Source organism: Ixodes scapularis, unplaced genomic scaffold (genome assembly GCF_016920785.2).
Source record: "Ixodes scapularis isolate PalLabHiFi unplaced genomic scaffold, ASM1692078v2 PGA_scaffold8__174_contigs__length_109621045, whole genome shotgun sequence".
Classification (NCBI taxonomy): Eukaryota; Metazoa; Arthropoda; class Arachnida; order Ixodida; family Ixodidae; genus Ixodes; species Ixodes scapularis.
Genome location: NW_024609883.1, coordinates 72,425,292 through 72,713,649, shown reverse-complemented (window position 1 = coordinate 72,713,649; position 288,358 = coordinate 72,425,292). Strand labels below are relative to the sequence as shown.

General features: G+C 45.6%; 7 protein-coding genes and 1 long non-coding RNA gene across 9 annotated transcripts; 3 read left to right on the top strand and 5 right to left on the bottom strand.

The window, feature by feature from the left end:
- Positions 1–22,915: 22,915 nt before the first annotated feature.
- Positions 22,916–24,001, top strand: LOC8030359 (heparan sulfate glucosamine 3-O-sulfotransferase 5). Its single transcript, XM_042287029.1, has one exon. The coding sequence runs from the start codon at positions 22,916–22,918 to the stop codon at positions 23,999–24,001; it is 1,086 nt and encodes a 361-aa protein (XP_042142963.1).
- A 13,437-nt stretch (positions 24,002–37,438) lies between these two features.
- On the bottom strand, positions 37,439–69,471 carry LOC115323862. Its single transcript, XM_029984373.2, has 9 exons — positions 69,284–69,471; positions 43,004–43,145; positions 42,344–42,429; positions 42,157–42,255; positions 40,587–40,604; positions 40,427–40,471; positions 40,258–40,323; positions 38,483–38,626; positions 37,439–37,682 (listed from the first exon to the last, which is right to left on the bottom strand). The coding sequence occupies exons 1-9, from the start codon at positions 69,335–69,337 to the stop codon at positions 37,608–37,610; spliced, it is 729 nt and encodes a 242-aa protein (XP_029840233.2). The 5' UTR covers positions 69,338–69,471; the 3' UTR covers positions 37,439–37,607.
- On the top strand, positions 45,605–53,038 carry LOC115311241. The gene is made up of 4 exons (XM_042286600.1): positions 45,605–45,958; positions 46,021–46,236; positions 51,117–51,326; positions 52,720–53,038. Exons 1-3 carry the CDS (start codon positions 45,735–45,737, stop codon positions 51,130–51,132), a joined length of 456 nt encoding a protein of 151 aa, XP_042142534.1. The 5' UTR covers positions 45,605–45,734; the 3' UTR covers positions 51,133–51,326; positions 52,720–53,038.
- LOC120840691 lies at positions 54,514–56,134 on the bottom strand. The gene is made up of 3 exons (XR_005715618.2): positions 55,844–56,134; positions 55,685–55,776; positions 54,514–55,605 (listed from the first exon to the last, which is right to left on the bottom strand). It is a non-coding gene; the product is annotated as an uncharacterized LOC120840691 (long non-coding RNA).
- LOC115318467 lies at positions 57,806–63,392 on the bottom strand. Of its 2 annotated transcripts, none has more exons than XM_042286599.1 (11): positions 62,894–63,392; positions 61,139–61,395; positions 60,702–61,077; positions 59,964–60,137; positions 59,763–59,838; positions 59,540–59,650; positions 59,205–59,453; positions 58,976–59,147; positions 58,642–58,790; positions 58,340–58,574; positions 57,806–57,897 (listed from the first exon to the last, which is right to left on the bottom strand). In XM_042286599.1, the coding sequence occupies exons 1-11, from the start codon at positions 63,200–63,202 to the stop codon at positions 57,822–57,824; spliced, it is 2,184 nt and encodes a 727-aa protein (XP_042142533.1). In that variant the 5' UTR covers positions 63,203–63,392; the 3' UTR covers positions 57,806–57,821. The 2 variants fall into 2 exon arrangements, with proteins under 2 accessions (XP_042142533.1, XP_040076554.2); XM_040220620.3 differs by having other exon boundaries at positions 57,837–57,897; positions 58,340–58,561.
- A 43,493-nt stretch (positions 69,472–112,964) lies between the features above and the next one.
- Positions 112,965–227,312, top strand: LOC8042754 (sodium-dependent proline transporter). Its single transcript, XM_040220619.3, has 15 exons — positions 112,965–113,827; positions 171,618–171,767; positions 174,343–174,474; positions 176,083–176,258; positions 177,280–177,488; positions 181,092–181,224; positions 183,632–183,766; positions 184,708–184,811; positions 185,343–185,467; positions 186,567–186,679; positions 187,610–187,738; positions 214,022–214,121; positions 220,170–220,270; positions 221,902–222,060; positions 227,153–227,312. Exons 1-15 carry the CDS (start codon positions 113,794–113,796, stop codon positions 227,300–227,302), a joined length of 1,950 nt encoding a protein of 649 aa, XP_040076553.1. The 5' UTR covers positions 112,965–113,793; the 3' UTR covers positions 227,303–227,312.
- A 5,207-nt stretch (positions 227,313–232,519) lies between these two features.
- LOC8042757 lies at positions 232,520–244,620 on the bottom strand. Its single transcript, XM_040220608.2, has 6 exons — positions 244,505–244,620; positions 243,585–243,657; positions 239,031–239,128; positions 237,479–237,521; positions 236,667–236,696; positions 232,520–234,072 (listed from the first exon to the last, which is right to left on the bottom strand). The coding sequence occupies exons 1-6, from the start codon at positions 244,541–244,543 to the stop codon at positions 233,942–233,944; spliced, it is 414 nt and encodes a 137-aa protein (XP_040076542.1). The 5' UTR covers positions 244,544–244,620; the 3' UTR covers positions 232,520–233,941.
- Positions 244,621–246,167: 1,547 nt separating this feature from the next.
- Positions 246,168–274,154, bottom strand: LOC115310742. The gene is made up of 12 exons (XM_040220610.2): positions 273,926–274,154; positions 267,272–267,481; positions 266,775–266,917; positions 266,096–266,201; positions 264,874–265,028; positions 262,130–262,249; positions 259,070–259,166; positions 258,733–258,869; positions 257,516–257,614; positions 249,438–249,500; positions 247,024–247,150; positions 246,168–246,208 (listed from the first exon to the last, which is right to left on the bottom strand). The coding sequence occupies exons 1-12, from the start codon at positions 273,975–273,977 to the stop codon at positions 246,168–246,170; spliced, it is 1,350 nt and encodes a 449-aa protein (XP_040076544.1). The 5' UTR covers positions 273,978–274,154.
- Between the last annotated feature and the right edge of the window lie 14,204 nt (positions 274,155–288,358).

The following is a 288,358-nucleotide window of genomic DNA, read 5'->3' as shown; positions in this document are numbered from 1 at the left end:
CATAATGGAAGCTACGATTTGGTTGTTTCAAAGAACATCATGTTCATTTTAAATACGTCATTTGGGAAAACTTATTTCTGTTTATCTTTATACACATCTTATATCAGTTTGATAAAATCATGAAATTATTTTCTTGTACACAGACACTGATTAAAAATATGAGTCTCCCAGCTACCAAACTTCAAAATGTACGACGATCAAACAAAAAAAAAAAAAACAAAAAAAAAAAAGAAAAGAAGGAAAATCAGAAATTTTGGTTACGTCTGATATATGCGAGAATAACACGGCGTCATGTTAAGCGACATCTTTATAAACTATCAAAGAAACGCTGCTGAAAGTTTGGATCAAATTGACCCTAGAAACCAAATCTCGAATCAGGACCTTTAAAAGCTTACATGACTTTTATATACTGGATAAAAATGATAACTTTTATATATTTTACACATAATCTTTGTAACTTTATGAGTACATGTTTTGTAAAATATAAGTAATTTACGTATTTCAATTTAAATTCTATAGAATTTGCACGTAATTTTTTTTTTTATCAAACTCTATCAACAGTGACCTATTCCACGTCTGATCATCATGAATAACCCACACACACGCAAAAAAGTATGTTTGTGGACAATCGGTACTGCCTAAGATTTCTCGCTCGGAAATCCAAACGCCTGTTCTTGACACGTCGGTTTGCTCTAATGCGAAGAAAAACTACGAACATTAAAACACGAAACAAAAGATAATACGTTCGGACAACTTCAAGATAATGTCGGCATCGTCCACTTCCGGTTTCGAACTTGTCCGCATTTTTTTTTCTTCTTCTATTTTTGTTAGACTCTTTTTTTCTTGCGTTTACCCGCCGTTTTTCTAAAATTTTCTTTCTTAATTTTCTTTCTTAATTGTATTTTTGTTGTTGCTTCCCATCCTCTCTATCGCTGCCTCGGCAAATAAAAAAAGGGTCTCCGATTGACGGGTTCCGAATCTAAAACAGAGGCGTCTGCAATTGAAGGGAGAAGCCGCTTGCGGTGAAGGCGTCTGCACCGTAAAGGCGGGCTCCGTTTAATATATATATATATATATATATAACGTCGCGTAATAGGAACGTAAGCAACTGCCCCTGTGTGATACGGGCCTTCGCACTGGCGCGTTTAAGTGGACTCTCGGCCCGCCGAGCTTAGCCGTCATGTCATGTCATGGCGCGACGTCATGTCATGGCGTTACGTAACGCCATGACATGACGTGAAACTGACGTCACGTGACGGCATGAAATCACGTAACACTGTGACGTCAAGTGAACTAAATTTCCACCGACGGACGAAACATTTCCCGAAAAATTGAGCGGGGAGGTTTTCCAGCTTGATACAGCGGGAAATAGAGACGTTGCGTGACATGACGTCGCGCGACACCTTAAATCTCCGCTAAATGTAGCGGAAACATATGACGTCGTGTGAAATGACGTCACGTCCCGTGAAACGTCGTCGCAATGTCACGAGACTGCAATTCCCCGCCAAATCTAGCGGATAAAAGTTTCCCGCTACGTTTAGAGAACCACAAGGTACGTAAACACAGCGGGTCTGTTGCGAAGCCTCGCCAATAACAGCTGTGGCCCTAAAAACGCCCAGCTGCGGTCTAAATTAATCTCCCGTTCCACCGCTGGCGCCTGCCGGACGTCCATCTCTGCTTTGGCAGGCAACCCCCTCAAAGTCAAAGTTTCACGTGCTCGCTCTCCATTTTTTCTTTATCTTTCTTACTTAGCCTTGCCTTTTGTATCTTCCATTTTTCTCTCGTTTCAACATCTGCGCCTCGTGTAGCTCCTAAACAGCTCCGGGCCTGCGGTTCTTCGCACCGAGACAGAACGCCAGCCCTCTCCGATCCAACCCGCCAGCTGCGTCTTCGATCGCGGAGTCGGCGAAATTTGCATGGTTTCTCCTGGTCGTTCCTCCGTAAGAGGAGGAGAGGGAAAGCAATAGACGGGAGGAGCGAACGCTGTCGCTTGCGTTCCTCCGTGCGTGGTGTTCATACGGCGCCATCTCTGGGTGTGACGTGCAAGCAAACACATATAGCTGGCGTCGTGAGAGACGGAATCTGCGAAATTGTCTTCGCTGAGCACGAACACAAAATTTACCGGCGCGGCACTACTGCTAGCCCCGAGGCCGTTAACGCGCGTCACGCAGTGTAGTGATAGACGACAGTGCGCCGGTACGAGGTTCGTCCAGATCGAAACGGGCAGGAGTCGGGGATTGAACCGCGCATCGCAGGAGATTGAATCGAGGAGAGATCTTCGTGGGAAGGATGTATAGGCCCAGTCTGGCGCACAGAGGACGCCACGGTGGGCTGCCAGTCAGCGCGCCTGGTGGCTAAAAGGAGCATTACTGGATCGTTCCAGCTAACGAAAATGTTGAACGCGAGCGCTGCGTTACGGCTCGACAGGGCACTAATGCTGTACGTAGTGCCGGTGACAGCTAGCTGGGGATTGACTAGAAGCACGACCTCCAGCACGCGCTGGTTAGTTTCAAATCAATGGGTACCTCTCCCCCATTATTATTTGATCAGTTGCCCGTCTTAAATTTAATTTGTTTTTTTGTACCTAGCGTTTTGACTAGTCTCATTCGTATGCCATCTGGACTTGTCGCCGTTCCAGCAGGTGCTTTACTTTCTGTCCTGTCCCATTCCCCCGTGGTCGTCTCAGTTGTCTCGTTAGCGTTCTCGTCATGTGCCGTGTTGCTGTTTGTTTTTGGTTCAACCTCATTCGGTTCAATTTCTGCAAATGTTGCCTTGATTGTTCGTCTTAGAAATTAGTTTGCATCCTAGCCCTTTAAAATTATACCCTCTTGTGTGGTGAATGAACAATAGAACCCTTCTTTTTTTATTCTCTATGCGTTAATGTGCTCCCAGAACCTTTTTGCTGCATTCCTATAATTTGATTTAGCTCCATCATCCGCTGCACTCCAGCTCTACCAAAAGCAAATTAACTTTAAGAGAGGCAACTTGCATTTAATTGCATTATAATAATAGCCTATCGTTTTATTTCCTGAAATATATTCCATATCTATGTTACCTCAGCAAGTGCGCCCCCCCCCCCCCCCTCCCTTTTTCTTCGCCCATCTGTGTTTCCTTGAAGCCTCTTGTCGTCCTGCTATGGCCACCTGAACTTCACTGTCCCACCAGTTTTTGGTGTGTGTGTGTGTGTGTGTGTGTGTGTGTGCGTCTGCGTGTGCGTGTGCTTGCGTGTGTGCGTGTGTGTGTGTACGTCTGTGTGTGTGTGTGTCCTCCTTCTTCCTCTTTGTTTGATTTTGAAGTTCTCCAACTTTCTTTTAAAAGTGTTTACTAAATCGTCATATGTCCATTCTTTCTACAGTTGTCTGGATACTATAGTCTCAATTCGTTCTGCTACTTCTCGTAGTTAGGCGTCGTTTAAGGTTGATATATTTTCTTGTTCAACAATTTGTTTCTCTGGTTCTGCTGTACCAAAGTTTATGTTAGGTCGCTTATAATTATTTCCTACGCTTCTCGTTACTTTCTCACCTATTTCCATGTGTCCTAACCTGTTATACAGTTTCCTAGGGGTTAGACAGTAATCAATTGTTGAGTGCGAATTGTTTCTCTCTCTTCTTAATTTCCCGTCTCATTTTACTTGGGCGTTAACAAGCGCTAGATCAAGAGCATCGCAGAATTTTTGTAGCACCTCCTCCCCCCCCCCCCCCCCTCTTGTAGAATTTGTATATACGTCGAAGTCTTTTAAGTGTCCATTCATGTCACCTAAAATAATGATTTCCTGATTATTTACAATTTCTCCAAAACCTTTGGAAATACACCTCAAGTGCTGCGAATTTTCTTCTCTTGAATAAGTTCCGGTTTTCAGATATCCAAATCCTATGAGCGTGTCTAAACCTCTGACATTACCATCTAACCAGATGTTTTCTCTGCAGCTTTCCCTCACCCTTTCCCAGTCCTGTCCTTTTAATAGCGGTTCCAATCCACCTCCTTTCCGTACACCTTTCACATCAATTGCATCCCTCCCAGAAATAACCTGCCAAGCAGGGTTGTTCCTCCACATCTCTAAGGTGCGTCTCTGCCAATCCAAACACTACAAAATCCTCATAATTTAATTGTTCCGCAATCTCTTCCCACTTCATTGTATTTGTGCCCCCTGCATGTTTATAGATCCTATATTGAGGCGCTTCTTTTTCCTTCTGCGATGACTCCTCTCAACCTTCGTATTTGGCTCTGCGGGCTCCTAAAAGAGAGTTTGCTATACCGCCCATGCTTCGCGCCACCCGCATCTCCGTCATTTCCCCATAGTGGATGCCGTCTCGGCTGAACGGGGGGATCGGAGTCTCCTGGTTCCCTGTTCACATTTATGACCTCATATCCGTTCTTAGAGCTCAGTCTCTTGATGGTCCTGTTAGCCTTCTGGTCTGACCTCTCTGTACCTACTCCTCGGCCCCTGACCTCCGGGACGGTGCAGATTACAATGTGCACCATCCTATGCTCGGGTATCAAACTATATAATGCAATTAGATGCAGTGAACAGGTGTTGGTGCTAGAAACGTGTGCAGCTTTTGATCAATTGTGAATGTGCCGTTGTTGGATATCTGGGACTACGTTAAACCGTGTATGATAAAAAGGCTGTCTAGCATTCCAATAAAAAAAATTTGCAAAAAAAGAAAGGTTTTTATGAACGTGTAACCGGTATTTTTATATTTGTCATATAAAATGCGACAATCCATATAAGGGATTCGGTTTTTTCAATAAATGTTAGTTACGAGTGCGCCAGTGTTTACGTCTCTACTTGTCCTTGTTTTTTCGGCGCCTACCTTCGATCATGAACCAACTGGCCCAAATTGCCATCCTAATACAGTGTAACCGGTAACCGAAACAGAAGAAATTAAAACCGTAAAAATTGAAACGAAACCGATATCAACAGGAAACAGTAACCGTTACGGTTACTGTTTCCTGTGTAACCGAAACGTCATATTTTTGCGGTTTGAGTCCCTAACCAAAACCGTAAAAATTAAGACCGTACAAAGCCGAAACAGTAACCGTAACCGAAACATTGTATTTTTCAATGTGAGTCCCTGATTTGCGGAGAATGTTTGTTTTAAATAGGCATATCACAATTGGTGTAATTTAAATCACGATTAAATTTTTTTACTTTTATTTGTTTGCCTTTTTACTGCACTGTGGTAGTAGCTATGCTGAATTTGACAGCGTAGCACAAGAGAGCTCACGCCAAGTAGCATTGCAGGTGAATGGCAGCCATAAGTTCGTCCTCGCTTCGATTATTCGAGTCGAAATTTGCGCTCGGAAAGAGGATAATCAGACTTACAATGGGTGCGTGGAATGGATGGCATTCGTGTGCTTTGGGGACGGCATGATAATATATTTCCTGGGGAGGTCGTGTAAAGCGAGACTTAAAGCAAACGGTAAGCAAGGCTCACGTCTGTCGAGTGGAATCAGCTGGAACGCCAAGTACCCTCCCTCCCCCCCCCCCCCCTCCCCCCATAGGGAACCGGCCAGACCTCAAAACTCTCCTACCGGCCGGGAGGAATAGACGCATCACAAGCAAACCTCCCAAGATGCATATTTGGACTGAACTTAACATCCCGCAGTCTAAACGTACGCAACGCAATAGACCCCTTTCAATAGTAAGCGCCATCTAGTAACCGCTGCACCAATCATCTGAGTCCGTTATTCTTTGAGCACGTACTCTGAGCATTTAATGGTCACAAGAGTTGCGTCCGCGCTCGGCGGGAAGTCGGATCCGATCAAACGCTTCGTACGCAGGAAATGGCGACCGCCAGTGTTTTTTGACGGAACTTTTGAGAAGGGTCTATTCATTATACAAACACCCCACACTTTTTGAAGAGTTCCAAACATCTGTAGACAGTTTTCCTTTGTTATTTCTTTTTCTTCGTTATTACGACACCATCACCTCAGACTCGACGAGTGTTGTCGATGAGCGCCATCTCCCGGGTGGTCGTTCCTGCGAAAACCCGGTTGGCAGTCACGCGCGTCCACTCCGAGCGAAAGTCTCGAGAGCACATTGTTAGGCGTTCATCTTGTGTCTCAACTCGGCTACCCTGCCCCGCGGCACCTTTGTTAGCGGAGATCGCAAAAAAAAAAAGAATAAAAAGAAAAAAAGAAACGCTCAGAAGGATACATTTGAGAGCCACTCATTTGAGGAAGGAACGAGTTTGCCTTGCACAACTTGGAACGGGAGTTTTTTTTTTTTTCTTTTTGACTTTGCTTCTTGTACCCTTCTTTATTCGATGGGCTTGGTTCCCAATCCTTGTCGAGTACCCCTTGCTTCATTTTACTTACTTAGACATAGAGAATTTTGATTATCGTCGCAACACTTGTTCCGTAATAAGCGGGATGTGACTATATCCCGAAATATCTTTTTTTTTACGGCAGTATATCTTAGGTTCACAACCGAGAACGTATTATAAGTGAATATAACCCCTCTGTGCCGGTTATTATGTACGTCATTTGTTTCCGTTCTCTGACATCCGGGCATTCTTTGTAAGTAAGAAATATATGGTGGCGATTGAACAATGAGTTTGGCTGGCGTGCTCAAAACTAGGGCCGAGATTTCGCAAAATATTCTTTGGGCGTTGTTCGCCTCCTCCAACCTTCTTTGCTTTATGTTTGCGTTTTCATTATTCAATTGGTTGGGGTTGTGGCGAGGGTCATGAACCTCCACTCCCAAAGAAAAAGATATCGATATTTTTTTTTACATGCAGAATAAGATTTACAGTTGTGATTTTTATATCTGAAACTCTGTTCGTAAAGGTGCTTCACACGAAACGCCAAAAACTGTTATCGAAACCATTTTAGAAAGAAACGAACTCTGGTTAACAATCTTTTTCTAATGATGAAGTTACTTTCATGATGTTTTAGGTGGCATTCAAAAGTGTTCGACGAGTGCAGTGGAAACGAAGGCAACATTTGTGTGCACTGCACTCGTCGAACGCAATAGAACGCGGAACACCGGTGTTTGGCTCTGGCAGGCGAACGCGCTCGGCGAGTGCAGTTGGAGCAAAGGCGGCTAGCCTTAGGTCTACCTAGAGTGCCTCCATGCCCTTCTGTTCCAGCCTTTGTAGCAACGTTACTGGAGCAAGCTCAGTTTGTCAGCTCCCTATTCTCGCATGCAGAGGCGAGTGGCCCAAGTGGCGGTCACGAGAACTAGCGGCGCTGCAGTCGGATTTCGCTTCCCTGTCTCGCGCGTCGTCTACTACCACCGCGTTAAGAGCTTCCTTTTTTTTTATTTTTTTACTTCCATGTGTATAATAGCAAAAAAAGATGAAGATTAAGTGTAATGCACCACACGTAGAGATCAGTCAGCGCATTGTGAGGGTTCTTTTGTTTGAAATTTATTTTTGTGTGCGTCTGTTCCCTTGCGCTGTGAAGTGTTAGTATGAATTGCCAACTCGCCCAAGCTCAAGTATTGCTATTGAAGCTTCGCGGGCTAGACAGTCCGGAAGTAAGCATCGACTGCAGTGCTGCTAGTTCTCGTGACCGCCACCGAGCCCACGTCGCAGGCGGAGCTGTGAAACTGAGCTTGCTCCAGTAACATTGCTTTGTAGTACCCGACGCCGACAGCGAGCGCCCCTAGAGAAAACATAAAAAATCGCCGAAAACAAAAATGCCACATAAGCACAGTCAACGCCAAAAGAGCGTGCCGGGAGACGCTCTTTCACGTGCTCCAGCACACACAAAAAAAGCGTTAGAAACAAAATGACTAGACGTCATCACCCTAAACAAAACGCGCATAAAGGCACCCTATCGGTCTATACCCAACAACCTAGCCTCCTATAAACTGACAAAGCCTGGCAGATCGCCACAAGAAGCGGCCGCCGATATATGTAGAAGCATGCCTTTTGCTCTGATGCGGAACGCGCCATCACGAAGAAAATACAAAGACACGACAAAAAAATTGCGGTGGCTCAGCTCGGCTATGCCAGGATAAGGATATACGTAGCGTGAGCTTATGCGCACAAAATGAGAGGTGCTATCAAGCGGCTCCGGTGCAGCGTCAGACTTGGCTACTGCGCAACGGAGGCGCACAGCTGGGCACGCGGCGGCGCCAGTGCGTCTGCCGCGGCTATGACGTCACTCCTCTGGAATGCGCAGACCGGCGAGGCGGGCGCGGCGGCGGCTCCGGCGCGCCAGCTGTGCGCCGTGTGACGCCACAGCTCCTCGCGCAAGCGCAGCACGGAGCACGGCTCATTATGCGAGCCACGCGAAACTGCTCAACCTCGGCCAGTGGAGCTCACGCTACAAATTTCGAACGCGCCGTCGAAGCACAGGTCATAGCTGAGACGCTAAACGCTCATCCACATTGGACGCAGATCCGCGTCCGCAAAGCGGTTGCGAACGCGGTTGTATAAAGATCCAGCACAATTGCACGTGCACTTGTCATCGAGTGCACGTGCAATTGTACTGGATCTTTATACAACCGCGTTCGCAACCGCATTGCGAACGCGGATCCGTTTTCAGTGTGAATGAGCGGTGAGAGCGTAAGCCAGGAGACGCCATTCCACGCGCTCCAAAAAAGGAAGGAAAATAAAATTAAAAAATAAAAGAAGAAGAAAAAAGCGTAGGTACATAGGTAGATGTTCTGATGTCACCACCCAGACGTAAGAGTCGCGTGCTAGTGGTGTTGGCATGGATCTGGCCCTTTCGGTTGTCTTGTGGCGTGGAATCTGGTCGATTTCGGACGTCGAAAGGTATTTTTCTTTCGTTCTTGAGCACACACACACACGCGAAAAGAAAAGCTCAGTGAAGGTGCTATAGTATAGTGCGAGGCCCAATCAGGTGTTCCAAAATTTACTCGATCTTACTCCAGGGTAAGGGTTTTGTACCTTGGCGTTTTAAAACCTACCCGCGTCCAGCACTTTTCAATCTGTGCTGTCACGTGAAACGACCCGCCGGAGTAGGTCGGGTCCGTTTGGGTGAGATTTGGTACACAGCCAAGATGAGCTTGTATCACCCAAAATGAGGGCGCCACAGTTTGCTCAAACCTTTAGCGCAGGAGGCCCATATGGGGACATATAAGATATGCATTCTAGACTAGAAATATGTTAGCTTATCAATACGTATACACGTTTCGAACTCTAGAAGCATCGCTTCTTCCTTCGACAACCACATCTTGTACGAGCCACTTGGCGTGGCGTATGAACACTGCGCACAACCTTTTCTTTTTTCTTTTCTTAAGGTGAAAACAAGTATGGTAGCATTGGCTACAGGCCGGGCATCTGAAGGAGACGCCCGGGCTGTGTTCCAAATCTTACCCAAATGGATCTGAGTTACTCCGGTGGATCGTGTCACGTGACAGCACAGATTGAAAAACACTGGACGCGGGTAGGTTTTAGAACGCCAAGGGTGCAAAACCCTTACCCTGGAGTAAGATTGAGTAAATTTTGGAACACGGCCCCGGTCGTTCTCATCATGCCAGTGACGATAGTAAAGCGGAAAAGTGGCGGTAGTAAAGCAGACAAATCAGATTTCATTTTTTTTCCTGTGGTCGGAAAGGTATGGCCGACGCGACGTAGGGGACGCTGGTCGCACCCTATCATTTTACATATCACTTCGTTCGGCCCTTTCGTCGAATTTTTTTTTTAATTATTATTATTTTTGAGCGGGTCGGTTCTTACCGAACCCTGTACTAAATTCGATACGTACGAAGCAAATAAAAAATAAAAAGGGAGGAAAAAAAATACACGACCGCGTAAATGTTAGAAAAAAGGAAGGGCAGCTTGCGGGCTTCCCACGGTGTCAGGACTAGAGGGTTGGTCGATCGCCCACGGCGAGCTGTCAGTTGCCGTCGCACCGGCGCGAAGCGGTGGTTAAGGGCCTGTCATTGCGTACGTTCGGCCCGGAAGAAAAGAAGTAATCTACTACCCTCCCATTTGCTTCCTTTCTCACTTACTCTCATCACCTCTCCGACACCGATACTCGTGCACGCAAGAAGAAAACATAATACATATACCTTTTGAAAAAAAGAAATCCCAAAACACCGTGCGAGGTCCTGTATATGTTCCTACTTGCCCCTGCAGCATTTACCGCGTGAAGCTAAAGAAAGTGAGAGAGAGAGAGGGTAGTGCAGTTGCTCTCGTGTGCTCGCCCGCGTTTCCTCCGTCGCCTCTGTCGTCTGCTACAACCGTTTCTGTACATAGAGTTCCCAGCATTCCTCTCGGCGTACCGAACGACGCTGCAGGCTTTTCAAGAAGTCTACTCTCGAGCTAAGCAGCACTACTGCTAAAAAGTTCCTAACATCCCGACCGTTCCTACCTCCTCTCCCTCAGCTGCTTTTGGTATAACCTCCGAGATTTCTCATGTGTTCGCGCGCGTGCCTTCCACAATGGAAGACTCCGCCTTCCAGTATAGCCAGTCTGTAGAAGAGTGCAGTGAGTTGTTACTCTTTCGCAACACAAAGCCGTGTAACGAAGGCTTTCTTTCTTTCGCATAACGCCGTCCCCTTTCAACACCCTCTTCAAACTTCCAGGTAGGGTTGGGTTGACGTGAGACGAGAACCAACGCAAACATTCCCGCCTAAAGAAACTTGCGTAAGTGAACGAGGAAGGCTCTCAAAGAAAGTGTGGAAAGGAATGAGCTGACTGAACTGGGGCCGAGGAAAGACGTTCGGGCATTGTTCCGCCAGAAGAACCGTGGGCGCGTTTATTAAATTTACCAGAAAGCAAGCGTGCGTTAAGAACGTTGGGGTGCTAACTCGGAGACAGGCGTCATTTGACTGAAGCTATGGAACAGATAGGAGAGACATGTATCTTTAGGAATCGATTGATTGACGAAAGATATATTAGATAAATACACAGATTGGATCAACTGATAAAAATAGATGAGATTAATGCACTAGAAATAAAATATATCAATATCTATAGATACACTTGATTGACAAATAAAATTAATCATTGATAGATATATGTAGAGAGATCAAATAAACACAATAGAAAGACAAATAAAATAGGTCAACTGACAGATAGCAATACTGATTAGATAGATGCACATATTGGATCGAGTGATAACAAGATTTATACAATAGATAGATAAATTAGATATATTGATAGCTACACCAGGCAAATAAAGTAGATAAATTGATGGATAAGTAAATAGAATAGATGTACATATATACTAGATAAATAAATTGATTAGATCGACCTATCGAAATATATAGATTAGATAGACACACTAGATTAACAAATATATTCGATCGATAAATATTTTTTTAAATTAACATTACCAACACAGCAGGTTTTTATTTATTTAATAAATAGATAGACTACATCTATAGACTAGATAAATAGATTAAATTGACGGATAGACGAAGAAGTAGATTAGGTAGACTAGATATAATAGATAAATTAATAAAAATTACGAATTGCTAGATGAACAGAGGAACTAGACAGACACTCTAGGTAGGTAATTAAGATAGATCGATTGATATATTTTGTTAGAAACACTATGTGGTGTAGATAGGTAGATAAATCAGATAGACTGTTCTGAATGAGGGATGTACAGATTTGAAACAATAGACAGTGTAGACACACATGTATATATATATATATATATATATATATATATATATATATATATATATATATATATATACAAATAATATATATTACATTTTGTGATTGATATATAAATTAAATCAAATATAGTTTGTAGATAGGTCAGGAAGTTTATATATATATATATATATATATATATACACAGTGTTTTTTTTTATTCTTACACATTTGTTTAAAAAATATCGTGAAAGCTACACTTATGCGGTTTGTGCAGGTGGGTTATACGGCCAGGCGGACATTATGTGGGTGGCTAATCTTTGCGATACGTCGGCTAATTAATTAAAATTCGTTAATTAACTTTTTAATTAGTGGAAATAGACATATGGTTTCAATTAGAAACTTGTAGAGCATCATCGAAAACCACTAAATCAACCACATTTGGAAGGATATAACGCCGGGGAAGGATTTTACGGTGTTCTGTAAAAGTGTTTCATTTGGAGGCGTTTTTAGGTTTCGGTTTCTTATCGTAGCGCATCACCGCGCCCGCGGTCCTGCTCCCCAGTGGCTGAGACGCGCAACACACGTGCGCCCTACTTCCCTCCATTCTACGAGGGAGGCGAGGAGGTGGCTTCGCGCCGCGACCACCGGAGAGCAGCAATGCGGGCGCAAAGATGCGCTCCGATAAGAAACCGAAATCTAGAAACGCGTCCAAATGGAGCGTTTTTACAGAATGCCGTAAAATCCTTCCGGCGTTATATCCTGCTAAAAATAGTTGATTTAGGGGTTTTCAATGATGCTCAGCAAGTTTCTAATTGAAACCATATGTCCATTTTCACTAATTAAAAAGTTAATTAACGAGTTTTAATTAATTAGCCCACTTATCGCGAAGATTAGACACTCACATAATGTCCGCCTGGCCGTATAACCCACCTGCACAAACCGCATTAGTGTAGCTTTCACGTTTTTTTTTAAACAAATGTGTAAGAAAAAAAAAAAACACCCTGTATATATATATATATATATATATATATATATATATATATATATATATATATATATATATATATATATATATATATATATATATATATATATATATATATATATATATATATATATACAGGGATGGGCAGTATTTTAAATACAAGTATTTGAAATACGTATTTCAAATACTTTGTGTATTTTGTATTTGTATTTAATTACAAATTGGGTGATGTATTTGACGTGTGTATTTAAATACTAAAACGTGGGTATTTCAAATACAATTGTAATTAGATACAATTTTGTGGGCGAAAATACATCCCTCAAATTTATTGTTACTGTCCAGAGCAGGAAGAAAGCTACGTCCTGCACCGAATGCAGTGTCTCTCAGTCAAGCACAAGCGTTTATAGTGACTCTGATTACGGTGCTATAGTCGGTTACAAGTCAAGAAGGTAGGAGAAGCTCCTCCCACAAGTGTGATGCGCCCGTTTCAAATCTCTCCGCAGTCGAAAGAAGAGTTCACTTGAAACGCTCCTTGTTCCGCTTCAATGGATTCCCACTTGTCTCCGATCCCACTTTTTAAGAAAGCGACCTTTGTATTCATCGGAGAGGGAACCGAGCCCCTGAAAGCAGCCTTTGTATCCCTCGGGGGGGAAGCTAATCCCCGAAAGTCGTATTTGTTTCCGTCGGTGGGGGAGAACTCTAATCTCTCTCTCGTGGCTTCCACAATGCTAAGTCAAAGTCGAAAGATAAAGCAAATATGTACAGAAAGGCAAGACCCCCCTCGCGCGTTGTCCGCGACGTCACGGAAACGGTGGGACGCTATTGGATGCAAAGGTGGCGGAGGGATATCTGATTCCCTTTGAGGGGCATTTGCCGCTACCTTCTTAACCTGTAACTTACTATAGTCAAGGTGAAGAATTGTGACGAAATTGACGTTCACAGGCAGACTGGCTAAATAAGTGCCTGTGACAACTTGTGATGCTTTCCAGCCTGATTTCCATCCATATTTCTGCCTGGAACATTCTATATGCGCGGGTCGTACAGATTTTCATACCTGGTGCGAGTTGCAACAATAAAAAATTCTCTAGCTAGTGCTGCGCGTCTTGGTCGTCTCGGTTTCTTGTTGGTCTATACCAAAATGTAATCGACCAAAAAAAAACACTTTTTGAATCTCTGTACTTCTTTAACCTATTACGTCCAAGCTGATTACATTGTTTTGTGATTAAATTTCTATTACGTTACTAAAGCCTCGCATACTAACTCCTGAGTGTGCGATGCGAAATTAAAATGAGATACCCAGAAACCCGTTGCAGGTGCCCTGAAGTCGCTGACGCAAATTTTAAGGAATGTATTTGGAAAAGTATTTGGAGGAGATCAAATATATTTGGTTGTATTTGTATCTTGTAATTAAATGCTTTTTTGGAGATGTAATTAGATTTGTAATTAAATATATTTTTGACGAAGTATTTTGTATTTGTATTTCGATACATATTTGCATGTATTTTGCCCATCCCTGTATATATATATATATATATATATATATATATATATATATATATATATATCGAAAGGTAGATAGAAAAAGAAACAAAAGGAGAAACAAAAAAAGCTAGAGAATGCGAATATTGCAGGAAAAGAAAGAGCGGGATAGAATGGTAAAAGATAGAGATGACGCGTTTTTGTGGTGTAAAATAGAAACATAATCGGAGGGTAGAAATATAGACATTTAGAGAGAGATGAGGCGAAAGTGGAAGACAGAGATAGCATGCAAGTTGGATCGAGACAATCGGTGGATACATAATCGTGGCAATACAAAAGGCTAGAGATTTAATGTGAGGGCACAATAAAAGGGATGGGCATATATCTTGTACATATACCGAGTGTCTCAAGTAGGGGGCAGGCTCTTTAAATCGACCGCAAAATTCGCTTTCTCAGCCTATCGTGCTACGATTTTGTGCAGCGTTGCCCCAAGGTGGTGCATTTTTTTCTATAAAATTTGCAAAGAGCGAATTCACCCGAGGAAAACGTAGAAAAATAAAAAGGCTTAACTCCTATGGGAACTGAGCGAAACCACCGGTCTTCAATCAATAGGGTGCCCTATTGTTAGAAACCGGTGGCTTCGCTGCTTTTCCATATGAATTAAGCCTTTTTCTTTCTTTTTTTTACTTTTAACTCAAGTGAGTTCGCTTTTTGCAAATTTTACAGAAAAAATGCACCACCTGTGGGCAACGTTTCACGAAATCGTAGTGTGATAGGTTAAAAAACCGAATTTCGCGGCCGATTTAAAGATCGTGCCCCCTACTTGAGATACCCGATAGATAGCGATAGAGCGACAGAGAAAGAACAGGGAAGAAATAAAAGCCAACAAAAGGAATCTGATATATCTATCGATCTTGTGGAGACACAGAGGCTAAAAGAAAGATAAGGATAGCTGGACACCCAATGCTAGATACATGATGAGAGAGAAAAGCAGAAATGGTAGACGGCTAGACAAATACCGGGGAGATGCAGGGTCAGAACAAGAGACAAAAAATGTGAATTGGAGGTAGACGTGATACCCAAAGAGGGAAACAATAAAAAAAAAAATATGAGAGCATTGTGGAAATGAAGGAAGTATAATGAAAATGAAGGCAGTTATTAGAAGTTGTAGGGGAAAAGAAAAAAAGTGCAATATATAAAACGCGTCCAAGGAAACGCTCACATCTTTTAGAACCGGCGTCTTTGAGACCTCATCTGCAACGAAGACGCAAAACAAAGTAAAAAGAAAACGCAAAAAAAGAAGAAAACTCAAGTCTGAGTACACTGAGAGGAACATGCGCACACTTGTGTTTGCTCCTCTCGTATTTTTTCTCCGCGTATCATCGTCGTACCATATCGCGCCTGTCCTTTCCCTTTGCTTGCGAACATGCACTCGGGAGCTGGATCCTGGGGTCTTTCTTACCTGTCGCAACAGCCGCGATTTCTTTGATGTGCGCCAAGGGCTTTTGCGCACGACCCTGTCTACGTTGCATCTCTGGTTTTCTTTCTAGTTGCGTGGAATCTACTACGAGGCACCCTAGATCCGCGTCTATGGTACACAGACGCGCGCGGACGGTCATTCCTTCGTGCGCAAGCGGCATTAGTCGTATCAGGGTCGTTAGAGAAGAAGAGGGAGCGATTTCAACGAGGTTTCTAACTTCCGATCGAAGTTTTCATTTCGTTCTAATACTTCGTTTTTTTTTTTTTTGTTTTCTTTTCATTTCGAGATTGCGAAAAGCATTTCACAAGCGAGCTGCACTCACTCGACCTTCCTCTTTCCCGCCCACATCCTAACATTGCAACATCGGTGTCATTTGCAGAGTGGGCAAGGCGGGGCTTGGGGTACTTGGCAAACTCTCTCTCTCTCTCTCATACACGCAAACACACACACACAGGCATTCGAAACATAAAAAAAAGGTTGTTAGGGCGAGCAAAGTTTGATCTTTGGACGTTAAAGGCCCCCGGGACACGACCGACCGTTGTAAAGTGGGTATAATACATTGGCTTCGAACATCGCGTATCAGATCCCGGGTTCGAAAGAGCGGTTGTAATGGGGAATTTGGTCTACAGCGCGGATATCCGCGCATTTGCCCTGATGGTCGTTTTGTCAGGGTCGATTTAGGATGCTGTGCCGATGGATAAAAGGAACTACTACTATGTTTTGTATGTTTCTCCTCGTGCAGCTTAGACATCGAGAGTTCCACTTAGCAGCGTTACATCATAACGCAACCGCGTTTTTTTTTTAAGCGTAGTGTGGTACGCTTTATGTGAGGACAAGTCAGACGCCAGGCATATATTGATCGTGGTATTCACTCGTTTATTACTCCAATTAAAAATGCCATCATCGAAACTGAGTGGTCTTAGTTTCGAACGGTTGGCAACAAAGAGGTCAAGTCACGAAAAAAAAAAAAAATGCACACACAAGCAATAAAAGCTGGTCTTATTGGGAGGGTCGTGTGCTTTCGCTTCTGGTTATCGGGCGAAGATTGCATCCGCTTTGCTTCTCCTACGGGCGAGGAAATCGAAATATATAAGGGGGGGGGGGGGGGGGGCGCTTTGCCCAGCTTGTCTTTCCCAAATCTCGGTATTTATACCCAACACAAGGTGTTTACCCAACACAACGAACTCTCCCGTTTCTTCTTATAGTCAAGGGCGAGAACGGCAGGAAGGCCTGTCAGTTGTCCCACCCCTAGCCAACACCACCTTGACAGAAGGCCTCCGCATGGGTCTCCTCTCCCTCTATGAAACGTCATCAGAGTCGTCGGATCGCGCTAACTCGGCTCTTGGGCCCGAGCCCAACCTTCGACGCGCTGATTGCACACGAGCCCCAGCCGAACACTGACGCAGCACTCGCGCCCAATCTCACGCCTCGATTGATCTGACTGTGATAACGCGTGCGGAGGCCTTCTGTGTTGCCTCAGCGCGAGTTCCTTTGACAAGGCATTGGCGTCTCGCGAGCTTCGAGCGTACGCGGACTGCCAAAGCACGGCAGAAGGCAGTGAGCGCACGCTGAAAGGTGGACATTCGAAGAAGGCGCTTGGTCGTTTTCATCCAGTCAGCGGCGAGGGGAGACCGAATTGTAGGGTGCGCTTTTTCCAGCTCGTTTTTCCCAGAGCTCGGTGATAATTACCAGCCTCGTACACGTGTCGTTTGAAAAAAAAAGTAACTAATTACAGTTACTGTTGCTTAAAAATATTAAATTAGGTTACTCGATTATTTAGATGAAGACGTAATTTACAGTTGCTAAAAAGATAAGAAAAAAATCAGCCCTTCTCAGATTATTTCAGATTTTCAATACGACAGTTTTCTGCCGGTTTGAAAACCTGTCTTTTCGTACTGTCCATTACTGGATTATATTGGCCGAATTATGAACTACTTATCTTCTTCATCCAAAAAATCTGCTATCAGAGATTTGGTCTGAGGATTCCTTGGTAGTAAACTTGTACGAACAAAGCACACCATTATAGAAACGGGGGAAAGAAAAAGTAGCAGTTACAAGTAATTTTAGTACATTCAAAAGCAATTAAATTACTGTTACAATTACTTCTTCGAATTTCGTAATTCGGAAATTATGAAATTATACCAACAGTGACTCGAGTATAAGTAACTTGATTATTTTTGTTATCAGTACCGCACAAGTCTGGTGATTACCGGACAAAAGGCCTGTGGATTGGATTGTGATTTTCCTCGCCAAAGCGTTGGACACATGTGCGACATTATAGTGCCGCATGTGCGACATTATAGTGCCACATGCGCGACATTAGAGTGCCGCATGCGTGCCGAGCAAGCGCCGCGCCCGAAAAACACCAAGGAAATAATTCCCGTCGTCGTCCCCACGGGTTTAGTTCTCATCTTAGCCGTTAGGCGGCGCGACGGTTGAATCTATTTCCAAGCTCTGCCTCCAGCACGCACGCGTTTTATTCCGCCGGGACTTGAACTGTGCGTGAGACCGAGTACTATCAAAGAAAGCTTGCTCTGGAGGAGGAACATCTACTGCGTTCTTAACTTGTCACCAGGGATGTTCTCCCTGTTCGAGAACAGTGTTCTAACCGTTGTTTATTTCATTTATTTTCTTTACAAGAAACGCGGAGATAATAGAGAATTATAAAGGAATATGGGGTCCCGACGCCCCCAGGCAGCTTGGGAGCGTCGCACTGCGTTGTTCTAAAACTAACATGGTCGAGGCTAGGGAGCCTCGATGTGCGCTTTGCTAGGGTGATGCCACCCTTTGTAATACCACTCGCCGACAAACCAGCAGCCATTTTGTTCCTCGGGGATAATCCGTGGGGCTTATAACCCTCCCGGAAACAAGCACCTTATCTCAGAAGTTCGGAGCAGCGCTGTGGAACCCACGGAGGGAGGATTAGCATATTCCCCCTCGGACGGGATTACCGATGGACACAAAGGCCACTTTTCGGCGCACGGGGAAACAATGAGAGGAACAAAATGGCGGTGGAAGAGGGTGTGCGAAAGGGAAACAGGCAGTTGGCATCACTCTATGCGAAGCGCACATGAAGGCACTCTAGTCGAGGCTGATTCACACACTTGAGGCCGACTCCGACACCCTGAGTCTTTAAGCCTCTTACAAGTGCTTATACGACAGGCAGCGCAGTAGCAGGGACGGGGGTCGTAAGCGGCTTAAAAAGTGATTGTTTCGGTCACAACCTCAACGCACTCGAACGCGAATGTACGAAACAGCCTTTAGTTTCATTTTGCGGGCTGGTTGGGCTCAAGCAAAATAAATAATAAAACGGTTCAGCCAGTAAGACAAGAAACAAATAAATAGAGCATCGAGAGACCTGGAAGGTACACTCAACAAAGATTTAGTGTCCATTACAAATAAATTGAACCCCCCGCTGTGGTCTACGCGTCCAAAGGACAAGAGATTCATGCGGCCGCGGTGGTCGGCTGTTCCGGAACCCTAGTTTTCACAGTTAGTATTTTGGATTATGTCTTTAACGACCCTGGATACCGCCACCGGCTACTTTTTGTCTCGTTCAATATGGAAACATCGGCGAGGGAAAGTGTCAGGAAGGCACTTGGTGAAAGACCAAGGACGAAATGCCCACCACCGCACGAGAAAGAGGGTTGTTCGTGGTATACGTAGTATACGCGTTACCTGGCAAACGTGTGAAAAAAAGAAGCTAAAGAGGAAAAATGTATAAAAAAAGAAATTTATAGAAAAAAAAAAAAAAAACACGTTGCGCGACGATCACAGGATGCTATGCGTTAAGACAGGGAGAGCTGTGCTGCTTGTTCGAAGATATGACGATGACGATCGATTGGCTTCGGACCGATCGTGCGTCAAACGGTGATCTGATATTAAGGAGTGGGGGATCGGTGGCCGAGTGGTCTAGCGCACACCAGCTCGGAGCACGTGGAGCGAAAGCTCGCGCTGCAGAACCCAGGGATCCTGGGCTCAATCCCCACCCCTGCCCGTTTCGATCTGGATGAGCATCGTACGTGCGTGCGGTCGTGTATCACTACTGCGTGGTGCACGTTAAAGACCCCAGGCTAGCGGTTGTACTGCACTGGCTTAACTGCTCATCTACAGCTGGGAGACTCGTCGCCCCTGTGAGGCAGACCAAGTTCTAGGCTGCTTAAACATACACACAACACCCAATATTAAGGAGTTTTAGGGAACCGTTTTCGCGCATCCGATACGGTACGAAGGGAACTCCGGTACTCACTGCGCATGCGCTACCACAGGAGACTCCCATAGGCGCAGTTCGTACCGGAAGACTAGGGAAAATGGTTCCCTAAAACTCCCTAGTAGTGAGGTTTAATAGATCGTGTTTTCAGGCCACGCTATTTGTAGCAAGAGCTCGCGCTTCCACTTCGACACGTGTTCTGAAGCGCGCTCCCGTAGCGGCAGCGGGTCTCTGCAAACTATCGACTAAAACTCTCTATAGGAAGTATACACTGGTGGGCATAGTTGTGTGCGCGACTGCTGAGCGCGTGCTGATGGCGAGCTTCCACAGTTCTTTTGCAACGTGCATTCCACACCGTCAAAATGGCCGGTCTTAGCAGCCTATTAACCGGGGCTCGTTCTGAGCGTGCGCTCTAGAGAGCACCCACAAATATGGCGCCCAGTGAATACTCCTTATAGGGGACTTTTAGGAAACCGTTACCGCCTACCGCACTACCAGAACCTTTGACCGCGGGGCATGAGCTTTTAAGCCCACGTTCCGCGGTCATGGTATCACCCGGCGCGCTCAAAAGCATGCTTTAAAGACTTCGGTGCTGCGATACGGAGAATGCAGTAACGGTTGGCTAAAAGACCCTCTTGAAATGACGTTGCGGTGATTTAGCGTTGACAGGTCGTTAACGAATAAATTATTTTAAGGTCGTGATGTGTTTTCCCGCCAAATTTAGCGGGGAAATTGAATTATCGCGTAGGCTACGTGACGCCAACTTTTTCGCAAAATTTAGTGGGGAAACTGACGGCGTTTACGCTCACACTGTCGAAAAACCGGAAAACGCACCGCTAACAGCTATCACTGTAATATATATATATATATATATATATATATATATATATATATATATATATATTTTTTTTTTTTTTCTTCGGTGAAAAAGGAAGATCAGCGGAGCTGTACAATGGAAAGTAATGGCCGGCCGCAAGACGGCAAGCCAGAGTGGAAAAGCTGCCGCCATCTATGAACGACGGCTGCAACCAGATACGTGACTTGCCGCCGTCGCTCATAGATGGCGGTAGGTGTCCCGAGTCTGGTGTCTTCATTTCTTTGCGGGGGACACCATCCTGGAAAATCAGCCCTTAACAGCTCCGCTGTAAAAAAAAAAAAAAAAATATGCGTGCGGGATGTCGCATTGACCAAATAAATACTCGCAGCTACACAATTCCTTTCTTTTCCATTATCATTTACCCTAGAATAGACTGGAATCATTGGAATGCCAGCGATATCTCTAGGCTTTCATCAACATTTTTGGTGAAGTTGTTTTTTTTTTCGTTTTCTTTTATGCTTATGACTGTACCTACAGAATTCTGCGACAAAAAAGTAAAAAAAAAATAAAGAACTCTCCTGTCGTGGGCGATCTTCTTCGGGTATGGTGTAGTATCGCAACCGTACGACGCATAATCGTAGGGCCAATTGAGGTATGGTCACGGCTTTCCTCTGCCACACTTTATTTTCGGTCAACGATCTAATTGTTTTGAATGATAAAGTACACAATTATAGTAAAAGCGCCAAATGCTCTTGTAGTCATACCTTTTAGCGTTTACCCTGAGAATGGAGATAAGTTTAGTTAAGTTAAAGTGATAGTAGGAAGAATGATCGTGCTACCGACAGATTTCTTTCTTTTTGCTTTTCTTTCCGGGGAATAAAGTTTTGTGTTTTTTCGCGGTTTTGCGTCTAGACGTTACAAAAACTGGATGATCTTTTTTTTTTTTTTTTTGAGGCATGAAGATTAGCACGGCAAAAGACATATTGTCTCACAGTCGTTTTATATGACCGAGTTTCTTCCTTTTGCCGCATAAAAAAAAAAAAAGAAGGTGTGAGCTTTGGGACGAGTCATTTACGTAAGAAACATGCAAAAAGATAAACAAGTGTTTGTGCTCTATCAAAAGCAATAAGAAATTGCCGCTTCCTTGGCGATTTTTCGCATTGAAATGCGGTGGACAGCCGAGGCGTACTGCACGTGTGACGTCACGGGACATCATGTCACGTGACCTCACGGGACGTAAAAATTGCCTCGTCACGTGACTTGACGTCACCTGACACAATGATGTCACGCGAAGCGCTTCCCTGCTAAAGTTACTGGAGAAATATTTTGCTAAATTTAGGAAAAAGGGGGAGGGGCGGAATTGTCAGGCGATACCGTGACGTCATAAGTGATTACGTGACCATGTCATGTCACAGTGTCACGTGACAATAAGATTCCCCGCTACATGTTGTGAAGGATTACATTGCCTCGTGACATCACGTCATGAGATAGTGTGACGTCCCAGCGTGATTAGATATTCTGATTGGCCCAGTTAAATTTGGCGAGAAGTTTTTCCTGCAAAATGTAGCGGGTCACGACTCTACACCACGAAACGTGCTCCTGGATGTGCGGCGAAACCTCGGCTTGCAATAACGGCTGTCGCAGTAGAGATCGAGCAAAAAGGGAGTCTTCGAACGCAGTCAACAAGAGAGACCGCGACGCTCATCAGAACATCCTTGAAGGTTCATTCTTGCCTCTCTGCACGTGATCCGTCTTGTCGCCGCCAGAATTCATTCGCAACATCCTCCTGAGCTGCCCCAGCCTCTGTTTATCCTCGTGCGTTGCAGTCAATATTATCAAACCACACGGTGGACTCATCGTGCCAGGGGCTCAGCATTAATCGGGCGTTTCTAGTGCCCCTGTATGGGCTACACATTTGATTTATAATGTCAACTCGCGTCGTTGGTGAGTCGATCTAGCCATTTACATTAGGGGATGCGTTGAATTCAGAGTCGTTTGCATGGTGCGTCGTTGTTGGTACTTTCGATTTTTTTTCGCCTTGTTTGCTTGTACACTCCGTGAAGCAGCCTTCGCGTTCGGTTTGGCCACCATACAAATAGTTGGTAATATTTTTTTCCTACTGAAATACCAAAGGTGGTTCCTGTAGAAACCAGCTTTGGTATTTCAGCAGGGCAGCACATTTGCCGCTACTGGAATGCCAGTTTCAATAGCGGCATAAATTTGGGCGACGGCTGAGCGTTGGGCGATGCGTAGTTTATTTTAAAAACACAAAGCTTTTCCCTCGTGTATATCATATGTCATCACGAAAATGGTCTAACAGTTTGTCTACTCAACTCGCAGATGGGCTGAGCTCGTGGAGGGCGGACGCTGCGCCGTCGCGGGGCGTCGCAGCGATCGAGTCTAGAGTGCGGGCATGCACACCGACCCCTGGTCCCTGCAACCCAGCCGGTCCCGGCTACTGGCTCTCTGCCTGGCGGTCGCCTGCGCCACCTGCTACCTGGCCGCGCACCTGCTAACCCTAACCCAGCAGCAGCCGCCGTCCACGTCCATCTTCTTCATCTCGGGCGTGGCCCCTCCCCCGAGCCCGCCGGTGGGGGCCCATCAAGAACCCCACCAACCACAGCAGCGGGGGCTTCAGTCTCACCAGGAACCACGGCCACGGTCTCCTGGCTCCCCGTCGACGTCCAGAATCGTCCGCTTTCCTAAGACCCGAAGACGTCTACCGCAGTGCGTCATCATCGGCGCTCGCAAGTGCGGTACCCGGGCGCTCCTGGAGTTCCTCAACATCCATCCGGGAGTCCGGAAGGCGCCGGACGAAGTGCATTTCTTCGACGACGATTCCAAGTACGCCATGGGGATAGAATGGTACCGTCGCCGCATGCCTTACTCCTTCCCACATCAGCTGACGGTGGAAAAATCGCCTGCTTATTTCGTCACCGAAGCGGCTCCAGGACGGGTGTGGGCCATGAACGCGTCCATTCTGCTCCTTCTCATCGTCAGAGACCCCGTGGTGCGCCTGGTGTCCGACTATGCCCAGCTGGCGGCCAACCGGCAGCTGAGGGACAAGGCGAGACCTCAGCTGCCCTTCGAGCAAGTGGTCCTCTTGCCGGACGGTTCGGTGAACACCGAGTACAGACCGGTGAGGACGAGCATGTACGCCGTGTACTTCAGGCGGTGGCTGTCCCACTTCCAAAGGCAGCAGATGCACGTCATCGACGGCGATCGACTAGTCAAGGAACCTTACGAGGAGATGCGCCGCGTCGAGACCTTCCTGAGACTTCCGCACAAGATTCCCAAGTCTTCGTTTTACTTTAACAGGACGAAAGGCTTCTACTGTGTGCGGAACGACACGGTGGACAAGTGTCTCAACGACAGCAAGGGCAGGAAGCATCCTGACGTGCCCGGTTCTGTGGTCAGTCGGTTGAGACAGTTCTATGCGCCCTTCAATCGTGAGTTTTACCAGATGGTTGGGAAGGACTTTGGCTGGCCCGAGGAGTGACCCAGGTCTCTGTCTAGGTACGCGGAGAACGAATTCAAGGTTAGATAAATTAGCCGTAGTATGACAATCTGTTCCAAGTCACAATGGTCTAGTCAAGATTTTGTGATTGTGAATGAGGTTACTTTACGTCTATTTTGCTGCCAAAAACTACGATGGAAATGATACGGTTAGCCACAAAACACCCATATATGCAGATTTTTAGCGTATATAATTGACAGCAGATAACAAACCAGATTATTGTTGCTTCATAAGTTTCACAAACTAAACATGTATTTGCAGAAGTCAAATGTATTTGAAAATAGATGAAACAGACGGAGAGTCAAAAGCACGGGGCAGAAAATGACCGCACCCCAAAGTTCTCACTTTCTTGAAAACCATTGGCACCTTGTCATTAAGAAGGCCAAAAACATGCAAGTTAAGTTCAATTAGTGAATTTTTTATCATTGGGTGTTTCGAAATCTAACCTCATTTGAGGATCTCGGTGCTGTATTGGGAGATAACTAAGCAAAGCGCTTGCCTTATGAAAAAAGGTAGTCGTAGTCTCCATTGTGCTAAGCCCGTAGAACGAAAACTCAACCGAGGGCCAGCAGATCGTCCTTTCTTCCCTGTATCATAGCAGACCATGTGAACGGCATCTTTGTTGGCTCTGTGGTGGGAATTAATTTTCCAGCCATTTAAAAAGGAACTCGTTATTTGCCAGGACATATTTCGGAAGGTTTAGATAGTTTATTTATTAATTCATAATTGTGATGACGGGCAGTATCATTGTGTTCTTGAGTATGACTGCATCTAGACTGTAGTCATCCAGCAAGGAGACTAAGCAATTGAAACGGCATATACTGCCGAGTAACGTATCTAGGAGCTTAGTAAATACGTCTCGATTTTTCACTGAGCAGAATTTAGGAAAAATCTGTTTAACACATGAGACTGCGAACAATAACGTGGGTTGTCGCAAGGGATAACTACTGTTATGCAGATACAAAACCTTCCCATCTCCTTGACGCCTGTCAACCCCGCCAACAAAGACACCGGTCTAACTTCCACCCCGAATAGGACAATAAGTGACGTATACTTCCCCCTCATCACGCAGGGACGGGGAGTATACCAACGATCGCCACGAACGCCGCTGTTGACAATCATATTTACACCGACTTTACAAAAAGAGAGACATTCCTCCTGTTGTTGAGTGCTTGTTCTGAGCAACAGAATCGACACGAGAGCTCTTGTTGCTTTCACACTGTGGTAAGCGTCATGTGCAATCAATCTTTGCTCGCGTAACAGAGTGACAATCACGTAACTCTTTTTCTCTCTTCTAGATGTATATATAGAGCATATATATATACACACACAGCGTACAACTTTAATGACAATCATTGCCTATTTATATCACGTTCGTTTAGAGTGTGTCGGTCCTGTCAGACTGTTCAGTGTATATAGGATACCCCGCTCTCGAAACGCATTTACCATGTGTGTATACCCTGTTCAGTTTTGTGGTTGTTGTGCTGTCCTTGACACAGAAGTCATTGTTTACTCCTTAGCCGCGAGTCAACATTATTCAAGTGTGACAATTTTGTTTTAGTCTCATTTGTGAACATTCTCAGCGAAGTGCTCTGTCTTTTTGTTTGTACAGCTAGCTCGCACAATGACTCGGCGCCTTTTACAAGCCCTCGATGACAATCATACCATGGCGTTGAGCTTACCTTATACACTCACGCACTCGAGAGTATTACTGCATTTAGCTTGTTGAACGTAAAGACAATCTTTCGACTATCATCGTCCTTCAATACCTCATGAAAGCTTGATCACCTGCCCTGGGTGCGGCACAAGACCGCCTATCGACAATCAATAACCGATGACGTGCCCCTGTGACGCTTTTGCGACATGATTACCTTAAAGAATCCTGAATTGTGTGACTGATTAAGAGTATTCCTTTCGTAGTATCAGCATGGGACAGTAACTCACACAAACATAACATGTGTACGGAGCAAATCGTGGAGTCCTCTGAGATAGCCGCTCGCATTCCTCAAATGACGCTAATTAAAATTTTCACATAAAAACGACACCGAGCGGCGAAAGCTTGAACTGCGGTTGGTGTCAGGGGAAGGTAACGCAACTCCCTTTCCGGACGTCAACTCTAGTTCGAAGTTTCGCCGCTGCATGAGGAGGACTTGCGCATGCACATAGCTCATCTTTAGAAAGGTCGACTGATTTGGTTGCTATCAGGGCTGATCAGTTATCTCACACATTAATATGAACGGTAGAAGGCAAAGAATCGCAATTCTGCGTTTAAAGGAGTACGACGCTATAGGATTCTTTGAGGAAGATGTATAGTCATTGTCACTGCGTGCTGCATGAATCAGCAGTATCGACCTTCCTTGAGTGTGCCGGAGACGAGAATATAAGAACCGTAATGCAAAAGGCGGAGGCAAGCCAGAGAAGATTCGTATTGTACAATCTCGAGTCCAGAAAAACGCATAAGGCCTAAAACACACACCTCCAATCACTGTCTGCACCAGGCGAACGCTCACCTGTGAATTAACTGACGCGCGCGCAACGCGAGAGCTCAATACTCGAGTTCTTCAGCTGATCAGTGTGTGACGTTCATTTCTAGTATACCCTTGGCTCACTTTGTTCACCTCTTCTAGCATTCGAAATAGTTCCATTTATAAACGTTGGCCATGCGCTGACAACTTTGGAGTATGAAACACCATAGCAGAATCCTATGGAGACAGTTCGACCTTCGTGCCATCTTGCGGTGATGAGTAGGAACTAGGGAGGTTCGATACTTCATCTATCTCCAGTGACTTAAGACTCAAATAGGAGCATAGTTTGTAATCGCAGAAGGCGATGTTACCAAGAGGCAACATGTCGCCAATCTATTTCTATTTTACGCGCGCAGACAATCATATTGCCCTAGCAGACTTCAATTTTGGGAGCCTCGTGTTTTGCAAAATTAGGCGATTGCAAGTAGGTCGACAGGCCGCCGCCATGTCTCTGCTCGTGCCGACGAGTCTGCGCAAATGCAAGCTTGCAAAGCCTACGCTCGCGCGCAGACTTCCCGTGCTTGCACACATAGGACACCAGTCGCGACGCCATGCTTGCAATTGTCTATAGCCGCGAAGCTAAGCAGTCGATATACCAAAAACATCACAGACGCTTAAGCCTAGAATTAGCTTGGAGAAGGGATGACGAGATGCAAACAGACAATCAATCTTACAGATCTTGTGCCCTATAAACCAACTCACGTTTGTGACGTCACGCAGTGTCGATTCCGCGGTGGGTTGAGCGGAGCAGACGCTGGGGCTTGGCTTTTGCGCGAGGGCGGCCTCCCCAGAAAAAGTTTGGAAAAGTTTGCGTAACGTCATACCGCCCCTGGTTACAAAAATGGCCACGCTTGAAATGCGGGAGTGCCCCATTTGTTTGACTCCAAGGGGCAACTCAATTTGGTGCCGGTCCCTTCCATCCAGGTCAATGGCCTCTTACTACAATACAGGGACAATCACGATGAATGGGTCATTATTTTATTTTTTATTATTATTATGTTTTTTTTTTGTCGTTTTTTTGTACGGAGCAATGCGTGCTTCGGGGCGAGCCAGCACCGAGCCCGGCATTCCGTGACAATCAATAGGTTTACAGGGGGGTCGATAAGAATGGGATTGAAAACGCAATACGCATACAGCGAGATGAGAGAGAGAGAAAAAAATCAATATATGCACAAAACAAAACCACACAAAAGCGAATTCGACGGACCGAACTAGTATCGCAGTCCCAGCAACAGCTGGGATCTGATCGAATGATGTGTTGCCGCAACCGCACGGGGCCGCAGAATTGCGTGCACGTGCGATATTCCGTCAGTCAATGGACAGAAGGGGACGCTACGAGCCTTTCGAAGCCAGAGCCGTTTATACTGAGAGAGTTCGGCCAATGGGCGGAGCTTGTTGCCCTCCAGAACGAGCGGATTTCACGATAACACAAAATGGCGTTACTTCTTTGTCGTCTTTATTGCCGAGAAATCGCATAAAGTTTCAATGAGCCTGGGCCCCAAAATGGCGGACGGAAGCAGTCATTCCCCGGTTGTCAGACTACGCTGCTGTGGTTGCCAGGCTGTCGAAATCTCCTTAAGAAGGCCAAACTCTCTCAGTATAAACGGCTCTGTTCGAAGCTAAAGCCCCTCTACCCTGGGAAAAGTGGCGTCATTTATTGTTGGAGACATGCTCGAGGCACGTGCCGCGTGACAATTCTGGGAAATTCATGGCGTCTGAAATTTAGCTCAAGGCTGCGCTCTGCCGCCGTGATCTTCCCAAGGGCTGCACGTTGCACGCGCCTCGTGCATCGACGAACCTTGTGCTACTTTTGATCCAGAAAAGGGCTTTATTCGAAGCTAGGGTGTCTACACGTTTGACTGCCTCAGGGTGAAGAAAATCAATTGTTGCCCTGAATGTGCCAGCGCGTGACGCTCTGACTCACTCGGTGCGTGACCTCGGCGGTAAAATGGCGTCTATGCATTAGCCAAAGCACGCCCGGACTGGAAGCGCGCGCTCTCCTTGAAAGAGAGCGCGCGCTTGCAGTACGGCCGTGGCCAAAGCTACGCGCTCGAGCTGAGTGACACCAATTTGCGAGCACTTCAAAATGCATAAAAAAAAAAAAAGAATGGGCGGGAAAATGGCTGAGATGTCACCACTCAAGCAAAAGCGCGCGTGTGTATGAAGGCACTCTATTCGAAGCCAAGAGAGTTTTAGAAGAGGGGACTCTGACGCTTTGGGTACGCCAAGCAGCTCTCAGGGTACTTAAAGCGCCGCCCTGCACAGGCGCAGAGGTTCCGCGCGCAGTGCTGGCAACCTCCGAGGCCACTTTCTCCCCAAATTTTATCCAAAAATTCTCTAGATTTCTTTCGATTTTTGGAAAATGCCTTTGCACTGCGCGTTTACCGTACTCGGGGGGCCCAAAGTGTTGGGACGCCCTATCCTAAACCTCTGGCAGTGGCGTAGCCAGGCGCGCTGCGCTTGATTCGTTCCCAGCGCTGGATGGGCTGGGTGGCTCAAGGAGGCGTCCACTGCTGTCCATCGTAAGGTTAAACAGAGTATTCGCAACTTTCACGACCTATAGGGGGCGCGCTGGCGCCTATCAAAATGGCTGTCATCTGGATGACCGTCGTAGAACAGCAGTACTAGGCTGGGTCTGCGACGCGTAAGTAATTCTAGCTTTGCTTTATACGAAGAGTATTAGAGCCTGTATTTTTTCACATAAGGAAGGTGTAGGCAAGCACCTTTATTTTGCAGACTATCATCCAGGAGCTAGGGAGCGCGATTCTCACACCACGGCTGAAAGTTGCGAATAGGGAGTATTCACTGGGCGTCATATTTGTGGGTGCTGTTTAGAGCGCATACTCAGAAGGAGCTAATACCGCCAGTTTCGATGGTGTGAAATGCACGTTGCAGACGAACTGTGGAAGCTCGCCATCAACACGCGCTCAGTAGTCGCGCACACAGCTATGGCCGCCAGTGAATACTCCCTATAGAAAGCAGACGGGAACGCATGGATCGCTTTTCTCGTGTGCTCTGTTAGGTTCCATTTAGAATTTCTCAACGAGTTGAACCTCAGAAAACACGCATGATACATTTCGTTTTATTTTTTAACGAGACTACACACGTTCGCCTATATCTTCTAATCGCTCGTTAGATTTGCATTTCTGGGTAGAGACATGCATATCCTTTTTTTCGCCATTGATAGACATAACAGGCTATTTAAATCACGATTAAAGAGATTTAAGCAACACGCCTCATAGCCCCCTCCCATCTGTTTGGTTCTGCTCCATGATTTTTTGTTGGTCTCTTGTTATTTGTTTTTCTTTATGCATTTCTTTCTTGTTGCTATCCATGTGCGCTCCCTCATTATCTGCCATTCCCTTCTGTACCCCCTTTCCGCTCCCTCTAGGGCCGCTAAGCTAGGCTTAAAGGCCGACGTAGAGAATCGTCTTCTGCCGGGCAGAAAACCGGTTCCCAGTTTCCATCTCTCCTTTCCCTCTCGCACTTCTTTTTCCTCCTCTCCCCACAGGGCGGGTCTCTGAGCCACTCCCCGCAGAGAAGAGTGGGGGTCTCACTCTTTCTCAAAAGGAAAGGAGGAATTGAGGGACAGTTTCCTCCTTTCCGGCCGCTCATCGGCCTTTAAAGGTGGCACTGAGGAGATTTCTGATATCGCCTAAATATGTCGATAGCTCACTCTGCGAGCTTGTAACATCCTAGAAATTCCCGAATCACAACCATGCTCTGCACATTTCCCTATTAAAAAAGCAATCAAAGGTTGTAGCACACCGAGGTCATCTCAGGCGATGGGAAGAGCATGTTCCGGCAGCCAGGACGACATGTGACCAAGTGACCAGTGGAAACGCGACATTTTGTGAAGATAGTAAACGCTGTTATTAATGCGTTTGTAGATGATAAGAGCAAATAAGACTATGAGACAAATGTAAATTTTTTCGCGGAGAGGGAGCATACAATACTGCAATAATCGTTGCAAAAACAGCGCAATATGCTTTTTTTCCCCCCTTCTGGAGGGAGTTATGTGCCAGGCAGTCTGCTGGTCTGCTCTTGAGCCCGCGCTCGCTGGGATGAATCATCGGTCTTCCTCGCGCAGATTCCACCGGATTCTGCTGTCGGGTGCGTCTGATGCCTCGGGCGCACTGGCTCCTTCGCGGCGCGGTTGGCGCGGCCCGCTGACGTGGCCTATTTGCTGCACTCTCTGCGCTCGAATTTACGACGTCGTGCAACGATGTCGCATCATAAGAGATGGACCCTATGTCGGCTCTACGTCGAAGCATCTCTTCCTCGTGAAGCGTCAGTTTAAAGAGAGTCATGGCGCGATTGACTTTGTCTGCTACGGCATTACGACTGACTAAAAAACTTGGCGTATTCTGGGTGTCCGAGCTGTCCGGGCGACGAGCCGAGCGCATTCGAAATATCCCTCCGCGGGTTCACTGGTCAGAGACGCGAGGACCCTTCGCTTGTTATTGACTGACAGTGGTCCAGGTTTCGGAACCTCCTCCTTCCATCGCGGGAGAGGACCTCGGTATACTGCGATCTTTGATTGCTTTTTGAATAGGGACCTTCGACAGCATATCGTCTCAAGTTAGGAATTCCTAGAATACTTAGAGCCAGCAGAGTAAGTTTCGCCATATTTAGGCAATCCCAGAAGCCTCCTCAAGAGTAACCCCAAGTTGAGCCATCTTGTTGCTGAAAACGATTGTTGCCAGTAATCTGAAGCTTTATCTAAAATCGCAGACGACGTTATTCCGTCCTCCAGAATTGTTAATACTGTCGGCGACTAAAGAAATGATATCGCCTAATCTTCCTGACATGTCGTATTTAAAGCTTGTGAAGTCAACATCTTAAAATCAACTGCGCCCGCTCTGCATTAGACAACAGAATGACGTCGCCCACAAGACAGTGGAGGACAAACAGTCGTCGCTTATTCAGTGGCTTTAGCTCCCGCTGTCTTCCACTACAGTTTTGTATTTTTGCTTTCAATTTTGTTTTCCTAAATTGTTGTTTTAGTTTTTATTCCCATCTTTTTTATTCTGTCGTTTCTTCCACAAACCATACTTTTTTTTAATTTTCTTGGATGCTTCAACATTCTTCAGTGTCAGATGTGTAGATGCACTCCTGATGTGTAGACGCAGTACGTCTTTACGGGGGAGTCGCATTTCAGACGTCATCTCGGGCATTTTATTTTCACGCTCCATAGACATCCGCGAAACACGCTGGTAAACAATCATTTTGAGTCACTGCGCAGTTCCGGAATCACGGCGTTTGTGTTTTTAATTGGAGGTAATGATTACGATGTATTTTTTCAGAATAGAGCCGTCGGCGATTCGTGTTTTATTGGTATAGCGGTGCCGTTGTACGGCCTTCTCGAAAACAAAAACTTCTTTTTCTAAATCATTTTGAATACAACGTTGTCCGGGACGTTTTTGTAGGATTCTTGTAGAACTGAAACATTATAGAAACATAGATTTAGAGCAAAGCATTACGTCGACACGATCGCTGGTGAACGAACGATAAGTATGCGAATTACAGGGGGACTTTTTTTGGGGGAAGATAAAACAAGAACTTGACTGCAAAAAGAGAACGAAAAGGACGAGACGATCGCCATAATCGAAATGCTTAAACTTGACTCTGATATCCGCATCTTGCTGTTGATGACAAAACAATGCTCGTGCTGTGCGCGCTTGTGAATTGCCAAATAAACGTTAACAAAACACGGGTATTGATGTGCTTCGAAGTATAGACAATAGGTCGCCTGAACCCGAAGTGGCATGAAGTTGACAGCCTGGGTGCCAGCGTCGCCAAGTTGCACCCAGAGTTGTCACAATGTTCGCAGCCTGGTCCCAGGTCGCCGAGTTTGACCCCAAAATTCTACATCCCTGGCAACCCTGGATTCCAGGGCTCCCAAGTGGAACCCAGGGCTATCGCAATGTTTACAACTTTGTGTCCCAGGATTGTAAAGCTGAACCCAGAGTCGCCAAGATGCTTCCAACCCTGAGCCTCATGGCGGCCGAGTTCCACCCCGAGTTGTCACAAAATTGGCAACGCTGGGTCCAAGGATCGCCAATTTGAATGTACAGTTAGCACAATGTTTGCAGTCGTGTTTCCCAGGGCTACCAAGTTAGATCAAAGGGTTCAAGAAAGTTTGAAACCCTGGGTTCTAAGGTGGCCGAGCTCCAAACCTAATTTCCACATTGTAAACAGCCGTAAATCTCAGAGTTGCCTGGTTAATCCCAGAGTTGCCGCAATGTTTGAAATCCTGTGCCCCAGGTTTGCCAATTCGAACTTAGTGTTTCCAGAGTGAATGTTACTCTGGGTCCCAGGGGGGTCTAGCTCGCCCACCATTTTCCACAAAACGGCAACCCCAGTGTTGCCAAGCTGAATCCAGGGTTGCCACAAAGTTTGCAACTCTGAATCCACATTACTCAACCGGGACACGCATGGGTACCATCCACTGTGCTACTTTGAAAATAACGGCGATGGTGTGCTACAAAGTCATCGGCACGCTGAAATGTAGTTATTTATTCATGCAACCTTTCCGCGCGAAAATATCGAAACGCGTCTGCAAAAATATGCCGTTTGAATGTGAGAATCTAAATGCGGTGCTGTAAAATCCCCGGTGACGTGGCTGCGACCACTGCTGACATAAGAAGAGAGGTGCCCTTGTTTACATGTGACGTCAAAGCTGACGTATTAGGTGCCGTTAATTGTGACGTGTTTTGTTTTCTGCCAGAAGTTACAGGACTCATTAAAAGAAGAATATGATGGATGTTTTCTGAGTTGATCTGTGTCTTTTTTTGCAAGCTCGCTGTTGCTTCAAGTGTGCCATCAACCCTATTAAAAAATTCTTATTTGTATAAGAAATTTCTCGTGTCCAATAAACAGATATGATCATACAAGATCTATAAGAACATATAAGAACTATATAAGGACTATATAAGATATATAAGAACATACAAGTACCATTAAGAAACTTTTGAGAGGTTTCTTATGCGTTTCTTTTATGGTTCTAATATATCTTATGTATTTCTTATATGATTCTTATATGTTCTTATATATCTTGTATGATTCATATGTGTTTATTGGACACGAGAAATTTCTCATACAAATGACTTTTTTCACTAGGGAAGTGGTCAACATCTTTGGAAGCCACGGGATGTCAATGAACGCTTTATTGTGAAAAGTGACGTGTTGTTAAATTGTGCTCATTCGATTTACCTAGGCCAGCCTGTACCGGTGCAGAAAAGTGTAGAGCGGTGGAGAAAAGTGTAGGACAATGTACTTCCGGTTGTGTTTTGAGATATGCTGCGCTCGGAAATTAAATACGGCGGTCTTTACCGAGTTCAGCTGGTGCAGTAAGTGCAGGTAAATTGAACGCAGCGAATGCTGCATTGTAGGCAAGAAACCTGAACCACCAAGAAACCCAATGTGCGATGCCGATGAAATCTGCAGTTTGATGATGACTTCTCTTGATATAAGAAGTTTTTTTTTGTGTGTTCTGGAACAATGTGCAAATCACTGGAATTAAAAAAATAAGGTGGCGAAGTAACGTACTGTATTATACCTCAAATGATTTAGTGCATTCTTAAAAAAATTCTCAAGAATTCTTAAAAGTTCCCAAGTTATTCTTAAAAATCTCGAAAATCTATCAGTGTTAAACTAAAGTGTCACTTGAAGATCAGATTGTTACTTAACAATTTTCCAAGAAAAAATCTAATAACCCTCAAATTTGGCCCCAAAACTCTTAAACTTTCTCATTACTACTTTTAATTATATTTGCAAGACAGCGAAAAACTGATAGGCGATACACACAAACGTTAATATTGTCACGAATTAAGGCGACGAGAAGGCGAACAGTGAACTGAAAGTAAAGGTTTAATTGGCGAACTTGTGCCAAACAAAAATAAGTAACGAAAGAGCGTCGGGGCAGCAGAAAAGCGGGCGGCGATTCGGCGACACTACAGAGCGCTAGCGAGACTGGGACTGACTCGACAAGGTCGCGGGCAGCTGCTTATCTACCGTGCGTCATTATCTCGAAGGTTCGGCAAAGAAGGTTCGAGCGTCGCGCGCTCGGGGCGAGGATGAACTGGCACTTTCGAGAATAACAAAGCAGAGGGAAAGTTACGTCTGCTGCGAGAATGACCGGGAATCTTCTAGAAGACCGTGACCAAGCGTTGCCTTCTCGGCTCTGCGGGCGGCAATATGACATTGACGTAATCACGATATCAGTATTTGGCTTTTGCTTCAGCTAAACATAAAATTGAAGCAAACTGCCGCATAATCAGGTTGTCTGCCGTGTAACTGCGGCCGCTTCTATGCTCGCGAGTTTTGTGGCGTCTTCTGGTATGTACCAGGAAGAAGACTTCTCGGCTCTTCCAAAAAGATATTGAGGGGCGATGCAAAAATTTCTCTACTTCAAAAAAATACCGCTTATAAGTATTCCTTGATATTTATGATCTATGAAACACACGTTGCTTATTTTTTTATTTTTATCTAAGCAATGGCAGTCGTAGAAAGAATTAGAGAAAAATTAACTTTTCTTACCCCCTCAACTCGCAGCCAGAAAGAGCCCCGATGCCCCCCTTCCCGTAGTCTAGGCCTATGCCGTTGAGTTATTTTAAAAGCAGATTAGATGCGCCATAGTATGGCAACTAGTGCAGGTTCTAAAACATCCATCGGCCTTTGTATCGCTTTATTATCCGATTAGTTCCACAATACAATCAAGGCGTTAAAGTAAATTGCACACAACTCTACAAAATTAAAGACAAAAAAAATCTCGAACTGAACGCCAAAAAAAAAAAAAAAAAGGACAATGCAAGATATAGGCCAGACTAGGCGTGTTGTCTATATATACCTCTCTTTGTCCTTGTTGTTGTTTCTTTTCTTTTTTTTACGTTTAGTTTGAGGTGAAAACCCATCCAGCCCAATTCACCGTTTTGCCATCAAACAGTCTCATTCATTGGACACTTTTGCTGACGTACCAAATCGGTATGTTCTTGTGATCAATTTTCTTTGATGAACCATTTCCGGTCTTCAAGAAAAGGTTGGGACGAGTGTGGATATTTGTTAAAGACATACGTAAGACCAGAAATTCCAAAGAATTTATAGCTACTGTGCTCATTTTGTTTAAAGGGGCAATGCAACAACTTTGGTACTTTGCGCAAATACCGCTTAGAACTGATCCCTGACATTAATGACCTATGAAACACACGTTCTTTTTTCACCCCACGCAATAGAAGTCCCAGAAAAAAATTAAAGAGAAACGAGCAGCGTTCACCCCCTCAACTCGCAGCCAGAACAAGCGGCCACGTGATCTGGAGCCGATTATATGCCACCAATGTAGATCATAGCCACGCGCTGGGGTTGGCAAAGCACAGGGCACGCGCTGAGTTCCAGATATTGTTATGGCTCGGCTATTGTCGTCGTTGCAGCGATTGGACACGGGCCACTACCCGAATGCTTCTCGAGCTAGTAATTATCACGAGCCCAAATCGAGCGCCCACGCAATGCTCGGGTACAATCTATGAACAGCATTCAAATATCGTCATATGGGTGTACTGCGATACCCACGTTACGTCATGAAATTTCGCAAAGGAGAGATTGAATGAAAATGATCGCTTTTGTCCTTGAAATTACACCGCAACAGAGGAGTTTCTTGGCCAGCGGAGTTGCGTGCGAGTATCCTTGACTCCCACTAGTGCCAGTAAGCTTGAGTAAAGGTAAAAACATTCCAACTGAATATCGTTGCACAGCTCCTTTAAGTTTTCGAGAAAAAGTTTATAAATTATGAGGATGACCGTTAGGTAAAAACTTGATAATGAAACGTTACAGAGCTTTCCGCGCTAGACTGATTTCGCGAGGCGGTTAGCGCATGGTTGGAGCCACCGTAACTTTAGGCAACAGGAGGCGCTGCAGGCAACAGAGAAGAGCCTTTATTTAAGAGGCGGAGTCAGTCAGATCACAAACAGATTTTGAAATTTAATGGCGGGCACCCACTGCGCAGAATGATTGCCCGTGCGAAGGCATGAGTTGTGGCGTGACAAGGAAGTAACGGGAGGAGAGGCGAGAAAAGCTTGAAGACGCTTGGCAGACGCTCGACGGGTTCGCCTCCTCCTCGCAGCTTGCATTGCAAGCCCTGCCCATAAACCACGCGATCCCGATCGAAATCCTAGGCATGTCTGTAGTCCGTTTTACTTCAAGTGTGAGCGTAGCAGAAGCAACAAGAGCGAGCTCCGGGCTGCTTTTTTGCGTCCCTGCCAAGCACGCGTGCTTGTGCAGTGCAAGCACCGTTCAGGGTCCCATACTCGCGCATGTAGCATCGGCTGCGTCTGGACATAAGCTGAGTGGAGGTATAGGCACACTAGAGCACGGGCACAGGAGTTGCGAGGTTGCCTTGTTTTGCGCACTGTGCAGAAGGGCTAAAGATCTCGTGGTGCACGTCGCGGTAGTTGGCGGCGCAGCAAACCGTGGTGCATCGCAGCGAAGTCACGTGGAGGACGCCATGTTTTTTCTCATAAAGATCTGCCTAACGGTGCGCGTTTCTCCCTGCACTTGGAAAATGCTGGGTAGGGTATCAGTGAATTTTCAATCATCGCCTTGCAAGATGAGGGTAGGCTTGAAAAAAATATGTGTCTCCAAGTTCTGTCTCTGGTGAAGAGAAACTGGGTGGGATGAGACAACAATAAACTTCTAGAGTACAAGGCCTTGTGCCGTATTTTATAGGTCACCTATACTGGAGACCTAAAACGGGAGCCCTAAGTACCTGTAACTGGTGACCAACCGGTGCCCAGTGCGACGCGCCAGTTGGAAACGAGCGCTGTACGTGTCACCGTTTGGCCCAGACTTGTGTTCAATATGAGAACACCGGGCCCAGCCGAAATCTGACTGAGCACTCGAGTTCAATCTGCACACTCGCGATGACCTTCAGTAAATGATGTAGAAAGTCCAGCACTATGCCGTTGTTGTCTGGGTGGTGTAGATGAAGAGTACCGCGTGCACTCCCGAGGCAGCGCAAAAGGATTACAGTCATCACTAACACCGTGGAATGTCTGTGACTTGTCAGTCGATCAGTACCTTCCTCTCCCAGTGGAAGCTGGTATTCCACCTCTTGGATGAATCGGCTTACTATACTTGGGAGGCTCCTGCAGCGGTGGAGGTAAGGGGGAAAAAGAAACAACTTCAGTTATGCGTACACTCTACTCAGTTCATTTGCAGTAGAGAGCGTGCCTTTCGCGCCAAATCCTCCCCGAAAGATTTACCCCCCCCCCCACCCCCTTCCCCCCTCCAATCCAGGAGAATGCATTCGCATCGCGCTGGTCCACGCATTCGCGCTATTGCGCTGCGCTGAGGGCAAGTGCTGCCGCCGACGCGTGCTGCATTCGCCAAGAGAGCTGTCTCTGCTGTCTCCAGGCGTTTCTACGGCCGTTTCTACAGCGCATGCTTGCGGAAAACCGCAAGCATGCGCACGTCCAGCCGCACCATCTACGCAAAAGCTCTCGGCGCCGAGCCATTAGAATTTCGCAGAGTAAGATGTATTCCTAGAGTAAAGTATTCGGTGATACTTCGTTTAAGGGTTTAATTATACGTCGGAGGGCACACAAAATATTGGGGTTGTATTGTCGCGTGCACGTTTAAAAATTAAACTCTGTCTTCGTGGTTCTTTTTAGCTTCATGTCTCTATACTTTGTTTGACCCTACGATGGACCGCAAGGGAGGCTAAGAGACATACCAGCTAATGGAGCGCACTAAACGTATCATGCCCCCCCCCCCCCCCCCCCCCTGCATTGCTGGGCCCTCCGCTTGACACACGGTAAGGGCTTGGCTTCGTTGACTCCTAGCCTCCTCTGCGGTCCACGTAAGGTGAAACAGACCACCGACTGTTTACTCGGACGACTGTATCTTCGAGACAATAAAGTGAAGGTAAGCAGTTCTCTCTTCTCACATTTCTCCCTCGTGGCCCGGAAGAACGTTCCAGTGTAGTCAACACCTGACTGGAGGACGTGTCGTTGGAGATCTGAGTATCAACACGCTGCAGTGTAGGGGCCATCGCGTCGTAGCGGCTCAAGAGCACGTACCACTGATACACCTGCGGAACAAAATAGAAATAGTTAGGACCTGGTCTCACCAATAAACCCCGCCTTTTGTACGCTCAAAAAAAAAAAAAAAGAAACGATGACAGATTTGTTATTAACCGAGAACAATCTTCCACAGTACAAGTTGATCAAATAGTTATTCTATGTCCATGCAGCTATACTCTGTTTCATCTTACGGTGGACCGCAGCCGACGCTACGAACAATCTAAGCCAATCCAGGGCTGTGTTAGTGTGATGTGACATTCGGTAAGGGCCCATGCAGCGACGCGCGGGGAGTGTAGTCACGTGGTGCGTTCGCTGCGCTGGAATAGACCGATCTTACGCGTTCCATACATGCGGGACGCCGCCATAGTTGTAGCTCACAAGAGGCAGGCTCCAGGTTCCGAAACAGCTCGTATCGTCTCGTGCTCTGCTCGCGCGCAGATGCAGCGGGGTTGGCGCGCGCACATCCAGGGTGGTTGTCGCGCGAGCAGAAAGGGTATTCACGACTCCAAGCGAAAGCTTTTAGTCCCTCACTAAACGGCTTTTTTTTTTTCTTTTTGTTTACCACTGCGCGACTTACAATCTCGTTGCATAAAGGCCGGTTCAGACACTTGCGTTTGAGTGCGTTTGACGGCGTTGCGTCAAGAACCGAAAGCGAGTCACCGGCACAACCGTGCTTCGTGTGAAGCGTAGAATACAATTCAAGGAACCATCTTGGCACGGGATATAAGCAGCAATGACAGAACATGCTCAGAAACATGACGCCGAACGCCAGGATGATGCGCTTTCAACGCTGTATTATTGGTCCCATTAGCTCGCAGCGTCGGCTACGTCGGGACTTAAGGTGATACAAAATATAATAACCCGATCCCGTAAAAAAAGAGAGAGAAAAATAATGAGATAGAGAGAGAGAGAAGTTGCAAACAGGGTATGTTTGACGAGTCTCCGAAAAGCTGTTTGTTGTTCGTCCCGATTATGGACTTCAGATTAGAGGGCTTATATTTAAGAAATAGGGCAACTCAAGCCATGGAGATCGTTGCAATTGAATGACGGACACCTGCTGGCAACGTTACTAAATCAATCAGCTGGGAAACTCACTCTGGAATCCCGGACCGCTCGCGTCCAGCGAGACCAAACTATATACGATAACAGCGCCACCCTTTAGCTATCAGTCAAAACATGAAAGTTAATTTATATTGCTACAGCGTAATGGCGCTGCGAGATGGCGCCACCAGCCCTTGCGCGACCCGACCTGAACCAATACGGGCTGACGTGCGCAGTTCCCGGAGTGGCCGCTGCGGGACAAATGGCGGCGTTTCGGTCGCCATTAGTTCGGTTCGAGTACGGATCGAAGCCACTTTTTCAAAGCAGGTTCTATGGTAGTTTCCCAACTGAGTTGTTCCAGTAACGCTGCCTCCTAGGCAGATTGGTCGCAAGTGCGCACGTGCTGTCGTTGTCGCGCGACAATGAGAAAGGGGGGCTCCGAGGCGGCGACACTTGCAGACGATGAACGCGTTCGTCATCTACTCGCAGCTGGTATTGCAAACGCGGCCAACAAACCATGTGACAGCGATCTCGAGCAGTTCGAAACAACGTTTAATGTGGGCACGCTATAGTCCAGATTGAGGAGTAATCGGCTCACCTCGATCGGGATAACAGCGAGGATGATGAGGGGCAGGACGATCAGCAAGGCAACGAGTAGCGAGTACTGCATTGAAGCAAACATCGGACGTTTCAGGAGAAACAGAGTTCTTCAATGTTTCGACGACTCCGACGAATAAAGAGTGCATATACAGGGACGACGTACTCACCGATGCATTAGGTCCCGGATTGTTCTGCAAGACAATCATTAAGGCCTGTATTGCACATGCATCGTAAGGATTCGGTCGACCAACAAAATAGAGGGCGCATAAACCGGCCGTTCGGTTCATAACTCGGAAACTGACGACTGGTAAAAAAGTTGTTACTCACGTTGTAGTCCATCCATAACTGAAAATGGAATAAAGAAGAAATGATTGTAAGTTAGACTATTTTATGTTGCTAGGTATTAGGGGTACACTATAAAATGTAGTGTAGTAAACTATTTGGTGCCAAAAACCCCCCCCCCCCCCAAAAAAAAAAAAATAAATAAATACAGCCAAGTTTAATCACCGATTACAAGTGTAAACAAAACGTATTCATGATGAACACATCCCCAGTATTGCCGTCCAAACGCATACCATATGATTATTCGAGTTCGTTAGGTTTTACTACATGTCTTAATAAAAAACTAAAAAAGTAAAAAAAAAACAAAAAAACGAACGCTTTAAAATTGGATCTCCATTTGGTAAAGTAAAACAAAACCTGGGGGGGGGGGGGGGGGGGGGCATAAGCGATATTTTTTTCTTGTCAGTTCCCACAGTTCTGAATGGCAAGCTTATGAGAGTACGCCATTAAATTGATTTGTATGGGTTTGTTGGCTCTACATTTAAGCAAAGTCATTGATGTGCAGCAAAGTACACAAAATACTTGGGCCTTGCATGTTTTTTTTTTTTTGTTTTTTTTTTATAGAAAGAAGCTTTATAGCAAAGTTGTTAAATTAACCCATAGAACTAAGATTTAAAACGAATCTTGAAAGGGAAGGTATCAAACAAAGCGTTCGATCGGCACTTCGAAAACCTTTTTAATGCAGGTGCACACGCTCGCGTTTGACTGCGGCGAGTGTGTGTGTGCCGACCGTGTTGCGACCTTTTGTAACCGTTGGTGGTACAGTGTCGCCATCCACCGGGCAGACTCGAAAGACTTCTAGCTTGCCTATAACCACACTGGAGGTTTAGCAGTATTTGCGAGACCAGATCTAGATAAGATTAAGGACGAATACTTGCTTATAACATTGTCGAAATTCAAACCCGCGGCAAAAATCGATTGGCGCGAAAATTCTATATATATACATATATACATATATATATATATATATATATATATATATATATATTTATAAAATGTAGTCGCAGGTCAGCGTGCCAGGGGGGGGGGGGGGGGGGTGACATAGATGGAGCCAACGTGCCAGCTGTTATACAAGTGATCACAACACAAAAAAACTCGGCACAGTCAAACGTAAATGTGTGTACCATCCTTTAAATTGAAGATAAAAAAAGCAAATTTAGAAGCCATTTTTTAGCAAAGCCTTAGAGTGAAGCTTGAAGCCGCTGTCTCACTGTTAATCGATCATCTTAAAGACAGTCTGCAGAGACAACGTCTGATGTCTTTCTTGTATGTCGGTCATGTCAGATTGCTGATGTATACACTGCCTGCATACATCTTCTAAGCATACATATGTACGCGGGAAACATGTTTTAGGTCTTGCTCGCTCCTTTCTGCAGATAATCCTGCCATCGTGGCTGCGGGGTACACCGTGTCATTTGTATGAAGAACGATCATCAGGGCGACTGTGGGGCGAAGCTCCAGAACAAAGCTCTATTGAGAAGCTTTATAAAACGACGCTTTGGAAGGAGGCTTTTTAAACGACGACAACACTATTGAAAGAACGCGAAGAACCCACCACTGTAACGCTGTGAAAGACCATGCCGAGTGCGGCGAAGACGAAGCATCCGCCGGCTACCCGAGTCACCGTGCCAATCAACACCACCCTTTTGGATTCCTGGAAAGTCGACGCAGGCGTCACCCGGTGAACAAACTTTCCAAATCACTATTTCCATTGATTAGCACGATCGTGAAATGACACTTGCCCTGCGGAGTCCGTAGAGGAGCGTGAGGTGCCCGATGGCCATGAAGAGAGTTACGAAGAGAAGTTGGAAGAAGAAAGCGTACATACCTGGGAAGAAAAAAGGAACGACGGTTCAAGAGCAATCCAACTCAATGTTAAACGGAATAGCGCTCAATAATAAGATATAAGGCAACGACGGCCCTCGCACATGTTCCTTTGGGCAGGATTAAAAGGAAAGAAAGATTTGCAACGACGAAGCGTGCATTTCGTAAATTTTCTACGCAGCGGCTATTTAATTTAATAAAAAGGTATATATTGCAACTATAACGGCAAAGCCTTTTATTTTATCCCCAAGCACCCAAAAACAAACTTAGCCGTATAGGGCAAGGCTCTTCGATGTACCCATAATTCATTATTATGGACACCTCCATTCCCCCCCAGATATCCCCCGTATTATCCGATGTCCATAATAACCAAACACAAATGCATGCATTTTCCGTCTATCTCCGAAAGGGGTGTCCTTATGGCGAGGTATTCATATCAAAAAGGGTTCATGTTAACTATACTGTATCCGGCTTCAATACCTCCCACCCGTGTTGCCGAAGAGGATCCCACGGTTTTAATATGCGACCCGTAAGACACGGATATTGTGAAGGAGCAGTTGTTTTCGTCTTTGACTTACTCGAGTCCAACCGTCCAGAGTAGTGGTCCGCGGAGAGGGCAACCTGGTTGCCCGGACCATTGTCTTTCCGCCAATTGGCTGTGCGTATGCCCGTGACGATGACCAGCGCGAAGGACACAGCGAAAAAGACGAACGACGTGACCTGCAACCAATGGACGAAAAGAGCCGGTGTCAGTTTAAAACGAAGAAGAAGGACAGAACAGGAGGGCAGAGATCTTAACCTAGGTTAATGTTGTAATAATTAGGTTGTGTGTATGTTTATACAGCCTAGACCTTGGTCTGCCTCAACGGGCGACGAGTCTCCCAGCTGTAGATAAGAAATTTAGCCAGTGCAGTACAACCGCTAGCCTGGGGTGTTTAACGTGCACCACGCAAAGATTCGTGCTGTTGAAACGTTTGCAATGATAAACCCGTGTAACAGGCTTATTTCTCCCTCTTTTCACCATTGCGCGCCATCTAGTAACTGCTGCGCTGATTTTCCGAGCCTGCCATCGTTTGACCACGTACTCTGAGCATATATTGGACGCGAGGATAGCGTCATCGCTCGGCATGAACTCGGCTTAGCTCGTATCGAAAACGAGTGCTGCGTCAGCGTTCACCGAGGAGTCGGATCCAATCACACGCTTCGTGCCCCATGCATGGATGGGTGCTAACGGCTGAAACGTTATATCGGGCGGCAGCTTGCGCCACCTAGCCGCAAAAATGGCAACCGCCAATGTTGGTTGATGAACCCTTGAAAAGGGTTTATTGGCCCAGTTGGCTCCTCTTTGCAGGTGCGGAGGAATATGAATATTAAAGAAAAGGTTTAATGAGGAGAAGGAGAAGTAATTAAAAAAGAGGTGTAAACATTGCAAGTTTTGAACACACGATAAACACCACGACTGTGTAATCTTGTCAAATTCACGGGAAATATATTTCAGTTTACGAGGAAGATTACGTAAAATAGAAAACCATAGATGACCCCTCTGGAACTATACCAAGCATGCTCATGTATTCGCCTTTTTCTTTAAAAAAAACTGCAAACACTTACTCCACCCATAAGGTGGAACACAGCAGCAGTTGCGGTCTGGCGTCACAGCCGCAATAAGGTGTCATTGCGGAGAAGATGGACTGAATAAACGTTAAAGGCGCGAGCGCGCACCATAGAGTCCGCATTGGCCCCCGTTTCGTATTAAACCGAGTAACACACCGGACAAAAATTTCATGGCCTTTTGGAGCCAATTAGGGTGTATTAAGCAGAGAGCATTTCAGCTGTCTGAGTAAGAGGGGAGCGTGTTATTGTACGTCACTTTGGTACAAATAGTCGCACGTGCTAAACAAAGAGCGCGGAATAAACTGGGACAAGGGAGTAGACAAGACGAAGCCCTTACAAGAAAATTTATATCTGGCCAGATCTGAAGATTTCAGATATGGCCATATCAAAAATTGGCCACATATAACCTGATATGGTATATCTGCCAGATATAGCCTCATAATGCCATATATAGTGTGATATCCGTGGCCAGGTCTGGAAATCTCAGATGGGTCTAAGTATGAAAATTCAAGATCTGGCCAGGCATATCAAATGAACACATGCCTGAAATCAGCACTTTATATCTTTTTATTGTCTACAATTCTCCCAAGTGCCCAGGCCCGCACTCTAGGAATTATGGGAATGGTAATCCTTCAGCTCCCTAGCGATCGCTAATTTTGACCGATTCCATGGTTGCACAGTTTCGAGTGTAATTCGTAATCACCCTGAACAAGCGTCCCATAGGACTCAAGGACCTGTCATATCACTTTTAAACTTTCTCGTGAATGGCTGCGTTTCTGGTACTGTGCATGCGATCCACCTTCCAGCCTGGCTGAGCCGCAGATATCTCTTACAATATTATCATTCTCGTGATTGTTGTTTAGCAGGAATTACTTAAAAGCTGAGAAATCACAACAACCAAAACCGGGATTAAGCTCGGATTCAGCGGAGCTGTTTATAGCATTTTTTAGCGTTTCTAACTTAATATCTGTGTCTTTGAAGCTGTACGAGAATGATAATAATGTGAGAGATATGTCTGCAGCTTATCCCGGTTGAAGGTTGGACAGAATGCAGAGTACTGACATTGGCGAGAAATATTAAAAGTGATATGACAGGTACTTGGGTTCTATGTGACACTTGTTCAGGGTAACTCCGAATTACACTCAAACTGTGTAACCATAAATTGGTCGAAACTTCTGACCACTAGGCAGCTGAAAAAACACCGCCCCCATGATTTTGCGAGTACGGGCCGAGGCGCTTGGGGGATTTAGCAAATTGTCTATTCGGGCGTAATATTAACACTTCGAAATAATTAAGCTACACTGAAATCCTCGTGAAAAATAGCACAAATAATCTCAAACTTAAAGGGGCCCTCCGGAGCGTTCTGCGATGGTCTATATATGGCGGTAACTCAATCTATGGGTCCTAAGGATCCTAAAAATCGTAAAATTACAGTCATGCGCGGCGGATTTCCCTATTAAAATTGCTATCAAAGTCCCCGGCACGCCCCCCTTTCTGAGATGACCCCGGAAAACGGGAGGGGCATCTCTTTACGCATCAGCCAATGGCAATCGAAGGATTCCAGTGTCACTGCGCGTCACCGACCGCCGACCCGCGGAGGAATCTCTCCAACGCGCGGACCGTCGTCAAGGGCCCGGACCAAAGTTGCCCGGACTTTGTGCTCAGCATTCGTCGTTCGTCGCATCCCACGGTCGCGCTATGGACCTTTCGGACCTAACGTCTCTAGAGCTCGAAATCCTGGAACGGACAGCTGACATGGGTGCCATATCCTACGATTCGACCCCGATGCGCGACGTCGACGAACGCAGCGCCGCGGGCACCGACTGTGGCAACGACGAACGGCCGCGCCGCGGTGAAGCGAGTCCGCAAGAGCTGGAAGACGCACCCGACGATGGAACCGGGCGGCTTGGGAACACGGACTGGTACGTGGTGCGCTCCATTATACCCCGCTTTAATGGGTAATTGATGCGTGTTTTCTGCGAAGGTGTCTATGTGGTTCCTGCGCGCCGATGGAGACCGTCGTCGAGTGCGTCTGCTGCCGCGAATACCCGGCCGTCGCACGGAAGCAGCAGGGCCGGCAGGGCTGCGTAACGGGCCACCCGGACTTCGAGGCCCTGTGCCTCAACCCTGAGGTGTTGAGGTTGGCCTACCTCAACATGCGGCACTACGGGCAGCAAGGGATGGGCGCAAGTGCCAGCGAGTGAGTACGATGTCATGCTTTGCGCGTGAGCAAACTCACCATGTCTCGGTGAGGACCGTGCCCTCGGCAACTACGTTCACTGTCCGATTCACAGCGTACATACGTACTTGTAATAACTTGTTGTTAGGCTAGATGAACGTTTAGCACCATCCTGGGAAGCGGTCGATGAATTGTTTGTGTTGCCGATAGTGAAATTAATCATAACCCCCACTGTCCAGGCGCAATATAGCGCTCCAGGGAGGCTTTCAAGAGACTAAATGAGAAGCAGCCTGCCTAGTTACCACCCAGTCATTTGTTCAATACAGAAACACGGACACTTCCAACTGCTGTCCCACTATAAACTACACATATTCTTATATGTTCTAAACGAACTGTTCTGACGAGACCGCCCTTTTCGAGCGTTACACTTCTTTCCGTTAGGCCAGATCATGGAGAGCTATTTTTCCTTGCATTTACGGTTATCAGTTTAGATATGTCATTTTCTTGCTCTGTTTAGATGCAATGTTATGCAACAATAGCACTATGAAATATATGACAGTCACATGGCCTCGTCTCTAGTCGAGACGGCCTCGTCTCGTCGAGAGCAATAGAAGGCGACACCTTGGATGTACATATGCTTTGGCGTTGTCCCCATGCCCAATGCTCCCTTACCTCCCTCTTTTTCACCCTTCTCGACCCTCTGACTAGGCAGGCTGGCTCACCCCCCCCCCCCCCCCCAGCTTCAACTCGTTGATACACTACTGCTCCTACTGGTACAGCATGTCCATGCTGTACCGGGTGAGCACTGGTGGCCCCAATCAAGCACCGGACTATGGTGTAACTAATAAAGGTTCCCTCTCTCTCTCTTTCTCTGTCTCTCAAGAGAGCAGTGGATATCCCACACGTTTGGCTTTGGCGCAAACGACAAAGATAACGCAGTCCGTGTCAGAAACCCAAGTCTGGCTTGCAGCTTGCTCAAATGGTGTCTCTGAACAGAGCCGAATTAGCGCCTGAAGCCCCTCTACAAGCTCGCAGAGAGCAGGTGGCCGCAAAGGCTTGAAAGTCCTACTTTGTCAACGAGAGGCGAAGATTAACTCACTCCCGAGATTGTATTCGTCTCATGCAGTTTCCTTGCTTTTCTGTCTTAGCATAACTCAACAAAGGGTGAAAGCTACTGCCCTTGTGGGCCAGTCTGAGCGACGGAGCTAAGCACGTGCCAAAATTCCACAGGAGGAGTACTTGAAGACATTACGTTGTCACATGCATTGTTCTTACACGCCCCGATTGGCTTGCTGATGCCGTAGCTTTTGCATTTTCCCAAGTTCGGAAAAACGAAGAATTACTGTTTCCAGATTCTTTCCTGCTAGCTTCATGGACTGGACCAGCACTATGCTACAGAACAACACTTTTGAAGCAACAAATAAATAAGCACGAAGTTATCATATTGACGCAGTAATTCGCAACCGTGTTGGGGAAGGATGCTCCAGTCACTTTGTTTCTCAGAGCTAAGAGTTCAGAAAACTGCATACACCTACTTTATCTTGCATGCACCAATGCCTTGTTGCTATCTTAAAAATGAGCTTAGCTATGCCAGCTAAGTTGATGCTGGGCAATCTTTTTGAGAAGAAACAAACACCAACTGCTTCAAGTGCACTGTCAACGTCGACAGTACAGTTGGCACCTTCAGCTCAGACATCCTCGTTTTTTTACCTGGTCTAGTCTCTGCGTGTGACCTTCAAGCCCATCAAAACAGGGGCCGATATCAAAATGACGAAAATCAAAATGTAAAGGCCAAACATTGAAACGTCGAAAAATAAAATGCCGAACAGCAAAACGCCGAAAGGTGAGAATGCGTACATATCTGATCGCCATATTTGGTACGGTATTGGCGGATGCTAGCTGCACCAGTGTGTTGGAATCATGGAAGTGTCTTCTGCAAAATTAGGAGCATGAAAAATGTGCAAGCTGCGCTCGAAGACGATATCGAGGCAGAAATCAGATTAGAACCTCGCCATCTACCACACAAGAAGCAAAGCATGCGAGAAGAGAGCCTGACAGCCGCTTTGGGCAACTGGGACAAGCTCAACATCCTTAGCTTTCTTTGGGAAATACACACAAACTATTAGATCATATTCAACAAACAAAGAATTCCTCTGGCAGAACAAATGTTTCTTCCACTTTCTCAATCTAGAACCCTGTAGGTTCGTGTTGAACATAATATTTTGGAATTGTTTGGTCTCTGGTACCGGGTGATTCGGCTAATAGAGATTTCGGCGGTTTGTTCTTTCAGCATTTCGATAATGCATCCTTTCAATTTTTGGGTGTCCCAAGCGAGTGCAATGTTCTCTGGTCAAAACAATCAAAAACTTGAGAACGATGACATAGGCACAGATTGCTGTTGAGTCCATGGATGCCACTACGTCTTTCCTCTAGAAGGCAAGTGGAGACTTATATTCCAACCCTATCGGCAAAAGTCATATTCTTTACTCCAGTATCCAAATTGTCAGAAGGGGCTTTAGACGGTGTTTGCATGCTTTTTGGTCAAGAAACTACACAAAAAGGCAGTCATTGAAGGCTCATTGCTCTGGTTCGTGCACCGTTTACAATGCAATGGCAATGCGAACTAGAAACCTTCCATTCGCCCAGCGATGCAAAGTATCCCCCCTCCCCCCCCCCCACACACACACACCAGCAATGTAAAACACCCCCCTGAAACAAATTTCTGGCTATGCCACTGCAGGCCATGCACTCAAAAAAAAAAAAATTTCCTCCTTCCCATACTATAATTGTCAAGGCAGTGCAGCCATATGGGGGGCGTACCATACTGATTTACGATTTATTTTTCCGCAGATATTGTCCACTTAGGGGTCGGTAGGTGTGTCGACCTCCTCAACGTAGTCCCCCTGGAGACGAACGCACTGGTTCTAGTAGTGTGGCAGCCTTTCCGTTCCGAGACCACTCTTTGGGAGTGCTTCGCACCCACGCCTGGACAGCCGCTTCGAGTTCACCAGTGTCCATGAAATAGGGTCCTCATAGGTGGTTTTTTTCATGGTGCTGAATGGCTGATGGTCACTGCGGGCTAGGTTGAGGGAGTACGGTGAATGTAGGGATGGGCATTGTCATGCTGCAAGAGCGTACCTGCCGCCCCTTTCCCTGGCAGCTTCTCGTGAATCGCGCAATCACCTGAGGGTAGCCACATACGGGGCGATGTTGATGGTGGTGGCCGGTTACATGCAGTCAATGAGCATAATGCCCTCCGTATTCAGAAAGCCACGCGAGGATGTCTTTGCGGACATTGATGACTCGGAGGCATCTGTCCAGGCGTGGCTGAGACACACTTATAAACAGTGCAGGAATGTGATTGCTGCGCCAATTGCGCCAAACTGCACCAAGGGGCTAACTTTGCTACATCCTGCTACATTTCACCGAAATATGGCTAATCCGTGCCAAGCCTGCGCCAAAGAAGCAATTTTGGTCGCCTTTCATAAACGAAACGAAACTGAGAACCGTAATTGAGCATGCGTAAGCTAGGTCGCACAAGACGCCACCCGACACAAAGTACCCTGTATTAATCGTCTATTTGGTCTTGCATGATTTTTCCCCACGTCTCGCGTTTCGTGCACTCGTCGTCTCAGGAATCTCGTCTCGCGTCTTTTTTTTTTTTTAGCGGTAGACACGGGCGTGTGCGGACTCTCAGACGTTAGTGTATCGGGTGCCAAACATGCCGTCATGCTGTGAGACAAAACCACGTTTTTGCGCGGCGGGAGTTACTTTTTGAGCTGAAGCGCTCGCGCGACGTCGTGTGTTGCCGTCCCCACGTCGCTGCAGATATGGCGCTTACTAAACTGAAACGCATCGACATTCCTGCTCTTGTTTAAATCATACGCTGCTATAAAAATCCCTCTCTAACTCAATGACTGCTTGGCAAAGTTTTGATTACTTAGGTTTTTCCTGGTGGGCTTTCTTTCGAGAGGGACCCCGGTACGTGAAAAATCTGCCGCAAAAGAAAGTTGGTGAAGAGAAGTGAGCTAAAGCAAAGAAGGCAATGTCTGCACGCTGAACCCGCACAGCGTGCTTGTTTGTCTCGAGTTCAGTCGTTGCACGAAGCGCTCCAAGAACTTTTTTGACCTTGATTCGCAGTGTCTTGCATCGATACGCTCAGGTTCTTTTTTTCTGTGTGTTTAGCCTGTACCTCGCCTGCCGGCCTGGCAAGCACAAGTCGCTGGACTGTTTATTGTCGTATGCTGGACAGTTACATTTTGCATACTATTTTGGGAACCATGCAGTTGGCGACGGAGCGCGGAGTGGCATGGTTTCGGTTTCGGTCGAACAGCCGTTGTCTCCGCCCGCGCGACGAAGCACGTGTAACTGCAAGCCTGCCGAAGTTGCCCTTACGTGCATGTGAACATCATTGCAACAAAGGCACCAGCCGGGACGCTTGCAATGCGTTGTTTTACGTTTGCTTACTTTTTTTATAAAAATCTGCCACGTCAAGAATTTTGGCGGTGCCAGAAGAGTCCATGTGCGTATGGCAGCTGCCTAATTTGCTGTGCCAAGAGCTGCACAATAGTTTGTGCTCACTTGATTGTCACAAGGGGGGACGCCACAACAGCCACACTTGCATCTGCTCGTTTTCTCTGTCGTAACTTTGCCGGCATCTGACAGCATGACACTTTGGCTCCCGTAACATATTTTGTTGCCACTTTGGGACGGCTTTTGGTCCATGGGAGGTATATAGGGCAGTAAACACCCCAGTCAGAGACATGTCAAGGCGTCCTGCCCTCCAATCCTTCCTAGCTTCGATCCCTTAATCCCCTGATCTAGTTGAAAAGCCAAAATCTCAAGGTGGGGTGATAATTATTGGGTGTCTGGGTCTTGATTTACACTATTTTTGGATGCAGATACCAGACACCCTGAAGCCGGTGGATGATCATCTCGACATGTTCCTTGTGGTGCCAGCAACACTTGCACCGCTGGTGTGGCATTCTTTGCACGCTATGCTGGGATAGTTTTTTAGGAGTGCCATGTCTGGACAGCTTATTCAGAAGCAGGCTGTCGTCGTCGAGATCCATGCTTTTTTTTTAACGGATGATGTTGCAGTGCCCACATGGGTGAGTATGACAGAAAGGATTCGAGATTGGAATAGGTCACCAAACAGTATCGCATCATTTTTCGTTAAAATATTTTTCTAACAACACTATTCATTGAAATAAACACTGAAATTCAAAGTTTCTCGTGCAAGAATGGGGAGGCCTGGGGGTGCTCATATGTATCCCCACTACTCTGATGATAGTAGTGTCACCTCTAAATCAACACAGCATAATGGAAGACATATCGCAGTCTAAAACGGGAAAAAATGTTGATATATGTGTCTTGCAGATGCGTATATGACCAAATAGCAAATGATTGCGGTGCCCTGAGCCCTAAGGTATTCAGGACCAATAAACACATGGGGGTGGTAGCAGCTGTCATGGCAAATGGAAGCTGTCAGAATGACATGTTCGGATATTGACACGGATTGTGTCGGAGAGACATGAAATCACAACTGCTGGAGCCACTCCAGTATTGCATGAGCACTTCAGCTCGTATGTTTACACCAAAACTGTTCTGTGCGAGCTTCATAGAACACTCATGGCCAGGCTGCTATTCTCAAATCCCTAATCACCAGTACCAATGCCAAGCTTCGGCAGTGCCAGCAGCACTTTAGACAATGTTAAATTGGGACGTTCTCTGATGAGTTCACATTCCCTGGCACTTGTGTGCAGGAAACCTTTGCAGTAGGTGTGTGCGAATATTGGTTCAAATTGAATAGTATGTTTGCCATAACCTTTGCGCTGCAAAGGGAAGCCGATGCAACCGGCTCTTTTTGCGCTGTTGATGCTAGAAACGACAGTGCACTATTTGATTCGAACCAATATTTGCACACCACTGCTTTACAGGCTTACGAACTGCACTGTTTTGTCCCAAATTAAACAACATCATATGGGGAGCTTTCCACTGTTCTGGATGAATGGCTCCCATTCCCTCTGGCCAGTGCACATAATTTTCATGTGTCCTTCCCAAAACACAGCGATGCAATATTCGTCACCAACACCAATGACAGATATTATCTACAATTGTGAACTGGGACCCTGTGAACTTATTTTATGTATCATGACCACGCAACAGATATTCCTTCCTTGTTAATTCCGGTGTATAACTGGTTGTTGTGTCGATTGGAGTTGGAGGTGCGTTAGGAGAACCAAGGCCTATAGTTTTTTTTTTTTTTTTTTTAAACTCTGGAGCATTTAGAATGAATCTACAGCAGTTCACTTCAATTTGGCTTCCATGTCTAGCCCATCCAACATGGACTGCCAAATAGGGATTCTGCTATGTGATAGCTGGAGTGGACGTAACAGAAAAGCAGAGTATGATTACATGCCTAGAGAAATGAAAACAAGTGTAGAATTTGCCAACAGAGTGATAGGCTTTGCTTCTTACATCCAATCTCTGTCATTGTTCCAGGCACTACAGATTTGCAGCCTACAGGCAGTGTGCCCTGTGGCTGTGGAGCCGCTTGGGAAAGAAGAATAGGCGGCCCCTGCCATCCTGTGTGGTCAAGACAATTAGGGGCAGGTACCCTGCTGACGTGTATGCGGGCTACAAGGATGCAGAATAAATTGCGTTGACCTAGAGACCACGCAACCCCCTTCCCTTGTCTCTTCACCCTCCCTGCATGTGTGTGAAGTCGCTCGTAGCCATGAACGGAATCCTCTAAATCACGTGACCTATTATCTACGATATCACGTGACCATAACTATGATCACATGATCGTAGTCAAACCAAAGCCAGTGCACCTACGTCACATTCAGTCACACGACGAAGCCGCCTCGGTGGCTCCGAGGCGAGAGTGCCGGCCTACGGATCCCCATGTGGCGGGTTCGAATCCCGGCCGAGGTGCCTGCAATCTGATGGAGGTATATTGCGGAGAAGGCAGCTTGGTAATCGAGCTTTCGATTGCACGTCAAAAGATCCCCAGGTGGTCGAAATTAATCCTCGGTCCTCCGCTGGGGCGTGCCAGATGCCCGTCGTTGGTTTGGCACGTAAAACCCCCAAATTTGATTTGAGTCGCACGACCGGATTGCTTCATTTTCCTCCTAGAATCCAAAGGCTGTCATCAAAACTACTAGGGCGTGAGAAGTGCTCATTTGGAACACTAACCTAAGCAGTAAAATTTGGCACCCACTAATACCATTTTAAAGTAAAGATAGAAAAAGCACCGATGTCATGTTCGCACTAACAGTGTTGTGCAGTGTACTTCTACTTTCTTCTGGATCTGTTCTTTCAAATGGAAAAACTGCATATAACATGGAAAAATCTGACTGCATGAAGCTACAAGATGCTTCCCTACATCAGCCGTCTGAGCGTGCCGGTGCGATGAGGCGAAGAAAGGCGAATTGCGATTGCTGCAGTTTTCAGAGGGACGTGGTCGATTGTTCCGAGGGTCTGGATGACGACGTGGCTAACATGACAAACAAATGACGTTCTGCTTGGGTGACTATAGTCCACTTCAATGCAGCGAACGACGGAGAGGAGGTCGCCTCCTCTCCAGCATTCACTCTACTAAAGTGGAAAGAGGTGGGAGGAGCTTCCACTTCGTTCTTGACCTGTCACCGACTATAGGCATGCTGTAAATTGTATTACTTTTTTTATTTAGAATTCATTGCCAACCTACATTTCATTACTGTACTCTCAACATGTGCTCTAGTATAGACTTTTCCAGTCCAAGCCTTCTGCGAAATCCTTTTTTTACTTGGCTGTGGAATGCTTTTTGAGCATGCACAATAGATCCCCTGCATGGAATATTCTATGCCTCCACAGCCCAGTTACCCTGGATTTTTCCTCCCGGTGGTAAATAGGATCTGCTTATATATTTCAGTGAATACTACGATTGTTAGTTTATATTGTCGTTATAATTGGCAAGTATACCCTCACATCATGCAAATACTTTGAGGAAATGGCACAATTTCGGTCGGGTTTTTAGTTAGGCATAGTGCAGTATTCTAGTTACATCGACCCATGTATTGACCTCACAATGCAGAAATCATCCAGGGGATCACAAAATTAGTACTACCATCGGCATCACTTGTTTTCAATTATGAAATTATTTCCTTTTGGTCATGCAAATTTCTACACCTTCCAGGTTCTGGTACCGAGAAGTCAAGTTGTTGGAAAATTAATGCAGTTTATTTCAATCGTAAGGTTAGCGAATGTGCCTCACTTATTTGCAAGCAGGTCAATAATGACAGAAGACAAATGTTGCAGACGGGGGGAAAACCGTGGTGTAGACTGGAAAATGCAGCACTGTTTTTAAATTGCCATAAAAAACTTCTGTTAATATTTCCAGTGTTATATGCAACCACCCCACTTTTGTTATTGCTGCATTACCAGCCTACCTCCTGGATGAAAACCCCATTTATTGGAAACACGGGCGGGCTGCCCCGCCTCGGTGCAGTCTCCACAGCATGTCCGCTCATCAGCACATGAAAAGAAAGATGGATAAGGCATTGTGTTACAGTCTTCAGAAAAGTGTCGGTTGGGTTCCGAAAATACTTCAATTTTCTAAAACTGCTGCGATGGGCTAAGCTTGTGAACTGGGGATGGGATCTCTGGTGCAGAACTACATGCTATTCAAAATAGCACTTGATCCGCCTTCATTGTGGTGTGCCCACAATGAATATGACAATACGGTCACCGATTTCCTCGATCTTGAAAGCTTGCACAAATTATAGCTAGGATCCTGCGTTCTTGAATTTAATTTTTTTTTTAGCAAAATTAGAGGGTGTTTTTTTTTGTTTTGTTTTTTTGAACCATCAATTTGGAGCTTCCATTTATGTACGCAAAGTTCGGAGTCTTTCGGCATTTTCGATGAGGCAAATGAAAGGTAGAAAACAGCACTTTGTGAATTTAGTAAAGCAGTATTTTCATATGAGAGCGCCGTATTCATCTACTGTCGTAGAGGGCCTACCTCATTTTTATTATAAGGGGCTACATGGCAACGGAAGTTGACACTGCAATAAGAGGAGAATTGCAAAAATTGTTCGAAGATTCCGGGAAATATAAAGACTGGTGGGGGACCGAAAAATTGAGTTTTTCAAATGAATCTGAATCAGCAAAATTTTAACGGCTAGTGTTTTTTGGAGTTTATCAGGTTTATCTGAGAACGCAGAACCCTAATTACAGCTAATGGACTGGGAAGAATTATAGCACTGGCCTGTCCTCATCTCCTAATGCCTCTACTGTTGGCACTGATGTGCCAACAATAGAGGTGCACCATGCTGGGCTTGAAAAATCCGGCTTGAGAGGGCAGGTGCCAATGCTTGCATCTCTCCATTACGCTTGATCGTGGCCCTAAAATCAAGCATTATCAATAGAGGAGATCTGCATTTCTGTGAAAAATGATTGCAGACAGATCTAATGTCCTCCTTACTGTCGGTCAGGGTGTCCTAACGGAAAACAATGATCTATTTTGCAGCTCGGCTGTTTTCTCTTGGGTCTGTCTGCTTGCATTCGCCGTACGTTCTGCAAAACAAAGCGGTTATTGCCTACCATGGTAGTTTTCATTAGGACGAGGCTCCTGTGTGCTTACCACTGGCAGCATGAAAGATAGAACCAGGTCTTTGCTTCCTGCTGCTGTCCACCTCGTTGACAGACTTTCCAGCCAACAGTGAAAATTCAGACTTGCATAATTACATTCCTAGACATTCCAAGTTGGGCTAGATGGGCGTTCACACTGAAGTTAGTGTCGTCCTCACCGCAAGTTGAGCTGTAGCCTTGAGTCTCGCTGTTTGGTGACTTTTCTGTGAGTCCGACATTGCCACCGGCTAAAGTTCCTTGCCCTCTTTTGAGATAGGCATGCCATGACCAGCTTGATTAGGCCCTAAAATGGAACATTCTCATGAGGAGAGATCTGTATTTCTGTGAAAAATGATTGCAGACATATCTAATGTCCTCCTTACTGTCGGTCAGGGTGTCCTAACGGAAAACGATGATCCATTTTGCAGCTCGGCTGTTTTCTCTTGGGTCTGTCTGCTTGCATTCGCCGTACGTTCTGCAAAACAAAGCGGTTATTGCCTACCATGGTAGTTTTCATTAGGACGAGGCTCCTGTGTGCTTACCACTGGCAGCATGAAAGATCCAACCAGGTCTTTGCTCCCTGCTGCTGTCCGCCTCGTTGACAGACTTTCCAACCTACAGTGAAAATTCAGACTGTTGCATAATTACATTCCTAGACATTCCAAGTTGGGCTAGATGGGCGTTCACACTGAAGTTAGTGTCGTCCTCACCGCAAGTTGAGCTGTAGCCTTGAATCTCGCTGTTTTGTGACTTTTCTGTACTTCGACATTGCCACCGGCTAAAGTTACTTGCCCTCTTTTGAGATAGGCATGCCATGACCAGCTTGATTAGGCCCTAAAATGGAACATTCTCATGAGGAGAGATCTGTATTTCTGTGAAAAATGATTGCGGACAGATCTAATGTCCTCCTTACTGTCGGTCAGGGTGTCCTAACGGAAAACGATGATCCATTTTGCAGCTCGGCTGTTTTCTCTTGGGTCTGTCTGCTTGCATTCGCCGTACGTTCTGCAAAACAAAGCGGTTATTGCCTACCATGGTAGTTTTCATTAGGACGAGGCTCCTGTGTGCTTACCACTGGCAGCATGAAAGATCCAACCAGGTCTTTGCTCCCTGCTGCTGTCCGCCTCGTTGACAGACTTTCCAACCTACAGTGAAAATTCAGACTGTTGCATAATTACATTCCTAGACATTCCAAGTTGGGCTAGATGGGCGTTCACACTGAAGTTAGTGTCGTCCTCACCGCAAGTTGAGCTGTAGCCTTGAATCTCGCTGTTTTGTGACTTTTCTGTGACTTCGACATTGCCACCGGCTAAAGTTACTTGCCCTCTTTTGAGATAGGCATGCCATGACCAGCTTGATTAGGCCCTAAAATGGAACATTCTCATGAGGAGAGATCTGTATTTCTATGAAAAATGATTGCGGACAGATCTAATGTCCTCCTTACTGTCGGTCAGGGTGTCCTAACGGAAAACGATGATCCATTTTGCAGCTCGGCTGTTTTCTCCTGGGTCTGTCTGCTTGCATTCGCCGTATGTTCTGCAAAACAAAGCGGTTATTGCCTACCATGGTAGTTTTCATTAGGACGAGGCTCCTGTGTGCTTACCACTGGCAGCATGAAAGATCCAACCAGGTCTTTGCTGCCTGCTGCTGTCCGCCTCGTTGACAGACTTTCCAACCCACAGTGACAATTCAGACGGTTGCATAATTACATTCCTAGACATTCCAAGTTGGGCTAGATGGGCGTTCACACTGAAGTTAGTGTCGTCCTCACCGCAAGTTGAGCTGTAGCCTTGAGTCTCGCTGTTTGGTGACTTTTCTGTGACTCCGACATTGCCACCGGCTAAAGTTCCTTGCCCTGTTTCGAGATAGGCATGCCATGACCAGCTTGATTAGGCCCTAAAATGGAACATTCTCATGAGGAGAGATCTGCATTTCTGTGAAAAATGATTGCAGACAGATCTAACTTCCTCCTTACTGTCGGTCAGGGTGTCCTAATGGAAAATGGTGAACCATTTTGCAGCTCGGCTGTTTTCTCTTGGGTCTGTCTGCTTGCATTCGCCGTACGTCCTGCAAAACAAAGCGGTTGCTTACCATGCAAGGCTGTATTAGGACCAGGGTGTAAGATAGACAGGTGGGGAAACGAGAGCCAAATGAGCGACCGGATTGTGTACCCCTCGGTTTTCTTTTTTTCTGTGGCGCCATCGATGTGGAGCACCGCAAACTCTCACTCCAGGTGGGCGACTGGCTAAACTGACGGAGATGGTTTCTCGTGGATTTTCAATAAAGACTGTCGTGCTCTCTGTTTATTTTGCGCACTCTCCCATAAAGTTCCATGCAAATCCGATTCCGATTTTTTTCCTCTCGCCGCAGCGCCATCTGTTGCAAATCGGGGGTACCCGCAAGCAGACGAGTACACAATCCGGTCACGGCGCTGCGGTAGGCTTCTATGGGCCGTTTCCCCACCTGCTTATCCTGCACCCTGATTAGGACCAAGGTCCTGTGTGCTTACCTGCGGCAGCATGGAAGTCCCGACCAGGGATTTGATGCCGTTACTGGGGACTGTGGCCGAACCTGGACATTCGTGCTGCCACGAGTTCCTCTTTTGGAGGCCTTGTGTAGGCTGCAGTCATCGGTGCCGGGAAGACGACGGTGTTGGCCCTCGATGCAGCAGCCAGGGACCGCCACTGTTTGCTGCTCTCCATTGCCTCCTTGATGAGCTTTCCAACATACTCTAGAATTCAAACCTTTGCATGATAACATTCCTAGGCTCTCTGGACAAGGCATTCACACTGCAGTTAGTGTTATACTCACTGTAAGTGGGATCCGTAATCTCTGGTCGTGCTGTGTGGTGGCCCTTTCGTGCTTTTGATGTTACGACCGACCAACGTGGCTTGCCCTCTCGTGTGACGGCTTGGCAGCGGTTTGAGTTTTCGTTGAAATGGAGGATTGCAAGTCGAGTCCTGCAAGATGGTTACATTTCAGTGATGGTAAAGTGTGCCACTTACAAAGAGTGGTTATTCTGGCATCAATCCAATTCCATTATCTGATCATTAGGAAGAGACTGTCAGGTTTGTCGCATTGTAACCAATGGACTGGATGAAAGTGTCCAAACAAAGGAAATGTGATTGTAAATTGGTTGACTTACTTTGCAAGCATGCCTTCTGGGCTGAAAGCCTGGGACTTCGGGGCGAAGTCTATCAGGACGCTGTGGAACGCCTCCAAAGCATATGTCTGGCCATGTGGAGACATCTGTGCAAGGTCCTTCAGGAGCAGTTTGTTGCCAGTGATGCTCTTGAATTGGTTGTAGGCCTGCGAGTCTGAGGATGATACAAGTTTTAGAAAAACCACCTTCATTTGGAAGAACAAAAACATACTGGGATCCATCCATGGTCGTGTTGGCTCTGGCATGTCACCATGGAGGCACCTTCCATAGGTTCCTTCGTGCCCCGAGTGTTTGTTGATGACATGGTTGTGCATGCTGAGCCAGATGTCGATGAGCAGCTTCTCGTCGCCTCCTGCAGCCCTTGCTGACCAGTACATATGGTTTGTAGCTGTCTGGATCCAGATTTGCAGGTCTTGGCATCCAGCCCGTTTGCTTGCTGCTGTCAGCTTCTTTTTCACACCTAAAATTCAGAGTCGTGTCAGGGAAACCTGCAGCGTGATCGCTGGAAAATAAAGGCTACACGAATGGCCTGTTAGGATTGCTTACTTTTGGAGATGTGCCATATGTCAAAGAAGTGGTCAATCCCGGGTTCGTGCGTCTTCATGTGCTTTCGTGTGGCAGGGTGACGGTCAGTCACCAACGATCGGATCTTGATACCTGCACCATTAGGTTTCCGAAGATAGCAAAAGAATAAGTGATTATGCCAATTTGAACAGAGTGCCTGAAAGGCCGCCGAGTAGTGATATACATGAACTAAGCATGAACATACCTTTCTCCTTGAAGAATTGCAGCTGCTTGAGGAGGCCCTCCTTCTCCATGTTGACACTGGCCATGGCCTGTTCAGACTAAAAAAAGGTGTGAAATGAATATTTTACCAAAATAGTGCATAGCAGTGAAGTAACTGATGACATAACACAAGAGAAAGATTATGAGATTGTTGCAACTGGTTCACGTAAATTCGACTACTTGCCTCTTTTAGCTGGACCTGGACAGAGTGTAGAATCTTGTTGATTTGCTCGACGTGGACTGTGTACGTCAGGTACTTGGCACAGAACCCAGGGGAGTCAAATCTCCCGTCAGCAGAGATGTCCACCTCTTTGTTCTGCAACTCGTTGAGAAGTTCTTGTTGCTCTTGCAGCCAGACCTGTTCATGCAGATAAATATTGCTTTAGAAAGGCATGGAGCATACTACAATAGTCCCATCTGTTTATGTATGCATAGTGTAGTGTTGTAGAATGAATGACTGAGTGAAAGAAAAAGGAAAGCACAATGCAGCGAGTTTGAATGTGACTTAGATTGTGCTAGGTTGTGATTTGTGTTTTTATGTTTGTGTATTTCATAAAAGAGGCAGCAGGCCGCCCGTTACCTCGAAGCTGCCCTACCCTTTTCCATTCTGACAACCACCCTCTGTCTCTTGACTCTCACGGGGAACCTGACTCACTCAACCCAATGCCAGACAGGGAACTGCCCCAGGATACTACACATAGCAGAAATAAATTAAAGTATCGTGGATTTAGTAGCCCATGGCACATATGTAACATGATGTATAAAATTTTATCTCTTAGCACTATACCATTGAAGTGGCATACTACAAGAAGATATTTATTCATTTAACCGAAGTGTGACTGGGGCTCCAGTTTTGTACCTCATTGGAAAATTGGGTATATGGGAAAAAAATGCAGTTGCAGTGTCCCGGAATATTGCTCACCTTGTGGATTGCAGGTAAAGCGAAGGCCTTCCGATGCTCGTAGAAGCTCGAGTCGGAGATGACCTGCACGTTCATATGGCGTAGCATCCGCAGCGTAGGGGCAATCTTCACTCCAGAGAAGACCAGGTGGCTGGTCAGCAGTATGTTCCCTGCTGGTCTGCCGTTGACGATGGGCTGGCTTTTCCATGTGCGCACGTGCTCCACAGGGCAGATGCTGTAGACTGTGATCAGTGTGCCGGTAGTTTCGATCGTTGTTTGGCACAGTCTTGAGCACTCTTGGCACGTCTTGAAAAGCTCCCTTAGGCAGCTCTCGAACACCAGAAACTGGCGCTCTTCTTCTGGTGGTGGTGGTGGAGCTGATGCACCATGCTCGATTCTGAAATGGGATCATGTGAAGCATTCTTTACAGATTCTATGTGTTTATATGCACAACTTACCTCTCGTAATCCTCGCTGTGAGACGGAGAGTAGGTTGCGTCAGAGTCTGGCATGTTGCTGGGAACAGGAGATGTGCATTCATATGGCACCCCACTGCTACAAGTGGAGAAGGCAGACTCGGGTGGATGCGACTGTGCAGGCACGTCTGCGACAGGGACAGGTGGCACCACTGCAGGGATGTTTGTTTCAGCAGTAGAGTCCCTGAGGGTCATTTCTGCCTCGCAGGGTGCAGGCAGTCCAGTTGCCGAGGCCTGAGTCTGCAAAGGGCACTGTTTATTACACATTTCATATTTTTAAAATTAAAGGGTGCAACTCGAGCACTCCACACAATGCCGTCACCGCGGCAAACATCCTTGATGCCTAGTTTTTTAGCTGATGGCAAACATCCATGAATTGTTTTGTAGCCTTTCCATAGCTTAGAATTTCATGCACTCAACCAAAGCTCTCACTGTAATACAAATCTAAGGGATGCCTCACTCTTTATATTTGTTTTTATAACTTACATTACCATCTATATTTTCAGTCTCTAGCTCAGCAACAATAAATGTTCATGTCGCGATATGATGTCACATTACATACATACGTAAAGCTGCAGCTTGACATGTATTTACCAACCACTGAAGGAAATGCAACCAACGAGCACTTATAGCCGCAAGTGGGAAACATACAGCAACTGCCATGAGTTCTCAGTGTCCAGAAGTGCCACCAAGCAACAAAATCATGGCGTGCATTTGCTATGTGCATACAAATTTGCAAACGCGGGTTTGCACGCAATCGTGGGTGCAGGATTGTGAGAAGAAAAAAAAAAAACTGAGTTTGCTCACAAGAGTAGATATAAAAGAAAACCTGCTTGTTAGTAGTCACGGACACTTGGAACTTTGCTAAGCTGATACGAAAGGGTTCCTGTCTGTAAACAAGCTGGGAAAACATGTATTGACTTTGGGTGGGTCAATAGCAGAGGGGGGTGGTGATGGTGGTACCATTAGAGGCGATTTATGACTCTGTCCTTTTATCTTATTTGTTCGTGTTTTCTTTTTACAAATGAGTTCGATCCTGCAGATGGTGCATGCTGATAGGGTTCTTCGTTTTCGGGTAAAACCCTATAATACCTCATTTTTCTCCCCCGAATAGTTCTGATGAAAATCGGGTTAAACCCGATTTCTCCCCGAAAAGCAGTGTTGAAATCACCTGACTTGATAGAAAATATGAACCATTCTGGATCTGTTTAATTCCTTGGTCATCAGTTGATGGTTACAATTTTCTTCGATTTGCGTGACCTCCGCAAAGATTCACTTCAGCGCCGATCAGAAGGTAGAAACATATCCTATGCCTATATAATATATTTTGTTTACTTTTGTTCATGTAAATAACACATTGCACGTATTTGTAATTGATAAAGAAATCCCGAAAAAAAATCCGAATTTCGGAATGGTTTCTGGAAAAACCCGATTTCTTCCCGATTATCGCCCGGAAAAATAGCGCCCGATTTTTACCCCCCCGATTTTTGAAAAATATAAAACCCGAAAATGAAAACCCCATGCACCGCACCATTCGCGCGATAAGCTCTCGAACCGCTAGTCCGGAACATTAGGCACCACTGATCGACTTGACGAATGCCATGTGGATTCCCATGTTACACAAATGCCTCCTCAGTTCTTAGTTCAGAATATAGATACCAGAAGCAGCCGCACTGCGCAACGCAGAATGCCATGTTCGTGACACTCCAAAAAATATTTGAGCCATCGAAAAACTCACCACGACTTTTTGGCGCTTTGGGGGAGGATCGTCGGTCTCATCGGCGACGGGAAGCAGAAGCGTCGGCACAGCATCTGATCGAAGACGGGAACGACGCAGGTCGTCCTTTCGGAAAGCAGTCGGCTCGAAATGTTCGGCACAAAAACGGGGAATGAGAGGCAGGTTCTCGATGTCGTGCCCTCGCCCGGCGCAGCGTAACCACGCAGTCCTTCGTGGTTCTTTCTCCGGCAAAGAGAAGAATCGCAAGCCCTTGCGAACGTTCTTCCCAGTTTGATGGCGGCACGTCTTGACGAAACAAACGTTCGGCATTTCAGGGAAATCGCTCACTCAAAGGATAAAAGAAACTACTGCAATACGCAGTCGCATTCCACAGATGACAAGGAAAAGTTTGACTCATTCACGTGGAAGGATCGCAAAGCTGGCTTCGGAGTCGGGATCCACGGGAAGAAGGAACACGTGTGTCGCAAACGCACGCTTGCACACGCCCCGGGAAGCAGACGACCCGACGCGCCGACGCATCACCCCCTAGCAACAAGCTTGCGGGGAGAAAACATAGTTCGCTGGCTTTGGAACGATAATTGCAAACTATGTTTCCCGCACCACAATCAGTTTACGTTTTTCTCAAACTCTAATTTACAACAAGCTTAAAAAGTATTGCAATAATAACGTTCGCATTCACCGCGAGATGCAGCATTTCCATTGGTCAAGTTTTAGCGATGGCCAGGGAATGGGCGATTGTCTTTCAAGAGAAAATAGTAACGATATATTTCTACTGCCATTTACTTAATAAACGGTTTTGTACTCTAAAACTTTGTATACATATTAACTTGCACCTACTACGCAATATAACAACATAAACAGACGATCGCAGAAAGCTCCGGAGGGCACCTTTAAGCTTGTTAAAGCTGAAGTTTGGGACTATTTGTACTAATATTTAGCTTGCGAACAATGAGCCATTCACAGTTTGCTAACAAAAAACTTTTTTAACTTTTTAAAAAAAATTTGATATATTGAAAACCGGCCGCCAGATAAAGCTGTATATACGCCAGATAATGAAGTGTATACCTCACATAAGGCTGTATATATGCCAGATAAGTCGGTATATACGCCAGATTAGGCTGTAGATATTCCAGATAAGGCTTTATATTCGCCAGATAAGGGTGTATATACGCTAGAGAAGGCTGTAGATACGCCAGATAAGGCTGTATGTAGGCCGTATCTAATCGTTTGATATTGCCAGATATGCCCCAGATATAAGATTTCCATACGGAAGTGCACTTTCAAATGAACGTTTATTGAAACAAATGCACACTATTAATACTATCTTTCTGGCTATTCCTTTAGAAAATAACACTTGGTATTTGTCAGGTGCATTGACGGGGCACTAAGACACTTTCTTTTCTCTTGGTTGCTGATACAGAATACATCGTAAAATTTTATGGTAGTTTTATTCGCGCAGTTCCCGATAAATATTGTTTGTGCTAATTCTGGCTCCCATGGGCACCTATCCCAGTGCACTACCAGACTGCCCGGCGTGGACTGTTTTTGCTGACCATGCATGTTATCTTGCAAGCAGGCATGACCATGTGTGTTATATCTTTATCAGCGGCCCTTGGAATGTTTTGGCGTTTTGGCTAAAATGGCCTGCGTCGATATGGACCGCGGTCGACGGCGCCAAATCGCGAAGTGTCCCACTAACAGCTATCGCCATACAATCGTCATAAAACAGCTATTGCTGTAATAATCTACCGCTCTGAAAAGATGGGAATTCGGTGAAGTTCGGAAGATTATTGATACAAAATATATAACCCCTAACAGATTAGGTAACATAGGACGTGGCTTACCTTGATACTTCCTGCTTCGTGATTCGTTTTTCGGCGTTTTTATCAGCCAGTGTCGCCATCTCATTGGCAGCGGAGGGAAAATAAGGTGCTCGAAACCAGAGGTCGGCATTTTAGGTCGCCTTCACAGCCACACTCACCTAAGCCCCTCACAGCTACACTCACCTTCAGCCCCTCACTCATCCTCATCCTCACAGTCACTCACCTTCAGCCCTTCACTCAACCCGACTGGACCTCACGGCCCTCACATACTCATGGCCCTCACGCCCCTCAGGCACTCACCACCCTCACGGCCCTCACGCACTCATGGCCCTCACGCACCTCAACGCCCTCATGCACTCATATTCCTCACGCCCCTCACGCACTTATGGCCCTCACGCCACTCACCGGCCTCACGCCCCTCACTCACTCATGGCCCTCACGCCCCTCACGCACTCACCGCCCTCACGCCACTCACCGCCCTCACGCCCCTCACTCACTCATGGCCCTCACGCCCCTCACGCACTCACCGCCCTCACGCCACTCACCGCCCTTACGCCCCTCACTCACTCATGGCCCTCACGCCTCTCACGCACTCACCACCCTCAAGCACTCATAGCCCTCACGCACTCATACCATCACACCCCTCACGCACTCATGGCCCTCACGCCCCTCAGGACCGCTTCATATGGGGCAATTTCGCCCAGAAACTTGACGTCGCAACACCATGCAGCAACATGGGCCGCCCACGTTCACACGCAGCAACCAATTGCTGCAATTTGCCATCATCGTCATGAAATTTTATTTTTCTTGCAGCATTTATATACACAATTACGCGCTATAAACGTGTTTTTATTCATTTAAATCTCGTTGAGAATACTAATGCATCTTTCTGAAAGTTTATTTCCAAAAACAATCAATTTCAAACCCGAACCAAGATTTTTGTTGTCATCATCACCGGCACGAGGTATCGCGTGAAAATATTGCGTCCCTGATTGGATGCGGCCGCTTCAAACGTCTTCGAATTGCTCCGAGTTGCTCGCTTGTTTCGAGCCGGACCCGACCTCAGGAAATCATGTTGATCTAGGGAAAGCTAGCGAACAACCCGCCAGCAACACCAAAATTGCTGAGAAAGTTGCTCCGTCTGAAGAGGGCCTCACGCACTCACCGCCCTCACGCCCCTCAAGCACTCATAGCCCTCACACCCCTCACGCACTCATGCCACTTACACACTCACTGCCCTCACGCCCCTCACGCACTCATTTCCCTCACACCCCTCACGCACTCATGGCCCTCATGCTACTCACCGCCCTCTCTCACTCATGGCTTTTACGCCCCTCATGCACTCACCGCCCTCACGCCACTCACCGCCCTTACGCCCCACACTCACTCATGTCCCTCACGCCCCTAACGCACTCACCGCCCTCAAGCACTCATAGCCCTCACGCCCCTCACGCACTCACCACCCTCACGCACTCATACCCTCACACCCCTCACGCACACATGGCCCTCAAGCCACTCAGGCCCGCTTCGTATGGGGCAATTTCGCCCAGAATCTTGACGTCGCAACACCGTGCAGCGACACGGGCCGCCCACGTTCCCACGCAGCAACCAATTGCTGCAATTTGCCATCATCGTCATGAAATTTTATTTTTCTTGTAGTATTTATACACACAATTACGCGCTATAAACGTGTTTTTATGCATTTAAATCTCGTTGAGAATACTAATGCATCTTTCTGAAACAGTTTATTTCCAAAAACAATCAATTTCCGACCGGAACCAAGATTTTTGTTGTCATCATCACCGGCACGAGGTATCACGTGAAAATATTGCGTCCCTGATCGGATGCAACCACTTCAAGTGTCTTCGAATTGCTCCGAGTTGCTCGCTTGTTTCGAGCCGGACCCGATCTCAGAAATCGTGTTGATCTAGAAAAAGCTAGGGAGCAACCCGCCAGCAACACCAAAATTGCTGAGAAAGTTGCTCCGTCTGAAGAGGGCCTCACGCACTAACCGTCCTCACGCCCCTCACGCACTCATAGCTCTCACACCCGTCACGCACTCACCGCCCTCATGGCCCTCACACCCCTCGCGCACTCATGCCACTTACCGCCCTCACACCCCTCCCGCACTCATGGCCCTCACACCCCTCACGCACTCACCGCCCTCACGGCCCTCATACCCCTCACGCACTCATGGACCTCACACCACTCACCGCCCTCACGCCCCTCATGCACTCATGGCCCTCACTCCCCTCACGCACTCACCGCCCTCACGGCCCTCACTCACCCTCACACTCATGAATTTTCCTTGTTCAGAAACTCACTCACCCTCACCTCACCTGTGAAGATAAGGGTGAGTGAGGGTGAGTGAGGGTCCTCATAAGTGAGGTTTGCCGAGGTAGGCTCGAAACTCGTCACGAACCCCGAGTTTCTTCAGTTGTCGAAGACTCTAAGTGAAGCAGTCCGTAGGTGCGAAAAGATTGAGTTCGAAATTTATTTGTAACGGAAGTTAACGATCAATATAACGATTTGGCTAAGGGGTCATCGGCCGAGTTCACTGAACAATACTCGGCCATGTTGTATCGGGCTTTAAAACACGCTGACAACAGAGTTGTTAACCCTGGAGTGTGGTGAGAAGACGGGACAAACGCAAACAAATAGTCCCGTGTTGGTGCTTCCCATTTGAGTTTTAGTCTGTCTCCATGCACCTTTAGCCTTGCTTTCCCTCCAAAACAACGTCTCTCTCTCTCTTTCTTTGTTTCTTTCTCGCTTTCAGTAGTATAATTATGACCTGTTTTCTCCTTAAACTATAGTTATTCATGGACAACATCTCAAGGCATGTCGGTTTAGCTTTATTGCGAGGCTTTACGTGGTGTCTGAACAATGATGGTGTTACAAACCATCAATCCTATGACCATGAGACTCAAGCCTCGGTCGCCCCGATAATACCTCGTACCAAAGACGGTCTGCAGACCTTGACTGCAGACCGTCTTGTCCTTGTACAAACAGCCCCGTCACATCGGTCATTCGAAATATATTTGCAGACATTGTTCTAAGCGAGTGTATGGAGCAGACATGCTTAGCACAGATGCTTGAGCCGTGTCTGCGGATATTTCTGTCTTAATGTCTGCGGAGAAACTCCGTGAGTCTTTCGTGGGATGTACAGAGCGCGGCACTGTTAGCGCGAACAAACGATTGCCGGTTTTCCAGTTTTTCTCTTTGAAACCAAGGGATGTCACCCAAGTCATTATTGTTAGGGAAAGAGCTAATTTAGTTCTACAATGTAAGCGATAAAATTTCGTGCTCGCTAATACTATTTAGAAGTAAAATGCGAAAATGCGCCGATGTCTTGTTCGTGCTAACAGTGTCGCGATGTGTACGAGCAGTGCGGCTGCGGTTTGGTTTCTCAGTGCGTCTGCTTGAATGGGAATGGTAACTTTAAAGAGATCACAGCATTTATTCGCGTAAAAGACGCACCACTGATGAACAAGGTCCTCTCTTCTATTTTTCTGCCGAACAAACCTACAGTAAATCCTGGTGTTCCGCATTAAAAAAAGAAAATGTTCAGCGAAGGATGAGGTCCAGGAGACGATCCTCCGTAAAAATCCCATCTGCCTAGAGAGATCATTTTCGCGTGAAGACGTCATATCTGTATTCTCAATAGCTGTCATCATTCGGTCGATCGATTTGATTTTCTGTTCGCGTGCTTTCATGGAAAGCGGACCCGCAGGTTTTTGCCGTAAGCAGTGCGCCTAGTACTCAAGTACTGAAATAAATTAGGTAATGATGGGGGCAATATGAAATGTTTCCGAGGAATTAAAGAAAAGGTATTTTGTGTAAATAGGGACATCTTAGTTTCGGTATGTGCTGTGTAATGACTCATGAGTCTCCTCCTATATATAACCCTCAAGAACGTTAAGTTTTTTTGTGTGTGTGTGTGTTTTTTTTCAATATGGGGCGGGTAGGTAGGCATTCAACGTTTTTTACAAGTGGTTCATAAGACCCAATCAAAACCAGTAAATGTCGGACCTGTAAGTGAAATGTCTTGTTCCTGGCGTTTATATTTGTAGTATTTATTAGTATAAAGTTTTCTCATAAAAATCTTTCGGGAAATATTACGATTGATTTATATAGTTATCGGCAGAGACGACTTTTTTATTTTAAGTAGTTTTGCCGATCACGTTTGAGAGAGGGCTCAGGGCACGAATGTCTCAGAGTGCTGAAACTGTGCTGTCACCTCTAACATGAACCTATTCAGTAGGGTCCACAGCCGGCGGCCCCAATGAACCAAGTAACATAAAAATACAAATAAAAAAAAAATGTCCACTTTGAGTGTTGGGAGTTAAAGGTCCCACTGCTAAACCACTATGCAAAAAGCGGTCTGTAAACAGTGCCTGAGGCGTGTTCCTTCCTTATATGGCCGGTTTTGTCAAATTTGTCAGACAGTAACTCTCTTTAGACAGGTTCGAAGCACACGTATGTATGAAGCTAATAATTCCGACATCATGTCATGCGCTCCATAACGGCCGCCAAAGGTACCCCGAGTCATGGTGGATGTTTCACTTACGATTCCAAGAATGACCACACACCGCGCCTTCGACTTCAGCTTCGACACCTCCATGGGCTGTTCACGGTCCTGGTTCTGGTTTTTGTTTTTGCGTAACGACCTCACGAAGACTTGGTCCCTCAATCCGACGTTCACACACTCGCAACTTCATCGATTCGAAATGACAGAGTTGGAGACCAATTCGAGGAGCGAACTTGTAACTCAGAGAGCGACTCGCCACAACGGTCACTCCAGCTACACTTCAGATCGGCACTACGCTTATCTTATCTCGCGGGCGTTCTCGCGTCAACGGAGAGCCGAGTCGATCCATAAACAACGAGAAGAACGCGGAACGCTCGGACGAGGGCACTTGTGTACGCGGAGCTGCATGCTCGCGGTATACGCCTGTCCTGCAGCTCCGATGAATGCTTCGATGAGTCAGGTTCAAAGAGCGCAACGTGAGGCGGTTGCGCCGTTGCGCTGCATTGGGTCCCGTCGTCAGCAGAGATCTGCTGCTTCTCTCGCCGTGGAACTTCGAGACTTCGAACTTCGAACTACGGCGCTGCCGCGGCGGCGTCTACAATAGATGACGGGAACGGCGGCTGCAACACCCATTATCACCCGAAAGACGAGGCCTTTTCATGACATCATCGTTTGTGGTTCCCCGCAGATCTTGTCTCCTAGGTGGTATGGGCCGTTGCATAGAAACGCCGCGGCCAACCTCACTGAGTGACGGGGTCAAGAAAAGGCGGGATGGACAGTTTGACTGGACACTGGGTCCAGACGAGTGTAAGTGGATGTTATGTGCTGCTATAGTGACCAGGAGGACGGTTGTTTGTCTGACACTGCTTCTTTTCATGAAACTTTAGTTGCACCTTCGTTATAGAGGGTAGTTAGAAAAAGATACAAGAGAAACAAGAGTGCTTCTTTTTCTCTCTCTCAACTCAAAGCACGCCTGCTATGCCAAAAGTAAGTGTTCTTTTTTCTTGCGCAGGAGTTGCGGTGACGTCGGAACAACGTCCAGTTCTGATTGGCTTTGATTGAAAGGATAGTGGGTAGACCTCAATGCTAGATGCCTGGAAATATACCCACCATTTCTTCAATCAGCCAATAAGAGCTCGGCGCACAGGGGTATCATCGCAACCCCTGTGGCAGGAAGCAGAAGAACTGGCGCTCCACACTGCACAGCGAGCCGGACATAACAAGCTATACTTCGTCTCACTTTATAGTCTGTCCGTAGTCGACGCTACGATCTTATGAAACTATAATCGAACAGCGTCAAAAGTACATCGTCGTGGCGCCCGTCGTTGTTGTAAATTTGCCATCTTCACCGGCTAAACCGATCGAGCAAAAAAAAGAAAGGCAGGATTGAGGACGTATTTATCCTACTGATTGGTGAAAGACGCCGATAGCAAACGCACATATAAGGTGAGCTGCGTGAGGACGCACGTTTGTCGCCGCTTGATTCGCTCCCCGTAGGATCGTATACTGCTGCGGTCGGATTTAAGATGAGACAAAGTGTAAAATATTTCTGCAGAGGCGTACAGTTATGCGGTGCCCACACTGTGGTCACTAAAAACTTAAGAAACTCAGGGCGAGGTCCGTACCCGTTGTGATCGCTCACAGCCAATGGGGTTGCTCCATCGGCCGATACAGAGAACGCGCCGAAGAACGAATCACATAGGAAGGGGCGTGAACCGTAAATAGCCGCCTCCCGCCTTTCTAAAGCAGCGTAAGTCTAGCACAATATATATATATGTATATATATTGTCAGGAAGGTTAAGACGACGACGGGGCAGTGGCGCGCACGGCCATCTCGCGCCAGGCCCCACGTGCCAGCTCGGCCTCCATAAATCGTTTTTTGTCTGCTCTATCATCGTGTACTGTCCTGTCCTTTCTACTGCCGACAGCATCACCCTAACAATATATATATATATAAAGTTGAAAATCCCAAGTCAGAGAAACAAAAACACGGAAGGTTTATTCAGAAATAAACCTTCCGTGTTTTTGTTTCTCTGACTTGGGATTTTCAACTTTGTGTACTCCACGCCTTCGGTCAACCCTACGCGACCATGCCCTTCTCTATATATATATATATATATATATATATATAACTGGAGAAGAAAAAAAACATTAGTGAAAACAGCAACAGCGGACGATTTATTCATATATATATATATATATATATATATATATATATATATATATATATATATATATATATATATATATATACAGAGAGAGAGAGAGAGAGAGAGGAATAAAGAATATAGAAGTACAATAGAGGAAACCGCGACGAAAACAAGCGAACTTGGAGAAACACACGCGTCCAAGGCGTTCATCCGGGTCTTTCGCGCGTTCCTAACCACCCTGTAAAGAGGAAATCGCCGGCAGCCCTTTCCCTCTTCTTTCTTGCCCTCTTTCAGTAAATATATAGACCGTTTTACTGAAAGAGGGCAAGAAGGAAAAGGGGAAAAGGCTGCCGGCGATTTCCTCTTTACTGGGTCGTTAGGAACGCGCGAAAGACCCCGATGAGCGCCTTGGACGCCTGTATTTCGCAAGTTCGGTTGTTTTCTTCGCGGTTTCCTTCATTTTATTTTTTCTTCAAGATCTAATTAGAGCTAGCGGAATAAATCACGACAATCCCGTTGTTATTGGGACATCCTTGGTCGGTAATATTCTGCACAACGAACTACAGAAAGCGCATAATATTATCGGAGGACGTCTGTCTCCCGCCCTTGATCCGACGAGGCCACTGCGGCTGAAGTGCCTTCAAACTCCTTCGCTTTACAAATGACCAAAAACCTCCGGAGGCAGGGGGTTGCGACCGTAAACAGAAAATACGTTTCCCCGACACCATCCTCTCGAGTGTGCTCGGAACATTTCTCAACTCTAGCGCGCGTCGAACTTTCCGCCGTACGGTCGATAAACATGGGCTACGCTCGCAAGGTGGGCGCAAGCTTTCTCGTGAGAAGCGCTGTTTCAGCTTGTAACTTTACGTAACTTAATTTATATTAATGCTGATATCTTGCAGTGGTGACACTCGATTTCATCTTCAACGCTCAGTTGATGGCTCATTTCCGCCACCTGTTGTGGCTGGAAATCGTCGAGAAGTTAGTTCTATCGGTTTTTCTTAAACACTATCTCCTGCGCGATTGCAGAGAGGCGTGAACTTATGTTGACCGTCACAACGCGACGGTTCTTCTTATTTTGCAAATTAATACACGACGTAGCTAAAAGGCAAACTTCAATTTTTATTGCTGAAACATGCTCATGCATCGATTTCGAATCGTCGAATTGTTGATCGACTCGCTCCGGCTGTGTGCCCATCTCGACTTCGATGTTTTCAGTTCTAGAGCAAGGACACACTCATCGACACGGGATCCTCAATTAAAACTTTTACAAACATCTGCAAGCCGGAGAGAGTTGCCTTCGATCTTATCTCGCGCGTCCTTGGGGACGTTATATTTCATTGTTGTGGAGTACAGGAAACGCCAAACATATTATATGTGTACTGCATCTAAAACAAAAAATAAAACCTGGAAGGAAACTTATTTTGTGTTAATTGGTACATTATTTTGAGTACTCATCTTGGATTTTTATCGGTGGCACGTGTGCTGCTTTTCTCTGCATCTCCGCACAGACGGATGCCGCAATGCGGAGCAAGAAACTTTCCCAATCAGTTGAAGAACTTTATGCGCCAATGTTTCTAACCCCTCAGCATGCAACAAAATAAGCTGGTAGCCTAGTTGGCTTGACATCCTAAAAATATTAGCGCGATAGGAAAGGGACAAGGGAGGGTAGGACAGGACACGCGCTACTTTGAACTGACGTTTTAATAAAAAGATAAGAGAAGAAAATTACTAAGATAAATTTATATAAAAATATAAAAAATGGAAAAGTAAAGGATTTAGAAAAAGGACTGATATAATAAAAGACGTTAATACAAAATAAAAAAAGTAATAAAGAAGAATTATTTCAAAAATTAAAAACAAAAGGTCCAGACAAAAAAAAATACTTTAGAAATGAAGGAGGCATCGTAGTTCTTTGGGTGACAAGTTCACTGATGACGCGCTTATGCAGGATTCGCTTCTTGCTGCTAGGGCCTTGGCTTCGTAGGTTTCTCTAGTTCTTTTGTCATGGAACCGCCTCAGAACCCCTGCGCTAGCGAACAACGGGGCGCACCCACAGTCCCTCACATGTAAGGTTAGGTGACCTGATGGCGAGGATTTCAGAGAAAGTTCATGCTCCCTCAGCATGATGTTGACGTATCGTCCGGTCTAGCCATAAACGTTTCCACATGAGAACGGTATCCCATACAGAACTCTACCATGACACAGTCTATGTACGTGTGAGCATGACTCACGCTACATTTGTCCGCCTGGTCGCGCCGCGAGTTTATTTTGGGGCAGAGTCTTCTTAGCTTGTCTGCAGCAGATAGCACCCCACCCGGGCATCATACCTGCATGCTACCCTCTTGAAGCTCTGGGGGAAGCTAGTCATGTATGTGACGACCACAGGTGGGTATCGTTTCTCTTTACACGTTCATGGTCGGTTAGGTGTGGAAGCCTGAAGGTTTGAGCCGTAATGCTTGCACATCAAAGCTCTCCGCTACTGAATGAAAGCACGACTGGTAAAGCAACTGGAAGCAATTCCTCTTTTTAAAAGTTTTGCGTGAGCCGAATCGTACTGGAGAAGTCTCTTTTGTGATCCTGGCGAGTATGTCCAGCGTAGAGGGTTACTTTTGAAGGTGAGCCGAAGGCCTAAAAATCGGAAGGTGCTGTTGGTTGGGGCCTCGTGCTGACCTCCCTGGTGCTTTCTCTTTCGCGCTAATATTTTTATGACACACGGCATAACCGCGGAACCTGACACTCGCTAGACGGCGCTACAGTACTTAAAATGGCGCAACGATAAAACGGTCTATACGAGAAGCCAACTCTCTTACGTCACGCATCTGCGTTGGCGCTGCTGCGGGCAGTGCGCACGCGCAGATGCATTGCCTCACGCGCACCTGCTTTCTGTTCGGCCACACCTGCCACGGCCGGTGTGGGCGAACACGGGCTTCTTCGTAAATAGTACGCTGGTGTGTGGAAGAACTCGAACGCAAAATGGTCAACCCGGCACAGCCCTTTCATGACCCCGTGGACATTGTTAGGATGTCATGAACTTTGCGGCCACACTGATCGCACCATCACATGAAACACAGCCTGCTGACACTGCATGAAGAGTGTTATCTCTCTCGCAGTGTAGTAGGCGTTACCGAAAAAAAAAAAAAGGAACGAAATACGTCGCTCGTTACTTGCAAATAAAAGGAACGCGCGTTACCGCTACCGTTAGCGATAAAAAGTAATGGACATCGCTTTTGCGTTACTTTTTCATAAATTATGAATTAACACGGTTTACTCTGACGTACACAGACGTGCATAAACGCCATTTAAGAACAGTTAATTGAAATTAAACGTAATTAGCTCAACTTTGTTTACATTTCCTTTTAAATGTGTACGAGACAGAACGCATAGAAAAATAAATCTATATGACTTGGTGCCTGAACCTTGGCTTTGTCCCATTTGTTCAAGGCAGTGCGGCAAATGCTAGGTCTAGGACACATTGAACCGTGCGAGCCCTATTGCGCCTTGCCCAAGATCCTTGTAGAGTGTCCTAGAAAAGATCCCAGCCTTTGTGTTGACTATAGAAAGCTGAATTCGGTAACGGTCACAACGGAGGGTCCTATCAAGAATATGGAAGCTTGTATGAAGCAGGTCAGCTCGGCAAAACTACATTTTCACTCTAGACTTCGTCCATGGGTATTCGCAGGTTCAGCTAACCAATAGGGTTAGCAACGTTGCCGCGTTCGGACCCCATTCGGAGAATGCCGGCTGCGAAAAAAAAAACAAAAAAAACCGCTTCGTTTGTTTTGTCCCGTTTTATAAACAAATTGATTTCTGGTACAGAATCGTTCACGTTGCCGTGCCTTGATCATATTGCTTTGTTTTTTTTTCAACACGTGGGAAGATCATAAGTGATATTTCCGCAACGCTTTATGTCGGCTGCGAAGGGCGGAATTAACAGCAAAGGCGAGCAAGAAGTTGGAGCGTTCTGAGGTGAGATATCTAGGTCACTTGGTTGGCCAAAGGCACAGACGTCCCCAGAAGTTGCAACTGTCCAAGAATCTCCGTCGCTCAAGCTATCCAAGAATTTCCATTGCCCGAGACAAGCAAGGCCTTAGGGACCCACTACCCCCCCCCCCCCCCCTCATTTTTTAAAATGTTTTCCTAGGCCATTTTTTATGACGTCAGAAGACTACCCAATAAATATTTTGCTACAAGGTCAAGGTATGTTTTTTATTAAAAAACAAAACAAAAAACGCAACTACTTGAAATTAAACCCGAAACTGGGATGGGGAGGAAGAAGAATTGTAGAGGAGGAGAGAGTTGTAGAAGTCACGTAACTACAACGTTTTTTTTTTTTTTTTTTTTTTTTGGTCGTGCGATTTAGACGAAAAACGTGCACGCCTCAATTTGCAAAAAAAAAAAAAAAAAAAAAACGCAAAAGTCAAGCACGTCGTGGTTGACGGTTCCGCGTTTTTCAGTCTCTTACCAATTTGTGTTCGTAAAGCAAACGATGTCTTCAACCAGAAGAAGGGGCAGCGACTCGGAGACGTCTTCGTGTGTGAGCCCGGTGGTCGGGCCTGTCGCACAAAATAGATCCTAATTGTTTCGATCAATAAAAGATGTCTCTTTCGAAGCTAGACAGATTTGCCGAGTACCGGCGAATCTGTCTAGCTTCAGGTCTGAAGTCCAGTTCCCACACCCGTCGTCCGCCACCTTCGCTTAGTCCGCTTCGTTCAGCTGTCCAGCCCGCTAGTCCCACGATACGACGGATTGTTGGCAATTACACAGAGAATGCACAGAGTGCTTCCGGTTCTCTGTGCAACGCTTTCCAGTCAACGTACACTCAGGGAAATGCCTGCACGTCTAGTTATCCGCAAAACACTCAGAGCGAATCTTTGCGATCTACGAAATTAGCTCAACGAATGATTAGGCGGAACATCCGTTTATAGACCTAAAAATGAAGTCTGCGCTGTAGCATTAGGCAATGCAAAGCGTCATACTTGCAATGCGGAACGCCACAGCGCAGACTTAATTTTGAGTTCTAAACAGATGTTCTGTTTCATCATTCGCTGAGCTGATTTTGTAGGCCGCAGAGATTGGCTCTTCGAGTGTTTTGCGAGTAAGTAGACACGCAAGGCATTTCTTAGAGTGTAGTTGCAGATTGTTAAAAGCCACAAAAAATGGGTATCATACATATATATATATATTTTTTTAGCTCTAAATTTCGATAGCCCACGACTTTTATTATTATTTGGTATGTACGTCTAAACCATAGAGAACGGAACGTGACCACGAAGAAGAGAGTGAGCGCGACTCAAACCGGTCAGTTCTCGATCTGCGGTTTCCGGGCGGAAAGAAAACGAATTTTGAGCCTCAAATTTTGATATGGGTAGTTGGGCTCTCATAAGTCATCTACAAATAAAAATAAACTTGGGGAGAATAAATACCCTGCCAGTGTACCTCTAATGCATTTTATTGGGCTGGTAAATTATTAACAGCAATACGTCCCTCATTTTCTGTTCAGGTTTGTGGGTACCTCCCACAAACCTGACCAGCTCCTCAAAAAAAAAAAGGAGCTGGTCAGGTTTGTCTGGGACGAGTCACGAAGGAAAGCGTTTGAGAAATTGAAATCGGCTTAAATCAGCCCCCTTGGACTTCCCGAGGCTTTTCTTGGCACAGTGTGATGCCAGTGGAAAGAAATTGGGTGTCGTGCTGAGCCACATTGATAACAAGAAATAAGAAAACCCTATACTGTTCGCAGCCGGAAACTGACGGCACGGCAACAAACATACATCACGTTTGAAAAAGAGTGTGCATGTATGATCTGGGCAGTAGAGAAGCCTTAATGTTACCTTGACTGTGCGGAATTCGTTTTTCGCACCGATCACAAACCGCCAACTTGGCTGAATCAGATGGCTTCCAAAAAGGGTCGATTGTTACGTTGTAGCCTGACATTACAATCCTATTCCTTTGAGGTAAAGCACAAGAAGAAAAGTCTCCATTCAAACGCCGACTGTTTGAGCCAAGCAGTCTAAATACAGTTAATTTATTTTCTTCCTTTTTATATGATTGTTCCTTGATTTTAAACGTGTAAATAAAATTCACAAGGCGACTATTTATTAGAGCGGTCTGATTATAATTTTTTTTTACTTCTCTGTAAATATTTTTGTTTTTTACTTTTGTAACTATAAAACTTTTTTTTGTGCAGTTTTTAGTTGGGAAACAAGGGAAAATGTAGTATTATGGTATAATATATTTAGCGTTACTCTTACTCGGCAACTTGGAAGCAGGATTTCGGCCTCTCCTGGTGGTTGGCCGAGTTTTCTGGTTGTAGCTCGTTCGACTGTCTAGCTTTCTTGCAGTCCCCTGCATCCACAGCCGGAACGCCTTTCTGTCAACGATACAGAATTACTGTTTCTTAACCGGAAGATTTTCTTGAAGGCTGTTCTGGACCTCTGGGTCCAAATGCTGTGCTCTTCAAGGCGTCCACTGCACCTTGCGGTTCTCCCTTCCAAGTTCCCTGGAACTAAGTCCCTTGGCTTGAAGGATCCGCCGAATGCCCTGGAATAATAGGCCAAGGTCCGAAACATCGAGTGTATACTTCAAGGCGTCCAGAGCACCTACATTTGTGGTCCTTCCGTCAACCTTCCCTAAGACTGAAGTCCCTTGGGCTGGAGGCTCCACGGGAGCACTGAGCGCGCACGTCAAGGCTCGAAGAAGCGCCTATGCTCTTGGCAGCGTATGCAGCTGACGATTCGTACAACGGACAATCGTGAATTGTTCTCACCCAGGACTCTGCGGTCATTCAACAAATACGGAACTTTATTCGGTTGCCATTATTTCTGGGCCCTTGCCTCTAAGGAGGTGGACGTTGTAACGTGTTTTATCGCAGCGCGAGAAGCAGGACAGTGCGCACGCCCGATTGTATGTCACGTCTAGAAAAGCGCCGACGGACCGTCCTGAAGACTTTTTGTTGCAACATGTCACCGAAATAAAGTCGCCTGTCACGACGAGTGTTCTGCTTTCTTCGGCGAGGCCGGTGTAAACGTTAAATATATATACAACTCTCCCGATATTGCCTCGAGAAGCTTAACTTGAAGTATGTGCTTCACTACAAAACTCGACTGACTTTCTTGGAGACAGGCTTGGCCAATACCGACAGCATGAGTGTGGCCAGTACACCCTCTCGATACGGCAAGTTTGTGAGTGCGATAACAAGGCTACGCCTGTGAAATTTTCTTCCAGTACTACCAGCGGAAAATCTCATACTTCCTCAAGAGACTGTAAGACAAAAGCAGGCCGGTGATGACGCTTTTGACGTTAATGACACTGACTCTTTCAGTTTTGTCTGCAACTAATCGCTTACTTAAACAGCAACATGGTTGGTTCTGCCCCAATTTTTTCTCGTTCTTTTAAAAACAAAAGAATCGCTGAAGAACTGAGGTATTTGCACTATAGTGACACTGCACTTTCTCATCTGTTTTGGGACGAATTTTAAGAACCATGGGCGCTTTACGTGTTACATACGGCCCGTTGGGATTTGAAAACTGCGCTTATACGTACTGGAATATTCATTTGAGGTTGCGTTTTAAAAGTGAAAAGGACTCGTTAGACTTTTAGGTCCGTTTAACATCAGTCAACAAATCAATCAGGGTAGAGAGCTCTAATAAATCAATATGTTCAAAGAGTCAAGAAACCCACGGCGAGTCAAGAGGTCCAACGAGTCAAGAGATCCAGGGAACCAAGAGGTCAAAAAAAGAAAAACTGAATATTTTGACTCGTTCGTCACGTGATCCCATGTGTTCAGATAATATAACTAAAACCACAAAGGTACGTTCAATGCTTAGTAAAAGTTTTTTACGCACATTTTTCCTTACATTGTTTGGGACGCGATTGCTATGTAAAGGGAACTTTCCTTATATGTATACGCAAGCGATGCAAAGTTATTTTTTCCTTGTGGCCCTTCCTTGGCAGTTAATGCCAAAAGCAGCTACAGGCTTGCATTATTTTTCGCCCCGCACGCTCATTCTGAGGAATTGCTCGCGAAACCTCTTTCAGTGCTGCCGCAACTTGCTGCTTATACTCCTTCTGCGTCTTGTTTTCTTGGCAATGCCGCGTCTGCTATCAGCTTACCTGGCACGAACACCTTCCAAGTAAGAAAACGCTGACACTGGTTTTACTGGAAAACAGGTCCCTTGCCACATTCACTTTACCTGTGCTGCGAAAGCGTTTAGTTAATACAAAGTAAAACGTTTCTTAGGCGTCCAGAATATCGAGAAGCGTTTGATGCTTGTTGCGCCTTGCGATCTCTCTGAACGCGGCGGCGCTTGCGACCACTTCTCCACTTTCCATATCAGGTCCCTCTGCAGAAATGCCAGCATCTTCACTATTTTCTTGTATTCGATTGCTCCTAAAAGGCACACACCTTTTAGGGGCGTCTTTATTAAATTTGAGCTTGACTCACCGTTGTTTCGGTGTGCAATCTCTAACAGCAAAGTTGATTTTTGTTCCAGTCTTATTCCGGCTATACACTGCGCTGTACCCCAAGGCTTACAGAGTGGGTTAGACGTTGCTTGGAATTCGCTCATACGTAAAACCGCCAATGCATATGTTCAAATCTCACTGATCCACGGAATGGGGTCTTTAAACCCAGCCTGACACGACACCGAAATGCATTGCCTTTACCGCGTGCACACCCCAAGGGGCCGCGTTAAAGGGTAGACATGAGCAGCGCAGTCATTTCTTTCGCCACTGCCGGCCACAGCCATCACAAGACGCAAGCTCCGTTCACTCGGCTGTCTCTCTCTACCGGCACACTGTACAAGACATCGACGACGTAGGAAACATCGCCCATCACCGAGAGAAAAGAAAAAAAATCTGTAAGGTAGCTACGTCGCCTCCATTCGTAAGTGCGCCCACTTACGAAAGGAAAGTCACAAATCTAAGGACAGGTGGCCTCTTGAATTCGGATGTAAATGAGTACTAAAATGAGGATGAGAATCTTGCTCCACTGTACGCAAACCTTGATGGGCAAAAATATCTGGAGGCCGTGGCAAAAGAATAATGCGTAAAAAATGAGGAAGCATACGGAGATTTGAAATGTTCCACGGTAAGCCGATAGGCGGCGCTTGCCATATTCGCGACTCCAGCAAAACGGACGCCACCAAGCGGGAAAACCGGGAACCAGCCGGAACAGATCGCTTTGCGCCTGTCCGCGTCTCTGGCGGCTTTTGTGAACACATGTTGTCGGCGCGGGGGCGAACAATGTAATTTGACCGTAATATTTTTTTTTACGAAGGTCCGAATATTTCTTAAGTTTGCCTGAGTGTTGATTGGCGTGGTGAAGCCTCAGTAGATTGTTTCCTTCCATCACTGGTTTAAAAGCCCATTTACTCCATAACGCTCGGTCGCGTGCTTTCGATTTCTCCGATGGGGAGGAATCGCGAAAAAGCATTTTGATTTCCTGTCTGCCTTGAATCACATTCAAAGTGGCGAATACTTGGTTACTCATAAGTGGTTTCTTTATAAGGATGTAGAACAGTGGACTGAGGACAACAGACGAGGTGTTTCATAGGGGGGAACACCAATGTTGCAGTCAAGTGAATGGGAAGGTTCGATAGCTGCTTTTCTTGAGTTTTGTTGTGTTCGATTAGCTTCAAGATTGAGCCATCCTCGCCGGTCGGTGCGTTGGTTATTCATCTTGGCTGTTTTTCGCCGAAGACGCCTCTGGACCACAGCGAAGGAGTTGGGCTGATTTCGCAATTACTTGATCCCGGAAAACCTGCTCGCTGCATACAATTAATGAGGGAAATTGTCTGCTTTCAAAAGGTGGGGGACGCGTCTCGCAAAGTTAGAAGCTGTCACGATATTATGATTTATCGCGCCTCCAATGTTTATATTATACCCCCGTCGAAGCCAGCAGAAATGTACGTTTACATTGCTCAGGTTGTCCGGCCACAAAAAAATACTCGATTTCAGCTTTCAGGGTTCGAAGTTATGTTCAATGCAGAGAGGTTCTAACTCTTGCGTGAATCTCCGATAAAGACTCTCTTCAGTTTTTCCGCATTCGTCTCCGTGCTCCCGGCTAGAAGCATTTGTCTGAGTTTAAGTAGTATCTCTCTGTCTGTGAAATATACTTTTATTCAGCAGTTCGCCTAATAGCTAGTCAACTAAGCTCGTATTTCAACCCGAAGATGATACTAATATCGCTTTAGTGGGAAATAGTAGGCAATATAATACATAACCCGTATATTCGTCAAAATGACTTTTTGATTGCTACTAAACCTGAATTGAAATACGAGTATCAGATGCTTAGTGGGGCGCCAGCGGGTTAACATGTTCCTTGGCACAAGAAGCGCTTGCTTTATTTTCGTAATTTTCCTGCAGCCTGTGTTGTTGACCGAGCAGACGACTGGAGCTGTTTCTTAAGCGCGGATACGCACAAAAGCTCGATTTCGCCGACAGATAAGTCGCGTGGTCGAGGCATGCGAGTTAGCTGAAAAATCACTCTCGGTGGAACAATTCTGTAGTCATCGCCGCTTTCCTTAACTGATCAAAACTAATTAGAGTCTATTACCGTCTTTCCGAAGCCCATAGTTTCGGTTTTTAACGCAATCTCAGAAACAAAAGTTTGACATAAAAAAAAACAAAAAGCACCGGCAAAAAAAAAAAAAAAAAAAAACTATTATCTGTAAGTTTATGTGCACTGGCTACATTTAACCGTCGCAGTTCAAATACCTATAAAATGAGCTATTAAACAAAAGGAAATCTATTAAATTGAATGCGCCACCCGTTCAGGCGGCCTGGCCGAGCCGACGCGACCTGTTTCCAGTCGCCATGTTTGTTTGGTGGTGGCGCCCCCTATAGGTCGCTGGAGTCGCAAATCGGTCGCTCGTCGCAAGCAGTCGTAAGCGATTGTAACGCGGTCGGTCACGCGGAAACGCAAATGTGCGCACCAACCTTTAGTGCGCGGAAATCACGATATTTCCACGTAGCTCTACGAGAGTCCACCATCAGTAGACATTTCCGGCCAATCCCACCACGCCTCTCGTCGATACCATGGCGCTCCGCGCGACGCGGAGAATTGTGGGGCTGTTCCGATGTACGCCCGGGCCGGCTCGTACGCTTCGTACGCCCTGGAATTGACCCAGTTCCTCCTTTCTTACTACTGCTTGTGTGTGCGTGTTCAGAACACAAAAAAAACAAACAAAACAGAATGAACACATCACAAAGCCATACTGTACCCGGTTTCGTTATTGTCCAGCATTTTTTTGCGATTTGAAAGCGCACAATGCTACACGAATATGGATCTCTCCTTATATTTAGGGGTAATCCTTCACGCGCCAAACCACCGGATCGCACAGTGCGTCGAAATGACGATAAGAGACCTGTTTATTTCCGGAATAATCTATACTGTTTCCTGCTCAACCGAAATGACATCTCAATGTCACCTGGCACGCTCTCGAGTGCCAGATTATAATTTTGCATGAATATATAAAAGAAATTGAGGTTTTATCTCTTCATTTGCATCTAAAGTTATACTTGCGTCATTTTAAATATTGTTTCGTTAGGAGACGATGGTGAACGGACGGTCGACCTCCCATATTTTGGTACGTACGTGCGTGAATACACTTTGAATCGATGGACCAGGTATTGGCTTACTGCCCCTGAAATGAGGTGGTCGGTGAATTCATCGTAACTTACAGTCAATAAAGCAGTGAGATATAAATCGCACGGTCCTCTGCGCTTTCGATTATGGTAGTGCTCCCTAATACAAAACTGATAGGCAGTTACAACGCGCGGAGTTGTACCGGAACTGTATAATCGAATTGATGCATTTGAAGGAATACAGGACACTGCCAACTGGAAACACAACAAAAGTAAATGGTATAATTGTACACGCTCGCCCGACAACCCATTAATAGGGTGTCATCGTTAACTTAACCTATTAACGGATTATTTATAAGCTAATAACAAATACTTTACAAGCTATTAGAGAGATTTATGGAACCGTTTTGCATCTCCGATCGGTACGAATACGATCCATACGGCGTACAAGGTCGTCTGCTGCTTGCACACCTCGTGCGTTTGTTTACCCTCTAAACGCGTCCACGTGCTTTTGTTTACCTCCTATCTCGACCAATGACGGCGCGCGTTTGGCCCTCTCGTCATGGCGCCTTTTCTGCGGGTTGTCTATGCTGCCCTTTTATTATTCATTAAAATGGCAATAAAGGCTAGTTGGTTCATTATCACATTCAAAGCGCCGAAACTACACAAGGACACAAAAGGCTGGTTCACACTGCCCCAATTTTTTAAGTTACGTTACGAAATATTACGTTGAAATCACCGGAACCTCTGTGCTTCACATTATGCGAGGCTACTAGCTCAAGGAGAAAACATGACACGCGACATTCAAGACACGAATGTTTCGATGACTTAGACGTAACGTAACTTGTAAGAAAATGACGCACTGGGTGCACTCGTAACAAACATTTATTGAAAGCCCATCACTTATATACTCGTGGAAAAATACAAAGTCATTCCTACATCCGGTGCAGCCCCTCTCGCCGAAAAAGCGTACTCTTTCGCCGATAATGACACGTATATGTCGCTAATTAAATCTTTTTTTTTTATGTTGAAATGCCTATACATCCGATCGGGATACCTAGACAAAATTCTTGTGTCACCAAATATCGGTGTACATTGTTAACACTCTCGGCTGAAGTGGTAGCTGCCGGTTGAGTCAGCGGCCGGAAACCGTCCAATGTCGGAAGAAAGAGAGGTGTCGGTGATCATGACGGAAGACGGTTTAATTACATATTTACAGAGCAGAAGCAAGGCGACCAGCGGGCATGCCAGTCGCGAAACAAGACCGCTAAACAAATCAGAGTTCCTTCTTTTTAAGGGCAACAGAGGGCAGCATCCATGAGTAACGGCCTCGAAAGTTTCTGCTGTATCCGGGAAGTAACTCAGGCCGCCCAAGTAGAACAATGGCGTCAACTGGCTCGGTGGTCGATAAGCTGAGGTAGTGGGCGAGCTGTCGATGTATGACATCCACTGGTAGAAAGCCCGCTGAGTGCGTTGGTCAGCAAGGCGCCCCTCGCAGATCCAAAGAAAGGTGCAGGTGATGTGCAATCCCCCGAGCCGAATCCCTCCGCTCTTTCGTCGCCTGGAGGTGAAAGGAACTTGGCGAGGCAGGAACTTGGAAAACGCAACTGCTGAGCCCCGAACGATGAAGCAGAGTGCGTCATAGCTCCCGAAAGGAAGCATCCGGTCTTTCGATGCAGTTTGGCGGGACTTGGGGGATTAGGAAAGGCGCCGCTCGTAACAACATGTGCAGCGACTGCGATGTGTAGCAAGGTGTCCTGATGGGGTATGTCGTGTAGCCGCTGCTTGTTCGCGTGCGCGATCATTAAAACATCTGCCCGTCCGCTCGACGTAGGGCCTTCCGCATGACATGGACATTTCATATACCACTTCCGTGGTGCATTCTGTGAACATGTTACGGTGTTTTGTGCTACAAGGATCTGTGTCTATCCGGGGACAGAAAAGGCAACGGGTACTTCAAACCTATCAACAACCTTTTGCAGATTGTTGGTCAGCGAGTGCGCGCACGGGATGACCACCGGCCTCAATCGCCGAGTCTCCTTCACGAGATTGCCTCCGTGTGCTTTTGATTTCTTTTTTATTGGGCTGTCCGCCACCTAAGCCAGAGTGCTCTGGGGTAGCCCGCTTTTTGTAACCGCGCCACCTGTTTTGTGAAGCTCTTTTGATCACCATGTGCACAAGACTTTCGAAGTGATGCCTCAAGGCACATGGAGGCAATACCTCTTTTAACTATTTTTGAGTGGAAAGAGCTAAACGGGAGAAAGTTATATTTCAAGCGTGGTTTATATATCCAACAGATGTGGTCTCTCATAAGGTTTAGCAGGAGGTGCAGCAACCGTATATGCCCGTTTACTGACCCTTCAGGCATGAACCGCACACTTCATGCGTGCGGCGAAGGCCTGAGGTTCACGCATGAAGAGCCAGTAAACGGCCGGGCAGTCTAGCATAGCGTAACTTGAGGCTACCATGCAGTGAGGCATTGCGACCAAAAGTTCGCGCTGCACCTTTAAAGGTGTCACGAAAAGAAAATGTGTCGACCTCATCTTGATTTTCTTTTATTCCATAAATCCTAAAGATGTTGTTTCCTAAGTTTTGCGGTCAAATGTTTCGTCTGGATTTTAGAAACCGCGTTTAAAATTCCTATGTTTGGGGATTCTCAAACGACCATACGATGTGCCGTATTTCCCTATTTTTAGCGAAGTTTCCCTCACTTCGTGAAATTTCCCTCCATCGAGACGCCCGTCTCAATGGTCGCTCACGGATGCGATGATGTCCGTCTTGCTTTCTCCTTTGCATGTCGTGATGGCATCTGATACAATTCGTTATTAGATTAATTTTTTCGTTGCACGGAACGTCAGAAACCACGAAGAGCCTTCATATTCTCACTACGGATAGGCGCAAGGGTATTCAAGTTCGTTTCCACGTTCTGCATGAGGTTTGCGTGTTTGCGTGTGGTGTGTGTGTGTCTGATGTCATTTCTTCGACTGACGGAACGACGAGTTCCGACGGACGACTTTTCATCGCCCCGAGGATATGCCGCTGCTGCCTTTGGACCTCACTGCAAGATAAAGCGGTCTAGCAAAAATAGGAATCTCTTTCCTTCGGCCTCTTGTTCTGTAGCAATTTTTTTAAACCTAACAAATTTTGGTTTTGCGGTTGTTCATAATTACCCTCGCCCTGTATGTGGGACCCTAGGGTTCGTGCGAGGACGCGGTTGCTCTGACTTTTAAGCGTGAAGATTTTTTTTTTTTTTATTTTTGTTGATGTTTAATTTTTTTTGTGACAGTATAACCTGCCGGGGTAACAGCCAGGCGGCGCCAGTAGAGTGAGAACACAAGGAACCCTGCCTCGGTGTAACTTGGCAAAGGGTGAATTATAAGCCCCCCATTGCGTGCCGCCAGCTTCGATTTCCGCAACGTATACGAGCGCAACGCACACATATTGGAGCATGACGCAGCGAAAAGTCTGATACGTCTTCGCAGTAAAAGCGCACTCCGGTGATACGTAGTCACGTTCCGGTTGGCCCACCAGGCCGCAGCCTCCGCCGTACTTGCATGTTATGCGATCGCGGCTCTCTGGCCTACCCAATATTTCTTGCTTCAGACACTAGGCTATAGCGGCGCTACCAGAGTAATAGCTCGCGTTTAAACAATGCAGCTGCCACTCCCAGGAATAACAAACGTTTCTTGCTTCAGACATTAAATAGCGCTAAACCAAACAGCATTTCAGGTCGCCAATGGATGACTGTCCGAAATACTAGCTCCCAGCGGTAAAAATGTGAAATAATAATCTCAAGCGCAGGCTCTTGTGATTTAAGAAAGGGGCTGCGCATAAAACAAGGTTTTTGCTCTTTACAGCACTCTAGACATTGGTGTTGTTCTTGTAGCTTCGTGACTGCCCTTCCGACGTTCTTGCACTACGATATGTGCCAAGGTTTATATATAAAAAAAAAAACTGCGTTTTGCAAAACTTGTTTGCACGGGGATAGATGGCGTCCAAGTATGAGATTACTCCCAAACCGACCGCTCCGGTTGTTTCTCCCATCGGTGGTCCCGTATTTCCTCGCTCACCTCTTCTTGTTGTACCTCATCGCCACCACGCCGCCGCCAAGTCGTCAGAGTCCGTAAATCTGTGTTCTCTTTCTTTTTCTTCTTCTTCTTCGAGTTAAGGTTCACCTACGTGCACGATTGTGGCACTTGTGATCGACACAGCACCTAAGAAAAACACGAGGCCAGCCACTGCCCCGCACACCCCCAACAGACCACTACACCGTGAAAAAGGCGAGCACGCTACGCCGCCGACACCGTGGCCGCCGAGGAGGGACCTCATACTTCAGCACCCTCTGCGGCGGCGCGGAACAAACTACTCTTGGTTCGAGGCTGGCTCCGAACACGATCTGGTCGCTCGCTCCCCGCGGGAAGAGCAGCCAAAGTCATCATCTAAATGTGTTTCTTCCGGTTTCTTCCTCCAAGGTCTGAGCTTGAGCTCAAACGAAACTGTGATTCTCTGCAAAAACGAGGAAGAAGCGCGAGAAAATATGTAAGACAAGAATCATCTGCGTCAGGTATAGTCAGGAAAAGTCAGCGCAACTTTTCCTGAACTTCTCAACCTCGAATTTCTGGCACCTTTCAAAAAATGGCGCAAGTGCGCGTCGTCTGCTACAACCTAAGTGTTCTTTTTTATTTAGGACAATTAGTACGCTTTAAAAAATTACGATCATAGAAAGTGATTTTAATTACAACGAGAACAGCTCTAATTAAAGAATAGTTGTCTAAATAGCTGTCGTAGCTTCTCTGAAACCGGTTTCTTGCGCACAAAGTCGAGCTTAGAAGAAGTCCCATGATTTAAAACTATTTGAAGCAAACCTGAACTTAAATACAACCAATGCACCGCTACAGGGAACCAGCCTAGTTTCTTTAGCATACATTAATAAAAAAGATCAGATGCTAGAATGCTATGAGAAAACAGAGAACGCGTGAAAGGAATTCTTTTTTTAAATTTTGTCATAATCAAATGGTGTTTACGAGAAAACTGCTGGCGTTGCACCTCTAATACATATATATATTTTTTATGCCGAGTTCCTACGATTACCGGGAGCATTCCCTTAAATGTCTTGCGACGTTATGGTGGAAACTGAGTTACGACACTTCAAAATCGCATAAAAAAAATTACTTTGCGGATAAATATTAAAAAGAAACGTGAGTGTACTAATTTTGAAAGAAACGTAAATACAGTATCCCGCGAGTCCTTGAACTATTCATTAAAAAATAAGAAAGCGATTTGGATTCAATACAAGTTAAAAAGCTTGGAATACGTAGAGGCAAGTCTTTGAAACATAAAAACTTGCACTTTTTTTTTATTGTGCGTTAAGTTTTGACAAATGCATGTCGCATTCTGCACTGAGACACTAATGATGACTTGGCCATTTATTTGCAAAAAAAATAACGAAATACGTGGCACGTGCCTAGACGCGACGTTTGCACCGCAAACAGGAGTGTTTGCACAGCTGCCACCGGTATTATAGTTAGGGCCGTGGGACCGCCGATTCAAAGGGAAGCTGAAGTGGTTTTGAATTTGATTAAAAACACTTGAGTTGTTTTAGTTCGACTCCGAGCACCACGCATATCCCAAAAGTAAGCTATTTCATGGCCGCAGCACCTAGAAAGACGCCTTTGATGTTGCATTAAGACAACGTCCCCCCCCCCCCCCCCCCCCCTTTCCTTTTCCTGCGGCAGCGGGAGGGGGCCGTAAAATGAGAAGAGAAAACATAGCGTCACGAAATGTTTCTCGCGCGTGGTCCTCGACTTGCGGGTCAGCGTTGCGCATCGTCGATACTGAGCTATTCATGCTTCTGAAGGATCACAGCAGAACGTAGCTAGGAGTATACACGAAGAGAGAGAGAGAGAGAGAGAAAAGAGGACAAGCAGACTGCTGGACTAGCATCCATTTACTGAAGATACTCTTCTTCCACGCCCATTAGTTTCTTATCTCGGAACGAGTGGGTGCGGAAGAAGAGGTTCATCTTCACTAAATGGTTGCCAGTCCAACAGTTCTAAAGCGCGAAACACATGTACGACGAAACCGTCCGATCCGACGTCCGACCGCGCAATACGACGGTCGGAGGCGAGGGTTTTCAACGCTCTCCGATGCTACGAAAACCCTCGCCTCCGACCGTCGTATTGCGCGGTCGGACGTCGGATCGGACGGTTTCGTCGTACATGTGTTTCGCGCTTAAGCCTCTTTCTGCGGAAAATGCAGGCACCTCATCGAATCCGAGGAGCTTAATTTCCTACGGTTTGCGTGCCGTAGTAAATTAAAATTTGCCGATTTCGACACTAAACTTGTTGCGTATAAAAGTTTTATTAGGCCTGTGCTAGAATATGCTAGTTCAGTCTGGTGCCCTTTCACACAAAACGGTATTAATAAGCTTAAAGTATCCAGATGTTAGCTGCTCGGTTTATTTTTAATGATTATCGTAGAGTAACATCGTCCACTTAATTAGTTACTGGAGCGAAGCTTCAACCGTAGCAAATGAGAGCGAAAATTGATAGAATGAAATTCCTGTTCAATATCCTTAATGGCACTCTTCATGTTCAAAGCTCTAACTATATACAGCCATTATCGACCGGGCCCTCACGTCTAAACCAAACAAGAGCGTTAAAGCAATACAGTTTCAGAAACGACTGTTTTAGATATTCTTTTTTCCCTCGGGCAATTCAAGAATGGAACGAATTACCAAATGATGTCGTCGTCAACACAACTGTAGCTAATTTTGTATCTTCTCTTGAATTTATACTTAATTGAGTTTTCAATTATAAATCTGCATCTTGTTTACATGTTTGTACCCACTCCTACCATGGCTCCTTGAGTGGAGTCAGTAGTATTCATAAATAATAATAATAATATGCGAAGCGGAGACGAAACGAAGTAAGGAGTTCCAGTTGACAGTTGAGCGACAGATGCAATTAGAATCGTGCCTGCGCTGCATAATTGTTTTTTATTTTTTTTTATACGTTTAGTGTAGTTTTGAGAACAAAACATGGTGTTATTTATATTCTTCAAGAAAAACGACTAAAAAAATTAACTCCTTAAAAGCAAAAACGCTTTAGCTTTTCTTTTTTTTTTTTTTTTTTTTTTTTTTAAGGGTGAACCACAAGGGCGCAGCCAACTTTAGTGTCGCCACTTCTGGTATACGTGAAAACATCGTTTTGATCTCTCCACGCCGCTGGAAGGTATACGCGAAAAATGCGTGACTGTTGCACAATCTTGTTTTGCCTCACCTATATTTTTCGTATATTCCTGCTTGAATTGTTTGATTATTTTTTCTACCTGCATGCAGAACCCATGAGACTTGAAGGAAAACTGAAGCGGTTCTGTATTTGAGGGAAAACACCTAAATCGTCTTTATTTGGCCTCCAGAATCACAAATATCTAGATGATTTTTCAATTTGGTGCAAGGAGGCTGCATAAATTATTTTTTAAAGTACATCGTCACACCCCTTCCCGGACCGTTACGTCATATTAGGAGTTTTCAGAATGCCTGCTGTCGCGCATCTTCCATGCCTGTCAAGGCTATGCACGCGCACTCTTGCTATTTTCAAGAAAAAGGTCAGAAAGAGACGTCACGACTGGTGCCATTGCGGAAAAATATACCTGGCAAGCTTGCAATCACACTCGCTGTCTACACGAGCGACACGCACTTGGTGGCCCAAAAGATCCTAGTATGACCTCACGACTGGTCGAAGGTTCTCCGTGTTTTTTTTGTTTTTTTTTTCACGTTTAGTTGCATATTCGGAGAAAACGAACGTGATATTCAAATTCACAGGATAAAAATATGCCAAAATTTACCTCTAAATTTTTTTTTTCAAGAAGTGTCTCAGCTTTCCTTTAAAACGGGAGGAATCGAAAAAGTTTGGTAGAATTGCACCTAAAATATCTCTACCTGAGCTTTAGCAAGGGCACCACTATGTAAGCTGCAGGTAAACAGGGTTCGATCGAGAAAACTGAACCCGGCTTTTCCGCCTGCATGAATGAACTACGCATTGTAGGAAACTGAACATCTGTGAGAATGTGACGCTACCAGGGGGGGGGGGGGGGGGGGGGGGTGAAGTGTGAGCACGTGACATTAAGTTACAAAAGAAAAACATTATTTCTGTTTAGCTAACGCGCCATCTAGCCTAATGTTCGTCAGACCAAAATTAGAGGTTGTGAACGCCTCTTTCATTTATTAAAAAAAACTACCTTAATTTTGCAATTTTTTAACTTATATATTTAACAAGTAACTTGATTATCTTTCAATTATTCTAATGGATGCCGTCCAAACGTTTCACTCCAGTAACTGAAGCATTTTTCGAGGAATACATTATTTCCGACATGCCAGCACCATCTCAAGTGCAACTTACTGAACTTTCAAACGCGTTTATCTCAGTTTAACTTTTTGACATCAAATCTCGGTTCAGAAAAACTATCATTTGATAATAATTTCATGTGTGGAGCCAATTTTCGACAATTTTGTGCAGAAATTTTGCAAGCAATGCGGCTGTGACCTTGCGTTTTGATTTTTTATGGTCTTTTGTTATGAAAAGCTGCAGTATCTTTCACCTAATGCATACACAAAAAACAAAAGCTTTTTTTACACATTTTGAGTTTCTATTGAAAATGGTGTGATTTTTTTGTAATTTATTTCCATATCAGCTGGACAAGGGTGATATACTGTATGTTCCACCAAGAGAACTGACTATTATCATTACCTTTTTTAAAGAGTAGTTTTCCTCATGGGGTGCAGTGTTTATTTGATGTTCTTTTACATAACTCTTTGAATGATAAACTTGTAAACTAAGAACTATGCAAGTCATCCCCTTCCCAGCTATGGGTATATTCTGATATTCATAGAAATTAGACAAACGGTTAAAAAGTTTGCCTCCCTCAGTTATGGCCTCCCTTAAGGGAATAAAAAAAAACTTGTAAGAAACGGGGAGGTTGTTTTCTTTAGTCCCGACCACTTTTTAATAAAATGAATGCCACAGGGTTCCACAATATCATATTCTTATTTGATCAATATTAGGTTTAGGTAGAGGTCGGCTCATTGAGAAATTTTGCTTTCGTTTTCCACCTTTTAGTTCAGGTAACGTCATCTGGACATACGTTCGCATTTCATCCCCTCCGCTACACACACAGCGAAAAAGTACACCCCTGGACGTGTAAACCATTGTCCCAGGGCGGACTCCCCAAATGGTGTTCGTTTTACACGCGAGGCTCGGTGTATTTCGTTTGCACCCGAGGTCTCGTGTAAATTGAACATCTTTGAACGTGTACTTCGTTCTACGATCACACGTCTAGGGGTGTTTTTTTACAATGGCGGCCGTTTGACGCAAGACGGGTTCGACGAGCGAGGCCCAGCGCTTTACACGGCTTTTCGCCGCAGCGAAAGCGTAGTTTGCACGTGTTCGTTCGTAATCGTCCATACGTGCTGAACTACCGCAAGCATTCACCCCCAAGCGCCGACGCCGTATCCATTACGGCGATTACGCGACAGTGGGAGCGACCATCGACTGCATCCACCAGCGTGCTTCCCCATCGAGCAGGTCTCGTTCGCGTGGCGGTTCAGCCGATCGCCGAGGCCTCAAGCCGGTTGCATTGTCACCGAAGCCGGGTAATTTCCACAGCAGTTATCTTTTCGCGACCACAGACATGAACTTTATTGAAAAAGCCCGTTTGCCGCGAGCGACGACGAATAGCTCCGACACCGACCCCACCCGACCCTACCCGACCGGCGTTACCGACGTCCCGCTCACCTCTTTACCGCGAGCAAAGTTGTACGCGACGTTTCGACGTATCCACTCATATCTCGTGTGTACGCAAATTTTGCGGCTTTCCGGGTACGAATCGGCTACCGAAACGGCCAGCGAACGAAGACGAACTGAACGCCGGCGCCATGCGCCATTTAAACACGCGGTTACTTTTCTACTATACTGTAGCTATGTGGTGTGGTTGGTGTGGTTCCTTACACATAAATGGACTACGTACAAACAAAGCTAAAATAAAATTGGGCGGCTGCTTGCGCCACCTAGTGAGTATGCGGAAAACTACAAAAATGAAGGACATTTCAGCATTTGTGGAAGTGACACGCTCGAACACGGACGGCAGCATACCAACACACACACATCACAGCACATACCACAAACCAACATACAAGCATCTACATACACAAACAACGAACAGAGGCACTAGCAACCCGACACTCCTACTCAATTGTAATAGAAACTCGCTCGGTATATATAGCAGACTTTTTGTTTCAGACGAAGGTCCGGTGACACCCCCCGTATTTTATATGAACGTAACGATATTACACAATTATTACTTATATAGTACGGCGACATAAATATAATTTGGGAAGGTACACATTTCTCTTAGTCTAGATTATAGCTAAAAGACACCCTATATTTAAAAAAAAATGTTTCGAGCTAGCCAAAATGTAGCAAAATCTGGTTTCGTTTTCGGAAGTTCGAGGGCTCAAGGCTGGAATGCGCTAGCGAAGTGTGTGCTTGCTTCTGTCAAACTATAATCCATTGTATGACGCTCTCAAAGCTGCTGGCTGCAGCCCCCGTCTTGGTTTAGGGTTTGATTTACACGCGCTCCCGTGGAAATGAAATTATGCGCGCTCGAGTCGATATTATTGACAGCGTGAAGTATAAACCGAATGTAAACGATTTTGCGAGCGACGAGAACAGCGACGGCGACCCGCTTCGCTGACGCTCGGTCACTCGCGCGACGACGCAAGCCGCATGAAAGCGGAACGATGTTTTCTAGAAATCCAAAAACCGAGTGACGCGATGGGCGATAGTAAGAAATCTTCGTAATACGTCGCTGACTCGTCGCTGTCGCCGTCGCTCGCTAAATCGCTTTATGCAGTTCAGCCTTTATACTCACGCTAGTGCCGACCTGCATTACCCGCTGAGCCCAAGCAAGCGATAAGGATATTCAAATATGTCACAACAGTGGCGTGCATGCATTCGCTAAGAAAACATATATCTCAAATTCCTGCAGTTTGACGTCGGGATCCGTTACTTGTTCTGCTGTCACCTTGGCGAAACGGTCACTAAAGAGAAACTAGTCAGTTTGTTTTATCAGAAATTATAAAAACCTTATCTAGCCACTGTTATGCACAAAAGCACTCTGGAATTTCATATAAATAGTTTAGAATAAACCGAACACAATCGGTAACTTAATTTTCCAAGCATAATAATAAAAAAAAATCTTAGAAAACAATGTATTTTTAAGGTGTTTCAAATAAAAAAAAACTGAAAAAGGAGCCTTATTTCAGCTGCACTACCACGTAAATACTTTGGGAAAAAAATATCTATTGAGAAGTAGGTTTTGCAATCTCTAATTTGCTTCTTTCAACTTTCCAGTTACTTTATGCGTACTTGCAGATTGTATCCTGAAAAATCTAGACAAAATTGTATAAAAAGTAACAGTCTATATAAACTTTATAGCTTAATTAAATTCACATTTGTTTGATGATGTTCAATCTTAAATATGAGTTTTAAATTTCACATCTATTATTACAAATGATTGAATTACATGCTGCTTGATGCATGCTGTGCTGCCCCCCCCCCCCCCTTTTAAATATATATATCCTGTATATTTGCTGGTTAGTTGTTGTAAACCTCTTAATGTCGTGTTATTTGTTTGTTGTTGTCGGTGTGTGAATGCATATGTTGTACCCCACTCCTACTTGGGCCTTCAATGGCCAGTAGTATCATCTAAATAAAATTAAAAAAAACAAGTGAGCAGTAAAAATCTGGAAGACAAAAGTAAACACAGAGCCGTGCAAAAAGGCACTCAATATATGAAACAGATACAGATATGGGCTTCTGGTGGTCCACCGGTTCAGCCTCCACACCGCCTAAAGACGGCAGTGTTGCAATATTACGAACCAGCGCACAGGTAGACAGTTACCCAAAATCCAAACACAAAAAACTCACATCAGCGCTGTGCGAGTGTATATTTTTGTGTATTTGGATTTTGAGTAACTGGTCTACCTGTGCGCTGGTTCGTAATTATGCCGTACCAACTCGCCCAATCTGCCGTATTAACAGTGTTGCAAAATACTTAGATCAACTATAATGCTAATGACTGCAGTGTATAAAAGCAAGCTACTCGTCGGAACGAGCTTGACGGTACGAGAATAAAGAGAATGTTTTCACAGTTAAACTCAGAGTCTGTTGCACCGTCTCTTCCGTTCTCAAGATCGAAAGTGCTACAGATTGGTGACCTGGACATGATGATTGACTCCGAGCACCTGCTATCCAGGGGAATGTTCTTCGTGGCCAAGGGCACAGCAATGGCTCTGCCTTTTCGGACGAAAATGCAGTAGGCACATATTCAACTTTCTCAGCCTCCACATCTGCAGCGCCTCCGCAACCAACTCTGCTCTGTCGCATCTAGCACCGGCATCTCCCAGCAATGGGCTGCGACCACCTTGCTTGCCCCACCGGCTTGGCAAGTGAATATTCATTGACATCTTCACACTGTTCACAAGGCATGTTGCTAGCCGACCAGGGTCTCCTCATCGTTGCCATGTCAGGCATTCGCTCTCAGTTCGGTTCCTCATCTTAGGGGATGTTGCATCGGCCCCGCAGTCGACCGGCATCCCCCTTTCAATCCGAGGCTGTACACTCAAACTGATCGAGCCGGACTGAAAGCACGACAGGGTCGATTTCCCCCGTCTGCTGCCTCATTTCCTGACCTCGGCGTCAACTACCATGCACGGCTTCCAAACGCTCTCTTTCCTGCTCTCTAGTATGTCATCCTGCTTGCGGTACATGTCAACAGCAACGACACCTCTCTGGAGCCGCAATCACTTCAACAAAATCGTGCCATTCCTCACAGTGCAGAGCTGAGGGCGATAGCTCTGTGGCAGTCTATCGGTTCAGCCTTGGCATCGCCAAAGATGACAGTGCTACTCATACTCGTCACCACGAGCTCAACGACATGAGAATAAACAGAATATTTTTATTGCTCGGAGTCGGTCGCAGCATCTTTTCCGTCCACAACATCGTATACTCTATAGGTAGTAAGCAAGAGACACACTTCAGATGAAAAGAACAAATGCTCAGATCACACATGCCGCGGGTGTCCAAAATTATCCATCATGTTGAATATTGTTTTGGTTTTTTTAATTCTAACAGAAGACAAACATGATTATCGCGCAATCAAAATGAATACTTACAAAACACCAAAGTCGCAGTGTAAGTGCTCATCGCTGAGCTGCGGCTGTGGCATATATGTATTTATTTAAAAGTGCACCGATGATAAAACCTTCAGGTTTGGCAACAATACCGAGATTACAACGGTTGTTGTCCATTATAAAATACAAAAGAAATAAAAAATACGGGAAACAATGCAAGGTACAAATCTGCACAACATGCTTCCGAATTCAACTACTTCGTCGTACTGGAGTTTGTTACAGTAATAACAGCTTTGGATGGGCTGTGAGGACAGAATTCACACTGAACTGGGTGCCTTGGTGACTATCACCAGTGTTGAGGAGTTGCCACTCCAGAGTTGGAACGATTCCGCACTTCCACAACCCTGGAATCGAATGCAAATAAAATGATGGCAGCACTGGAATGGAATGGGAATGAAATTAGTAGTTACATTTTGCCCAGAATAGAGTAGGAATGGAATAGGCTTTGTTCTAATGCGAGCTGCTTAGATGCCGTCAAAGGGGCTTTCGAAACGGCATTTTTGCACTTAGGTAGCTGACGGTTTGGTTATCTGACTGCTTATGTTCCTTCGAGGATGAAAGTGGCAACCCCAGTGAAGCAACCCAAACTGTAGAGTTGTAGGCTGACAAGGGCAATTTACTCGATCTTAATCCAGGGTAAGGGTTTTGTACCTCAGCGTTCCAAAAACTACCCGTGCCCAGCACTTTTCAATCTGTGTTGTCACGTGACACGACCCACCGGAGTAACTCGGATCTATTTGGGTAAGATTTGGAACACAGCCATAGTGTCGTTCCTGGTGCTGCGAGATGCAACCATAAGGCTGTTGGGACCATGTGTGATTACAGCACCAGTTGCAGGCCACCAGGCAGGGACAATGTCACACCGCCCGCACTTCGTTAATACACGTGACTCCTCACTTATTATGTATCTCGTAAAAGTGGAGGACATCTACGGTTCTTTTGTGGAAAAGATGGGCGACTTAGTTTTCCTCTCTGTTACGAGGCTTTTACACCTGGTGGAGCGATCAATATCTGCAGTGCCCCCATACCAATTGCCACTAGTGCTATGTGCGACCAAAGCTCAACCTAGTAAAATCAATGATTGCGGGTAGGGTTTTGGATTTTGCAGTTGTCTACGCATTTCACAACGCCAGCTTTACGCCGACGTTATTTTCCGGTAACTTAGTACTAGCTGTCAAGTGCCATTTTCACAATTGGGAGGGATTGAGAGGAATGGAATGCAGCAGTTCAGCCATTCCAGGAGTGGGGATGGGCCCAGTTTTTCCTTTCCAGGAGTTCAAAGGAATGGAATTAGTATTAGAAAATTCCAATTCTCTGCAATGGAGTTGGGTGGAATGGGGAATCTTTTGTTTGTTTGCACGCCTAGAATGTTTGAGATGACTCGAGAATCTCGTTTGTTAGGGCTCGGAACCTTCTAGATACCTACGGGCTTACAAAAAGAGCTTCGCATGGCTGCTCGAGTCAGTCGTCCTTTTGTCGCTGTCAAAGTATGTGCGGTCTTTGTTACTTTATGTTTCTCGGCACAAGTTCGCTGCATTTAACATTGATCTGAAGTTTTATTAATCAAGTTTGTTTTTGTTCATGACATATTGGTGGATGTGCAGGGTAACGCAGTCTATGCCCATAAAGCGTACCATCTGTGAACACGATAACTCTGAAGACGACGATCGTGAAGGCGACGTCCTTGAAATCATCCGAGGACGACTCCAACTCTGACACCAACGACGACCTCAACTATGGCCTCGGAAGCGACCCGGACAATGAACTTGACAAAGCCCCTGGCTACCACACTTAGACGAAAACATCATGACGACTTCTACGCTGATGATGAAACGGACGACAACTCCAAAGACCAAATTCGGCTACAATGTCAACAACCAACCTGACAACGGCCTCGATGACAAACAGTCTTCAACCGTGGTGACGAGACTGATGACGTCACTGATGATGACCCAGGCGAAGACTCAAACAATTTCATAAAAGACGATCCCGACTACGGCTTTGACAGTTATCCAAGGACAATCCGGACGATGACTTTAAAGGGCAACTCCGGCCAAAACTCGAAATTAAAGAAATTACTGGTATCGCTGTAGTGACACAAAATACGACCCCAGCCAAAATATTACGTCCGTGGGATGCCGCATTCTCAACTAATGCCGATAATAAAAATGTGACCCGCCGCGAGCCGCTGCACCTTAGCGGTTGGCTAGCGGGTTGCCGATCACTAAAGCAACATTGGGCCGCGATGTCAGTATCGTTCTTTTCTTCCTCCAAGCGTTACGCGGAGTGCGCTTCTTTGAGCCGCTACCACCGCTACTTGGACTTGTGATTGTCATGTTTAGCCATTGCTTTTATCTGTAGCCCGTATAGCTTCGGTATAGCCTTTTGTTTATTTACTTGTGAGGACTCAAAGACTGGTTTTAGCGAGCAACTCGTAGCGCCCAAGACTGCCCAGCTGTTCCTCGAAGGATGCCGAGTAGAACTTGTAGTGCTGTGGGCTGCTCAAACAACCCGCTGCACAACCCGGAGGTGCTTTTTCACAAGTTTCCAACGTACCAGAAATTGAAGAAGGTGTGGGTAAACGCTGTTCGACGAGTGGACTTTGGCTTTTACGCGCCCAAGGAAAAAAGAATGGAAAAACAGACATGTACAGCCCTAACGCAGCAGCCCGTGCCGGAAAGCCTCAAAGCTTCGTGTCTGTTACTGACCCGCAGCGCAAAAGCGAGAGGGCCCCCAGTACTGTACTTCACTGGCAGCGCGTCGTAGAGCAACGCCGCTCCATCCACGGAGCCCCGATGACAATTTAGGCCTAGCGACAGAGTACGGAAGACTGCACACACGGCAACAGCCGCTGAGTATACGGTACTGAACGAGTTCACTCGTTTTCCAGTCGCTACCTTTTGGGTATACTAGCGACAAATACGGCATGGCACACGCACGGCGGCAGCGGCCGCCGAGTACGGCACTGTATGAGTTTACGGGTTTTCCAGTCACTAGCTTTTGGGTATACGCACTAACTCTTCCTACATGTGCTGGATATCTACCACATATACAGAATTAAAATAAAATCAGCTTACCTCCTACCTTTAGACGGCTAGCGCAACAGAAGTAGCTGCTGATCAACCTGCGTACTCGTTGAACGAGAACGATCCTGACGTCACGTTCACATAGCGGCTGATTTCTAGTGCTGCCAGGGCCTCGAGCGGCTAGTTTCGGTTTTGTTGGCCGTGCCCCAAACAAAACTTTGAGGCGTCCATATCTTTAAAACTACGCACAATAACGAGGAAAAAATTACACCTTGCAATTCAGGGACGCTGACTGCACTAAAAACAGCCATAATCCCAAAATTGAAAGTATGGTCCGGAGTTGCCCTTTAACGACAACCACGACTACAAACTTGACGGCGACCTTGATGATGAACCCGACGACAATACCTACGGCAAGTGTGGTATCTGTCACGAAGACGAACTGGACGACGACGCCTGGTATGTCACTCAACGAACGGAGGAAGTTTGCCAGCTTGGTCGCATTTTGATGCAAGCCACAACTTCCTGACGATGACTGCTACAATTTTTGTCACGATGCCCAGTTTCAGCCTGGCTACCCACTGTGAATCTAAACACCAATTCATCGTCGCAGCAAGGAACTGTTAAAGTGGTGCTTCGACCTCAAGGTTATTCGCTACATGAGACCTAAGTTGTAAGTCGTTGGCCAATGGCACATCAACATTGTCACGCTGCCCTCTGCGACCCGTAGGCGATTCACGTCTTCCGACTCAACTGAACTAGGTATGCTCGGTAGGACTGTGAAAATCTGCTATTTACGAGACTCTGTATTTTGACCTAGTCTTGTTTAAGCTGTTAATTTAATTTTGTGTTGCATAAAGACGACGAGTCTTTCACAAGAGGGGAGTAATGCCACGTGCAAATAGCCGAGTCAGCAGCGTGATCGACTCACATGCCGCTGACCCCGCCAGCGCATGTCCTTTCTTTTGTTTGCGTGACAGGAATGATGAGACGACTCTAAATTTTTTTTGTTCGAGCTCAGAAACTTTTAGATACCCACGCGCTTACAAAAGTACCTTCGCTTGGCTGCTTGAGGCAGTTGTCCTTTCGACACCATCAAAAGTCTTTGTTAATTTATGTTTCTCAGCACAAGTTCGGCGCATTACACACTGATTTTAAGTTTAATAAAGAAGTATGTTTTTATTCGTGACAATATTTAGATGAATTTTGATAATTCAATCTTCTGATATTTCAAACTAAAGTGTGTGGCTTCCAGCTCCCGTTTGCTCAAGAGCTAACCGCGGCTAAAGTTAACCGCAGTACCTAGGAGAGGGATTTTGAAATCACGTGACTGGCTCGGCAGGAATGCAGGGAAACATGGCGGTGCCCCGGTGAGTGAGCGCCGCTCGCTTTGAAAATAATATGTCGTTGTAGCTGCAATATTGGGCGCGTTAGTCAGCAATGAATGGTGCCAGAGGATTTCGCTTTGCCTTACCTCATTTAAATCGCAAAGCATGAGCATATGACCTCGCCGCATTTTTTAGATAGTCTTTCGATTCTTTCCAATGCACTCCACTTTCCAAAGACATGGCAATGTCTTTGGAAAGTGGATTGCCTTGACTCAATCGGCCGGGTATTAATAGCACACAAAAGCAGACAGCGTCCCAATAGACCATATTAGACCTTTCTCTAAATTTCCCAAGCACCGAGGCGCATGCTACAAGTGTAGTTACACGCGTTGCACGTGCTGGCGTCTGAAGTAGTAACTGTTCTAAAGCAAAAAGTCTAAAACAAATTTTGTCTTGCACATGCGTTGGTTAAATATTTATTATGATTATTTACTTCGAATCTTTTATAAGAGGAAGGCCAGTGCGCGCGGACTGCAGAATTATACTTCCAGCGTTCTTCTCGATGCTTGGGTAATTTAGAAAAAGGTCTATAAGGATGCTGTTTGCTTTTCTGTGCAATCAATACCCGACCGATAGAGTCAAGACAATCCGCTTTCCAAAGATGTTGCTAAGCCGACAATTACCACATTCATTTAGGCTTAGGAATGGCCAGAGTCGAAAGACTATCTAAAAAATGCGGCAAGAGCCTTGCTCATGCTTTGTGATGAAGTGAGGTAAGGCAAAGCGAAAGCCTCCTGCACCATTCGTTGCTGACTAACGCGCCCGGTGTTGCAGCTACAACGACATATTCGTTCCAAAGCGTGCGGCGCTCACTCACCGGGGCACCGCCACGCTTCCCCGCATCCCTACCGAGCCAGTCACGTGATTTGAAAATCCCTCTCCTAGGTACTGCGGCTAACTTCAGCCGCGGTTAGCGCTTCGAGCAAACGGGCCCTGGAGTTTGAAATAATGAGAGTCGACTGTAAAACACCATTTTTGCTACCCCAAGTAGCAATTTATTTTAGTGTAATTTCTGGAATCTTTTATTCAGACCGAACACTTCTTTTTCAATAAGCTTGTCGACATAAAATTTAGACTATTTTTTATAGCCTAAACGTAGCAAGCGTTCAAAATAAATACAACCTAGTGCATCAGATACACAGAAAACACAATATTAGCAAATGCTACTTTTATTGAACACATCTGGAGTTTCTGTTGGATACATACAGCGCTGTGAAGAAGTACACCATTCTTATATGAAAATAAGCTTCCCACCAGTGAAATTTCTCAAGTTGGACAGCCTTGTTGTAAGTCAGGCACGTTAAAGAGAACCCTGCCCAAGTTTTCATAGACACTCTTACAAAGTTGTTTCATCCGTACAATAGCGACTTCAAGGTATATGTGTAGAAACTTCCCAAAGTGCAAACATTATGTGAAGAAACTGCATTTCAAAGTTGACGTCCTCGCAACCCCCCTATCGGTAGCTGCTCTACCGGCAACAATGAAAAGAACTATAGAAAGACCGCTGAGGCCACATAACGTAAGACATGGTGTCCAAGATTCGCCATGGACAGCATTGTTGGTAGTTGGACTTGTTTGTGCTCACTCTTTTACCCAGTCTGTCGATTGACAGCTATTTAGAGTGCATGATAGGAACTATTTGTGCTGTAGACATAAAAACATGTACATGTTGCCCCCCCCCCCCCCCCCCCCCCCTTTGAATCTGGCAGGCGAGACCACTCGAAAATGTTTGAGAGTAGCTGTGTAGAACTGACATGTTCTAACATTCTGATGACACAATTATTCATATTAAAAGGTATGCTTAACCGAAATTCGAAGCTTGCAAAACAACACTGGGGCGGTAGGCGGGACGCTGCAAAACCCCCAAAACATCACACATAGAGCATTATTTCTAACGGAGGGCCGTATTTTTTGGAAACATGTGGGATTCAACAAGGCCGACGAGACATGTGATGTCGCGATTCTCATTCCCTCTCCTCTAGGCTTCATCCCCTTAAGCAGGTGAACCGAAGCGGGAATGAGAGAAGCGAGGCCGCTTCCCCTCATTCTAAAGTGTACCAGGAGAAGTGTGATGTCACATTTCTTGTTTGATTGTGCCCTTTCCTTTCCAAGAATACGGCCATCCGTTTGAGATATTAATGTATGAGTGATGTTTCGGAGTTTGTAGAGCTCCCATTCAAAGCTTCCGCGGCCTTATTTTATGAAATCCAAATTTTGGTCCAGCATCCTTTTAAACAAGCTTTTTCAAATATTAGCATAATGAACATACAATTGGACAACTTGCTAGCTCACAACAGCATCCTCCCGATGATGCCGTACAAAGGTTCTGTCACACGCACCAACCGAGGGGATTGCTGCAAGTCCATCCACCCTCAACTTTTAGTCACCTTTGAGACTGAAGAACTGCTGTATGAGGCCCGTCCAGCCACTGCGCACACAAAGAGAAACACGGGAAATAACACTCAGTGACGAGCAAAGTCTCTGGGCGGAAAGCCCTCCATGACAAATGAGCACTGTTGGGTTACGGCAACGGCGTAATACACAGGTTCTGCTTCTTGGATGCCTTCACCGCTGCGGTGGGTGGTCGTAGCTAGTCGTAGCAGATAGTGTCACGTTTGTTGCTCATACCAAAACACCAAAGCCGTGTAGTATTCTTGTTGCCGAAGTTCATAAACCTACGTTCCCGGTCTACACACACTACACAAAGCCAGCCACGAGCAAAGCTAGCTAACCCCGTTTCTGCTTCGGCGACAAGCCGCTAGGGCGGTGACACCGCCGCTGAAACTTCTGCCTCGGCTCTTCAAACCAGGGCCCCTCAGTGCACAAGCATGACACTTGCTAGGCTGCTCTGCCTGTACCAAGTGACACGCGCCCGCATGTTCCCCCTCATAATTCTTCTGACTGTACGTGCCCCGTATTGTACACGGCCATACTGTGCACATGGCGAAAGTTCCCTTTTGAAAGTGCTCCACGGTCGGCTTACAATGCTGCGAACACATAGCACATGACCACTATAGGTGACGACACTTGGGACACTTGCCATCCGTTGTTGTGGCGCAAAGTCGCTTTCTCAGTCGTCCTCACAAGGGGCAAGGAAAGGCAGGCACTGCATAAAAAATCAATACATATTATAACACTGGCTGTGGCAAACTAGTTTCAAAGATGATACAGTCATGTCTTCTTAATATGGACACCTCCGTACTATAAAAAGACTTTTTTTCTATAATGTAAGGTGTTTATATGAGAAAATTAAATTTAAAACAAAAATTGGATAACAAGCATAACCAAACAAACAGTTTATTCAGCTAAAAGATAATGAGATATGAGTTTGCTCTATCGCTTTAGAGCTGTTTAACATGTAGCACTACTGTCGTTTACAAGAACAGATACCCAGGCTGTAAAGTGATGATCGGCTGAATAGCAAAAGATGTTGCACTGTATGCACAAGCCGGATGTAATTGACACTTAGCTGCCGGCAGTTAGGATCCTATAATCTTATGATCGCAGACGGGAATTACATCTGGTGCCTACGGCTGGAATAATGTCTCGCTTCGTAATAGAAAAAGCACAAAAAAAAAAACACAGGATGGAGAAACCGGGTGTCACAAATTCAGGCTTCTCTTCATTTTTTTAAATACTTTTATGATCTTTTTTTTGGACCACTTTAAGTGTTGGTACGGTCAAAAAGGGGGAGTGTGGTGCCACTTTTAATCTCAGTTCGTCCCGTCGTAGTTCCTTTCTAAGTCCCCAACGAATTTGCTCGTTTGCGGAATGGGTTTTTGTTAACGGGCGACGTAGATCATCCCAGGTCACAGTTTGTGGCTTTGACCTCGCGGACGGAGGGGTGCGTATGCTGGCTCGCGTATGGTGCCGATTTGACATGCAGGGGCGCCGCCGGGATACAAAGATGTTTAGCTGGCTCGCGCGCTTTTTGAAGGCGGCGGCTTTGCTCAGTCTGCCGCCTGTCGTGTTCTATGTATCGGCGATAATTGATGTTTTTGGACTCGTAAGGGGGAATGGATGGGCACATATGTTTGGTTGTCTGAAAAATGTAATAGGTTTTGCCATTTGGGTCGTTGCTGTGTAGCTTTGTTTTTCTTGAAAGTTGACTGACCCGAAAGGCGGGGAAACGGGAGGTTGGTCGGTAGACGAGCCTTTAAAAAGGGGTTCGGGAACAAAGAAGGTAGTCCAACCCCAGAGCTGGCCGGGTCGCTACTCAACGCGGTTACTCCCTGCAGATGAGTCTTGGAACGTGTAATTTTTGGCTTCTGCCCTGCCTGTCGGACAAGTGTTTGAGTTTGTTGTGCTGAAGCGTGTGTGGCTGTGTGGTGCGCGGTGTCGACCTCATCAAGCCTCTAATTGGACCGCTGGACTTCGAGACGCCGTTCTTCGGCCGACAACTCCAGACTACGGACTGCTCTCGACTCGGCACCTACCGGAAAGCTAAGCCTGGTTTTCTAGGAATTGTCTACTGCATTCTCTGGCTCTGAAGTATGAATTGTTGAATGTTGGGAAGATTTTTACACAGTGCTACTTTCTGTCGCGACTGTTTTGGGGGATTATCCCATGTGTGTAGCGGTAACGTTCGAGCTCCATCTCGGTTTGCTCTCGTTGTTAGTGTCGGGTTTTCGTCACTGTTTTGTTGGCTTATTCCGGTTTTATGAGCGTCGAGTCTTTTTAGTATTAGTTTCTGGCTCGCAGGGCTCCATAGCTTTGAGCTGGAGTGTGGTTTGTGTTGAGTGCTCTATTGCCGTGTACAGCTTAGTTTTTCACTTTATTAAATCTAATCTTTTGTTTGCTTATCCTCCCTGTGTCATCATCTTTCTCTACTGATTCTACACCAGGCGTGGACCTAGCGCTAGTCAATGGTCGAACTTAGCTCTCTTGTTCTTTTCCCGTAATTTCTCGTTTATTCTCAGAGTGGATCATTGAATTATTTTTATTAATTTGAACCCCACTCCGTGACACCGAAACAGATGGGAAAGCACCACAACGTATTAAACTCGTCGAACATTAAATGTTCTTGAATTATACCTCACCCATGCTTGCTACGTGATGAAGCCCAAAGGTTAGTTCAATGCCAATCAATATTAAATGTCTTTAGATGGGCACCTGCTGCCCGATCATGGCCTTTATTGCAAAGCACTGTTCACACATTTGCGAGTCCTGCAGTGCCTTGTGGAATGGTGGGCGATACTTGCCGTTCCGCAAGGCACTGCAAGACAGATTAGGCTCAACTTTTGAATGTCGACGTGCTTACGGAATGCTGCAGCAAACCAATCATTCGCCGAGGGAAAAAGAAAGGAAGCTGCATGCCTCCGTGTGCTCATTGCCAGTGTTTTCTGCTCTGCTATGTACCCTGCTTGTGTGCTGTGATTTGCAAGCCAGTGCGGGATATATTTCCTTGATTTGTTTGTCTGTTCAGCTGTGCGAGGTTGTGATTGAAACAACCAAGAAGTATAGACCGCCATTCTTTTCATCAAGCTAAGGCTTCGCTCATCCGAACCGGGGACGATGACTGCTGTTGTTTACACGATTTTCGACAGCTATGTGGAGTGGCTTTGTGTTTAAAATTGCAATCCTAAGTGCAAAAAGAAGTTATTGCAGACTATACTGTTAAAGGTTGATTTCAACTGGCAGGCTCTGGCTACAACCACCTTAATATTCATTCAACATTGTTTGCATTTCTACTTACCCGTGATCGCTTCATTTGCCAAACACGTTAGTGGCCGGTCACCTTACCAATGAAACTAATGTGCTGGTGTCTCCGGCGAAGAATTCCCTCAGGGCTACATGCAATGCACAACCCAGTTTGTAGCCCGTTGTGACTGAAAGCTTTCACACTGGGGAAACGTTGTTGTCACAAACGCAGTCAAAGAATGCGATAGGATTGAGGGAACAGGGGGATTGTCCAAGTTGACTGACTGCATGAGCATATGTTTCTATCGCCACCGTGTTTCCTCCACGCAGGCGACGGAGAAAACGATATAGAGACTCCTCGCGCTTGCCAATGCCAAGTTTCTCTAAAACGTCGAAATACGAGACACCCAGCAGCGAAGTGTCGATATTGCCGGAGAGAGCGGCGGGACAACGATCAGCGCAGGATCGCGGCTTCGCCACCCCTATGCGACGGTGTCTTCGGTTTCCGCTCTCTGCAGCTTCCACCGGGACGCTAGCCGTGCCTAATTGTGCTAGCTTTGAGCACCACAGTTCATAGGGTTCACAGCGCCCGAGCGAAAGCTCGCGCAAAAGAACCGGCGAGCAGTCGAGTCGTTTCCAATCGACGGGGTGGCTAAACGCCGGTTGTGTGAATCGGGCTTAACGCCTGAGCCGGCTTGCTCAAAGCAAATCTAACGTTCTTGAATGTCATGTAATAAAAATCTGAGACGTGCTACATTCTATACAAACTAGATAAAAAAAAGTCAAACACTCACCTTCGGCTGCTACGTCCGCCGTACCGCTTCAAGGCAGAAGCAACATGGCGCTCGACGTTTTGGGGTGTTGGGCTGGGGTGTTTTCAGTGTTGCTTACACGCCTAGACGTGTAAACCGAAACCGAAACACCAATTTTTACTACCCCAAGTAATTTTTTGACGATTTATCACTAGCAGAGCGTGTAAAAATATGCTAACGAGTGAAAATGGGGTGTAAACAGGCGAAATATTACATTTTCGCTAACAGTGTAGCGTCCCATTTTTACCGAGTTTCAGCTTTTGTGTGATGTGTACTTTTACAGGTTAAGAAGGTAGCGGCAAATGCCCCTCAAAGGGAATCAGATATCCCTCCGCCACCTCCGCATCCAATAGCGTCCCACCGTTTCCGTGACGTCGCGGCCAACGCGCGAGGAGGGTCTTGCCCTTCTGTACATATTTGCTTCATCTTTCGACTTTGACTTAGCATTGTGGAAAGCACGAGAGGGAGATTAGAGTTGCCCCCCACCGACGGAAACAAACGCGACTTTCGGGGATTAGCTTCCCCCCCGATGGATACAAAGGCTGCTTTCAGGGGCTCGGTTCCCCCTTCAATGAATACAAAGGTCGCTTTCTGGAAAAGTGGGATCGGAGACAAGTTGGAATCCATTGAAGCGGAACAAGGAGCGTTTCCAGTGAACTCTTCTTTCGACTGCGGAGAGATTTGAAACGGGCGCATCACCGCGTATGGGAGGAGCTTCTCCTACCTTCTTGACCTGTAACCGACTATAAGAGCCGGACCTTACTTCTCGATCGATCAAGTTGCGTCGAAGTACGTCACTCTCTAAGAAAGTTGGAGCGTCTACTTTCCTGCAAAGCACATGGGCGAACCAATTTGTGGATATGTAGAGGTTTGCAAAGGACGTTACTAAAACTAGGTCCAGACAGAGCAAATACAGTCTGCGTTCCAGCAAAAAAAAAAAGAAAAAAAGAAGAGACTGCTTTTTTGTGCCAGTTTGTTCAACTGCACCCCTCCGCTTTTGTTACGGTGGTAAATGCAACTTAAAAGCAGCTCATTTTATGCATGTCCAATCTCGCGCTGCGGATAGCAGACATGCTTGAACGGCGTTGAGAATACTAACTCATTTTTCTGAAAATGTTTATTTCCAAAAACGATCCATTTCAAACCAGAACTAAGTCTTTAGCTGTCGTCATCACCACCACAGGGGTGTCACGTGAAAATATCGCGTCCCTGATGTCACGTAAAACGAAACTTTCCACAAAACATGTGAATTTGGTTGTTTTGAAGCTCTGAACTGTTCGTAAATGTTTCTCAAAAGATCGGAACGATGGAGGTGTATACGTTTGCAGATGCGGTAACACACGAGAAAATCAGCGGTAACAGCAGGACGAAGCAATCGTTCTGCCCAGGAGAGCAGTCTGAGCCGAAAAGAAGAGAGCTTACTTTTAAGAGCTCTTTTGTTTATCGAACAATTCTTAAACCGATTGTGGAAAGAAGTCGTAATGCAAAGTCTTTCTCACCCTGCGTCTCAAATTTAGCAATTTTTATCGGGTTGGCAACACTCGTTTATTGCTTCTTTTGCTTGTTTTCGTGGAGTTAATATAATAATCTAGAGGGAAATGTGCCACGTATTTCGGCCGCTTCGGCACGGCGGAGCAGAGACGCTCACATTAATGGTCCCGAAGGTACCATATTGCGGGAGACATACTCAAAGAATCAGAATTAAAAAAAAAATTCATGGACACCTAAGCATTTTTTATGAGTTAATGCGAAAGCATGAATGTCGTACTTCCGCCCCCTTGGTTCGTCTGCGGTGTACTGGCGTGGACGGCCACCGGCATCGCGCGCGGTAAAAACATAAATAAAGTTGACGAGCACTCCAACATCTTCCCCCTATTGCGGCAGGGCGAACACCCCTAACCTGTATCGTCGGATTTCTTGCTCCGCTCTTCGGTCGATCTCTTTCTCGCACTTTCCCTCTGGAGACCGCCGATGTCAGCTTACGATTTGGCGCTTCGCGCTCCCCGTTTGTACCGCCCTGCTTGTGTTGGCTGCGTGCCAGAAGAACGGGCGTCGAAAAGCGCTTCACTTCCGGGGCCCACGTGACTGCTTGTTTACCTGTTGAGTAAAGAGGAAAAGTCGACTGAGGTTTTTACTTCACATTTTATTTTAAATTGTACGAACCGAAACAAAAACAGATTCCTCTTCCGGGTCCCACTATATTCTTTATTTATTGCAGTCACTAGTATTTATAGTATAACGGTTGGAAAATCAGTTCGTAACCATTTTATAGCAGCTGTTGCATTGGCATGCCGATCATTCTTAGGCTAAGCGCAGTTTCCCTACAAAACCGAACGATAATGATAATGATGATGACGATGATGAGGAGCATGAAGATGCTTATATAATGTCTTGCTCAAGTTGTCGTCTGCTTCTGAACATACTATTTTCAAAACCCCATGAAGCAACATTGGCTGTCGCCATTTTTGGGGGGTACAAAGCGTGTGATTGGAGCCGAGTCATCGTCAAACGCTGACGTAACACTCTTTTCTTTTTAATTTTTAATACGAGATGAGTCGGATTCACGCAGCCCTCGTGTCTGATACATGCTCGGAATACGGGCCTGAACAACGGGGCACTCGAGTCATTATCGAAGCAGCTACCAGTCTATTTGTCCCAAGCTGCGGGAAAAATGGGTCTTGTATGACTCATACGTCGGTCTCGACTCTCAAGCCGGTACGTTGTCCAGCAGTTTGTGCTGCTTCGGGCGACGGAACCCCAGGACGAGGCCGGAGTCAGTTCATGGTTGACTGTTGTACATCTAGACGGTGGTTTAAAAAGTGCAAATGACAAAGAAGAGACGAGGGGGAGAGTACAGAGCCCTTACTTACAACTGTCGATTTAATAGAGCACGTAGAGAAAGACAAGATGGAAGTGAAAAAGGAGGAAAGCTGCCTTAGAACAAAATATTACTTATTTTGAATACAATAACACTATTACCTTCTGGTTCTGGTTTACTGATATCGAAACACCGTGGTAGTGACCATTTCTCAACTTACACCATCCTGAAGGGATTTTCATGCCGAAAAATTCGCTACGCTGTTCGTTGAGCAAACTGACAAGTCTATCAAACATCAATGAAGCCTTTCTGCCAGTATTCCACTAACCCTCAAGACTTCAGTGCGCGTGTTGCTGCTGCTACGGAAAGTGAAACCAGAAGCTACAATCTTCCTGCGACCCGGACTGCAATCGATGGGGAATATGAACATATACGTGCTAAGCGTCGTCGGTCCGAAAGAGGGTCTTGATGGACCAAAGATATAAAGGATCTACGTGACTCTCGCCGCACGCAGAAAAAGATAGGTCAATATCTGCACAAACTTGGAAGGGTCAAATATGCTCAAAATTAGGTCAAAGGAAATGTCTTACGGTAGTCTGGCGTATGGCGCGTCAGGTATACGGACACCTCGATGCGATATAAGTTCCATGCTTTATCTCTGCGCCTAAATGTGCCTGAGACGGAGGTCGCCGAAAACTTCTGTCGGCGTCTCACCCAACAGCAAGCGGGTTCTAAATTCTAATGAATCGTTTTGTCCCATCCAAGCAAGCGTACCACCGTTGTCCGACGACGAAATGAATTTGTCCTTTCGTTTTCAGTTCAGCTCTGGCTGCCTGAAGTTTATCTTCAAGCAGCCAGAGCTGCCTGAAGTATAACTTCAGGGAGCTCTGGTTACAGTGAAGCGGACTTCGACTCCAAAACGTGACGACGTTACGTATAGCGCCGTTGCTCATCTAGGCCCACGAGATCAAAATCAACCTCTTGATTCTTGCAACGATTCGTGGGAATCTTGTCAGGTACCATCAATACGGATGCACTGCAACCTTAAATTACTGGATTAATCCACACTACCACCATCCTAAGCTATACTCCCTGGATCCTCAACTTGCATTCTGCTTTCCATCTGGACTTTCAAGACAGCTGGAGGGGGTCCTGCATCGACTACGGCTTGGTGTGGTATGTACACCGCAGTTCCTTTGTTGGATTGAAAGGAGAGATTCCGCAAACAGTGCAAGCTGCAAAGTCGAAGAGACATTTGAACACCTCGTGTGTGAATGCGATGAATTAAACGAGGATCGACAATATGGCGTTGGAATCGCGGCCTTTCAGCTAATCAGAAGTACTTTGTGCCTGCGACACAGCCGGACAATTCATGAAGGCCACGAAAATCTTAGTAGTGTTCCTCACGAACACGGAGTTATCTGCCATTTAGTGGGGTGCTTAAAAATACCTATGTGAGACTTTGAACATTGACACCCTCGTGGACAACTTCACCCCGTCTCTCTTTCTCATCGTCATACCTCTTCTTCGCCTTTCGCCTTCTCCCCAGTACAGAGTAACCCACTAGAACCTGCGTTCAGGTTAACCTCTCTGTAATTCCCTAATAAACCCTTCTCTCTATCTCTCTCTTTCTTATCTATATGACATACGTTCCTTCCCGCCTTTTTTGTTTTTCATATGGCATATTAACAGTGGAAGATGTCAAAAGCACCCATTTGTTGAGGAAAATATTTGTACATAGAATAAATGAAATTATGATTTTCTGTTTGGAACCTCCTGGCCAGTGCGAAATTTTCTCTTTTTTTTCTCTCTCTCTCTTTCTTACTGAAGCCGCACACTTCCTCGGCCCAGACTTGGACCAGACTGGCACGAGCTAGAGCCAACTTGGCTCAAGACTGACCCAAGCTTGCTCCAGACTGGCCCAAGTATGAGCCGGGTAAATGTGCAGCTGGGGTAATGATTATCAATAACGGGATTTTGTTTTAGAAATTAGCACTACCTTGCATATATCCGAAAAAAGGCCTATATCTCTGCTCACTAAAAATAATAATAATAATAATTAAAGAAAACAGAATATCATTGCACTGCAAGATGGCCGAAGCTGAGAATTCCGCTAATCACATTTTTGTTTCGTCACAAATCAGATGTTACGAAGTCAGGGTTTTTAAGAGCTACGTGACGTCTTCGGTTGCCTTCCCACTCACCATGGCCGTGTTCCAAAATTTACTCGATCTTACTCTAGCGTAAGGGTTTCACACATTGGCGTTCAATAACCTACCCGCGTCCAGCACTTTACAATCTGTATTGTCACGTGACAAGACCAGCCCGAGTAACTCAGATCCATTTGGGTGAGATTTGGAACATGGCCCATGTGTCCTTTGCCCTTTTTACGTTTCCTATTTCCAAAGTTTGAACAGCGCAAAAAAGTGCGCGCGGAGACTCGTCTCGTTCACCTTCCTATTCGGGAGATGAAAGGAACCAGCTTTTAGAGGATCATCCGCCTTGCAGAAGGTTGAGTTTGTACGTTGATCTCCATGGAAATTTAAAAGAACATGAATCACGCTTCGCTGCAGTGGTTCACTAAAATAGATAGCCCACGAATGTGTGAAAGTAATTTAGCAGTTGTGCACAAGAAAGGGGTTCACCCTGCATTCCACATCTGGGGGGTTGAAATTTGTCTTGCAGAAGGGGCGGTGGGTACTATTGGCGTACTCTGCGTAGAAAAATCTGAAATGAGGTATGGGGGTCGGACTCAACCTGGGAGAGTGTAAAGCTTTTTGTTTATAGAAAAAGGGAATCTGCTCGAACGGTACTTTGCGTGTATCTTTTTGTTATTTTTTTTACATATATTCGTTAGCAAAGTAATTAGAGCAAGTTTTGTGGTATCTTGTAAGTTACATGTCAGTTTCTTCTCAGCACGTGGACAGTGCTCTCGGTGCTCTAAGCCTTCTCAAAACTGCCGCCAGTGTCTCCGCGTTGTTCGAAAACAATCACAGATGGCGCTACGACCGCACGAGCCGTTTCTGAGCCCGCGACACCGGGGTCGCTGGAGTCCGAGCTCTGGCCGGTGTCCGTTCGTCACGTGAAGGAACGACCCCCAAGTTAAGTTTCTGCTGAAGTTAGTGTCAGCTCTATTCATGGAATGTCGTCGATTTCGAGCTACAGTAATTCTAAAAGAATCACAGCGCGGCTCGTCCGCCGGCAGTTGTCACTTGTCAACGCGGCACAACAGCGGAACAGAACAAGTGCGAAAGCATCGACATCAGTGTGACGCAGAAGTCACGTGGGGCCAATTTTCGTTTCCTTCCTTTCTTTTCCCTCTCGCTCCCACGGCAACTTAGCAGCCGGTTTTGTGTTCATCCGCTACCGACCAGCCTTCCTTCCTGCCACGGCGTTCGACCGGTGGACGAGTTGGCGTCTCTCCTCTCTATAAATAAACCCCGTTCCCGCTTCAGAGAGGCATCGGACGCGAACCACAGCCACATCTCGCCGCCATCGCCTTCACATAACATCACCATATCCTTTGATAGACACAAGCGGCCGCTATACTACGTGACAAATCAACCAGCAGTGCGCAGTTTGTTCGCGACGACAACGGACGTACTACACTCGGCGGCTTCGGCATCGTCGGTTTGTGGACTCGGTGGAACAGTTGGGTGACATACGCCGGCTCGTTGTAACCGGCATCGAAGGTTGCGTCAGCTCCGAACACGTTTTTTGAAAGTCGGGATATATTTATAACGGTCTCGAGGAATGCGACTCGACTTCGGTACTGTCTACGGGAGTGTTGTTTGCGTGATTACTTTGCGTGGACATCGTCGGAGATCGAAGGATTGTTTGGTTTGAGAGCGGATTGGAGCAGACGACGAACCCAGCCATGCAGAACGGCAGCTACACCTGTTTGAATGGAGGTGAGTGGAGAAGCTGTCATTGCTTGCTCGCGTCGTAGCTACGCCGTCGTAGCGTCGCTCTACGTGTTCCCTTTCCTTGTTCGTTTCGCACTTTCGTTTACGCGGCGGGTATATCAGTACTTCTTTATCTAACTGCTTTACAGTTCGATTAGTTTGATTTACTGTGCAATTCGTTTCAGAACACTAATTGTTTATTGGAGCGAATTTATTAGCTATTATATTCACTGTGTTATTTCAACCGCCTAAAGTAAGAGATTTTTTTTTTTTTTTTAGTTTCGGCGTTTTTAGTTTTTGCGTGGAGGAGTTCAACACAAATTGACATTTCCCATTAAGCAAAAGACAAAAAGAAAGGAAAATAATGGCACTGACATTTATGAAGGAATTTATTTTGATAAACACGGAAAGCAGGTTTCAATATTTATTTGTTTACCAAAAGTGAAATAGTTTTGTGAAAAGTTGCAATAAATGTGTCAACAGAGTAAAGTAAGAAAGGCGGTATTTTTTTATTCTTGATACAAGTATTTTAACGGTGGTACTTCGGAAACATATGTCTACAACGTGTAAATATTATTTTTTTCTCTTTTAAAAAAGTAAGCCAAGGGGGTTATGAAGTTCACAAAGCACACGTCACAAAACGTTTAGTCACTTTGCCTACTTGCATGTGTTTATTTATTTTGATCATGATATATGCGAAGAGTTACCGGATAACCGAACCCTGGAAAACAAAATTTCGAAAACAAATTAACCCCAGGAAACTGAACCCCGAAAAGCCGAATACCGGAAAACCAAATCCCCGAAGAACTGAATCCCGAATAATAGAATCCCCAATGTCTATTGATTACATGAACCCAATTTCCCTGACAATTTCGTTAGGTATGTATTATTCACATATCATTTTTTAAAGAGTTATTGACGACCTACTTCGCCACTTCTTAACTGAATTTTATTGATAAAACAAATGCCCAGAGGCGTCAGAACTATTGGAGAGGAGAGGGGGGTGAGGGCGAGCGAGATTTTCCTCCCCCTCCCACATGTTTTTTCCACTTTTCTTTTTTTGACGCAACAGCAAATGATTATGCTCAGTTATCAACCGCGATGTCGCGAACAGGTCATTACCGTTCTATACGCCTTTTGTTTTCACAGCTGGAACGTTGTGTTCAAAGTAAACTGCGGTAAAATGTCCCTCTGTACAGCAGCCGTCCAGGCGGTACATTTCAATGCTGGATTCCCACTTTCATAAATAAATTACAAAAAAAAAAAAAAAAGCCGATGATTTGTTTTTTGCCTACCCGGGCCGCCCAGTGTTGAATGAACGCGTGCAGGAACAGTATCTTCGTTTTCTTAGGTGCCGAATCGACATTTCCTTTACTCGCGCATATCTATGAGACCCCTGGTAACGGAATTTAAACTTTCCAGGTTAGCTAAGCTGCGGCGTACCCAATTCGTAAGTGAACATAATCCGGTGGTGTACGAGGTCCTGCAGTAATGTCTAGTAAATACGGATACCTCCGTTTGCCAGATATATCGTCCAGAACGCGAGTCGTCCATAAAAGCGAATCAAGGTCAAGATCAAAAAAACATTCCCTCAAATGCAATAAAAATGCAACGACACGGCATGTACCATATTTTCCGGACAATATCCGCACCCGGTGTGTAGTTCGCCGGGGGCCAATTTAGGCCAAGAACGAAAAGCTATTTGACTAAAATAGTCCGCACCTGGTGCTTAGTCGACGCGAAAACCTTCTCATACACGGCACACCTTGAAAAATGTCTGCTTTTTTAGCTCACAAATGAGCCTGTATTATACGTAAATCGTAATTAATGTACTCTTCCATTCACAAAGTCCGTCACGTCTCGTCTCAATGAACGATCTTGAAAAACAAAATTCCCGTATAGTGCGCACGCGTAGATTGTCCCCGCAGCCTACAATTTCAAATTTTACGCACGTATCGTCCGGAAACCATTGCCCGGAAAATGCGCTTTTTTAATTTTAACAAGCTGCATGTTCTATAGATACTGTCTAGCGCCTAGATATCCCCCAGCAGGAATATTGCAATGTCAGCTAACGCCCCCGGTGTCAGGTCACTCTGAATCTGAAACGCTACATGATACCGAGTCACCATGATGATTCCCCCCCCCCCCTTTAATTCGTCAGGAAAATTGATGCCACGTGACACCGTCAGGTCACGTGACCACGCCGTGTGTCGTCACTTTCTCGGCTAAATTTAGGGGGAAATTTACGGCACGTAACGTCATGCGTCTCGTGACACGGCCCCTGGAAACTGTGACGTCACACGGTCGGACCAACACGAGCTAGAAAGGCCCGCGTGGGGGTTCTCGTGTAAATATCTCGTTTTAAAAGCGAAGCCACAAAAGACACTGTTTATTAAGAGAGAGAAAAAAAATAACACGATTCTGAGATTTTTTGCTTATTCGAAGTGGTAATGGGAGGGTTTTTCCTTTGCGTTTATGCGTAAGAGGGAACACTGCCGGGTAAACTAACTCTAAAAGGTACTTGAAGTAAACTACAAAATAAATGAGAGGTTATATACTTCAAGTACAATGGCAAGTACACCATGGCACAATGTATTTGAGCTAAAGTACTATAAATCCAACATGCTTTCAATTTAAAGTACAACTACTTAGCACACTCTTTTATAATGCCCTTTTTTCAATCGTGTTTTTTTTTTTTTTTTCCTTTTAACTGGCATGCATTGCTCCAGGGGTAACTGGGGGTGCATCAGTCATTTCCAAAAATGGCGACGAATATTGCATAAAGTCAAGTGGCCACAAAGCAGTTTTTACTGTCGCTGACGAACTATTTAACATAATATACTTATGAACTTCATACTTGACAAAGTATCGTTTTGTGATACAAATTTAACGAGACCAAACTTTGGGAATGTAGTCTGAAGTCGGGAGTTGTACTTTCCTTGGAAAGTAGCAAAAAAAGAAAATACTTTAAATAAAGTACAACTACATACTCCGAGATTGTAGTACCTCAAGTAGAGTACAAGTTTTCTAAACCTACTTGAAGTAGTACTGAAAGTATAATGTACTGAAGTTACTTCACTCTAAAAAAGCCCGTGAGTCTGCTTTCACGCACAACACTTCGAGAACCAATCAGCGCAACTTACGAAGGCATCTCAGCGAATGACGATGCCGAAACATCTGTTTAGACCAAAAAACGCAGACTGAGTTGTGACAGTAAGCCATGCAAGCGTGACGTTTTGCATTGCTCAATGTCACAACTCAGACTGCGTTTTTTGGTCTAAACGGATGTTTCGGCATCGTCATTGGCTGAGCTGCCTTCGTAAGTTGCGCTGATTGGCTCTCCGAGTGTTGTGCGGGAAAGCAGACTCACGGGCTTTTTTTAGAGTGTTTCCCACACTGAGAGATACACATGAGCTATGAATGGTTTCGGGTTTGTCATCCGCGGTCGTGGCGTGCATTGAGAGAGAGAAGGACGAGTGACTCGTACGGCCGGAAAGCACCGAAATATCGAACCGGCGGTCGGTCGCTTTCGTACCCTTTTCCAGGAAGGGCAACCAACGACAAGCAATAGTGAAGCCCTCGCTGCATGTATTTACGTACAATTTGACCATGCGGTTTCACCAATAAATTACTTCGTTTGTTGATCGTCTTTGAGGAAGCTTGTGTTCGTATTATTAAGACCGAAAATAAGTTTATTTATCTAGTTTATACCCAAAGTGGGTAAATACGAGTTGTCAGGGAAAATAAAATCAAAAGAATAAGATTTATTTGTTTTAAATCAGTTTAATTTAATTTAAATAACAATAATTTTATTTAAAGCATATCATTTTGGTATAAAGTATATTACTTTGATTTAAATCTGAATTATTTGATTTAAATCAGATTAATTTGATTTAGATCTGATTAATTTTATTTAATTCCAGATACTTTTATTTAAATCGAAATAATTGGATTTATATCAGATTGATTTGATCTAGATAAGATTAATTTAATTTAAATCACTGTTGCTAGAAAAAAGTGATTCTATGGATGTATTTTGAAAGGTGGCAGATTGATTGATCAACTCGTCCAATCACTGGAAACAATGCGGAAGCCAAATTTGGGGGTTTTACGTGCCAAACCTACGACGGGCATCTGGCACGCCCCAGCGGAGGACTGAGGATTAATTTGGACCACCTGGGGATCTTTTGACGTGCAACCGAAAGTTCGGTTACACGGCGCCTTCTCCGCAATAGGCCTCCTCATTTGCGGGCACCTCGGTCGGGATTCGAACCCGCCACCTGGGGATCCGTAGGCCAGCGCTCTCGCCTCGGAGCCACCGAGGCGGGCAATGCGGAAGTAGAATGTTACTGTAACCTAAAGTACAGTATAATTAGCAGCGTTTTATTGATGTAAAGACAGCCTTACTAAAACAAAAACAACTTGATTTTTGAGCTAGATAAAAAAAAAAAAAGAAGCTTAATTTGCCTTTTTTATCGCGGTGTGATTTGCTTGCCATAGGATGTTACGTAATTGACGAACGAAGCGTAAGATAGATCAGTGCTGAGATCTGCTTAGAAGTGAAAATGCTTTTCGCTCGTGTTCAACACGACAGAGCCCTACATTGTTCGATGATTCGGAGTTCAGGAATGCCTTCGCGAAAGAAACGCCCGCACCGGCTGGACTCTGGTGCATCATTGCTTTTCCGTTACGTGCCTGCTGTGCCAGCGCCATACAGTTGTGGGAGTTTCTTGTATATATTTACACACGTCACTACTGCACACTCGTGTTGCAAGGAAGCAGTACATGAGACCCGACACGTCAAAGTCAACGAACGGAAAAGGCAAAGGGGGAGAAGTGATGTCAGATTTGGCAAATAGCGTTAGAGGAAAATAACATCAGCATCAAGCCTTGTTTTCTGTTTGTTTTGTTTTCTTGAATAGAGCTGCACAAACGCCCGGCTATTTAAGAATTCAGCACGTGTCTGGAGGTAGCGGCAGTGTTCTTGTCTAGCTAGGTGGGCAGACCTCTCCTCGAGTGGCGAGTCCGCGGGGTTTCCACGAAGTTCCCTTCTGCATTCGCGAAACTTGCTGTAGTGTGCCCTGCGCATGAAGTTATTAGCCCCCTTCATCAACCGACTCGATGTCAACATTAGCGAGGTCATGGATAGTCTGCGGCACCTCACGAAGAAAAAGGACCGACGTCACTTCGTACACACATACGTTATAAGAGTGAGTAAAGAGCGTGCTTACTCCCACACTCACCGTCTGCGCCCAAGCAGACGTACGCTCGCGCGCGCGTTCGCACGCACGCATTGCTCCTTCTTTTTTTTTTAAAGTTTATTCGAGTGATGAATGAAAGTGACGACGCTTTTGAAAGGGCTCCAGTTCGCCAACTCATTCGGTTTCTTGTTGGTTCCTATTTCGTTTTCCCGCGTGCATCCGGGATTGAGTTTCCGAACCGATGACGACATACGCGGTGTCGCTCAATATAGGTTCGTCTCCCAAGAAGACGGCAAGACGGAGCCGTTAATAGACTCCGGTCCGCCATATCCGCCCGATCTTAATGGCGTTCTCGCCTTACTAAAATGTATACCGTCCTCGCGCAAACCCTAACCGAGCCTCCCTCGACGCGAAAGTGCGAGAGTTAGCAGTTACGGAAGTAATGTCTTCAAATGTTTGTGACTCGCGAACTATTCGCAACTTTCACGGCTTACAGGGAGGGGGCGCACTAGTTGCCATCCAAATGGCTGTCGCCTGGATGATCGTCGTAGAACAGCAGTGCGGGGTTGGGTCCGCGACGCGTGAGTAATTCCGATTTTGCGAAATAGGAGCGATGTAATAAAAGCCACACCTGATACTTCCACGTCAGCAAGGGGTAAGCAATAAGCACCTTCATTTCGGAAGCCGATCATCCCGGAGCTATATATACACCTTTCCAAAAAACACTCGACCCCAGGGGCAACAAACCGTTTTCGTGCCCAGTCACTGAGTTTGAGGCTAGACTCTCACCGGCGTCCCTCCTAACCCTAACCGAGGGGGACTGTGATTTCAACTGGCGCAGCCTGTGTAGGCGCAGTTTCAAACGCTGCTGGCTGCTAAATTCTCGTATTTTCCCGCTATATTTTGTGTTTCATGGTACATGTATGTTCCCGAGGACATTGAGAAAGCATTGTGCCAGATTTAAAAAAAAAAAAAAGCAAAAAAAAAAAAAAAAAAGCTGTAAACTATTTTTTTTGGGGCCGCGCGCGACAGAACGAATGCGACTGAAATGTTTAGTTCTAGTCTTTTTTTTTTTTTTTTTTTTTTTTTTTTTTAGGATACGTATTGACGGCGCCGCGGGATTCGCCGCATGTGAAACGACAAAGCGCTTTGCTGTCAAAAATAAATTGCAACAGAAGAGGGCCGAAAGGCATGCATTTTTCACGCTCACAAATACAGTGTTTACCGATGGACAGGACACGGACATACAATTGAGGAAGTGTTAACATTCGAACAATATATCGTACGTACCACACGATGCAGCGTTATCCGAAAAGAATTTATTTGAGAAAGATCTCAAATAACACAGTCACCGTCGACGACAGTCACATCTTGACGATCGGACGGAATCCGAGATGACTTCGTTTGGGGGCACGTTTTGGGGAGAGCTTCCTTTTTTCACAACCGCATCAAGGCAAAGAAACAAACGCGACTGACCCGTTTCTCACCCCAACCCGGACAACTATTTTCGGAGATGACTGAGGATTCTACGCGGATTATCTCTGGGAGGGGGGGAGAACAATGTTCGCAAAATCGCGTCGAGGGTCGTTCGACGTCCTTCACCTTCTTCGTTTCCCGTGAATGTCGAGCAGAAAAGCTTGAATGGCAGGCACTTACCAGCCTTCTTTCTCACAATGGAAGATAACACAAAAAGGGTACGCAGCACGCATAAAACAAATTAAGTGGAAACTTTCAAAAGGGGCGAGAAAACGTCGAATGCAAAACCGCAAAAGCGTAGGTAGAGAACCGCGCTGAGCAGGTCTTCACAGTCCCAGAGAGTGACAGAACATTTCTAGCTGATAGAGGGCGCCAGAGTCGCACCAGCCGCATCAGCATCAGTAACATGGCGGCGGCCTAGGAGCATTTTTCGGAAAGGTGTATAGAGAGAGCGCGATTCTCAAACCGCGGTACCACCATCGCTAAAAGCTGCGAATAGAGTGTTCATTAACAAAATTCACACGGATCGTTGTTACTTTCTTCTGCAGAATTTAGTCATTTTACTAATTAAGGCCCATATTATTTGCTATACCTTTCGTAGTTCGGGGGGGGGGGGGGGGGGGGGGGGGAGGGGGGGAGGATCGGTGGCAGTGTGTGTTAGCGTACCGCAGCTCGGACCACGTGGAGCGAAAGAACTCGACCCAGGGATCCTGGGCTCAATGAATAGACCCCTTTCGGAGTAAAGCGCCACCTGTTGCACGCAACTGCAACTAGGTCCGCCGCCATCACGCAGGGGTCCCGCCAGAACCGCCTGCATCTTATCGCCTATAACGGTGCTGCTTACACTTTGAGTCCCAGTCTGCGCGCGCCGCATCAATATGCCATCGCATTGCTGCGTACCTTTGTGTACGCAGGATGGATACGTTGACGGAGACGGAAAAAAGGTACGTGTCAGACAAGTTCTAAAGTGTTCAAAAAGAAAAACCGAGTCCTCGTGTTGTTTACAAAACTTTCGCGGGTTAGACAAGAAAACGCTCTTATCTTCCGTAAGCGGAAGCATCGCAAACGATTATATGTTGTAGTAGTGTGCCCGTGTGTCGAGCCCCGTCTTTAACTAGAGAGGTACGTCCGTGGCTCAGTGCGCGGCTCGCATGCGCGAGCGGCTCCCTCCTTCAGTGCTTCTTCACTGCAACCGAGGCCATTTTAGGTACTTGTTCGGCGTGTATATGCATGATTACTTCTTCCGCAAGTTCGTTTCCTTTACTCACGCCGGTAAAGAGTTTTCCAGAAAACAGACGTCGGGTGGAGGGGGTGTACAGACTAAATGCATTGAACACCGAATCTGAAGATCACTCGAACCCGCCTTGCGATCGTGGGAACTTTTGGAGTGGTAGCCTGAACAGAGTGCCAAGGTCGTACCGCTAGACGTATACACCAACTCAACTCTCCTACGTCACGCCGCGGTGGTGGCGCGCCGGACGCACTTCCGGTCTGGGGCGGTGGGCAGAAGTCGCCGTGCCAGACATGCATTCCTGTGTTCCTTTGGAAGAAACGAGACAAAAGACCTGCCTTCTCGTCAAAATGCTGCGATGGGGGCTTTACCAAGACAGTCTGGAAAGGTTCGAAGATCAGTTTTCATGTGTTTTTGCACCCTCCGTTCGTCCGAGAACGTGGATAGTAGCCGTGAAAAAGGCAAACCAGACGCTGTCGAACTACGATTGCGTGTGCGGGCCACAATTTGTGGTCGCCAGATGTATTCGCTTTGTTCTAACATGAACGAGAGAAAACCCCCAAGTTGTTCGACCACCCACGGGTTCAGTGCGTCTTCAAATTCACACGGCCGCCTGATCGTTCGAACTTTCGTCTGCTCTTTCAAAGTTGTCTGCTTTTTGTCGTCTGCTCGTTCAAACAAAAGCGGCCCGTAGACCAAACTTTGATCCGGTGATTGCAATAAGAAGTAATTGCAGGCCTCAAAAGGCTTAAGTAGGCTCGGTGTAAACAGTATATACAAGATGTTAATTATTGGTACCGGTGGCCATCACCTACTTGTTACGCTTGGTCTGTTCCCGCTTCCGATTTTCAGTATCGACGTCGATCATCGCCGCTACCTTTTACACTTTTGCAGCACGAGCGACGTCGCGACCGAAAATAGCTACAAGAATCTCTTCATGGTTTTGGCGTCCATTTCTACAGCGTTCATGCGAATGAATCGCCGCACGTCAAATTATCTACGGAAAGTTTAGCGGCGTAACGAGCCTTGATAATTTCGCTCAGGCGATTCAAGTGGTAAGACATTGCGATGAGGACGTAGAATCGACAACTCCAACGCCAAAAAGAGTATGCAGACTCACACAGACGCCTACAACGTGACATTCGAATGGTTTGTTGACGCGGGACGTGGTGCTTCCTGCCCGTACTCCATTGCGCGTGCGTTCGAACTGTCGTCTGCTCTTTCAAACTTGGCTGCTTTTTGTCGTCAGCTCGTTCAAACGACAGCGGCCCGTAAACCAAACGTTGACCCGGTAATTGCGATAAGAACTAAGTGCAGGCCTCAAAACACATTTGAAGGTTGGTTGGGGTAAGTCGGCTAAGTGTAAACAGATACAAGAAGTTGTTGATCATTGTTGCCAGTGGCCATTACCGACTTGTAATGCCCGATTCTACTTGCGGTTTTCAGTATCGATGTCCACCATCTCAGCTACGGTCCACGCTTTTGCAGTCCAAGCGACGTCGCGACTTAAAATAGCGAGCAGAATCTTATCGTGGGAGTCAGGCTTTAGCGCCCATTCTGCGGCGTCCACGTGAAATGAATCGCCGCACGTCACATTATTCACGCAAAGTTTTGCCTCGATAGTTTTGCTGAAGCCGCTCAAGTAGTCAGACATTCTTAGGAGGACGTAGAATCAACAATTCCGACGCGAAAAAGAGCACGGGGACTCCCACCGACGCCGACAACAACGCAATTCAATGGTTTGTCTATGGGCGGCGGCGGGCTTCTTGCCCACCATCCACCGCGCATGCGCGGCGCCGGTGGCGTCCGCTAGGGGCGCTCCGGTTTGTTTGTAAACATGAGTTGGTGTATAGGGGCGTTACGCTACTAATCAGTTTGGAAATTTGTGAGAATGCAGCCAAAGAGTTGGTGTTTAGAGCATGTTCAACAATTGTTATTCTGTTCAACGGTTTTTATTCCTGAACACATTGTATGTTGTTCTTGGGTCTTCTTGCTTCGGTAGCAGGAACCCTTGATGAAGAAACTTCCTGCACTGAATGGGATAAAAATATATATATATATACACCGGTTTGACACTCAAACAGCTCTGCATATTTTCTGTGCAAATAAAGATGAATTCCAGCACACTTTTTTTCTTTTTTTTTTGCTATGTCGCATTTCGGGTGTGTTGAAACAAACGTGGTACGTTTACAAACGCCGTGAAACAAACCCAATACATCAGTGGTTCTGGAAAGTCTACTCTGTAGCTTTGTGTGCAATGCCATAAACCGCTTAATTTCTTAGTCTTTAAAAGGTGACCGAGCAAGGAATTTAAAATGCTGCTCCACCCACCCGTACAACCTTTTCTGCTGTTCTGTACGACTTGCGATTGCGATTTCTTGAACACTCAAGGTTGTGACTCGTGAGGCACCTTTTGCAGTTACTGGTACGCGGTCGTAAGTTTATTGGAGGGGTACGAAAAACGAAACGAGCGAGTTCTCGGCTGTCCCCGAACGACAAGCTCACGACGGGTACAGCGTACCGGGTCGTTCAGAGTGGCCACGCTAAAAGCGCGATCACTATGATGAACTGTATTCAAATTATGGAATGTTACTAAAAAAAATCACTACAAAACAAAAAAGAACTTGCCTGTTCCGTGAGTAGTTAGCCCTAGTATCGATGCGGGGACCACGTATGTTTCGACGAAGAAGTTGTAGCTTCTTTCCATGCACCGGTTTGTGCCTGACCGGCTCCTGTAGAACTGCTCCACCTCTCTGTCACTTATATGTGACAGTATCGATAGATCATTAGACCAACAGGTGATCGGGAAAACATCCGCACAAGCCATAGCTCAAAACGCTACGGCGGCTGCGCTGCACGCCGACCGGTCGTACCCTGCGTAATGGCGGCGATCACCCAATGTTGCTAGATGTTTTACTATTCCGGCTAAATTTTTTTCAGTGTTGCCGAAATTCCGAAAGGGGTCTATACCACTTAGAAGAGCAGGCCTGCACGTCACCCCCCCCCCCCCCCCCCTTCCCCACATCCTCCTCTAAACGTCATTACTAATGTATCCACGTCAGCGCGCCTTGCAGCGTCTCACATTGTGTGGGACGCTATCGAACGTGGCGACGCCAAGACGCACTTGCGTCGTATACTCTTGTCAAGCTGCAACATGTTTGCCGCTTGAGATCGGGTCGGGGATCCAAAAGCGACGATGTAATGGCCAGGCCTCTCGGTCTTCTTGGGTGGGATTGACTCAGTCGCCGCCCCTGCCCGTTTCGATCTGGATGAGCGTCGTACCGGCGTGCGGTCGTGTATCACTTCCGCGTGGTGCAGGTTGCAGACCTTAGGCTATAGCAGTAATACCGCATCTGACTCAATTTCTCATCTACAACAGCGTAAACCGTCGTCGCCGTGCCTCAAAGGCAGACCAACCTTGCGCTGTCTTAACACAGACATCTAATTTATTTATTTATTTATACATCGACACTGTACAATTTACTACAAAAGTGTTCACCTCTGTTAATTAGAGTGGAAATTTTCTGAAAAAGAAAAGTGAAAATTGTTTTATATATAATTTGTCCAATCAGAACTTTAAAAAAAATATGCAATTTCAAATAATAAAATACACTGTAAAAAATGTATGTAATACAACAGAAAATATCCAGAAAGTTTCGGTAAAAATACCAAAGCGGTTCTGTTAAGCTAAACTACAGGCACACTTCTCTGTGAAAAAACAGAGATTACATTATTTATAAGAAACAGATTGATTTGGTAAAAAAATAGTCCATAGAAACTGAAATTCTCGGTAAAAAAACAAGACTTTACGTTATTCTCATAAACGTAGTTGTAGGGTAAAAAAACAGTCAGTTAAAACTTACTTTCTGTAAGAAAACAGTTTCTGTTATTCCTTGACCACATCGCTTTTTGATAGTAAATAGGAAGCAAACTACTTGCCAGTAATGAGCCAGTAATTGTTGTATTGAGTCTAATTATTTATTGAAATAAATGTAATCAGCTAACCTTTAAAATAATGATTTAAGGGTAAAGGTGTCAATTGAAAACTTGTAGAGGGCCTTAAGGTGGAGGTGTTTGCAACGTGGTGCGCTTTGTGTGCCCTTCTATCCAGCTTTCAAAAAACGGCCGCACCACCTGATTACACCCCCTCGTATATTACTCACTCGCGGAGAGCAAGGTCAATGATCAGAGGCAGGCAATTGATTGAGCACGTAGCAGGCAATTGAGCACGTAGGCAGGCAATTGAGCACGTAGCCTCCACTGCACCGTCAATTTAGAGGAGGGGGAGCGGAGGCCTTGGCCCCGACCGTGAGCAGCGCCATGAACGAATTATGTACCTCGGGTGCAACGTTGCCTGGGTGATAGCTCTGGGTGATAGTTCAGCGCGCGAATAAACCCTATTTGCATGCATTCGAAGAAAGGCAAGCAAATATGATAGGAAAGGTGGGGTTGAAACTGCAGCGCTGTTTGGCAGGCGCGCCGGTTCTGGTTCAGGTTCGCCGCGGTCCGATACAAGGAGACATCCTTTTTCAAACTGACTGCCGCCGTCGCGTGGCGGGGTAACATAAAAAAAGAGTTCCTCGTTTTCGTTTATTTATTTATTTATTGTGAATTTGGCTTTTTTTTTTTATTCATTTTTATTTGAGAATGAAATTTTCGGTTTTCATCGGCGAATATTTTTAGAGATCAAAGCTTACCACTTCTTTTTTTTTTTTTTTTTTTTTTGTGGGGGGGGGGGGTGAATGTTCCATATTTTTTAATCAGGTTTGGCCAAAATAGAGTACATTAGACGCAGATCTCAATCAATCAACCCGTGGCAGCACTTGTAAAGTTATGTTTAATCGGGACGATTTTAATCTCGAAATTTTAAAAAATTTTAAATCTCGAAATTCTCATGCATAATTTTTGGCGCGCTTTTTAGTCCGTCATATTTATGGAATTATCAAGGCTGCTTCCCTCTAATCAGAGAAATACTTGAAAGAGAGTGTTGAAACAGCTTTGGGCTTCTTTGTGGAAGCCGTGTACAGTACAAACAGGATGACTCCCCTCCCCCACAAAAGAAAACAAAAGTAAGATAAAACGGCCTGACAAACAAAATTGGAAGGCCTGTTATGTTATCCCTAAGACGACTTGAAGGCGAAAGCCCGGGTGGTGGTGCATTAAAGACAGACGCATGATTTACATTGTTTCACGTACTGTTTCTTTTTAGATTCTCTTTTTTCACGACCTCGAGGGCGATTTTAGAGGTACGGAAACAAAAATTGAAATATTCATATTTTGTTCGTAAATGAGTCAATCATGACGGATAATAACCGTAAATGATAATCGCACGTTTGTATTTTGAACGACTGGCTATATTTTTTGTTCCAAACGGTCCACTCGAGCAAGCGCTCGAAGAGAAGCGAACGGAGAGCGCGATGCGTCATGGGATATCCGGCGCAAACAAAAACAGAAAGAAAAGATTCCCCGCATACGTGACGTAGCAAGGCTGGCGTGGTTATGAGCTTTGCCCTTGGTGGCGTTGTCAGCATTGTGGTGGTGTCAATAGCGTCAGCGCGTTACAACCGAGCCGTTCGAAGTACCCGTGGGGTGACGAGCGTGCGGCTGGCCCAAGGAGCACGTAGCTCCCACAACACTGTCAGCTTAGGGCTGAACGTGGTGGACAAAGCAACTTTTTCCGAGTTTTGAGGGACGGGCTTGCACATGACGTCACTTCCGATGCCCTCCAGAGAAAAGGGGAAGAAGGAGCTCCCCTCTTATCAGGATCCTCCTTTGTGCCTCCCGGCTTTGTACAGGCGTCGTTATTCTCCCCCCAGAAGATTATAGGAGATTAATCTGTCAACCAAAATTCTTACAAAAGCAGCTTCCCTCTCCTCCTTTTACTTGGTGTTCAAAAGTATGCGATGTGACGTCAATGCAAGGAGCCTAGAGGGAGAATGGCTGTTTCCGGTTGCACGAACGAGGGTCCGAGAAAGAGGGAAGTCCTTCCTTTCCACCTTCTTGGACCATTCGGTGAAATGCGCGATTTGTGGGCTCAGGAAGAAGGCTAAGAATTGAAACGTTGAAATGTCAAAGAGTGGCGCTGCTCCGAAGGAATCTGCTACGTCTCGACTACGTAGCAGATTCCACAACGTTGCTAGACTACCTCCCAAATAGGCTCCGCATGCAGCCAACAGGTGCACACTGAAAGTCGTTTATTTAGCTTTAAAATTAGTTTTTTTTCTCCTTTTCAACGGAAGACTGGTGTTTTTGAGGTTAGGGTGCAACATGCAACACATTAAAGCTAGGAAATGAGCGCTGAAATTTCGTTTCCCTACCCCTTTAAGGACGACCTCAAGAACTACGTCGAGAATGACGTCATAGAGGTGGACGTTAAAGACTACGTCTAAAACGACTTCTAGGACGACCTCGAGGGCGACCTCAAGGACGACGTCAAAGACGACGTCTAGGACGACATCTAGAACGACCTCTAGCGCGATCTACAGGACGACCTCAAGGACGGCGTCAATGTCGACGTCCAGGACAAACTCTAGGATGACGTCAAGGTCGTCAGGTCCTTCGAAGAGGGTCCAAATGTGAAGGAGTGTTGCGGTACAAAAAAACCCTGTTTTTTTGTACCGCAAAGATAAACTAGACGTCACAGAGAGCTCGAACTCCGTCAGAACGTAGCCAAAGCCGTTTGAGCAAGATGCCAAAGTGGCAGCACCAACCATAATCTTATTCAAAAGTTACGAGTGATTTTGTGAATTTTAAAAAAGAAAATGGGGCCCATTTTCGCACGTTTTCGGTTTATTTCGCCATAAGAGCTCCATGTACTCGAAAGCTCCGCGTCGGCCGCCATTTTTCCATTGAAATTTTCAGAAAATCGCTTATAAGATTTGAATAAGATTATGAATGGTTCTAAAACTTTGGCATCTTGCTCGAACAGCTGAAGCTACGTTCTGACGGAGTTAGCGCTCTCTGCGATGTCTGGCTCATTTTTGCAGAGCGAAACAGTGGGTTCGGTTTTCTCGCGGACGCCCGCCGGTACTTGTTGGTTTATTGGACGCAGCTCTAATACTTTTTTTCACTACGACAGGTAGTGAAAATAATAAATGTTTGTGGTAAATTACTGTGACCTTCCACTAAGGTGTGTGATGGCTTACGCACCGTTGCTATTCAAGGTCGTAAATTACCGTAATCAGCAACAACATGGGATAACTTTAGCACAGAGGTACTGCATTGCTTGGTGTTTCTATGGTGAGGCGTTTGTTCTGTGAAATTATCGAAGAGAAACCTTGCCTCAATTAAAATTTGAAATAAAACTCAAAGTCTCACGGATTAGTGTTATGTCAAGTGCGAAAAAGAAACGTTTTGTGTTATTGGGACTTGGGACACTCGGGAAAACAAGATCAATGCCGTATTCAGTCTATATCTACATTTCTTTTAATGTATTCAGACAAGACTGAATTCCTTTAATATAGGAGAGTTAAGCAATACATTACGTTTTTAGGTGATATGTGTTGATAAATCACCAAAGTACCGTCCTAGACACTAAAATCAAAAATGTACAAAAATGAACGATTTTACATTTGTTGAAGTTTCGAAATATATTTCTGTTAAAAATAGGCCATGTTCCTTTCAGATACAACACTCAGCTCGTAATCAGAGGAAATAGCTAGTTACGGGCCCCTGCGAGATATCACGTTTATTCAAAATGTTAAGCGAAAGTGCTGGTGCAGTAAACAAAGCTAAATCCGAATCTTAATTTGCACAAAAAATATATCTATGTTTAAACCCCCGACGGGCAAAAAAAAAAAAAAGAGTTTCCGGCCGATAAACTTCAACAGTCGAGAGTACGAGAAGAAAAATAAAAAAAAAAAGTTCTGAATTTCCTTTTTGATCTTTCTTTTAAATATGCGTAAGGACACCGCAAAAACCCGAGCTGTATGTTTGTCCCTTTCTTATCGTCCGTTCGCCTCCGGATTAAACTAGATGAAAAACATATTGTTATTTTATTTTATTTTCGTAAAAAAAGCGCCTTAATTATATCTGATAAACTCGAAGATGGACAGAAATGTGGCAGATGAGCTGGGCACATACTGTCTGTGTGACGTCACGCGACTGTGTAGCGTCATGACGTCACGTGACACGATGAAGCCCCTACGGTCCATGGTCCGTATCGGTCCTATGTGTTAAATGTCACGCTGGAATGTAACGCGGAAACGCAGCTAGTTAAGACTCGGCTCCAAAAACCCTATTTGATTCGGATTGAAAGCACCCCTTTTGCGTATATGCTAAGTTGCGTAATGCTTGGGATGGCCGCTGAGGCGAGAGCGTTGCTCGCCGGTTGATTAAAAACGAGTGTCTGGACGGGACTTGATAATCAAAAACCGTTACTCTCAATGCACGAGCGCTGCCAAGTTCTGTTGCAATATCGCGTTGGCCTTTTGCCGGGTCACGTCGGTCCATCTATTTTATCATTACCTTTTTCGAAAAGTTGACACTATCGTTTGCCACGTCAGTCTCAAAACCTCTTAGTCAACCTATCAGTTTTAATTATTTTTTTTTCCAGCTTACACAATTTTTTCTTCTTCTGGAGTCTGGTTCATAAGCGCGAACCCTATAAGTGTTAGCTGTCAGAGCCACCCGCTTGTTTCATTTGGCGGTGTATATTTTTGTCTCGTCGTTAGGTTAACGCCAAGTCCCTGATGTACGAGACGGGGGGAAGGAACTCGTTTTTACGCGTCCGCGTAAAGTCTGCCGCCAATATTCATTTGTCTCGTCTTTGTTTTGGGCGAAAGCACGTGTCGTAGATGTGTTTTTGGGTGCGTCGCGTGTGCCTCTGGATTGCAAGCATCCGTCTTCATTTGCGTTTCAATTTCGCTCGAATTTCGCGCTTCTGCAGTCTCGGGCGCAGCAGGGGCGCATTAAATAAAATATACGCGTTCATCAACGCGCCTCGGGAACACCAATAGACGTGGAGTTCGTTTTTTGTTAAGCAACTTGGGGAAAACAATTCAATGAGAAAATATGCCGTATTTCCTGCAGCACTCGCCATTTTACTCCATGTACTCGCGGGTTCCGTTTGTCTTCATTTCCTCGCTGAAAAGTTTAGGAAATCGCTCGTAAGTTTTGATTTAGATAACGGAAAGTTCTGACACTTGACGTGCAACCGCTAGTGGTGCACGTCAAGTGCACGTCAAAAAGAAACACGGTTCTGTTTTTCCAAACAACCGGTATGTGGTTTTCATTTTGCTTCTATTTTTGTCAGCACTGTGCGAGTACTGAAAAGATAGTGCTGTTTGCAACTGCCAGATATGAAAGGGTGGCAGTCCGGACACTGCGTGATTTGGGTCGTACATAATTGAAATAGTCGCTAAACACACACGAACAAGTTTATCGACGAGACAGATAGCGGAAAACTTTACCCAAAGTCAACCTTGAATTCAACTGCTCATATCTATATAGCAAATTACCTCATTTATCTTACGAAAAGACAACGTAGTTACTTTAATTTTTCTATATTAATGCACTTCCTCTCACCATTTACCGCGGCTGCTCAATGCTCATCTTCCGCCATAAAGTTCGTAATCAACAACAACATATACGATCGACCGTGCTTTCTGGCTTGAAACTGACAAGCTGCCGAGGTGAAGTGCTATGCAGTATAGCTAAAGCTAGTCAGTCAATGAAAAGTGGGCGCCAAAAGACAGCAGGTACCACGTTTCGAAACATAGGGTGCGTACCATGCTTTGCTTCCGTGACTGGCTCTGACGAAAAGTGACGGAAACCAATACGAATGACGAAGCATAATCCACTGGAAGAAAATGGCGTCATCCAGCTCCAACTTCCACTGTGCGTAGCCCTTCGCTTCCTAAAAACTGCACCGTCACGCAGTCGGCGCTTCAAAGAATGTCGCTACCTGTAGGAAGCTCTCATCTAGGATCTTTACCTCCATGCGCTGGCGAAAACTGCCCCGCGATCATCTAAATCCCGGTGCGTGTATCTATACTCCGCAACAGCTTTTCTTGGCAATGCAGTGGAAGGTACAGGCCCGCGTCCCCTTTCCCATTTTGAGTGTACGCAGGCTCTCCTCCTCTCCCCGGAGCCTGTGTACACTCAAAATGGGAGAGGGGACGCGGGCCTGTACCTTCCACTGCATTGCCAAGAAAAGGTGTCGCGGAGTATAGATCTGACAGCCGAGCGAGGGAAGAACAACCTGATAATAATAAGAGGACCTAAAAACGCTTCTCACCGAGATTTCTAACGATTACTGGCACTTGTTAATGCCGTCTCATTGTGATAACGAAGCACATGCACGGTGTGTTGCCGTCGTTGCCGCTTACGAATCAGCTGGACACGATTGAGCCCGAGCTTCAAGCAACTCGTTAGAGTCGACTGACGTGAGAACATATACGGAGTAACGGTGGGCACGGATACGTTTTAGAGTGTTAAGGTGACAAAAACTTTGTCTCCAGAACGGCAGAGGAGCGGCGCACAGCATGTACAGTGTGTGTCCCCCCCCCCCCCCCCCTTCCCCCCCGAAAAAAAAAAAATAAATAAAAAATTACAAGTTTTCTTTTGTTTTGTTTTTTCACCGTAAAAATAAATTACGCATCGCCGAGCGTTCATTGTCCACACAAATGTAGCGCTAGAGGTTCGAACAAGATGGCACAGTTTCAGCACTAACCCTTACCTTGTTCAAACGTGGTTTTCTGAAACTTTCAACGAAACAATGGGGCGCATTTTCGCCCGTCTTTGGTAACTGGCACCACAGAGCTCCACGTATTCGAGACTCTCGGTCGGCCGCCAATCTCCCTTTGAAACTTTAAAAAAAATCACATAAATTTCGAATAAAATAACCTTCAGTGCCGAAACTTTGGCATCTGGTTCGGAACTCTAGCGCTACCTCCGGGCGGAGAATCAGCGTTCGGCAATGCATAGTTTAGTTTTGCGGTTTAAACAAACCTTGTAACTTTTTCTGTGGGAATGTATGTCGCTACGCCTCTTAGATAGCAAGGCCGTAGCACTGAAGTTTCCACGTCACTGACTGGGATTCGCGTTCCCACTGAATAAACGCGAGTGTCTGCGGAACCCCTGCGTAGCACTCGCGCTCAGTGTGTGCCCCGCGCCGGTCCCTCGTAGGTGACGTGGAAACTCGAGCGCTTTCAGCCTTGCCATCTCGGATACCCAAGGTCACACGATGGCCACAGTCTTCCTCCTCAAACGCCCGCCAGTTCGACTTCTGACAGGTTAGTTTGCCACACATTAATCTTTTTTTTGTTGTTTTTTATTGGCTTAAACAAAAACAAAAAAGACACCTAAGAAATAAGCCGTTTCAAGAGGGAGGAACACAAATTCTTCAGCAGTTTGGACCTCCGTGCTAGGGCTTCACGTGTTTCAGCGTATCTGTTACGGATGACTACGCGGGTACCTGGTGTCCGGCCTTTAATAATAAAACGATCCGGCGAAGAAAAAAAAAATTAAAACGGCGTTTATTCTGCCTATTTTCAATGTTTTTTTAGTGACTATATGACAAACTTGTAGAACCGGGAGTAGAGGAGACAGCTGTGCACAAAAGCAAACGAAAGTCACGCAGCAGGATTTTGAGAAAGGTTTATACTTTATAGACATACTCTCGGAATCGCACATTCTCTCGAAAGCTACCGTTGTCCAATCACCGGTGACGATATTGTTTTTAGAGCGCAGCTCTTAGGCGCCCGTTCCCGGCTTGAGCGGCGTCGCCGTCGCCGTCGGCGTAACCGCGAGTAACCCTCGTAACCCTCGTGAGGGTTACGAGGGTTACAAAGGTTACTCTCACGAGGGTTACCCTCGTAACCCACGTAACCCTCATGAGGGTTACGAGGGTTAGTTACCCTCAAAAGGGTTACCCTCACGAGGGTCACGAGGGTTATGAGAGTTACCCTTACGAGGTTTATGAGAGTTACCCTCACGAGGGTCACGAGAGTTACCCTCACGAGGGTCACGAGAGTTACCCTCACGAGGGTCACGAGAGTTACCCTCACGAGGGTCACGAGAGTTACCCTCGCGAGGGTTACTTGGGTTACCCTCACGAGAGTCACGATGGTTACCCAGGTCACGTGACCCCCCTCCCAAGGTCACGTGACCCCCGTTGACGTCATCGCCACTGATGACGTCATCAGTGACGCCACGGATGACGTCACTGGCATCCGCATCGTCATCATCACTGATGACGTCATTAGTGACGTCACCGGCATCCGCATCGTCACTGATGACGTCACCAGTGACGTCACTGATGACGTCATCAGCATTGTCACGTGACCCCCCAAGGTCACGTGACCCCCCGCCACCCGAGGTCACTTGACCCACCGCCCAGTAACCTTCCCTCCTCCTCCTCAAGAGCTGCGCTCTAATTCTGCGTTACAGGGAGTTGTAAACGGCTTTCATTTTTTTGTTTAAATCTGCACTGCTGACACACAAAGTAATAAAGAAAAAAAATAATATTAAACGCTAAACGGTCAATCGGAAGTTTACATTTTGTTTCCCCTACGAATTCTTGGATTAGGCAGAAACAGATTGTACCAGCTGTATCAGTTTGGTTTCTACCAATTAATGGAGAAAATATGCGCCGTAAATTTGTCGATGTTTTCTGCGAATGACGCACATGGCGACCGGAAACAACCCGTACAAACGGTTATAATAAAGTTTTAAAAAAATCCAAAAAAACGGCGTTAAAAAAAAGAGGAATAAAAGTAACAGGCTCACTTATCGAGAACGTGAACTAGGGCAGGAGACATCATAATATGAACCCAGAGACACGGATAGATAAAATATTTTTTCGCTTTCGCTTCTTGCAGTGCAGGAAGTGTGTAGCCCATGCCTGTTTTTCGACGTGCAGTTTGTACAAACGAGACAGAACGTAAGGAAGTGCCCAGGAAAGAGGGTACCTCGATTTTCGACTATCAGAAATCTTTTTTTAAAATTATTATTATTATTATTCTCTTCTAACATAACCTTTAAACGTTGCGTTTTGGATCATGCTGTAGCGTCTGGATAGTCCAGAGCCGCTAATTTCAGAGACAGAAGTTAAAAGAGAAAATTGTAGAATAAGCGTTTAGACAGCGGGTGGTTACTCTTTCACTGAAGATGCGTTCCCTGTAAATGGGTCATTGTTGCAGCGCAGTAAGATTCCTAACCCAGGGTCTTGAACGTCCATCCTGCAATAGTGATTAGATCGCCGCACGTCGGTACAATGCTAAACCATACACTGTAAGCAAAAATAACACGCCCAGACGCGTAAACCGTTGTCCCATAGCGGACACGTCGAAACGTGTTCGTTTTACACGACGCCATCTGTGTTTTTCGTCTACACATGAGTTGCTGTGTAAACTTAACACGCTCCACCGTGTCTGCCTTCCGCAAAACCGTTTCGAGCGTGTTCCTTATGAAGCATGGCGGCCAGCGGCCGAGAACAGGCGAGAGACGAGCCCAGCGAGCCGCGCGCCTTTCAGCCGAATTGAAAGCACACAGGGCGCGTTAGTTCTCGTTCGATGTCTTTTATACACAGTAAAGTCTCCAAGCGGCGGACGTAGCTACTTGCAAAGGTACGTACGTGTGTTGTCGGCAGTCGGCGGCGTCAACAGCTTCAACGAGCCGCTAGACAAAAAAAGAAAAAAACGAACGCCGAACTCACATGGATAAATAACTTGAGCAAACTATTTAGAATCGGGCGGTAACTTGCGCCACCTATCGAGATTTCTAGCAGCCTGTTTTTAAAAAAAAGACGAGTCTGTTAACACTGGGAACGACCACGGCCACACAGCAACCCTACATACAACGCAGGCAACACAGCACACAGCTACACGGCACCGACATATACACATACACAACAACCGACACAATGACCGACACTTCCTACTCGATATCTATTTCTCCCCGCGGCGCATATAAGCTTGACATGTGCGGGTGAGCTCCTTGGTCACTGACCATTACAGATTTATAGAAGAATACACAAAACACGGCGCAATGGACAGCCGTGTGTTAGAACTGTTTGCATTTAAAAAGTATGGAGGCCAAATCTATAATGCTAGTCCGTTGCAATAAATAATAATATGTTAACAATAAATCTTAAACCGGTCATGAAAAAGTTCAAATTTTTGTTATTTTCTTGCTTGACCAGTGTTATGAGCAGTCCGACTAGCATGAATCAGATACAAAAACAAATTATTGGGATTTTGTCATTACGTATACAATAATAAATGAAAATGACCCTTGCGCAAAGCATTTTTTATATATTTTTGTGAAGGACGTCCGGACATCCGCCCAACACTTCACTTCCGCTAGTTGCAGCAGTTGCAGTACGGGAGCAGACGCCTTCACTTTTGGGGCGTTTTGATGCAGTTTGTTGTCGTATGTCGTGTCGGTGTCGAGAAGAGCGGTGGGGCTTGGGAGTTTGTGACCGGTGTTATTCGTGAACACTGGTGTGGGGCGCTGATGCGTCTTTTTTTTATACTGCCACCACCCCGAACTTTGAAGATACACGGGCCCGTAGCAGTGTATTATGCTGAATCGCGAGCTCCTTCTCTGTTGACGTCGCTTTCCTGGTACCACTCGTGGATACTGCAAGCGTTTAAACAGTGTGCACCGTCTCGCCTACATCCCCGGTGACGTACTCGACCTGTTGAAACTTATTGCTTCCGTCATTTTAAAGTACGCAAGGCAGTTATCTCGTTGTTCTGGTTTCGGTTATAAAAGCAAGGCAAAACGCTCGTAGTTCCCGCCCTCAGTACACGTTGGACATCTTCCACACTTTGACACCGGATAACTGAATGAACGAGGATTTACATTCACTTCCGAGGTTACTCTCGCCCTTCCTCACTGTTGAGCAGAAGGATGAGCTGGCGACAAGCCGCGGATGAAAGGCTTGAGCATCAACAGCCCAAGCGCACTCGGTGCCGATGCGGGCGACGCGGGTTTCTGTCAACCGGGAGGCCAGCACAAACCGTGACCATTCCAGCTCTTCGTCATGACACGGTGTTGCAGAGAGCAGGGTAAAATACAGCTACACGGATCACCGAAGCAAACGACTGCTATCTTAAATCTTGGCTTGTGATTGCGCCTTTGTAGTGGATCATCTTATTCGTTTTGCTGGAGAGACGCAAACGACGGGCGTAACAAAATCGCTTGCATATTCCGCATATCTCACAAAAGCATTTACCCTGTCACCTTGCGAAAAGCGCGAAACACGGAGTCCGCACCGTCCTAAGCTTCCCGTTTTTTACCTGCTTTAGAGCAGTTTGTACCTGCTAGTAGATATGCCTACTGAAACTGAAACAGGGCAGTGCCAGAGAGAAAGAGACAAAGTTGAGAAAGCTTGCTCGCTCTCTAATTTCTCAACTCTCAAGTGATTGTACCATAATGAATGCACCAACGCGTCTTCCAAAATAAAGAAAGAGCACTACGTTCACAACATAAAAAATGGTCTCAGTACATGCATCTGTGGGCAGGTAGGAAACCTTGCCCTTATTTATTCACGCCGCATGATTGCCGCAACAAACTCGTTGCAGGACCGAATCATACTCGAGCGGTGTGCGTCGCTATGCAAACGCAGTCCAACACGAAGCATAAAAAACGGCAGATTTAAGACAACAATCCGGAGTCCATTATTCAATTAAAACAACGTAATTTTGTTGAAAACGCCCGCTGCTTCTTACTCACGGTATGTGTCGGGATACTTCCACAGTTCGAAACGGAACGAGGGAAGATTTACTTTTAAAAACGCTCGCTGCGTCCTCCCGGACCAGCTGGACCGGATCAGCTGACGACGACGGGACTGTACCCGTTGAACCTCCACCACGTAACAAACAATTTGCGCTCCGTGTTAAAAGCGTGGTTCAAACAGACCCGGAATACAAAGCACCGCACCACACACGACGAATGTTTCAGCTCTTTTTCGCATCGCCGGGTTGCACCAAACAGAACGAGATCGCCGAAGTCAACGCCGCGCTGTCGTGAACCTTGGCTTGTGGTTGCGAACTCGTGGACCCTGTGACTCCCTTCGCTTTCGAAGCACACACGACGATTACGAATGCTACTTTCCGTCTTCCAGGAACATCACAGGGGCACTTCTCCGGTCACGTCTTCACTATGTGCTCGCAAACTCCGAAGCTCTATGCGAAGCTTCTCGCGTCCCGTCAAACCAAAACAGTAGCGACGCCATGCGTACTTGCAAGATTTTCTCCGGCCAAACAAAACAACGAAAGCCAACCGGCGCTTGCTTCCAGCGTACATCGGCGCTGCGCTTGCGCCGTGGCCAGATCGCCAGATCGCTTGCAGTTGAAGGTTGAAGCAAAAACGAAACCAACTGCAATGTCACGTGTTCACATCGAGGACACGCTTTTTATATCCATTTTAACTGTTTGGAACGAATAATTAGACCCATAACCTTATTTGTGGTGTCTAAGAAACTGTTATCAGGACCCCTAAACTAAATACAAACATGGGCGACATGAAGCGAGCCGCATTGCCATCGACCAGAAGATGGCGGCGAGCCCGGTAAGTGTGGGTTTCGCCAACGTCCTGCGACATGGCGCAATTGCTTTTGGTGCATATCTGTCTCCGAGACATGTTTCTTTCCGCGGCATTTGTCTCGACGGTCCTTTCTAAGTGTGTCCCCAAGCATTCCGGTGCTTCGATAGCCGGCAATGCCGCGGTCGTCGCCGGGGGCGATGCGTGTTTTTGAGGTCGGCTAGACGGTTATGCGTGTATGACCGAACCAAAACACGTTTTTTACAACCTCGCATGATTTCTGAACGAATTATCCGTTACTCATCGTGTAAATTTATGGTAATTTGTGTAAATGGCGTGTTTTTCACCCCAAATATTCGCCAAATACACGGGACTTGCTAACAGTGTACTGACACGGGCAGGGAGGGATTTCGGTAAAGGAACACTAGTACGCACTGCTTTCACTGTTAATTGGTGAGGCACGAAACTGCCGTTGAAGTGTGTGCCCCAAGTAAGCACTTCCCACCTCAGTAGTGGCTTTAATTATGGCACTTTGATTCCAAGAGAAAAACAAAAAAACGGCGATCACTTGTTCGCGTTAACCGTGTCGCGCAGTGTGCATACATGTGTGTAAGGTGTGACGAATTGCACGAGCACCTGCCACTTCATTTCCCTACGAGACCGAGAGGCCACGCACGAGCCCATTCGAAATGCACCTCCGGTCATCATTGAAAGAATAATTCGCTTGATTTTCCTCTACTTTCTCGGTTAGGATAGTTTTTACGTACCGGTTTTACAACGAGGAATTCCTGGTACGTTTGGCCATAACCTCTTTTATTCTAGAAAGTCCGTCAACTCCACCACGGAGCCATCAAGCGCGCTGCTGCCGGAAAAAGGCGAGGAACAGCACCGATCGGTTACCCGTGGCCGTATTGAAGCGCATGGCCACTTCTGGGGGGAATTTCAGCCAGCGCCAATGATACGCGCGGTGGTCTCTCCGCGGATTAACAACAAGCCGTAACGGAGAAAAAAGAAATGAGGCTACCGGCGCGTGGAGATACGGGAGGGGGACGGAATCTAGGAGAGTCGAAGCGAAATGTTCTCTTTTCCAAAAAAAAAAAAAAAAAGGAGCGCCTTTGTGTTTTCGGAGTTTACCGCTGGGAAATTGTTTGGCGCTGCCCAAGAAAGCCCCTGTGCGCGCCCACTCCTTTCCCCTTTAGATCGGCCAAACTTTTCTTCGAAATTTGGCAGGCTTTCTGATATAAAGGAGTTTATGATTGGGCTCAATAATGGTTTTTAGATCACATATCTGAGGCGCCCGGTTCCGGACGCCGGCGTCGGCGTCGGCGTAACCGCGCGCGTTGCTTTATGGGAATAATGCAACCGGGCGTAGACGCGCTTTACATTATTGGAAACTTTCCCCGCTGAATTTAGTGGGCAAATTTTTTCTGAATTTATCGGGAAATTTAGCAAAAATTTCAAGTTAAATGGGAGCAGAGGAGGAGAGGAGGGGGAGTAGGGGCATACCCTCTCCTCGGTACCCTCCCCACCTCGTCCTCAAGAGCTACACTCTAATTTCGCATTACAGAAAAATGTAAACGTGTTTCATTATTTTTTACTGCATTTATCTTGCAGTTGTCATCATTATTTTATCTCAATCTTTTTGACTTTGCGTGAAACGACCACGACACACACTCGCTCCAACAAGACCTCGAAATACGTCAGTACGCTTCGTTCTGAACAAAGAAAACAACGAAAGCAAAAATATAGCTATAGTGTAACGCTCAACAACATTACAATAACGCACGCGCGATGCCTTCCATTGTCTCTCGCTTCGTGCCAGCTGCGACACGACAAAATAAGGGCAGCTGAAACCTCAGGTTCAGCCGTCCATTGCACGTCACGTAATGAGCCTGGATTTGAGAGTGTGTCCAACTGCCCCATCAGGGTCAGGTGGTTTACAGCTAGCGTTTGCCATATGCAAGCCGCGAGGAGGAGGCGAGAGTGTCGATCGATCGTCTGTAAGTGTCTCGCTTATCACACCCTCTCCTCCCGCCATTTATCCTCGCCACCAGACGTCACACGCATACGCACGAGCAACCAATCTGGACAGGAGGTGTCCACCATTACATTGCCACCTCTCTCTGTGGTTTCGGTTGCTCCCTCTCTTACATCTGGGCTTTCTCCAGTGACTCCTTTCCACGTTGCAGCAAGGGTACGAAGGCCGTCAGAAAGCTGCGTCGGCGCTCGAGCCCTGACCACTTGGGTTCCGCCGGATGGTCGTAGTGATACATTCCGGGCTATTTTGCAGTTGAGTTGGACTCGTATAATCGGATTGTCACTATTTCCGAGAACAAGGGATGGCACACCGCACCATCTGGCATCTGGCGCGTCGAAAGAAAGAAACAGAGAGAGAGAGAGAGAGAGAGAAAAAGGGAGAGAGCGAGCAAGATTGTCGCGATAAGTCGAATAATTAACTAAACTTTGTCAATTAACTTTTTATTTACTGAAAATAAACATCGCGTTCCGTTCAGAAACGTGCAGAGCGTCATCGAAAACCACCGACTCGTTAATTACTGGGAAAAAGAAAAAAAATATTTTTGAACACGTGGGGAGCACGGGTCATGTGCTGAAGTTATCACTCGAGTAACACGCGAAAGGTTCGGGCTGAGAAAACGCGCAAGAAAAAATACGAAACGTCTTCTTGGGTACGCAGCGCCTTGCATGCTTTCGCATTCACAACTCATAAAAAATGCTTAGGTGTACCTCGATCTTTTTGTTTTTGAGTCACCTTCGCCACACTTCAAATTTTCACTTTCTCACGCTGGCCTAAAATTTATCGCAATATTTTTTTCGACCTTGTTAGTGGTACTACACTTGCTTATCCTAGCGGAAGATGCGTCAATAAAAAGAGTGAGGGAATATTAATCGTGACACCTTCGAGAGGTCCTTCGCGAGAGGTGCGAATAAATGTCAAGGTGAATAGATAATCGACAAGATAAGTACTCAGTCCCGTGTTTGCTCTACGCAGCAGCGAGCGAGAAGAGCAACGCATTTCTTTTCAGACTCAATATCGAGGAACGTACTACTGTCTCAAGGAGCCTGCAGCACTAAGTTTCAACTAGAGTGCCTAAAGTAAATGGAGAAGCCAGAGAATACCTTAAGAGTGTCACCTTCCTCCTTCTGTCACCGCCAACTCCTCATTGGTAGAGAAGGAGCCACATGCGCCGAATTCGACTACAACGCTTGCGTAAAAGCGGCATTGCTGGGCGCCGGGTTGGTGGGTGCGTGTTGAGGGGGGGGGGGGGGGGAGGGGGATTTTAGTTGTGCATTTGCGCAATGTACATAAGTTACACTACTAGGACGAGCAGGAATTAAGCTTCTTGAACTTTCAGACATTGCCTGTGCCTCTTATATATGTGTGATTCCGTTTTATTTTTGTTGTTTTTTCATAACCCGACTGCAGTTTTAAGGCGGCTGCAGGTATGAGCGAACGACACGACGACCAAGCACGCGCGCGCACGAGTTTCCGAGGGATTGGGGATACGCACGGCGTCGCGTCCACGATCAGCCACGGCCTCGTGTTGTCGAGCCCGTCGTGTCTCCTGCAAGAACGACGGTCGCTTCTCCCGCAATACTTAGAGTAAAAAATTCGAGACCATGACGTTACCCTTCTCTGCCACCAGACCACCTGTGTGTACAATTCATCTACTTTCAAGGTACAAGCTGCACCATGTTGCGGCCATTTCGAAACCGCCCCAGTAATGCAAGCAAACCTCGAGAGATGGCCTTCTCATCATGCGAACGTCGACGTGGCGTGATGCACTGCCCCAAAGGCGCTCAAGCGTGGCGGGAAACGGTGCTGACGGGTGAAGAGTGGCGACAGCGCCAATCGCTGAACACCCTTCAACTTTAACCGGCGCAAATGCGAAGCCAAATTATCTTTGTTCTGTCCTTGTCCTTCGCGCTTTTATAATTAAGATGCTAATCCAAGTCTTTGTTTTTGTGCGGTATTCTCAAGATCCAGCTAGGACGTCGCCGCCCTGGCGGTCAATCTTAGAAACGAAATGAGGGGGATTGTTTTTGCGGCCTCAAAACGTAGGTGACGGAGGCTCACAAATACCGCGAGAACTAATATTACGCGGCGATATGATACACTGGCAACGTGATGTGCTACTAAGCCCCACGTGGGCAACAAGACGTCGAAGTAAGCGCGGCCGGCGTCCGCTCGTTACCGGGGGTCTGCCGCTCGACGGTGGTCGTTCGGCCCATGTTCGGCCCACGTTCGGCCCACGTTCGGCCGGCCTAGTGGCGTGTATGGGTTACCCCCTCAAAGAACCTTCGCTGCTTCGCTCCTACTTGACACTGAGAACGTTGTCTTCACGGTCTGTGTGTTCGGCGGTTTCATGACTCTCGAGTCTCATCGAGCTGTCTTCGGTCGTGCACAGTGGCCGTAAAAGCGTAAAAATAGACACGATCATCGCCGGTGCTTCCCGCTTGTCGCGACTCCACCGAAGTATAAGGGGTGCGCTGGTCAGGCAACATGGCGGACGAAAGCAGGTCGTTTTCGTCGTTCAGCACGTGGACCACCATAAATGTCTTGCACTGCAGCGTAAAATTGGTGTTACATATGAAAGCAAAGCGATTTTTCGACGGTAGAAACCTTCTTCTAGTCAGTGCGTAGAAAGGATACGGCGCAAGCATAAAAATAATTACTGGAAACGATGTTTGTTTCTATGCTGCCCACGACAACCAAGCAGCGATAGCAGAGTCGAAACGACCTCCTCTCTTGAGCTTCTCGGCCTTGCCGCTGCGCGGCGTTGATTTCGCTGGAGTCGCCAATATCTGTAGCCCTTATGACGTTGAACACGGTTAAAAATCGCGCACAAAGAAACAAAAACAAACGAGGACGGAACACAGAACACGGTCGACGGATCGTCAAAGAGTGCTCCCGAGTAGAATTTGAAGATTTATTTTGTAAACAAATGGGAATTAAACGTTGCTTTATTTTGGATATGACAAATGTAAGTACACTACGTGCGTTAGAGAGACTTCATCGGGGTGTTAGGGCGTGCACGTTAAGACTCTGGCAAATTCTATCGCTTTTCTCCGAAAGCTTTTTGCACGGTTACCTTTGCAGCTGACTTGTTCCTTCGAATGCGATTCCCGATCGAAGGCGCTCTTTTATTAGGGTTTGTCCATTGTGTATTAGGGGTGTAGAAACGTATTGGTCGAAGTGCTATCGCTTCTGCGTCTTGAATCCGCCCGATTCCGAGCATAGCATAAATAACCCCCTAGATACTCGAAACTATGCTGTTTGACGTTAAATGAAGTTTTATGATTTCAGGAACTTATTCCTCGTTATTTGTGGACCAGTGTAAAGAGATTGCATACGAGTGCGGTGTTTGACCGTGCCTAATGCACTTTGTGTTCGTGGTACCGAGAAAAACCTACACCGAATGATTCGGAGCTTCCGTATAGCTACTCGTTTTTGCGAAGTGGCAATGTAGCGACCCAATTTCGGTCCATATATTAGACACACAATGAATATTTTAATAATGTTCACGAAACTGAAATGATCTTAGCCCGCTTGTGTGGTTCGTTGTTTCCGAACGTTTTCCGCGCTTACCCAAGGAGGGCATTGATCAAGGTTCGTTTGCTCGTCTCGCAAGATGTCTCCGACCGCTTGTCGTCCTCTGTACTGTACTGCTCGTTGGCGATGAATGGTTACCGTATAAAACAAAGCGCGACATAACGTAAATCACGTTTAACAAAGTGGCGCCTCGTTTAGTATATACATGAGACGTACTGGTTGAATAGCGGCGTGGCAAAGTGGTCGCGGTGCTCGTTTTTCCATGCTTACGTGGCGCGATCAGTCAGCGGTGGGTGTCCTCAAATGTTCTTCTGGCTGCCCGTGCGTCATACAACAAAAATCGACTGCCCATCGCATCACACCTTCTGTCGGAAGACTGGCCTTGCTGAAACGCAGTGCCCACGCCGAAACGATCCCCCTTTCGACCGTGACGGTGCCGAATATGTTCACCCTTCCGCTGCATCACCTGCAGCTCCAAGGTGTTTTCATGTGTCTGATTAGCTTCACGTGCATCCTAAACAAAACAAAAAAAAACTTTTAGCCTTTCTGCTCTCATGAAAGAGGAAGACCAGCGGAGACTCGATACACTGTGTGCTTCTTCTTCTTCGTCGTCGTCTGTTTTTTTTGCGCTGTTTCCTACGATGAATCCCCACCAACGCGCCCAACTAACCATTCTTCTATTATAGCTGGAAAGGTTGCCGCCATCTACGAGTGACGGCAGAAACCAGACTGGCTGTGTGCTTGCCGTCGTCGCTTACAGATGGCGGTAGCTGTCCAGGTAGCTTTGTACACGGACACGATCCTGGGGAACCTAGCCCTTAACAGCTCCGCTGTAAAAACTGACAAATGAAATACTGAAGTTAATTACACAGTATTCTATGTCGCAGAACACGTTGATTTCAATTAATTGTGATGCCCACGGCGAGAATTGATCCCCCTCTTGACCGCCATCTTTGATTTCAGCAGCGCTCCCTGTATTCGCTGGAACTTGCGAATCCTACCATGTGCTCCTGCGTAGCTTTCGCCGATGTCGATTTATTGGTATTTCTCGTGCCCCATTATAGATCTGTCATAAAAAGAGCCTGTGGCCTGTGCCATCTTGAGTGTTTGTGCGTATGGCGCGTGCTTTCCTCGCTTTCCGAAGCGACTAACACGCGCGTGCTGGGCTCTGACGATCGCACGCTGGACTGTGATGTAGAATAATTTATGTGAGAACAATCTATGGTCCCTAAGCATCATCCCAGAAAACAGGAAAATACAAACATGCGTGACGCTTTTCTTCATTAAAAGCACTGTTAAACATCCCGACACGCCACTTTTCTAAGATAGATCGCAGAAAAGAAGCATTCCGCGATGTTTGGTTATGCTTTTAATGAAGAAAAATGTCACGCATTTTGGGTCTTTTCTGGGACCCTTAGGGAACATAGATTGAGTTTATGTCATAAAAATCACAATAAAAATCCTCTCTAATTTCTCTTTCAGCGAAGCGTAAAAAGGCGAATTTGAATCCGGAAAAGGAACACTAAAGCATGTTAGCAACAGTGTCATGTTTATGAAACCCGACGGAACAGCATGTATACGCATAGACATTTCCAATGTTTACAAACTCACAGTCCAGCGTGAGATCTACAGCGTTTTTTATAGGGAAAAAGTTCACACATATCTGCAGTTTTTAGTCTTTCAAGACGTTTAGGGCACACAGATTGAGCTCGGATCACAAAAAAAAAATCAGGATTTAAAATTAGTGACTTTTTAAGGTTGATTGCGTCTCTACTTTTTTACTAGTTTTATCTTAGCACTTGGGAATAATAACAGCAAAGAAACTACAACCTTGACTAACGTGCGCGTGTAAACATCTGTCTCGTGTCCAGGGTTCGATAAAGAAAAATAAAAAGGGATGTGGGTGGGTCGGAAAGTTGCTTTAGAAAGCGCGAAGCCGCTGTCAGAGCTTCCGTCTAGCTGACGTGTAATTACGCCCGCGTTGACGACTCTTGGTGACCTTCAATGGGGCGTGGGGTACGTGTTTGTTTGCGACGCGGACCCCCAATGCCATTTCCGGCAAAGCGGTTAGGTGCAACCTTCATTTGTTAGGTGTACCTTCACAATCAAACAAGTTTAAGAGTGTAACATTCAGAGTTTTTTTCACCATCGACACAGTTGCCCGTTGGAACCCTATGATCAGGTAAATAACTCTTTTGAAATAAACATTTTATATCTCTTTGTCGGATCCTTTTGCGTGCACTTCAAGGGATGTTGAACCAAACATTTCAGTGTCCACAATGAGGGGCGCACTATCTTTTTCACGAGCCAACAGCCGCCGATGTGCGCAAGCACACGCAACGAAATTGACGTCATGATCCTCCATTCACTATGAAGATGGCAGTGAAATGTGTGGGCTACGGGGAAAAGGGGACAAAAGAAAGACTTTTCATCTCCGCAGTGGGGTCTGGTGCAAAACGTGGGCGACAAATTTGTCTAACAATCACGTAGATTTCACTTGTGGAGAGGAAAATCCTATCTTTATCTTCCTTTTGCCCGGAGCCCATATATTTCACTGTCATCTTAAATGGACACTAAAGATGATTCCGCGATCGTCTGTCCTTATTTATAACGAATTTTACGGGCACTAAGCATCCTAAAAATGCAAAAATTAGAATCACGCGACGCCGATTTCCTTATTAAAAAATGAAAGACGTTTACAATCCCCTGTAACGCCGAATTAGAACGCAGCTCTTGAGGAGGAGGGGGGGGGGAAGGAACAGAGAGGAGGGTACGCCCCTCCTCCTCATCCGTACCCTCCTCTCCTGATCCTCTCCCATTTAGCGGGAATTTGTAACTAAATTTCCCGCTAAATTTAGCGGGGAAATTTTTCCGCTAAGTTTAGCGGGAATTTTTTTCCCTCTACATTTATCAGGGAAACGGTTCCGCTAATATTAGCGAAGAAATTTTTCCACTAAATTTAGCGGGGAATTTTTCCGCTAAACTTCTCGGGAAATGTTTTCGCTACATTTAGCGGGGAATTTGTTTCGCTAAATTTTGCGGGGAAATTTACCCATAATGCAACGTGTGGTGACGTCACGAGTGACCCTCGTGACGTCATTGTGAGAAACGTCCCATAATGCAACGCGTAGCTACGCCGACGCCGACGCCGACGCCGCTCAAGCTGGAAACGGGCGCCTAAAAGCTGCGCTGTAAAACGTGGTGAGAGATCGGGACACACCCATTTCGGCGCGGACTTTTTCGCTCAGGAAAGGCGGGGCATACCCCCGTAGCAGCAGCAGATGATGGCTTGCGATTGTCTGACGAGCGCCCATCGGCACCGCCCTGACACTGCCGCTGCAGGGTGTGCCCCGCCTTTCCTAAGCGGGAAAATTCATTCAGAAAGTGGTGTGTCCCGACATTTCATCTCGTTTTTACTAAGGGAATCGGTGTCGCGTGATTGTAATTTTTGGAGTTTTACGATGCTTAGAGCCCGTAGAATCATTTATGGCCAAAAACAGATGATCGCAGAATGCCCTTTAATGCCCCTTTAAACAAAATAGCGTTGCCTTTCAAAGCGTGAATGGAGGATCATGACGCCCATTTCGTTGCGTCTCCTCGCGCACACCGGCGACTGCTGGCTCTTGAAAAGATGGCGCGCCACTGGTTATGGACAATAAAATGTTTGGTTCAGTATCCCTTTAATGGCGCAGCACTAAAGTTGCGAAGAACATTTAGTTACTCTTTGTTTTTGTCGCGTATAGATAAAGCTTGTCCAAAGGCATTGGCTCCTCGTCGAGTGCTGCCATCTTTCGTGATAGTGAAATTTCAAGTATACAAAGTGAATAATAAATACAAACGTTCAGGCAACCGGAAAGAACTCGAACACCTAAATATAGATGAATACATCCTCAATGAAAATAAAGTATAAATATTAATTTTATAAATGCCGAAGACACCTTTTGAATTTCGAGAAGTCGGGGCTTAGGATGCCCATGGTAAATTATTTCGCACGATCGAAATACTTAGTTTAAAATAGTCACGTCACCTGTGGACGACATCAAGCGTAGGATTCCCATCAAATTTGCAAGGGCGACCGACATTTGAAACGCTCTTCGAGAAAGCAAAAGTACGACCTTGGCGCGTAATAACATATGGCCGACCTAGATACCTAACGTCGGTAATCAAGATGGCCGCCACTCACTCGGTTGTGCTTTGTAATTTGGCTCTTCTTTCGATAACCCGTGCTACCGAACAAATATGAGTCTTGGCAATAAAAACGATAACGCTGCGGTGCCGCGGTTTGCATATTGGGCTATTGCATTTATGGCTCGGTCACACTAAAGTCGCTGTATCCTGGGAAAGTAGCGTTAAGCTCCCCGTATGGTCGCCATTTTGGTTCATGAATTGAGCAATTTCTCCTTGACCCCTCCGCTCTTGGTGAGCCGATCTAAATTCGCTGGTGACGGGTAGCTTTATGGAGACGTCTCCTGTATAGGGATCGTTCACTGGCGGCCATATCCGTGTGCGCTGCTGCTGAGCGCGTGCTGACGGCGAGCTTCCGCAGTCCTTTTGGAGCGTGCATTTAGCACCATCAAGGTTGCCAGTCTTAGCAGGCTATTATTGTGAGTTCGTTCTGAGCATGCGCTCTAAACATCGCCCTCAAATATGGCGTCCAGTGAATACCTCCTATAGCTAGATTTTGCTATCCACACACCGGCGAAACAAGCATACATCTTGGTACCACCACCACATGCTCTGTCGGTGCTCATAGGCACTAAAAATAATTTTCCGGTTTTGAAATACTCGAGAATAACAATATTATTGTAAGAAATCCGTGGAAGTGGGTATGACTGATAAGCTGATTGCATACACAGTGCTAAGGACGCTGCTATTGGCGAGGAACGCTTCCGGTACGATGATGCTCCAAGGTGATCTCGGCGCAACTGGTTTAGAACGACCCTATGGCAGCTTCGAAGACTCGAATGGACCGAGATGGCGATTGCCATGGCAACGGAGACAGATTAGCCAATCGCCCTGTGTTGTTTTGGTCGTATTTATATTAGTATCTGTTTGTGTGTCCGGCTAGCAGGCAGGGAATTCAGCAATGGCGGTATTTTCCGAGTATTCAGTGACTTTAGCCATAGGTTCCTCTATACCCACAAAGCCTGACCGTTGGACGACGGAGCCATAGTGTCCGGTCGCAGATTTGGAGCGCGAGGATCTGGTAGCACAGAGCATCAAGGAGCCATTTCTCGGGGAACCTGGACGTCAGCGCATAACATTTGCAGGTGCGAGGACCCGAAACACAATTGTTCGCTCGGGAAAAGTGTGTTTTGGCGTTTCGCCGCAGCGGGGCGCCAGTCACGTGGCTCTCCTCTCATCCGTTGTCTGCAGCTCCACTTTTTTTCCATTTCGGCGGCCGCTTCTCGCAACGATCTACCAGGCTTTGTCAGTATACCGGGTGATTTTTTTTTTTAATTCGAACAGATTTATCACAAAAAAAATCTGTAAAATAAGCACTTATGTGGTTTGTGCAGGTGAGTAAACGCCTGTTCACACATGAAGCGGAGCGCTACAAGCAGAGCGCTGACCTCGCGCTAAGCGCGTGCTGACGGGAGCGTTCACCAGACGATATAACTAGCTGACGCTCGTGGCAGACGATAAGTAGCTGACGACACGTGAGCAGCGCTACATCAGCGCTTCGCTGCATGTGAGAACCGGCCTTTACACTGCCAGCGGGGACATATGTGGGTGGCTAATCTTTGCGATAAGTCGGCTAATTAATATAAAGTTCGTTAATTATCTTTTAAATAATGAAAATAAACATAGGGTTCAAATTAGAAACTAGAGATTAGAGAGCGTAATCGACAACCACCAAATCAGCTCATTTTAGAACGACTTGAAGCTCGTGGTGATCTCGGGGGCGCGCCAAAGTTACCACTCGTGAAGCAGGCGCAAAGCCAGCAGTGGCGGAACGCGGATGCTTAGATGATTATCGCTTTCCGCAACTGTTAGCTTTGCGCCTGCTTCACGAGTGGTAACTTTTCTTGGACACAGGAAGCGTGTAACTGGATCCGAGTACTCGCCAAACGGTGACGCGGCGCTCGTTTTCAGCACGAGCTGAACCAAAATCACGCCGACCGATGACGCAGTTCTCGTGTCAGTGTACATGATCATGCAAAGGCGGACAAGCGATGGCGCGGACTTTTGAAAAGGGTCTGTTGTACGCCAAGTTTTATAGATCCTTAACTCTTCCGCAACATCAAGGACATATGCTAAAAAAAAGAAAATACTATTTTTTCTTTTATAGGAGACCGCGGGTAATAGGAACTTTTAGCAGACCGTTACCGTGTTCCGCGTACCGCATGACCGGAACCTTTGAAGCATGCTTTTAAGCGCGTCGCTCGTGTGATACCGTAACCGCGGTGGCCGCGCTTAAAAGCGTATATGCTCCAAAGGCTCCCGTACGGGCAGTATACGCGAAACACGATAACGGTTTGCTAAAAGTCTCCATCGTTAACGACCTTTAAAATAGCATTACGGTCTTTTTTTGGGTTAGTTGGTGTATCAAATGATTGGTTAAATAAACTACCAACGTGGCTAGTGACAAACCTGATAGAATTGAATATTTCTAAAACTAAATGTATTTTTTTTCAGAACAAAAGACAAGGCACTTAATTATGACATCTATATAAAATTTAATTCAGACAAATTAGAGAAGGTTGAATCCATGAAGTTCCTGGGGGTATGGTTTCACGAGAATTTGCACTGGACAATTCACGTATCTAAACTATCTTTGACTCTCTCACCCTCAATCGGCATATTACATAAACAAGGACTTTTACTACCAACATGGTTTAAGCGCCAACTATACTGTGGACTTGTGCACGCTCACCTACATTGGTGTTCATTGGTTTGGGGAACGACATCAAAAAGCAACCTTAAAAAACTTTTAGTACTCAAAAAAAAAAAAAAGCAATTCGGTCCATTGCATGCATGTGCTATTAGCCCCGAGAGCGAACACAAGCGTCGCTGCGGTCGCCGCGCCCTGATTGGGCGAGGTGTACCGTGACGTCAAGGGGAGGACTCCGCTCCGCGATCTCGCATCGGCTCGCTTCCCAGCACCGGTTTCCTGGTTTGGCGTTGTGTGCCGCAAGCTCTTCGAGGAGCTGGACTTCGTTTACCCGGTGTACATGGCGTTTAGTTAGGCCGGTATTGACGTGCCTCCGTACATGTTATAAGCCTGCTTGACCCCTTTACCTTTAAAATTGGATTACAAATCCAGAAAGCTATCGTCGGAGGCAATTCCACCGATGAACCTCCCCGTCCGTCCACGCGACACAAGGCAATCTTGCGGGGGGTCGTAGAAGCGGTGGCGCAAGTGTTTCAGACGCTGGATTTCTGTTCCTTGCATGTTAATGATTTAGGATGATATTACATCCCGCTTTCAAGACATTTGAAATGGCATTTATATCATGGGCCTTTGGGGGTGTCAGCTAATTAGCTCGCGACCCCGACTCTGCGCTGCCACTCTGCGTGCGCTGGTTCGCAGATGTTTTAAAGGCCCTGCGTCTGATGATCTTTGAAGTGCTCGTAGAACAGGGTTGTTTTACATAAATGTAGCTTCTTTCTGAATTAATTATATAGTTTATACACGTATGCAGGCATATTTCTTAGAAGATGCGCAATTACTGGAAATTAGTTTGCAAGGTAGCAGCAAAAACGGCCGAATTGCACCCAGTTGCCCGTGTGATATATATTGAACTGCCCAAAATATGCACAGCAATAGTGTCGTAATTTGGAATGTTTATACTTTTTTCCTGATATTCTTTATTCCAGCCTTGGGTATTCGGAAAATACACCGTTTAGTCTGAATTGTCATTTCCAATTAAAAGAGACACTGCTGCAGGTCCCCAAAAGCTTCCTCGGCCTCCAAACTCCCTACAGCTGGACTCCCTGACAACAGAGGAAAACAGGAGTAAAAGCAAACATTCGAACGTCTGTCCAGTGGCACATGCAGCACCAGTAGCAGAAAATGTAGAACCTGTGAAAGGCGACAGTCTGCGTGAGAAAAGCTTCTGGTATTTTAGCTTCAGGACATTTCAATTTTAGGGCTTAAGGGACTAATAACGAGCTAGACACCTTCGCTTACATCTGTTGTACATTACTTGAGGGATGATATAAACAAGAGTACAGATCCAACCAGTGGAGCGGCTGGAGCCCATTGAAATACTATCCGAATCCATCGAAGGTGAAATGCGAGCAATGTATATAATAAATGTTGCTTGTTTTTTTTACTTTGCGCCTGCAGTTGGGCTGTCTTACTTGTGATTCTCTACCCATGGCCCAGACTGTATTTAGCATGTTGCTTGAGCAGCATGCAGCTTTTCTGCTTCAGCGATCTTGTTTAGAAACAGAGGTACAAAAAAAGAGTATACATAACCTGCCAATTCATTCAGACCATCAGCAGCATTTATTGTGCGAGATGTAAATCTATAGTGATGCTCCGGCAATTGTGGCCATATTTTTTTATTTTCATATACCAGCTGTGATTCATGCGTTGCCTGCCCTGTCAACCATGCTTAAAATGTTGGTTGAAGTTTCGCCTGTAGCTACAGGCCATACCTCAATAAAGACATTTATAATAATTTACACTTCCTAAGAAAAACACGCCAAAAAAATTAAATCGAAACTAGCGCGCCGACAGCTAGCGTCGTCACAGTCTTCTTCACAAGGCGAGCGGGAGGCGAGTTGGGGAAAAATTCTCTCCTCGCCGTGACGTCACTCCGGTTCACCGTAAGGGGGCGCCACGCGAACTTCTCGGGGCTAATAATGATCACATATACATTTATTTTAACAAGTATAATTTATTCACTATTCAACAGTTAATATTTTCCAACTTTGCGAAAATAATTCTCTTAAAAACAATACGCAGTACTTTGTTACCCAATGTTCCTTGAGAGACACGTACCCAAAACATCTTGAGACGTGTGGAATATGATAAAGGCCTAATACGTACTAATTATGGAGAACAAACATCACAACTTTTAAATATTCATCTAGACATTCTCGATATAGCAACTAAATCAAGATCTGCAAATACATTTAAAAAAAGAATAAGGGATTATATTTTCGAGCATGTATAAAGTATTGCGTAGAAATGCTGGCAGACATTTCATTGCGTTAGAAATGAACATAGTTCTCGTTATTTTTGTTATGTTCTTGTGTTTCATTTGTATATATACTGTGTGTTCCTCGTAAGAGCTGCGCCGCTCTGAAACCTGAATGGGGTACGGGACCTGGGTCAGGTGTTTTGACACACCTTTCGTCCCGGCCACCCCAAAATAAAAAGGCAAATAAATACAAAATTCGTGAATGTAAACAACCAAATCGTTTCAACACAAAAAGAAAAAAAAAAGGATAATAACGGTGTGACAAGTTTAGTCCTTTTGATTAAAAAAAATTGCAGCTGTCCGCAATCACATTAGGATAGCGCACGTCAAAGCTTTGCGTACGCAATAAGAAAACGTCGTTACCACGCTCCAATTCAAAACTCGGGCTTGGGCTCGGCGCGGTGGCGACGACGCTCTTTCTTCGCCTTACGCCATTCTAAAAACTCTCTACTATCCTACTTCACGCAAAACATTACATGGGAGGCGACTCCTCGAGGGTCCTTTTCCTCATCGTCATCCATTGAGCGCGCCCCCCGAGATAAGCTGTCTGCCGACGAGAGACGGAAGACCGCCCTGAGTAAAAAGAAAAAAGGGGGTGCTTCGTCGGCTTTGTCTGCTGCCCTGGGAACCGGATTCAACTGGATCCAGCCGGCTCGCCGCTCTACTATTTCCCACCATGTGTGCGGCAGGCGGCAGGAGTCTGCGTCGCTCGTTTCTGCTCGCTAACCTTGACTCCTCCGCGATACGTCCGGTTCGTTGTTACATAAAAGTCTCCTCTATCTGTATTCGGGTAGACGCGCACCCAGGTTGTACGCTGCACGGTACGGCACGGAGTACAGGGAGTGAAATATCGGCTCTCAAGATCAGCTCTGCCCATTGGCAAAATTGTGGTACATTCCGTTTTCTTCTTTGTATTTTTTTCTGGTGAATAAAACGAGTTTATGGAAACAGAACTTTTGCTTAAGTGCGTACTATGAGACCGAGGCTATTTAAATCCACGATGAATATTACGGTTCTTTATTATGGTGTACAGAAATTCGAGGCCGATCGCAAAACTTGTCCACAGGGCCCTATGCAGAGACATATCGGGCATGGGAATAATAAGAAGAGCCATAGGTTCCTGGGGTTCTGCTTAATATTAATTAATATCGTATGATTTCCGTATATAAATCTTTCACTGTATATACAGTAACCGATAACAAGTCATTTAATAACACTACTTCTAAAAGGTGCCCGCCTAACTAGGGAAAATTTATTTGGGCACTTTAATGGGACAGTGTCATAACCCCCCACACGGAGAAAGTCTAATCCAGTTTTGTGGTACAAAAATATGGAACTCCTTGGGGGCTAATGACCTTCAAGTTCACATAATTTTAGCCAAGCCCCGAAACACCCCCTGCCCTTTTTGCTTTCTTAAAGGGGCTCTGCAACGACTTCTTTGCTGTTTTTTTTTTTTTTTAAATTTGCACCGAACTTGAGCGCACTGAGCGTAGTAGCTTAGTGAACTCTTTTCTTTTCTCGAAATTCGCTTTATTTTAAAAGTTATAGGCATATTAAAATTACAAAAACAAGCAAAATATAATCCCTTTGTGACGTCCTTGGTCGTCTGTCCCCCGTTTTCCTGCGCCGGAGGATTCCCCTTGCTGCGGTGGATCAGGAATGTGGGGAGGGAAGGGAAGACGGGGAAAGGAGGTGAGGCCGAGGAGAGACAGCTACGCGGCGGGGCAGCTCACTCTCCTCGACTGACCAGGACCAAAAACGTCACGATTTCGTCACATGCCGCGCGCGGATGGATGGATGGATGAATACGGCTGAGCCCTTTGGATCGGGCGGTAGCTTACGCCACCTAGCCATTTTGTTTTACCATTTAAGCTTAGAATATTTAAATGTGAAATCTATATTCACTCCGCAGTGCAAAGAAAGTGAGGCTATGAAACCCCCTTGCCATCAGTGGATAAGAAAATACCTAGTTTTCTCTCGATTTCTGCCACCATTCACTTAATCTTTGCTTGGTAATCTCTACAGTCTTGAAATCCACTCTCCCTTCGCTGTCTCTAAAACCCAATGACTTTATTAAATCTATGTTGTCTTCGGTAGGCATAGGGTGAAGCCCTTTACAGTAGAGTATCAAGTGCTCAGCCGTCTCGTCCTCCTCTCCACAAGCAGTGCACACTGTATCAATTTCCTGGTACTTCACTCTGTATGTTCTGGTTCGCAGAACACCCGTTCTTGCCTCAAACAGCAATGAGCTTCCCCTAGAATTGTCATAAATGCTTTCTTTGGCAATAACTCTTTTGTTTAATCTATAGCTTTCCAGAGCCGTCTTTGTCTGCATTCCCTCTAGCCACCAATCTCTTTCTGTGGCCTTAACTTTCTTCTTAACTGAGACTTGCTCTTCCGTATCTTCGCTATAGCCCAAAAACTTTCCTCTTAATTTCCTAGTGCGCTGTCTCCACTTTGTGTCTACACTCCTCATGTATAAATAGCTGAAAACCTTTCGTGCCCATTGCTCCCCGTCCATTTGCCTCAACCTATCCTCAAATTCTACCTTGCTCGCCGCTTCCCTGCTCTCAAATGATGCCCATCCCATGTCTCCTTGTACTCCCTGGTTTGGCGTTTTGCAATGTGCCCCCAAAGCCAGTCTACCTACTCCGCGCTGTTTTATTTCTAGTCTCGCATGCACTTCGGATTTCATGCATAGCACTGCGTTTCCAAAAGTCAAGCCAGGCACCATGACCCCTTTCCAAATCTCTCTCACCACCTCATACCTGTTGTAATTCCAAAGTGCTCTATTTTTCATTACAGCTGCATTTCTGTTGCCCTTACCTATTATATACTTTTCATGGTCTCTGAGATATTCTGCACCATCACATATCCATACTCCTAGGTACTTGTATTTACTAGCTCTCTCAACTGTAATATTCTGTATCTTCAGCCTCTCAACTTCATCCTCGTTAAAAATCATGACTGCCGATTTTTCGCTACTGAATTCTAAACCTAATTCCTCTAATTCCCTACCACAGATGCTCATTAATTCCTGCAACTCTGTCCTGTTGTTAGCCATTAGTACAATATCATCCGCATACATCAATCCCGGTAAGGATTGCTGAATTTTTTGGCCTAGCTTACTGTAAGAAAGGTTGAACCCAAGCCCACTCTTCTCTAGTCTATCCTCCAATCCTCTCAGATACAACATAAACAGCAAAGGCGATAACGGGCACCCCTGCCTAAGGCCTCGTCTTATCTCTATTTTCCCTGTCGCCTTTCCTTCCCATGTTATAATCACCTTGTTATCTTTGTAAATGTTCCTTAATAGTGCTGTTAGTCCTTCATCTAGGTTTAAGTTCTCCATTATGTCCCACAGGTTTCTTTGGTTCACATTGTCATAGGCACCCTTGATATCCAGAAATGCCAGCCAGAGCTGTCTGTTTTCTTTTTGCGCTATTTCTATACACTGTGTTAGAGAAAATAAATTGTCCTCCAACCTTCTTTGTTTCCGAAACCCGTTCTGTAATTCGCCCAGTATGCCCTCGCAATCTACCCATTCCTCCAGTCTGTTCTTTATAATCTGCATTACCAACCTGTAAATAACCGGTGTCACGGTTATAGGACGATAATTCCTAATATCAGACTTATCTCCCTTTCCCTTATATATCATACTCATCCTGCTAAGCCTCCATTCATCTGGAATATTTCCTTTTGTTATCATGGTACTCACTACCTCCCTTAGTGTTGCCTTAGATTTAGGACCCAAATTCTTCACCAGCTTGATAGGGATACCATCTGTGCCTGTCGATGTGCCACTAGGGACTCTTCGTTCCGCCTTTTCCCATTCTCTTTGTCCAAAATCCGCGATGTCACAAACTGGACTGCTACTTCCTTCGGTTCTCCTATCTTCCACATGTAACCGTTCCCGAAATTTCTCCTCCATCACTGCTCCTATATATTGTATCGCATCATCTCCCTCTAATTGATCTCCCTGATGCGAGAGTATGAACCTCTGTCTAGCTTGCGTTGTTTCACCGAGTGAGTTCAAGTGCTCCCAAAACTTCTTGGCAGCGTTTCTATCTTTCTTACTTACATTACTCATCCATTCCTCACCCTTTCTCTGAATTTTCGCATTGATCAAACTGGATGCCTCTCGGCGACATGTTATAAAATTGTCCCATTTTCTTTTTACTTCCGTTTCGGACTCCCCACTACGCTTGGAATACCTGTGTTCTCTAGAGGCTTCCTGACGTTTTTGTATCGCTTGCTTCACTTCTTTGTCCCACCAGCTTTTTGGTCTATGTCCTTGCTTCCCCTTTCGTTTACTCTTAACTTTGTCTAGTTCTAGAGCAAAAAGCCTAGTTAGGCTCTCATAGGTCCAATCTGTATGCCGTTGCCCTGAAACTGCTGCCTCTATTCTTTCAACAACTATTTCCAACTCTTTGTCGCTGCAGAAAGTTTGCTTTGAATTATGTTGTCTAGTTTCAGCATTTACTTCTCTGGCAAAATTTAGCTTAATACGTTTGTGATCACTACCAAGACTTTTGGAACCTTCTTCATCTATTTTCATTACTTGTAACTTACCATATATTTTGTGTGACATGAGTACGTAATCTATAGTTGAATGCAGATTGCCAGTTTCCCAAGTTATGTGCCCGTCACACTTCTGACTGGTATTACATAAAACTAAGTCATGTTTTTCCACCAGTTCTAGTAATATGCTTCCAGTTGAGTCCGTATACCCATCCAGACCCTCAATATGGGCATTCATGTCTCCCATAATAATTATTTCGGAGCCTTCCCCTAGTTCACTAATGTCTCTTGATATGCAATCAATCATTTTTCTGTTTTCCTCTTTAGCACCTGTCCCTGTCCATAAGTAAACCACTCCAATGACTGTTGATTCCCCAGCGACTTTTCCTTTCAGCCACAAATGTTCGGCGCACTCCTTTCTGATCCTTTGAAAGTTCATATTCTTCTTAATAAATGCTCCAATTCCACCTCCCTTCCTCGTTCCCTCCATTCTGTTGCATTCTTCCCACACATAGTCAGGGTTGCAAGGTGGCTGCTCCATGTCTCTGAGATGTGTTTCCACAAACCCATACACCATTAAATCCTCCTTTCTTAGTTGCTCCTCTACCTCTGCCCATTTTAACCTATTTCTACCACCCTGCATGTTAATATATCCAATGTCTGATTGTGCTGTTTTTTATACCTGTTCTTACGTTTTCTCCTCTTTTTAACCCTGGGTGCCTCTCCTGACTTCGTTGGGTTTTCAATTACTTCAGTGCCCCCAGGGCCCTCGGTCCCCCCAAAAAAGCAGTCACCGTGCGGCCCATCCTATCCCCCACCCTGTAACCCGTGGCCTCACTGTAGTGAATGCCATCTGCAAAAGGGCGGGAGCCAGCCTCGTACACCTCTCTGTTTACTTCCATTACGTCGTACCGAAGCTGTCGACTCATACCCTTAATTACTCCGTTGGCTTCGACAACCCTCCTCTCCGTTAACCCGGACTGCCCCCGAACTTCTGGAATGGTGCACACAACCACATGCACATTCTCAGACACGTCCCTCAGCTTACGTATTCCCACGTTTAGCTGCTTTCCGAGGTTCTGGCTCCTACCCTTCAGCACATCATTAAGCCCCGCATGAACTATTACTAGGTTCCTTCCCCCCCGGTTATCCCACACCCCCTCACGTGCTGCGGTCATAGCATCCACCATACACTTCCCTGGCTGGACCTCTACGGTTACCCTCTGGTCTCCCTTCACCCTGTTATGTACACCCCTCCTAACCCGTGCTACGTTAGAGCTCCCCACTACCAGTACCCTAGATCCCCCTGGTGCCTGCGCGCCTTTGTCCTGCGACTTATCTCCTGTCACCTGACTGCCCGACGCCTGCTGCTCGAAGGCGCCATTGAGCTGAGGTTCAATCAGCTCTCCAGCGTCGTCGAGCCCGCCTGCCAACAGGCCGGACTCCCGACCACCAGGGACCCCAGCCTGCAGGCTGGTGGTTCGTCCCGCTAGAACTGACACTTCCTCCTTTCTTCCCTCGCTACTCTCACTCGCTCGAATTACCCCTTCCAGGCGCTCTACCCTACTGTCACACTCCCTCTTACGCTCCTCTAAACCCGCCTTCCATACTTCCCCCAGCTCTTCCGCCTGCTTCTCGAGGCCGACCCGCTGCTCCCTCTCATGATTAAGCTGCCTAGTCAGCTCCTCTACCTGAACCTCGAGACCCACCCGCTTCTCTCCTTCTGCTTTAAGCTGGGCCTCAATCTCCCGAACTCTACCCTCCCATTCCCCAGTTACCTGCTGAAGCTTCACACAAAGCCGACACTCGAAACTCACCTCCGCCGCCACCTCCAGGCTCCCGAAACCCGTCTCCTCCAGGTAACACCACCTCCCACACCCCTCGCACTGCACCAACTCGTCCCCACCCTTGTCATGCCGACCCAAATCTAGACCCATGTCTAGACCGGGAACAAACCGGCCCTTCCCGCCAAAAATTCAAACAGAGCCTACTTTGCGAAACTAACGTTAACTGCTGCTGTTCAAACCTAATACTGCTACCGCATAGTCACTTCCAATCAACTCTCAAAAAAAGAGAGAGAAAAGAAGAAAAACTGGCACTTAGCTTCGGATGCTCGAGGAGAACCAGGAAACACGTCCGCTCACCGCAACTCAGTCAACAAACTCGCGTTCGAGATCACGGGGCGCCCCCTAGGAGGAAAAGTTTCTGCGTCGTCCGGTTAAAATATGACGCAGTGATATTTAGTTAGGTACTCTCACTGTGCCCGCTGAGTGGCCCGAACCACCACAAACGTAAAAACCGCAAAAAAAAAAAAAAGGTAAACGGTCAAATAAGATCGCAGGGCCCCTTTAAGCCACCTTCGCCCTCGTAATCATCCTCTTGATTTAGCTAAATGAATATGGCTCCTGTGATTATGTGTCTTGCTGTATTCTTTGTTTTCGGTTTGTGGTATTTCGGTTTAGTTTCTTTATAAACGGTGTTGCTCACTCCACGTCTAAGATGATTTTAATTTTCTCAAACAAGCCAAATCTATGGCGTCATTTGTGTTTTTTTTTTCAGTGGCGTGTATGTGCCTCACTGATAACAAAAACGAATCGAACTGAATAGAATAACACATTCTGCAGTTCTTCGGCTGAAACAAAATCTTCGAATGTTCCGCTGAGAGCTTTGGTTGCCAGAAGTTTTGGGAATGTAATGTAATTTTTCCGTTCCTTTTTTTTTTTTTTTTCTTCCTTTCTCTCGAGCGAACTCCCAACTAATGAAGCTTTATTCTGAGCTCAAAAATCTGTTTGGTAATCTGACACACCCCGAGTTTGAGGATGTCGAAAAGTTGTGTCGTAGACCTACATTCCACGCAGTTCGGTCGTACAAAAAAAAAAATAAACGAACGACGAACAATTTAACCAATGCACGGAGAGTTTTTTCGGTGGTGCATTTGTTATAGCGAAGTTTCGTAAGTGTAGGTTTCTGGACAGCATGCAAGAAAAGAAAATCGTGTTATTCCTATGCAAGAAATAAACACGAAAGAGAAAAAAAAAGCGTCTAGTTGTAGCCGTTTTTTACACATGGCACTACACGAAATAAAACTCGAAAGCCCTTTGAAGATGAACACCCGAAAGCTGATCCATGAGTAGAATACGTTTAAGGGAAAAATATTAAGAGAGCTTGACTAAGGGTCATATTATGTAAAAGCTGATCCAGCGGATCCGAACATGGGCGGTACAATCTGTGTGTGCCAGCGTCGACCACACATTTTCTTTTCGTTTTTTTCTTCCTGTGCGTATCAATAATGCCTGTTCGTAATCTCGCGTGTCTTTTTTTTTTTTTTTTCTTTTCAGGCTTACATTTATTCAGTTTGTGTATAAATGCCCGTTCACACTCTTGCGACCGAGTACGACCGAGAGAGACAAGACCTGTTGGAACCTCGTAAAAGTTCTTAGGACGAGAGAGCACACTGGCATGCTGGCGCCATCTGCGCGGTGACCCTGGAACTGCATTTCACAAGAGCGAAGGCTTTGCTGGATTTCCGAGGTCAAATGTGCGTAATACCTACAAGAAAGGCTCGTTTATAACATTGACAAACGTTTTTCGAGCCAAGAAAGAAAGGATAATGCGCGAGACAAATAGAAAATATGCTGGACCCCTAAGTTTACACTCAGGGATGAGCAAAATACATGCAAATATGTATCGAAATACAAATACAAAATACTTCGTCAAACAGTATTTAATTATAAATCTAATTACATTTCCAAAAAAGCATTAAAGTACAAGATACAAATACAACCAAATGTATTTGGTCTCCTCCAAATACTTTTCCAAATAGATTCCTCAAAATTTGCGTCAGCGACTTCAGGGCACCTGCAACGGGTTTCTGGGTATCTCATTTTAAATTTCGCATCGCACAATCGGGAGTTAGTGTGCGAGGCTCTAGTAACTTAATAGAAATATAATCACAAAAAAATGTAATCAGCTTGGACGTAATAGGTGAAAAATGTACAGAGCTTCAAGCAGCTTTTTTTGTCGATTACATTTTGGTATACTATAGACAAACAAAGAACGAAGACGACCAAGACGCGCAGCACTAGCTAGAGAATTTTTTATTGTTGCAACTCGCACCAGTTACGAAAATCTCGACGACCGGCGCATTTAGAATGTTCCAGGCAAAAATATGGATGGAAATCAGGCTGGAAAGCATTAGAAGTTGTCACAGGCACTTATTTAGCCAGTCTGCCTGTGAACGTCGATTTCGTCACTATTCTTGCCCTGGACTAGCACCGTAATCCCAAAGTCACTAAACGCTTGTGCTTGATTGAGAGACACTGCATTCGGTGCAGAACGTAGTTTTCTTCCTGCTCTGGACAGTCACAATAAATTTGAGGGATGCATTTTCGCCCACAAAATTGTATTTAATTACAATGTATTCGAAATACCCACGTTTTAGTTTTTAAATACACACGTAAAATGCATTACCCAATTTGTAATTAAATACAAACGCAAAACGCACAAAGTATTTGAAATACGTATTTCAAAAACTTGCATTTGAAATACTGCCCATCCCTGTTTGTTTACACTGCTACCCAATAGACGGCGCCAGTGTGTCCCCTCGTCGTTTCAAGGCTCCAAGGCTCGAAGGCATTCAGTTCTAAGAGGTCGCAAGTGTGTGAACGGGGTTTAATAAACGTGCATAAAATAAGTTGCACTTTTTTCTTTTGGCTAATGTATACGGCAGTTTTACGACTGATTGCCGCCCAAGAACACGTTATATTACGTTCGCCAACCGAGATATTAGTGAGTTTTAGAGAGTTTTAGAATAGCCTACGCAAAGGGTTTGCGTACGCAAGGAATATAGCGTTGTCGCCACTGCGCAGACGCCAGACGCTAACTGACGGTGTGACGCTTTGCGTGCGCTGCTTTAACGCACGCACGCATACTTTTTTTTTTTTTTTGTAATTGCACGCGTACGCAAAAAGTCTTCGTGCTCCTTCGAAGAGAGCGACGTCAGCGGCATCCTCGCGACTGCGATTTTCAAGGCATGCAGGACGACATTGCACTCCTACCCGCTCATTCACACTGGAAGCGGATCCGCGTTCGCAAAGCGGTTGCGAACGCGGTTGTATAAAGATCCAGTGCAATTGCACGCGCACTCGATGACATCAAGTGCGCGTGCAATCGTACTGGATCTTACACAATGTGAATGAGCGATACGGGAGGTGCACCTCAGAAGCGTTTTGGAAGACCCAGCAAGATGGCCAACGATTGCTGGCGGCTTGCTGCTTGCGACGCGTGAACGTTTCTCGGCGAAGGTATACGGTGTGCGAAGGACAGGACACACGAGACCTCTCTTGCCGCGGTGACGCAAGTGGACACGACCGGTCGACCGCTCCCCGTCGCATTCTCATATTCAAACAAATCTGAAATGTTACTCTTTTATACTGAAGTCACAGCGTTTCGTGCGTGAAATCAAAATTGCTACTGAATCTCGTTGGCGTTACACGCGCGAGATTGCGTCGCGGCGGAGAAACTCTTTTCTAAAGCACTCTTGCGTAGCGTGCGCTAACGCAAGCGCTAAATGGGGCGCTAGCGGGCACTAAAAATCTCGCACTTTATTCTAAAACTCCCTATTGTCACAATAGAGGGTTTCAGAATAGTGCACACAAAATCTTTGCGTACGAAAAAGGAATGACGGCGTCGCCATGCCCCAATTCAAGACGCGGTTAGTGCTCGGCACGGGAACGGTACAGCGCGCCGACGCCATTTCTTTGCGTAGGCAATGATTGTGCGCACACTATTCTGAAACTCGCCAATGATTGACAGCACGAGGGTTGCTGCCAGAAATTAACATTGTAGAATTATGATATAGAAGCAAGACCGATTTTCGCGACTTTTCTCCCACCAACGTCCTGGCTATACATCACCGTAGTTTACATTCCAATTTGTTGAAAAGCTGTACCCTACAAGGTTGATACGAATCATTGACGAACTTTGTCGCGATTCTCTCTCTATACAGACTAACCGCATAAAATTTCTTTGATCTTTGCAACCTTGTACACGTTACTCGAAAACAAAAGTATGCGATTACAATCACAATCACTCTTGCTTAAAAAGTATTCAATTAGTAGTTTGTTTTCAATTGCATCTTATATTAGGTTGGAAAACATGTACACATGTTTAGAATAGTGCTTCTCCGCGCCAAAACATACCTTTCTTTTGCAAAGTACTTTCTTGATTTCATGAAAAAAAGACGTTTACAAACTCCTTGTATTGGCGAATTAGAGCGCAACTTTTAAGGAGGAGAAGGGGAGGGTACGGAGAGGAGGGTGTGCCTCTCCTACTCCTCCGTATTCTTTCTTCCTCTCCTCCTCCTCTCCTTCCGTAACTTCACGTGAAGGTCAGGACCTTCACGAGTGAAGGTCACTTCTCAAAAGAAAGGAGGGCGCATAAAAAAAATAGTTTGGGGAATCGAAAGGAACCTTGGTGAGCAACAATGCCCCAGTATCACCTTGACCCTGGTGCCCTCAGAAGTAAAAACAAAAATGCGCTCGGACTTTTTTTTTTTTTTTTCTTTTGGTGGAAGGGGGGGCGGGGGGTATTTCTTAGGAAATTAACGTAACACATTTCATCCTGATCGTATCGCGCTACAAGGAAACATTCCAAATGTATTTCGATACAGGAATACAGATTCTGGTGAAAAAAAAAATGTATCGCGGTACAGAAATACAGATACCAAATGTATTTCTGAAATACTATCGCGATACATTTGTATCACGATATGCCCAACCCTGGTATTTTCTAACGACAAGGTCTTGTCCGTTATATGGACTCATTTTTGCTACCTCGTATGAACTTTTAATTGAACGCAAAAAGAAACATATATGCCACCCCTATGACTGTCCTTATCTGAACACACCTTCCTCATTCGCCGTCCAGGTGGGGGGTAGAGCCACTAAATCGAGGTAAACAAGACTTCAGACATCATGGTGCTTAAATTGATTGTTGCCAGTTGTCTGAAGCTTTTATCTGAAATCGCAGAAAAAAAGTTTTCCGTCCTCCAAAAAAAAAAGATTAAAACAGTTCGCGACAGAGCGAAACAATATATCATCGGAGCTTCCTGGTGGCATCGTATCAAAAGCATATAAATTAAGTAAACTTTTTTTATTTTTAACGTAACAATGGCAACAGTGCTCAACTGCACCTGGTTTGCTCTGAGCACCAAAATGGGGGCGTGTACAAGAAACTACGCGAATGCCGATACTTTAAGTGTGCCGGTATTTTAAAGCGTTCTTAAAGGGGCCCTCCGGAGCTTTCTGAGATCGTCTGTTTATGTTGTTATATTGCGTAGTAGTTGCAAGTTAATATGTATACAAAGTTTTAGATTATAAAACCATTTATTAAGCAGACGGCAGTAGAAATATATCGGGACTATTTTCTCTTGGAAGACAATCCCCCATTCCCTGCCCATCGCTAAAACTTGACCAATGAAAATGCTGCATCTCGTGGTGAAGGCGAACGTTATTATCGCAACACTTTTTAAGCTTGTTGTAAATTAGAGTTTGAGAAAAACGTAAACTGATTGTGGTGCGAGAAACATAGTTCGCAATTATCGTTCCGAAACCAGCGAACTATGTTTTCTCCCCGCAAGCGTGTTGCTAGGGTGTGATGCGTCGGCGCGTCGGGTCGTCTGCTTCCCGGGGCGTGTGCAGGCGTGCGTAGGCGGGAAACGTGTTCCTTATTCCCGTGAATCCCAACTCCGAAGCCAGCTTGGCGATCTTTCTACGTCAACGAGTCAAAACTTTTCCCTGTCACCTGTGGAATGCGACTGCGTATCGCAGTAGTAGCGCGACGGTGCGGTGCCGTGAACGACGACTGCCGAGCAAGAAGTCCGGGCTCTTTGACGACGGCCTGCGCTTGTTCGAGATTGCTCCGCGCGTCGGCGGTCGGCCGCGTTGGTGACGCACAGTGAAGCCGGAATGGTTCGCCTGCTATTGGCTGACGCGTAAAGAGATGCCCCTCCCATTTTCCGGGGTCATCTCAGAAAGGGAAGTGTGCCGGGGACTTTGATAGCAATTTTAATAGGGAAATTGGCCGCGCATGACCGTAATTTTATGAATTTTAGGATCCTTAGGGCCCGTAGATTGAGTTACCGTCATAAATAGACCATCGCAGAACGCTCCGGAGGGTCCCTTTAATTCAGTGGCTCCAGTCGAGAGGCTAAATGTGATTACACGAACATCGCATAAGCCCCGAGACTACGGGTAAAGAACGACACATACGCTGAAAGGTACCAAACACAGCTTGAATTTTTATTTTCCCAAAAAGTGTTTATATTAGGCACCGCGTGAGAGAAATTTCATGTTCAATGTACGGCAGTTCGTTTGCACTTACATTCAGGTCATATTCTACCTTCTCCCCTTTCCCGTGAGCAGTCTTTCCCTACGCGTCGCCTTGGGGTTTTCTCTTTTCTCAGCGGAGAAACTGGGGACATCTATAGACTTTTTCTGTGTACTCTCGTCTCCAGCCACCTAATAGGCGTATCCGGTATGGGCGACGAAAAAATAATCCAACGTTTCAACCTGCAAATAGTAAAAAAATAAAGGGGAGGCAAAACGAGAAAGTGTGACGTTTACGATTATATCCTAAATGCCTTCTATTGGCGTGGCAAAGGCAAAACAATGTTTTCGCCCATACTGGAAGTGACGTCAATTCAAGATGGCGGCGCACTTGCAGAAAAGGTCTATACCTCCCACTGGATGGCCGCTGGCCCGGCTCCATTCGCTTTGCGGTTGACGTGCGAGTCGTTTTATCGCGGCAATCCAAGGAGTTCTGTGCATTAGCAGAAAGAGCTTCGGTAGATGCTTTTTTTGTGTGTGTGTTTCGATAACGATACCCGATAACGATACGATGCACGCCCGAAGGTGAAGGCTGTGTTATTGCGTACTTTGTTATCGGAATCCAAGAAACGATATGCTAAGTCTTTGTATAGTGTTTACTTTCTCTTCGTTGCTTGGCCGCGCCTTTGTTGGAACCTCTGCCTCAAATAAACACTGTTGCATCCGCTTTTCTTTTTCCCTTCATGATGTGAACTTTTGTGTGTTTACGCGTGCTTGCGCGCACCAAAGGAGAGGGAAAACGAGCGAACTATCTACGGCAAGACTGATTTCCGCGGCGTTGAAGGGCTTCTGTCGATCGATAACCGGGTATATATATATACGACGCGCAAGTTCGCCCGCTCCTTGCGCACCCCGCGTGCATTTGTTTAGCCTCCAAATGCACCCACGTGCTTTCTGTATCCCCCTGACCTCAACCGATGTCTCGTTATCGCCCCTTTCCGTGGGCGGCGCGTTGTCCATGTTGCCCTTTGCCCGTCGTGCCCTTCCTTGCGTTCTGACGCGCCAAAGGCGCGTTTTTTGGCGCACTTGCTCGCAGTACACACACCATTAACGATGAGGCGTGACAAACGCACATATTTACGCGTCGTCGCCGTTTTTCGCGGGTGTCTTTCAACCACTCTGTCAACAGATAGCGAGTTCGTCTTAAAAGGTCCTCTTTGAGCGCACACTTCCTTGTTGTTGGTCGCCAGATAAACTCGACGCTTCATGAGCGTATTTGCACTTCGTAGAGGCTTCCTTCCGGGGGTACCAACCTGGCAGGTTGGTTTCCCGTAAGCAGATACAGACAAAATACTCCTTTGGGTCGCTCACTGTTTATTGGGAAAGTGTGCAGCCCGTTTTGGGATATTTTTGACAAAAATTGTTGTACATATAGAATATCTACGTGGCGTTCTGGAGATTCTACGTGCGATCAAGAATATCCTCGAAATTTAGCAAACGGTGCCAAACAGCGGGCAAAATAATAATTAAAAAAAAGCTTAAAGGCCGACGACGAGACTCGAGATTCTGCAAGGCAGAAGATCCTCCTCGCCATGGGGGAGGAGGAAACGCAACGGTGGACGGGGTAGAAGGGAGAGAGGAGGAAGCGGGAGAAAAGTGGAAAGCACGAACTGGTCGTCGGTCTTCAACTTGGCTCGAGTTTGGCAGTCCTAGGGATGTGACTGGGGCCTATTACTCTGCGGCGTTACTTGGGGCCAAAGTACTTGGTTCGGGCCGTAACTAGCCACAGAAATGCCAGTCTAGCTTTCCTCTTGTTCACCACATAATTGTCGAAGTGCCACACATGAGCCAAAGATGCCAAGTGACAATGAAACAACCAGTAGTGAAGCCTAATTTTGGCATTTGCTCAGGCATTATGCCCAACGTTGCCAAACGTTGCCATGTGATAACCGGGCAAAAAAACATAACTCAGACACTTTTTTTTTCCTGCGAGTTAGGAATAAAGATTTCAGGGAAGAAGCAGACAAGTGAATAGTGAAGCCTAACTCCGGCGATCTTTGGCGATTTCAGACCAAGATACCCAAACTCTGGTCAAAGAATATCAAGCCTGGTTATGCGACCTTGTCCTCTTCGGCTTTTCAGGACCCACAATTACCAGTCAACAGTTTGGTTCAAAATCCTTCGCTACTGGGATGGTCATCCTCGAAATTGTAGCCGTCTGCCTCTATCGAGTTTGCTGCGCACATAAAAAAAACAAAGCAAAAACATGTTCCCTTAAAAACGCTTCTTATGAGTCAATTCCTTTTTCCCGATTTTTTGTTAGATTAAAAAAAAAAGCATCTATAAACCCTAGACTGAGGAGAAGGAAAAGGTTTAGATTGGATTATGCTGTGTGCAGGCACGTAGCCAGGGGGAGGGGGGGGGGGCATGAGGCTTGCCCCCCCCCCCCCCCCCCCCCCCCCGCCCCCCGAAACAAAATCCTGACTGCGTGCCTGGCTGTGTGTATCTTTCCTTCGCATCTGGAGACATTCTATTCTTTGAACTTGTCGCTGCGGAACGAACCATCAATACCTCACGTTTACGAAGAAAAATCAAAAAGAAAAAGAGTTTCGTCGTGTTTATCAGAAAGTAGAACCAGACGCAACGCGGATTCAACCCTTGCCTAACAACAGCGTATTATAACCAGGCCGCGGGATAGGACGGGTACGGACGGACGAACTGTTCTCCGCGCTTTCCCGACATCGTGCATCTTGATTATTATTAATAGTGAGTTTCAGTATCGCGTACACGAGCGAACGCAAGCACGGTGCGTTTCTGTTAACGTTGCGCGTTCCACACTGGGCGTGCGCGAAGCCCAAACCGCGGTCTTGGATTGGCGCACGACTACGACACGCACGCGCAACATGGAGCACGCAACGCTAACGCGAACACACAGCGCTTGCGTTTACTTTTATACGGAATACTAATACTTGTTTCTTTTTTTTCTTTTTTTTTTTTCTTTTAGCCTCGCGCGAAGGACATACTACAGAGTTTTAGGGAACCGTATTGGCACATCCGATACGGCACATGGACCCTCCGGTACGAACTGCGCATGCGCTAGAGCAGAATACTGGCACATGCGCAGTTCGAACCGGAGAACCCACCGTACCGTATACCGTATGTGCAAAAGAGGTTCCCTCAAACTCTCTAATGTGTAGACTGTGGGCATTCGTAATGTATAGGGCATGGTGAGTTCCGAGCATATCATTATCACTCTGCAGCCAATCAGAGTGCGGCATTGGCCGATAGGACCGCCCAAGAACCAATCGGGAAGGGTGAACATGAGAGTCCCCGCCTCTCGTTTCTTGAGCCGTCTGGGACTGTGAAGTGCGAGATTCTCGGAAGCGCCGTGCCTGGATTGTGGAAGATGTCGGTGAAACCTGGCTTCTCCCCTGGCATGTTGCGGCGGACCTAAGCGGAACTTGAGCACAGACAAGAAACCTTACAACAACAAACATCACTATACACTTCTACGTAAGCTTCTCGCGTAGAAGTGTATTGCTATGTTTAGTGCGATCAGTATTCATCAAAATATAAAGTTTTGAGTCCTCTTCGAGTATAAGGGGAGGCTTTCCCGTGAACGTGACAATATTTTCCTCTTTCGCACAGCTATATGTGGCTTGCACACGTGTGACTTCGTCGCACCATGTTGGCGGTCATTCAAATACTTGTTTCTGGTCGGAACAACAAATTTGGTACTACGAGATGTACGCTGCCAAAGGTACGCGCTCAGCAGCATGGTCACCACAATGGCGTCTGATGGGACGTCAGTGCAAGCCATATGTATAGTCACCGACTAATGTTCTTAACACAAAACGAACGGAAGAAGCGGTCGATCTTATTTGAGCAGCATTATCTGTTCGTTTGGACGTTTGGCGTCGCGTCTCGCTGTTTCTCAGTATAGCGAAGCTGCAGACGACTTTCGGGGTGTTTGCTCTCCGGAGCCGTCTTTCTTCACACGTCGGCTTATCGGCGATTTCGCGCCGTTTGCTCGCCGAGACGCGACGCGCGAAGATGAAAGCGACTGTTAGCGCACGCAAGACCCTTCTCGCGCGTTCTCTTATCAAACATCAGAGGCAGTGCTCCCAAAAAAGAGCCCCCCCCCGCAGCACACTTGGGGGACCCCGCTGTGTTCCTTCCACTGCCGAAAAAGAGACAAGTTCAAGACGTATTAAATACTGGCTCACACACACGCGGTTGATTGTGATTGAGTGCGTTGTGCTGCTAGCCTGGTGCTCGCTTATGAAAAGAGAAGATGCTGGCGCTATCAGTCGAGTAGCCCTAATACACTTTTATTTTATCATATTTTATATCTTTTTGGCGTACCGTTCTTTCATCCAGAACTTGCAAAACTTTTCGCCATGTTATATAAACGACCATTTCTTATAAAGAGAACATACCCCCGCGAATAATTAATAACAAAAACACCCAATCCGACTTTTTTTTTTTGCATCTTTTTGCGAACCTTGCACTTAATTTCTACTTGAGAACACAGCCCTCTGAAGAACCGGCAGACACGAAACGTGAAGGACTCTTTCAGCTCGTATTGTTCGCGATAATACATTTGATGTCCCAAATTACTGCCAAACTGTCACTCTGGCTAAATGCAGTTCTGCAAATGCAGGTGGCGCGAGCGTGCCAGTGTGTTCTCTTGTCACGAGAGATCACTAGAACTCGGTCGTACGCAAACGCAAATGTGCGAACAAGCCTTTACTTGGCCGCACACGAAGCAAGAACTCGCTCACGCCGAGAAGCAAATTAAAAGTAGTTCACTTATTCTGCAATTAGTTTATATTTTAGTAGCTATTTCCTAAGAGGAAATGGCCGTGCAATACCTGTAACTCTTACATTCTTTAAAAAAATATCAAAAATCTTGAACGACTTTGCGTTGTTTTTTTTTTTTTTTGTTTTTTTCAGTATAGCATCGCTTGGAACTAATCCTTGACGTCTATGGCCTACGAAACTTACATTAGGTTTTCTCTCCTCGCAGTGGCAGTCACGGTAAAAGATATATAGAAACACGAGCACTGTTCACGCTCTTTAACTCGCAGCCGAGAGCTAGTGGCCTTGTAATGTGGTTTCCATCAAATGCCGCCAAGATTCGTCATATAGCCACGAACTGGGCTCGGAAAAGCCAAAGCACAGGCCGGGTGCAGAGCCTCGGACGTAGAGTTGGGTTTTTCCCGTCATTGCGGTGCTTCTAGAGTAGCCGCTGCCGCTCTGAAGGATTCCAAGCTCTCCACATCATTGATTTCTTGTAGAATACGTTTTGTTTTTTTTGTTTTTTTTTTGTTTAACGCAGAATTTGTTTTGTCACCCGATTTTCGGGAGAAAACCGTCACGAAGAACCGTCACGAGGGACCATCATGAAGGACCGTCACGTCAGTTTTGGCGTGCGACAATGGTCCCACCAAAATATCTCCTGACTCCACCCTAAAATACACAAAACAACAATTTTTGCGAGATCGAAAATGCGTGCTTCTATGAGAAATGATCATCCATAGCATTGTCAAAAAGTTTTTTCGAGCCAATGGTAAAAGAATAATGCGCGAAGAAAATAGAAAATATACGGAAACTACAAGTGTTCGCACTTCTACCCGATAGCTGGCGCCTGTGTTTCTTCTCGTCGTAAGAGATCACAGGAGGTTGTAAGGCGTCACTCGGTCGCAAGTAGTCGCAAGTGTGTGAAAGAGGCTTAACCAACGACTATCCATGTTTTGTTTTTGTTTTTTTCCCCAGCACGTTGAGTAAGCTTTAGCCTTTTTTGCTTTCTTTGTTTGTAGATGCTTCTGCTCCGGCTCAGGGATCCGAGAAAGAAGATCAGCGCGGGAAATTCGCCAGCAGGATCGAGTCGCTCCTGTACTGCATCGGCTTCGCCGTGGGCATCGGGGACATATGGAGGTTTCCCATCCTGGTCTACCAAAACGGAGGGGGTGCGTACAACGTCCAGCATGGAACTCGCAAAACACTTTGCCGAAAAAAAAAACCAACTAAGGCGTAAAAAAATAATGTTAATTACCCGATTTGAAAGAGCATCATCTTTTAAGCCGCAGTTCTACCACTCGTATTATCGGCAGCAATATAAAAAACAACAGTTAATTTTTTTTTTCGGTTTGACAGTTTTTTTCTTAACCTTCGTTAAGCCTCGACCTCTCAAACCGCGTGTGTATTTTGGAATCTAAACCTTTCGCTCTAGCCCTCCCCGAGGCCATAACGTGTTCAAAAATTTGTTGGTACATAAAAAAAAAAAGCTGGGTAGTCTGTTTTTTTTTATATATTGTTGTCTAGGCATACAAAATATGTGGTGTTCTCCGCAGGCACGATGACATAGTTTTTTGCGCACACGACTCGGGGATGTTCGGACGTGTTTGATTCGTACACAAGTGTGGCTTCGAACGCCTGTGCAGACAGTTCTTGTATGACTAATGTGGCAGGGCCCTCAGTACGAGGAAGAAAGGCGTTTCAATCTAGTGTCTGTAGACTGTATTTATTATGATGTACTTAGCGGTGTGACCATGTCTTGAAAGACGCAACCTTTTGCACAAGGGCGCCGCCATCTTGAATTGTCGTCACTTCCAGTATGGGCGAAAACATCGTTTTGCCGTCGCCACGCCAATAGAAGGCGTTTAGGATATAAGCCTAACCGTCACACATTCTCGTTTTGGCTCCCCTCTATTTTTTTGCTAGTTACAGGTTGAAACGTTGTATTATTTTGTCGTCGCCCATAAGGGAAGTGACGACAATTCAAGATGGTGGCACCCCTGTGGAAAATGTCTTTATTCCGTCCTTTTTTTTTTTTTTTTTTTAGAGCGCATTTTAGTTGTTTTGGAGGGAAGCCACGGTTAAGGCAATTCTGACTACTTGAGGCAGAAATGTTTTCTACTTGTTTATCAAAGTTGAATTAAAGCCGCCGGCTTCCAGACTTTTTTTCTTTCAGTTAGGAATTTACTGCTTGATGTCTTTATGTATCTTTGCCATGCCTATGATTTATTTCGATGGGTGGTTTCATTTGAATTCGACAAACGTTGTCGGGGGAAAAAAGGGGGGAGGGGGAGGGGGTTCAGATTTTTTTGGACAAAATTATATGTGGTAGGTTTATCCCCCCCCCCCCCCCCCCCTTAAACAAAAGTGAATTTTAAAAAAATAGAATGAAAGTGTTTCGCAGAAATTAGATCCTAACAGCCAGAAGGTAAAATCTGTGGAAAGCGTTAATCTCATTTTTTTTTCTCTCTCTCAATTTTGTGCATTGTTTTAAGACAGTTGGCTTTACTGAAACGGCTAGCATATTTTTACGATGCAGGGAACGTTCTGAATAATTTACATAAACGAAACAGTGATTTTTAGGTTTAATAGTTATTTTCGTACAAAATGGCAAACTTGCTACCTGGAGCAATTTTGCCTCCAATTTGAATTGATTAAGTAAACGAACCGTACACGATAATTACACAAAACAAGTTTCAGTGTTTATCTATAATCATAAGCTATCTGGTGGTATAAATTTTGTCTTTGTACTCTTTACCAAAAAAAAATGTATACCTCTTTTTTTTATCGAAATGTTCTAACATTTCAAATCAATTTTCTGAAAAAAAAAATTTTGTTTTGTTATTTTTAACTTGTTTTTACTTGATAACCCATAAAGTAAAGAAATACTGAATAAAGGTTTTGAGTGTGATATTTGTGTTGTATTTTAAGCACAGTCAGTTAAATAAGCCAATTTTAGTATTGTTTCTCAATCCTTGGTTTAACTATGCTGACTTCACCGCAATGTTGCTGGCGGTCTTAGTAATAATGGATGTTTTTCGAAGGTACTTTACCGTGAGTGTTTTCCTGTTATATATGCTCGTAGCAATTCCTCGAACATCTGACAGACGTTACGGAGGTCTAAAATAAACCATTCATGTTGACAGTTGTGACTGCAGTATGTTGACAGTTAGCATTGCAGTATGAAAGCGGGGCGAGCCAGACATTATGTTTCAAGCTCGGGAAGGCCCAAGACACGAGACGTATATCCAGTATTTTTATACCTTCTGGGCCATCAAGTAAAGAAAAGTAATATATATATATATATATATATAACAAAATTATAAAAAAAAAATTATTTGAAATATCTCAGAATTTTTTGTATTTTAAAACGTTTAGATTTAGATATAATTTTTCGTAACGAGTACAAAGACAAATTAAGCTTATACACTAAATAGCTTATGGAGTATAGCTATGAACTGATACAATTGTTTTATGTCATTATCTTGTACGTTTTTTTTTTTTTTTAGCAATTCAAATTGGAGGCGAAATTGCTGCGAAAGCAAGTTTGCGCACGGAGCAAACTTGCTTTCGGAGAATATCAAAGGAATTCGACTTGAAGATGCAAAGGTTGTTTTAAAGAAAGCAAACTGGAAGCCACACATTAAAAAATGGGTCGTCATGAAACCCCAGCGAAGTCTTTAATTGGGTCTCTGCGCATCAAAACTCACAGCTTTCTTGTTCTTGTTATGTCAACATTTTTTACAGGGGCATTCTTCGCCGCATACCTCATCGTCATGGTACTGGTAGCGATTCCTCTATTCAGCATGGAACTAGCCCTAGGCCAATTTTCCAGTCTTGGACCAATTGCTGTCTGGAAGTGCCTTCCAGTCGCAAGAGGCGAGTATCCGTTGCTTTTCAAAATCTACTCAAACGTGAGGTTACGCACCGCTACAAGAAAATATCTCTGGACGCCGTATTCTTTCATGCAGAAAGGGGTTAATAGTTGTGGTCTGTGTCGTCGAGAGCAGGAGCTATGTTAGGTTGTCTAGTCCCTAGGTATGAAACATTGTCTTTCCCTGGGTTAGGGAGTAGACCTGTCCTTCACAAAGAAAGACCTCACATGTCTTGTCTTTGGGTTAAGGACAATACAGGTGGAGGAAAATCACTTAAAGAAGCGCAAAAAATACAAGGACGAGGAAGTAGACAGACAAGAGCGCTCTAGTCTGTTTACTTTCTCGTCCTTCTATTTTTTTTCCGCTTCTTTAAGTGATCATGAACCAACTGGCCCAAATTGCTACCTTAGTGTAGGAAAATGCGAAAAAAGAAAAGGATGCCAAAAAATGTGGAGATGGCAGGCACTATGGAGGGGTCAGCGTACCTAAAGCAGACCATTCTACTAAATAATAAAAAAAAACAAAAAACAGTAACCTAAACCTTTTTTGTAACTGTCAGTTTTCTGCGTGTCGTGGTCAGTGCAGTCCACATAAAAGGTGTTCACAGATTCAATGCCTTCAACTCGATGGGTGTTGCTCTCCATTTCAACGAAGAATACGTTCTTGGGCTCGTACCATATTGGTTCTCAGCAGCACGCGAGTGTGTGAAGACAAAACTTACGTTCACCGCCCGAAGTCACCCCTGACCTTCGCGCTTTGACCACAATGTAATCTTAAACAAATTTTCATAAATCTGCGACCGGTGCCGACATGGAAACTAGCACCTAAATCCAAATCCCGTAGTGTAAGACGGCATACGTAAATATTTCTTGGGCATGATGCGTAAAATACAGCGAGAGACAAGCATCCGCCGACCAAGGACGCATTCCGCGTACAGCCGCCCACAGTATGACAGACCCATTTGTTGGGGCAGTTTATGGAGTGGGTACTGAGCCTATACACAACCTAAAATAATCAAAGCCCGTACGCTCTAGTATTTCGACGCAGTGGGTTCAAGTGCAGACACAGAATAGACGCGAGTGCTGCGTTGGAGTTCGACGGGACCTCGTGTCCAGTCAACGCGTCGAAGGACGCTGAGCGTCAGGGCCCCATTCCTGCGTTATTGCTTATTTTGTAGTTGGTGGCAGGTTAGGAGTGCAGGAAAAGTTCCTTCCGCAAAGCTCTCCTGTTTCTCAACTTTAGCAGATTGAAGACTGGAGAAAAAGCGAGGAGGGAGGAGGGACTCGCCTCTTTCACAGCGCTCCCTGTGCTACAAAGAGTAGAGGGCTTTACGGGAGGAGCTCCAGCACTCTTCACCTGCCGCAGACTATATAGGTAATGTTCGTGAAGCACACTTCGGCCAGAAAAGCATTATCTTTGGAGGGAGACTAGAACAAATACTTATCTCTTCATCCGAAGAAATGTGAACCTGGCCGAGGCGAATCCAGCATAGCCGCCTGAAACTGCTTCGTCAGTGGGTCCTTCATATTGTTGAAGACTGTACAACGAGCATTTGTTTGCACGTCCAAGTAGCAGTTTGCTCGAAGGGCTCACGCGCTTTCGTTTCCTTCAGGGGTGGGCATCGCAATGGTGGTGATGTCTCTGCTCGTGGCCATCTACTACAACGTGATTCTCTGCTACACGCTCTTCTACCTCGCCCAATCTTTCCGCTCGGTGCTCCCGTGGAGCGACTGCTACGAGTGGTGGGGCGCCGACAAGGAGACCTGCTACGTTCGCTCCAGCGATCTCGTGAGTTTATACTCGTTTTCCCGCCGTCCCTTGTCTAACTGAACAATACTACATGTAGCGTTGGCGATGTCTGTCCAATTTCTTCAACGTCAATCGAACAAATAGATGACTTCGTCCCATTACAAAAGAGGGAATGGGACCTTTAGATTCTGCTTCTTATCTATCTAGATGACATGCGGAAGACATGTTTTCATTTAGTTGGTATGAAGATGCATTTTCTCCAATAAAAAACAAACAAACAACACACTCACGTTTTCTCAATGCTGGTATATGGTACCGGTAATGTTCTACATTATCTTGGTATATCTCGCAATAAGACCATTAATCTCGAAGGCTACTATAGATGCTGAAATGACTTTAGAATCAGCGTGACAAAATAAAACGTGGTCGTGTTAATTCCCTGCGTCATTTTTTTTTTTTTTTTTTTTCACAGAATAGCGAGTTTTAGAATACAGGGACCAACGCCTTGAGTCCCGCAAGCAGTTTGGTGCACCACTGGCTGCACAAGCCCAGAAGTTGTGCGCATGTCCAGAGCGCACTTATTCAAAGCGTCGAGGCCCCCTATTGTAAAACGCTCTATATTCTTGAGTTGCGTGTGAAAAGCGACACGCTTGACCGACATGCATGTCGCGCTATCTTGTGGCGTCACGTGACGTCGTTACATCAACGTACGTCACAAGCACACAGTGTATGGGGCCAGCTCATTCACAACACATTCTGCGGGTTTAATAAGGCGAACTTGGGCCTACGAACGAAAACAGAAAGGTGGTACCAGCATCTTGCGTCTGCGACGGGAGGGCGATGTTTCCCGAACACACGCCGACAGCCGAGAACGAACCGGAAAGTTCCAGACCAGCGAAAATTGATAGAAGGAAGGACTGGGCCCAGCGGGGTTGGCACCCCTTTCCTCCGCGTGGCATCCGCGTGCATTGCCAAGTCCGTTCGCAAACGCGGCAATCTTCAAGTATATACTTCTGAGAAATAGACAGGGTATCAGGCTACCTTGATGTCCCTAACGCAGGTTCGCTGCAAGGACGTGCCGGACGTCCTCTGGAAAACGTACGGAGAGAACCAGACGGCCGGCGGCGCGGACGCGGCATTCTCGGCTGACCGCCAATGGCTCACGTCCCTAGTCCACGGGGCCAACTTCAGCGTTCCCACAGAAGCATTCCAAAGCCTCGCCGCCAACTGCACCAACGCCACGCAGACAGCCGCCGAACAGTTTTGGGAGTGAGTTCACGAGCGCGTCCCCCGCTGTATTGCTAATAATTATTCGTGCATACCCAGTTGAAAATTCCTATTAAGTTCCAATTGGAATTTTCTTATTGGTACCAATTGGTGACTTATTGGTACCAATTGGGTTTTTGGACAACCAATTGGTCACTGCCAATGGGAACCAACGGGAACCAATGGGAACCATTGGGAACCCATTCAGGTTCCAACTGAAAAAATAATTCCAATTGGTGAGACCCATTGGCCAGTGCGGTTCCAGCTGGAACCCACTAAAACCAATTGGTTCCAGTTAAAACCAGTTGGAATTCCAATTGGATTTAATGGGAATTTTTAACTGGGTAACTTCCGGGCCGCCATATCTTTGAACAATGTGTCCCGAGATGATCCCTACTCTTCCCCAGGGAGTATACCCAGAAGTTCGGGGCGTATATACTCACTGGGGAATGGTTGAGGTCGTCTTGGGTCACAGTTTTTACTTTATTGATTCTTTTTTTTAAGAAGCTTTATAGTCAAGAATATGTTTATGTAATGTATCTCAAATACTTCTCCCATCCAATAGATGGCGGCTTTTAAAGGAACCATGAAATAACTTCATGAATGCTTATTGAAAGCGTGCGACACATAAAGTGTGCCCACCGCTCCACCCTGGCAGTTGGTTGGCAACGCCACCAAAGTCCGCGTCACTTCGCATAGTGAAACGCTATACCCGTTCCAAACTCTTCTAATATACCTGCTGCGTGTTGGCGACGTCTGCAAATTCCTATGGCCGTGTTTTTCGATCTGACTACGGAGTAAAGGTTTCGCACCTTGGAATTTGAAAAACCTTACCCACGTCCAGCGTTGTATCTGTTTCCACGTCATTCGATCCGCAGGAGTGGCTCGGAGTTTGGGTTCAATCGTGTCCTGCACAGTTTTAATTGGCAACGACGGCAACACGCCGCAATGCTTTTTGGTTTATCTGTGCTGGTCTATGCCTCTACGAACGACTTGTGTGTTTGACGTTCCGGAAATCACTACGGAACGTCATTCACCAGAACGAGAAATTGAGAAAATTTACGCGATGAGTGTTTTTCGATCAAAGTATAATCAGATTGCTCTTCTCTCGCTGGCGGATCAAGTAGAAGTGCTGGGATTGAGATGATCTCAGCGTTGTTTTCTCCAGCGCATGAAGGGGATCTATGTGCTCAACTCCCAGATCTCGCGTAAAAAAAAAATAGGGCGAATTGTTGCTTCGAACGTTTTGTATAAGGCTGCGCTCAGATAAGCTGACATTCCTCGGAAACCAGATAGTTTTAGGAAACCCTTTTTGCACAGCCGATGCGGTGCGATGGGCCCTCCGGTACGAACTGCGCATGCGCTGCCGCAGAAGAGTCGCACATGCGCATTTCGAGCTGGATGGCCCATTATACCCTATCGGGTGTGCAAAAACGGTTCCCTAAAACTCTCTACTGAAGTCGAATGCTACACACGATGTCTACGCGAAATGTTTCTTCAAGGAGCCACACCGTGGCGCCAATGTCTTGTCGCATGCTTCCAATATACGCTTGAGGATTGAGGTATTGGGTTAAGGCCCGTTCACACACTTGTGACCTCTTCGAGCCGAGTGCCCTGGAACCTTTTAAAATCTCTTACGACGAGAAGACACACTGGCGCCACGTATTGGATAGCAGTGTAAACTTGGCGGTCTGGCATATTTTCTATTTCTCTCGCGCATTATCCTTTCGTTCTTGGCTCAAAAAACTTTTGCCAACGTTATAAACGAGACTTTCTCATAGGTATTACGCACTTTTGACCTCGGAAATTCCGCAAAACCTTCGCTCTTGTGAAATTCAGTTCCAGGGTCACCGCATAGATGGCGCCAGCGTGGCAGTGTGTTCTCTCGTCCTAAGAAATTTTAAGAGGTTTCAACAGATCTCGTCTCTCTCGGTCGTACTCTGTTGCAAGTGTGTGAACGGGCCTTTACTATAAAATCATCAACCATAATTTAAAAAAATGCACGGCATCTAAAGTGAGAATGTTCAGTCAATTTGGTGATGAAGAGGCCATTGCCGGGTTATGTTTTGTTTAGTTGATATTTACAACAGAGACAGGGCTTGCCGACAAGCTGCGATTTCGTAATGTGAAGTTACACTTCTGCACTCTACGATGGAAACCAGAAACAAAAATGTGTGGAACAGATCAGACACTTAAAACTTTATAAACAATAAGTCGTAGCATCTGGCGCGTGTTTTGTCATAAATAAGCAAATAACGACGGGATATTTCTGCTTATTGTATTACATTATACCGTGTCTTTTTTTTAATTCACAGATGTGTTTAAAAATGACTTGAAAGTTACACGTATGCGGTTTGTACATGGGAGTTATACGGCCAGGGGGACATAGTATAGGTGGCTAATCTTAGCGATCAGTCGGCAAATTAATTAAAATTTGTTAATTAGCTTTTTTAGTTAATGAAAATAGACTATGGTTCCAATTAGAAACTTTCCGAGCGTCATCGAAAACCACTAAATCAGTCATATTCATAAAGACTCTCAGCGCGTGAGAAGCGTAGGAGTGCACTAAAGTTACCACTCGTGGAGGTACAAGGCTAGCGGTTGCGGTAAAGCGCCCGCGCGATTTTCCAGTCTCTTATCTAGCCCCAGCCTTGTACTTGCTCCGCGAGTGGTAACTTTAGTACACTACTACGCTTCTCACGCGCTCAAAATATTTGTGAAAATTACTGATTTAGTGGATTTCGACGACGCTCAGCAAGTTTCTAATTGGAAACATGTCTATTTTCATTATGAAAAAAGTTAATGAACAGATTTTCTTAATTAGCCGACTGATGGTTACGATTAGCCCCCTATACTTTATGTCCCCCTGGTCGTATAACTCACCTCCACAAGCGGCATAAGTGTAACTTTCACGGCTTTTTTTAAACAAATCTGTTAAGCTTAAAAAAACACCCTGTATAATAATGCCGGCAGCATGTCAATGTTACTATTAAGACTGCATTGTTTTATGCGGCTATGCAACCTGGAACTCAAATATGACTGCATAGATGCTGCATTGCTGTAGGCGAAATTGGAATCTGTCGTATGGAAGTTCCATTAGTAGACGTTTGGCTTGTATGTACCCTATTTGCCGGACTATAGTTCGGGCCCGGTGTATAATCTGCCTAATCAAATTTCGGTTGAAAAACAAAATTCCTTGTATAGTCCGCGCTGTGCGCATAATCTGCAACCAGTGCATCGTCCATACTAAGTGCATAAATCGAACGAAAACTTATTATCCTAAACAGCACACTTTGACAAATGTCTGCTTTATTAGCGCATAGAAAACTCGTATCATACAGAAATCACCATTAACATTCCACTCACAAACCCGACACGTCTCATCCTGAGAACGATCTTGAAGAAACAAATAGTTTGTGCCTCTAGATAGTCAGCACCGCGAAAAAAAAAGGTCCAACCTTTAAACAGCGTTATTGATGAGCCAGCGTATTTTGACATTCATATATTGCCAGTCAGGCTAGCTCTAAATCGGGCAGCGATCATAGATTTCCCGATGTATTGAGAAGTGCAAGACTCGCTTTACAGTGAAACCCATTCCCTTTGCAGGAAATATGTCCTAGACTTGTCGCCGAACATTGAAGAGGTGGGGAGCATCAAGTGGGACCTCTGCCTCTGCCTCTTCGTCAGCTGGGCGATCGTGTTCCTCTGCCTGATACGAGGCGTGTCCTCATCGGGGAAGGTAAGACTCGCTCAGACGTTCTCATCACGACATTCTGAACCGTACAGAAATGCCATATATGGCCATATCAAGAACGGGGCAAGTAAAGTCATATATAGCCATATGTTTATGGTCAAAAAGGGATGGGCAATATTTTGTATATAGAAGGACTTTAACTACCTATTCAAAATACTTTTTGGGTATTTTCTATTTTTTATTCTTTTTTTTTTATTTATGGAACTTTAAACAGCTCATAGGCGTACAGAAGGGTGAACCTTTTGTGAGGAATATGCATTATAACGCAAATAACAAATATAAAAAAGCACGCACGGTTGGTATTACACAAAATATGTTGCGAGAAAGGAAGGTGGCCTAAGAGAAAAATTAAACTAAAAAAGAAGACATCGGATGTGAATAGAGAACACCAAAGAATGATGATTCCTAATATTGTAAAAAAATATAAAGGCACTTAAACACCAATACTAACTAAAAATTTCAAATGCACAAAACAAAATCGATTTACTCGAGAATTGGAGGAGTAATCGCAGACCAAAATTTTCACGTGTAAAAATGTCTACCCCAAAGGAGCCTACTGCTTTGTACCGATTAAAATTATTTTAAATGCGTTCAAGGGGTCACATGCTCTTTGGCTCTGAGCAACCTTTTACACGATGGGAGTGAAGGTACCTATCAGGTACAGCGATAAAAAAAAAACACGAAATTTGTTTAGGGCAGTTAGTAGAACCGCGGAGACATTTATAATAAAATAACAAATCACGTGTCATCCTCCTTTCAGAGATCTAGTGAAGGTCTAAAATCTCTATCTAGCAGCCGCTCATGGCGGAACTTAATCCGCCTGTGAAAATAAGGGCCATAATGAAACGCGAACCAATTTTTTTTGCGTATATTAAAGCTCATGTGTGTTCGTCTTGTTAGGGGTGTTCCATATAGTACTGGAGATGTCCAACTTCGACCAGATTATCGATCTATACAGTTAAAAAAGCACGAAAAGCTGTTAAAATGTCGAGTCCTTCGAATGATTGCGTCCAAAGTGCGGTAACATGCATTGTTTAAGCATGCAACATCTCCAGAAAATTACAATTCACTATCCATAAATACGCCCAGATCCCGTATTACGGAGACGCGCCCCATCACGCAGTTATTTGGAGCGTCTCAGTGGTCGGGTTCAAGTTATTGTTTGAAAAATCAACAATAGCTCGAGAGAGCTTAACATCATCTGCGAATCGTAAAATCTCCGAGTGATAAATGCATGTACTAGTGTCGTTCCCGAATATGTTGAAAAGCAGAGTCGCTAGGTTAGAACCCTGCGGAACGCCATATGTAAAACAGTACAGCGTCTACTTGACACCACCGTATGGAATAGAATTCCATCGACCATACAGGTAGTTTTCAACCCAATCACAAAGCGGCAGAGAGACACCACACATAGAAAATTTGTTTAATCAGCAAAGGGCAGCTGATTAGGTCAAACACTTTTTAAAAAAATAAATCAAAGTATATGACTTCAACTTGTTTTGACCCTAGGTTCGAACACAGGAATTCTGGAAATGTTACCAAGTTTATTTCTACAAAACGATTGGGCATCAAGTCATGTTGATGCGTTGATGCATACGCATGCGCTGCGAAAAAGAACTCAGTTAGGTGACGATGCATGAACTTTTTTTTTTAAATATTGTATCAAACAAAGAAATCGGTTTGATTAAACTATAGTTACCGACTGACTAATATGTTTAACTACACGTTAGAGCGTGTATTTGTCAATTGTATTTAAATAAAAAAAATCTGTTTCGAATACTTGCACTCCAATATACCGGCCAGATGCAATTTTATGCAACTGTTCTTCGCAATCAAATACAATTTTGGGCACTCTTTGCCCGTCAGGGTGTTATAAAAACATAAAACTTGCTGCGCTTTGCAGGGTAAGTGTTGTACCTGCTTGTCATATATGCCAATTACCTTTTATTTTTAAAGATGAAACTTTCTTTTTGTGCACTTCCTAATGGTTACTTATCGTCTCTACTTTTTATTTTGGGCACATTCCTTTTACCCCGAGTTAAATTTAGGTCTTAGATGTCAAACTACGGGAACAAAATGTATTTGTAAAGGTATTTCAAGGTGATAAAAAACGTTGTTTTTGCACGTATCTTGTATTTAAATACTTTTAGAAAAAGTTAAATTGCATAAGTATATACACACATTACTGTCGAAGTATTTTGTGTTTATAGTGTGATACATTTTTGCAAGTATTTTCCTTATCTCTGCGGCTTATCTCTTGCTTATCTTTATGCTCATCTACCCAACTTGCCCTCTTTTGCGAACTTTTTTTCCCCGCTCCCGACACTACCGGAAAAGTGGCACGGCTAACGGCGTTTCTTTGGTTCTTTTCCGTTGGTTGTTTTGTGAACAGGTCGTCTACTTTACTGCGACATTCCCGTACGTAGTCCTCTTCATCCTCCTCGTCAAAGGAGCCACACTCTCTGGAGCCGCGCAAGGCATCGCCTACTTCCTCGTCCCGGACTTCACCAGGCTCACTGATCTCAATGTAAGCATGCATTCATTTTATATCCGATATTTTCTTTTGTATCTGATACGTCCAATAAACATATACAAGACCTTATATAAGTTATTAAGGGTCTAAGTTTGTATATGGTCTTACATGTCATCATATGTTTTTGAACACATTCATCTAATTATATTTTTCACTATGGGGCTAGTCGAGATTGTTCAATTCGAGGCGGGTTTTGCCTTTTCGTACTCAGGTACCTGCGGTGATGCGAATTGTGTCGTAATATAAAAATGACCTCCTAGTGAATATCACCCGCCTACTAAACATCCTCGGCGCTCTAATAACGCTCATTGGGAACTTTACTGCACTGGCTTTCACGTGAGCAGCATGAATATGGGAAAAGTTTTTACTGCTTTTCTAAGTCGGAAATAAAAATAAGTCCGGCTATGTTTTTTTGGTTTTTTTTCTGCCAATATTAAGACACCGTTCATGAGCGTGATTGAACAGTGGCTCATGGCAATGAACTAATTGTTAAATAGAACAATATTTTTGAAAATTGTCTCTGTTTTGCCAGTTTTCTCCGATAATAGTCCTCTAAAGGTTAACCATCAATGTATTTAATAAAACTTAACGGGGCAAAACTATATTATATAGCCGATATCTTAACATATAATTTAGATTGTGTTTAAAGTTTTAAAAAAAATATTGTTCTTATCTCAAGCTCCCCTTCACCTTTGTAATTAAATATAGTCTGTAGATCCTTGCGTCGTCATGTGCAGTAATATAAAGCATTTTCCATCCACTGTGGCCAGACTAGCTTTTGGAGCGTGGCTGCTTGCATACGTCTGTAGCTAATATTATTATATTCATGGCGTTTCAAGCACCAGACCACGTATATTTAACCACTATTGTGGTAGACGCCGTTATTCAATGAATGAGTGCGTCATTTTGCATGCGTGTTCACGTGGTTCCTGCAGATATGGCGTCGAGCAACGGAGCAGGTGTTCTATTCTCTGGGAATCTCCTGGGGCGGGCTCATCATGTCGGGAAGCTACAACAACTTCCGTCACGCCATTCATCTGTAAGTTACCTAACTGTGTTCCGGGGCTCCTCATGGTCGTATATTTGTCATCGCTACTCATCTCAGTTTGCCAGCTGTCCAACGGCTTAAAATGTCGAGCCGTTTCGGAAAATGTATGCGTCAGTCTTTTTCTATATCGACATGGTAATTAATCGGTAAAAAAAAATTGCCCGTGTTTGTTTATTCTAAAGGCGCCCCAAAAGCATAGCATTTTACGTCCTCCGTGACTTCACGGCGTCACGTTACATTACGTCAAGACATGACTCCAAGTCCCGTCAAGTGATACTATGCATGCTTACGATACAAAGTATATAGCGCTCGAATACAGACAAAAGGAGGATACCAGGACACCATTAGAGAGTTTTAGTAGACCGTTCCGATAACGATACCCGATACCCCGCCGCCCACGGACTCAAAAGCTGCAAGCGCTGGCCCTTTGAATGTTATGCCTCTAACTTAAATTTCCGTCTGTTGTCTCTTAAGAAGTCTGCTAAGCATATGATCTCACGCGGGCGCACTGAACCATTCCAGAGATGCATCCATCGTGGTAATAGCGGACCTCATCACCAGCCTTCTCGGGGGCATAGCCATCTTCGCCGTGCTGGGCCATATGTCACTGGAACTGAACGTACCCATCGAGGAGGTCGCCAAGGCGGGTGAGTTGTGGTCAATTACACGGTGTGTTAGATGGGGATTGAGATCTAAGGAAGATGATAACGGCGCGCGGTTAACACTTTTTTTTCTTTCCCAAAGAAAACCTATGTGGAGCGCAAGTTCGTCTGCTTCTTTTGAGGGGTTGTGACGACGTCAGAACTTTGAGCTCTGATTGGCTCTGATTAAAGGTTAGTGGGTAGAGCTCAAAACAATCTGCCTTGAGGTCTACCCACTATCTTTCAATCCGAGCCAATCCGAGCCAATCGGAGCCAATCGGAGCTCGGCGTTTTGACGTCACCACAACCCCTGCAAAAGAAGCAGACGAACTTGCTCTCCGCATAGTCTGTGACCGGTTAAGAGATCAAGAAAAGCTCCTCCCACCTCCTTTTATTTGAGCAGAACGAACACTGGAAAGGAGGTAACCTCTTTTCCAGCGTTCGCTTCGTTGAATTATGAAGAGGTGGGGGAGCTACCCTTGAGTTCTTAAGCTGTCACAGGCTATATGCTGGCGTATTCTCAGTGAAATTAGTCGGTCTTATTTAAGACAGTCTCAAGAAGAAGTGTTGCGCGCTTGCTTACCCTAACCCTCACAATGATCTTCTTCGAGATTGCCTGAGCGAGTAACATAATTTCGAGTAGGACAGCCCTGATGCAATCGCTCACTTACTGTTGACTAAACGCGTCATATCTGAAACTTAGAGAAAAAGATGGCGTCCTCAAAAGGTTTTTGTGACAGCCAATGTTTCGCAGATTCTGTTTCTTCAGGCCAACCAAACTTCGGCTGCCTTTCTAATTAGGTTTAGCTCCCTTTCTCTTGATCGCTTAATGTTGACGTAGTAAAGCAGTAAAACCGCATCAGGCTTTGGGTAAACATGTTACTGGACCAATAGTGCAGCCTATCCTATCCATCTATGCTTGGATCGAATCATGACCGGATATTCGAACAATACAGTTGTAGCTATAACGACGCAACCGTGCTGAGTCAACGAACTAATGGCCCTTCTCCTGTCCTCAAAAATTAAAAAAAAAAAAAAAACAATGCACTAGTAATCATCGCAACACAACCATTTTAACTCGGTGAATCAATTGTCTCCACCACAGGGCAAGGCCTAGCATTCGTCATCTACCCAGAGGCATTGACGACCTTCTGGTGTCCGCAACTATGGTCTTTCGTATTTTTCATCATGCTGTACCTCCTGGGTATTGACAGTGAGGTATACCTACTGAGTTTTGTGCCTCAGTTTTTTTTTATTTATTGATTGATCACATTCAATGGCACAGTTCACTGCTCCTTAAATTGCCGCTACCGTATTCGTGTAAGGGCCCACGCTGTAAATTCTTCCGCGATTTCATGGACATTTATATTTTCTCAATTTTCCCCATCCTGCGAGTTGTATGCGTCAGTTTTCGCCCCGTTTTCGTGTTTATTTTTTCCGGTTGTTTAAGTATATTTACCAACACGCTCGTTTTTAATGTTAATGAAGGTCCTCCCAAGGGTTACTTCAGCAAGTCATAAATGGCACAACAGGTTCCGCCGGTGTGAGATTATTCGATGACTTTCCTTTAAATAGTTAGTTACTGTATGTTCCGTACTGTTGTCCTTGGACTATACGTTTAAAAGTTTAAATTTCACGGGCTATCTACCGATGCGAACTCTACAACACTAAAAAAAGAATTTAAGTTTTCCTATATCGTTCATTATGACGAGGCAGGATTGATTTTGTAAGCGGTATGATAATGATGACTTGTGTCGGATACAAGCTTCTTTATGATCTGATAGAGCGTCATTAGTCAGTCTATATTGCGTAGGATAATTTCTTGTGGTCTATCCAACAGAAACCGACTAGCTAAAAAATCAATTTTTCCCCACTGAAATGTTTCGCTGCGGACCTTACATCGGTTGCGGGCTGCTGCCCAAAAAATAATACACTCTTTAGATTCAATCACATCGCGAATGCATCGTTTACACTCCTAATCTTTTTTAAATCTTATTTTAGGTCTTCGATGTGGCATGCACGTATATGTTTTTAGTATGTGATCAAGTATTACTTTTTGTAAAATGGAAACAGCTTTTTTTTTACATTGATTGTGTTTTTTTGCATCAATCATCCACCTCATTTCAACAGTCGATGCTTTTTTCTCAGTTTCCTCTGCTGCAGACCACGCTGACCGTGATCTCTGACACATTCCCATCGCTTCGGAGACATCGCTCCATCATGGCCTTGGTCGCCTGCTCTGGTTGCTTCCTCATTGGCCTCTCCTGTGTAACCCAGGTACGCCACCCGAGCGTCTAAACCCCTTCAGCCTCTACTGAGGGGGCTGATGTACAGGGATGTTTCAAGTTTACTTTCGGGGGAGCGATTAGCCAGCGCGTTAGCATGCCACAGTTCGATGCACGTGGAGCTAAAGCTCGCGCTGCAGAACCCAGGGATACCTGGGTTCAACATGATGAAGAAAATAGCGGATAAAAAGTCGAGGACAAGGACAGGAATGGAACACATAACACAGACAAGCGCTAACTCACAACTCAAATGTATCGTACGTTGAAAAGAAGAAACAAGCCGGATGCTCCTTTCGTTTTTCTTCTTTTCAGCGTACAATACATTTGAGTTGCGCGACAGTTAGCGCTTGTCTGTGTTCCGTGTTCCGTTCCTGTCCTTGTCCTTGCCTTTTTGTGCGATATTTTTTCGTCATGTTCAATCAGTACCAACTCGCCCAGCTTACCATCTTATGACAGTTTATTCTCTGGGTTCAATCCCGATTCCTGACCGTTTCGTACTAGATGAGCATCGTACCGGCGTGCGGTCGTGTATCATTATTGCGTGATGGACGTTAAAGACCCCAGGCACTGGTACTAGTGTTAGCGTTTGGGGCGAACCAATTAAGAATACGGTTACATGAAACTGTTTATTTAATGAAAACTTTGAAGGTTACACTACAGATTATATAAAGCTTGCTGTTATAGAGCGGTGCTGCGTTTCGCTCGGCGTCGTCAGGTGGATCTCCGCCTCGCTTCCTCTTGTCTACGGGCGAGAGCGATCGGAAGCATGTAAGGCTTACTGGCGCGTGCGACTCGGGTTTCCTGGCAGAAAGGCCCTGTCTTAGGAGCTCAGGGGTTCGCAGAGTACCGTATAGAAACTTCTGCCTGGAGCAGCCGGGGTAGAGGTCAAGCTACGAGCTTTTGACTGGTTTTCTGACTTCGATATGCTGATCGCTAACGCTAGACTGGCTAAATTTCTCATCGCAGCGAAGACACCAAACTTCACTGGCGCAGCCTAATTACTCACTTTCTAAACAAACACACACCACAATTAATTAATGTTAAATTTCACGAGTTAAAAAAAGAAAACACCTGAGAGGTGCTCTGAAGCCGTTTTTGCACAAGGGTTTTGCCTGAGAGCGCAACACCGGTGCGAAAATCAATTCGCATACCTCTTACAACTTTTTTTTTTTAATTTTGAGCAGCTGGTAGTTTAATGCTCCTTTTGGGTCCACCTGACCTAATAACCTTATTTATTTATTTATTTATTTATTTTTACATACTGCAGCCCCATTGGGGCTATAGCAGGAGCGGGGATCATATAGAGAGAGGCATTCAAGACATCGCAATCAACCACTATCAACGGCACACGGAATTCCGTCTGGTTGTCGTGACGGGACGTTTCCTGGCAACAAAATTCTAACATTCAATGATGTGAGGAAGAAGCTTTATCTAAGCATGTCGGTACGTGGATGAAACGGTAAAATATTTGAATCGTGGTGGCTCCTCGTTGAAGTTGGGTCGAGAAACTTTATGTTGTTACCTAAAGAGGCAAAACGTGATGAATTAATCATAAAATACAAAGACTTCAGGCTCTCAGTATCACGACGCTGAGAAAGAGGACGAAGTCCAAGATTGCGGGACATTCAGTTTAGTTCCCGAAACCGCACATAGATGGCGCCTAATGCTGCGATAAAGCTCAAGCAGCTAGCTAAAGAAGGTAAATCAGGGTCCGTCCCCGTCGAGAAGTTCCCCCCTCCACCTTCTCCTTCTCTACTTCGGAGGCCGTGAGGCGTCGTACGCTTGAGGTGCGGTAGGCTTCGGGCGAAAAGATTATCCCAGGATTTTCCATTGTAAACGAGTGGTGGTGGTGGTGGCGGGGGAGGGGGGGGGGGGGGGGGGGGGTGCGGCTCGTTTTTTAGACGAGCTGGCCGTCTCCAGTTCAGCTTGGAGGCACAAAAGCTCGTTCGCTCCGTGATAAAATGTTTGGTTCTCGTTAAATTGTCCCGTCGCAGCGGATACACAAGTGGTCGCATTATCTAGCTGTGCAAATCCGCACTTTATAAATAGTTTTCAAACCTCAGCTAGGACTCTTATATCTGAAGACATTAAACTTGAGTCTCATTTTTTCTTTTAATTTGGTTAGAAATAAATGGTTAGAAATATCATTCAACGCCGTTTGAGCCCTTTTCCCGAGCACCGTTACGTCGTCCCGGTTACCATTGAACTCTACCTATTAAAACAGTTGGCTTCCATGGTATTTATTCTAATTTTTTGGGGGGTTTTGCTTATTTGCGCGTAATATAAGCATGCGCAGGTATATTTTTGCGTGGATAAGTGATGTAAATATTATAGTGCTGGGCGATTGATCGATTAACCTTCCGATTAATAGCGCTATCAATTTTCTGAACGACTAGTCGTTTTTTTAATTTGTATACGAGAGAAGACCAATTTAAGCAATTTTATTTTACTTCGTCTTAGTACCACTGTAAGGATAGTCAACAGGAACTGCCTCCATGCCAGAGAATGTGAACGAACTTCTTTCTTCGAAGGAGGAGCAACAGTTGGGGAACACCTTTTCAGATCGAGCTGTCAACTGCACACCGAACTACATATCATAAGTAGGAAATGTACCTTGGGTTGTGTATAACATAGTAAACGAAGTCGTCAAAGGATAATTGACAGTTTCGATTAATCGATTATTTTATAAATTAAAAGCTGGACATTAATCGGGCAAAAAATTTTAATCGACTCCCCACCCTAATTCACGGTTGTAGAAAGTGTATAATAGAAGTGAATTTTCGTTAACATTTGCCAATTGCGAACATTTGTTGACTGCGTTATGACGCCTTTATATTTCGCAGAGAGACTTCTTAACGTACTAAGATTTTTGCCTTCTGTGAATTGCTCCGAAAATAAAATGTGAGGCTTTGTTTTTATAATCGGGTTATGATAATTTTAACATTTCCTAAGAGAGCGGCATTTAATTACGTTGCGTACACTTTTCATTTTTCGTAATTAGACACAGAAATAAAACAAGAAATGCACAATATTTTTGTTTTTTTTGTCTTATTATGCTCAAGTTATGTCCAATTTTTAAACACAAATAAACAATATTTTAGGCATTTCGGTGAGAAACCGGCCAGCATGTAACAATGTCAGATTTTCTTGCTTGCCGTTGGCAAGCTTTTCTACGGAAATATGTTCCCCAAAAACCAAGGATCAATGTCTTTTTTTTTTATTTCTAAATTTTAGGGAAGAAAGGCCAAATTTGCGTTGAATATCTCTAAGCCGGAATTGTTTGTTCCTTAAAGGCGCCATGGGGTAATTATGGAGAAAAGCTCACCGCCAAACAGACAGATGCAGAGAAAAGCCCACCAGTGACCACACGTTTGACCGATCCGAAGAAAAGCTCACCACAGGTTTGACCAACCCGGAGAGAAGCTCACCATGAATTTCATCTTTCCGTAACATTTATGTGTATGCCACCAACTTAAGAGATGTTGGTTTTTATCATTTTAGAGCAGCAGTAGCTTTGCAGTGAAACCAAAGCTAAAAACCTTTCACTTTACCCTTGTTGGCCAGAGTGACCCATGAGCGCCAAGATGGAGTTGACGCCGTCTACTTCATCTACTGTTTCGCCGTGCAACTAGAAAAGTATTCCACTCGTTATAGTGTAAAAAATGCAACTGAACATGAGCACTTATTTTAATGTTCTTCCTTTACCAGTTGAAGACCATATCCGCTTTATATGTCCTTTGCGTTGGGTTCCAGTGTGCGGGATAAAAAGAAATTAATAAGTTATGTTTCTGTTCAAGTTATTCCGAAGACAATTTACGAAGGTCATGAGAGGACATTAACAGCCTGAGCCCTGGATGACACTGTTAGCTGAAAAAGATGCATGAGTAGGCTAACATATAGATTGTGCGGCAACGCGCAATCATTTTGTTGGTCAAAAATAGGTTTACAAGGAATAGTTTTGCTGATAAAAATATCTCAAACAAGCAGTTTATTTTTCAATTTTACGGACTGTATTTTTATTATTTCTTCGTAAACGAATAAGCTTTTACCAAATTATTAGACCCAGTTAAGAAATTTGTTGGTGAGCTTTTCTCCGGATTGGTAAAAGGGCTGGTGAGCTTTTCTCCGCATCCGCATATTTTGCGGTGAGTTTTTCTCCGGTCAGCCTTTCGCCGGTGAGCTTTTCTGCGGTGAGGTTTTTTCCGCCGTCTGCCCTGAAGAGGTTTCTGAGATCGCCTAATTATGACGGTAACTCACTCTGCGGGCTCTAAGCATCCTAGAGATTTTTGAATCGCAACGATGCGCGGCCGATTACTCTATTAAAACAGCAATCAAGGATCGAAAACACCGGGGCCATCTCAGGCGATGCCTTGCACCTACGTCACATGATGACGTCGAACACCGCCATCCCCCATGCTGGTGGTTGACTCGGCGGCCCTTTGCAGCGAGAGCAATGGTAAACTGCGCCGCGCTCGGCTGTAGCCATTACTACCTATTCCGACGATCGTCCGATCGTATTGTCGGCATGCTCCGCGAGACAGAGTAGCCGTCAAGTTAGAGAAAGTACGAGCGGCGGAAAGAGATCTGCCTGACTACTACAAAGTTATCTCCATCGCCAAACTCAATCGTGACGACACTTTGACGTCACCGTGAACTTTATTAGCTCGAACTCCATCGGAATCCGTAGGGAAAAACTCAATCGCAACGTCACATCACGTGACCAAAAGGGCAGCCAATCAGCGACCGATTGAGTTAACTTCATCGTTGAGTTTGCGATCTAGCATAGACAGCCTGGCCGATTACCGAGTTCGCGGGACGCATTTCATAGCGCCGAGCGACGGCACTTTATCGTTGTTTACGTTCGCGCACGCCTTTGCGTCGGCTCTTGCCCATTCGTTGTGTAGATGGCCTTTGCCTTTCGTTACATCACGCCGTTTCCGCGCTTCGAGCACACCTTCGGGGCTCCCGACCGAGTACGGGAGAGTGTCGTGCCGCGAGCCCGGCCAGACGGCGATCGGTCGGCGGCGGCCCCCGTATGCAAACTCGTCGTGACGCAGCCGTCGGAACATCGGTTTGTGTCGTCCACGAGACGGTAACCTTTGCAAGGAGCGAAAGTATGCAGGCCAGACGGTTAGGAAACATCATATTATAAACCCCGAGACGATGAGAGTTGTCCGTTATTTGATTTACCCTTGTCTCAGTGTTTAGATTATGACGGTAACCTTGAGTTGTTTACCAGTATTTCGCAAAATCGTAAAAATTTTTCTACAGTCGACTCCTAGAGCCGCTCGTCAAATTTTAAAACGCGCAATTAAGCTTTTTTTTTTTTTTTTTGCGAGTTTTTTTGGCGTCAACATTTTGTTAGCGGTATATCGAAAGTTTCTGCCCGTAGCGCCATCGCACCAATGCCGAAAAATTCCGCACGTACTGGCTAAACGCCATCATCGTAAGCTCGGCATGTTTTTCCAAGTTCATATGTAACGCAGTACCTTCGTTGAAAATATGGTGTACGTCAGCGCATGCACGGGCGGTTAGTGGCATCGTAGCTACGCCTAGGTAAGCGCGCGCGGTGTGAAGTCAACCACCAGTATGGTGCGGGGCACCTTCCTTCCCTCGCGTGACGTCACTTGCAAGGCATCTATAGCAAGCGAAAGATCCTCTCGTCTCCAACTGGTGGACTCGCGAAACGATATCTCGAATGCGCGCGGCTCGTCGCGCGAACATCACGCACACCCGAACGCCAGGACTTCCGCGAGTCCGGGGTGCTAGGGTGTCCGCCCCCTCTCTCCCAACCCGAAAATAATCCTGGCTACGGTACTGGCCTGGGCGCATATCGGCTGCAAGTTTGCAACCGTCGCTGTCGTTCTCGCACAAATTACAAAATTTCGATTCCGGTGTCGTAGCGGAGCCCAACAGGTTTTAATCACGACTGAAAGTAACCATGTTGCTGTCTTCTAGCTGCGGCATGTATATTTGCGATTGCTAAGTCTCTTGATAAAGGGAAATTAAACAAAAACGCGAAAGCAGTGGATGTGCGTCCTCGTGTTTGCCTTTGTATTCCCAAAAAGCCAGCGCAAAAAAAAAAAAAAAAAAAAAAAAATACGCCCGTGTCCGTGGCGTAGTGGAAACGAGGTTACTTCTGTTCGTGGCCGACTGAACGAGCAAATCATTGGTTCGAATCCCGGATGTGGGTGGTTTTCACAGTGTTTTTTTTTATTATTTTTTTTTTGTTTTAAAAGTTTTGCTCGTGATATAGCACTATTTTATTTAATTATTATTCTTATTAAATCCTATAACATCTTTGTTAGTTGTTTTTATGGAGGATTATATGTCGTACTGGGCATGGTTATCATAATATTTCTACCTCCTACCTTTGGGTAGGAGGTAGCCATGTGGTCGCAAACAGGTTTAAAGTCTTTGGTTGCTTTCGAGAAAGCGCGGCTTCTTGGGATGTAGTTTGAGCGACACGTCTCTTGCCAACCATGCCGCTTTCCCTGGCTCTGCGTAACAGTGCGTATATTATCATGTACGTAGCTTGAAAATTGTGAATGTCTCCTATAGCCCCCTGGTTCCACTATCGCAGCCAGAAGACGCTGGCTATCAATAATGACCCCCAATTCAGCTGCGGGGGCAAGAGCCCCTACTCAAGGCTAATGCAGTTTAGAAAAGCCCGACCTAGAAAACCATAATCCACCGGGTAAAAAAATGCTCTCGCCGACCTCTTCCATTCACACTCTTCAAAACGTCACGTGGCGACAAGGACTTCTTTTGCATCGGCTTATCCTGTAGGGATAATCCCCAAAAAGCGCAAAATGACCGGCTAGCGGCTTCCAAGTGTCTTCCCCTCGTTGATGCGGGCACGCTCAATCCGCGAAACTGAGGAAGCCAGAGCGACCGAACGCTTTTTTCCATGAGCAGCAGGCGCGGGGTCGCTCGGAGTTTTCGTGGACCGCGTTTTCTCCTCCGCTAAGCCCTCCGCAATGAGAAGCCGCTACTGCGCCTGCGCGGCGATGGCTTCGACTGTACCGTTCGGGGTATCGTAGCGGGTTGCGGAAAACGCTGCGGGACAGTGGAAACGATATACGAAAACTCCCTATCATTTGAGCCCGTTCTCGTTTCGCCCTTCGTATTTGAAAACGATCATTCTCAAAAAAACCTTTCTCGTTCTGACCTACCGCATTAAGCCCGTTTCATTGTTCGCATTTGAACCCAACTCACTCCCCACTCCCAAGCTAGTTCGGTGGTAATTTTGGTTCCTGGAAGATGTCCTTGCTTCCTCATCGGAAGATCCAGCGAAGTCGGGATTCGTTTCTTTTGTTTTCTGGGAGAGGTCGTGCGTACGTGGTTGTGCGTCCCCCTTGTCCCACCCCGCGAGTAGCCCGGAAATTTGACATCAAATCGTCACTCCACTTGACAGTGAGAGATCAGTCATCGACGATTTCAGAGTTACTACTAAGCGGAACGTAGAAGAAAAACTTGTCTTCACCTTGAGGGATACAAGTATCACAGACGACTGCAGAATGCAAACGGAAAGGTAGCGTCGTGCAGTTGCCTTTATACTTCATCATGATGCACAGCTTTGTTACGGACAATGTTTGACGTTTGACGACAACGTTTTTCTGCACCCCAAATATTACCAACTCTAGTGCTGTAATTTCACTATACTCGTTGCCAATTGAAGAATAAAAAAATACAAGCTTAAGGCATAGTTTGCACAGTGCGCGAATTAGCTTTTTCCCGAGCCATTGCGCTCGAATCGTGCGTGCCATTCGGTCGTAGTGCGAACGAGTCAAACGATAGTGGGTCCAATTGAGAAGAAAAAATAAAACAAAAAACGATGGGACCTTATGAGAAGGCTCAAACGAGGAGATTCAAATTTCAAATGAGAATGGGACCAAATGCGAAAAGCCGACTAACGTAGAAGTTTGGGCTAGTTGGTATTTCATGATTAAAAATTAAAACAGCGCAAGGACGCGGACAAGAACCAGAAGGTACACGAACAAGGCGCTGGCTTACAACTAAAGTTTATTCGTGCTAACATCAAACATAAATAATGTAACGTCATAACAAACAAACAAAGCTAAAACACATGTCATGGGCGCCACGTGCTCCTTAACCACCGTTATGCGCTCTCATTGTATGTCGAAAAAACATTCCTTATCGGATAAACACATTGAAGGAGTCCTGACCACATTTTCCCCCCAATTTTCCCATTTCCCGCGCCTCAATGATTCCTCGAGTGAGTTTGTCTTTATTTTTCTTATTCACTTGGCACTTGCCGAAGACGGGAGTGCAGCAGCAGTCACGGCAATGCAGGCCCAAGGTGACCTCACGAAATTCTAAAAACGTTATACTTATGTTCTCACAAACGATCATTGAGGCAGCGCCCCGTTTGAAAGACGTACCTCCTGCCGCACGAGAGGGGAGGGGATATCCGTCTTATCTGTTGACGACAGTTGCCGAGAGTCTACTTCAGAAAGCACGCGAGGAAACGACCCAGCAGGCTCATAGCGCTAACAAAAAAGTAACCGTTTTACCATACCTGCACAAGATCTCTCACAACCTAAAGAAAGTTGGCCGAAGGGTTCGTGTTGATGTGGTTTTTTCGGCACCGGAAAGGCTGTCTGGACTGTGCAGAAGAGTGAAACCCTGTTCTAAAGAAAAGCAGGGTTGCACCAAAAAAGAGCATGACCTATTCGTGACCTGTGCGGAGGGAGTAGTGTACTCTATTCCGAGGAGATACGGCGGGCAAACTGGGCGCTGTCTCAATGATCGTTTGCGAGAACATAAGTATAACGCTTTTAGAATTTCGTCAGGTCACCTTGGGCCTGCATTGCGGCGACTGATGCTGCACTCCCGTCTTTGGCAAGTGCCAAGTGATTAAGAAAAATAAAGACAAACTCACTCGAAGAAATCATTGAGGCGCGGGAAATCGGAAATTGGGGGAAAACTGTGGTCAGCACTCCTTCAGTATGTTTATCCGAAAAAGGAATGTTGCTTTTTGGACACACAGTGACAGCGCATAACGGTGGCTAAGGAGCACGTGGCGTCCATGACATGTATTTTATCTTTGTGTGTTTGTTGTGACGTTACAGGTTTTATACTTGATGTTAGCACGAATAAACTTTAGTTGTAAGTCAGCGCCTTGTTCGTCTACCTTCTTGTTCTTGTCCGTGTCTTTGCGCTGTTTTAATTTTTAATCGCGAAAAGCCGAAATGCGAATGGGTCGTTTTGAGATCCACCCGCTCGGTCGGCACGGAGATCGAGGGGTTGTGGTAGCTGAGGTTGTTCCAGCAGCCGTCCTCTGGCATCGCGCGGCTGCCTGAACCGTTACCGCGTCTGCACGAGCTGTGCGAACGCTATATTGCGCAAGACAATCCTGTACGATTCGCTTGCACAATAAAGCGTTTGGGTCGTCGATCGCTCATTTCTTTCCGAAACATAGAAATGAAGTGGCTTTCCCTAATCTCTTCATTACTGTTCCAAACAAATATCTCCTCTTATAAGTTGTTCATCCTATTTTGCACTATTTCGCGTATTTATCCGTCCTTACCTCTGATTTGTTTACTGTTTTATAATGTAATTAAGGCCTTTAAATATTGGCACAGGCTTCTGCGATCAACGCTGTATCGGATTTAGCCAATATTGGACAGGCCAGGCGTCAGGAGGGTAGAACAAGCAAACCGAAATTCTAGCTTCTAATAAAGACGGCGCAGTCGTAAGATGTATCGTTGCTTCACCCGCATTCACAACGCCCCATCGATTGCACTATCGCCACTTCTCAGGAACCTGTATACCACAATTTACTCATTGTTACTTTAGATGCGGCCCCGCAGGTTTTCCCGGTATGAGCGATTCAACCTTTCTTTTTTTTAACCGCAGCTTTCCTGAGTGAGAGTAAGTATTATCACCTCCCCAAAACTACCACCATCTTCTCCTCCCCCCCGCCCCAACCACCCTTTTACAGGTATAGGGAGAGGTCAGTAGGGGAGTTTTAGTAGACCGTTTCCTCAGCTCGCTAAAGGCCCTGTCACATTGAGGCAACAGTTGGACAACTCTATCCGGCAACACGAGGAAATCGTGTTGCCGGCGACCCTGTCATATCAAGGCAACAACAACAGTCGGGTAAAGGGGTGTCCAAACAGGGCACTACAAAACGCACGACTCCGACAAATCGTGAAAATTGAAGCGGACGCGCCCGCTTCAATTTTCACGATTTTTCGGAGTCGTGCGTTTTGTAGTGTCCTGTTTGGACACCCCTTGACATGTTGCCGCCACCCGGCAATCCTGTTGGCCGATTTGTTGTCCGACAACCCTGTTACACCGCGCTGACTGCGGGAACAACACGCGGAACACTCCGCCATCTTGATTGTTTACCTTCGTTCGTGTGCGGCGCAGCGTCGCTGGAAATGTGATTCTGCAGAGTGCTAGTGCATTCAAAGAGCCGGAAATCACCACGGGACTGCATCAACCAGTGACTGTGATTAGAAAACTTGACACGGGGAGTATATTCTAGCCTTTATTTTATCAAAATGTTCTTCATTCGCTGACAAAGCAGATAGCCCTAACCGAAGAAAATGAGATCGCTGATATATGTTTTGGATTTACGACACCCTAGGAAGTGTTTCTGTCCGGTTCTTTCTTTCATGAAATTGCTATTTCTACCGTGAAATTGAGTTTGCGCCGGCAGAACCCAAAAACGTCTTTCGTAGCGTGGTGTTGAGCTAACTGACAGTGCTTAAAAACTGCTACGCCGTCACGATCGGCCTTCATAACAATCGATGGAATAAATATTTTTCAGCGCTGTCTATTTGCCTACCGCCTGCTATGTGATTGATTCATTCCCCCCAAAACGTCCTGGGTATTGTTGAAACAAAAACAGTGTCTGATAGCGGCTGTTTTCAAGTTTCAGGCATCAACATTCATAAATAGAATGGTTGTTTTCATGCTTCGATTTTTTAATCCAGTTGCCCTTTCCTGGTTTAGTATTATTATGCTTCATTAGCGGGTGAGTAGACGTGCCATTTTATTTCACTAGCAGTAACGTGAGCTGGTCTGGCAGTTCTAATTTTAACACTGGTAGTCTGAACGTTCACGACCGCAGCTGTGCCCATTTCGACAATCGCTTTCCGTAATTATGCAGTAAAAACATTCCTCAAAATATTTTAGCTGTACGCCAGCCTTAATTATTGTTAAATAACGTTTTCCACGATTTTATTTGAGTAAGACGTTATTGATAGGGCACTAGCTCTGTCATCGAAGCTACCTGTGTTGTCGTGTTGCCGGTCCAAAATTCGCTCAGCCAGCGATCAGGGCAACACACGTTGTCCAACACAAGTTGCTGCTGTTTTTGTTGCCGAAAGCTGTCATACCGAGGCAACATATTTGTTGTCCATGTTCTGCTGCTGTGGCCGTGATGTGACAGATTTGTCGGACAACACGGGGAGCGAGTAACAAGTTGCCTGACTGTTGGACACCGTGTTGTGCTGCTAGTGCCATCGTGTTGCCTCAGTGTGATAGGACCTTAAGCACCCGCGTAGCACTCCGTAATACGCCACAAGACGAACTATGCAGACAAAGTTGGCGGCTCGCATGCGCAGCTGCTGCGTTTTATTTACGAATACTGTAGCGGAGGAGGAAAACGATCTACTACAACTCCCTATAGTATATGACAATTCGGTGCCATTCTATTATCACGACGCATAAATAAAACTCAGGAGGAATACAAAAACTAACACGTTATAGGTCTCTCCCGAGGACATGTCAGAATCGACCAACGTTGTCTTGGTGGGCTTGATATTTAACTAACTTTCTAAAAAGACGTTTTTAGCAAGACATATTTCGGAGGAATACAATTTTGTGATGGGTGGTATGCCAAGCACCCCTTACGCGGTTTGATTCATGTCGGTTATCAATCTCTCCCAATTTTCTTTTATATCGCGGAATTAGCGAAAATGAGGGCGTTTATATTAGCGCTTGATTCAGCTGAGTGATAGTCCAGCACTTTTATTTATTCATTATTTTTGTGCTATTGACACACATCATTGTGTTGTACGAAAAACAAAAAAGATCAGCCATTCCAGGCTCATGATGAGCGATATCCAGGATATCCAAAAGCCGCCATAAGCTGCTCAGAGGCGCAACAATATGGTATAAACAAGTTATGCACTTTTCTCAAATATTTGATTGTCAACGACAGTTATAAAGTATTGTGCGCTCCCTCGGGTGCTTAGCCCTTACGCACTCGAGCGTCACAGGAGCGAGTATTTCTGGAAAATAAATACGATGATCTATGTCTCCCTTTCAATCGACGCGCTTATGTGGTATCACGACGAACATACTTTCACCACGGATTTATAACAAATAATGTTTGATAACGAAATTGATTGGGTCGCAACAGCAGAGCCACATTAATAGGTTGCAAATAAACAGTGCGACGTTCGTGCGATGCGTTTACTTCGACGTTCGAATGTGCTGAGAAAGCCGAAAACCCCAGTAGAAAGACTTCCACTTCAGTTGGAAACAAACAAGCGGGACGCTATGAAGGAAAAAGTTCGGCTGCTGACGGGAGGTACCTCGAAAATACAAATATACACATTCCCCCCCCCCCCCTCTCCCCCCGTGATCCTTAAGATCACGGGGGGAGGGGGGGGGGGGGGAATGGGTTTGGAAAGCACCTCCGGCGTCGATAGTCGGGATGGCTGTGGGAGAGGGGGAAATGGGAAGCTTTGCGAGGAGGATTTTTCTTCTCGTGGGAAAAGCTTTTTGTAGGTCGGGGGCTTTGAGAACGTTTCTGAGATCGCCTAAGGTGCATTCCAAACCCAGGGTGTCGTCGGTTGTCGGCCATACTGGACAATGGGACACTTCGACTTTGCGGCCACTGTGACCTTGGTGAGCGAGGAGGGTTGGGATCCTCAAGGATGCGTCAGCTTGCAACGAAAACCTTGGCCTTCTCCCCGGACAAATCCTTTGTAACCCTTCTAAGTTATCCGCCTCAATACCGAATGACAGGGATTATTTGGGAGCGGCCAACAAACTGGTTCGTTTCTTTTTTTTTTTATGGACTTGTTTTGTTTCTAGTTTTAAAACACGCTCGGTTTCCTCCGCATACGGATAGTAGAAAATTTCGTGTAGTGAATTTGAGATTTGGGTGCAGGCTAAAGAATCCGATAGCCTTGCACTAACACGCACATAATGACCTGACTGTGGCTTCTGCATGTGAGATCCCGGGTATTAGTACACACGATTGGGGCATGAGAGCAGTAGGCAGAGCCCCACCTCTGCCCGAATGAAATCTATGGTTGTTAAATTACAACTTTTTCAGCTTATTTTCGAGGTTGTTTAAAACAGACACATTGCTTTCTTAGGTCCGATTCTTAAATGCAAGTGGTTAGAACAATACATCATATGACAGAATTAAAAGAAGGGAACTGCCGAAACACCCTAGGGATGGGAATGGACTAAAATCTCCTCTTCGATAAGTTAAATGATGTGGAAGTACCAGAAATCTAAACTCCACAGACTAGTGTGTGAACGGAATGGGCGGACCGCTTGCGCGAATCTGCCATCAGCAGAACATGCCTGTTTTGCGAACACGAGAGACACAATATAAATGGAAAAATATTCCGATAAGTCAATTCCGTCTCCCGAATTATAATATAAAACATCCTCTACCATCGCAATGCGATGGGTTAGTGTTCCCTGAAAGCTGCGCCCTTGTGCCAATTTCGAATGCCACCCATGTTTTGCCGAATTTTGATGTGAATGACCACGTTTCAATGGAAATAACTAAAGAAATACCCGATAATTCAATTGCTCTCAGAAATAGTACTAGATAACCTCCTCAATTATCAAATGAAAAGGTTTAGAGTCCTGTCAGGGTTGAACATTAGGCTTCTGCGGCCGGAGCCTTTGCCTTAAAAATACAAAGCAAAGGAAAAAAACAATTTCAAGCAAACTGAATGGATTCCGGATGTCATAAAATAAATTATGAACGAAAAAAAAATTCTAGAGCTTTATTTACGGCGCGTGACTCTTTTTTGTTGGTTCGAATTAATCTGCTACTGTAGATTCATGCTCAAAGGTAGAAAAATTGAGTTGTGTGTATGCTTCTGCAGCCTAGAACTTACTCTGCCTCAACGGGCGACTTGTCTCCCAGCTGTGGATGAGCAATTTAGTCAGTGCAGTACAGCCGCTAGCCTGGGGTCTTTAACGTGCACAACGCAGCAGTGATACACGGTACTGCATGCCGGTACGATGCTCATCCAGATCGAAACGGGCAGGAGTGTGGATCGAATACAGGATCCCTGGGTTCTGCAGCGCGAGTTTCGCTCTACGTGCTCCGAGCTGGTGTGCACTTGGACACCATCCCCCTTCAAGGGCACATTGGGGATTGTGGGGATATTTAGACAGGGCGGACTTCCGGCCCAAGCGGCAGCGCAGTGTCGCAGAGTGAACCGATTGCCCGCCGCCGCCGCGTCTCGTTCGCAGCTCCATTAGATTAGCCCATGAGAACGCTCAGAGTTTTGGCGCCATCGTTTAAAAGCTGCTAAATAAAAACGAGCCTAGCGCCAAAAATTAACCTCTGAACAATATTTTGCCTCAACATTTGCTTTACGAGATGCTCGTCCTAGACAGGCTGGTAATTTTTTTTCCTTTGCAGTGTGCCATGTTCGAGACACACATTTTCGTTTCGTAAAATTTTACGTGCTCGACTATGTTTCTATCGAGCAACTCGAGAAATATTCCGCAAATCCAATTGCTCTCCGGCCTTAAATAAACAAATTCCTCTATTATCACATCTGATGATTTAGAACTTAGAGTACTCTCAGTGTTGAACCCTGGGGTAGAAGCTTTTCCCCAAATGTTCCATAATACGCCCCTTTTTTGGTGAATTCCGACATGTGTGACCATGTTTCAACTGAAATAACTCGAAGCATATCTCAATAATCCAATTGCTCTCCGGAATTCTAATACAGGACCTCCTCTATTATTACATATGATAGATTAGAGTCCTCTCAGGGTCGAGCCCTAGGTTCCTAAGAGCGGCGCCTTTGCCCATATTTTCGAACCACGCCCCCTTTTTGGCCGATTTTGATGGGAGAGACCCTGTTCCGATTAAAATAACTCGCAAAATAATCTGACTCCCGAAATGCTCTCCGGGATTCTAAGAATAGACCAAGCCTGCTATCATTTGTGGTGGGATAGAGTACGCCCAGGGTCGAGCCCTAGGTTCCTCAGAGCGGCGCCTTTGCCCATATTTTCGAACCACGCCCCCTTTTTGGCCGATTTTGATGGGAGAAACCCTGTTACGATTAAAATAACTCGCAAAATAATCTGACTCCCGAAATGCTCTCCGGGATTCTAAGGATAGACCAAGCCTGCTATCATTTGTGGTGGGATAGAGTACGCCCAGGGTCGAGCCCTAGGTTCCTCAGAGCGGCGCCTTTGCCCATATTTTCGAACCACGCCCCCTTTTTGGCCGATTTTGATGGGAGAGACCCTGTTCCGATTAAAATAACTCGCAAAATAATCTGACTCCCGAAATGCTCTCCGGGATTCTAAGAATAGACCAAGCCTGCTATCATTTGTGGTGGGATAGAGTACGCTCAGGGTCGAGCCCTAGGTTCCTCAGAGCGGCGCCTTTGCCCATATTTTCGAACCACGCCCCCTTTTGGGCCGATTTTGATGGGAGAGACCCTGTTCCGATTAAAATAACTCGCAAAATAATCTGACTCCCGAAATGCTCTCCGGGATTCTAAGAATAGACCAAGCCTGCTATCATTTGTGGTGGGATAGAGTACGCCCAGGGTCGAGCCCTAGGTTCCTCAGAGCGGCGCCTTTGCCCATATTTTCGAACCACGCCCCCTTTTTGGCCGATTTTGATGGGAGAGACCCTGTTCCTATTAAAATAACTCGCAAAATAATCTGACTCCCGAAATTCTCTCCGGGATTCTAAGAATAGACCAAGCCTGCTATCATTTGTGGTGGGATAGAGTACGCTCAGGGTCGAGCCCTAGGTTCCTCAGAGCGGCGCCTTTGCCCATATTTTCGAACCACGCCCCCTTTTTGGCCGATTTTGATGGGAGAGACCCTGTTCCTATTAAAATAACTCGCAAAATAATCTGATTCCCGAAATGCTCTCCGGGATTCTAAGAATAGACCAAGCCTGCTATCATTTGTGGTGGGATAGAGTACGCTCAGGGTCGAGCCCTAGGTTCCTCAGAGCGGCGCCTTTGCCCATATTTTCGAACCACGCCCCCTTTTTGGCCGATTTTGATGGGAGAGACCCTGTTCCTATTAAAATAACTCGCAAAATAATCTGACTCCCGAAATTCTCTCCGGGATTCTAAGAATAGACCAAGCCTGCTATCATTTGTGGTGGGATAGAGTACGCCCAGGGTCGAGCCCTAGGTTCCTCAGAGCGGCGCCTTTGCCCATATTTTCGAACCACGCCCCCTTTTTGGCCGATTTTGATGGGAGAAACCCTGTTACGATTAAAATAACTCGCAAAATAATCTGATTCCCGAAATGCTCTCCGGGATTCTAAGAATAGACCAAGCCTGCTATCATTTGTGGTGGGATAGAGTACGCTCAGGGTCGAGCCCTAGGTTCCTCAGAGCGGCGCCTTTGCCAATATTTTCGAACCACGCCCCATTTTTGGCCGATTTTGATGGGAGAAACCCTGTTACGATTAAAATAACTCGCAAAATAATCTGATTCCCGAAATGCTCTCCGGGATTCTAAGAATAGACCAAGCCTGCTATCATTTGTGGCGGGATAGAGTACGCTCAGGGTTGAACTCTAGGTTCCTCGGAGCGGCGCCTTTGCCCATATTTTCGAACCACGCCCCCTTTTTGGCCGATTTTGGAGGGAGAGACCCTGTTTCGATTAAAATAACTCGTGAAATAATCCGATTCCCGAAATGCTCACCGGGATTCTAAAAATAGACCAAGCCTGCTATCATTTGTGGTGGGATAGAGTACGCTCAGGGTTGAACTCTAGGTTCCTCGGAGCGGCGCCTTTGCCCATATTTTCGAACCACGCCCCCTTTTTGGCCGATTTTGATGGGAGAGACCCTGTTCCGATTAAAATAACTCGCGAAATAATCCGATTCCCGAAATGCTCACCGGGATTCTAAGAATAGACCAAGCCTGCTATCATTTTTGGTGGGATAGTGTACGCTCAGGGTTGAACTCTAGGTTCCTCGGAGCGGCGCCTTTGCCCATATTTTCGAACCACGCCCCCTTTTTGGCCGATTTTGATGGGAGAGACCCTGTTCCGATTAAAATAACTCGCGAAATAATCCGATTCCCGAAATGCTCTCCGGGATTCTAAAAATAGACCAAGCCTGCTATCATTTGTGGTGGGATAGAGTACGCTCAGGGTTGAACTCTAGGTTCCTCGGAGCGGCGCCTTTGCCCATATTTTCGAACCACGCCCCCTTTTTGGCCGATTTTGATGGGAGAGACCCTGTTCCGATTAAAATAACTCGCGAAATAATCCGATTCCCGAAATGCTCTCCGGGATTCTAAGAATAGACCAAGCCTGCTATCATTTGTGGTGGGATAGAGTACGCTCAGGGTCGAGCCCTAGGTTCCTCAGAGCGGCGCCTTTGCCCATATTTTCGAACCACGCCCCCTTTTTGGCCGATTTTGATGGGAGAGACCCTGTTCCGATTAAAATAACTCGCAAAATAATCTGACTCCCGAAATGCTCTCCGGGATTCTAAGAATAGACCAAGCCTGCTATCATTTGTGGTGGGATAGAGTACGCCCAGGGTCGAGCCCTAGGTTCCTCAGAGCGGCGCCTTTGCCCATATTTTCGAACCACGCCCCCTTTTTGGCCGATTTTGATGGGAGAAACCCTGTTACGATTAAAATAACTCGCAAAATAATCTGATTCCCGAAATGCTCTCCGGGATTCTAAGAATAGACCAAGCCTGCTATCATTTGTGGTGGGATAGAGTACGCTCAGGGTCGAGCCCTAGGTTCCTCAGAGCGGCGCCTTTGCCCATATTTTCGAACCACGCCCCCTTTTTGGCCGATTTTGATGGGAGAGACCCTGTTCCTATTAAAATAACTCGCAAAATAATCTGACTCCCGAAATTCTCTCCGGGATTCTAAGAATAGACCAAGCCTGCTATCATTTGTGGTGGGATAGAGTACGCCCAGGGTCGAGCCCTAGGTTCCTCAGAGCGGCGCCTTTGCCCATATTTTCGAACCACGCCCCCTTTTTGGCCGATTTTGATGGGAGAAACCCTGTTACGATTAAAATAACTCGCAAAATAATCTGATTCCCGAAATGCTCTCCGGGATTCTAAGAATAGACCAAGCCTGCTCTCATTTGTGGTGGGATAGAGTACGCTCAGGGTCGAGCCCTAGGTTCCTCAGAGCGGCGCCTTTGCCAATATTTTCGAACCACGCCCCATTTTTGGCCGATTTTGATGGGAGAAACCCTGTTACGATTAAAATAACTCGCAAAATAATCTGATTCCCGAAATGCTCTCCGGGATTCTAAGAATAGACCAAGCCTGCTATCATTTGTGGTGGGATAGAGTACGCTCAGGGTCGAGCCCTAGGTTCCTCAGAGCGGCGCCTTTGCCCATATTTTCGAACCACGCCCCCTTTTTGGCCGATTTTGATGGGAGAAACCCTGTTCCGATTAAAATAACTCGCAAAATAATCTGATTCCCGAAATGCTCTCCGGGATTCTAAGAATAGACCAAGCCTGCTATCATTTATGGTGGGATAGAGTACGCCCAGGGTCGAGCCCTAGGTTCCTCAGAGCGGCGCCTTTGCCCATATTTTCGAACCACGCCCCCTTTTTGGCCGATTTTGATGGGAGAAACCCTGTTACGATTAAAATAACTCGCAAAATAATCTGATTCCCGAAATGCTCTCCGGGAATCTAAGAATAGACCAAGTCTGCTATCATTTGTGGTGGGATAGAGTACGCTCAGGGTCGAGCCCTAGGTTCCTCAGAGCGGCGCCTTTGCCCATATTTTCGAACCACGCCCCCTTTTTGGCCGATTTTGATGGGAGAAACCCTGTTACAATTAAAATAACTCGCAAAATAATCTGATTCCCGAAATGCTCTCCGGGATTCTAAGAATAGACCAAGCCTGCTATCATTTGTGGCGGGATAGAGTACGCTCAGGGTCGAGCCCTAGGTTCCTCAGAGCGGCGCCTTTGCCCATATTTTCGAACCACGCCCCCTTTTTGGCCAATTTTGATGGGAGAAACCCTGTTACGATTAAAATAACTCGCAAAATAATCTGATTCCCGAAATGCTCTCCGGGATTCTAAAGATAGACCAAGCCTGCTATCATTTGTGGTGGGATTGAGTACGCTCAGGGTTGAACTCTAGGTTCCTCGGAGCGGCGCCTTTGCCCATATTTTCGAACCACGCCCCCTTTTTGGCCGATTTTGATGGGAGAGACCCTGTTCCGATTAAAATAACTCGCGAAATAATCCGATTCCCGAAATGCTCACCGGGAGTCTAAGGATAGACCAAGCCTGCTATCGTTTGTGGTGGGATAGAGTACGCTCAGGGTTGAACTCTAGGTTCCTCGGAGCGGCGCCTTTGCCCATATTTTCGAACCACGCCCCCTTTTTGGCCGATTTTGATGGGAGAGACCCTGTTCCGATTAAAATAACTCGCGAAATAATCCGATTCCCGAAATGCTCACCGGGAGTCTAAGGATAGACCAAGCCTGCTATCATTTGTGGTGGGATAGAGTACGCTCAGGGTTGAACTCTAGGTTCCTCGGAGCGGCGCCTTTGCCCATATTTTCGAACCACGCCCCCTTTTTGGCCGATTTTGATGGGAGAGACCCTGTTTCGATTAAAATAACTCGCGAAATAATCCGATTCCCGAAATGCTCACCGGGATTCTAAGGATAGACCAAGCCTGCTATCATTTGTGGTGGGATAGAGTACGCTCAGGGTTGAACTCTAGGTTCCTCGGAGCGGCGCCTTTGCCCATATTTTCGAACCACGCCCCCTTGTTGGCCGATTTTGGTGGGAGAGACCCTGTTTCGATTAAAATAACTCGCGAAATAATCGGATTCCCGAAATGCTCTCCGGGATTCTAAAGATAGACCAAGCCTGCTATCATTTGTGGTGGGATTGAGTACGCTCAGGGTTGAACTCTAGGTTCCTCGGAGCGGCGCCTTTGCCCATATTTTCGAACCACGCCCCCTTTGTGGCCGATTTTGATGGGAGAGACCCTGTTCCGATTAAAATAACTCGCGAAATAATCCGATTCCCGAAATGCTCACCGGGAGTCTAAGGATAGACCAAGCCTGCTATCATTTGTGGTGGGATAGAGTACGCTCAGGGTTGAACTCTAGGTTCCTCGGAGCGGCGCCTTTGCCCATATTTTCGAACCACGCCCCCTTTTTGGCCGATTTTGGAGGGAGAGACCCTGTTTCGATTAAAATAACTCGTGAAATAATCCGATTCCCGAAATGCTCTCCGGGATTCTAAAAATAGACCAAGCCTGCTATCATTTGTGGTGGGATAGAGTACGCTCAGGGTTGAACTCTAGGTTCCTCGGAGCGGCGCCTTTGCCCATATTTTCGAACCACGCCCCCTTTTTGGCCGATTTTGATGGGAGAGACCCTGTTCCGATTAAAATAACTCGCGAAATAATCCGATTCCCGAAATGCTCACCGGGATTCTAAGAATAGACCAAGCCTGCTATCATTTTTGGTGGGATAGTGTACGCTCAGGGTTGAACTCTAGGTTCCTCGGAGCGGCGCCTTTGCCCATATTTTCGAACCACGCCCCCTTTTTGGCCGATTTTGATGGGAGAGACCCTGTTCCGATTAAAATAACTCGCGAAATAATCCGATTCCCGAAATGCTCTCCGGGATTCTAAAAATAGACCAAGCCTGCTATCATTTGTGGTGGGATAGAGTACGCTCAGGGTTGAACTCTAGGTTCCTCGGAGCGGCGCCTTTGCCCATATTTTCGAACCACGCCCCCTTTTTGGCCGATTTTGATGGGAGAGACCCTGTTCCGATTAAAATAACTCGCGAAATAATCCGATTCCCGAAATGCTCTCCGGGATTCTAAAGATAGACCAAGCCTGCTGTCATTTGTGGTGGGATAGAGTACGCTCAGGGTTGAACTCTAGGTTCCTCGGAGCGGCGCCTTTGCCCATATTTTCGAACCACGCCCCCTTTTTGGCCGATTTTGGTGGGAGAGACCCTGTTTCGATTAAAATAACTCGTGAAATAATCCGATTCCCGAAATGCTCTCCGGGATTCTAAAAATAGACCAAGCCTGCTATCATTTGTGGTGGGATAGAGTACGCTCAGGGTTGAACTCTAGGTTCCTCGGAGCGGCGCCTCTGCCCATATTTTCGAACCACGCCCCCTTTTTGGCCGATTTTGGTGGGAGAGACCCTGTTTCGATTAAAATAACTCGTGAAATAATCCGATTCCCGAAATGCTCTCCGGGATTCTAAAAATAGACCAAGCCTGCTATCATTTGTGGTGGGATAGAGTACGCTCAGGGTTGAACTCTAGGTTCCTCGGAGCGGCGCCTTTGCCCATATTTTCGAACCACGCCCCCTTTTTGGCCGATTTTGATGGGAGAGACCCTGTTCCGATTAAAATAACTCGCGAAATAATCCGATTCCCGAAATGCTCACCGGGATTCTAAGAATAGACCAAGCCTGCTATCATTTTTGGTGGGATAGTGTACGCTCAGGGTTGAACTCTAGGTTCCTCGGAGCGGCGCCTTTGCCCATATTTTCGAACCACGCCCCCTTTTTGGCCGATTTTGATGGGAGAGACCCTGTTCCGATTAAAATAACTCGCGAAATAATCCGATTCCCGAAATGCTCTCCGGGATTCTAAAAATAGACCAAGCCTGCTATCATTTGTGGTGGGATAGAGTACGCTCAGGGTTGAACTCTAGGTTCCTCGGAGCGGCGCCTTTGCCCATATTTTCGAACCACGCCCCCTTTTTGGCCGATTTTGGTGGGAGAGACCCTGTTTCGATTAAAATAACTCGTGAAATAATCCGATTCCCGAAATGCTCTCCGGGATTCTAAAAATAGACCAAGCCTGCTATCATTTGTGGTGGGATAGAGTACGCTCAGGGTTGAACTCTAGGTTCCTCGGAGCGGCGCCTTTGCCCATATTTTCGAACCACGCCCCCTTTTTGGCCGATTTTGATGGGAGAGACCCTGTTCCGATTAAAATACCTCGCGAAATAATCCGATTCCCGAAATGCTCTCCGGGAGTCTAAGGATAGACCAAGCCTGCTATCATTTGTGGTGGGATTGAGTACGCTCGGGGTTGAACTCTAGGTTCCTCGGAGCGGCGCCTTTGCCCATATTTTCGAACCACGCCCCCTTTTTGGCCGATTTTGATGGGAGAGACCCTGTTCCGATTAAAATAACTCGTGAAATAATCCGATTCCCGAAATGCTCTCCGGGATTCTAAAAATAGACCAAGCCTGCTATCATTTGTGGTGGGATAGAGTACGCTCAGGGTTGAACTCTAGGTTCCTCGGAGCGGCGCCTTTGCCCATATTTTCGAACCACGCCCCCTTTTTGGCCGATTTTGATGGGAGAGACCCTGTTCCGATTAAAATACCTCGCGAAATAATCCGATTCCCGAAATGCTCTCCGGGAGTCTAAGGATAGACCAAGCCTGCTATCATTTGTGGTGGGATTGAGTACGCTCGGGGTTGAACTCTAGGTTCCTCGGAGCGGCGCCTTTGCCCATATTTTCGAACCACGCCCCCTTTTTGGCCGATTTTGGTGGGAGAGACCCTGTTTCGATTAAAATAACTCGTGAAATAATCCGATTCCCGAAATGCTCTCCGGGATTCTAAAAATAGACCAAGCCTGCTATCATTTGTGGTGGGATAGAGTACGCTCAGGGTTGAACTCTAGGTTCCTCGGAGCGGCGCCTTTGCCCATATTTTCGAACCACGCCCCCTTTTTGGCCGATTTTGATGGGAGAGACCCTGTTGCGATTAAAATAACTCGCGAAATAATCCGATTCCCGAAATGCTCACCGGGATTCTAAGAATAGACCAAGCCTGCTATCATTTTTGGTGGGATAGTGTACGCTCAGGGTTGAACTCTAGGTTCCTCGGAGCGGCGCCTTTGCCCATATTTTCGAACCTCGCCCCCTTTTTGGCCGATTTTGATGGTAGAGACCCTGTTCCGATTAAAGTAACTCGCAAAATAATCTGATTCCCGAAATGCTCTCCGGGATTCTAAAAATAGACCAAGCCTGCTATCATTTGTGGTGGGATAGAGTACGCTCAGGGTTGAACTCTAGTTTCCTCGGAGGGGCGCCTTTGCCAATATTATCGAACCACGCCCCCTTTTTGACCGATTTTGATGGGAGAGACTCTGTTCCGATTAAAATAACTCGCGAAATAATCGGATTCCCGAAATGCTCTCCGGGATTCTAAGAATAGACCAAGCCTCCGTCATTTGTGGTGGGTTAGAGTACGCTCGGGGTTCAATTCTAGTTGGAAAACAGCGCGACTGGGACGAGGACACACAGAGATGAAGAGGACACAAGACAAAGCGCTGACTAGCAACTGGTTCGTTATTACAACATAACGAAGGATGACAATGAAATGAAAAACAGTTTTCATTTCATTGTCAACATTGCCTACAACATCATGAAGAGCAACAGTTTGTGTGTGAGCCAACCTTCGGTGACTATGACTAGGTAACCCAAGCTCAGGGTAACCCAAGCTCTTGAGGAAAGAACACTAGTCAACAATCGGATGGAAAAGAAAAAAAAAAAAAGAAGAAAGGGGCATATTCCACGAGGCGTCAAGCAAGCGCGCGAGCATTTGACTCCATGTGTTTCATTTCATTGTCATCCTTCCTTATGTTGTAACAACGAACCAGTTGCTAGTCAGCGCTTTGTCTTGTGTCCTCTTCATCTCTGTGTGTCCCCGTCCCAGTCGCGCTGTTTTCCAACATGAACTCTCACCAACTCGCCCAGTTATCGATCCTTTTCAATTCTAGGTTCTTCAGAGGGGCGTCTTGGCCGATATTTTCGGGCCCCGTCCCCTTTTTGACCGTCAATTCTAGCTGGGGTCGAGCGGCACCGTCGGCAGTTTTTGTTTTACACAAGCTAATGCATGGGACTCTTCGGGAAAAACTGTGAAAACTGCAATTTCCTAGTAGGCTGTTTTGGAGGATGAGAATTTTATCCTGTTTTCTGGGCATGAGAGTATATATTCTGGTCTCAAGTATCAAAAATGATAGAACACTAGTATATTTTATTAAATCCTTCGTGGTTGAGGGTCGAAGGTTGTGATTTTGTTTGGTGTAAACTGCGATGCGGTTCAAGAAGACAAGGGTGTCCGAGAGTCAATGTGGAGTCGCTCGTGATCTGGACATCATCAGAGGTTAGCAGGCGATAAGTTGGCTTTTACTGAGGACAGTAACGCGCAACGTGCTACTAAAGCACTGCGGCAATCATTGAGCTCGCGCTGAAGGCGGAGCTTCTAGTCTAATGCGAAAAAAGTATACATTAGCGATCTTTGTTGCCAGTACTGCAAGAGAAGCTGACTTGCAAAGTGACCATCTTGCGCGTGTCACGCGCGCGGAGCGTATTTGCCGAAAAAAAAAATAACGAAAGGCAACACCTCCCGCGGCTCGCGCGCATTTAAGTGGTCAATTTTAATCTCCACCGTACCTAGAAAGCGTGACAAGCTCTCACGAGGACCGCCTCAAGAAACCGTCAAACGCCCACACCATATATAGCGAACTAGGTCCCGCTAAGTTAAAAGTTACGAATGCATTGCAGAAATGCAAAATTTGACGGAAAAGGTATCGCCCACAAAATTTAGCTCACGGTTGTCACGTGACATTATCAGTGAGCTGTGACCACGTTTCTTCATCAGCATACCGTCGTCACGTGATACCAACCATTTAACAATGTCACGCTATACTACACAAGGCACGTGACTTGACACCATGGCGTGACACTAAAAATCACGATGTCAAGATACTATGACATAACTCTACATTGTGTCACGTGACGTGACGTTATGACGCGACACTGTGACATCACGTGCCCCAATCACGTGACCATCGGACATATTGTACGTATGAAAGGGTTTAGAAAATCCCATAAACAAACACCCAGCGCAGCTCATAACACGCTGCTCATTTTGTGTCTTGAGTATGCCCAAAGGATTAAGATGAATTTTAATTAATTACATTATGGTCATATTTAAATAACTCGTTGAAGAACGGCAACTCAAAAATGTGTTCACACGTTCACTTAAAAAACACATCATTATTATAGCTGCGCGGTAGAAGTCCGCGTAATAATTTTTCTTTTCGTGTGCGTGGCGTTAGTGCTGCTTGATATCTTTTTTTTTTTACCTTGATTTGAGAAATTAGATGTAATATCGTATCTTCCTTACAAAAAAATGCTTTCACGTCCTGGAGAAACGTTCATGCTCCACCGCAAAACAAATTCGTATTTCATTTATATTTTTTATTCAGGAGCCCCAGGTTCGAACCCGAGGTTCGAACCCCGGGGGTTTGGCAATTATGTGCTAGGAATGAGTGATGCACATCTATCATGCACCATTTATGGTTATATTAATTCAGTTACTTTCTTATTATGCGCGAGAAACAGCTTTTTACTGCTCAAAACAGCCCTGAATTCATTTACAAAGCCTGCCTTTTGTTCTTTTAATGACCTGGGCGCTTTGTAGAATTAACGGATTGCGAAGAAAATAGTACCATGATGTAGCTGGAGAACTGGAGCTTATATAACCGTTGAGAGCAACTCGGAATACGGAGTAGTTAGTTTATAAATAGAGTTTTAACTCAAATATTTCTCTGTAAATCACCGTACTCCCATACGTATAATGCATTTTTTTCCGATTGCCAGTTGGCTCTATTTATCTTAGACATACAGTCCTTAAATTTAGCACAATGAACAGAAAAGGTATCTATTAAAAAAGTGCGCTGAGAGCAATATAATGCACCGCTTAGAATTTCGTGAAATAAAATAAATCTAGTTCGTCCCATTGAGTTACGGGCCGTCCCGCCACCGCTGCCGATAGATGGCGCAAGTAGTGTCGGCGCGCTCCTGTCCCAAAATCCTGGGTATGCGGCCTAACACGGGAAGGTTAGAGGAAATACAGAAGTTTCCCACGACGACAAATGAAACTAAGAAGACTAATTATACTTCTATATGTGTCACCGCTTTCATAGATTCCAAACTAATCATTTTCCTGTTGCATTTCCTTTGTTCCGCCAGGGTGGTCAATACGTACTGAATCTCTTGGACACCTACTGTGCTGGCGTGTCTGCGCTCTTCATCGCAATGTGCGAAGTAATCGCACTCATGTGGCTTTACGGTGAGTAAATATGAGCACACGCTTTTCTGGACGAGGGCTTACAATTACGCTTCCAACAGTCGTTAATGGTTCTCACTATTGCAGTTTCATCGTGGAAACAAAGAAGAAGAACAAAGTTCAGTCAGAATTTATAATGGGATAAGTTTTGCGTACCCTGTAGCAGAAAGCTAAGCAAGCGTCATCTTGGATGTCTTTAATAAGTACTTTTATTGTACGAAGTAATGGCCGAATGTCTAAAAAAAAACAGGTTTTTTTTTCTTTTTAGACGCCAAAAGAGACCACGCATTGCCGAAATGCCGGTGACAGGTCCAGGATGTAGTGTTAGTGGTTGGGACCCCCGACGCCAAAATTTTATAACTTGGTGTTATCAAGTTCTAAAGTTATAAGCGATTTTGGAACATTTGTAATGAAGCAATCAGGTTCGTTCGCCCGCAGCTGACGTTATTTATCTCCGCGTATTCGTGGCTTCGTATATGCTTCGTATATATATATATATATATATATATATATATATATATATATATATATATATATATATATATATATATATATATACGGGGTGTTTTGTTTTAAGCTTAACATATTTGTTTAAAAAAAAACGTGAAAGTTAAACTTATGCCGTTTGTGGAGGTGAGATATACGGCCAGGGGGACATATTATAGGGGTCTAATCGTAACGATCAATCGACTAGTTAATTAAAATTTGTTAATTAACTTTTTAATTAATAAAAATAGACATATGGTTCCAATTAGAAACTTGCTCAGCGTCATCGAAAACCACTAAATCAGTAATTTTCAGACAGACTTTGAGCGCGTGAGAAGCGTAGTAGCGCACTAAAGTTACCACTCGTGGAGCAGGTACAAAGCTAGCGGTTGTGATAAGGCGCCCGCGCAATTTTTCCGTTTCTTATCTAGCCCCAGCCTTATAGCTGCTCCACGAGCGGTAACTTTAGTACAATACTACGGTTCTCACGCATTCAAAGTCTTTCTGAAAATTACTAATTTAGTGGTTTTCGGTGTTATGATTGGAACTATATCTCTCTTTTCACTAATTAAAAAGTTAATTAACGAATTTTAACTAATTAGGCGACCGATCGTTAAGATTAGCCCCCTAGAATATGTCCCCCTGGCCGTATAACTCATCTGCGCAGGCCGCATTAACCTAGCTTTCATGGTTTCTTTTTAAACAAATCTGTTAAGCTTAAAAAAAAACACCCTGTATATACAGGGTGTCTTTTTTTTTTTGTTTTTTTTTTAAGTTAAACAGATTTGTTTAAAAAAATCTGCGAAAGTTACATTTATACCGCTTCTGCAGATGAGCTATACGGCCAGGGGGACATATTATAGGGGGCTAATCTTAACGATTAGTCGTCTAATTCATTAAAATTCATTAATTAACTTTTTAGTTAATGAAAATAGACATATGGTTCCAATTAGAAACTTGCTCAGCGTCATCGAAAACCACTAAATCAGTCATTTTCAGAAAGACTTTCGGCGCGTGAGAAGCGTAGTAGTCTACTAAAGTTATCACTCGTGGAGCAGGTGCAAGGCTGGGGCTAGATAAGAGACGGAAAAATCGCGCGGGCGCCTTATCGCAACCGCTAGCTTTGTACCTGCTCCACAAGTGGTAACTTTAGTGCACTACGACGCTTCTCACGCGCTCAAAGTCTTTCTGAAAATTACTGATTTAGTGGTTTTCGATGACGCTGAGCAAGTTTCTAATTGGAACCATATGTCTATTTTTATTAATTAAAAAGTTAATTAACGAATTTTAGTTAATTAGTCGACTGATTGTTACGATTAGCCCCTATAATATGTCCCCCTCGCCGTATAACTCACCTCCACAAGCAGCATAAGTGTAGCTTTTAAGGCTTTTTTAAAACAAATCTGTTAAGCTTAAAAAAAACACTCTGTATATATATATATATATATATATATATATATATATATATATAATCAACGTCTTTCTTGTGTATTGCTCAGCGGACAACTTTTGATTAGTGGTAAAAAGTGACGTAAAACCGTGCTACCTTTTTTTGTTGTTATTTTGACGTATCACATGAAGTATAGATTTGAAAAAGTTCCGTTATGATTGGAACTCAATATTTAAGAACTTCACTTGGTAAGCAATTGTTTAATTGAACCTTAACTCTAAGAGATCAGTATTTTTTATTCGCTCTAGTTTTCTGAAAACTCTGAGAATGCAAGAAATGCAATCTCTAAAAAAAAAGTACTGATGTAGTAAAGATATGCCATGCCTTTATTCACGAAACTTGGTCGGCAGCATTCTCGAGATAAATAGAGATAGGGCCAAGAACAATTCTCGTTGCGTGCATTTACGGTAATTTCGTTCAATATACCGATATTGTTAAAATGGTTCTCAAATATATATATATATATATATATATGTATATGGGTGGTTTCATCTCAAATCGTGCAGGCAAAAAAGGTCGAATTTTTAATTTCGATGAAAAACATATATGTTATGGCGCCGTTTCTAAAACCGCAGTCGCCACAAATCGCAAGCTCGTCGGATTTTTTGTTCTCGACTTATGAATTTTTAAAGAGGCCGCGGCGATAAGCAGTGTTTTTCACACCCGTCGTGGGTCGGATGTTTCGCTTGATCTCCCGCCATGGATTTTCAGTCCACATTATATTAACTTTTTTCAAGTACTCTGTGTACACATTTAAAAGGCTCCAATACCATGAAATAATTTTAGGCGTTTTGGTTTTTTTCTGTAAAAATGTCAAAAAAGCCTCCTCGGTCAATTGTTGACGAACTTTGACAATTAATTACTGGCGATCTACTTGGGTTACACCAATATTTTTTATGTCCACGGAGAGCCCAAAACACGCTCTTTATATTTATTATAAAATGACTTGGCTGTATAAAATATATTTTGCGTTACATTTACGTTAATATTATGCAAAAACCAAAAAGTGCCATTTTTCAAATTGATTTTCTCAAAAAACCCATTTTTTATTTTTTTTATTTTTTGTTCAAATATAGATATGATAGTTGTCTACACGAAAATAAAGCCTAGAAAGTGTATATTTTGTTTGTATGTTTTGTATTTAGGCCTCAATATCGGAAAAAAGACGTCTTTGTTTTGCAAGACCTAAGTCAGACATAGCGACCCATGCGTCTCTATGAATTGTGAAAAAGTTTTCTTGAATTTTCTTCTGCATTTTGTAATCAATTATAAACGGATTTTATGGTATTGAATATTTATGTATGTTTTGATAAGAGCGGGAACCAGAAGATACATATCTAACGAAATCAATAACCAAAAGGCACAGACGTTGTATTGTTTCGATTTATAAACCTTTCACAGTAAACTAGCACGACTAGCTATTAGCTGTCATATTACTAAGAGAAAGAAAGTCACCACATCGTCGATATATTATATACAATTCTTTCCGAAACCAAACACTGGGGGTTTGTTCACCGCACATCGCACAGGTCACCAGGGAATGTCCTTTCACTTCCGTAATACACAAAAGTGGTGACACAGAAACGGTCCGAAACACACAGAGAGTGTGTCATGGAGAGGGGTAGGAAATAAAAATAAATAAATAGGAATTAAATTGCCCAACTCCGATCTTAACGAAAATTGCGTTAAAAAAAAATAAAGTATTTAGGTTCGAGCGGTGGCAAGACGATAGGTCCACGCCTGGTGGAGAGTCAGACAAAGAAGTCGACGGCACGTAAAGGTAAAACAAAAAAAAAATCTAAAACTTAATAAAGACGAGAAAACTCAGCCGCACATGGCAAGAACAATCACCGCCAGGATCACCGCCATGACGAAATGAACCCAACAACTGAACAGTGCTAACAAACAGTTAGTAAGAAAACATTGAAAAAAAAACAACGTTCAGAAAAAACCGCACCCGAGAAACAAAGTTCAGCGGGGCGAAGAAACACACACGAGTCGGTCCCACGACACTGAAGTCTGGCAGGATGACGGCGTCCAGATGATGCTCGAATCTGTTCCTCCCTCTATTACGCACATCCACGACGGCTGTGCGGAACAGTGGCTGTGAGAAAGAAAGTGAAGAATAGATTCGAGCAGGCGATGCGCGAGAAGGTAACCGAGACTATGACTCAAGCTTCATATCGGGAGAGGAGCTTTCGAGGTCGTTTCTGCAGTTACTCAAACTTTCTCTTTCCCCTTCCCTTTTTCAAAAGAACACGTCAGCCGGCGCTAACTTTTCATCTCGGGAGAAGCCCACTCTTCACAAACGGTTATAGTTGACAAGGAGGCTGACTTCGACCCAACTAGTCTCCGGGCAGAGTACAAACACAAGTATATTTACCAACACGCTCGTTTTAATGTCGATCTCCGGGTTTTGCTGTTTCCAAAAGAGATAACCCTTTATAAGGACAGAACGAGCGGGTTGGTGGGGATAATTAAACTTAAACAGTCCCTTCTCGTTTTCTTCGTCAAGTTTAATAGATAACCCTTCGGTGCTATCGGATCTCCCCTGAGAGAGAGAGAGAGAGCACGGCCGTTTCAAGGTAAGGATAGGGCGCTCGAAGCTAGGGGAAACAGGCGGTATCGTTTCACGCATGCACGGATGGCTGGTTTCAAATTTCCCCACATCCCTAACGAAACCGGCCCATCTTCGTGTGTGCGTCTGCGGGATTTCTGTCCCGCGCCGCCGGTTTTAGCGCGCACGCGGCGTTGTTTTGGCTGGCAGAACAGTTGTTGACCGTCGATATTGTAAGGCCGTGGTGTCCTCATCCTTTCAGGCAACGATTCCTTTGCTTTGCCTTGTGCAATACTCTGACTGACTCCTCCTGGGTGGCTGTCACTGTTCGCCGTGTCAACGACACAATCGTACCATTTCACTCCTCGTGACACAGGGTGCGCTGCTCGCTTTACTGTCACGGGCCGTCCTATCTAACACAACGAGCGCGAAAAGTCGTGGTCATCTGCTGGCTCCGAAAGGGCGGGACGTTCATGCAGGTCAATGAGGGCCCCGAATCAATACGACGTCTACCGACTCCTACACGTAAAAAATTAACGACACCTGCTGGTCTGTTAAGAAGTGTTGCTTTCTCTTTTTGGAACTCCTCCGATGTAGCTTGCCGCCTATAATAAAATTTAAATAATCAATAAATATAACAGGGTAGAAATACTGTATTTCATTTTTATGTGGGAACGTTGAAAAAAAGAAAAAAACTATTTCCAAGCTTGTGAAGACGCGCAATTCGCAAGTCTATTTCGAGCCGTAAAAACACGTTTTTGTACGATATTGATGCTTTAATATAGAACATACAAACAAAATATACACTTTCTCGACTTCATTTTCGCGCAGAAAACTATCACATCTACATTTTAACAAAAAATAAAAAAAATAAAAAATGGGTTTTTTGAGAAAATCAATTTCAAAAAAGGTACTTTTTGGTTTTCACATAATATTAACGTAAACGTAACGAAAAAAATATTTTATACAGCCGAGTTATTTTATAACACATATAAAGAACGTGTTTTGGGCTCTCCGTGGACATAAAAATTATCGATTTAACCCAAGTAGATCGCCAGTAATTAATTGTCAAACTTCATCAACAATTGACCGAGGGGGCGTATTTGACATTTTTACAAAACAAAAGCAAAACGCCTAAAATTATTTTATGCTATTGGAGCCTTTTAGATGTGTCCACAGAGTGCTTGAAAAAAGATAATATAATGTTGACTGAAAATCCAGGCCGGGAGATCAAGCGAAACATGCGACCCACGACGGGTGTGAAAAACACTGCTTCTCGCCGCGGCCTCTTTAAAAATTCACACGTCGAGAACAAAAAATCCGACGAACTTGCGGTTTGTGGCGACTGCGTTTTTAGAAACGGCGCCATAACATATATTTTTTTCATCGAAATTAAAAATTCGACCCTTTTTGCCTGCACGATTTGAGATGAAACCACCCATATATATATATATATATATATATATACGTAGACAGCTTTTAGGGCACTGACGTCCGCGTAAGCACAAGAAAAAATATGGGTGACGTAAGTGTATTCTCACATTTGTTTTTTGTACAGGGGTTAAACGGTTCTCCAACGATCTCACGTTCATGCTGGGCAAGTCTCCGCCCTGGCTGTTCAAGTTCAGCTGGGCTGTCGTGTCACCCATCGTCCTCTGCGTACGTATTATCCTGCAGAATACACGATTTTTGGTGTGTTTTTCCCCTCAGTTTTGCAGCCGCTGTATTTATATCGATCATATACGCCAGTCTGAAGCCACCGTCTCTTACTCTTCATACAGTATAAAGCAGCATCTCGTTAATTCAAACTTTCTTAATTCAAACTCACGGATAACTAGAACTAACATGCAGGTTCCATCCTAGGCGCCTCCTTAAGATACAAAAGTCACGTAGTTACCTGCAGACGCAGAACTGTCTGCGGACCACGCCTCGCGCATGTTCCAACCATGTTCATTCCATAGATATGTATATATGCTCCGAACATGCCTGAAGACAGTTTTTTGGTTGACCGATGGGCGGTACCTTTGTACGAGCAAGAGGACCCGTGTAGACGGTGTCTGCAGGAAGTGGTGTGTATGATGTATAAGCGGTGCGGCCGCGGCTCAAAGAAATATGACATGTTCGGTTGCTTACCCTAGTGCATCATTTCCTCGTGAGAAGACAAGATCGAGAGGTTTGTATTTTGTTCCATTTGAACAACTTCTCGTGGCAATGCGGACAATCTGTGTCTCAACAAGCTTACGCTGAGAAGATGTATCTGGTTTTTTTACCGCCCTAGAAAGTTGTAAATCTATGAACATCCATAAACGTATGTCGTCCTCTCAATTTATTCTAAAAAAAAAAAGAAATCTTACATTGTGCTACAGCACCAAAAAGGCTCACACTACACGCTCTACAAAACCAAAAAAGACCGGTGCATCTGTATTTCGGCAAAGCACTTCATTGAGCCAATCCTAACTATCTACGGAGGTAGCTCGGGGAATAACGACATATGTGTTCAAACCGAAACAAAAAAAAAACTGTATGCGCTGTGACATTGAGCACGATGTTTCACGTGCTTACTTCATGTTTAGTGTCTCAGTGCAGCCCGTTTTCTTCCCTAGGTGTAAAATATCTTTCAGCGTCATTCGTTACAAAGCGCCTTCCATAGATTGTAATGATTGGCTCTCAAAAGTGCTTTGCGGGAAAGCAGGCACGCCATGTTTTTTGTTTTTTTTTGCTTTTATAGTGCTGGTATCCAGTGTGCAGAATATTTGTTTCCCATGGCGCATGTCTGTACAGTGAGACGGTAAAGACACGATGCCCTTAAAAACTAGCTTTTTTTTCTTCCATTATAGTTTATGTTTAAGCCTCTGGGATATCACCGACTGTTCACCTACTAACGAAAAAAGCATGGCATCATGTCGAATAGCGACTCGCAAAGTGCTAAGAGGGCTCCTTATAACAGTTTTTATTAAATATTTTTTTTAAGAATCCTGCAATCGAATGGGGCGCACAATAATATATTGACACAGTGTGCATTAGGAAAGCATCTGCAAGCTTCATGAGCACGCAAAAGTAACGAATAGTAACCATATGTGACTGACCACACAACAAAACGAGATTATTTCAAAGGCCAGCCTGAAGACACAACAATCCTCGTAGAGACGGGAGGAATAAAGCAGGAGACCTAGTCAATACTCTTTATGTCTTTTTCTTGCCTCCGGGTCAAGTGTTTCGCAGTTTCAAGCTTCCATTGTGAAGCAATATTTTGTTTTTGAAAGCTGTTTAACTGTTCTGGCACCTCGCAGATTTTACTGGTCTACGGCGTGGTGCTCTCCAAGCCGGTGACCTACAACAACGTCGAACCTTACCCCCAGTGGGCCAACAACTTGGGCTGGTTTCTGGCTTCGCTGTCCATGATGCAAGTTCCGATCTGGGCCGCCGTGGCGCTCATTCAAAGACGGAAGGTGAGCAGACGCGATGCACGGCACGGCACTGTTCAGAATCGGCATGCATACAGCATTTCCAAGGCTGATCGTCAAAGCGCTTTGAAGCATGTGCTTGTGCAGACATAAGGGTGGTTGTGGCAACGACAAAACTGTAGCCTGTAGTCCAATGATTGTCTTAACTAGCTGTCCCTGGAGAATTCGCCGATGTTCTTATAGACAGTCAAAATCTGAAGATCTGAAGTCCTGGTCATGTTGGCATGACAAGGATCACACGTCCTTTTCTTGTGAAATATCTTAAGTGCCTATTATGTCAGAGATACTAGGTCCTCGTCACGTTAAAGTTCTTTAGTGTTTGCTTTGCCAACGCTCTTAAGTCCCTACCATCTCAGAGATCCAGACTTGGACGTAGTTCAACTACTCTACTCAAACTACTGTAGTTTAACTACTTTTTCGAGTAACTTGGTAACTTTCAATTACAACTTGATTTGAGTAATTAGTAGTTTAATTTAACTACTTTTTTCAGGTAACTTCTACTCAAATTACTAACTACTTTCGAAATTATATAGTGCTAATTTTGCCCATCACGAAAGTTTGTGCACAGAAATTAATAAGACGCCGGCATATGAAGTGGCATTCAAGAAAAAGGGGCCCCCTTGTTCGGGAGGGCGTCCTTGGGGCAAGGTGGCGACGAGCAGCCAAAACATAACACCGGCACGCACGAACAACAAGCCTTGGTCGGGTATTGACCTAATCTGGTAATGCACGCAGACGCCGCGCCTCCAGGTGCAACCGCGAAAGACGGGGACACTCCGAGAGTTGTTGTTGTTTTCGTGTTGTCTGTCTTTAGTGAGTTCTGACTGAAGCGGTAGGTTCCACGGGAGGTGCCACTGGAATGACCTCGCAGCTGGACGCCTGTTCCCATGGTCGCCTTGTCGTCAGCGCATACGCCTTTGCAAAGCCGGACTCCCCCGCGCACAAAACCTGGTACGGATAATCCGTTCATGGGAGCACGTTCGCGCTTCCAGCTGCAACTGTATACGAGCGACGATGCTTGTTCACGTAATCCTCCGCGTCCTTCCGACCATCCATGCCTGGGAGACCTCCTCTTTGTTAAAAATGATTTACTTGTGAGGCGTGTCAGGCGCGTCACAATATTGTAGTCGCCGGTGAGGATTGCGAGTTTTACCCTTGGGAGATCCTTCTGTTGGACCCGGTGTCAGCGGCGAAGTATACTTCGGTTCACCTTCTGTTAAACCAAAACAATTTTTTTTTTCAGTACCGTAGCACTAGCACTACAACGGGACGCGCAGTCGTCCGGATGATCTCATCGTCGTAGCGCGAGACTTGAACCCTTGACGGTCATGTGCACTCGCTCAGCGTACTCTCAGAACGACGTCGGAATAAAGAGGGGCCAGTCATAACAATCTCAACTTGACGGAGATGAAAGAAAAAAGGAGGAAAGTTTGTTATAAAAGACCCTCTACCCGAGGCAAACCTCACATGTTTCGTCATGGACACCTAAGATGCCGACACTCGCTTACCCGACCCTGCACAGCCTGTTTCTCAAATTCAACGCTGCCGTTCCATCCAGCCCGTCGGTGGAACGTCTATTTAGCTTGGCTCGGGACGCCTTTGGAAGGAAAAGGGGAAAACTCTCCTATCAAGAACTTTGAAAGTCAATTGCTTCTGCGAGCGGGTAAACTATTTTGGCGAAAACGCAAGCCATAAATAGACTGCATTTATTTTAGGCTCGCAGGGTTTTTCATTGATCAAAACTGCTGTTCATTTTGCTACCACGAAAATATAAAAAAGTAATTTCGAAAGTAACTTCAAAGTAACTCGCTACTTTTTACAGTAGTTAGTAGTTTACTCAATTACTATTACAAATGCGTAATTTCTACTCTACTCCAATTACTTTTGGCGTCGATACTCAGTAACTTAACTTAACTACCTTTTTTGAGTAACTTGTACATGTCTGCAGAGATCTTAGGTCCTTGTCACTTAAAAATTACTTTGTGTTTTCTATGTCAAAGTTCTTTTGTCCTTGGTCCTTGCCTTGTCAATATCTTCGGATTTACACTTTTCTTTATAACATGGAGCGATTCTGTAGGAGTATTTTGCGTTAGCCTAACTGAGCTACTAGGAAACTGAGATTGAACACGACGGCAAATAATGCCTTGGCGAGTTAGCGTCGATGCGATCGAATTCAACTGTGTTGGGTGGCCAGCCAATTTATTCTTTTGGGACGCTTGAATCCCGTCTTGGGCATACCCGTTGGTTTTGCATATTTACCCGGATGACGGTTTGTGGCATCTTAGAGAGATAAGAAGGAAACAGCACATCATTTATGACCCTGCATCTGCGCTATCTACTTCCCGGAGTCATCTGTCTGCTGCCTTGCAATATTTCTTGGTTTTTTTATCAATGCTATTATTCCAAACATAGAATATAATAGGAGTGGAACGATAATGAAGCACTAGATGCAAAAGAAACTTGCAATGTAAGCGTAAACCCGCTGCCACAACAATCCGTAAAAAGGAGCGCTGAGCTACAATGGACAGCAGTGTGTCGGCAACCATTCGCATAAAAAGCAGCACGGCAATAGCAATACATAATAAAAGACTGTCCACCTTCGGCAATATGTTTTTTTTTTCTAGATAAAATAATTTTGATCACATAAGCGCGTCCAAAAATAGCTTCAGTGAAGCCAAACTATGTGTAAGATAAAAATCCATAAAGAAAATCTTAGTTTTTATAATGGGATGATTAAATGACACTGAATAGACTGCTCAGATTTTTTTGTCAACTGTTGCCAGAGTTTATATCATAAAACAGTTTTTGTGTTAGATTTTCTGGAGTATGCAAGAACAGAACAGTACGCGTTCAGCATTTAAAATAGAAAGCACTGCTGTCCTTGACGATGTTTTAGAAACCTATCTGGGTTTGGCAGTTGGAATAATTTACGCTTAAAAATATTTGAGCACAATAATGTAAACATGTGCACCAAGTATAAGCCTCAGAGTTGCTTAAAATTAACTTCTGCAGTAGATTCAAACGAGTGGCGTAACCAAGATTTTTTTTTTTTGAGGGGGGGGGGGGAGGGGGGCTGAGGTGGCTAAGGTGGCTGAGTTGGCTGAGGTGGCTGGGATGTCCATGACTTGGGGTGCGGAGAGGGGGAGGGGTATCAAAATGCATGTGTATATTATAGGGTCGGCTGGATTTCGGGAAGGGGGGGGGGGGGCTGAAGCCCCATAAGTCCCCCCCTCCCCCTGGCTACGCCCCCGATTCAGACGCAAATTACGCATCAAGGCCCCCCTGATAAAAACATGCGGGGCGGCGCACTAAGTATATCAGCCTAGTAACTGAGAAAAAACAAAATTTGTTTTAAGCGATATAGTTTTCTTCTTTTTTTTTAGTTTGAGCATCGGCGTAATTTGTTTTCTTGGTATCGTATTGGTGCCCTCCATGCAGAACATGCTCGCGCCACTGGTAATTGAAGGAATATACCCCATGCGTCAATTTACTGCTTGTTACCACAAAAACAACGCAGTTAAAGGTACACGCTGCATGCGTATAGCCCAAACTTGATGCGCTTTGGGCTCTTGAGGGCATTTGGGATGTCTCAGATTACCAGCGGTTCGTGCGTGCTGTGCAGTGAAGGCTCAGTACGGTACCATGAAAACCTGTATGATGTGGGTGCCAGGCACGTAGCCCGGGGGGGGGGGGGGGGGGGGGGCATGGGGCGCTGCCCCCCCCCCCCCCCCCCGGGCTATGTGCCTGGCAAAATCAATTTCTGAAGCTGTGCACCCACCAGGCACGTAGCCAGGATTTTGTTTCGGGGGGAGGAGGGGAGGGGGGGGAGGGGGGGGGGGCGCCCATGACAAAATGCTGTATGAGGGGGAGGCGGGAGAGGAGGCCGCAGCGAAATGGAAGATTTTGGCGGGGGCGGGGGGGGGGGGGCTGCACCCCATGCTCCCCCCCCCCCCCACCCCCCCCTCTTCAGAAATTGATTTTCGCTTCGAACAAAATTTGCTTGAAAAGATCTTGCTTAGTTTAAAGGTTACAAGCTGGTGTATTTAATGAGCCGTCCCGCAGATTTTTTTTTAAGGTGGGCCCTGATGCTTAATTTGGGTTGGAATCTTCCGAAAATTTGAGTTTTGGGCAACTTAGAGATTTAACTTTTTGTTAAACTGTTTTGCTTTTTTTTTATTTTCAAATAACTGGAAGGAAAAATATAGCCGCAGCCCAGTCCAGCCAATTTCTTAAAATATCTTCAAGATCAACAGTGCTTCCCGTTTTAAATGCTAAACATGCCTCGTTTTGTGCTTGTTTACTCCAGAAAAATAAAACACAAGAAACTGTTACATAAAATGAACTCTGCCATCACATGAAATAACAATATCAGCAGAGTATTTAAAGGCGATTTCATTTCAATAACTTATATATGCGTATTTTGTTTCTTCAGAGTTTTTGCGTATACCTAGTTGGGCTTCACTGCAGGTATTTTAGGGAGCGCTCACGTGATCAGGAACTACTTTTTTTTTAGAAGACTAATTTGGCGAACGTCTATATAGAATTTAGCAAACAAAAACAATTCTTGATGCGACAGCATCAAGAATTGATGCTATCGCTTCAATTCACTGGCGACATAAATGGTGATAGCACCATTTATGTTGCCTATAATATAGTCAACTTTCCGGGAAATTTAGCGGAAAATTGACTTCACATGACCAATGCACCAAATCAGGTTCCCCGCTAAATTTAGCGGAATCAGGTTCCCCGCTAAATTTTGCTGTGAGCCGAACACCTACCCAGTGCCCGTGCTTTCGGATTGAAAAATAATCACCCCTGTGGTTTCTACAAAAATGCCTCTACCATAATTTTAGTTTTGTTTTGTTTTTTTAAAGAAACTGGTGGTAATCGGCATCACCGTCTCTGACGTTTGGCAGGGACTGACCACGTTGAAGATCGACAAAATTACGCCGCCTGTGTGTCTAGACGTCACCGCGTGGGGAGTCGCAGGCATTCTTTTTGTTTCTAGAGGGTTAGGGGCGGCGTGTTCGGGGAGGGAGGTGTCTGAATCGCCGATTTCGCGGTTCGTTTCTCGCAGGATCCTCTGAGCGCCTTTCGTCCGACGGACGACTGGGGTCCGGCAGAGAAGAAGCTGCTCCAGGAGTACCACGCCAGCTTGGGCGACGGGGCCCACAACGGGGTGCTCCACATACCCCTGCGACACACTAGCAACGATAAAGAAACATGAAGGAACAAACGCCGCGTGTCTTTCGTGCATATATCTTGGTGAGAGCGGTGGGCGCGTTTCTTTTTGGAACGCCCGCGCCTCCTCCAGCACGCGCGTGCTTGTTGCCTTCTGTCGTGCTCCGGTTGCGCGTGCTTGCACGAAGCTCGCGAAACGCCCACGGGCACGAACATGCGCTCTCTGACGTCACGGCACTGCGGTGGCGCTGCTGCCGGCACTGCGCATGCGCACACGCTACACCTCGAGGGAATCTGGTTTCTGCGCACGCGCAATGCCCACACTTGGTGTGGGCAAGCGCTGGCTTGTTCGTAACCGAAGTGCTGGCCTGTAGCCGGTGGCAGGCTAAGAATTCAGTGCGCGCCGCACCTCTATTTCCAACTTTCTTCCTTTGGAAGGACGTGGTCGCCCGCGCAGCCCAATCCCGGTGAAAAGAAATAAGCGCAAGTGTTCCTCGACTATCTGCGACGAGATGTTTTGGTGGCGCCCTGCTGCGGCTCCCTCTCGTGACATCATTATTCCTTGCAAACGACAAGTACGATGGTTTTTGTAGCGAGCATGCCGGAAGCTTGAGATCATTGCGCTCCGAAACCAACGCTTCCAACACCGTCCAAAGTGAGGTTCTTCCATTGCTCCTATTTCCGTCGACGAGAAATCTTTTGCTGAGGTCATATAGTTAGTATTCGGCCGATCCTGGAAGGTAGTGGAAGGTCGATCACAGCGACACTTTCGATCGCTCACGTCGCCAATGACTCTATTCGGGGATCGAACGCTTTCGAACGCGAACGCCGACAGCCAGGAAAACGAATTTGGTGCTAGCTAGAACGCGTTCAAAGAGCGAGATGGCGACGTGCGCGATCGAAAGCGTCGCTGTGGTCGGTCTTCCACGATTGGTTGAATGCTGACTATGACGCCAGCAAAACATTTCTCATCAACGGAATGGAAGAACTTCAATTTTGGCGGTGTTGGCAGTGTTGCTTTAAGAGCGCAATGATTTCAGGCTTCCACCATGCTCCTTACAAACACCATCGAACTTGTTGTTCGCAAGGTAATGACGTCACGAGAGGAAACCATAGAAGGGCACTACCAAAATATCTCGCCGCTAATACTCTGTTTCATATCAAGTCCGGACACAGCTGACGCTACGAGCTGATGGGACTAATCTGACAGCGACACAAGCACTAAACCAATCATAAACAAAAAAAAAAGGCTCAGTGGCTTGCACTTTCTACGCTGCTTTACTCCGGTGATTTTTTTGGCTACCCCAAGTAAGTATACTTTCGGAATCGCCGACCTTTACCTTTTCCAACATATCATTTAGTATCGCAAAATTGAGAACAGTCATTGTGAAATCGGCAAGTGACAATCACGCCAAAACCGTGATTCAATACCCACGCGTTTCAATGCCGTGACATCAGGGAAAGGCAGGCTTGCAGGTCGAGTGGGAAGTAAAAAAAAATGACCTATACCGAGCACTTGTTTCGTGCTGCTGCGCGGGTGCTGAAGTGAGCATCCATAGCATTTCATTTGACACCGTGAAACTGCTTGTAACCAGTTAGGAACAAAGTCTCCACTCCAAAGACTGAACCCCCGCCTCTTACTGACGTCACTTTTTCAATGTTGCAAGTAGAGACTCTCACTTTAAAGAAAACAGGGTGAGGACCAAAATGGTAAATTCAATAACTTCGCGAAAACCATTTAATTTGGCCAAATATTTGGCTTACTCTTTCAGCGATGTTTGTTTGTGTGTTTAGCTCATTTTCAGGCGTATCGGGGACTATGAAGAAAACGCCGGAGTACCCCTTACGCTGAAGCGAAGTATAGCCGGTACAGACGCTTTGTACACGCGCCAGAGTAGACAGCCGCCATTGCTGACCTTCTCTTGTCTTACTTACCCAGATGCCGAGGCACTGAAGCGGGCGATGTAGGGTGACCATCCTTGACGTTTTAAAACCTACCCGCGTCCAGCGTTTTTCAATCAGTGCTGTCACGTGATACGATCCGCCGGAGTGACTCGGATCCATTTGGGCAAGATTTGGAAGCCAAAAGCAGACAGCGTTCCCATAGATCTTTTCCTAAATTTCAAAAGCACCGAGGTGCATGCTACGAGTGTAGTTACTCGCGCTGCACCTGCTGGCGTCTGCAGTAATAACTGTTCTGAAGCAAAAAGCCTAAAACAAATTTTGCCGTGCACGCGCGTTCGTCAAAAATTTATTATGATTATTTACTTCAAATATTTTATAGGCCAGCGCGCGCGGATCATAGAATAAAGGGCCGCCCACACTAGCGAGAAAACGCGCGCGGCGCGCCGATTGCGTTGAAAACGCGTTCCGCAAAATCGGTTGAGTGGGAAGACAAAGGGCGTGTCTCTGCACGCGCTCCTGGCCCTGACTATGCTACGGCGACTTTTTGTTACTTCCCGCGATCGGCGTGCCACGCGCGTTTTCTCGCTAGTGTGGGCGGCCCTTTACACTTCCAGCGTTCTTCTCGATGTTCGGGTAATTCACTAATAGGTCAATTTTCAGTGGAGCCGAGTTACAGGTTTTTCAATTTATGAGGGTGTTATATACAGTTCTTACATGCTGGCCAACCATGCTGCCGGTATACCGCCCGCCTTTCACTGCTCACTTCTCTCTAATCGTTTCTAGGACTCAACTTCGTCGTCCTCTTTCGAACTCGGAAGGCAATTTCAACGAGGCTGGTCTTCACTTCATACAGCCAAATATTTAGAAAATTTCCAAACGAGGGTTAATTTAGTTTTACCTTGCCGATTATTTGTACCACGAGCAATAAAAATTGTTTGTTAAGCTCAAATGTATGCCGCGCTAGGTCGCGAAAACCAGGCAGCGCGCATTTCTTGGGTTGCTTTCCACGGAAGCCACGTATATTCGCTACAGCCAGTAGGTGACGCCAGCTACAACCCCATAATAAAACAAGGAGCTATCGCTCATCCAGCCCTCGTCAAACTTAGCTAGGTACTTGTAGGTACCTAGTAGATAAGGGCGGTTAACCTTTAACCGCGGTTAAAAGCTCGAAGTCGGTACCGGCTTCGAACAAACGGGCCCAGATGTTTAAGTATAAAATATTGTAATTATTTCCGAACTGCCGTGCCAATGCGAAAGATGTGCTGTAGAATTCGGGTCGAAAAAGAACATAGTGTTAGAATTTTGTGTAGCACCATGCAACTGCAAAAGGTTTGCTGTAAATTTCTTTTTTTTTTTTTTTAGTGAAGGCAGCCACACATGCAACGGTTAAAAAAGAACATAATGTTAAAAATTCGTGTCGGACCATGTTGATGGAATAATCGTGGACAGGCAACAATAACCAGAAAAAATATATACTGTTTCTTATTTCCATTTGATGCATTGAGTTCTGGTACAGTCGATTTTTATGTTTTCAACTTCGGCACATGTAATACCATCTTTGGCATTCAAAATAATCGATCACTGGTAGTGAAAATTATTTGAGCGTAATTACTGCAATACAATTAGCATTTGTATAAACAGTACGGGATAATAAATGCGTTAACAGAGCCTTGGTTCGTTGTGCGCGTCTTAATAACCCCCCCCCCCCCCCCCCCCTGCCCCGCGTGTCCCGCATTTCACTAGCAGGAAGGTAATCACCCTAGGGCGATGACGAGCCTCTACAAAGGCCTATGCTGGGGAGAAGGGCACAGTAAAATCTGAAATGGCAATAACCTGCCCCACTGTTGTCGCAATGAAGTAAACGAAACGCAGTAAGAGGAAACAAACATTGAAGGTCGGTTACGGCGGCACTCACACCAGGCACGTAGCCAGAATTTTGTTTCGGGGGGAAGGGGGGGGGGGGGGGGGGGGGGGGGGGGGTAGGCCGCCCGTGGCAAAATGCTGTATGAGAGGGAGGGGGGAAGAGGAGGTCCTAGCAAAATGGAAGATTTCGGGGGGGGGGGGGGGGGGGGGGCCGGGCCCCATGGGCGCCCCACCTCCTGGCTACGTGCCTGGCTCACGCTCAGCTGCTGCAAGGCTTGGCGCCTACCCACTCGTCATTTCAACCGCAGAGCTCGGGTGTTTCAACGTGATTTCAGATAAAGCTTCAGATAAAAGGCAACAACACGATTTCAACTTGCAGACTTGTGCGGTACTCATTGCAAGCAATCAAATTACTTCTAATTGATTTCTTTTCGGAGCAATCTTGCCATCCTCACCTTTATAAAGAAGTAATCGCAAGAGTAATCCAATTACTTTTGGATGTGCTAAAGTTACTTTAACCGTCACTACTCCCCCCCCCCCCCCCCCCCCCCAAAATCCTTGAACCAAGTCTCCAACACGAGGATGGTTTACCAACATTACTGGATTGACAAGATAGTTATCTTACAATTCGGTGATTGCAATCCAATAATCGTCTATCGAAAAATAAAGAAAACGTTTTCAAACCGACAGAAAAATCTGTCGTTTTGAAAATCTGAAGTGGTCGGAAAAGTAGTGGTTACTTTTTTTAAGGTAACGGCCGATTACTTTTCTCATCAAGTCATAGAGTAATGAATTCGCACATTTTTTAAGCAAGTGTAATCGTAATTGTAATCTACTACTTTTTTGGGGGGGTAACGTCTACATGATTCATTTGAATCCCCAAGACAGCTGAAGCGTGATTCATTGAATGGGTGTGTCCGTTAAAGAGTCCGGCTGTGGCTCGTGTTCCCACTGCAGCAGCCCATGCGGAGTGCAAGTTTGTATGCTTCTTACGCAAAGGTGCGTTGACGTCCGAATGCCGAGCTCTACTATCCTTCCAATCGCAGCCAATCAGAAGTCGTCGTTATCGCGCTTATCACCCCGGCAAAAAAAAAACAACAAAAAAACGCTGAGTCCCTAAGCTGTGTACGCAAGCGCGTTTTCTGTTAATCCTAGAAGATACTGCGCACGCTGAGCTCGCGTTTCACAGCCCAGCATACAAAAATGAAAGCGCGCAGAAGGAGAGTATGTTGGGATGTTCATAACTTCTTTTTTTTTTTTTCATTTAAGTTCAGGAAATACTGTAGGTGGCTTTTCACCATCCGAGTAGGAGAGGATTACATCAAGTTTCGAAGAGTCGACTTAAATTATATTGAAAGAAAGAATAAATCAACCCCCGCATTGGTATTTGTTTCTTGTAGTTCTAGTTCGGTTTCGCCTGACAATGCGAACAACGAGAGAAATTAGCCGACCCTGTAAAGAGAAAGAAAAATTAATGAAAACTAGACGCAGTTGGTTCGAAGTTTAAATATTTTATTTCACCCCTTCACTTACTAGCGTGACATTTGCCGTAGCCACAGACGTCAGCATCGTACGGCGGTGCAATGCAACTTGTTCCGAAGCTAATTTCCGGAAAAAGCGTGATCGCCGACAGCCGCGATTTGCCAGCGCAGCGCTGGCCAATCACCGTGGTCGGCGTTCTCGTCGACTTTCTCGCCGAGTGTCCAACTTGGAGTTCCTATAGTTTAACTGGTGGGCTGAGCTCGAGCCAGATCTTACCATCTTCGCGATTATATGGAATGGAGGGAGCCAAACTTAATATCGTGGTTCTTATTTGTCGCTGGGGCGTTTTAATGTATGCCGTTATCCCCAACTGCACACTGCTGAAGGACAGAGCAAGACGGAAGTGGGGTTTCCCCGCGTTTCTTATTGGATGAAACTGCAACGGCATTGAAAGTTAGGCCCATCAGCGTGTAGTGAAGAAAGATGAATCGCATAAATAAATTGACTTCCCCCTGCATTGGGGCGCAATGCGCGCCCCCTATAGGCGATTGGTGACATTGGGTACCTCTGAGACTTCCCCTAAATCATAATAACTAATCATAAAACTTCTGATCTCACCCTTGCGGTGATTACTATCAAGACTGCATGGTGTCAACTGTCAACATCCGCTTGCTCTACTGACGGCTAGCTCCTGGATATTTCAACTGGTAGAGGTCTCTGCTAGTCTTGAAGAAGTCCCGAGGATGGTGCGGGGCCAGGCGTATTTTCTTTTCATTAGGGCACTAGTCGCCTGGAGGTGTGGCAGTCAATTTATTTTTGCGTAAATCTTCATTTCGGGGACTTTCCCGAAATTATTATGTATTATACATGAATAAGTAAAGCGGGAATCTGCGAATACGCAACCTAAACTTAGAAATAAGACGACGCTCTGGGGCTTTGCTGTTAGCCACAAATTATGGTCTGTGCGCGGTGAGGTTTAGAGCCTGCTAACTCTCGCACGCTTTAGACAATGTAAAGTGCCGATTCACTTCTTTAATCACCAGAAAATAATGTCAACAGCTTTTACAGTAAGTAGACTTGAGTTGTAAGGAATCTTTCGTCGAAGGGAATGCCAGCAATCCCAACGTTGCATAATGATTCAATGCGGTGCTCTGTAAGAGCAGGCAACCACACGATGAAAGAATAAGTTCTGCAGCTGTCGCGACCAAACACAACGCTAATTAATTTCACGTTTCTTTAAATACAAAAATACAACTTTATAAAGCAGTTGCGTCCGCCCCTAAATTGTGCTTACGCCCCCAGGTGACGCGACAGGAAAACTGCTTGCAGCGCCGTCAGGAGAAGACAACGTAAACTGTAGAAAAGGGACAATTCAGCACAGCTCTCTTCTATAAACGCGCTGACGATATCTTATTTGGTGCACAGCACCAACACTTTAAGCCTGCTCTCTCAGAAGTATGGTAGTCATGTTGCTCTTGGGGTATCTCCGGATCACGAGCACCACAACGCCGACGGCAATGGCAGCTCCAAGCAGCAGCATCATAATGCCTAAAGCCGCCATGCTTCCTGCAAGGAAACACATAATGACGCGTGAGCCTTATATTGCTACTATGCTGCCCTGGAATGCGTCTGCGACTGCTGTATTTACCGCGTCCGCAAAAATGGTCCCTCGATTTCCACCTGCTGACGTCATAAAACTGTCATGCTCTTTATTGCCTGCCGCGATCCTGGCGGCGGCAAAGTAAAGGAGGCAGACGCGGCAGACGCCCGTTCTGCTGTAGGTCGCGCTGCAGCCAGTCGGTCGACGGAAACCAAAGCCGACACGAGATGGAACGTAGCGACGACAACGACCTTCGAGTCTGCCTTCCCTTTTTCGCCAGCATTTCTACGACTTACCGCCAGGATCGCAACGACCCACATCATGACACGCCGGCTCCTGCGTTCCGATTTGTTGCCACTTCGCTGGACCGCTTTTGGTGCACGGGTATGGATAGAGTAGAGCTGGATAGATAGCTACGGCTGAACCCTTTAGCTCGGGCGCCGGCTTGCGCCACCTAGCCAAAGTTTCTTTCGAGTTGCGAGCGACGTCTGGGAGGTTGTTTGGGAACTACAGATGAGGGAGATCCCAAAATGCCTTTGCTCGTTAGAACACATTGGCATCGTGCCGTTGTATCGGTTTTCGTTGCTTTTTATACCGCGTACTACCGTCACTCAAACAAAGAATCGCCACAAAAGATTAAATATGCGAAAAAAATAATAAGTGCTAAGAATGTTAATCATGCTGGTCTGTGCCCTCCAAAAATGGCGACAGAGGCGACGGTGGGAAGCAATGGTAGGAAAGAGGATGTGTACGTACGCGCAAAGGCTTACCGGGAAAAGGTTCGAGGCATTCCAGACACAAAGCTCCCTGCTCGCCATGACTGGTGCTTTTCTCCTCTCCCCTCATCTTTTCGTAATGCCCGAGTCCCACAAGAGCGACAAGCAAACAAGTAGAAACAGCCGACTCCGACATAGATCAAACACGTGCAACATGCACGCGATGGTATACCTTTGACATGCCTTCAGTCTCTCGCTGCTCGTGGAGCAGCACGAGTGATTGCAAGCCTGGCAAAGATACCCTCGCGTCACCCTTAAGCTGAGACTACAGCCGAAGGCTACAAGCGCAAGCTATGCTCCGTTCACCCTTAAACTAACACCAGAAGCTCCGCCTTCAGCGCGAGCTCGCCGGCTTCCCCAGGGCTTTTATTGCGCTTGCTTCCGCGTTCACACACGTGTTACCAAGGGCAGAAAGCTCTCACTGAAGGCGGAGCTTCTGGTCTCATGCAGTTTAAAGGTGAACGGAGTTAGTCCGCGCTCCTCTACTCTGCTCACCTGCAGCCAAAGGCCACAAACGCAAGCTAGCCCGCGCTCCTGGCTTTGAGACGTGCATTTCTAGCGCGAGTGCTCGTTCTGCTGAGGAACGCTTCAAAGCAGCGACCTCGAGCTCTCGTGCTTGTGGCATTGGCTGCAGTCTCATTTAAGGGTGAACGAAGTATAGTGGAGCGGGCGTAAGCGTTCGCCCCGGTAAATGGAAAGAGCGCAGAACCCAGGGTACCTGGGTATGGTGGGCTAGAAGGTAGGTGTGACAATCTTTCGCTTCGTCCAGCGGGAGAAAATGGAAAGGCTGATCAGCACGCAGCGTTAGCATCGATATGCGTGCAGCAGCGGCATAATGGCACCCCGCCGTACTGTGAACACTAAAGAATAAAAGAATGCGCTCTCTGTTATTACAATCGTGAAGTGCGCATAATGAACCTTCCCTCGAAATACAGCTCACTTAGTGCTGACCTTGTTTCTAAGCATTTCTCGATCGGTGCTAAGTATAGCCCGCTCCCATGTTAACTATGAGAAACGTTTATTGGGCAAAGGTACAACTGGCACTTACGCTAAGGTAGGGCCAGAGGTTGCAGGGATGTTGGGCTATCGGGGTAAAATCTAATTATATGTCGTCTCCCAGGCCGGTCTTCTCTAGGTATAGTGAGGACACTGCCCAAAATGATTTTTCTTCTCGCAGTCCCCGACCGGGTTGAGCCATCTTGAAGCGTGGGTGGTCGGTCTTGTTGTTTGAGTTGTTCGAGTGTTGCGTGTCTTGCCTCATCGTAGTGTTTGCACTCCCACATGAGGTGTTGGATGTCGGCAGGAGGGTGCTCCTTACAGTATTTGCACTGGTACGGCTCCGGAACAAAATCTGAATTTCGTTCCGAACATGGGAAAGTCCCATGTTCCGAATCTTTCGAGTTCTTTTGGGACACCAAAGAAATTCGCTTTTCTGCCTGGAGATCTCGAGGATACATACCCATGTCTTGCAGCCTGGAACGCAACCATCTGTTTTGTTGCTGCTTTTTAGCTATAACAAAATTGGGCACTGCAAATTAAAGGTGATCCTGCAGTGGTCTTGTGAAGCCCCTCGATGTATTTCTTCTTTCCCCTTCTATTCCCTGTGGTGCAGGGTGGCGCTGCTATCGACTTATCGATAGCTCTTTCGCAAGCGCGATCGTCACACCTCGCCCTTCTAGCCCACCATGCCCTGGGTTCTGTAGTGCCAGCTCGCGCTGCATGTGCTCCGAGCTGTGGAACCCACTCACGCGACCACTAATTTCAGATAAAGAAAAATAGCTTACCTGATGAGTGACCTTGCGGTGCAAGTTTTGCTGTAAATGTTCGAAAATACATTTTAGCACAGTAAGGAGCTCAGTGGTCGATTGCATCACGTATCACTCTTGAAACGCGGACAACGGGAGTAACGTATACTAACATCGAACACTCGAAACTACCAGACATATCCAACTCGTGAAAACTCCTTCCTGCCATTACCCAGATTCGAGTTTATTACAGATTATAACTAGGCCGTAGGTTTATCAGTGTTTAATGGTATTAATTATAACTTTTATATTATAAATCATATTATAATTTATAAAAAAAAATTATAAGGAATATCGGAAGATGTATTTCGGTGTTTACTATTTTTTTTTCAAATATCGGTGTACTTTTGGTGATTTGTTTCGGCTGGACACTAAAAATCATGACTATCGATTAAAAAATATCATGAAGAACTAAGACTAAATCTTAAAGTGGAGGGTTTCTACAAGAGCAGTCCTTACAGCAGTCAGCATTTCCGAAAAATCTGTGCTTTTTTCGGTTTTAACCAATTTTGTATTTTTGGCGCCGACTGATGTGTATCGGTGTTTTCCGGTTAAAACCGAAAAGACTACGGCCTTATTCTTACCAGTTCTTATACAGGTAATAAACAGTTCTTCTAGATAAAATAAACCAGTTCAAATTGCTGTCTCCATCGTCATCACTATGACTATATTTTTTACGCGTCCGAGAAGAATCACTTTTGAAGCTACAACACTTGAATTGCTGAATGGGAACCTGAAAGACGACTAGAAAAAATATGTCAGGTATGATGCGGGAGCTAGTGTATACTCACTCGGTGAAAGGGCACCCATGCGCCGCACTTTGAACACCGAAGGCTGTAGGGGAAAAAAAAAAAAGGCAATGGAGTTATACAGACGCGACATATCGTATTACAAATAATGTGATTAATAAATAGGGTTTCGTGTTTTCTGTAAATACCAGTTAAAACCTAAAATTACCCGTCCCCCCACCCCAAGACCGTTTTATCAAACTCGAGGAAAACTAAAAAGAGAAAAATCCCAAATAGGAGCTGCCTCTGAATAAAAAACAAAATTGTGAACGATCACACAAAGCGTGCTGCGATTGACATCCATAGCTGGGCCATATGTGTTAGAAAGTTAGCGAGAGGACCGCGCCTGCGGCGGGAAAAGCCAAAGTATGTAGGCGTGCTGTTCTGTGGAGGCGCAGAGAGCGCGCGAGAACGGAACCTGGGCGGCGGCGGTGGGGAGGCGAGGGAGCGTGTCCTCGCGTCGCCGGAGGGTACGGGGATGTGGCAGGAAAGATCGGGAGGCAGAGAGCGCTCTCGCCGTAATCAAGTGGGTTTGTCGGAACGGCGGCGGCCTACAGGGGGGAAGTCGGGGTGGAGGGGAGAGCGAGAGAGAGCCTTGCTGCAGTTGGCGTGTATGTGTGAGAAACGACGGGGAGAGCAGTGCCTCAGCTGTAGAGGGGCGTTTTGCGTTCCTACATGAGCACCTTTTGCTATGAAGGGGCACTAACAGCTGCCGCTGTAAAAAACCAAGCCTCAACGGAAAACGAGCTTTAGCTTCAGCTACATTTTGTGTTTATCCAAGAAAAACAATCCACACTAAACTCTTCGCAAGGCTGTTTTTTTTTTTGTTTTTTTTTTTCGGAAACGTTACGTACATTGTTTTGATTTTTTTTTTTGTGTGTGTGTTTTTTTTTTTTTTTTTTTGTCTTTTACAGACATTAGAACGTTTGCCATGTATTGGGTCACGCGCATATGTTCCCTCCAGGTTGGGGAATCCCATTGTCCTGTTTTCTACGCCTTCGACATAAACGCGGATAGCCGCCCACATTTTTATCCACAAAAGAAATTGTCAACTAAAAACAGCCAATCTGCGGGGAAAATAAATCCCAAACGAAACCGCTCCGAATACGAAAAAAGAAAGACCCCGAAAATACGGAACCGTATTTATAAATGACACGTAAATGTATGACAGCGCCAGCAGTATGGTGCTTCTTTTTTCTAACAGACTAAAAGACTACTAAAGCTTTATTTAGTCTGCAGAAAAAAATAAAAATAATATATAATCATATGGTACTTACTATCCCATGGTCACATCTGGAGAGCAGATCGAACGACGGCCATGTTTACAGATGTCGTAAAAGATCAGTTTATACTAAATTTTTTACACGAGGCTAATCAAATTCCTATTTTCTGATGTCACCATCATTTTTAACTTATACTTCGAAGCATAGACTACTTTGTTTAACGAAACCAAAGAATCTCGGCGAATTATTTGGCATTCACTATTCGATTTGAATTCGAAACTCGAATATTTGGACGTCTCTGGCTTTAATAAACGATAGCACAAGTAACTCACGGACACGCCGTCAACATTGAAGTTGATGGTGAAGTCGTTAGCTTCAATGCTTGCGTTCAGTCTCCGTAGGGCCTCGTCCACGGTGACGTCCTTCACCACTAGAGGAAGAGGGAAAAGTTGGTTGAAAATTCCCCATATTCCGTCCCGTTTTCCCCCATCCCTAGGGAATACTTCCCTTTTTAATACATAAGCATCAATGTACTACCAGTCAGGGGTGAATCGGTTCCATTACATATTTCTTCGTCTAACATAGAGTATAATCATGTCTGGCCGACGAGAGGGAATTAGGCTCGAGTGTAGTGCCACACGATTATCAGAAATGCACAAACATTCACAAAGACAAACATTCGTCCATGTCAGCGGAGCATGAAGGGAGTCTATACTATCTGGGCTGAAACAAAACCTGGAATGATGTCATTTTTTTCTACAAATACTGAGTGATTGCTTGAAATACACAAGTTTTCGAATGTTTTTCGTTTTTATTCTTTGCAGGAAAAATCGCAGCTTATGGCTCTAAGCCATAAGCTGCGATTCTAGTAGTATAGGGTGTCTTCAATGGACCTTGGTGATGTAAAAAAAAACGGATAGGCGTTTGCACATAGGCAACTGAAATTCTTTACCGAATGTGCCTTTTGTTGGTAGATTCTACCTTGTGAAATTTCAAGGCACTGTTCCCCTTTTGGGACCAGTGAGACCAACAAACCTGCCGAAATCAACGGCGAACGTTGACGCAGACAACCGAGTTAGCGATGGTTCTCACTTGAGACGATATGTCTTCCTATAAGTGCAGCGAGCAGACGGCGCTCTCTTTTTTCTGCTCACTACGCTTATCGTGAGACGGTGCAGCAAGTTAGAGCCATCGCTATCTCAACATGTCTACCGTTGACCCTAGCAAGCTTGTTAATCTTTTTTCTTATTATTTTTCTTTTTTACAGGAATAAGGTTAACCTTTGAATTTTCAGTAGGTCAAATGCACCACCTAACGGCACATTCAGTGAAAGTTAGAGCTTGCTTTCTGTAGGCGCCGATTTTTCCTGCTCGCTTTACAGAGCCAAGCTCCACTGCAAACACCCTATTCCATAAAAAAAGACATATAATATATATATATATATACATACAGGGTGTCACAAAAGAAAATTCACACGGTCTTTTTTACCGCAAATTTAAACTAGGCATAATGTGGCGATGCAGGCGAGTTGGTTATGCATGTTGAAAGTAGTGAAAGCGCACAATAAAGACGAATACGAAGATGGAGCGCTCGTTTTGTTTGCCTCTCCGTCTTCGTATTCGTCTTCATTGTGCGCTTTCACTACTTTAAACTAGGCATCGCCGAACGCTCATTCACCGTCCAAAGGTAGAGCTAGAGGTGCCAAAGTTTCAGCCCGATCCGATAACTTAATCAAAACTTATAACGGATTTTCTGAAAATTTCAATGGGAAAATGGCGGCCGACGGAGTTTTCAAACACATGGGGCTCTATGGCACCCGAAACCGAAAACGGCCAAAAATGGGCTCCATTTTCCCATTGAAATTTTCAGAAAGTCACTTATTAGCGGCGAGATGTTTTGGTGGCGCCCTCATATGGTTCCCTCTTGTGACGTCATTACCTCGCGAACAACAAGTTCGATGGTGTTTGTAATGAGAGTGGTGGAAGCCTGAAATCATTGCGTTCTCAAAGCAACACTGCCAACACCGTCAACATTAAAGTTCTTACATTCCTCTTGTTTACGTCGATGATAAATCCCCTTTCCGACGTCATAGTCAGCATTCAGCCAATGTTGGAAGGCCGACCTCGGCGACGCTTTCGATCGCGCGCGTTGCCAATAAAAGTAATGTCATACGAAAGAAGTTCTTTGTGACTATACTTTAATGTATCGATATTACATTTATTCTTAGTTGTTAGTTTATTATTTAACTTTTAATAGGCTATAGATTTTTATATTCAAATTTTTTTCTCGACTGATAGCTTTCCAATGTTTACGGTAATTTATGTGAGCGACCGATCTCACCAGCTAGTTTAAGAGCGCCGCCGCTGCCGCCAAGCATCGTGGGAGCTGTAGTCTTTCAGCACGCGCGACAACCCTGCTGGAGCTCTGCGCGAGCAGAGCACGGGGCGCCATGAGCTGTCTCGTGAACTGGCATCTGTCTCCTATGAACTACAGTTATGGCGGCGTCACGCATGCGTGGAATGCTTAGTGAGGTCGGTCTATTCAAAAAGTAAGCAATGAACTGCACAAAGAATGCATATTGTAAAATAAGAAATAAAGTTTAAAATAGTGTTATTTCCTCGTGCTTCAAAAACGGAATCGTCAACTAACGAAAGTAACGACAAATTAAATTACCAAGCATCTTTTGATATTACATTTTCCAGGAACTGTATATCGATAGATTACACGTCAAGTTCAGTATTCAATCACAAATGCTTCCGATTTAGTTAGAGCAAGTTGCAGTTGTCTAATATCAAGTAAAGATGACGACTCGTGTTCAAGAAAAGCTTGATTAGCATTTGTCGTCATCTGCCGCTTGGAATGTCACTTGAGAGACAGAAATGTCACCAGATGTATAGGTGTCAAATTCCTGGATGCCCTCAGTGAGCGAGCCAGAGATGTGGAAACAGCAAGCGTAGGGCTGCGAATGGGACCACAGCGGCTTGTGCACGCGTTTCACTGTAAATCGGTACGCTCGAATGAAATTGACGATGTGAAAGGGACTTTGGCGGTTGCGATTCCTTTATGTTTACAAATTCAAGGTTTTTTTATATAAGTTTTAAAAATTATTTTTGCAATCACTCTATGGCTTGTTGGAATGGTGCGACTATATGTATACATTTTTTTTTCGTGACTATCTAGGTGGCTTTTAACCCGAAATAATATTTAAAAAGATAATAGTGGCTCTGAGGCAAAGCGCTGGTCTACGGGTTTTCCCGGGTTTTAATCACGTCCGATGTTCCCGCAATCTGACGGAGGCCTATCATTGAGGAGGCACCCTACAATCGAGATTTCGGTTGCACGACAAGAGATCTCCACTTGATAAAAAAAAAATTTAACACGTTGCTTTTTTGCTTGGGCGTGCCGGTGTTACGGTGTCTGCTCCTTCAATTAAAACTTTTTTTTCCTTTCCTGCACCACAGTCTCAGGTGTACAACGACGTGATTAACTACCAGCAGCTCACCTGCGCACTTAATCTTTTCACGAGCAGGGGAAGGCAAACCAGCACTGTCAGCTAAACTCCCTGGATAAGATTCATGCTCCGCGTTTTTTACAAGCCCCAACGACGACTGTTGGCGAACGCGAGAGACCCCTACCACTAGACCACGAGCGAGACCTGCACCGCATTTTACTTTCAGGGTCCGCTCCACAACCGTTCATTTTAGTCCTGCGCCGCCATATGCTTCCAAGTGTCGAACGACGCACGGACTTGTGCACTGGCGTATTTGATGATTTGATGCCGTTTACAAGACAAACAAACACATCAAGGGGCTTTGCTGAGGGCGTCGGCGACTCGCGAGTCCCCAGGTGTGCGACATCGGGACTCGCGGGGCGCGAGGTCACGTGGCACGTTCTTACCACTGGATTGGCTGAATAGGAATAGGTCATGGCATCAGCCGTGGTCACTCTAATATTTAAAGTGAAAGCGTGTTGCGTCTCGTAGCGCGCGGCGAGACACACCACGTTGCCGTGACATCGTTACATAATGCATGCCTCGCCTTTGATTGGTTCATATTTCTCGTGTGGTGCGGCAGACAGAAATCCCACACAGACCATTCTCCGGCAAAGCGGCAAAGCTGATCTCGGCGATATCAAACAGAAGATTTGCGCTGCGAGTCGCAGTCCGTGGAAGCTCGCCATCTCGTTGGACCGATTAAAATTAAATCCAGCGAAATCTGTACCGTCCAATTTATATTCACAAATAGGCAAATACCAGGACATTTAGTCTTCCCGTCAGGATATTAAAATTACGATGAGAGACGTCCCTAGTATGTACAACCATTGATTTTGTCACATATACCTTTTAAGTCATTTTAATTTTAAAATTTCCACAAAATTAGCGCTCAACAGTCAAAACAGTCATATTAATTTATTTCATTTTAAAAATCTTTAGCGTCCTTAGGTGACAATTTAGGTGTTGTACGACCTTCATTACATCTTCATAATGAACCTCGAAAATATTAAATACTCTTGTGCATTCCTGAAACTCCGGTTTGTGTAGCGAAATTTCCCCATTGAGTGACGAACGGGTGCATCATGTATGGTAACGTTGCTCAGTGGCCAGCAAGGATCGTATGACCCTGTCGATGACGGCACTTTTTCTAGTTTTTCTCTCGCGCTCTCCTGCGCTTTCGACGCTCCTGTTAATAAGATCGAAAGAAAACTTAAGACGTATCATTTTAAGGTGCCTACATAAAAAAAAATTACATTGTCTTTTTTTTAATTTTAAATGCTTCTTCAGCTTTCCTTTAAATCGAACCACTAAATGACACACGCCCATACATCTGTGAAAGGATTCTTTTAGCAACTCCCGATTTTAGCGACGTTTCTATGCAGATTCATGTCACCTGTGTATTCCGTCTTTTCTTCGGGCAGCAGAGTCGCCAAGACATTGACGAGGTCGGAGCGTCGCGGTAACACCTGTAAATAAATCGCGTTTATGTCAATAAAATCGCTTAAAGGGGAACACCGCCGATTTTTCGATAGTCTTCGATTTGGCTAAAAATCAGCATGGATGGATGGATGGATGTTAATGGCCGTATACCCTTTGTATACCGGGTGGTAGCGTACGCCACCTATAGCTTAAGACTAAAGAAGATAAACATGTGATTCCTCCCCCCCCCCCCCTATCTAGCCAATTTGTTTCCACCGAACTATCACCAGGCAGTGTGGGATATCACCAGGATGACCTTCAAGGGATCGGGCAAAAAAAAAAACATCAACGGGTAAATGCAATACGTAACTTAGAAGACAAGTCCCGCGTTTTTGTTTCTGCCCAAAAGTCGTCCCTGGCGGATTCACGGAGCGTCGCCTAGCCCAGGTCACTGTCACCGCCAGCGAATTTTCAATTTTTGTAGCGTCTCACATCGAGCGCGACGCTATGCGGAGCGCAAGTTCGTCTGCTTCTTGCGCAAGAGTTGCGATGACGTCAGAACGACTCCGAGCTCTGATTGACTTCGATTGGAGGGATAGTATAGACCTTTTCTGCAAGTGCGCCGCCATCTTGAATTGACGTCACTTCCAGTATGGGCGAAAACATTGTTTTGCCTTTGCCACGCCAATGCAAGGCATTTAGGATATAAGCGTAACCATCACATTTTCTCGGTTTGCCTCCCCTTTCTTTTTTTACTATTTGCAGGTTGAAACTTTGGATTATTTTTTAGTCGCCCATACGGATACGCCTATTAGGTGCCTGGAGACGAGAGCACACAGAAAGGTCTATAGGTAGACCTCCGTGCCAGGTTAGAGGGGTGGGAAGAGCACTCACGGCCACGCGGGTAATACGCAGCGGCTGGGAGATGGACATCACTTCGAGAAGCCTCGCTTTCAACACTCTCGCGAACTTGTGCAAGGTTTCCCTGCCGGGGTGCACCAGGTCAGGCCCTGAAACAAAATAGTGATAAACAAATCACAAAAGAAAAACCTATTGCAGTTTTATATTGAACTTTGAATTGTCCTGTGCAGAAATTCGTTTTTCAAGAGCAACGCAGCCTTCCAAGAACGCGATACCATGGAAGCGTCGACATGTCCTCCTTCTGTACCGTTCTTTTTCTTCATTCGCGGTGATATTTTTTAAGTTTTTTGCAGCCTGGCGATGTTATATATATATATATATATATATATATATATCACAGTGTGTGTGTATGTCTGTGCGTGCGCGCGCGCGCGCGTGTGTGTGTGTGTGTGTGTGCGAGTGTGTGTGCGAGTGTGTGTGTTTGAGAGAGAGAGAGATTCTGAGATTTTGCGCGCCCCCCCCCCCCCCCTGTGTACTCGACAACATTAACCGAGAGAATGATTTGGCAGTATTTTATCCCTTAAGAAAAGCCATCAAGGAATTTCTGGAGACCTGCCTGCTTGCTCCTCGCCCTTGTCAGCCCATGGTGACGGCATGAATAAAGTAAGGTGAGTGACGTCAAATACCGAGAACTGGTTGACATCATTCTATACTCCGTTCACCCTCTGAGCTGAGACTGCAGGGAAAGCTACGTCCTCGTTGGCCCAGTCATACGCCTCTCTTTCGCCATGTCATCACGCTCCCTGCCATACCAGCCCTACCCACGCGCGGAGAGCCGGGTCAGGTGATATGAGGGAGGTGGCTGATTGGCCCGGAGGGCACGTAGCTCCCAGTGTAGTACCAGCTTAAGGGTGAACAAAGTATAGATTCTCTTCGAGAACTGGGCTGTATCAACACCACAGAGAACATTCAAAGCCCGTCGTGCGCTAGCATTTCGACGTCATCCAAGTGAGATCGAGCCAGACTTGTACGTAATTCAACTACTCTACTCAAGCTACTGTAGTCTAACAACTTTTTTGAGTAATGTAGTAACTTTAAATTACATTTTTGTTTTGGTAGTTAGTAGTTTACTCTAAATACTTTTTTGGTAACTGCCACTCAAGTAGCACATTACTTTCGTAATAGAGTATTAGGATATTTCTCATCGGTAAACGGTCGCGCACAAAAAACAATAATGAGGGTTTGCAAAAAAAAAAAAGGTAGGAATGGATTTTTTTTTTTTTTTAGTTTAGGAAGAATTATATGGTGGACAAAGGAAGCTATAATTTAGAGGGAGGATTATTAAACAGCGCTCTTCTCTGCCCCCCCCCCCCCCCCCACACACACACACACAAAGAGACAGCTCTTAAATATCTTCTAAAACAAATTTGAACCATTGCTCCTAAAATACCACATTCCCTGCATTATGAGACTTTGGGGATGAGGGTTTACGGTGATTTTATAATAAAATTTCCTATAACCTTATAGAGTAGCACTATTCGTTTAGACACCAGCTGTTCCGGTACAAGTCACAGCAGCAACGACAAAGCAGCCGTTTCGCCGTACACAGCGTGGCACGCGATCAAAGAGGTAGTAGCTCTGCCAATCTATTTGATCAAAAACAATTCCGGTGTTTTGTTCTGCAATCACCTGCTGCCTACCGGCAACCCCATATGTGAACAAGAACGATTTCCACGTCTGAAATGAGGCTGATAAAGAAAAAAAAGCACACAGCAAACTGCGATACTTAAACGTCGATTGTCCAGTGATTCCAAGTTTCATACTAGTTTTTACCTAGGTTCACATTTTTCACTTTGTGTACCGTCCGAATTATTCTTCATGAAGTACAGTCTGCAGCCAATCTGGTGCGGAAAGATCATCGACACGTACGATGGGGACGAAACGTCTTTGGACGGAATCCCTCCAACGAACTGGGCACTGCATACCCGTGATTGTAGGATGGTTTTTCAGTTCGTCCCATCGGCGTTACTGGCACAAAAACAAACACAGCGCGCAAAGCGGCAGAGTATGTCAGTCGTACCGATACGTGGCAGACATAATAGGGAGACCAAATTTCTTGCATCGTACGGCACGGATCCATCGTTGCCGCTGCCCCACAAAACAAGGGTGAGTTAAAAAAACTATGAAACATCGTATACCCGCGAGACACGACGGATAACTGTTGGAACACTTAACGACGCAGCAGATTATGCAGTCAACCAAGCGCAACCTCACCGCTTCGACTTCAATGCATACCAATGTACGCGGAGCGGTTTCGTTTCGCTCGGGTCCCCACTGCGTACCTTCGGTAACGGCCGCGCGGAGGCGCGTCGATCACATCGCATGGAGAGTATAGTAAGTTACAGCTCTAGAAGGTAGGATGAGGAAAAAGAAAGCTGGGGAGGAAAAAGAAAGGGGAAACCTCCTCCTCTGTCCAGCGTTCCGCCCGCTTCCTCCTCCCCGGCCTTTCCTTTCCCCCGCCCTACCTTCTGGAGTTGCAAAGGAGCGCTCACCTTCAATCTGCAGTGCGAGTAGTTTCGTTTCGAAGGGCTTGTAGCACGCCGAGATGTCGAAGGCGGCGAGGGAGGATTCGTTTTTTCGGAAATCGAAGATCTGGCGTGCCTGCACCCGCCTTCCAGACTGCGACAAGTTCGAATAAGATTTAATTTAAAAAAAAGCCGAATGAATGAGAGTCAACAGTGTGCCCCATTTACTAAAGCATGGAATGTTTTGACCACCTAATCTCAGAATGCATAATGTTGCTCGTCTGTCCATGAATTTTCCCGCCCAATACAGCGGAAAACCGTATCACGTGAGACTACCACGTGACCGCGCCGCGAAACTTAAATTTCTCTATTGAATTTTAGGGGGACCTTGACATCACGTGATCTGATTCCAGCTGACTTGACGTCACACAAAATTTCTCCGCTAAAATTTGTTGAAAAAAAAAGGACGTCATATATGGCCTGACGTCACCATATCACATGACCACGTTGTGTGACATCAGAACACGCGACGTCAAGTCCTCCGCTGAATTAGAACGGGGAAATTGACATCACGTCATCTGATGTCACGCGACTTGACGCAACTCAAAAGTTATGCGCTAAATTTATCGCGAAGATCGACATTCCTTCATCTTACACCACGTGATCTCAGGTCACGCAAAACTTCCCCCGCTAAAATCAGCAAAAAAAAAAAAATGAGATCATTTGACCTCAAGTCACACGACGACTTGACCCCACATGACGTCACAGCCCGTTACCCCCGTCGCTCGACGTCTGGGCATGTGCTGTCTAGTTAAATTTAGTAGGGGAATTAGTAAACAGGGTTCTTCACTCTTCACAAGACAACTGTTAAATGCCTTCTAAAGAAATTTGCACGGTTTCTCCTTTAATACTACATTCCCTGCGCTATGGAGCTTTGGAGATGAAGGTTTCCGGTAATTTAATATTAGGGACTTTTAGCAAACCGTTACCGTTTTCCGCGTAACGCACTACTCTAGCCCTTGAAGTATGCTTTTTAGCACGCTCCCCGCGGTCACGGTATCACCCGGGCGCGCCCTTAAAAGCATGCTTCGAAGGCTCTGCTAGTGGGGTAGGCGGTAACGGTTTGCTAAAAGTCTCTAACATGTCCTATAGCTTTATAGAGTAGCAAAATTCGTTGGAACACCAGCTGTTCCAGTTCAAGTTACAATTCTTGAACAAAGAAAAGAGTACGGTATTGAGAGGAACCATATCTTATTCCTGACTAAAGTCAAGAGTAGATTTGGCTTCTTAGCTGCTTGAATGAATTTTACTCATCCAGGAAACAAAATCTTTTGTCTTATCTAGACGAAATGCAACCGCATTGTATACAAGAGCTTTATAGTATACAATGCAAATGTTGTTCAGGGACACACTCGCAGTTTTTAGTATGAACAATACCAAATCCGAATCAGGCATTGAAGTCACTATTTCTTCTTTCCTCTATGTTTTTGTTTCAGCTAAATTCCTATTTAAACATTAGTATAGTTTTGACGATGCAGTTTTCGAATTATCCCATGGCTATCCAGCGTGTGGCACCGCTCAAAAACGCCCATAACCGCTTTCAAACGTAACCTCGTGACTTTAAAACTTTAGTAAAAGTTTTTTTTTTTTAAGCAATAAAATTAAGTGTGCTCATTTTCTACTTTCACGAAACAAACAGTGCGGTTAAGGTATATTTTGCTTTCAATATCTGAAGTCTCCTTTTAAAGTGCTTTTGGTAGGTTCCGTATTTTAGACGCAGCGGTCTGCACGCCTGTTGACCCAGTCTGGTAATTAGTGCGTGCACACTTAAGCCTCGTGGTCATATCATAGAAAAGCCACATATACTTTTCGCTGAATACATGACAGAATGAGCAGCCTCGAGCATGTTGGAAGAGCCGTGTTTGCTTCACATGTTTCAAACATCAGTGCATACAGTTTTTGTATGACCAAACAAGAAAGAAACAAGTCTCGGACATGGCCGTCAGACTTTCTTGTATGATATATGAGCAGTGTGACCCGTGGTTTAAAAGTGTACGCCTCATACACTATTACCAAACTAAAAAAAAACAAAGAAACTAAAAAAATTCAGCTTTTTTATTCTGGTGAAGAAGGAAGACCAGCGAACTTGTACTATAATGGGAATGAAGTAATGGCCGGCCGCAAATCGGCAAGCCAGAGTGGAAAGGCTGGAGTGGTTGCCGCCGTCACTGATAGATGGCGGCAGCTCTCCAGAGTTTAGTGTCATCATTTGTTTGCTGACAGACATGATACTGGGGAAACTAGCCCTTAACAGCTCCGCTGTTAAAATAATCTAAGCAAAATTTGAGAGGCGTTTCATAACAGTTCGAAATTGGTGTATTTAAAGTGCATTACTTCTTACCGAGGGTGTACCCTTGGAAACCGATACCTCGTCGACTTACCTGGGTTTCGTCGAAGTGCTCCATGTAGACGGGCAAGGAAGCCGCCTGCGTGTCGTCTTCACCCTGCGCGTAGAAGCAAGTTTGGAACAGTCAGTTATATAACAGGAATTCAATCGGTCATTCTCCAATCAATAATCTTTTCTTAACTGGCTGCAAACCCCAAAAAGATCTACTTGGTTGCAGCGAAAAAGTAAAAACCGCTTTTTCGGGCTTCAAACAAAAATATAATAATAAATAAACTATGCATTGCAGAAAGCTGATATTCTCCATTAGAATGTGACGCTATGGTGATAAAATGCGAATGTTTCAGTACTTGACGTTACCAAAAAAAAAATGCACTTATGAGCTTTTTTTTAAGTTTAACATTCATCAATCCCAAATGTGCGATTGTGGGCACCTATAGCAATGATTTTAGTACAAAAAAAAAAACTATCAGTAAAAAAGACAATATTGTTTCTTTCTTGCTTATGAGTAGTGTTCTTTGTTTTCCCTCTGGAATAATTGTTGTATGCTGCCGAAATCTCAAAATTTCGGTTTGATAAATATTATGCTTTCATCGATGGATATTTTTTATGCGGGCCGAAAAGTCGGCTTTTATTCTCTCAATCTAATTCGATAAAATAAAATTAGAGCAAAGATTTCCTGGTTTTTATTTTTTTTCATTTTAGTCAACAAATGTTTTTTGGTGCTTTCTTTTTAAATTTGCGGATATTCTCGGTGTTTCTTTGTTTTCAGATAACGGTCACTTGGTTATCTATTTCGAACGCGTGCTAAAAACGGTCATAGTCGGTGAAAGATGTAAACAAAATGAAAGTTCATGTCGGTGTCTTTAAACTTGAACTGAGTATGAATTTTTACACCAGTCGATCTGTATCGGTGTTTTTCGGTTGAACCAATTTTATAGCTGTGGCACAGGCGGATATTTATAGCTGTTTTTCGGTTAAAACAGAAAAGTTTACGGCTCAAACAAAATGCACCAATTCACTAATACACAAATAAAAAAAACGTCAGAACTGTCTCGCAAAGTAGCCATAAACGCGCTATGGTTTTCATTTCTGGTGACACGATTAGTATCTTTAATGGTATGCACTCGTAGTTATAATTCATTAACCAAGTGAGAAAAAATGTTAACGTGTTCATTGAACAACTTATATATAAAATGATTATTTTTGCATTAGGCTAATATCCTAGTTACACTACCACTCTTAACTGTCATTAAGCCAATGACAGTTAAATCAATCGCGATAAGGTGGAGTTACACGGCGGCGCTAACTGTCGTTAGTCGCTAATGATCACTGAGTTCAAATGAGCTGGCCTAACTCAGTAGTTAACTGACGGGGGTCCGCCTTAATAGAGCTAAAGATGGCGGCGCCCGCCGCATCGCCGCCCATGGACAGCTCCAGCGAAGTGCTTACTATCGCGGAAGATAGGGAGAGGTATGTAGAAAGTATCGTAGCAGCAAATTTTGTCGGAAGAGAAAGGATTCCGGCCAGAGCTGTTTCTAGGACAATCACGGCACTTCGCGAGAGCCAAAGCTCGGCGAGGATGGATGGATGGATGGATGCGAACGGCTCTACCGATAAGACTTTCATCATGCATCTCTTGGCGTAATTCGGGTGAAACGTTCCGACTATCGTTTTTTTTTCGCTCTAATAACAAAAAAATAAGTTCATTTTTTTTTTGTTTTAAACGTTTATAATAGATTAAAAAGTGTACATACAATTCATTCGCAACGCTTTAAAAAAAGAAGACCATGTGACATCAGTTGTGGTTTCGTTTCGGTTTCAACGGTGTGCCTTGACGCGCATTTCCAACTGGGGTTGTTAGGCCTATGTATTGTAGCACCGAACAACTCAGTTGAGCTCCATGACAGTTGGGAGATGCCGACGATCGTTAGCTTAATCACAGTTAAGAGCGCCAGTGTAACTGGGGTATTAGTCCAGTGCCTATTCGTGCTTTAGTTGTTGAGCAATGTACTTTTTAAGCAATCGCAATTGCATTTAAATAAGCGAAAGTCAGGGTTTTGTTTTTGTTATCCCAATAATCCAGTTATCTAATAAAATATATTATGGTGGAAAGTAATTGGAACCGTCACCAATTAGTTTTATTTTTGCCAACATGTACGACACCAAGGTAAAGGCTAGTAGTTAAAAACGGTTACTCCGACTTAAAGCCCGACCTACAAAAAGGTTTCCCGAAAGGTAAAAAAATCCTTCTCGCCACCCTTCCCATTTTCCCGGCTCCAACTGCTCTCTTAATGGCGGGGGCATAAGATGCAGCCTTTTGTTGCTGCATCTTAGGGCTGGACATATGACACCAAGGTAAAGGCTACTGGTTAAAAACGATTACTCCGACTTAAAGCCCGACCTACAAAAAGGTTTCCCGAAAGGTAAAAAAAATCCTATTCGCCACCCTTCCCATTTTCCCGGCTCCAACTGCTCTCTTGATGGCGGGGGCCTAAGATGCAGCCTTTTGTTGCTGCATCTTAGGGCAAGACATATGACACCAGGGTAAAGGCTAGTAGTTAAAACGATTACTCCGACTGAAAGCCCGACCTAGAAAAAGGTTTTCCGAAAGCTAAAAGAATCCTTCTCGCCACCCTTCCCATTTTCCCGGCTCCAAATGCTCTCTTGATGGCGGGGGCCTAAGATGCAACCTTTTGTTGCTGCATCTTAGGGCTGGACATACGACACCAAGGTAAAGGCTAGTGTTTAAAAACGACAACTCCGACTTAAAACCCGACCTAATAAAAGGTTTCCCGAAAGGTAAAAGAATCCTTCTCGTCACCCTTCCATTTTCCCGGCTCCAACTGCTCTCTTGATGGCGGGGGCCTAAGATGCAACCTTTTGTTGCGGCATCTTAGGGCTGGACATATGACACCAAGGTAAAGGCTAGTAGTTAAAAACGATTACTCCGACTTAAAGCCCGACCTACAAAAAGGTTTACCGACTTGTAAAAAAATCCTTCTCGCCACCCTTCCCATTTTCCCGGCTCCAACTGCTCTCTTGATGGCGGGGGCCTAAGATGCAACCTTTTGTTGCTGCATCTTAGGGCTGGACATATGACACCAAGGTAAAAGCTAGTAGTTAAAAACGACAACTCCGACTTAAAGCCCGACCTACAAAAAGGTTTCCCGAAAGGTAAAAGAATCCTTCTCGCCACCCTTCCATTTTCCCGGCTCCAACTGCTCTCTTGATGGCGGGGGCCTAAGATGCAATCTTTTGTTGCTGCATCTTAGGGCTGGACATATGACACCAAGGTAAAGGCTAGTAGTTAAAAACGATTACTCCGACTTAAAGCCCGACCTACAAAAAGGTTTCCCGAAAGGTAAAAGAATCCTTCTCGCCACCCTTCGATTTTCCCGGCTCCAAATGCTCTCTTGATGGCGTGGGCCTAAGATGCAGCCTTTTGTTGCTGCATCTTAGGGCTGGACATATGACACCAAGGTAAAGGCCAGTGTTTAAAAACGATTACTCCGACTTAAAGCCCGACCTACAAAAAGGTTTACCGAAAGCTAAAAGAATCCTTCTCGCCACCCTTCCCATTTTCCCGGCTCCAACTGCTCTCTTAATGGCGGGGGCCTAAGATGCAACCTTTTGTTGCTGCATCTTAGGGCTGGACATACGACACCAAGGTAAAGGCTAGTGTTTAAAAACGATAACTCCGACTTAAAGCCCGACCTACAAAAAGGTTTCCCGAAAGGTAAAAGAATCCTTCTCGCCACCCTTCCATTTTCCCGGCTCCAACTGCTCTCTTGATGGCGGGGGCCTAAGATGCAACCTTTTGTCGCTGCATCTTAGGGCTGGACATATGACGCTAAGGTAAAGGCTAGTGCTTAAAAAAAAGTGAAAGCCGTTTACAAATCCCTGTAACGCCGAATTGGAGCGCAGCTCTTGAGGAGGAGGAGTGAAGGGTACTGAGGGGAGGGTAGACCCCTCCTCCTCCCCTCATTCTTTAATATGCTCCGGGGGGGCGGTCACGTGACCTCGGGGGGGGGGGGTGTCACGTGACTTCGGGGAGGGGGGTCACGTGACCTCGGGGGGTCACGTGACCTCAGAGGGGTCACGTGACCTCAGAGGGGTCACGTGACCTGGGGGTCACGTGGGGGTCACCTTGGGGTCACGTGACCTTGAGATGACCTTGGGAGGGGTCACGTGACCTTGGGGAGACCACGTGACCTCGGGGGTCACGTGACCTGGGGGTCACGTGACCTCAGAGGGGTCACGTGACCTTCAAAGGGTCACGTGGGGTCTTGGGGTCACGTGACCTTGAGATGACCTTGGGAGGGGTCACGTGACCTCGAGGGGTCACGTGACCTTGGGAGTCACGTGGGGTCACGTGACCTTGAGATGACCTTGGGAGGGGTCACGTGACCTGGAGGGGTCACGTGACCTTGGGGGTCACGTGACCTTGGGATGACCTTGGTTACGCCGACGGCGACGGCGACGCCGCTCAAGCCGGGAACGGGCCCCTAAGAGCTGCGCTCTAAAACGATTACTCCGACTTAAAGCCCGACCTACAAAAAGGTTTCCCGAAAGGTAAAAAAAATCCTTCTCGCCACCCTTCCCATTTTCCCGGCTCCAACTGCTCTCTTGATGGCGGGGGCCTAAGATGCAGCCTTTTGTTGCTGCATCTTAGGGCTGGACATAAGACACCAAGGTAAAGGCTAGTAGTTAAAAACGATTACTCCGACTTAAAGCCCGACCTACAAAAAGGTTTCCCGAAAGGTAAAAGAATCCTTCTCGCCACCCTTCCCATTTTCCCGGCTCCAACTGCTTTCTTGATGGCGGGGGCCTAAGATGCAACCTTTTGTCGCTGCATCTTAGGGCTGGACATATGACGCTAAGGTAAAGGCTAGTGCTTAAAAACGATTACTCCGACTTAAAGCCCGACCTACAAAAAGGTTTCCCGAAAGGTAAAAAAAATCCTTCTCGCCACCCTTCCCATTTTCCCGGCTCCAACTGCTCTCTTGATGGCGGGGGCCTAAGATGCAACCTTTTGTCGCTGCATCTTAGGGCTGGACATATGACGCTAAGGTAAAGGCTAGTGCTTAAAAACGATTACTCCGACGTAAAGCCCGACCTACAAAAAGGTTTACCGAAATGTAAAAAAATCCTTCTCGCCACCCTTCCCATTTTCCCGGCTCCAGCTGCTCTCTTGATGGCGGGGGCCTAAGATGCAGCCTTTTGTTGCTGCATCTTAGGGCTGGACATAAGACACCAAGGTAAAGGCTAGTAGTTAAAAACGATTACTCCGACTTAAAGCCCGACCTACAAAAAGGTTTACCGACTTGTAAAAAAATCCTTCTCGCCACCCTTCCATTTTCCCGGCTCCAACTGCTCTCTTGATGGCGGGGGCCTAAGATGCAACCTTTTGTTGCTGCATCTTAGGGCTGGACATATGACACCAAGGTAAAAGCTAGTAGTTAAAAACGATAACTCCGACTTAAAGCCCGACCTACAAAAAGGTTTCCCGAAAGGTAAAAGAATCCTTCTCGCCACCCTTCCATTTTCCCGGCTCCAACTGCTCTCTTGATGGCGGGGGCCTAAGATGCAATCTTTTGTTGCTGCATCTTAGGGCTGGACATATGACACCAAGGTAAAGGCTAGTAGTTAAAAACGATTACTCCGACTTAAAGCCCGACCTACAAAAAGGTTTCCCGAAAGGTAAAAGAATCCTTCTCGCCACCCTTCGATTTTCCCGGCTCCAAATGCTCTCTTGATGGCGTGGGCCTAAGATGCAGCCTTTTGTTGCTGCATCTTAGGGCTGGACATATGACACCAAGGTAAAGGCCAGTGTTTAAAAACGATTACTCCGACTTAAAGCCCGACCTACAAAAAGGTTTACCGAAATGTAAAAAAATCCTTCTCGCCACCCTTCCCATTTTCCCGGCTCCAACTGCTCTCTTGATGGCGGGGGCCTAAGATGCAGCCTTTTGTTGCTGCATCTTAGGGCTGGACATAAGACACCAAGGTAAAGGCTAGTAGTTAAAAACGATTACTCCGACTTAAAGCCCGACCTACAAAAAGGTTTCCCGAAAGGTAAAAGAATCCTTCTCGCCACCCTTCCCATTTTCCCGGCTCCAACTGCTCTCTTGATGGCGGGGGCCTAAGATGCAACCTTTTGTCGCTGCATCTTAGGGCTGGACATATGACGCTAAGGTAAAGGCTAGTGCTTAAAAACGATTACTCCGACTTAAAGCCCGACCTACAAAAAGGTTTCCCGAAAGGTAAAAAAATCCTTCTCGCCACCCTTCCATTTTCCCGGCTCCAAATACTCTCTTGATGGCGGGGGCCTAAGATGCAAACTTTTGTTGCTGCATTTTAGGGCTGGACATATGACACCAAGGTAAAGGCTAGTAGTTAAAAACGATTACTCCGACTTAAAGCCCGACCTACAAAAAGGTTTACCGAAAGGTAAAAAATCCTTCTCGCCACCCTTCCCATTTTCCCGGCTCCAACTGATCTCTTGAAGGCGGGGGCCTAAGATGCAACCTTTTGTTGCTGCATCTTAGGGCTGGACATATGACACCAAGGTAAAGGCTAGTAGTTAAAAACGACTACTCCGACTTAAAGCCCGACCTACAAAAAGGTTTCCCGAAAGGTAAAAGAATCCTTCTCGCCACCCTTCCATTTTCCCGGCTCCAAATGCTCTCTTGATGGCGTGGGCCTAAGATGCAGCCTTTTGTTGCTGCATCTTAGGGCTGGACATATGACACTAAGGTAAAGGCTAGTGGTTAAAAACGATTACTCCGACTTAAAGCTTGACTTACAAAAAGGTTTCCCGAAAGGTAAAAGAATCCTTCTCACCACCCTTCCCATTTTCCCGGCTCCAACTGCTCTCTTGATGGCGGGGGCCTAAGATGCAGCGTTTTGTTGCTATATCTTAGGGCTGGACATTTGACACTAAGGTAAAGGCTAGTGGTTAAAAACGATTACTCCGACCTAAAGCCCGACCTACAAAAAGGTTTACCGAAAGGTAAAAGAATCCTTCTCGCCACCCTACCCCTTTCCCGGCTCAAACTGCTCTCTTGATGGCGGGAGCCTTAGATGCAGCTTTTTGTTGCTGCATCTTAGGGCTGGATAAGCCGGGATAAGCTGCCGGTCCCATGATGCAGCAACAAAAGAACACCCCCCCCCCCCCTCCCCGAGTCAAGATAGCAGTGGGAGAGGGGAAAATTAAAAAGTTGGCGAGCAGGATTTTTTTTTACCTTAGAGAAAACGATTTTGTATGTCGGCCTTTAACATAACAAAGACATAAATAAAAAAAGACGTTTCGCCACTTATGCAGGCGACATCTTCAGTAAGTAGGGTATGTTGTGGGGCTAGTTACTTCATCTTAGTAAAACATATAAAATAGCGCAAAAAAAAAGACAAGGACAAGAAGTATACAGGACAGGCGCTAACTTTCAACTAGTTTTATTCTGGAAAAGCAAACATACACGGGACAGGCAAAGCAGCACCACGTAAAAAAATTATCAACTTTTACGTGGTGCTGCTTTGCCTGCCGTGTATACTTCTTGTCCTTGTCTTTTTTTGCGCTATTTTATATGTTTTACTATCTTCAGTAAGAACAGACCCAATGAGACGAGCGCCCGCCAGCTAAAGCTCTTCTGATCTCTTACAACAAGAGAACACATGGCGCCATCTATGGGTAGTCGTGGAACACTGTGATTCCGTATATTTTGCTATTTTTCTTCTTTTGTTCCCCATTTTTTGTATTGGCTTGAAAATTTTTTTACAATGTTAAAAAACGACCTTTTCTCATTAGATAATAAACTAACATATGATCTCGCAAATACTGCAGAACCGCTCCAGCGAAGTGCAGTTCCGGGGCCCGCTCTCAGATGGCAAGTGCAGTTCCGGGGCCCGCTCTCAGATGGCGCCAGCCTGCCAGTGTACTGTCTCGTCGTAAGAGGTCACAGGAACTCGGTCGTACGCAAAAGCGGTGGTGACAGACTATGACCGACTGCGACACGGCATCGCTACGGTAGCACCCCCTTGTAAACAGTCACTGGCGGCTTAATCGTGTCGGAGTCGGTCGTACTTTAAGGGGGATAGGAAGGGGAAACTGCTTACGTAGGCGTAGTAGAGATTTGTCACTTGCGACTTGTCGGGCTGGCCGTCGACGGGATTCCTTCCAGCGAAGACAGCGCAGTCCCAAGAGCGGCAGGGCCTCTGCGATGCGTTTGAAATGTGCGTGATCAGCGAGACATGTGGGAACGAGAAGCTATACGCCAACGCACTACCGACAAAAGCGCCACCGCAGCAACGTGACGTCGGAGAATCGAGCCAATCTAGTGCCGCGTGTGTGTCACGTGATCTTCGGTAGGTGACAACGTTACTACAGGGTGTCACAAAAGAAAATTTACACGGTCTTTTTTACCGCAAAAATAAGCTAGACATCGCCAAGCGCTTTCTCCGCCCAAAGGTAGAGCTAGAGGTCACAACCTGATGCCAAGGTTTCAGCCCAATCCGATAAGTTAATCAAAAGTTATAAGTGATTTTCTGAAAATTTCAATGGGAAAATGGAGCCCATTTTTGCCCGTTTTCGGTTTCTGGTGCCATAGAGCCCCATGTGTTTGAAAACTCCGTCGGCCGCCATTTTCCCATTGGAATTTTCAGAAAATCCCTAATAACTTTTGATTAATTTATCGGATCGGGCTGACACTTTGGCATCTGGTTGTGACCTCTAGCTCTACTTATATATATATATATATATATATATATATATATTAATGTTATTTCATCCAAAATAAATAAAAAGAAAATAAATTGGGAGGTACTGCAATATCGGGACTAATGCGGGGAGCAACTAATCAAGCTGCTTCTTGCACAACGGTTGCGATGACGTCAGAACGACGTCATCGCTTTCTGACATCCTCGCAACCCCTGTGCAAGAAGCAGACGAACTTGCGCTCCTCATACCTTTCGCTAATACCACGGGAATCTGAGAACTGTCCGACAAACTTGGTCGTAATATGGTTGAGACAAATGCTTGACACAACCGACTAACCCGTCGACAATGCGTCAGAAATATAGTAGGTGGGATCATGATCATGATCCCACCTACCATATTTCTGACGTGATCATGATCATGGTCCCACAGAAATCATGATCATGATCAGTTTAACGCGGTGCGCTCAGTTTCCGCGCGTCGCTCGATTTCGTCGTCTCTCGAACCATGGCAGGTTCGTGACCACTAACGCTAATGTCATGCGTAGGACTTGTCTTTTTATAATTGGTACTGACACAACTATGCGCAGCAGATTCCTGGTCATTTTATGAAGACGTACCATGCCGGTTTTCTGGAAGACGCTTGTCTTGTCCATTCCCCACAACACGTACTGGTCGGAGGGGAAAGCGACTTCCTCTTGGACCATAACGTCACGGGAACAGGTGTAGGTGTCGGGAAAGACAACGTACTTGTTGCCTGAAACATTTTAGAATCATTGAACGCTTCGTAAATTCTAGGCGGTTAAGAAAGAGAGTGATCGCATTTCTCAAATCGGTGGGAGAAACTCTTCAAGCTCCCGAAGACCACCACATAGTTTGCCGTCCAGTAGTACACCGTCTGTGCTGACTTTTTTTCTTTTTAGTAGTTCTCAATTTGTGTAATTTGTGCAGCCTTACCAGTCGTGTAGTCGTAGACCGTCCGCTCCCGCAGCTGGTCGGCACTCAGGGAGTACTTTTCACGAGCCACGAGAAGGCTGTTGTAGTCGTACCACACCTGGGGCCGAGAACCGAGCAGTTGGTCAAACTTCCTCCAAATATTCTATAGTCGGTGACAGGCTGAAAATGCCGCATAATCTCCGCCCCGAGAACGCACTCGTTGGTTTCCGTCGGGCTGTGGCTACGCGTGCGACAAAGTATTATCAAAGACAGAAAGTTCTCGCTGGAGGTGAAGCCTCTACTGTGTTCTTAACACTGTCACCAACTCTAGTTTTCTTAGCGATTCCCTCCATGGCGTTGTCAATTAAAGACGCAACATAACTCGCACGTATGTTATTGATCTTCTTTTAGTTTATTTAAGAACATTGCGTAGACATCTTATGTGAAGTACCGTCCGTAATCAAAGCGACAGAACATTTAAAGACTAGAAAATTAAAACGAACTGAAGACGCGACAAATTTTAACCGCGTTGATTTAAATAATTTACCCAACTATTAATGAATCTCAGAAATCGCTTTCGCGAGGCACGTCACTGTAGTACACCACAAAAGGGCGGACGCATTGTACAGGATGGCCGCCCAAAAATGTACCGGGCTTTTCTTTCACCGCAAAAATAAACCACGTGCCGCCGAGCGCTCTCATTCTCCGTCCGAATGCGACGCTAGAGATCCGAACAAGGTGCCGAAGTTTCACAACTAATCGTTTTGTCATTCAAATGTTCTAGGTGATTCTTTTTTTGTTTTATGTTTTTCATAGAAAAATGGCCGCCGACGGAGCTCTCGAATACGTGCAGCTGAATGTCGCCAGTTACCAAAAACGGGCCAAAGTGGGCCCCATTTTTCCGTTAAAATTTTCAGAAAATCACTCATGATGTTTGAGAGAGATAGTTCTGGGGGCTCTGGCATCTGGTTGGGACCGCTCGCGCTACATCTGGGCGGAGAATGAGCGCGACGCGTATTTTATCTTGATGGTTTGTTGTTTATTGTATATAGTGTAAATGATTTTTTAACACCCTGTAATTAATTTTTTTTTTGCTTTTTTTAATGCAAAATATAGAGGTAAAGTTAGAATAAATGTATTTTCTCCTTAATTTTTCGGTAATTTGAGTATTTCGCGCTAAGTACCCTTAAGGCCCTTAAGGAATTAGTCCTTAAGGGCCTTAAGGACTAATTCATGTGGGGAGCCGATCAACAGTTTCTAGCAAGGCCGGTGTGCCGAGGTGTTTACTCGCAGCTCGCGTTCTCGCTGATTGAACACGACCCACAGTCGAACGGTGACGCGGCACCAATCTCCGATTCGCACCCCGCGCTGGCCTTCTGTTGGTGACGTAAACATCTCGGTACACCGGCCTTGCTATATAGCATCTCTTGAGCCCAATGCGGAACCCTCTCCTCCTTTATCTTTTTTTTTTTTTTTTTACATTTGATTTTTGCCTGGGAAAAGAAAACGCTTAGTATACAGTACTTTCATCGTAGAAAACTGAGGATAGGCCGGTATCGGTCTTTTCAAAAGAAAAGAACACTCTAAAAAAAAAAGGGTGTCAAAAGGTGTATTCTTACACCCATTGCCCCATATAATACACCCCCAAACTTAAATTCGACGTACAGCGCCCTACATTCAAACAGACGGCCAGATATTTTACGAGGGCCTTGATAGCCGTGTGGTACAACTTATTAAAGTAGCTAATGTACGTTTTACTGACAACAAGAAAAATAAACGGGGTTTTCTTGGCCCTACTGTAAAAACGCGGTGTTTTCTTCATGTCGTCTTTGATACGTAATTTAGCTATTTAAAATATTGTACCACACGGCTATCAAGCCCCTTGTAAAATTTCGGGCCGTCTGTTCGACTGTAGGGCGGTGTACGTGGAATTGAAGTTTGGGGGTGTATTATATGGGACAAAGGGTGTAACGATACACCTTTCGACACCCTTTTTTCTTGAGAGTGAAAGAAGTCTTATGCTGCATTTAAAAGCAGTACTTATGCTTCCTTTAATTGCGCGCGCACCGGGCTGCGGTGCGGTGGCCAAGTGCCTTACCGCACCACAGCCCGGTGCGCGTACAGCGAAAGCCTGGGATCCTGGGATCGAACCCAGCCAGCAGAACTTTGGGATCCTGGGATCGAACCCAGGATCCCAGGGTTCTGCACCGCGTTAACACACCCGGCACCGACCCCCCTAAAAGCCCGTCAAGCAACATTGTCGATAACCATTTCTTGGGCTAGGCGACGCAAGCTACCGTCTGTTACATTTATCCATTGGCGACGAAGCGTGCTTTTGTATGCGGACGGTTTGCTGAACGCTAACGCAGCCCTTGTGTCTAAAGGTGTCGCGAAATTTTGTCGAACCGGATTTTTAGGTCTAACTTTCGGGGTTCGACTGCTTCGAACCGGTTCGACGAACCTTCGAACTTTTGACCAGATTCGACCGGTTCGACTCTGTGGACAGTGCGGCCACACTTTGATACAAGTATGTCTAGGTTAGTATATTTTTTTTATGGAAAGGGTTATTTTATTGTTATAAACAGTTGCAATCAAAAGAAACTAATTCTAATCACAGAAGTTAATAACTTAATTTTTGTAGTGTATTAATTGAAATAACCAATCAGTGCTGCCCTTAATTCGTCCCTTAGCCATCACCGTCCAATCCGAAGCCAACTGGCCAGCATGTCGCTCATGCGCATGCGCATAGCAGTCGAACCTGAGTGGAACCTTTGTCGAACTTTTCACAAGAAGTTCGAAAATGTCGAACCTGGTCGAACTCGAGACTCGGCCGGATCGCGACACTCCTACTTTGTCTAATACCGAATCGGAGCACGTGACCAAGTAATGGCGGAGTCGGACCGTTGCCTCGGAATCTACTATACATGGCGCACTATTGGGAAGCCTTCCCCTTCGAAAGATTTTAGCCTATACGCCAACAGGTTGCTTTGTAGTCGCCAGAGCGGCTGAAAAAAATATATAGCGATCGACTTTGCGAAATAAACTGGACCGAAGATGCACGTTTCGGTAGGACCAACTCACCCGTGTCCTTTCGACTTCTTGATAGCCGTCAGTCCAAGTTTCGGCGGAGAAACTGAACAAGGTTGGCAACTTGGGCAGCGGAGTCCGGCTTGCCCCTTCGCAGAAGAAGCCTACGGGTTCCTGTTGCATCAAAACAGACGACTCGATAAATCTTAGGGTATGAAAATCAACCTACTGGGACTTTCGAAAAGTCGGTGCCATGATTGAGCAGTCCGTGAATCCACAGACAGTCACAGCGAAAGTACCCTAATGCACGTCCTTGTGCGTCTCGCACTCGCTTATACCTTGCGCCTTACGTGGAGGAACCTTCGCCAATCACCTATCGAAGATTGACACGCTCGTTTGTTTTACTCGCGCAGAAGCCCTCAAACAAAAGCAGAGCGAGACTAGAAAGCCTCAAGTAAATGTCTGTTCAACCCAAACCATGGAGAGCCTATGTAATGTAATGGCCTCTTTAAAGGGCCTCTGACACGCCGACAAGATTCAAAGTGCCCGCCATTGCCCTGTGACGTAACAGTGTGCCGTAAGGTGTCGGGGCGGTCAGAAGGGAGGCATCGACCTACGTCACTAAATTGTGTTCGCCGGATGTCACGTGAGTGTTACTCCTCGTGCTCCCCACGACCGTGCCTAAGACTTTTTTTTTTCTTGTCCACGAGCGATTGTAGAAAACAAAGTTTCAGTTTCACTAGCTTTTTATCACTGCACCGTTGGTTAGTTTGCCCGCTGTGAAAGTTGAGGACGAAGAGTCAGTAGATCGACGTGATGGAGGTCAATGATGAAAGCGTTGCGAGTACAAGCCAGTGTACGAGTGCATGCCATCCGTCCGATAATACAGAGCCATACTGAGCACAAAACAAGCTATCAAGATTAAAAAAAAAAAAAAAATTAGAATGCTTGCAGAAATTAGGATGTGTAGCACACGACACGCCCGATCGCACTGCTGAAGGTTCAGATACCGAGGTCGTCGAATCATCTGATACTCTTCAGGCTGAAGATGTTTGCCGTCTAGAGAATACGAACTGGTGAGTGTACCAAGTACAAGTAAACGTCGAGCATAAAGTACGTGTTTTGTCTAGAACAGGAGCAGAGCATGTTTACTAAGTTCACTGACTTTTCTTCTTCTACCGTTACAGCAACATTAGGCGACAAAAAGCAAATAAAAGAAACCTTGTACGCTTGAATTGCTCGCGGAGGTACGGAGAATACCAAAAGAAAAAATATAAAAAAAGATATTACACGCGGTCGCGGTAAGCAGGAGGAGTGAAAGAACTATGGTGCCTGGAACGCGTCTCCGACTGGTGTGTTTACCGGGTTCAAAAAAGTGGCCCCTCGATTTCCGCCTGATGACGTCATAAAAGTGTCATGCTGTCGCCTGTTGTGACCCTGGCGGCGCCCCAACAGTTGTGTATAAATGCCAGACGCCTGTTCTGCTGCAGGTCGCTTTCCACTGTGACAGTTCACGGAAGCTGGAGCAGCCGGAAGTTGGGACGCCTAAAGGGACGCCGTGACGACAGCGACACTTGCGTTCGCTCGTGCTTTTCGCTAGCATTTCTACGGCTAACCGCCAGGATCGCGACAGGCAACAGCATGACACTCGCGTCATTTGTTGCCACATTGGGACCACTTTTGATGTATGGGCGGGATAGGACGCTAAGCACACCAGTCGAAGACGCGATCCAGGCACCATAATAGAACTCACGAGACTTCCGGCGATGCCTCCCTTCTGACCGCCCCGACATCTTGCGGTACATTGTTACGTCAGAGGGAATTGCCGCGAACTTTGAAATGGCTTCGTATTTTTATTTTTGTTTATGAAAAAAATAGTACGCAGCTTTAAAGTGAAACATTTCTTTGGTGATATCCTGTTACATTATTTTAACGCCTAGCATAAAAAAAATATATCTGGGGGGGGGGGGGGGGGGGGGGGCGTGTCAGAGGCCCTTTAATTGTGGCGGATTATCCCCTCTTTCGAGTTTAAAAAATACTTATCCTATCGAAGCATAAATGGCGTCCAAAGAAAAGTGAAACTTTATTTTAGGGTAAAATATTCAAGCAACTCCAGGGCTGTTTATAACCGGAGTTACGTTGAAAAACCACCCGCCCTATATATCCTCAGCACAATTTTGTAATCTAATGGCGCCTACAAACACGTAACCCCGGGCAAACAATTGAACACACTCTTACTTGAGGCTCTATATGCGATATTATTGCTACTGCTGCCGTCTAGTGGGCGCTGCGCGAGACTCATGTCCTGAACACATGCGGTTCATTAGACGGTGCGTTAGGGCAGCTGGTGTAGCTCATCACGCAATGAAGAACGAAGAAATCAGCTGGCGTGGTTCCAAAGCAACGAGACAATATTAAGCAAATCACTATAAAAAGTGCTAAAAATGTTTTTGTCTTTTTTTTTTAAGTGAGAACAAATTGTTTGGTTTTACATTTGTTGCTTATCCATGCGATTAAAAAAAAACAGCTGGCGCGGCTCTGTGGTAGCGCACTCTTTTCACAATCAACGGTCCCGGTATGCAATCCTAAAAAAAAAAAAAAAAAAAAACGCGGCAAGTTTCGGGGATTTTTTTTTTCATGCATTTGGTGACATAGATGACATAGATGACGAATGCCCTTACCTACACTAACAGCATTTTCAGTGGTATATAGATATAAGAACCCATAACAGCCAGCGCTGCAAAACATAGATATTTTTTTTTTTTTTTTTTTTTTTTTTTTTTGTGGTCTGCACTTGCCTCAAAAATGCTGTAGTCCAGGTACTCCGTGTAGTCCGAGAACAGGTAGTTGATCTCCTTGCCCTCGCAGTCGATCCTGGAGTCCATTGGCACCGGTGGGCAGGCGCCGTGGTTCTCGTTCTTGCGGTCGCACAGTGGAGTTACAGTGCCGTTCTCTGCCCCACGCAGGCAGAACCAGGAGCCGAGTCACGCCGGTGCACACACAACGTTCGTTGGAGAACAATTAAGTTCTCAGAAGTCGCGCTGGGCGCATACCGTCAGTCGGAACACCAACCATTCGTCTTCCGTTAACCGGCTCGGCCACGGGACAAGCACAGGACAACTACAAAAGTGGTTGTCCTGTGCTTGTCCTCTGTGTTTTATTCTTTCAATTTTATGCAACAGGGAGTTTTAGTAGATCGTTCTACTTCCGATAACAACACCCGATAGTCTACCGACGCCTTTGCGCACGCATCGAATCGTTATCGAGTATCGTTATGGGCGGCATCGAAACGGTTCACTAAAACTCTAATGAGAAGGCCGATTGGTATCGCATGCTTTGAGGGAGACGTAGCCTCAGTGGCGAAAAGGGGTGGAACACCTTTTTTGCTACAAAAGCTAATGACCGTAGGAGGGAGATAGCCATCGGACTTTGTTGCTTAAAGTGAGACAAACGATTGGTTGTTCGATTGTATGAGGAAGAACTCGCAGGGACTGAGAGTCTGGTCTGTTGCAACATAAGAACTGCACTTGAAACAAGAAGTAGGCGACCTCGCTTTCCTGCAAAACACGGAGACTGTCGATAACGGTGAACGTATTGCCTTAAATTGTTTTATCATGAATAAAAAAGAACGATCTAGACTCTTCTTATCCTCACCTAGATTACATAAAACTGGAAAAAAATCGGTCACCCCATAAAAGAACCTTGCGATTCAAATATCTAAAAACACGTATTATCACGCGTAACTTATCGCGCTTCCTCTCTCACAGGCACGCACGTATGACACGGCCTTTTATTCGTTATTTTGTCCTACGCATAAAAAAATAACGCGTTTAGAGACAGGAACCGGGCGATTATAGCCATTCAACAGCCGTTTTGCATGTGTCTGCGGGGTGGGCGAGTTTGGACAGCAACGGTATTATAAATAGGCCTAAGAAAGCTTGGCCCCAATGAAAAGCCACTGGCGAGACAAGAAGCGTACGCAACGTCAGTTTACAGCATCTCCGTACTCTAGGCACTCACCGCTCCAAATGCTGACCAAGCCGCAGTGGTTGACCTGGTTGTCAATTGTTACCGTCACCTCCGTCTTCCATTCGTTCGCTTGAATAGGGGATTCTGTCATCGACCTCTGGAAGATGCATCCACAGTCTTAACGGAAAGTTTCTCCTACACAAGGGACTATCAGTGAGTGCACATGTGACTTTAGTGCCTGTGATCCAGTGACATATAGTCCATGCTAATGTGAGACGAAGCGCTGGTGAATGCTCAGGCGAAAAGCGCGAAGCGCGCGCTCCCAAGCCCGAGCTTGGGAGAGCGAGTACCGAGCGGCTGTGATTGCGTCGGCACCCTGCCTCTGCCCTCTCTTCGGCGCGTCCTAACCGCGACACCCAATCGTAGTTTGGAGGCGATGGCCGGAATACGCAACATAGCCGGCAATCCGCGAGGAGTCGGTGCGCTGGCGATTCGAGCGGCGGGTTGGTTCGGAGGTCAATTTTGGGCGGGTAATAAGACAAAACAGATTGTTTTCATTCTAGAATGCGCAGCCAACATCGCCGCCTGCTGCGATTGGTTAGCGGTGTGGCTCTGACCAACCACTGCAGGCGGCGCAGTACCGGTCCCGGTTGGTCCCGCCGTGTAGATTAGGGCCCCCGGTGTCGTCTTTTTGTGTAAAAAGTCGTGTCATTTTTGCGAGGACCATTACCTTGTCGCCCACAAAGCGGATGAGAGAATTAGGTTCATCGAATATCTTCTTGCCGTCCGAACTCTTGAAGGCCACCGGGAAGAAGGGATCCAATTTCTCAGACTCCGGGATCCCCTTGATTGTCTTGCAGGTTCTGGCTTGTCCTGCAAACAATTGACGGAGAAGGTGAAACAAGGACTAGAAGATCCAGGCACCTTGGAGCCTGGGTTTTTATAGTCTTTAAAAAATTACAAATCAGAAAGATGGTTGAGAAAAAAATATTTTCGGGTACAAACTGCGGGTTACGACAAACATCGGGGATAGCAAAAAAAAATATATTAGCTAAATAATTACCTAAAATTTACTACGTTTCCGCTCGTGCAGAAAGCACAAAGCTGGCAATGTGAAAACGCGGATAGTATTCTCATCATCCCTGTTTATGCATCACCAGCCCGCGACATACTAAAACGCACCCATAAGGATGCAAAAACAAAATGCTCCGTGCCTTTCGTACTTACCGTTGGTCATGATCATGAGGTCATTGTCGAAGTCGTACGTCTTGGTGTCCGTGTACCCCGATGTCGTTTTGGCGACGTACAGGCGGTTGCCAAGGCCAGCGCCGAACCTGCTGTAGGCAATCGTGCAGGAGTATATATTTTTGTCGAACCACGCGCTGAGCACCACGTTCATCTTGAAGTCGCTGGGTAGCTCTGGCGGGTCTGACGCGCCTGCAAAGAACGAACGAAGAAGAGGTCGATTTATCGGGCGCAGCAACGAATCGCTGGACCTGGGCGTTCTGGGCGGCCATCACGTTAAAAACACCGAAGTGTCCCTATCACCAGTCATCGACCGCCGTATGATTTCCCCACTATACCGAGACTGGTGTGTTGTTCTCTACGGCCATACCTCTGGAGGAGTCACGATCGCGGTTTGGAACGTTGAGACAAGGCGATTTGCGTGCTTAGCAGCCCTCACCATTCGCAACTTTGAATTGCTGTCATCTAAATGGTCGTCATCGAACAGCTGAACGAGGTTCGGTCTGTGGTGCAAACAGTTCTAGTTTTGTAAAGTACGTATACACGAGTGATATGAGAGTTTTTAGAGTATTCGACCGGTTTTTACCTGTCCTAATTTTGTGCAAAACTAAAGGAGAAAAAGCAGATGAGAATCGATTAGTAAGAAAGGCAAGAATAGAAATGGAAGTGAAGAAGGCGGAATTCTGTGCCGAGATATGAATCGTTAGAAGCCATTTTATTCTGCACATTGCCCGAAACTCACGAACGTTGCATTTAACGGCGCGGTCGCATTTCAAATAATTCTTCGATCCTAAGTTGTCTTTTTTTTTTTTATATATATATATAAGGTTACCTTAAAGGCTGGTTCAGACAGCACCGTTTTATTTCGTTTTCGCTTCACACAGGGGCGTCTGCTTACGATTTCTTACGTTACGTGAGGAGTTACCGGGACATCCGTGTTTCGTATGTCGCGTGCAAAGCTGCTCCTTGAACCGATCGCCGCGCTCCGTTTGAAGCACGGATGACTCGCGGCCACGGTGTAAGATACACTCTTTTGGGTGAGGACACGGCGGTGCTGAACGCGCGGCGCGAGGAGTCAGATAGTGTTCGTTCGACGGGCATCCGAAAGGCTGCATTATTCCGCGGCCACCGTGCCCGCGGCTGACAGTGTCGCCGGCGGCCAAACGGCGAAACTGTGTGAGAGCGAAAAAAATGATCTCGTTGGCATTAGGTACACCGTGGTCTTTCTGCACAAGCGACAACCTCGCTGGAACTCTGCGCGTGTGGAGCATGAGGCGGCGCGGGCCGTCTTTGCCGTGCCCACGGGTCGACGCCGGCGCTGCTTGAAACCATAGTAAGAGAGAGAGAAAGGGAGAGAGTGAAGAGCGAACTTTATCGGGCACGTCGCGAGGAGCGCGCTGTCCTCACCTGAAGAGTATTATTATCTATTCGCGTTTTAAGGCCGTTACGAGGAACATGACCCTTTATTCCAAACACTTTAAAAAGACAGAATACCCGTACTTGCTTTTACGTAATTACAAAGCAAATAAAGAGATGCCCGCAGCATTTTAAGTGCGTCTGTTTTAGCCAGCGGTTTGTGACGAGAGCTTAGAACGGGCAGTTGTGACCAAAGGGGCCGCAATGTTCAAATAACACGGTGCAAAAAAATGTACGGTATTTTAAAAGATTTATTTTTGACAGAAAAATAAATAAAACCCCTAAACACGCCGATTATGTTAATAGGCAGTTTTAGCATAGCATACGACACCCCTAAACTTCAGTTGGTCGTACAGCGCACCGACGTTCAACCGACGCTACCAACATTCACGACCGGCTTGATAGCCGAGTTATACAACTTATAAAAATAGCTTAAGTAGGTGTAAATGACTGTAAAAAAAAAAAAAAAAGTTATCATAGTTTTCTTGGCCCTGCTGCAAAACCTCGGTGTTTTTTTGTTTTTTTTTCTGTACCTTTTGATGCGTATTTTAGCTATTTAATATCATACATCGCACCGTCATCAACCCTCTCGTAAAAGCTGGGGCCGTCAATTTGACTTCAGTGCGCTGCAAGGCGAACTGAAGTTTCGAGGTGTCGTATATATAAAAGTAAACGTAAAAACTACAACTTTTTTTTTTTTTCTTTTTTTGAGTGGTGAGCACGGCAACGATCCTGGCGCGCGCTGAAAATGGCGCTTCAAAGGCGCAGCGCGAGCTTCCGGTTGTAATGCTACACCGCACGGTAGCCTGCGGTAATGAACGTTTTATCAATAACCATAGAGCAGTTTGATTACGTGTTGCAATACACTAACGCCGAGACGGTGAGCAGCAATTTGAGAGGCTGTGACTTGAAGACACGAATACTGTGAACGCTGTTCTTCCGAAGCTTGATGGTCACCGTCCGCGGCTCACTTTTTAGAGCACTAATGGCCAGGCAAACCACAAACATGATATCTTCATCACCCTCAAAAATATTCTGATACAAATAGTGACGTGGTTGGTGCCTAAAACGCGCTCGCCCATACACAACGCTTCGCAAGTTCAGGTTTCTGCAACTTTTAAATATCAGCATGCTCGTTTTCCTAAGTTGCATCAACATCTCCGTCACCTGTAATATGATCCCTCCTTAACCGCTTCGCATTTGTGGACAAATAAGTCATTTTTAGCGCGCTGAGCTGCGTCAGCGACCAGGCGCACGGGAAATCCTGGAGAATCAATACCCGTCTCTTCCGCCATCTTGGAACTACCGCCCCGCCACCTATGTGGCGGTGGAGTTGCGAACGCTTTAGAGTGACGACACTCCATTCATCTCGGTGCTTAAAATCACGATGGCCAGTTATCTGAAGCCTTATCTTAAACCGCAGGAAACGCTTTTCCGTCCTCCAGACATGTTAAAACAGTTCGCCACAGAGCAAAACGATATCACCTGAGCTTCCTAACACCTCATCGAAAACTGAGGATGTCGCGTATTTTGAATTGTGGCGATCGGCATTTGCGTTTGCTCTGCTCTAAGCACCAAGATGGCGGCGCCCACTAGCAGATAGGAGAACGGAGTGCCCATACTCTAGCGTAGCTCATGTAGTGGCTCTATAGGGTACCAGACGCGTATTTGAAACCCGGGGGAGGTCAGCATGCACGTGCTTCAGCCATTCCCAAAGCGCACTCTCGGAACGACGCTTCTCTGGCTTTCGCCGGCCATCCGTCATTGTTGACATTCGTCGGATGTTTCTGTAGGACGCTGAACCTGGCAAGAATCTTACATTTTGTTTCCCTTGAAGTGTAAGCATAGAAAAAGCTACAAGAGCGAGCTTCGGGTTTTCAGCGTCCCTGCCAAGCACGCGCGCTCGTGCAGTGCAAGCACTGTTCAGGGCCTCACGCTCGCGCTTGTAGCATCGGCTGAAACGAAGTAGAGATGACGATACCGATGTATAAAAAAAAAACGCTTTTTAAAAAAATAATTGTTTGCTGAAGCACCGCCGAGATTGAGAGGAAAACTCGTCTCCCCCCACTCGATCTCGTTGTATTCGAGATAACGCTGGCGATTTCACCACTCCGGATGTTGGTCACTTATTTTAGCTACTGAAGTAAATCTTGCTTTTTCTAATCCCAGTCAACATGAGCAGAATTTTGTTCACTACACAGATATTCATCATAAGCATCAACATGTCACTTTCGGCGAGGAATTTTTAACGTGAAACGTTCTTTCGCCAGACGTTCAGCATTTCGTGAAACGCAAAAGTGAAGCCCGGATAAAAGCGTGGCCGCGAGGCTCAATACGGATTGGTATAAAGTAAAAAGAAGGGGCAGTCGCAAAAAAAAAATCGTTTGGGACAGGCGGGAATTGAGCCCAAACCATGTCGATTATGAATCGAGTGTCTCTCCAGTTTCTCCCATCATAGCCGGTCTTCAGAGTGGCACGACGCATCGCCGCGAGCTGAGGCGCTATTTGGTGAGAAAGCCCTGCGGGGCATCCGCTCCACGTCCGGCAGATGGCAACTTGACACCCTGTCGGACGTCTTCTTTTTTTTTTTTCTTTTAAACATGGGTTAGCGCCGGTATCTCCATTCCAGGAATTGCTATCGAGTGTGTACATGCCACGCGTTAAGCCAGTCGTTAAACTAATCGATGAAGAGCGCCGAGAGCGTATAGGCGCCACATTTTTCACGTGCAACACAATTGCCCAACGATTTTATATGCTTTTTTTTAGCTATGTCTTACTTTAGAAGCTCACCGATACATCGTTTTTACAATCCCATCGAGCAACATTGGAGGTCGCCATTGCTGCTTACGCTTGGTGGCGCAAGTTACCGCCCCTTTCAAAGGGTATAGCCATTAACATCCGTCCATCCATGCATCGGACAGGACGCGTGTGATTGGATCCGAGTTCACGCCTAACGCTTGCGCAGCCCTCGTGTCCAATACGAGCTATTGGCGACTCCAGCGAAATCGACGCCGCGTAGCGGCAACGCCGAGGAGCTCATGAGAGGAGATCGCTTAGACTCTGTCGTCTGCCATCGCTACTTGGTTCTGGTGGGTAGCATAGAAACAAACATCGGCTCCAGCCATTATTTTTATGCTTCCGCCATGTCATTCCTACGCACAAACTAGAAGAAAGTTTCTACCGTCGAAAAATCGCTTTGCTTTCATATGTAACACCACTTTTACGCTGCAGTCCAAGAAATTTATGGTGGTCAGCGTACTGAACGACGAAAAAGACCTCCTTTCGTCCGCCATTTTGCCTGACCAGCGCGCCCCTTATAGTCGCGAATAGGATCGCGTGCCCAAACAATGGCGAATTTGGATGATTGGCTCTGCAGCTTCTAGACGGACCGCCGGCACTTTGAAAAGGGTCTATTGACACCGTGTGAGAACATGCGCAACAAATGCCGATGAGGTGTACGTGGCAACGTGGTAAACATGCGACGATTAAAGGTGATCGAGCCAATACAAGTTAAAGCATTTGATTAGCATTGTCTCTTGTCGAATAAAGCACGTTGAGCTCACACATCCCGGATCAGTGTTGGCAGCAACGCGTTACAGGTAAAGGCGTTACCGGTAGCGCGCGTTACCGTTACTCGTTACATTCTCTTTTTCTCAAAATTTCAGAAAATGACGCATCAAATCCCCCCCCCCCCCCCTTCCCATGTTTTGAGGCGCTAAGTTGTGAATTCTTCACTAAATCCCACATACCTTCACAATCAGAACCGTAAAGCCGGAATAACAGAGCTCATACGTCATAAAAAAAAAAAAAAAAAAAAACAGTCTGCAAGCACGAGTCATCGCAGTAGCCGTGGTTCGAATGCCGCGTGCCAAGTTTCCTCTTCGAACTCACTGCCATGCGACATTCGAAGCCCGGATCTCGCGAAGACTCGCGTTCGAATCTGTATGCAGGCTGTCGTTTGTATGATGTATAAACAGTGTGATCCCGGCTTCAAAAAAAGAAAAAGTCAATATGTTAAGTTTTTGCACGAACATAATATAATGTTTCTTAATACAGTGGGCTTATGCATAGCTGTAACGTCAAAGCAACAAAACGTAATTCATGAATAAAAAGTATTGCAAAAGTAACCTGCATTACTTCTTGTCGGTAATGGTAACGCCTTTCTTTAATTTGCATGTAACAAGTAACATATTTCGTTACTTTATTTTTATACTCCTAAAGCACTGCCACTGCTTCTGGCCCTAAATATGCTATACATTGTATTGCCGTAACGGATCGAAAAGGAGGGGGAGGGGGGGGGGGGTATTGCATATTTCATACTTTCGAAATGGTCTATGCAGCTCACGTGCTGACCGCGTCTCGAATTACATTTTTCTACATTTTGTTCGTAGAAAATTAAAGTAATTTTGTTGCGTGCATGTTCAGGCAGCGCCTTTAGTTTGCTGGTGCCTCTGTACTGTAGATGAGAAATTTCGGCAGTAATGTGCCCCTGCTAGCCTGGGGCCTTAAACGTGCATCTCGCAGTAGTGATACACGACCGCACGCCGGTACGAAACGGGATGGAGTGGGGATTGAACCCAAGGGTCCTTGAGAACATTGCAGAGGAATGATAAGAGATATAGAAGGGAAAAAAATGCATATATATTTTCTATGTTCCTTAATTGTTGTTCACCTCAGGGCACGCTTTCGACATTACCTCTTTGATGACGTGCTGTGATCTACACCCTAAAAAATAAAGGGTACTACTATCTTACACCCCTTTGTCCCATATAATGCACCCCAAAACTTCAACCTACAGTTCACTGACTCCAAACAGACGGCCCCAGCTTTTACGAGAGGCTTAGTAACGGTGCGATATAACTAATAGAACAGCTAAAATACGTATCAGACTACAAAACAAAAAGTGATCTTTTGCAGTAAGGCCAAGGAAACCCCCATTATTATTATTTTTGTGTAGTCAATAACACGTAGATTACCTATTTTATTAGCTGTACCACTCGGCTTCATGACGTTCGTGAAAACTCGTCGGTTCGAAGTCAGCGCGCTGTGCGTCGAACGGAGGTTTTGGGGTGTCTTCTATAGGACAAATGGTGTAAAAATATACCATTTTTTTTCTGAGAGTGTAACCAACCAATAGGTTTCAGGTAGTGTGTACTAAAGCTGGAACTTAAGGAAAAGCGAACCGAACGGAGGATCTTGCGGAGAACGAGACAAACTTACATGATCCAAAATGCAGAACGCCCGCAAGCAGCAGCCACACCTGTCGCCTCATTTCGAGCTGTGTTCCGATTCTCGTGAACGTCTAGAGAAAACTTCGGCCACCCACCCGGCGGTAAAAAAAAGACGCCGATGGTGAACGTCGAGTGCTCAATGTTCGACGAAATCCACCCACCGCGTAGAGAAGTCGCCGATAAGGCGAACGCGATTCCCGACTATCGCGAAAAAAAACCCGCCGCACCCGAGAGAATCCAGCTATCCGATCATAACGCCATTGTTCTGCGCTGTCTTATCATTGTTCGGAGCCGTTGCATGCCGATTACCCATAGTTCCTTATCTTTCATAGGTATACACGCGGAGTATACGTACCTCCGAATGATGTACCTCGTGGGTGCTCACCGGCGTTATCTGATATTTTGGGTAAGCACCGACGGCATCGCATAATTGGTGTGGCGCAAGGGAGCGGTTTCTGAATGAATGAGGGCGGGGGGGGGGGGGGGGGGGGGGGGGGGGGATTCGATGTTTGGGGACGAAGACACGATCGCGTGCCGACGCCTTTATACTCACAAAGCCAGGCAGTTCGACGACGGAATCATAGAGTGCCCTGTCGCAGATATGGGGCGCGTGGATCTGGTAGCACAGAGAATCAAGGAGCCATTTCTCGGGGAAGCTGGACGTCAGCGCAAAGCTTTTGCAGCAGCGAGGACCCGAAACACACTTGTTCGCTCTGGAGAAGTGTGTTTCGGCGTCTCGCCGCAGCGGAGCGCCAGTCACGTGGCACTTCTCTCATCCGCTGTCTGTTGATCCACCTTTTCCATTTCGGCGGACGCTTCTCGTGGCGATCTGCCAGACTTTGTCAGTGTACGGGAGGCTATGGCTAGAGTTACTCACAGCTTAGCAAACGTATAGGGTGTGGCGAGTCCAGTGACCGTCTCATCCAATAGCTCAGCGGCCAATGAAGTTGCGGCATTAGCCGACCAGAACACAGAGGAGCCAATCACAAAGCAAGATGCATTAACATAATAAGCAACGCCCCGCGTTTTTTGACGCGAAACGTTCTTTGGTTACAGTTGCTGCGGGTTTCATAAAGCCGCATTTCGTGAGGACGTGGCCTGTGACGTCACATGACTTCAGTTTCCCCGCTAGATTTTCCACTCTTGCACCGCGTATAAAAAGGCGATGCAAACGGGGCCCGATAACGCTATCCCGTTTCGCTCTTAAAGGCGAAGCTTAAGCGCCCTCCAAGTTTTGCTCCGCTTTTAAACGATTTTTCGCTGAGAGGGAGGAACCACCAGCTGCTTGCGTCTTCGGAAAAAGCTTATGACGTAGGCCCCAGGACACGGCCTATCTCTTAGTCCGCTGGCTGTTAATCGAGAATTAATGAAAAACCGAGCGTGTTGGTAAGGTTCGCTTTACACACGAAGTAAGAAACAAATAGGACGGATCGCGGAACACGACATCTTTCAGCTATAGAAACAAACAAGAATAAACCAAGACCGCCTCACAAAGGTGTCAACAAATTCTGAAAGGAGGGGGATGAGAGATGTTGAATGAAAGAAAAATGTCAGACGAGAGAAGAGATAAAACTAAAATACATTAATTTCGTATTCGGAAACCTTGCCGAAAAGCCCAGTTTAACTTTTTACTATTTGGATTATGGAACTTGAAACCTATAACTAGAATTGTTTGTGGTAACCTGAAATCCCGATTGCATACAAAATAATAATTTATAATTGTGTTGTGTCTACGTTCATGCAGCCGGAAGTTAGTTAGCCCTAATGCGCGTCTGGTGTCTCGGCTGAGATGAGCAATTTAGCCATGTGCAGTACAACCGCTAGCCTGGGGTCTTTAACGTGCATTATGCAGTAATGGTACACCACCGCAAGCCGGTAGGATGCTCGTGCAGGTAGAAACGGGCATGGGTGGGGATTGAACCTAGGATCCCGGGTTTCTGAAAATCTGAAATCCAGATAGCGAAAAGTTATACTAGCTGGGTTCAGGTTTAATAAATTCAACATCTGTCTTCGTCAGTGAGGGTGATCGAGCAGACATATTGCTGCAAACCACACCCATTACAAATGACTTAGTGAGTTCTCTCCCAAATCTACTCTTGCGCTTCCGGGGAATTCTGGTATAGCCAAAGCAAGGTGTGCAGTCATCACACGTGTAGCCATGAACAACGATGGGGTGAAAGGACTCTTCGGGGGCCTTTGACGCCTCCAGATTATATTCCCCGAGTCGGTGGTTGACACATCGGCCTGTTTGACCGATGTACTGGCTCCCGCAGCTCAGAAAAATCCAGTAAGCCTTCTTACTTCACATTTAAGAAACTTGTTGGTGTGTGGCCCTAAGCCCTTTTGGAACGTCGATCATATTGGCATTTGGCACATTTGTACGAGGCGCATGCAGCAGGAAAACGAACGGCCCGTGCCGGACTTAGCAGCGAGAGCTATTAAACGATGAGCAGAGTTGTGCGTATAGAGGATCGCCGCAAAACGGCCCCTCTCTTTCGAAACGGGCCGCTGAAGTCCTCGCCTGAGACTGCATCTCTCAGGGGTGGAACAGAGGAGGTCGGCTGGAAACCCTTCTTGGACAAGCCTCTGTGACTGGTTCTGGAAACTACTTTCAAAAAATTGAGAACACGATCTTACAAAAGAGGACTTGAAGAGTGTCTTGATGATACCGTGTTTGACTGACTTACAGAATGAGCTCTAGAAAAGAGAAGGACGGGCTTTACTTATATTTGCTGTAAGGCCCAACACAGACCAGAAGGTTGGGGATGCAGACGTACATCTCGGAATTCTAAACCCTCCTTTGATGGAAATTTCCTCGTGAAGGTAAGGTATTCAGCATACCTTACCTTACTTTATGTATTTTAAGGTATTCAGCATACCTTAAAATACGTAATAGTTGCTAATGAGGAGTTTAGGTGCTAGACTATAATGCAGGTCCTCAATGTTGAAAGACGTTACTGAGTGGCGGCGTGTAAACTGAATGAGGCGTGCTGAAACGAGGAATCAGTTCAGGAGAATTAGAACTCCTGAAAGGTCGAGGGAGGTCGATGTCAGAAAGATGTTTTTGTAGATAAAGACCGAGTGGTAAAGACCCCAATTATTATACAATGCATCTGAAGGGTGCACTATCTTTTTGAACCTGATCTCTTGAGTGACGTCAAGTTCAAAGTGGAAAACAAAATGCTTTCCGTTCAAGCGCAAGAAACCCCAAGACAATAAGTTTCTTTAAAAGGTACGTCCACCTTATCTGCATAAGAGCCCTCCTCCCAAATAACAGACATTCGCCTTGTCAGCTTTAACCGCTTGAGGTGTTTGTGACGCAGTTCTTGCACATCAGCACAATTCGGGGATTTGCCTGGCTTACGGGGTGAATGGTGACAAACTGTTCGCACAGCTGAACCCAAGAAGTCCTGACGTTGATGTTCTGTAATCGACGCTGCAACTTGATGCACTGAAGTATATTTAGTTGGTCTACCTTTGACGAGGGAAGATACGGACAAACTTAGGACCTCTCGAAAGCATTTCCACTTTGTCGGTTTAGAGTTTAATGTAAGAGTGTAAAACCGGGGAGTCAAACATAGTCTGTTTTAGCTTGAGGCAGGACGCGTTCACCTCTGCGATGCCCCTCTTTCACGGTGGTTCAGGGAGGCGAGAAGCTGCGTCCAAAAGGAATCCGTACTCCGGTAGGGAGCTGAAGCCTCACCCGAAGATTATTTCCGTTTTATTGGGGGCACTCTGCCCATCACTCGAAGTTCAACGAATATCTCTTTCCTCGAAATGCGGATGATCCGGTAGCAAGACGCCCACTTGTTGGATTGGAACCCAAACGCAAGCTCAACACCAGGATGAGGCGAATCCGCGCGGAGGTAGAGGGAAAGATGTCGTGTTCTGTGCTCTATTCTACCTGTTTATTCTTTCGAGTGTAAATTGTCAATCAAGGCCTCCGCGGCTGTTGCTCCTTTCGAAAACCTCCCGAAAACAAGACGAGGAGACTTCCCGCGCGTTTGACGACTCACTGACGTCAAGAAAGTCGGGCTGTTTCGCGCACGCGTCAGCGTGATTGGTGTTTTTACCTATACGAAAGAAAAATCGAACACGATTGTTTTTCTGTGCGCGGCACAAACTACGTCCCTCGTGGTCACGATTTGACACGTGTTCTCACTTTCGTGGTGCTGTATAGGGAGTATTCACTGGCGGCCATAGCTGTGTGCGCGACTGCTGAGCGAAGGGCGAGCTTCCACAGTTCTTTTGCAACCTGCATTGCACACCATCAAGATTGGCCATCTCAGCAGCCTATTAATGTGAGCTCGTTCTGAGCATGCGCTCTAAACAGCACCCACAAATATGGCGTCCAGTGAATACTCCCCATTCTGTTACATGTGGCTTGCACGTGACCCCATGACATTGTGCTGGGGATCTTCCTACTTGTCCTTTACGAGAAAAACAAAATTCCGTGATACGATACTGCTGCCGAAAGTACCCGCTCAGCGGCAAGGCCGCCACAATGGCAGCTGGTGTGACGTCAGTGCAAGCCATGTATAGGCCGTATTCACTGGCGGCCATAGCCGTGTCCTCGGCGTTTCAGTGCTGATAGCGATCGTTCGCCAGATTCCTTTCGCACCGTCCACACTATTGTCTGTATGGCAGGTGATAAGTTGTTTTTACCCACAGCTCGGGCTGGTGATGTGTGAATACTTCCTCTTCGCAACGCCAGCAAACGAACGGCACCTAGCGGGAAAACACCGAGCTGGCCGGAACAAGTCCTTTCGCGATTTCTGATCGTCTAGCTCTTGTGACTTCCGTGACTACGTGTCGTCGGCGGTTGGCGCAATGGCCACCGAAGCGCAGCGAGGGAAGAAGCATTGGTTTTGTCCACAGGTCCACGTCCGGACGCAGCCCACGCTACGAGCTAATTCGACCAATCAGTGTGAAACGCGCAAGTCACTGGGCTTTTCCTCTACATGACTGGTTTAGCGACGATAAAAACACGCACAAAAACGTGACAAACGCCATGACGGTGCGCTTTTGACGCTGTGTGATTAGTCCCGTCTGCTCCTAGCATCGGCTGCGTGTAGACTTAAGCTGAGACGTTTTCCGAGTGAGGGAGCGTGTTTCGGAAAGAGGATTGCCGTCATCGCACTGACTGGTCGCGAGCGCGAACCCGAATATGCAGGAGCTCAAACGAAGCAATGACGCAATGTCCGCATTCGATCCGTGAGCCGCATGGATGCACCGGGTTAAAGTCGGAAGGTTTAAAAAGCCGCTTTTGTTTTGAACGCTCAAGCGAAATCTATTGCGCCTCAGTTTTACACCGCAAGACATGCAGTTCAGAACACTTCAACCAAAACTATTTTATAATCCCCTAACGCATTTTGAATGCCTATGCATTCAAAATGCGTTAGGGGATTATAAAATAGTTTTGTGTGATTGAAGCGCGGCAAGATACAAAAAACAGGGTCTGATGCGGTGAACGAATTAAACGAAGCTGATACGAGCTCGTCTCAGCTTCGTTCAATTCGTTCACAGCATCAGACCTTGTTTTTTGTATCTTGCCTCGCTTCAAAACGTTTGGTCAACAACTCGTGAATGTTTGGTACTGCCCGTAACTTCGCGCGTGATCTTAATCTACCGATGCCTATATCCACAACCTAGATAATTATCCAGCCACTTGAAATAACCTCGTTGCCAGTTTAGTTATCGGGTGCGTAGGGCGTAATGATTGCCAGGTTAGCAGCGTCACTAGATAACGACTGGCCGAGTTCAGTTAACAATGGCACCCTGCATAGGAGTCCCCATTGCTTCGAACTCCGTCAACAATCATCTATAGTCGGATACGATTCAAACACCCGCCAACTAAGCGCTACCACATGTCAGTCGTGTCATAGAAACGCTTCGCGGACTAACTGCAGGAAAGACAGTACAATCTAGGATTTTTGGAGCGTATACTGTCCCGCAAAGCACACGGGACAGCCAATCGCCGCAATCTACGAAGGTGGCTCGGCGAACGACGTGGCTGAAAATGATGCGTTTTAGGCTGCAAAAGACAGTCTGCGCCTTGTCCCCGAACAGACTCAGTGTTGAAACGCCATACCTAGTGACGTTTCACCACTGGTTACGACTGAACGGCATATGCTCAGTGCCGCAACAGACTTTTTTTTTTTTTTTGGCCGGGGGGGGGGGGGGGGGGGGGGGGGGTTTAAGCACATCTTCAGCAACGTCATTTAGGGGACTATTTCTACATCGCGGAGGAACTGCATGTACTTTGAAGAAGAAAAAAAAGTTTGTGAGTTCACTTGAACTAGCTGTGAGCTGTGAGCTGTGAGCTAGCCCCAGCAAATGATGAGGCGTAATACGATTTGATTTGAAAATTGCAGCGTTGGGTAAATTTCTTATACCTAAAAAGTACTTGAAGTAAAATACAAAATAAATGAAGGCTTATGTACTTTAATACTTCGCAATATATTAATTTCCCATAATGTTGGTATAGAAAAGTTGAGTTTAAATTAATTCGGTACAATCATGTATATATAGGTTTGCCATAGTGTACTAATGTTTGGTTCTCTCTATATCCGTATGTTGTAACTATATGATCTTGGTTAATTCGTTAATATAGAAATTCCTCCTCATGTGCATGTATTTGTAGTTATATATGCAAACGAAGACCTGGTGTATTCATATTCGACTGAAAATTAACAAAATGGTATGTTGGATATGCTCGCTGTATACTGAAAGCATTTATGTTTTATTTGACTGTTCCCTGTAACTTCTGCAGAATGCCATTGGAGCCGAGAGCTTATCCAGCCGTCTATCGCGTTTTTTTTTTTCGGTCCCATCATTACTGTTACGGGAAACGAAAATAGAATTATTATTATTAAGTAAAATAGCCAGTAAGTCGAGTGAAATGTACTTGAAGTAAAGTGCTATAAATACAACGGGCTTTCAAAGTAAAATACGAGGACTTTTCACGCAATCTTTCATAATGCACTTTCACTCTCCTGTATAGTGTTTTCGTGGTTTTGTTTTAACTGGTAAAACAAGAGTAAAACTACTACTCTGTGACGCCCAGGAGTAATCGGGGTTCGGAAATGGTGACAAATTTTGGATAAAGTCATGTAGTCACAGAGTAGTTGTTTTACTTTCGCTGACAAACTATTTAAAGGGGTACGGAAACCAAATTCTACAGCTCATTTCTTTGCTTCAACATGACGTGGGTAGCAGTAGAATTCCAGAAACATCAATATTTCGCTGGAAAATGAAAAGAAAGTATATTAAAGCTGAATTAAACGATAGCCAGAAACCACCTGTTATGAAGCTTCAATGGAATGTCGTGACGGCATCGGCCTCCGACGGCAGCGCCACTGTATCGGAAGTACGCTCACTAGTACCGATTACTTAGGCCAGAACGGATTACCAAAGGTTTGGTGAAGAGATCCAAAGCACAGTTGGCCACCTTGGATTCATTCCGTTAGCCGATCGCTTTCACTGATTTATCGACGTCACTGACGTCAGGGGCCAGCGCTGCAGGGGATGATGAACTATATTTTTTTAACATGGCGCGTGCTGCTTTTAAGGTCGCTCTCGCCGAGGAACGCTGACCTCTCGAAGTGAATCGGGTGTATACGCCGCAGAGTTGTGCCGGCTTCTGCTTTTGTGCGCGGTAGTTTCTCTGCGACGAGACCGACAAAAGCGGTGCCGATCGCATCTCTTTATTCGTTTAGTGTTCGCCATCGAGAGAAATCGCGTTGCAAAACGTGTTCTTATTATTGGCTACGAAACGACCATGAGATTGCTTGGGACCGCACACGTCCTGCAGGCACGTAACCAGGATTTTGTTTCGGGGGGGGGGGGGGGGGGGGGGGGCGCCCATGAAATGTTTTATGAGGGGGGAGCCGGGCCCCGTGCCCCCCCCCCCCCCCCCCCCCCCTGGCTCCGTGCCTCACGTCCCGCGACTGACTATGGCTGTCAAGCGTTACACCGTTATTTTGTGCTGATAAGTGCGTACTGGGGGCAAAACTACCACACGCCGTTTTACCTTCACGTTGTAACATTACGTGGAAAAGATAATCAGTGTCAATTCGGACACTAATCATTTCCTTTTGAACGGCACTACACTCTCGGCCCCTGTGTGTGTGGATAGGTGGAAGTTTCTGGTTGGGAATTCCCTTTGTCCTGGCTTTGTTTGACTCCTTATCTTTGAGCCCTGTGGTGCAAGTTCCGGGCTGAAATCTCCCATTGTCAAGATTCTTAGATGCGAAGAAGTGTATGTTTGCAGAGACACGTACCTCCTCTCCACTCCGCTTCGTGTTCACTACCCGTTTAAAGGTGCACTAAAGAAGTTTCTGCGATCGTCTGTTCTTGGTGATAACTTAGCTTACGGGCTCCAAGCATCCCAGAAATCGAAAAATGATGCTCGTGCGACGTCTCTTTCCCTGCTAAAAATGTGATCGAAGTTCGTGCCACGCCCCTTTCTGAACGGAAAAATCTGGAGCACAGAATTCAGTTGAGGCGCCGGCTGCGTAACTCGGAAAGACGGCTTCCGACTGGCTGACGCGCGCCCGTCGTCATGCCGCCGGCGCCTCCACGGAATTCCGTGCTCCAGATTTTTCCGTTCAGAAAAGGGCGTGGCACGATCTTCGATCACATTTTTAGCAGGGAAAGAGACGTCGCACGAGCATCATTTTTCGATTTCTCGGATGCTTAGATCCCGTAGAATGGGTTATCACTAAGAACAGGCGATCACAGAAACGTCTTTAGTGCACGTTTAAAGGGATACTTCAACGAAATTTGAAATATATATACCCGTCGTGTTCAGAAATAGGTTGAATGTGATCCATGATATACGTAAATGAGAATCCCACGTTTGTTTTGAACCTGATGGCTGTATTTTTTGTTATAAACGGCCCACTCTGGCAACCGGAGAGCAGCTATCGAAGAGCACGTCACGGTCACATCCGCCGCAATCGTGACGTAGTTTGTCTCGGGACCTTACGGTTGGACGTAGCGGACGCTGCGAGCTATCCCAGCCAATCCCGATTTGTGGACGTAGCCCATGATACGCTATCTGCGCGTCGCTGTGCCCCCCCCCCCCCTTTTTTTTTTTTCCATGGTCACGTGACATTCACACTGCATTGGATAGGCCCCGATGGCTCGTAACATCCGCTGAAGGCAGCCGAAGCACACCAGCGATCGGGCCACCGCAAGTAACCCCAAAGTTGTCTTCGTATGAATTTTGAGTGACGGGTTAATCTTCTATAATATTGTAGAAGTACAATAGCGACTTCCGGGACACACAAAAGAGAGTCTGGGTGAGAAGGGAGTTCCTCCTTTATGTCTTCTGCCATAGTGGCCGGAGGCGAGACAGTGATCGTCACTACCTGTCAAGGTTTCTAGGCGATCTTTACAAACGAGGCGTTAGCGATCTCCACCAGGTGCTCTTTGCTAATCGTTTAATTCGTTTTAAAATTTTGTTTCGTGCCTTTTTCAACAAGAGATTGGTCTATCTGATGTGATAATGCTCCCTTGACCACAAATAGACCAAGAAATAAGCGTCGAAATTTCGTTGTAGCATCCCTTTAAAGGGATGGTGAACCGAAATTTGGATTTCAATAAAACAATGCAGGAGATGTAGGTGGGACGCTGCAAGCCCTACCACACTGCTCGTAAGGCGATATCTCGAATGGACGGCCGTATTTTTGGGAAAAGAGGTTGAGATTGAACGAGGCCGACGAGGCGCCTGACGTCAAGATATTTCGCTTCCTCCTCTCTTCGCCTCGCCCGCTCAAGGCGGCGAGGCGGAGAAGACGCGAGGCCGCTCCCTCTCCTTCTCGGAAAAACAAGACGTAAACATATCTGTCAAATGCGCCTTCTTTTTTGAAAAATACGATCATCCGTTCGGAGATATCGCTGTGTGAGTGATGTTCTGGTGCTCGTAGCATCCCGCTGCACGCTTTTGCCGCCCTGTTTCGTGGAATCCAGATTTCAGCTCAGCATCCCTTTAAGAGCATCCGCGTTTGAAACGTATTTGTTAAATCCCGGAAAAAAGCTGACAGGAGAAAAGCTTACCCGCTTTTTGAGAGTCTGGAGAAATGCTACCGGTCTTTTGCAGGCCCGTGGAAAAATTCAACACCAATTAATTCTTTTATGCAAGGTAATCTTTACCATTTTGGAGCAGTGTTAAAACCAATTGGCTACAGGTGCCTCCCATTTCTAGGTATACGGTGCTGACGCCCTAGATGGTTCCGTACTTAGGACGACCGTTTTCGCGCGACTGTTACCATATTTCTTTCTGGCTTCGCCTGGATGGGTGGAAAATAAACTGTCTTCACCTTCCAATCGGAAGGGCCGAGGAATGAAAGCGTTCCCTCTTAAATAAATGGCGAAGTACGGATATGTTGGTACAGCTTATGGAGTGCCACTACGTATTAAACATATAGCAATCCAAAAAAATATTCAATGCTGCATCTGCCTATATTTTAATATCCGTTTTTCTAACTTATTCTACTACCGAAATTATTTATTTCAGTTTTGTCATGCAACGTAGAACGGGTGCATTTCAAATTCAAATACATTTATTTCCCGTTTCACACGAAAATCGAAGGAGGGCAAGGAAAAAAAGCTGATCAAGCAGCTTGACGTGGCCCTCGCTCCCCCCCCCCCCCCCCCCCTCTTTAACAAGGCAGAGGTCGCGGCAAAGGGAAAAAAACCAAAGTGTTGTATGTTCATACACACTGAGATAGTCTATATACAGAGTACGTTATAAACTAAGAATATCAACAGCAAAAGAAATTTAAAAAAAATATTATTTCCAAACTTGGCAACGATAATAAAGTAAAGGAGACAAATTTTTATCCTTAAATTGTATAACAGAACAAACATAAATGGCACGTCATAATAAAGTGCATTTTAGTTGTTAAGAAACAGTGTATATTAACGTACAAAACGTTACATGTAAAATAATTGTGACGTAGCATAAATTCGACAAAAGAGTTTTTTTTTTAAGTAAATATGCTTAAACAATTTGTTTAAATGCGACAATCAGGAAAACATACAATCAGGAAAACATACAATAAGGATACACGGTAAGGTGAAGTACTACGTAATTTATATTCAACAAGAGCAAAGAAACTACACCAACGTCATAAGTACGGCAACAATTTTTTTTTTTGTTATCTTGAAGTTAATGGTTGCATAAAGTTGCTTGATTGTTTAAGAGAAGCGCTATGTATATCTTAATTGTTACTTACACGGTGATTTAACAGCTTTGATGTGTGCATCATCATTTGATCTCCGTGTGAAGTTTTGTTAGTGGTCACCCTTTCAGTATTCCCATTTTCGGACTTCGCACCCAGGGTCATGCTTTGTCAAATTTGGCATCTGGAATCGTATCAATATGTATCTATGTTTACTTTTTGTAGGTAGGGATAAGTCTATAGGTGTACACTTGTGAAATGTCAATGCATCGAGCCCTCTAAACTATTCTTCTGTGTGTGACTCGTATGAGACGTTATATATATTGCGCAACATTCTTTTCGTTAGCAGATGATATTTTTTTTAGGGGGGGGGGGGGGGGTGTTACTGGTGGTTGTGCCCCAGACGAGATGAGTGTAATTAAGGTACGAACAAAACAATGACCTGTACACAACACTCTTGACGAAGAGCGATAGGACGCCGATTTCTATAAGTTAATCCAATGACCCCTTAGATTCGAAAAGCGCCAGAAAACAAGGACAACAGAAGGAATATAACGAAACGATGCGCATCGTTTCGTCTATTCATCCTGTTTTCCTTGTTTTCTGGCGCTTTTCGAATCTAACATGTACCACCTTGCCCAACTCCAGATTCTTCTCCAATGGCCCCAGTTAATTTCGAGATTACCCCATTTCGGACATGAGAATCCCAAGACATATGCTGATTAAACACATCACCTCAATTTTTAAATTCTTCTACAATCTCGGTCAGCAAATTATTTAACAAAATATCAAAGTGCCGGCTAACATTTTTGTTTCTGGGAAGGAACAATACAGATTTTGTCTTGTCCGTGCTAATTTTTACATGGTTATTTTCTGTCCAGTTGTACAACTTATTTCAAGTGGTATTAGCCGCATTAATAGTATCCATGTATTCATTACCTGCCAATAATATAGTCGTATCGTAGGCGTATATAACGAATTTAGCCATCACGTTAATATTTACAATATCATTTGCATAGGGGTTAAATAACAGCGGTCCCAAAATGCTTCCTTGAGGTACCCCGGTACGTATTGGTTGTGTTGTTGAGCAGGAATCATCGATATTCAAGAACTGCCTACCGTGAGCCCAATATGATTGCATAAGCCATAATGCCTGACCTCGGATTCCATAGAACTCAAGTTCCTAACAAAATATGTTAAGGTATAGTCAAGGGCTTTTGTAAAATCTATAAACAATCCCAGCACCATTTTTTTTTTTTCAAATTATTCTTAAATTGAATTTTTTTCGCTTCAAGCAGAGCTAATTCGGTGGAGCAATTTTTTTCTAAATCCGAACTGCGCATTCGTAAGGACGTTATGTTTGTCACAAAATACTGTAAAGCGCGTGGACACCATTTTTTAAGTTCCTTTGAAAACACTGAGAGAATGAACACCGGCCTATAATTGATCGCAACAATTTCGTCTCCTTTTTTGTATATTACCAAGGCTTTCGCGATTTGCATTTTTTCCTTTTTTTGAGGGGGGGGGGGGGGGGAGGGGGGGGGAACGATGGGTCAAAAATGCATAATTTCAAGATATGAGTCAAAAGGCACGAAAGCAAGTTTATCACATATATGATTGGTCTAATTCGAATACCATTCACATCGCAGCTGTTGCTGTTTCTTAGTCCCAAAAACACCGATATTACTTCGCTTTCAGTTGCAGGGCCTAAAAATATATGCTAAATCCAACTCCGCTATAAGCACGATTAGTGACATTGGCGTAATAGTCATTAAAGGCTTTCTCAAGAAGAATAGCGCTTGAGTGAACACTACCACAACTTAACTCTCAACGCATGTCATTGTTTTTGTGCGGTTAAGGGCTAAGCTTACTTTTTCCACATTATATCAGTACACCAGGATGATAACAAAAAAGTTTAATTATAATACCTTTCACTAGCTTTGCGCAGCTCTTTTGTAAACTGGTTTTTATATTCCTTAAATGGTTTCAGACAGTTATAGAGTCTCGAGTTGTCAAAAATGTTCCATGCAAATCGCATTTTGTTTGCATTTTCCTAATTAAATTCCTTGTTATCCATGGCTTTCTAGCTTTCTTTTTTTTGTGCTATTAATTTGCTTAATGAAAGAGTCTCGATATAGACTGCTCAAAATGTATCTAGAAACAACTCATAAGCTTTATTTGCACATTTCTTTTCGTAAATCTCACTCCAATCTATGCGTGCAATGGTTTCCCTGAATTTATCCAACTTGCGCCGTTGTGATCGCTTGAGTATGAAAAGCTTAGGTTAATTGTTTAAATGATACACCCTTGGTCTCATTAGTAAGCAGGTATACTGGCTGGTAGTCACTTATCGCACATCTCACCACTCCTGCTTCTGTTGACTCCGGGTCAAGATTGGTTATAAAAATATTTCAGTTATCCGCGTTGGTGTTCTTATTTGATTTGCACAATTACAGGCTGCCAATAAATTTTCCAAGTCACGTTTGTGCAGTGAAACGGCAAGCAGCTTTACGTTGAAATCGCCTCTCCAAACAATGTCATATTTATTTGCAAAAGAAAATCCCCAAAACACCTCGAGAAAGTTTTTTTTTTTTTATGTTTGCTTCAGGAGGGCGATAAAAAACAGGAGTAATGGCGTTGTTAGTTATACAAGATAACAGTTCGTAATCCTTGTTAATTATACAAAAATCAATCAATGGCTGACAGTTCAAGTTTTTCTTTATAAAGAATGACACCCCGCCACCTCGACTGGTGGTGCGGTTTAAAACAGGACTGTTATACGTTGGAAGTTTAAAAACATATACTTCATTGGAATGCCAAGTCTCGGAAATCATAATGACATCAAATAAGAAACCGAACTGGTTAAAAAAAAAAAAAAAAGAACAATTCCAGCTCCGAAAATTTGTTTTTTGCAGAACGTTCGTTTAGATGAAAATGCTTTACTTTGTCATCTATGTTGTTGCCTAGATATTAATCTCCGTTAGCCACCGTAGGTCGTCCGTAGTGCTCACAACAACAGTTTCCGCGTTTTACTCCTTACGCAAAAATTCTTCCCGCTCCTGAGGATACAGGCTTGAAACAAAAAAAAATTGTCTCTGCTAATGAAGTTCGCAATACCCAAATGCACATGCGCATCTAGATGCTTCAGTTCAGTAAACGCAATTCACTTCAATGAAAAAAAACAGTTGAAGGAATTTGTATGGGTGACTCTTGAGTGAACGATGGATCTTATT

Coding starts and splice junctions, on each gene's coding strand:
- LOC115310742 (XM_040220610.2), bottom strand. CDS start 273,977: ATGAGGCGACAGGTGTGGCTGCTGCTTGCGGGCGTTCTGCATTTTGGA. Junction 262,250..264,873: donor TGGACTACAGCATTTTTGAG/GCAAGTGCAGAC, acceptor TTGATGCAACAG/GAACCCGTAGGCTTCTTCTG. Junction 257,615..258,732: donor TCTTCCAGAAAACCGGCATG/GTACGTCTTCAT, acceptor AACGCATCGCAG/AGGCCCTGCCGCTCTTGGGA.
- LOC8042757 (XM_040220608.2), bottom strand. CDS start 244,543: ATGTCCATCTCCCAGCCGCTGCGTATTACCCGCGTGGCC. Junction 237,522..239,030: donor TCAATGTTGACGGCGTGTCC/GTGAGTTACTTG, acceptor TTTCCCCTACAG/CCTTCGGTGTTCAAAGTGCG. Junction 236,697..237,478: donor CATGGGTGCCCTTTCACCGA/GTGAGTATACAC, acceptor GAACATTTACAG/CAAAACTTGCACCGCAAGGT.
- LOC8030359 (XM_042287029.1), top strand. CDS start 22,916: ATGCACACCGACCCCTGGTCCCTGCAACCCAGCCGGTCCCGGCTACTG.
- LOC115323862 (XM_029984373.2), bottom strand. CDS start 69,337: ATGGAGGTGTCGAAGCTGAAGTCGAAGGCGCGGTGTGTGGTCATTCTT. Junction 42,256..42,343: donor TCCTCTACGGACTCCGCAGG/GCAAGTGTCATT, acceptor TCGACTTTCCAG/GAATCCAAAAGGGTGGTGTT. Junction 40,324..40,426: donor ATCCGGGACCTAATGCATCG/GTGAGTACGTCG, acceptor GCTTCAATGCAG/TACTCGCTACTCGTTGCCTT.
- LOC8042754 (XM_040220619.3), top strand. CDS start 113,794: ATGCAGAACGGCAGCTACACCTGTTTGAATGGAG. Junction 183,767..184,707: donor CCAGGCTCACTGATCTCAAT/GTAAGCATGCAT, acceptor TGGTTCCTGCAG/ATATGGCGTCGAGCAACGGA. Junction 187,739..214,021: donor GCCTCTCCTGTGTAACCCAG/GTACGCCACCCG, acceptor TTGTTCCGCCAG/GGTGGTCAATACGTACTGAA.
- LOC115318467 (XM_042286599.1), bottom strand. CDS start 63,202: ATGCCGAACGTTTGTTTCGTCAAGACGTGCCGCCATCAAACTGGGAAG. Junction 59,454..59,539: donor CATATGGCACATCTCCAAAA/GTAAGCAATCCT, acceptor TCTGAATTTTAG/GTGTGAAAAAGAAGCTGACA. Junction 58,575..58,641: donor GATTACGGATCCCACTTACA/GTGAGTATAACA, acceptor TATCATGCAAAG/GTTTGAATTCTAGAGTATGT.
- LOC115311241 (XM_042286600.1), top strand. CDS start 45,735: ATGGACCTTTCGGACCTAACGTCTCTAGAGCTCGAAATCCTGGAACGG. Junction 45,959..46,020: donor CGGCTTGGGAACACGGACTG/GTACGTGGTGCG, acceptor TTTTCTGCGAAG/GTGTCTATGTGGTTCCTGCG.